Raw genomic sequence first — 259,258 nt, 5'->3', positions numbered from 1 at the left:
GGCCTCCTTGCTCGCACATGATTTATCAGTTCTGCCCACACATTTTGTATAGGATTGAGGTCAGGGCTTTGTGATGGACACTCCAATACCTTGACTTTGTTGTCCTTAAGCCATTTTGCCACAACTTTGGAAGTATGCTTGGGGTCATTGTCCATTTGGAAGACTCATTTGCGACTAAACTTTAACTTCCTGACTGATGTCTTGAGATGTTGCTTCAATATATCCACTATAATATTCCTACCTCATGATGCCATCTATTTTGTGAAGTCCACCAGTCCCTCCTGCAGCAACGCACCCCCACAACATGATGCTGCCACCCCCGTGCTTCACGAGTTGGAATGGTGTTCTTCGGCTTGCAAGCATCCCCTTTTATCCTCCAAACATAACGATGGTCATTATGGCCAAACAGTTCTATTTTTGTTTCATCAGACCAGAGGGCATTTCTCCAAAAAGTACAATCTTTGTCCCCATGTGCAGTTGCAAACCATAGTCTGGCTTTTTTATGGTGGTTTTGGAGCAGTGGCTTCTTTCTTGCTGAGCGGCCTTTCAGGTTATGTCGATATAGGACTGTTTCCTCCAGCATCTTCACAAGGTCCTTTGCAGTTGTTCTGGGATTAATTTGTACTTTTCGCACCAAAGTAGGTTCATCTCTCCACTTCCTAAGCGGTATGAAGGAGGAAACTTTGTAACATTGCAAAAATCAGAAACCTTCTGTCCAAAAATGATGCAGAAAAGTTAATCCATGCTTTTGTCACTTCTAGATTAGACTACTGCATTGCCCTACTTTCCAGTTACCCAGATAAAGTACTAAATAAACTTCAGTTAGTGCTAAACATGGCTGCTAGAATCTTGACTAGAACCAAAAAATGTGATCATATTACTCCAGTGCTAGCCTCTCTACACTGGCTTCCTGTTAAGGCTAGGGTGATTTCAAGGTTTTACTGCGAACCTACAAAGCATTACATGGGCATGCTCCTACCTGTCTGTCAGATTTGGTCCTGCTGTACATACCTACACATACACTACGGTGTCACGATCGTCATAATAACTGGACCAAAGCGCAGCGTGATCTGGGTTTCACATCTTCTATTACTATGTGAAACTCAAAGCAAAACAACAAACGAAACGTGACGAAAATGCAGTGCTCACATGGACTACACAAAAACATGATCCCACAAAGCACAAAGGGGAAATGGCTTCCTAAATATGACCTCCAATCAGAGACAATGATAAACAGCTGCCTCTGATTGGGAACCATACCAGGCCAACATAGAAATATAATTACCTAGATGACCCACCCTAGTCACAGTACCCCCCCCAAAGGTGCGGAAAAAAACCTGACTCAATAGGGGAGGGTCCGGGTGGGCATCTACTGTCGGAGGCGACTCCGGTGACTCTCTGCTCGCGAATACCTCATCTTCAATGGCGGCTCTGGTGCGGGGATCGTCGCCAGGGGCTCCGGACCATGGACCGTCGCCGGAGGCACCAGACCGTGGATCGTCGCCAGAGGCACCGGAACGAGGATCGTCGCCGGGGACTCCGAACCGTAGATCGTTGCCGGCGACTCCGAACTGTCGATCATCGCCGGGGCCTCCGGACCGTGGATGGTCGCCGAGGACTCCGGACCGCGGTTCGTCGCCAGAGGCTCCGGACTGTAGATCATCGCCGGAGGCTCCGGACCGGGAACCTTCGCCGGAGGCTCTGGACCGCAGACCGTCGCTGGAGGCTCTGGACTGAAGACCGTCGCTGGAGGCTCCGGACCGCCGACCGTCTCTGGAGGTTCCGGACCCGTGGACAGTCTCAGGAGGTTCCGGACCGTGGACCATCTCAGGAGGTTCCAGACTGTGGACCGTCGTTGGAGGTTCCGGACTGTGAAATGTCGCCGGAAGCTCCGGACTGGGAACTGTCGCCGGGAGCTCTGGACTGGGAACTGTCGCAGGAAGCTCTGGGCTGGGAACTGTCGCCTGAAGCTGTGGACTTTCAATTGTCCTGGGGCACAGTAATTCACTTAATTTACTGCCAATGTGCGGCTGCCTGCTGGAATAATGCATTAGCCAATTGATTTTGTGGGAATGCTCACAGCACATCAATTGTTTTTGCTGCTGATGTTATGTTAAACTATGCTAGGTTTCATAACATGGGGAGTTATACTATTCCAAGAATAGTATTGGCCTGATAGGAGCATTTATATGACACCATAAAGGCCTACATGACCTTTCAATGTGTGCCATCCCAATGTATGCTATCTGCCACTGTTCTCTGACGTTGATATCCTGTCTGAGCATGTTCAAGAGGAACAACAATAATGCCACCTACTGGCCTTACTAACACCATTACAGCAACTTGATAGTAAATAGTCTCCCATGAGAGTAAACAACCAAGCCAGGTCATATTGCTAGAGACGCAGAGAAGTACAGGCTATTGATTCCATAACAAATCATTAGCAATAAAAATATACTAAATTAAATCTATTTGCATTTTTTTTCCTGGTTATTTGAATTTGCAGGATTTGATTACAAAAGCAACGAAAGTTTGGATTTTACAGTCATAATGATTAAGTCCTTTTCACAGTCGCCCTTACTCCTAGTTTGATTTGGTAGGCCTACAGCTCAGTCAATTTCAAGGCATATCAAGCATAATCCATAAACATTTCAGATGTACAGTACCAGTCAAAAGTTTGGACACACCTACTAATTCCAGGGGTTTTCTTTATTTTTACTATTTTCTACATTGTAGAATAATAGTGAAGACATCACAACAATTAAATAACACATTTGGAATCATGTAGTAACCAAAAAAGTGTTAAACAAATCAAAATATATTTTATATTTGAGATTCTTCAAAGTAGCTACCCTTCGCCTTAATGACAGCTTTGCACACTCTTGGCATTCTCTCAACCAGTTTCATGAGGTAGTCACCTGGAATGCATTTCAATTAGCAGGTGTGCCTTATTAAAAGTTTATTTGTGGAATTTCTTCTGAGCCAGTCGGTTGTGTTAGGACAAGGTAGGATTGGTACTGTATACAGAAGATAGCCCTATTTGGTAAAAGACCAAGTCTACATTAAGGAAAGAACAGCTCAAATAAGCAAAGAGAAACAACATTCAATCATTACTTAAGACATGAAGGTCAATTAATCCGGGAAAATGTCAAGAACTTTGAAAGGTTCTTCAAGTGCAGTCTCAAAACCATCCAGCGCTATGATGAAACTGGCTCTCACGAGGACAATCACAGGAAAGGAAGACCCAGAGTTACCTCTGCTGCAAAGGAAATATTCATTAGAGTTACCAGCCTCAGATATTGCAGCTCAAATAAATGCTTCACAGAGTTCAAATAACAGACACATCTCAACATCAACTGTTCAGAGGAGACTGTGTGAATCAGGCCTTCATGGGCGAATTGCTGCAAAGAAAACACTACTGAAGGATACCAATAAGAACAAGAGACTTTCTTGGGTCAAGAAACACGAGCAATGGACATTAGACCGGTGGAAATCTGTCCTTTCGTCTGATGAGTCCAAATTTGAGGTTTTTGGTTCCAATCGCCTTGTTTTTGTGAGACGCGGAGATGATCTCTGCATGTGTGGGTCCCAACGTGAAGCATGGAGGAAGAGGTGTGAAGGTGTGGGTGTGCTTTGCTGGTGACACTGTCATTGATTTATTTAGAATTCAAGGCACACTTAGCCAGCATGGCTTCCACAGCATTCTGCAGCGATACGTCATCCCATCTGGTTTGCGCTTAGTGGGACTATTTTTTTGTTTTTCAACAGGACAATGGCCTAACACACCTCCAGGCTGTGTAAGGGCAACAGTATTTGACCAAGACGGAGAGTGATGGAGTGGTGCATCAGATGACCTGGCCTCCACAATCACCTGACCTCAACCCAATTGAGATGATTTGGGATGAGTTGGACCGCAGAGTGAAGCAAAAGCAGCCGACAAGTGCTCAGCATATGTGGGAACTCCTTCAAGACTGCTGGAAAAGCATTCCAGGTGAAGCTGGTTGAGAGAATACCAAGAGTCTGCAAAGCTTCCATCAAGGCACAGGGTGGCTACTTTGAAGAATTGATTTGTTTAACACTTTTTTGGTTACTACATAATTCTACATGTGTTATTTCATAGTTTTGATGTCTTCACTATTATTATACAATGTAGAAACTACTCCAAATAATGAAAAACATTTGAATGAGTAGGTGTGTCCAAACTTTTGACTGGTACTGTAAATAGAATAGAGAGACTATTATTACAGCTCAGTATTACAAATAGTGTTATTAATTCCACTGTAGGACTCCAATAAGGACAACAGGTAAGAATATTTTGTATAGGATAAAATATCAAATTTACTGTAATGGAACACTTTTGTTGTATGGAAAGTCTAACAAAATCGTCGTTGTTTTTTTTTACATTGTATGTTTTTGTCCATCAACTATGGACAAAACCCCATGATAAAGATCGACCCGTATTCGTCAAAACACTATTCCATTTAGATTTCAAACCGCAGGGCCTCAAACCTGTACAAGAAGACAAAATAACTGTATTCATTTGACCCTGAGACCAGAAAGAACATGTTCAAGTCGGTTTGCTATTCCTCTATAATTGGTGTATTGTCATCAAAGCTATAGGTATTGGAACACATTAAATAGCGTGTGAAAATAAATCTCCAAAGCACATCAAAACCGAATTACTTCTTGCGATAAGTGCTCAGGGTCATTCTGGTCAAGATGCGCACACCTCTCCAAAAGCGCACGCGTCTCCAACGGCGCACATACTACTTTCTAAAGGAGAGACATTGTTAGAATATACACAAAAAGGTGTACATATGGCCTCCGGGTTGTAATTAAATGTTTTTTAAAGTTGTTTTTCTTTCTTAGGGATGTTTCTCTTTTTTTCCTCTATATGCAGCCCCTTTTCGTGTCTGAACAAGAGGGGACAAATTCAATTGGTTCGCCGCGAGTTTGTACCAAATGGATGGCAACAATCTGGTCAGCGAGTTTTTAGACTTTGATTGCCCTCTCCAGAGGTCCTTCAAACAAAAGCTTAAGACGAAAATAAAGCCCCACCTGGTACTTCTGTTTGCTAAAATAATAATAAATAGATTTCGTTTAATAAATAATTACAACAGATGTAAAGTGAAGTAGTAGAAGTGTTAATCACGAGACTGGGGCAGGTATCACCTGCTCTCGAGCTAGCTTAGTTTATTGTTAAATATTGTTAAATCACTTTCGTACCAACTCTTTCCCGATATCTCCCATTTCCACAGCAACTGGGCTGTCTATGTTTGCCTATACTTTGCATAACAAGCAAGACACTACACAACACTGATAAAAATCAAGGGGGAAGACTGACAGCTCACACCTGTCCATTGTATCCGAATATGGATTTGGCATCAATGATTATTTGTAAAGCGGTAATATTTAGTTTACTTTGGACTTTTCGTGCCTTTTATAACAGCAAGGCAACATCTCCTATCTACTTGGCATATTTGTCCATTTTATTGAAAGCATATGGTTATCAGAGTGCTCCCAAAATACATATTTAGATAGAAAGTTAAGGTTTGCTTTTGTGTTCACTTGTAGGCAATCTAAAATGATAGCCTATACTGTTTGTCTTACAGGGCTACCAAACGCTTTCTCTATATCATTCACAGAATGGGGAACATATATCTTGATAATGAAGATACAATTGAAGTATGTTTTAATTTTGAAATACATTTTTATTTTATAAAAATAGAATGCGCTCTTGATTTTCAGGTGATACAGTTTTTTGGCGATGTCAAAGCGCACAGAATCACTACCACGTCAAAGCATACACAAAGCTTTTATGGACTAGACAAAGAGATAGAACCTTTGTCTTGTGACCACAGACCAAACGTTTCACTCCTTCAATAATTGTTTGTGATGTGAGCCTCCGCGTAATGTCGCGCAGCACAACACCTGTCCAAGCGCAATCTCCTTCAAAATGTAAATATTCGAAAGCACATTCGTAGATTAATTATTTGTGGGCACAAATGCCGTATCATATAGATTATTGTGAATGTGCATTTTTTTGTCATTTTTGTAAGCGCCAAATTGTTCGAAAAATAAATAATAACTGCTAGAGGAAAGCTGTTGTTTGTCACGGTTCAACTAAAGTGCCAAATAGTTTGGCGCACGGCCCCTACAGTGTCTCCAAGCAAACCCAGTGATCAAATGTGAAGTTTTAATGATGTTTGAGATTTACAGGGAATTATACAAGAAATTACGGTGAACATTTGAGAACGGTTGTGCTGTATATTAATCAAACAAATCATTATGAATAAATCACCATATATAGGCCTATGTAGGCTACCCATCTGTGTCCAATTTATCCAAACTGAATGAAATGATACGGGGTGGTGGATGATATTTGAATAGCAATTCTGTTCTACACTCACATATAAAATCACGAAAATGTGCTGAAACTCGAAATTAACGATGGCATAGCAGAGGGAATACTCTTATTTTGCTTTGGTCGTGTGCGTATTGGGAGGAAAAACACATACCATCAGTTTGTATCCAAGTGGAGTAATTAAATATATCACTTTATTGGAACATAAATAATTTCAGATCAAATCAAATTGTATTGGTCACATACACATATTTAGCAGATGTTATTGTGGGTGTAGCGAAATGTTCGTGTTCCTAGCTCCAACAGTGCAGTACTATCTAACAGTATTTGCTGGTTTTAGATTAAGAACCACCCGAAAACGTTGCTAAATAGCTGCTTAAACTCATTTTTAGATGTATCATTAGGGAAATGCTTTATACATCTCCAAGCAATGCAAATTAGGCTACTTGGCAAACTTGGCAATTTAGGGTACTTGGCAAATTATGCACTTGGCAGCTGCTGTTGATCCAGGCGCACTCTATACAGACAGATAAGATAAAGGGGACATAAAATGGCAGAGTTGCGCATCAACTCTCCATTGTCCGCAGCACTTATATAGCCTACAGAAGGTACAGAAGAACCCTGAGATGAGAGAACGGACGCCTGTCACAAATTAATACAGCCAGGCAGTGCATCAACAAAGTGAAGCCAAAAGGTAAGTGATGTTGTACATCAGGGCACATATACATTTTTCCTCCATGTATGTTTGTAAAGGGTATTTGGGTTTTTGTTGATAAACACTTCCATTTATTTTAGTAATAATTTAATGTAGGCCTAATCTCATTATTTTCATGATCTCTTTTCAATGCCATATCATGATTTTATTTTGCAGAATGTCACCCAAATTGCTGTACGACTCTGTTAAGCGGTGCCTAACTAAAGAAGCAGTGACGGCTGACGTAAGTTCTCCAGAGGACAAGCCAGAAGAAGAATTCACTGTGGTCAACATCAGTAATTACAGAAAAAAATTGACACATCATGGGGAAAAATACAAAAATCGAATGAAATCAAAAACGGGGTTAAAACTTCCCAGACAGAGGGTAAATCGTAGGACAAAAGCAAACAACAGGGAAAGGCATCGCATGCACCGTCTTAACTCCGCATTGGATGTTCTGAGAAGCATCCTTCCTGCTCTGCCGGACGATGCTCAACTGACCAAGATTGAAACGTTGCGTCTTGCGCACAACTACATTTGGGCACTGACTGAGACTTTGCGCATGGCTGATCACTTCGGTGAAATTCCTGACTACCTTCTCCACCACCATGAGGCGTATTTACCCGTATCACAGGTTTGCATGGAACATATGGGGAGTCCAACAAGTGTGAGCTCACCTGAGTGCGACTCAACATCCACATCGTCCACTTGGCATGGGAATTCAGCGGACACGTGGGTGGATTTCAACCATCGAGAACATAATAAACAATATTGGGATGAGTCAAACGGTTTTTCCAAGGAGGAATCCAGCGCTTTTCATTTTGCATTTTAGCTCACAATCAATGATCGATGAAAGACAATGGCATCTAATCAAACCAAAGCTTGATTTTATCTTTAATTTTAATTATTTTAATTATAAAGCTTGATTTAATTGTAATGATATATATTTGATTAGCACTTAAATTACCAATATTTTTGTACTTGTTAGTGTCAGTCTCTCTTGCACTTAGCAGAGGTAAATTGGTTGTAGCCTAGAATTGAATCTGGACAGAAATACCTTATAATGCATGTAAGCCCTAGCCTTGGTAAGTAAATACCTTACATAAGATCATAAGACCCCCCCCCCCCCACGGGACTGATAAGCTAATAGATAATGTGATTGGCATGAGGTTGTATGCTTGAACATTTCTCAGGACAATTCTTGTTAATCTAACTGCACTGTCCAATTTACAGTAGCTATTACAGTGAAAGAATACCATGCTATTGTTTGAGGAGAGTGCACAATTATGAACTTTAAAATGTATTAATAAACCAATTAGGCACATTTGGGCAGTCTTGATACAGCATTTTGAACAGAAATGCAATGGTTCATTGGATCAGTCTAAAACTTTGTACATACACTGCTGCTATTTAGTGGCCAAAATCTAAATCGGGCCTGGGCTGGAATAATACATTATGGCCTTTCTCTTGCATTTCAAAGATTATGGTATAAAAAACAAACAAAGAAACACATGTCTTTTTCTTTTTATTGTCTTTTACCATATCTAATGTGTTATATTCTCCTAAATTAATTTCACATTTCCACAAACGTAAAAGTGTTGGAAAAGCTCCAGAGTGCCTCTGTGGAGATGGTGGAACCTTCCCGAAGGACAACCATCTCTGCAGCACCCCACCAATTAGGACTTCATGGTAGAGTGGCCAGATGGAAGCCACTCCTCGGTAAAAGGCACAGCCCACTTGGAGTTTGCCAAAAGGCTTGCTCAGTCTGCGCAAAATTATTACCTCAGAATTTCTCAACAAGGACGGTGTTTCTGATGGTGACAACCTGCTGACTACATGCTGCTTCAGAGGACCAAAACGACTGGAAAGAGAACAATTTCTTTACCATGTATTTGTCTTTATATGAGTACATATTGTTAAATAGGAATAAATAATTGAAGCTGTTGTTACATTGACGTTGCTAGCTACTGTACTTAGTTATATAACACATCCTGCCTAGTCAGCTAGCCAGCACAGTAGTTAGCCAGAGTTTTATTTAGCTAATGTTAGCTAGCAAGCAAGCTACAGTGACTGTTGCAGCTTTCTGTTTGTATGTAGCTTGCACTTCAATGGCATCCCTCGAGGAGATTTTCTTTTCTCTTTCCAACCAGGCGAAGTACTATTAAGATGTAATGGAATTGTAATGTTTGTGTGTTTCTTTTAACTAATTTCTGTATTCTATTCATGTGCTGTTCTAATAACCAATTTATTTGTTCATGCAAGTGGCTGACTGTACAAATCCTCACTTATCAGTAGCAGTACGCCCAGACCTTGTTTTGAGAACAAACAAAATATATCTCAGTTTCAAGGTCTCAGCTTAGAGAGAAAGAAGCCCTGTGAGGTATGTGAGGTATTGGTCTGTCACATGGATGAAACAAAATGATAATGATTCATTAATTATGCCAAATCATGCAAATATAACTTGTCTGTGTATCTTTGTATATAAGACAACTGCTGGGACTGCCCAAAGAGAGCTCCTGATTGACATGAGTACTATGGTGCATTGAGTTGGTTAGAAACACTCCAGCGAGCAGACAATAAACAATGATTAATTTAAGATTGACTTCGATTGTCCCTGTGTAAGAATTTCCACGACAAAGACATAACTGATCTCAACAAGAGGCGCAACATTCAGAGAAATTCACAATTCAGGGTAACATTAAGCAGTTAACTTCAATTAGGTAACTGGACAACCATTTTTCAACAATCATTTTCCAGCTAATGCTAGCTAGTTGCAAGCTGTCATATTGAGGTGTCTAGCTATAAGTTAAACCTGATCAATCAAATGGATAGGTGTAAGCAATTATGGTAATTCAAAATGCCCTTAACGAGGTGTCTTCGCTAGACAGACACGGGGGGGAGGGGGGTTATTGATGAAGAGGAGAAGGAGGCTGTGCTGACCGAGATGCACGCTGGCCATTTCGAAGCGCATGATTGCCAAAATCAACCTATGCTTATTCTGACGGGGAATTGTCAAGGAGGTGGACAGCTGGGCAAGTGAATTAACCTTTTGTTTATCAATCACATTCTATTATATCTGAAATTTTTATGATTTCAATGAATGTCATATCAGAGAGCACACAATGTTTCAATTTGTCAGTTTTTGCTTAAAGGTCAGTACCCTGTCCAGCCTGCCAGAAGTTTGAGATGGCGAAGACTGTGAAGTCGGAGTTGAAACCCATCAAAGTTGTTTCACTATGGAACATGATCAGTAAGTGTCCCAATTCAAATTATGCCCTGATAAGTTGTTTTGTAATGGTTTCTTTATTTGACCACAGCAGGGTTCAATATTATAGAATGTGTGTGTCAGTATCCTTACAAATATGAAAACCTGCATACTGTTTGACACAGATACGGGTAAGAATAAATTAACCGTCTCTCTAAAACTTTAAAAGTTAGGGGTAGACCTCCTCGGACCTTTCACGAAATCCAGGAACGGCAACAGCTGGTGTCTGACAGCGACCGATCACTACCAAGTGGGTGGAAGCAATACCCATTAAGGTCAGTAAAGGAAGAGTACGTGCTTAACTTTCAATTCCCTTCTGAAACCCATTAAAAAGGGTGCTTGGTACCAAAAATAGATTTTCGTTTTGTATGATACTCATCAAGGACGAGACTAGAAGCCACCGCCAAGGCGATGGTGGACATCTTCAACACCCACAGTTCTCCTTGAGTGACCAAGGTCATGAACACTGGAACAAGGTATGGATGTTATAGGTTATATTCTTCCACCAATGGTTTGTTTCATTTATTTTTTGTATATACAATGCAATTGTATATACAATTATTACATATACTGTCGTCTTTCAAATTTTTGATTGACTTAGTGTTGTTGTTTGTCTATTGCTATTTTTGTATAACATACTTTCAGATCACTGAAACCCCACCTGATGTGGTGGAATTTGTCGAACCAGATCAGAACGTCTTGGAGTACTACCTTCAGGCATAGACTGATAAGGATGTGGAGGTTTTTAAAAATGATTTTCCGCTGTTCATTAATTTTCTGGCCCGCCAATAGATATGTAAGAAATGTGTTTGTAATATGAAATATAATTGCATGTATTCCTGTTATCATTCAAGGTGAGACTCAACATGGACAGGGAGCGGGAGAAACAGAAGGAGAGCCACCAGAGCAGAATCAAGAAGGGGATCAAGTGCTACGGCATCCTGGAAATTTGCTTGGTTTGGAAGAAGGACGAAAGGAAGGCGAGACCTGGGAAACCTCGCTGTTCTTTCGCTCCGAGCAGGGGTCACCATCTGTTAAAGTGAATATCAAAAATGTCAGATAATAACTATTTGCATACAAAATAACTTGAAGCTAGTTTTAGTTTCCCTAACACTGATATTTTTCTCTTTGTCTTCCTAGGGTTACTTCGGTGGAAGCCAACAATCTTCTACAGTTGGAGCAGTCGGACAGTCGACCACTGGAAGCTCTGAGGCCTTACACATCAGTGAAGCCCAGTAGACAAAGTAAGTTAAGTTTTGGTTGACATTTGAGGAAGCAAGAAATGGGAGTTACGCTAAGGTTATAAAAATGTACCTCTTCAATTTTCCTCTCCAAATGACTTTTGGACCATTGACTGTCCGAGTCCCCCCAGGAGGTAACCCGTCCACCAGAACCAGTGAGTTCAGATCAGTCTGATTCTCTGTGCTCTGAGTCAGAGGGGGACCAGCTTGAGGTAGGCTATACCTTCCAACAGGGTTGAAAAGTACATATCTCTCATTTACAACACTGCACTAATCCATCAAACTTTCTCACAGTAAAGTGTGTTTGCTTGTTTGCGTCTCTCTCTCCTACCCTGTTCTCTGCTGTAACTTTGCTCCTGTTCTTCAGGACCTAGGGGTTCTAGCCAACACCCAGACGTGGATCCACCTGATGTCCTCCATTACCAATCACCCTCCAACTTTTCATTACATCATCTACAGCTACTGTTGTTGTCATTATCTGTTCAGAATGTTTTCTTGCTATATCATACTGGGCATATAATATGTGAGACACACAGATGAGCTAAAAACACTAGCACTGCAAACACTCAGAACAAAGAGAGCAGCAGTAACTGGACTTTGCAGTCTCCTCTTCAAGTCCCCCTTCTGAGACTGGCTGTCTGTTGAAAACAGGTGTCACCCAGAACCTCCCACTCACACAGCAACCACCTCCTCTATATTCCACACACCATAATTCAGTATTTTAGTCTGATTGCCATGTGAGTGCACACACAAATCTGTTAAAATAAATGAATGACACAACTGTACCAAAACCTATCAACGTTTATGTATTAAAATCTTAAATATTGCCAGGTTGTTTTTCACAGCTGTTTCACAAGGTGTTAATTACTGTAAGTTGTAAGATATCCCTTGATGCTATTTATTTGTTCCACATTATTCATTGTTTTATCCTAGGACCTAGAATAGATCCATATATATTCAACCACAAGGATGTACGAATGAGCTCTGCGAGATAGAATTGTTTTTTTTATAATAGAGTACCACTGAAATTACATTATTTCAGTGAGGAAAGGGCAGGTTAAAATTAAACATGACAGCCAGACAAGCCAGTGTTGGAATCAAACGGATTTGCATATAAATGGAGTGGAAATTAGCTGACTTCCTGTTCTGTAAGGTAAGTAACTTTAATCCGTCAAACAGATTACACATTTTCTTTACTATTTCCCGAAACGTAGCAATGTTTAAGACATGGATTTCATGTTGTAATGTTAAAACTTCTTATGTCTGGGGGCAGTATTGAGTAGCTTGGATAAATAAGATGCCCAGAGGTGCCCGGAGTAAACTGCCTGCGCCTCAGTCCCAGTTGCTAATATATGCATATTATTAGTATATTTGTACAAAACACACTGAAGTTTCTAAAACTGTTTGAATGATGTCTGTGAGTATAACAGAACCAGGGGCAGGGTAGCCTAGTGGTTAGAGCATTGGACTAGTAACCGAAAGGTTGCAAGTTCAAATCCCCGAGCTGACAAGGTACAAAATCTGTCATTCTGCCCCTGAACAGGCAGTTAACCCACTGTTCCTAGGCCGTCAATGAAAATAAGAATTTGTTCTTAACTGACTTGCCTAGTAAAATAAAGATAAAAGAAAATTTGGCAGGCAAAAACCTGAGAAAAACCCAAACAGGAAGTGGGAAATCTGAGGCTTGTAGTTTTTCAACTCAGTGGGATATTGGTCATGTTGCACTTCCTGAGGCTTCCACTAGATGTCAACAGTCTCTAGAACCTTGTTTGATGATTCTACTGTGAAGTGAGGGGAATGAGTCAGAGGTCTGCCTGAGTCCCACGAGCTGACCATGCGCGGTCACGTGAAAGTTAGCTTGCTTTCCATTGTATTTCTACAAACAATGGAATTCTCCAGTTGCAACATTATTGAAGATTTATGTTAAAAACGTCCTAAAGATGGATTCTATACATCATTTGACATGTTTCTACAGACTGTAACGGAACTTTTCGACTTTTCGTCTGCTTGCGCGTCATGAATTTGGATTACTGGACTGAACGCGCTAACAACAAGGAGGAATTTGGACATAAATGATGGACATTATCGAACAAAACAAACATTTATTGTGGAACTGGGATTCCTGGGAGTGCATTCTGATGAAGATCACCAAAGGTAAGTTAATATTTATAATGCTATTTCTGACTAATGTTGACTACCCAGCATGGCAGATATTTCTTTGGCTGTTTGGTCTCTGAGCGCCATACTCAGATTATTGCATGGTATGGTTTTTCCGTATAGTTTTTTTGAAATCTGACACAGCGGTTGCATTAAGGAGAAGTTTATCTAAAGTTCCATGTATAATAGTTGTATCTTTCATCAATGTTTATTATGGGGGCTCTGGGTGTCTCCTCTGCCACCCTGCCCTCATCCCTACAGGGCCAAACCCCTGGTACCCCTAGACACTTCTGACAATAGGTCTCTCACTTGGTCTCGATGGGCCCACAACTTCTCCTCAGTCAACCTCTTCCTCCCATCCCTTTTGGCTGACCAATCATCTTCTTGTCTCTATCCTCCATGGTCTTTATCTTTATGCTCTTTGGGTGCCTGAAGAGGGCACAGCAAGACATGTTGCTCCCTTGCTTTTAAAAACAATGGTGTGCACAATATCAAAACTGGGGTGTATTGGGGTTGTGCCACAGAGCATCATGTGTTGAGATGAACATGTTTAGATAAATGGTTGAACTAATTCCCATCTCATCATTATTGAAGTTTTATAAAGACGTGGTTATGAAACTCATGAGATATAACACAAGATTGGCCTAGTGGTTAGAGCGTTGGACTAGTAACCGAAAGGTTGCAAGTTCAAATCCCCAAGGTACAAATCTGTCGTTCTGCCCCTGAACAGGCAGTTAACCCACTGTTCCTAGACCGTCATTGAAAATAAGAATTTGTTCTTAACTGACTTGCCTAGTAAAATAAAGGTCAAATAAAAATTGGTGACTCTAAGTCTGAACCTACAGGAACTATTCTGTCTGGAGGAAGTTGGTTTTGACATGTTTTTTTTTTCTGTGGTTTTAGTCTAGGCTAATGTTAGCACAGTGTATTGCTAGCAGAAGCAAGTGCATAGTCGAGCTAGCTAAGAGAGAGAGTTAGCCTCAGCAGAAAAGGTTTAGAGATGAATGCTGGAGCAGGAAAACAAAATTATTGAAAAGGGAGGAATATACAGTGAGTAAATGAAAGGATGTAATCAACTGTGACAACTTGACGGCTATCTCATAGTCTTGGGCTACCTCTCAGTCCTGAGCTACCTCTCAGTCCCGAGCTACCCCTCAGTCCCGAGCTACCCCTCAGTCCCGAGTTGTCCCTAAGTCCGGAGCTGCCCATCAGTCCAGTGGGGCCCTCTGTTAGGGTTTTTAGGCCAAGGTCGGTGGCGAGGGTTGCCACTCTAAGGACGCTAAGGAGGTGGACAAAGACTATGATGGAGTGGGGTCCACATCCAGCGCCAGAGCCACCACCGTGGACAGACGCCCACCCAGACCCTCCCCTATGGGTTTAGGTGTGCGTTCGGGAGGGGGGGGGGTACTGTCACGCCCTGGCATTAGTATTTTGTGTTTTCTTTATTATTTTGGTTAGGCCAGGGTGTGACATGGTTGATTTATGTGGTTTGTTTTGTCTAGGGGTTTTGTAGTTTATGGGATTGGGTTTAGTTAAGTAGTCTAGGAAAGTCTATGGTTGCCTAGAGTGGTTCTCAATCAGAGGCAGGTGTTTATCGTTGTCTCTGATAGGGAACCATAGTAACCATAGCAGCCATATTCTTTGGGTATTTTGTGGGTGATTGTATCCTGTCTTTGTGTTTGTTGCACCAGATAGGGCTGTTTCGGTTTTTCACGTTTCTTGTTTTGTATATTGTTCATTTTTCATTAAAGATGTATAAAGATAACCACGCTGCATTTTGGTCCTCCTCTCTTTCACCAGAAGAATACCGTAACATAAATGACACATTAGTACAGTTGAAGTCAGAAGTTTACATAGACCTTAGCCAAATACATTAAAATCAGTTATTCACAATTCCTGAAATTTAATCCTAGTAAAAATTCCCTGTCTTAGGTCAGTTAGGATATACCACTTCATTTTAAGAATTTGAAATGTCAGAATAGTAGTAGAGAGAATGATTTATTTCAGCTTTTATTTCTTTCATTACATTCCCAGTGGGTCAGAAGTTAACATACACTCAATTGGTCTTTGGTAGCATTGCCTTTAAATTGTTTTACATTGTTCAAACGTTTCGGGTAGCCTTCCACAACCTACCCACAATAAGTTGGGTGAATTTTGTCCCATTCCTCTTGACAGAGCTGGTGTAACTGAGTCAGGTTTGTAGGCCTCCTTGCTCGCACATGCTTTTTCAGTTCCGCCCACAAATTTACTATGGGATAGAGGTCAGGGCTTTGTGATGGCTCCAATACTCCAACTCCAACTCCAATACATTGCCTTTGATGTCCTTAAGCCATTTTGCCACAACTTTGGAAGTATGCTTGGATCATTGTCCATTTGGAAGACCCATTTGCGACCAAGCTTTAACTTCCTGACTGATGTCTTGAGATTGCTTCAATATATCTACATAATTTTCTTTCCTCATGGTGCCATCTATTTTGTGAAGTGCACCAGTTCCTCCTGCAGCAAAGCACCCCCACAACATGATGCTGCCACTCTGTGCTTCACGGTTGGGATGGTGTTCTTTGGCTTGCAAGCCCCCCCCGTTTCCCTCCAAACATAATGATGATCATTATGGCCAAACAGTTCTAATTTTGTTTCATTAGATCAGAGGACATTTCTCCAAAAAGTACGATCTTTGTCCCCATGTGCAGTTGCAAACCGTATTCTGGCTTTTTTATGACGGTTTTGGAGCAGTGGCTTCTTCCTTGCTGAGCGGACTTTCAGGTTATGTTGATATAGGACTCGTTTTACTGTGGATATAGATACTTTTGTACCTGTTTCCTCCAGCATCTTCACAAAGTCCTTTGCTGTTGTTCTGGGATTGATTTGCATTTTTCGCACCAAAGTACGATCATCTCTAGGAGACAGAAGGCATCTCCTTCCTGAGTGGTATCATCGTGTTTATACTTGTACAGATGAGCGTGGTACCTTCAGGCGTTTGGAAATTGCTCCCGAGGATGAACCAGTCTTGTGGAGGTCTACAATTTTTTTCTGAGGTCTTGGCTGATTTCTTTTGATTTCCCCATGACTTCAAGCAAAGAAGCACTGAGTTTGAAGGTAGGCCTTGAAATACATCCACAGGTACACCTCCAATTGACTCAAATGATGTCAGTTAGTCTAAAGCCATTACATCATTTTCTGCAATATTCCAAGCTGTTTAAAGGCACAGTTAACTTAGTGTATGTAAATTCCTGACCCACCGGAATTGCTATACAGAGAATTATAAATTAAATAATCTGTCTGTAAACAATTGTTGGAAAAATTACTTGTGTCATGCACAAAGTAGTCCTAACCAACTTGCCAAAACTACAGTTTGTTAACAAGACATTTTTTGGAGTGGTTAAAAAAACTAGTTTTAATGACTCCAACCTAAGTGTATGTAAACTTCCAACTTCAACTGTATGTGTGCTACGCAGTGAAGCTACACAAAATACACTATTGACAAAGTAATCTGACCTTGGCAAAAGCCATTGAGGTCAGTGTGTCCATGGAACTAGCTGCTGCTGCTAAAGAGGCTCAGCAGTTGAGTTCATCAGGAAAAGTGCACAGATTTGCAACTGAAAATCAGAGACAGGGAAATCAAGGCATATGCTTCTGCTATGGCAAAGCGGGACATCAGGGTAAGCTGGTGTAAGGACATGGATAGCTTTCACTTCGAGGAAATTGAACAAAGCAGAAAGTAAATACACACAAATAGAACAAGAAGCCCCAGGCATACCTTTTGGAGTACGTAAGTTTCACAAGTTTCTGTATGGGAGGAAGTTCACCCTTCTTACATATGACCTTCTGCTGACAAGGATCTTTGGACCGTGTACTGGGAATCCATCACATTCTGCAAACAGAATGCAAAGGTGAGCTTTGTTGTTGTCAGCACACATCTATGACATCAAGTACTCAAGTCAAAACTGCACTGCAAGGCAAATGGAGTTACCACTACCTGTGGTCAAACCAGAGTCACTCCAAATAGAAAATGCACCAGTCACTTCAACACAAGTGTGGAGAAACACCAGAAACAACCCAGTGTTATGTGAAGTGATGGACATCATCCTCAAAGGTAGAGCAGATCCACATGGGATGCTCTGTAACTGAAACCTTACCTTTCAAGTATAACTGAGCTGTCAGTACAGTCCAGTTGTCTGCTGTGGGGGAGGAGAGTAATCATTCCGCCTGTTCCTCGTGTCAGAAGATTCGCAACGTACCTCAACGTCCCTTTATCTGTGCGATTGGCCGGAGGAGGCATGGTAACTCATACACGTCAACTTCGCAGGTCCATTTGAAGAAAGAATATTTCTCGTGGTCATGGATGCTCATAACCAGTGGCCTGAGGTTGCCAAGCTTGGGGAAGTGTTTAGTCGATTCGGATCGCCACTTCACCTTGTTAGTGACATCGGACCGCAGCTAGTGTCCCAAGAAATGCACACATTCCTACAGGTGAATGGTGTACAGCACATCAGGTCTGCCCTGTACCGACAGAATCAACTGTGAGTGGTCCAGAACTGTTGATGGGTGACACCCTGACCCAGCAGTCATCACCTAGGGGCTCACAGTCCCCTTCTCAGGACTGTTGTTCCTAACGGGGGCAATTTAAAGGACCCCGTTTTTTTTAAACTACACCGTATTCAAAAGATTAGCCAGCTGGCTCTATGGCTGGTTCTGGAGATACATAGAGGACTCATCTTTGTATCTGTACCATGGGCAGCGCCATTAAGGCTATCTCCATTTTAAAGTAGTCCATTTTCTTTTTCTTTTTTGGCTGATTGCTCCCAACTCATAGGAATCCCCACCCAGTTAGCTACTTTAAAATGGTGGACGCCCTCAATGGCAACTTCCATGCTAAAATGGGTTATATCCATGATGAGTCCTCTATCTATCTCTATGACAACGGGCACAACTCCTATATAAAGTTACTTTTTTAAAGTTTCCGAAACGCCACGTGAAATCACTTACAGTGAGCTCCAAAAGTATTGGGACAATTACATTTTTTGTTGTTGTTTTGGCTTTGTACTCCAGCACTTTGGATTTTAAATTATACAATGACTATGAGGTTAAAGTTCAGACAGTTAGCTTTCATTTGAGGGTGTTTTCCATCCATTTCGGGTGAACTATCGGGTAAACTGTTTAGAAATTATAGAACTTTTTGTACATAGATCCATCTCCCCCATTTTATTGGACCAAATTTGCTTATGTGTATTAGAGTAGGAAAAAGTTAAGTATTTGGTCCCATATTCATAGCACACAATGACTATATCAAGGTTTTGAAACTACAAATTTGTTGGTTGCATTTGCTGTTTGTTTTGGTTGTGTTTCAGATTATTTTGTGCCCAAAGGAATGAATGGTAAATAATGTATTGTGTCATTCTGGAGTCACTTTTATTGTAAATAAGAATAAAATGTTTCTAAACACTTCTACATTAATGTAGATACCTCCATGATCACAGATAATCCTGAATGAATCGTGAATAATGAGTGAGAAAATTAGAAATATCACACACCCCAAAAACTGCTACCCTCTACTGTTATTGTAGTGGTGAGAGGTTACCATGTCTTGGGTGTATGATATTTGTGCATTAATAAACAATACCATGCTGAGGGGTGATAACATTCAAATAAAATCCAGCCCTGAAATGAAATCTGGGTTGAAAATGTATACATTCTTTAAAAATTACATGTCATATCATAGGAAAAGACACCACATTCACACGGATTTGCATGAAGTGGGCAGTTCAGATGTAACTTAAAGTCCAAATATATGATACTTTGACTAAAACAATGTCTTGACTTAAAATCGTTGTGCAACATCATGGGTAAGATCTGGCCATCGTCTTTCAGCTCTAAAAAGTGGAGATCTACTGGTGTGGGTGTTGAAGTAGGATGGGATATGTGGTGTATTGAGGTTATGCCGCAGAGCATCATGGGGGTTGTAGGTGTTGAGATGAGCGCGTTCAGATAAATGGTTGAACTAATTCCTGTATCCCATCCATCATTATTGTTTGTTATAAAACCCACAAGACAAAGGCACAAACCTGTTGTGACTATCACCATGCTTACATGACAGAATGAATGTCCTGTAACCTGATGTTATAAGTGACTTAACCAAGTGGCCAAACTGTTACTGTTATCAATGCAATGTGTGTTTTCATAATAAAAGTCATCAAGTTTTAGGAAATGTAATAAAAACAGAAACAAGTAGTTCTAAAATGTAGTTTTTTCCCCAGCTTTATAAATAAATTGTCCCCAAAATATTGTTGAAATTAAGATGAGCAGTGTACATATCAAATAAGCTAATATTTGACCAATAATGAAAAGTTCTAAAAACCCAACATTTAAGCACACTTGATGAACTAAACAAATGGTCATGTATTGAGAAAAAATATTTATTCAGTCATAATAACATTGATAGGTGCAAAGTAATTTGGAAGACCAATGCAACATTTTCACTATGAAAAGATGGCGCTCAGCAAAACATTAACAGTTTTGTTTATGATTCAGAAAATCCACCCAGAAGCACAGCTACCAGAAGCCTGGATCAAACCACTATGAATGAGTCAAATCCAAGAACAGTCAGTAGCTGCTGTATGTTCCTTGAAATATCCTTGGTCACAGCCTGTTTGAGAAAACCTACTGTATTAACCCACTGATTAAAATGCAAATGTTTTCGATTCCTTGAATTCATACTAAACAATGCATGCCACACCAATTCATATTTTTGGTTCCTAAATGTATAACATGTGCAAATTATTATTTGACGAATAGCAAACGTCGTTAACATTGCATGCCTGGAAGTAACAGTGTCCAGGGATAATAAAAAATAGCATTTTACAATATAGCATTTTATAGTCTAGGTGGTTTGATCCATGAATGCTGATTGGCTGACAGCCGTGGTATATCAGACCGTATACCACGGATATGACAAAATATGTCTTTTTACTGCTCTAATTACATTGGTAACCCGTTTATAATAGCAATAAGGCACGATGGTATGTGGTATATGTCCAATATGGCCGCGTTGCATCGTGCCCAAGACCAGCTCTTAGCCATGGTAGATTGGCCATATACCACACCCCCTCGTGCTTTAATGCTTAAATGTGCCATCTTTAAAAATGCTGGAATGTCTTGGGATGGTTTTCATGGCATCTTGGAGACACTAATAGGTCATGTGCAGTTTGAGGCAGTGTTCAATGAGCAGCTCTACTTGGGAAAGACAGTGACCACATCATAGCCTTCGGGTGGAGTCACTCGCTCACGTGCGTGTTTCTCGCAGTAGATCTGGTCCTCCACGAAAAAATGTCCCTTCTGTTTCAGGTTGAGGTCACAATCTGTGCAGGTGTAGCACTCGGGGTGACGGAGCTTGTCCCGTAACTTGACTACCATCCCCCTGTGTATGGGAAAGAAGAGATCACATACTAAATGGTTAGGTTAAAAAAAATGTAGAAAACTTATGAAAATCCTCTTCATAATGCATTATTTACGCAGTTATAATGCTTCATGAGCATGCACTATAAAAGTATGACGTAGACACTCCTAAATATCTAACTTTCATAAAGCATTATGAGAAGGCAGCATAATACCCCATGTAACAAAGTTTTATAATTAAGCAATAAGGCACGAGAGGGTGTGGTATATTGCCAATATACCACAGCTAAGGACAGTTCTTAGGCAAGACGCAACACGGAGTGCCTGGATACAACCCTTAGTTGTGGTATATTGGCCATATAGCACAAACCCCTGAGGTGCCTTATTGCTATTATAAACTGGTTACCAAGGTAATTAGAGCAGTAAAAAGCAATGTCATACCCGTGGTATACTGTCTGATATACCACGGCTGTCAGCCAATCAGCATTCAGGGCTCGAACCACCCAGTTTTAATGCAGTTAATGCCCATGCAAGTCATTAGCATAGCTAATAAGGAGGTATACATTCTGAAGAGGGTATGAAGTGGCTGACTACACCGCTCGCGTCGCAAAATAAATTTAGAAATTTAGATTCAATTATTGCACCCACACTGCTAGTGCGCGCCAACGAGCGTCTGCGTTGTCAAGGGCTAAAATAGAAGTCAGTTCTGTTCATGACGCAGAACACGCTGCAAGTCCTGCCTCTCCCATCTCCTCATTGGTTTATAGAAGCAGGTGCTCACGTGCCATCTCATCAACTCGCCCAACATGACTACATGTTATCTAACAAGTTATCTGTAATCTTGGTCCAAACATTTCAAAACAACTTTCCTAATACAACTGTAGGTATTTTAAAATGTAAATAATTGATAGAATTTAAGATGGAATAAACCGTGTTCAATAGCGGATAAAATTAAAGTGGAGTGCGTGCTAGGTCGAACGTGCCCCAAACACAACAGTGCACTAGACTCTACACTGATTCTGAACAGCCCTACTTCTTCATTACTCAAAAGAAAAACATCAACCAATTTCTAAAGACTTTTGACATCTAGTGGAAGCCCTAGGAACTGCAACCAGATGCCTCAGAAATCTAGATTCCCATAGAAAACAAATTGAAAACAGTCGCCTCAAAAAATAAAGATTCCTGGATGGTTTGTCCTCAGGGTTTCGTCTGCCAAATAAGTTCTGTTATACTCACAGACATAATTTTAACAGTTTTAGAACTTTAGTGTTTTATATCCAAATCTTCTAATTATATGCATATCCTAACTGCTGGGCCTGAGTAGCAGGGAGTTTACTTTGGGCACGCTTTTCAACTGGCTAGCTAGCTAAATTGACTACATGTTTAATGCTTTTCAACCTGTCCCCAAATAAAAGTAATTGGTTCAGAGTTGGTTTTGATATGTTAACCTGCGTGTCGTGATTGCTTTTGGTGTGGGAGGACAAAATAAATTTATGTACGACGCGCACAGCCGGTTTGGGTTCGGTGTTATATCTAAATGTAAGACACACAAATGGTATAAAAGACATTAACGTGTTCATAGAAGCATGTCCTTTTTTACCTCAAAATAGTAAGGCAAATTGAAACAGAGATGCAGTTTTTCCCTACCACAGTGACTAACACCATTCCACCTTCTTGGATCATGATGGACAAAACACCTAATCTTGTCACCCTATCCACCTTGAAGGTCACACAGAAGGCATGTCCAAGCACCATTTAAGCGTCTCTTAAATTAACACTTCATAACCAAGAGTTAACAACCCCTCAAGTACACAGCTGTTAGCAGCATGCTCACAGCATGGCTCTATATCAGCCAATTGAATTGACATATGACAAAACACTCCTGAAGGGACATTCTAGAAGAAACCACAAGGAGACAATTACCAGTAGGGAAAAAGTAAAACGATAAGACAGACATTTCATTTTAGGGGGCTGTCATATGTTTCAACCAGTCAAATCACGTTTGTATGTATTCCTCAGAAATCCTAGAACGTAACCAGACTTCACTATATCATTATGGGTGTAGTATATCCTATAGGACACCAAATTTGGTCAGAGAGCATAGCCTTCATGGCACGCCGATGACACGGGCGGTCTTCACTTGATTGACTAACTTTGTCAAATAAGCACCAATCGGGGTCAAACAAAGCTAGCTAGTTTGTCAATGAGCTGGGCTTTATGGGAGTAAACCCTGTACCTGTTGCAAAATGTAGCTGCTAACCTTGTGCAACAGCAAGCCTTTTCCTTTTAGACAAAAATTAGTTATGATAACTGGTTGTTTTGCAAATGTTGAACTTATAATATGGCTACTAATACTGAAAAGTCCAAGTATACAGATGATGATATTCTTGCAGAAAAACGTAATATGGATGCAAATGTCTCCTTCATGATTTGCCCAAATATACCAGGGTGACTTCACACTAAATGTCATGAAGTTCGCTCATACTTCAAGTTATCCGTCTGAAACTTTGCACATACACTGCTGCCATCTTGTGGACACAAGCACAATTACAACCATAGTGATGGCTGGAAGTGGCACAGTTCTGTTGCATTTCAAAGATGGTGGTGATGGTGCATTTCAAAGATGGTTGTATTTTCTTCTACCAGATCTACTGTGTTATAATATCCTACATTCTACTTCCGGCGCCGACAGAGATGGCCTCCTTGCTTCGCGTTCCTAGGAAACTATGCAGTATTGTTTTTTTACGTGTTATTTCTTACATTGGTACCCCAGGTAATCTTAGGTTTCATTATACATACAGTTGGGAAGAACTACTTGAATAAAAGAGCAACGTCAACTCACCATCAGTACAACCAGGAATATGACTTTCGCGAAGCAGATCCTGTGTTCTGCCTTCCACCCAGGCCAAAGGAATGGATCCCAGCCTGCGACCCAAAACAACGACGTCGTAAAAGAGGCAAACGAAGCGGTCTTCTGGTCAGGCTCCGGAGACGGGCACATTGCGCACCACTCCCTAGCATACTACTCGCCAATGTCCAGTCTCTTGACAACAAGGTTGATGAAATCCGAGCAAGGGTATCATTTCAGAGAGACATCAGAGACTAACATTCTTTGCTTCACGGAAACATGGCTCACTCAAGAAACGCTAACGGAATCGGTGCAGCCAGCTGGTTTCTTCACACATCGCGCCGACAGAAACAAACATCTTTCTGGTAAGAAGAGGGGCGGGGGCGTATGCCTTATGATTAACGAGACATTGTTGTGATCACACCACATACAGGAACTCAAGTCCTTCTGTTCACCTAACTTAGAATTCCTCACAATGTCGACCGCATTATCTACCAAGGGAATTCTCTTCGATTATAATCACAGCCGTATATATTCCCCCCCAAGCAGACACATCGATGGCCCTGAACAAACTTTATTTGACTCTTTGCAAACTGGAAACCACATATCCTGAGGCTGCATTCATTGTAGCTGGGGACTTTAACAAGGCTAATCTGAAAACAAGACTCCCTAAATTGTATCAGCATATCGATTGCGCAACCAGGGCTGGTAAAACCATGGATCATTGCTATTCTAACTTTCGCGACGCATATAAGGCCCTCACCCACCCTCCTTTCGGAAAAGCTGACCACGACTCCATTTTGTTGCTCCCTGCCTACAGACAGAAACTAAAACAAGAAGCTCCCGCGCTCAGGTATGTTCAACGCTGGTCCGACCAATCTGATTCCACGCTTCAAGACTGCTTCGATCACGTGGACTGGGATATGTTCCACATTGCTTCCAACAACAACATTGACGAATACGCTGATTCGGTGAGCGAGTTCATTAGAAAGTGCATTGACAATGTCGTTCCCATAGCAAAGATTAAAACATTCCCAAACCAGAAACCGTGGATTGATGATGGCAGCATTTGCGTGAAACAAAGCGCAAACCACTGCTTTTAACCAGTGCAAGGTGACCGGAAACATGACCGAATACAAACAGTGTAGCTATTCCCTCCGCAAGGCAATCAAGCAAGCTAAGCGTCAGTATAGAGACAAAGCAGTCACAATTCAACGGCTCAGACAGAGGTACGTGGCAGGGTCTACAATCAATCACGGATTACAAAGAAAACCAGCCCCGTCACCGACCAGGATGTCTTGCTCCAAGACAAACTAAATAACTTTTTTGCCCGCTTTGAGGACAATACAGTGCCACTGACACTGCCCGCAACCAAAACCTGCAGACTCTCCTTCACTGCAGCCGATGTGAGTAAAACTTTTAAACGTCTAAACCCTCGCAAGGCTGCAGGCCCAGACGGCATCCCCAGCCGCGTCCTCAGAGCATGCGCAGACCAGCTGGCTGGTGTGTATACGGACATATTCAATCAATCCTTATTCCAGTCTGCTGTTCCCACATGCTTCAAGAGGGCCATCATTGTCCCTGTTCCCGAGAAAGCGAAGGTAACTGAGCGAAACAACTACCGCCCCGTAGCACTCACTTCAGTCATCATGAAGTGCTTTGAGAGACTAGTCAAGGACCATATCACCTCCACCCTACCTGACACCCTAGACCCACTCCAATTTGCTTACCGCCCAAATAGGTCCACAGACGACGCAATCTCAACCACACTGCCCTAACCCATCTGGACAAGAGGAATACCTATGTAAGAATGCTGTTCATCGACTACAGCTCAGTATTTAACACTATAGTACCCTCCAAACTTGTCATTAAGCTCGAGACCCTGGGTCTCGACCCCGCCCTGTGCAACTGGGTACTGGACTTCCTGACGGGCCACCACCAGGTGGTGAGGGTAGGTAACAACATCTCCACCCCGCTGATCCTCAACACTGGGGCCCCACAAGGGTGCGTTCTGAGCCCTCTCCTGTACTCCCTGTTCACCCACGACTGTGTGGCCATGCACGCCTCCAACTCAATCATCAAGTTTGCGGACGACACTATAGTGGTAGGCTTGATTACCAACAATGACGAGACGGCCTACAGGGAGGAGGTGAGGGCCCCCGGAGTGTGGTGTCAGGAAAATAACCTCACACTCAACGTCAACGTCAACAAAACAAAGGAGATGATTGTGGACTTCAGGAAACAGCATCCACATCGATGGGACAGTAGTGGAGAGGGTAGTAAGTTTTAAGTTCCTCGGCGTACACATCACGGACAAACTGAATTGCTCCACCCACACAGACAGCGTCGTGAAGAAGGCGCAAAAGCACTCACAAACTTCTACAGATGCACAATCGAGAGCATCCTGTCGGGCTGTATCACCGCCTGGTATGACAACTGCTCCGCCCACAACCGTAAGGCTCTCCAGAGGGTAGTGAGGTCTGCACAACGCATCACCGGGGGCAAACTACCTGCCCTCCAGCACCCGATGTCACAGGAAGGCCATTAAGATCATCAAGGACAACAACCACCCGAGCCACTGCCTGTTCACCCCGCTATCATCCAGAAGGCGAGGTTAGTACAGGTGCATCAAAGCAAGGACAGAGACTGAAAAACAGCCACCACTAACATTGAGTGGCTGCTGCCAACACACTGACTCAACTCAGCCACTTTAATAATGGGAACTGATGTAAAATATATCAGCCACTTTACACAATGCTACTTAATATAATGTTTACAAACCCTACATTACTCATCTCATATGTATATACTGTACTCGATACCATCTACTGCATCTTCCCTATGCCGTTCTGTACCATCACTCATTCATATATCTTTATGTACATATTCTTTATCCCTTTACACTTGTGTGTATAAGGTAGTAGTTTTGGAATTGTTAGGTTACTCGTTGGTTATTACTGCATTGTCGGAACTAGAAGCACAATCATTTTGCTACACTCGCATTAACATCTGCTAACCATGTGTACGTGACAAATAAATTTGATTTGATTACATTCAATTCACATTTCCACTTCAAAGTGTTTCCTTTCAAATGTCAACTCCAATTCTGCTGGGGGCATGGAATAGTCTTGTCCTAGTCCACTGTGGATGATACTACAGTTTAATAAATAGCATAGGCTACATTAACGAGTGATCGCAACAGTAATAAAACAATTTTAAAAATCATCCAGTGTTTGCTTGGTGTTGACAGTCAACATTGAAATTGGCTTGAACTAGCCTTCATTAAAGTAGGGTAAGTGTAGCCTACTACCTTCATCTACAGGAAAATAACAAATGTATCTAAATTGGAGAGTTACCGGGGAATTCCACTCACTGTTTTGTTGCTGCCAAACTTGAGCTTTTAATAAAGCTTTGATGATTAAGATTTATTTCAAAGGGGTCTCACAAGCCAAACCCATTATCAACCGTCTTGGCGAATGCATTGGGCAACAGCCCTTCTTGAGAAGAGAGGAGGCTTTGCTTGTTTTTTAATCCAATGAAATGGAGACTAAACAAGTCATGCTTCTAAATACGAGGTTTACGGGCACTAAATCTTTCGTTCCATGTGCATTATGCATCACTGCTGGATAGGCCGTGCTTCCGCTGTCAACATCCATGCAATAACTAATTGCGTTACCGCTAAAATCAGCTTTCAGTTGGACTGAAATATCCCACCAGTGCATACTGAAATTGGCACTTTGGCGCACGTTTTTAAGGACACACCTCAGATATGGCCACCACAGCGCAAGCAAGCATGTAACACAGGTAAATTACCAATCCTGGCGCTAGCGTTTGAAACTAGAAGAGCGCCGGCTGTAACAGGACGAAATTGCAAAGGAGCCTGTGTTTGACAATTATGCGGGCTCCACGCCAGCCGAAAGTAGAGCCCAGGGCCTGTGTTCAAAAAGCATCTTAGAGTAGGAGTGCTTATCTTTGAACTCCTCGTCAAATCACTGTGAGCAAAATGAAAAGTTTACAACATTATCATGAGATCACGATTGTTTGACAAATCAGACGTTATACTTACACAATCCCTGATCCACATTTGTCACAGATTGGTAACTTGTCTGCATGTCTCACTGTTGAACCAATTTTTGTGGCAGGCGCTTTCACACTCTTAAAACCAGAGGTCTTATCAGGATCTGCAATCAAGAGAAGACACACGTTATCATGTTTTGTTCAGCCACAACACTGCCATTAAATATTTTGTTAAACCCTGTAAAATATGACAAAGGCTATTTTAAGAAAGAAGATTCTCTGGTCTGATGAAACCAAGATTGAACTCTTTGGCCTGAATACCAAGCGTCACATCTGGTGGAAAACCAGGCACCGCTCATCACCTGGCCAATACTTTGCCTACGGTGCAGCATGGTGGTGGCAGCATCATGCTATGGGGATGAACAGAGCAAAATAATAACAGATCCTTGAAAACCTGCTCCAAAGTGCTCAGGACCTCAGATTGGGGCAAGGTTGACATTCCAACAGGACAACAACCCTAAGCACACAGCCAATACAATGCAGGAGTGGCTTCAGGACAAGTCTCTGAATGTCCTTGAGTGGCCCAGCCAGAGCCTGGACTTGAACGAGATCAAACGTCTCTGGAAAGACCTGAAAATAGCTGTGTAGCGGCGCTCCCCATCCAACCTGACAGAGCTTGAGGGGATCTGCAGAGAAAATGGGAGATACACAGGTATTTAGAGAGTGACAAGCTTGTAGCGTCATACCCAAGAAGACTTGAGGCTATATTCGCTGCCAAAGGTGCTTTACTGAGTAAAGGGTCTGAATACTTATGTAAATATGATTTCAGTTATTTTGTTTGTCATTATGGGGTATTGTGCAATGATTGATTGGGGGGGGGGGGACTATTTAAACAATTTTAGAATAAGGCTGTAACGTAACCAAATGTGGAAAAAGTCAAGGAGTCTGAATACTTTCCAAATGCACTGTATACACTGACTGTATAAAACATTAAGGACACCTTAATATTCAGTTGCACCTCCCCCCTTTTCCCTCAGAACAGACTCAATTTGTTTGGGCATGGACTCTACAAGGCATCGAAAGCATTACACTGGGATGCTGGACCATGTTGACTACAATGCATCCCACAGTTATGTCAAGTTGGCTGGATGTCCTGTGGGTGGTGGACCATGCTTGATACACACCGGAAATGGTGTGAAAAATCCACCAGCGTTGCAATTCTTGGCGCAAACCGGTGCGCCTGGCACTTACTACCATACCTTGTTTAAAAGGCACTTAAATATTTTGTTTTGCCCCTTCACCCTCTCTGAATGGCACAAACTATCCAGTGTTTCAAGGCTTAAAAATACTTATTTAACCTGTCTTCTCCCCTTCATCTACACTGATTGGTGGATTTAAGTGACATCAATAAGGGATCATAGCTTACAACTGGATTCACCTGGTCAGTCTGTCATGGAAAGAGCAAGGTGTCCTTAATGTTTTGGACACTCAGTGTAAAATATCAGCTGCGTGTGTGTGAATAAGTACCTGACTCCAGAATTTCCTGCAGCACTTTGAATGAAGCTGACTGTCGAGGAGGCTCATCAGCCTCTTGGTTTTCCTGCAGCATTTTGTAGACCTCAGAGTCTGCCACTATTGGTGGCAGAATACCGGACGGATCTGAGCTGAAAAACAATTTACCACAATCAATACAATGAGTCCAATAGTACACAAGCATAGTCAAATCAAGGACAAACAATTGATGATGGCGATGGGGCCTCACACATCGCTATGTTTCCTTGAACAACAGCTGAAGTTCAGTTAGACTTACTATAACACATACCGTAAGCATTTAACACGTGAAAATGCAGTACATTCTGCGACAGTAAGACACGTCACAATACCCAGCGGGTAAAACCAATAGCTCCCTGAAATATCAGCATTGACCCTTTTCGCACTAATCTCTTTTGACTCATTACATATGTTGCCATTACGGTTTATTATCCATCCAGTTGTCTAGTCACTTTATCCCTACCTACATATCTACCTTGTATCCCTGCACATTGACTCTGTACTGGTACCCCGTGTATATAGCCAAGTTATCTTTACTCATTGAGTATTTATTGCTGGTGTTCTTTTTTTCACTCTGCATTGTTGGGAAGAGCCCATACGTAAGCATTTCACTGTTAGTCTACACCAATCGTTTACGAAGCATGCGACAAATACAAAAGACATTATCATAACCAGCTGGGATAGATCCTTACACGCTGGGCTCATTAGCAGCAGTGCCGATGGTTTTCACGCCATCCACAGTCGCGTTGAAGTCCTTGATATTCTCAGAGGAGTACAGTCCGGCAGGGTTGTTGTACTGATTGGTTACCACCTTGGGGCCGAACCCAGCGAATGGCAGGGCGCTCCTGTTGTGGGCGGAACCTATGCGTTTCACCTCCTGCAAGTTGTAGCCAGGGATACAGAAAGTAACGCGTACAGGGAAAAAAATAGTATATTCTAAATATAACTCAACTTTCAATGACATCGCTCACACACATGCCTTGATAAAAATAGTATGACAGTTACTTGACTAATTTGTGGATATTAGAGGTAAAGAATAGCATTGTCAAAATGTTATTTTGGGTAACCCCTCAATATCATAAGAGACAAAATATGGTGACATGCAAGCACACCATTACCGTACGCAGTCAGTGAAAACAAAATACCTTCAAATCTAGCTCACTCATGCATATTTTCACAAAGAAAAAAACTGGCAATTTGGCACACTGGCAGTGGCTCCACACAACAAATAAATGCATCACACTGCTTATCCAATTAAATTATTTAGAGGGGCGAGTTACCCGAAAGCTTTGTAGCACACCAGTGCTTTATTTGCCATGTTTTGCTAATTCACTCACACATCGTTACTCTCACATCTCAGGGGTGTGTGGCTGGGTTGTCAATAAAGAGAGAAATAAAGTGGGCCATTACATAGGCCATTACATTCTGGAAACAGACCCCATTTAAAACAGCTTGAATGCATAAAACATTTTTTTTATGTATTCTGTGATCAAAATGCACTAGGTTTGTGACATCCCTGAAAGCTGTGGAGGACTGACAAAGCACATGCTTCCTACATTAATTCACACTTGTCTCAATTTTCCATTCAGTAGAGCAGGAACTGAGTCTTGCATCAGAACTTGGCTGATAAAACTATGGTCTCCTAGGAAATAATCTGTTGAGAAGTAAACAATGACAGGGACATACCCATAAGTCAACTTAAAGCCTAATTTCCTAATGCCATCTTTCAGTGAGGTAGGATGTAAGGCAGACATACCTGCGGCTCAGATGCAAGATTCATCTTGTAAGAGTTGGTCTTTCCTTCCTCAGAAGAGAGCGGTGACCACATTTTACATTCGGATCTAAAAAGACAGTCAAACACAGTATTCAGACTTGCAATAAACAATATTCAGACATACAACTAACAATACTCAGACTTGCAATGAAGAGATATCCAAAATATAATAAAAATGAGTACGGAGCAGTCCTCAAACGTGTTGATGGGACAACAACCATTTCTAAATAACTATTTTGAGAAAGCAGCACTTCACAGAGTTATGCCATGTTATAAAACTAAGTTTCGTTGATAGCTGTTAGTTATTCACGATAATTAACTCCAAAATGCCACGATGCCATAATTACATTTCAAGAATCAACTCCAACTCCCCCAGAAAAAAAAGCATCTCGACATTATTTCCCCGTGTTTCTTGCCTAGTATTTTGTTTGGTACAGGCGGGGGAGTTAATATAATCCTCTCGCTGTGTGCCTATCCAACATGTTTCAAGTTTTATTTGCAATCTCCATGCATACGAACGTGACGAGACTGACAGCTTCTCTGATCCTGATCTCGGGATCATTATAATGGAAATGAAGGTAAGAAAAAAAGGAAAGGCACATACTTTGCTATCATTTCAGCTGCTTAATGCGATTGTGTTTGCTTGATAACTAGCCAACTAAAGCTAAGGAGAAGTAATGTTAGTTTAGCTATCCTCCATAAATATTTTATTGACAATCAGCTGGTTGTTTCCCATTTATACATTTAAATCTTTAATTAAGTTCTTGTCTGCCATCATTGAACATCTACTAGCTAGCTACATGCCAATGATTTGTTTAGCATTGCAATATGGAATTAATAGAATGAACAACTGGTGGAAGGATAAAATAAAACAAATGTACTCATTCAAATAATGCTAATGAAAACATGTTTTTTATTATGTTGCCAACCATTTTATAAAATCAATAGATGGGTTAGCTGACAAATCACGATAACGATGTGTGTGTTTCCATGGGGCAGATGTCAGCATGTTGTGATTCTGGATGGCCAGATTGCTTGCAAAAATTCCAAGAAAATGATTTGTGGGGAATCGTCAGTGGCTCATTTCAGAACGTTTCATCTTGTTCTTTATAGCATGTCTTGTTTTGAGGTGTTTTGACTGATTTCATGTCAATGCTATTTGCTAGCTAGCTAACCAACGACTAATGATGTATTTGAGAGACAATGCTCATTGTGCAAATGTATGTTTTCAATAAACATTGGGAGACTAAATAACTAACATGTTGTCAACAATCTAAGCCAACCCAGTCTGATTTGCCCCATAGTAGCGCACGCATCAGATTTGTTGGTAAACAACCAACCCATCTATAAAGGCATGAGAACCTGGGAATTATCGTGTGATGACTCCCTCCAGGAAGATAGCGCTGATAAAGATGGCAGCATCGCAACTAGCAATCTTTGCAGTATTTTCTTTTTTTATGTACTATTTTTTACAATATTAGCTCAGGATATGTTGTGTCATTACATACAGCCGGGAAGAACTATTGGATATTAGAGAAGCGGTAACTCACCAGACCTACCAGCATTACTGCAAGGAATACGACTTCCCTGGAGCAGATACTTTGTTCACTCTTCCCAGAGCAATTTCACTTATTACCGAGGCAAACCCCCCCCCCAAAAAAAAAAAAAAAAATTGCCAGCGGAGGAGAGGCACTCGAGGTGGCCTGCTGGTTCGACTTAGGGGGCGCGCACACCACCTACCGCTTCCGTCAGATTATTCGCTAATGTTCAGTCTTTGGATAACAAAGTTGATGAGCTTAGAGCAGGAATTTCATTCCAGAGACACATCGGGGCCTGTAAGATGCCATGTTTTCATGAAACAAAGTTCTCTCAGGATACTCTGTCGGAGTCGGTAAAGCCAGCAGGATTCTCTGTGCATCTCGCAGACAGGAATAAATATCTCTCCGGGAAACAGAAGGGCGTGTTTCATGATTAACGACTCATGGTGCAATTTTAGGAACTCAAGTTATTTTGTTCACCCAACCTAGAACACCTCACAATCAAATGCTGACCATATTATCGCCCAAGAGAATTCTCCTCAGTCATTGCCACAGCCGTTTTACACCCCCTCCTCAAGCAGATACCACAACGGCCCTAAAAAGATCTTTAGTGGACTTTATGCAAACTGGAAACCACATATCAAGAGGCTGCATTTATTGTAGCTGGGGATTTTAACTAAGCAAATTTGAGGACTAGGCTGCCAAAGTTCTATCAACAGATCGACTGTACTACTCGTGCTGCTAAGACTCTTGTAAGCACTTCCCGAATGCTTACAAGGCCTTTCCACGCCCTCCTTTCGGCAAATTTCATCACGACTTCATCTTGCTCATCCCTTCCCATTAGGCAGAAACTCAAACAGGAAGTACCCGTGCTAAGAACTCTTCAACGCTGGTCGGACCTATCGGAATCCACACTTCAGGATTGTTCTGATCACGTGGACTGGGATATGTTCCGGAGGAGGACTGTGCAAGAGATAATATTGAAATGGAAGGAGTATCAGACCACTGCAAATCTACCAAGACCTGGCCGTCCCTCTAAACTTTCAGCTCATACAAGGAGAAGACTGATCAGAGATGCAGCCAAGAGGCCCATGATCACTCTGGATGAACTGCAGAGATCTACAACTGAGATGGGAGACTGTCCATAGGACAACAATCAGTCATATATTGCACAAATCTGGCCTTTATGGAAGAGTGGCAAGAAGAAAGCCATTTCTTAAAGATATCCATAAAAAGTGTCGTTTAAAGTTTGCCACAAGCCACCTGGGAGACACACCAAACATGTGGAAGAAGGTGCTCTGGTCAGATGAAACCAAAATTGAACTTTTTGGCAACAATGCAAAACGTTATGTTTGGTGTAAAAGCAACACAGCTCATCACCCTGAACACACCATACCCACTGTCAAACATGGTGGTTGCAGCATCATGGTTTGGGCCTGCTTTTCTTCAGCAGGGACAGGGAAGATGGTTAAAATTGATGGGAAGATGGATGGAGCCAAATACAGGACCATTCTGGAAGAACCTGATGGAGTCTGCAAAAGACCTGAGACTGGGACGGAGATTTGCCTTCCAACAAGACAATGATCCAAAACATAAAGCAAAATCTACAATGGAATGGTTCAAAAATAAACATATCCAGGTGTTAGAATGGCCAAGTCAAAGTCCAGACCTGAATCCAATCGAGAATCTGTGGAAAGAACTGAAAACTGCTGTTCACAAATGCTCTCCATCCAACCTCACTGAGCTCGAGCTTTTTTGCAAGGAGGAATGGGAAAAAATTTCAGTCTCTCGATGTGCAAAACTGATAGACATACCTCAAGCGACTTACAGCTGTAATCGCAGCAAAAGGTGGCACTACAAAGTATTAACTTAAGGGGGCTGAATAATTTTGCACGCCCAAATTTTCAGTTTTTGATTTGTTAAAAACGTTTGAATTATCCAATAAATGTCATTCCACTTCATGATTGTGTCCCACTTGTTGTTGATTCTTCACAAAAAAATACAGTTTTATATCTTTATGTTTGAAGCCTGAAATGTGGCAAAAGGTCACAAAGTTCAAGGGGGCCGAATACTTTCGCAAGGCACTGTATGTTGTGTAATTTGTTAGATTCATTACTTGTTAGATATTACTGCACTGTCGGAGCTAGAAGCCCAAGCATTTCACTACACCAGAAATAACATCTGCTAATCATGTGTATGTGACCAATAAAATGTGATTTGATTTCCTAAAGGCTAAAGGTTCTCATGCCTTATTGCTTAAAACGCATACATGAAGTTGGTACATCAATATTTAAGCTCAGACCTAAACAAATCCAAGGTGGACCCTCCCTCCCCCTTTAACAATTTGAACCACACAAATCTGTATCCCTTACATATAACTACATCAGGTGTAAAAGATTCTGTACTTTTGCTGAGTTGGTCCATGACTCAGTGCTTTTTAAGTCTGAGTCTATGGAAAACTGCAACACTGTCCATGCAACTCCCTACCTGTCAATAGAAAGGACCATTTCCTCTAAGCAGCCCTTGACCTTGTTCTGTGCCTGCAGGTGAGACATGTTCTCAGTGGGCTCTCCATCTATGGCCAGGATCTGATCCCCGATACACAGATTGGCCTGTGCAGCCCTACTGCCATGAGTGACCTGAAACATACAGTACATCATAATCATCAGCATCAACATACTTATCAAATTTGGAACGGAGTATTCTGGGATTAATCTATGACATTTCAGGAGGACAAGGATCCTTTGTCCCATGGCAGGTTGTTATGTGGTAAACATGGGTGCAGTTGTCAGAATTTCTAACACATGATAAGTATCATGGTGACTAAGAATTCAAGAGAAATTTAAGAAATAGCAAGAATCTGTTTCACAAACACACCCATGGTTGGGTAGGTTAGGTTATTTTCTAAATGTAATCCGTTACTAGTTTCCTGTCCAAAATACTAATCATAAATGTTACTTTAGTATTACCCAAACGTTTGCATTACTTTACCTATAAGAGGCATTTGAAGACGACAAAAATAATCCATCAAACGTGTTTGGTTTTGGCGTTTTTCGTCATGAATCTTGTTCTGGAGGCAGCTCTGCAGTGGTCACTAGCTGACACAGCCACAAATTCATAAAATCTGCTTTTAAACCTAACCCCACTGCTAACCCTAATGCCTAACCTTAGAATGATACCAAAAAGCTTTTTTTATTTAGCCAATTTTGACTTTCCAACTGACCTATCTGGTGGAAATCGCCCAGTTCTGCCTCAAGAACAAGACTCATCTCAATAAACGTCAACCTGTGAGTCATCATTAGTGGACTGATTTGTGGCCAGACTTGCTTGCTGAGGCAGAAAAAAAAATACATTTGTGCCATTTTTTCAATACTGAATTGAATGTCATTGACAAAACAGGTGTCATGATTTATTTTTCTGCAAAATCCTTTCAGAATTCAAAAGTAATCCAATAAATAATCAAACATGTTCAAAAGTATCAATAATCTGATTACAATATGTTTTGCTGGTAAATTAACAATTAAATCAATTGTTTTGTAATCAGTTACTCCCCAAACTTGAACACACCTAACCATATTGTTTGTGGTCAAAGATAAGAGTTTGCATAGCTGTCATTCATTTGGTTAGTGTTTCCTCAATATGTACTTCTGAGACAACCATATGTGCCCAGCGTTGAGAACAAATACTGAAATTTTAGTCATTTATCAGACAGAGTGATTTAGAGGATCAATTAGGATTAAGTGCCTTGCTCAATGGCACAGTGGCAGATGTGGGATTCGAACCAGCAACCTTAACTGCTAGACTACCTGCCACCCAAATATTATTTAGGTTGGGGAAGACAGAGCAGTTCAGTGCTATGAAAATCTAGGAGAAACACTGCAGTCTCAAGGGATGTGATGTCTTGCTCTTCAGTTTTTCTGTGGGTTTCAGAGCAGACAATCCATAGGTTAAGGCTGTACATTGCAATATGAATGCCAATATGCACAATAGGCTGGACAGTGAGGTAATTTCCCACAGTCAAAGTAAGAGCTACAACGCTAATATTTGTGTAAACTCTTTAAAGTTATGTTCTGTGGGTGTCACGGAGTAGACTGATACCACATTTCATTCATCCACAAACATAGTAACCGGATGGTTGCAAGTTCAAACCCTCGAGCTGACAAGGTACAAATTTGTCGTTCTGCCCCTGAACAGGCAGTTAACCAACTGTTCCTAGGCCGTCATTGAAAAGAAGTTTTTTTCTTTAACTGACTTGCCTAGTTAAATAAAGGTCAAATAAATAAATGTAGGCTATTCGTGCGCTCTAACCAGCAGACAGCACTGTTGGCAAAACACCCACTATATGATTCAATAACAAAAACATGTGGGGAAAAAAAACATCAGTAGAGATAAATGTGAAGGAAACGCCTTCAAATTAGATTTTTTTTTCGGTACATGAGAATTTAACCGCAAAATGTATGTATATGCGCCACCGGACAAGGTCAGATGCAGTTACATTGTAACAAAAGTGACAGATTCTCTGAAACACTTACCCGCGAGATAGTCAAGGGTTGTTCAAAATCTTTCCCACCAACTAGACGGAATCCCCAAGGTCCAGGACCTTGCACGACAACTTGTATAGGCATAGCCCACTTCCAAACGGGCCGAAACCGACTTATAAAATAAACAATTATGTTACAGCCTGTCAGATATGATATTTGTTATCAAAATGAACACACTTCGAGGAGGCTACTTTGTAGCTAGAAGGAAAGGGGCGGTTACTGTGGCAAAGCTGAGCGAATAGTTTTGGAAGTTTCCACGCTGATAAGTGCGGATCTCCTAAATTTATTCAAGGTTGCAAGATAACGTCGTCACACTATATGCAACTTTACCATTTATGGTTAAGCCATATCACAGGATGTGGGATGTGCCACTCCCATAATTTGAATTCCCGCCATTCGCTCCACTTAGTAGGCTACTGCCGACAAACTGAAACATGTATGCCTATTTTAGACTGTTACATTGTAAGTCATCAACAATGTGAGACCATCATTATATAGTCCAGGTAATACCTGCCAAATTTAAGGTGATATGTTATTTTTTTTATGAAAGCATGGAACTTGGTACACTTGCTGCTTTTTGACTTAAGTGTTACACTGGTTCACTCACTGTTATATTAGGGATATTTGAGGATTGCGCGAACGGAGAAAATGTAATGCCATCAAACGCATGGAAACCGTAGCTGGTTCGAATAGTCATACTCGCGCTAAAAGTACTATTTGTGACATGAATTGAGCATATAGTATGCTTATTGGGCATAGTATGAATATAGTTAGTATGCCAAAACTTCCCAGGTGGCGTACTAAATCCACCAAAATACGAAGTATTTATTTCTGTGCTTTTAGGGCCCTAAATGCAATTCTTCAGAAAATGGGCGTGACTTCATAACTTTTCAGGTATGAAGAAAATGGCGGAAAATATGGAGGCGAAGTCCAATGATACACATTCATTGCTTTGGCCGGTAGGGATATCCTTGCCTCATCGCGTACCAGCGACTCATGTGGCGGGCCGGAAGCAGTGCACGCCAACCAGGTCGCCAGGTGCATGGCGTTTCCTCCGACACATTGGTGCAGCTGGCTTCCGGGTTGGATGCGCCCTGTGCTAAGAAGCAGTGCAGCTTGGTTCGGTTATGTTTCGGAGGACCTTTGACCTTCGTCTCTCCTGAGCCTGGACGGGAGTTGTAGCAATGAGACAAGATAGTAACTAGTAACAATTGGATACCACGAAAAAGGGGGTAAAATTCAACAACAACAAAAAACATTTTTGTCCCCATGTGCAGTTGCAAACTGTAGACTGGCTTTTTTTATGCCGGTTTTGGAGCTGAGCGACCTTTCAGGCTATGTCGATATAGGACTTGTTTTACTGTGGATATAGATACTTTTGTACCGGTTTCCTCCATTATCTTCACATGGTCCTTTGATTTGCACTTTTCGCACCAAAGTACATTCCTCTCTAGGAGACAGAACGTGTCTCCTTCCTGAGCGGTATGACGGCTGCATGGTGTTTATACTTGCGTACTACTGTTTGTAAAAATGAACGTGATACCTTCGGGCATTTGTACATTGCTCCCAAGGATGAACCAGACTTGTGGATGTCTACAATTGGTTTTCTGAGGTCTTGGCTGACTTCTTTTGATTTTCCCATGATGTCAAGCAATGAGGCACTGAGTTTGAAGGTAGGCCTTGAAATACAGCCACAGGTACACCTCCAATTGACTCAAATGATGTCAATTAGCCTATCAGAAGCTTCTAAAGCCATGACATTGTCTGGATTTTTCCAAGCTGTTTAAATGCACAGTCAACTAAGTGTATGTCAACTTCTGACTCACTGGAATTGTGATACAGTGAATTATAAGTGAAACCATTGCAAACGATTGTTGGAAAAATGATTTGTGTCATGCACAAAGTAGATGTCCGAACCGACTTGCCAAAACTATAGTTTGTTAACAAGACATTTTTGGAGTGGTTGAAAAATTAGTTTTAATGACTCCAACTTAAGAGTTTGTAAACTTCCGACTTCAACTGTATGTAGTATACAGTTGGTTAGTATGGATTTTCAAACATGTTTTGGACACCATTCCACCCATTCCCGCTCCTGCCATTACCACGAGCCCCTTCTCCACAATTAAGGTGCCACCAACCTGTGGTTTCCATAGGGGTAGATGGGAGGCCAAATGTAAGATCAGAGCCAGTTTGATAGATGTGTGGCAGAAGAGATGAGACTGAGCACAAGGGCCGGCTTTTATCGCCCCATAGCTCTCACTTCTGTCATCATGAAGTGCTCTCAGAGTCTAGTCTACCTTACCTGACACCATAGACCCACTTCAATTTCCTTACTGTCCCAATAGATCCACAGACGATGCAATTGACATTGCACTGCACACTGCCCTATCCCACCTGGACAAGAGGAATACCTATGTAAGAATGCTGTTCATTGACTATAGCTCAGCCTTCAACCCTATAGTACCCTCCAAGCTTATCAACAAGCTCAGGCCCCAGGGCCTGAACCCTACCCTGTGCAACTGGGTCCTGGACTTCCTGACGAATCACCCCCAGGTGATGAAGGTATGAAACAACACCTCCGCTTCACTGATCCTCCACACAGGGGCCCCACAAGGCTGCATACTCAGCCCCCTCCTGTACTCCCTGTTCACCCATGACTGCGTGGCTACACACACCTCCAACTCAATCATCAAGTTAGCCCTGATTACCAACAATGATGAGACAGCCTACACAGAGAGGAGGTGAGGGCCCTGGCGGAGTGGTGCCAGGAAAATAACCTTACCCTCAACTTCAACAAAACAAAGGTGCTGATTGTGGACTTAAGGAAAGAGCAGAGGGAGCACACCCCTATCCACATTGATGGGACCGCAGTGGACAAGGTGGAAAGCTCCAAGTTCCTCGGCTTACACATCACTGACGATCTGAAATGGTCCACCCACACAGACAGTGTGGTGAAAAAGGCGCAACAGTGCCTCTTCAACCTCAAGAGGCTGAAGAAATTTGGCTTGGCCCCTAAGACCCTCACAAGCTCTTACAGCTGCACAATTGAAAGCATCCTGTCGGGCTGTATCCCAGCCTGGTACGGCAACTGCACCGCCTACAACCGCAGGACTCTCCAGAGGGTGGTGCGGTCTGCCCAACGCCTCACCGGGGGGCACACTGCCTGCCCTCCTGGACACCTACAGCATCCGATGTCACAGGAATCCCCAAAAAATCATCAAGGACTCAACCACCCGAGTCATGGCCTGTTTAACCCGATTTCATCCAGAAGGTGAGGTCAGTACAGGTGCATCAAAGCTGGGACAAAGAGACTGAAAAACAGCTTCTTTCTCAAGGACATCAAAATGTTAAATAGCCATCACTAGCCAGCTACCACCCTGTTAATCAAGCCTGCACCTTAGAGGCTGCTGCCCTATATACATAGACATGGAATCACTAGTCACTTTAATACTGGAACACTAGTAACTTTAATAATGTTTACATACTGCTTTACTCATTTCATATGGATACTGTATTCTACTCTATTGTATTTTAGTCAATGCCACTCCGATATTACCCGTCCTAATATTTATATATTAAAATAAAATAAAATGTTATTTGTCATGTCATGTGTGCCAAATATGTGTGCCAAATACAACAGCTAAATGCTTACTTACAAGCCCTTAATCAACAATGAAGTTTTAAGAAAAATACAAAAAAATAAGAAATAAAGTAACAATTAAAGAGCAGCAGGAAAATAACAATAGCGAGGCTATATACAGGGGTTACCGGTACAGAGTATGAAAAGGCACCGGTTAGTCGAGGTGATTGAGGTAATATATACATGTGAGTTATTAAAGGGACTTAAGCATAGATAATAACAGAGAATAGCAGCAGCATAAAAGAGGGGGGCAATGCAAGTAGTCTGGGTAGCCATTTGATTAGATGAACAATAGTCTTATAGCTTGGGGGTAGAAGCTGTTTAGAAGCCTCTTGGACCTAGATTTGTCGCTCTGGTACCGCTTGCCATGAGGTAGCAGAGAGAACAGTCTATGACTAGGGTGGCGGAGTCTTTGACCGCCTGGTATAGAGGTCCTGGATGGCAGGACGCTTGGCCCCAGTGATGTACTGGGCCGTACACACGACGCTCTGTAGTGCCTTGCGGTCAGAGGCCGAGCAGTTGCCATACCGGGCAGTGATGCAACCAGTTGGAATGCTCTCGATGGTGCAGCTGTAGAACCTTTTGAGGATCTGAGGACCGTGCCAAATCTTTTCAGTCTCCTGAGGCGGAATAGGTTTTGTCGTGACATCTTCACGACTGTCTTGGTGTGCTTGGACCATGTTAGTTTGTTGTTGGTGATGTGGACACCAAGGAACTTGACGCTCTCAACCTGCTCCACTACAGCCCCGTCGATGAGAATGGGGGCTCGCTCAGTCCTCCTTTTCCTGTAGTTCACAATCATCTCCTTTGTCTTGATCACATTGAGGGAGAGGTTGTTGTCCTGGCACCACACGGCCAGCATCTTCCCTATATGCTGTCTTGTCGTTGTTGGTGATCAGGCCTACAACGGTTGTGTCATCGGCAAACTTAATGATGGAGTGGGAGTCGTGCCTGGCCGTGCATTCATGAGTGAACGGTGAATGGGGAGTACAGGAGGGGACTGAGCACGCAACCCTGAGGGACCCCCGTGTTAAGGATCAGCGTGGCGGATGTGTTATTAACTACCCTTACCACCTGGGGCGGCCTGTCAGGAAGTCCAGGATCCAGTTGCAGAGGGAGATGTTTAGTCCCAGGGTCCTTAGCTTAGTGATGAGCTTTGAGGGCACTATGGTGTTGAACGCTGAGCTGTAGTCAATGAATAGCTTTCTCACATAAGTGTTCCTTTTGTCCAGGTGTGAAAGGGCAGTTTGGAATGCATTTGGGATTGCATCATCTGTGGATCTGTTGGGGCGGTATGCAAATTGGAGTGGGTCTATGGTTTCTGGAATAATGGTGATGATGTGAGCCATGACCAGCCTTTCAAAGTACTTCATGGCTACAAATTTGAGTGCTACGGGTCGGTCGTCATTTATGCAGGTTACCTTACTGTTCTTGGGCACAGGGACTGTGGTGGTCTGTTTGAAATATGTTGGTATTACAGACTCAGACAGGGAGAGGTTGAAAATGTCAGTGAAAACACTTGCCAGTTGGTCAGCGCATGCTCGGAGTACACATCCTGGTAATCTGTCTGGCCCTGCAGCCTTGTAAATGTTGACCTGTTTAAAGGTCTTACTCACATTGGCTGTGGAGAGCATGATCACACAGTCGTCCGGAACAGTTGGTGCTGTCATGCATGTTTCAGTTTTACTTGCTTCGAAGCGAGCAAAGAAGTCATTTAGCTCGTCTGGTAGGCTCGTGTCACTGGGCATCTTTCGGCTTTGCTTCCCTTTGTAGTCTGTAATGGTTTGCAAGCCCTGCCACATCCAACGAGCATGGAAGCCGGTGTAGTATGATTCGATTTTAGTCCTGTATTGACGCTTTGCCTGTTTGATGGTTCGTCGGAGGGCATAGTGGGATTTCTTATAAGCTCCTTGAAAGCGGCAGCTCTACCCTTTAGCTCAGTGCGCATGTTGCCTGTAATCCATGGCTTCTGGTTGGGGTATGTACGTACAGTCACTGTGGGGACGATGTCATCAATGCACTTATTGATGAAGCCAGTGACTGATGTGGTGCACTCCTCAATGCCATCGGAAGAATCCCGAAATATATTCTAGATTGTGCTAGATAAAGAGTCCTGTAGCTTAGCATCTGCTTCATCTGACCACTTTCTTATTGATCATTGGTGCTTCCTGCTTTAGTTTTTGCATGTAAGCAGGAATCAGGAGGATAGAATTATGGTCAGATTTGCCAAATGGAGTTCGAGAGAGAGCTTTGTATGCATCTATGTGTGTGAAGTAAAGGTGCACATTTAACATGCTGATAGAAATTAGGTAAAAACTGATTTAAGTTACCCTGCATTAAAGTCCTCGGCCACTAGGAGCGCCGCCTCTGGATGAGCATTTCCCTGTTTGCTTATGGCGGTATACAGCTCATTGACTGCGGTCTTCGTGCCAGCTTCGGTCTGTGGTGGTATGTAGACAGCTACGAAAAATGGAGCTGAAAACTCTCTTGGTAAATAGTGTGGTCTACTGCTTATCATGAGATACTCTACCTCAGGCAAACAAAACTTCAAGACTTCCTTGCTGTTCTATCCTGCCGATGCAGTGTATAACCCGCCAGCTGTATGTTATTCATGTCGTTGTTCAACCACGGCTCTGTGAAACATAAGATATTACAGTTTTTTATGCCCCATTGGTGTGATATACATGCTTTTAGCTCATCCAATTTATTTCCCAGCGATTGCACGTTGGCCAGTAGTACAGATGGCAAGGGCAGATTAACCACTCGTCGGTGGATCCTTACAAGGTACCCCGATCTCTTTCCGTAATATCTTTTCCATCTCTTCAGGGATGACTGGGATGAGGGCCTGTTTTGGTGTCCGGAGTAAATCCCTCTCGTCCGACTCATTAAAGACAAATTCTTCATACAGTCTAAGTTGAGTAATTGCTGTTCTGATTTTCAGAAGTTTTCGGTCATAAGAGACAGTAGCAGCAACAGTATATACAAAATAAGATACAAAAAATGCGAAAAAACAAACAAAATAACACGGTTGGTTAAGAGCTCATGAAACGGCAGCCATCCTCTCCGGCGACATCTTCTTAATTCCATTATTTTCCATTATGTTATTTCTTTCTTTTATTTAATTATTTATTCCATTATTTTACTTTTAGATTTGTTGTGAATTGCACTGTTGGAGCTAGGAACACAAGCATTTCACTACACACACAATAACATCTGCTAAATATGTGTATGTGACCAATACAATTTGATTTGATTTTATATGCCCTCCAAAGAAGGTCGGTGGACCAAGCTTCAAAGGTCAGTTTAGGAAGGCTGAGGTGGTGTTTGCTCGATTGCATTTAGAACATTGTACATTGAACTAGTCATTAGATCTGGTTGGAAAGCATGTGAATGGTTGGTGTCTGGAGTGTATGGTTGATGAAACGGTGGAACGTGTGTTATATTGTTGTAAGTATGTTGAAGAGAAGGAAAGATTGAAGTGTAGGGTCATTGAGGTTGACCGGGTTTGGGGCTTTTGGGAAAGGAATTAATGGGGATGGGGGGAGGGTCTATTAGAAGTTAGTAGGGGTATTTTATATTTTCTTAGAAGTACTGAGTTAGGTAAGAGGATTTAGAAATGTTGTAAACCGTGATTGACCACACACTCCAGCACAGTAGGTGGCGGCATGCACCTTTAACATTGGTTTGCGGACTGCCATTATATCATAGAAGAAGAAGTGGTTACCATAGCTTGGGCTGACAGTGAGGACTTATAAGAGCAGAATCAACAACATCTGCATAATAAAAACAGTTGCTTTTTCAGAAGGTGTAAAGTTCACAGTTAGCAATTGTTATGTACAGTAAATGCAAGATGAAAAGTACCAGTGGCCTAGCTTTGGCACCAAGTGAGAGCAGGTCCGCCGGAGCCATGGCCTAGTGACACACGATTGCAAGCCTTTTGGATAAAACAGGGGTAAATCCTGTATGGTAATGCGCCACTGTACAGTTTGGGACCCTGAACATTTTCAGATATGGAGCTATCGCAAAAAATACCTCCTTGCGGCCATGGTGGCCATTTTCCATTCTGCCATATCAAATAATGTTTGTTGCATCATATCTCATGAACCAAACATGAAAACTCAGAAAAGATGCCTACCCCTATTTTTTGATGGACAAAAATTACAGTGATGCCATGCACAACATCAAAAACAACTCCAGGCTTCTATGGTGGCCATTTTATTTATCCGCCATAACCGGGCAATGTCTTTTCGGTTATATCTGTAGAACCAACCATGATAACACAGAAAAGGTGATGTCTACACCAATGTTTTGATGGTCAGAGATTACAACAGTGCCATGTAAAACATCATAAACAGTTTAGATTATTATATAATGGTGAACCAATGTTTCTGACAATGCACACAATATATTATTTATGTAGCATAGTGAGCTATACAGTTGTCTACTGCTGTCGTCTTGCCTCTGGTTGTGAATGTGGATACTGTGTGACACTGTGTAAATTCATTTAACACAGGAAGGCCTTTGAAATTGTTTGAGCCCAGGGAATTGGAGATTTTATGGGCACATACAGTGCTTTCAAAAAGTGTTCACACCTCTTGACTTTTTCCAAAATATTTTGTGTTACAAAGTGGGATTATAATTGATTTAATTGTAATTTTTTTGTCAATGATCTACACAAAATGTAATGTCAAAGTGAAAGAAAAAGTATATATTTTTTAATTAATGGGATATAAAACACTAATATATCTTGATTAGATAAATATTATACATGTTAGAATTACCTTTGGCAGAAATTACAGCTGAGAGTCTTTCTACACACCTGAATTGTACAATATTTGCCCATTATTCTTTAAAACATTTGTCAAGCTGTGTCAAGTTCGCTGTTGATCATTACGAGACAGCCATCTTCAAGTCTTGCTATAGATTGTCAAGCTGATTTAAGTCAAAACTGTAACTAGGCCACTCAGGAACATTCAATGTCGTCTTGGTAAACAACTCCAGTATATATTTGGCCTTGTGTTTTAGGTTACTGTCCTGCTGAAAGGTGAATGTGTCTCCCCGTGTCTGTCTCATAACATGATGCAACCACCACCATTCTTGAAAATATTAAGAGTGGTACTCAGAGATGTCTTATCGCAAACAGGATGCATATTTTGGAATATTTAAATTCTGTAGAGACTTCCTTATTTTCACTCTATAATTTATGTTAGTATTGTAGAGTAACTACAATGTTGTTGATCTATCCTCAGTTATTTCCTATCACAGCCATTAAACTTGAACTGTTTTAAAATCACCATTGGCCTCATGGTGAAATCCCAGAGTGGTTTTCTTCCTCTCCAGCAACTGATTTAGGAATGGCATCTGTATCTTTGTAGTGACTGGGTGTATTGATAAAAGTATAAAATTAATAACTGCACCATGCTCAAAGGGATATTCAATGTCTGCCAACTACCCAACTACCAATAGGTGCCGTTCTTTGCGAACAATAGGAAAACCTCCCTGGTCTTTGGTTGAATCTGTGCTTGAAATTCACTGCTTGATTTAGGGACCTTACATATAATTGTATGTGTGGAGTACAGAGATGGGATAATCATTTAAAAATCACTTTAAACACTATTATTGCACACAGAGTGAGCCCATGCAACTTAATATGTGACTTGTTAAGCACAGTTTAACTCCAAACTTATTATGGCTTGCATAACACAATTATTGAATACTTATTGACTAAATCAAATCAAATCAAATTTTATTTGTCACATACACATGGTTAGCAGATGTTAATGCGAGTGTAGCGAAATGCTTGTGCTTCTAGTTCCGACAATGCAGTAATAACCAACAAGTAATCTAACTAACAATTCCTAATCTACTGTCTTATACACAGTGTAAGGGGATAAAGAATATGTACATAAGGATATATGAATGAGTGATGGTACAGAGCAGCATAGGCAAGATACAGTAGATGGTATCGAGTACAGTATATACATGTGAGATGAGTATGTAAACAAAGTGGCATAGTTAAAGTGGCTAGTGATACATGTATTACATAAGGATGCAGTCGATGATATAGAGTACAGTATATACGTATGCATATGAGATGAATAATGTAGGGTAAGTAACATTATATAAGGTAGCATTGTTTAAAGTGGCTAGTGATATATTTACATCAGTTGAGTCAGTGTCAGTGTGTAGGCAGTGTGTAGGCAGCAGCCACTCAATGTTAGTGGTGGCTGTTTAACAGTCTGATGGCCTTGAGATAGAAGCTGTTTTTCAGTCTCTCGGTCCCAGCTTTGATGCACCTGTACTGACCTCGCCTTCTGGATGATAGCGGGGTGAACAGGCAGTGGCTCAGGTGGTAGATGTCCTTGATGATCTTTATGGCCTTCCTGTAACATCGGGTGGTGTAGGTGTCCTGGAGGGCAGGTAGTTTGCCCGGGGTAGTTGTAGGTAGTTGTGCAGACCTCACTACCCTCTGGAGAGCCTTACGGTTGAGGGCGGAGCAGTTGCCGTACCAGGCGGTGATACAGCCCGCCAGGATGCTCTCGATTGTGCATCTGTAGAAGTTTGTGAGTGCTTTTGGTGACAAGCCGAATTTCTTCAGCCTCCTGAGGTTGAAGAGGCGCTGCTGCGCCTTCTTCACGATGCTGTCTGTGTGAGTGGACCAATTCAGTTTGTCTGTGATGTGTATGCCGAGGAACTTAAAACTTGCTACTCTCTCCACTACTGTTACATCGATGTGGATAGGGGGGTGTTCCCACTGCTGTTTCCTGAAGTCCACAATCATCTCCTTAGTTTTGTTGACGTTGAGTGTGAGGTTATTTTCCTGACACCACACTCCGAGGGCCCTCACCTCCTCCCTGTAGGCCGTCTCGTCGTTGTTGGTAATCAAGCCTACCACTGTTGTGTCGTCCGCAAACTTGATGATTGAGTTGGAGGCGTGCATGGCCACGCAGTCGTGGGTGAACAGGGAGTACAGGAGAGGGCTCAGAACGCACCCTTGTGGGGCCCCAGTGTTGAGGATCAGCGGGGAGGAGATGTTGTTACCTACCCTCACCACCTGGGGGCGGCCCGTCAGGAAGTCCAGTACCCAGTTGCACAGGGCGGGGTCGAGACCCAGGGTCTCGAGCTTGATGACGAGCTTGGAGGGTACTATGGTGTTGAATGCCGAGCTGTAGTCGATGAACAGCATTCTCACATAGGTATTCCTCTTGTCCAGATGGGTTAGGGCAGTGTGCAGTGTGGTTGAGATTGCATCGTCTGTGGACCTATTTGAGCGGTAAGCAAATTGGAGTGGGTCTAGGGTGTCAGGTAGGGTGGAGGTGATATGGTCCTTGACTAGTCTCTCAAAGCACTTCATGATGACGGAAGTGAGTGCTACGGGGCGGTAGTCGTTTAGCTCAGTTACCTTAGCTTTCTTGGGAACAGGAACGATGGTGGCCCTCTTGAAGCATGTGGGAACAACAGACTGGTATAGGGATTGATTGAATATGTCCGTAAACACACCAGCCAGCTGGTCTGCGCATGCTCTGAGGGCGCGGCTGGGGATGCCGTCTGGGCCTGCAGCCTTGCGAGGGTTAACACGTTTAAATGTTTTACTCACCTTGGCTGCAGTGAAGGAGAGACCGCATTTTTCCGTTGCAGGCAGTGTCAGTGGCACTGTATTGTCCTCAAAGCGGGCAAAAAAGTTATTTAGTCTGCCTGGGAGCAAGACATCCTGGTCCGTGACTGGGCTGGATTTCTTCCTGTAGTCCGTGATTGACTGTAGACCCTGCCACATGCCTCTTGTGTCTGAGCCGTTGAATTGGGATTCTACTTTGTCTCTGTACTGACGCTTAGCTTGTTTGATAGCCTTACGGAGGGAATAGCTGCATTGTTTGTATTCAGTCATGTTACCAGACACCTTGCCCTGATTGAAAGCAGTGGTTCGCGCTTTCTGTTTCACACGAATGCTGCCATCAATCCAAGGTTTCTGGTTAGGGAATGTTTTAATCGTTGCTATGGGAACGACATCTTCAATGCACGTTCTAATGAACTCGCACACCGAATCAGCGTATTTGTCAATGCTGACTAAAGACATTTTAGCTTTTCATTTTGTATTAATGTGTAAACATTTCTGAAAACATAATTACACTTTAACATTGTGGGTTATTGAGGGTAGATCAGTGACAAAAAATAATACATTTTAAATTCAGTCTCTAACAACAAAATGTGGAAAAAGTCAAGGGGTTTGAATTCTTTCTGAAGCCATGAAATGTACCTCAAGTGCTTGTCGGTCCCAAATGGCACCCACCACCCCTCAAATTATATTTCAGAAGAGAACATTTCCATTTTGGAGTACTTCACAATTCTCCTATATGCACGCACAACATCAGAAACGTATCCAGGTGGCCATTTTGCTATTACGCCATAATCGGACAATGTATTTTGTGTTATATCTGCTGAACCAAAAATGATAACACAGAAATGATGTCTACCCCCATGTTTTGATGGTCCATTATTACAATGGTACCACATACAACACCAAAAGCAGTTCAGATTTTTATATAATGGACTGCCAAGGTAAACAATTCGAAGAAATCCAATGTAATCACAGTTTCTGACAACATACGCAAAATAATTGGATCACAGAATTTGTTGCCAATGCAACCAGGAATGTATCGCTAAGCAGACTCAACAGACTCAACAGACCAGCCAGGGTTTGGGGAGTCAATGGGAGAAGTGAAAATGTCTTCCTTAAATAAGGATTAGCCCTTTTTTCCCCCAATTTTCACTTAAAATGAGATACTATTTGAAAGAAAACACTTTGAAGTTTATGGAAATGTGAAAGGAATGTGGTAGAATATAACACAATAGATCTGGTAAAAGATAATACAAAGAAAAAAAAACACGTTCTTTTGTATTTTTTTTGCGCCATCATATTTGAAATGCAAGAGAAAGGCCATAATGTATTATTCCAGCCCAGGTGCAATTTAGATTTCGGACACTAAATGGCATCAGTGTATGTGTAAAGTTTTAGACTGATCCAATGAACCATTCCATCTCTGTTCAAAATGTTGTATCAAGACTGCCCAAATGTGACTAATTTGTTTATTAATAACTTTTCATGTTCAAAATTGTGCACTCTCCTCAAACAGCATGTTATTATTTCACTGTAATAGCTACTGTAAATTGGACAGTGCAGTTAGATTAACAAGAATTTAAGCTTTCTGTCAATATCAGATGTGTCTATGTCCTGGAAAATGTTCTTGTTACTTACAACCTCATGCAAATCGCATTAGTCTATGTTAGCTTAACCATCCCGTGGAAGGGACACTGATCCCGAAAAAGTTTTAAGTGAAAAACTCAGCAAGCAAAGCGAGGCGGGTGGAAATGACAGGACAGGCAGAGCAGTGACTGTATGCAAGCGCGATAGTCCATATCTCCAATCGTTTTTGCGATGTGGTGTTTCAATAAATGGATGAATTGGTCTAATTTAACCCTTATCTACCTCTTCTAATTCAAATGAGCTAAAGAAAACGTTTTATTGTTTTGTGTGACTACAGCGTGACTACAGCACCAGCAATAAACGCATAAATAGAATCACGTTTTAATCGAGCGAGGCGTCAGTGGACAGGCGGATGCCTGCCCGGCTTCGGTTGGGTCTGGGTCATTATATTTCAAAACAATGCATTCTAAAATAAATCACACACCTGCCTTTGATGAGTTCGCCTTTGGTGAGTTTACGCCATTAAAGGCACAACCTAGATTCAAGCCAATGTCGCAAGCAGCTAAACATGTCATTACTACAACCTCGTGAAATTGACAAACTGACACACTTTCATCTACGTCAAAAACAACTTTATATCAAAGGAGTGCCTTTTATTTGACGGCATGCACATGCGCAGTCCGGCAGGACAGGACTGTTACGCATTTTGGTACACCATAAGTACATTCATTTCCGATTGAACGTTGCATTTGCCTTGCAGCATTGCGTTGCAGAGGCAGTTGCAGGGTGTTCTGTGTGGTGCATATGTTGGATTTATCGAACGTATGCGCCAAACTGTATACATAGAGGGCTTGAAAGAAATGGTAGCAGAAGGTGAATATAGAACTTTGTTGCACACACATCCATATGATGTTGCGTACTATTTTGCGCCATGATGCTATGGGTGTGATCAAGGCATGAGACCTGATTACGTGTTTATCGCCTACAAGCGAGATCAGTGATTTCTATTGGAGAAGCAGTTTCTGAACCTCTTCATGTATATTCTCTTTGGCAGTACACTCTCTACGTGTGTCCCTGTGCAGTCTGCAGTGAGACACAGGTCACTTTCCTATCTTCTTCCTTATTACCATCAAATGGATCACGACCAAAACCACAAACCCAGTGGTACAGTGGCAAGAAAAAGTATGTGCACCCTTTGGAAATACCTGGATTTCTGCATAAATTGGTCATACAATTTGATATGATCTTCATCTAGGAACACACCGTGTAAACATTCACAGTGCAGCAAAGCAGCCCCAAACCATGATGCTCCCTTCACCATACTTTACAGTTGGGATGAGGTTTTGATGTTGGTGTGCTGTGCCTTTTTTTCTCCACACATAGTGTTGTGTGTTCCTTCCAAACAACTCAAATGTAGTTTCATCTGTCCACAGATTATTTTGGAACATCCAGGTGCACTTTTTCAAACTTCAGACATGCAGCACTGGTTTTTTTGGACAGCAGTGGCTTATTCCATGGTGTCCTCCCATGAACACCATTCTTGTTTAGTGCTTTATATATAGTAGACTCGTCAACAGAGATGTTAGCATGTTCCAGAGATTTCTGTAAGTCTTTAGCTGACACTAGGATTTTTTGTAACCTCATTGAGCATTCTGCCCTGTGCTCTTGCAGTCATCTTTGCAGGACAGCCACTCCTAGGGAGAGTAGCAACAGTGCTGAACTTTCTCCATTTATAGACAATTTGTCTGACCGTGGACTGATGAACATCAAGGCTTTTAGAGATATTTTTGTAACCCTTTCCAACTTTGTGCAAGTCAACAATTCTTAATCTTAGGTCTTCTGAGATCTCTTTTGTTCGAGGCATGGTTTACATCAGGCAATGCTTCTTGTGAATAGCAAACTCAAATTTTGTGAGTGTTTTTTATAGGGCAAGGCAGCTCTAACCAACATCTCCAATCTCGTCCCATTGATTGGACTCCAGGTTAGCTGACTCCCAACTCCAATTAGCTTTTGGAGAAGTACTTTTTGGAGAAGGGCCTAGGGGTTCACATACTTTTTCCAACCTACACTGTGAATGTATTCAGTATAGACAGGAAAAATACAATGTGTGTGTTATTAGTTTAAACACATTATGTTTGTCTATTGTTGCGACTTAGATGAAGATCAGATCAAATTTGATGACCATTTTATGCAGAAATCCAGGTAATTCCAAAAGGGTTCACATACTTTTTATTGTCACTGTATTCTCCCCAGCTGTAAGATCTCTAGGCAACGGCATTGTGCATTTTCCCAACGCCTCCTACTTAGAGGTCTGAGCAGAACAGCATCAAAACAAATATCCACCTATAACACAACAGCAATGTCAAATCTGTTCTCTTGTATGATTTGGAGTGTTGCTGGGCTGTCTAGAATGACATGTGAGGGATGGAGTCTTTCAGTAGTGGTTGTCTCAACAGAGTCTGCTGCATCTTCTGACTGAATAAAATACCCTACAGTAAGCTATACAAGAAGACAGGTTGCCAAAATGTCACATGGCACATCAAATCAAATCAAAGTTTATTTGTCACGCCCGCTGAATACAATAGGCGTAGACCTTACAGTGAAATGCTTACTTACAGGCTCTAACCAATAGTGCAAAAAAGGTATTAGGTGACCATAAAGAAATAAAACAACAGTAAAAAGACAGGCTATAAAATTAGCGAGGCTACATACAGACACCGGTTAGTCAGGGTGGTTGAGGTAGTATGTACATGTAGATATGGTTATAGTGACTATGAACAGAGAGTAGCAGTAGCGTAAAAGATGGGGTGGGGGGTGGGGTGTGGGACACAATGCAGATAGCCCGGTTAGCCAATGTGCGGGAGCACTGGTTGGTCGGGCCAATTGAGGTAGTATGTACATGAATGTATAGTTAGTGTGACTATGCATATATGATAAACAGAGTAGCAGCAGCATAAAAAGAGGGGTTGGGGGGCACGGCACACAATGCAAATAGTCCGGGTAGTCATTTGGTTACCTGTTCAGGAGTCTTATGGCTTGGGGGTAAAAACTGTTTGGGGGTAGAAGCCTTTTTGTCCCAGACTTGGCACTCCGGTATCGCTTGCCATGCGGTAGTAGAGAGAACAGTCTACGACTGGGGTGGCTGGGGTCTTTTACAATTTTTAGGGCCTTCCTCTGACACTGCCTGGTGTAGAGGTCCTGGATGGCAGGCAGCTTAGCCCCAGTGATGTACTGGGCCGTACACACTACCCTCTGTAGTGCCTTGCGGTCAGAGGCAGAGCAATTGCCATACCAGGCAGTGATGCAACCAGTCAGGATGCAGCACTCTCAATGCTGCAGCTGTAGAACCTTTTGAGGATCTCAGGACCCATGCCCATCAAGAGACTATGACTCTGATGGCTTAGCCACAATGTCACACAGAAGGCCCAGATATAGACTCATTATGAACTTATGTCCCAAATGGATGAAGTCGATCTTTGCCGGCATATGTGGACTCTCTGGCTAGAGGGTCTTGTACACTCTGATCTACTACGACCCTGATAGTCATCCATGCCTTGAATCTTGGTGACATACTGTATACTAGACCATACTATCTTGCCTAAATTTACCATTTGTCTGGCCTAGATGGTCATATGCACTCCAACCTTCTACTCGGTACAGCTAAAAGAGGTTCCGTCCACCTTTTCTTTGTTTCTCCTTTGCTGCTGCTGCTGCTTGCTCTTTGGGGGTTTAAGCTGGGTTGTTGTTAAGGACTCCATGAAAATCGTTATGAAAATAACATTTGTATTAATTGATTTTGATGTGCTGCACCAATGCATCATTTGTGGAAGGATTTTCTCCTTTTCTGTTCCTTTCTTCATGATCTCAAAATGAGCTTGATTGATGTTGTCTAGACTGTTACTACAATCATAAACGAGAATTGTGAATTGCTCCAAAATGGAAATGTTCTCTTCTGAAATATAATTTGAGGATTGGTGAGTGGCATTTGGCACCCACAAGCACTTGAGGTACACTGTACGTGCCCATGATATCACCAGGTCCCTGGGTCCAGACAATTTCAAAGGCCTTTCTGTGTTCCATGAATTTACAGTTTCATGTCACACAGTCTCTACATTCACAGCCAGGGGAAAGACGACAACAGTAGACTGTATGGCACATAAATAATAATCGGAACTGTTTATGATGTTGTACATGGCACCGTTGTAATCATTGACCATCAAAACGTAGACATGACATTTTCTATGTTATAATGTTTGGTTCAGGAAATATGATGCAAAATACATTATTTGGCAATGGTGGAAAATGTGTAGTTTCTTTTGCGATGGCTCCATATTTGAAAATGGGCCCCAAAATGTGCAAGTGGAACAAGTTTCATGATTTAATGAAAAAGTTTACATGTTCACATATTGGACTATATTGTAGTAAGATAGGAGACAAGCAAATGAATGTACTAGGCCTACTGTATCAGGGCCTCTCAGTGCATGATCGAGTAGGCCTAACAAAGCAATATAAATCGTTTGAACTGTATTGATCACTTTCAAATCAGAGGTTCAATTGGGATGTTGTTGGTGGTGTCGGACTCACTATAGCCAAAATTGTTTACTTTTCCATTATCATTTATGTGAAACATACGGCCCACAGATCAGATCCGGCCCACAGATCGGATCCGGCCCACTAAGGGGTCCAATATATTCAATATACTTTATTAGAATGACTAAAACTAAACTGTGTAAGAATGATAATGGACCTACATTTAAACAGTTTCTTGACTGTGTCCAGCTCGCTAATAATCATCCCAAAAAAATAAATATAGACAGTCGGGGAGTATTGAAAATTCCATAAACGATGGATAGAGCACTACATTTTCCAAATTGTGACAGCGAGGAAATATAAAAAACATTTCAGTGCGGCCCTTCTGACCTTGTGGAAGATCAAGTGCGGCCCCCGCGCCAAAATGAGTTTGTGCTGTCTCCTATCTAGCACTGATTATATAATCAGCGTTATCCATGACATCTCAGGTTCTCTGGAGTATACCTGCCTCTGTGAGTCTGTTGTGTACAGTATGGGTTTTTGAGAAAATGATCAGAATAAGCTTAGTCAAACAACATTAAATACAAATAACTGTAAAACATTTTTTTTTACACTTCAGTTGTTTCAAAGTTAGACCTAATTAAATTACATTAGACACATGGTACTTCAGGATGCTTTATATAGTTTATTAAATATTGCATAATACCGAAATCACAGCAGTAAATAGTGTTGTCTTCATTTTAATATTGACACTGAAACAGCACTGCAAAAAAAAAAAGAAAAAAAAAGCAAACAAACAAAACCTGTTGCAGGTTGTGCATCTTGGCAAACTAAAGGAAAAAAATATATAGTATTGTCACACACCGGATAGGTGCAGTGAAATGTGTTGTTTTACAGGGTCAACCATAGTAGTACGGCACCGCTGGAGCAAATGAGGGTTAAGTGCCTTGATCATTAATAATATCTTTGAAGCAGTGTCACACTTTAGTCAAGGTACTGGTACAGTAGTGGTACCTAGTACATCTATTCTCCCATCAAGGACTAAATCTAATGGTATAAACAATAGTAATATCCTTAAATATGACATATGGATACATTTCTGTGATCATCAATAAAAGCAAATGAAAATTAGGCACAATTTGTATCTGAAATAAGTCATTACGATCCTCACAAAATGGCAGCGTAATGTTACTTCATATGCATCAAACTGTCTGTGCTAAATAACTCTTCACTCTGTGCTTTGCCCCCCAAAAAATCGTTCAGGTAAATAAGCTGGAACAACTGATAGAGCTTTATGTGACTTTTCCCATCACTTGGATTCCATACTTCTTTATTATACATATTTACAATCCTTATTGTGCCAGGCTGTTTAATGGTTTACATGTTAATTCAAGCTGAAAGCACGGATCCTTTTTACATAATGTGTGTATACAGTACTCCACAATCATACATTCATACATCCTGCGATGTTTCATGGAGCACATTATCACATCAACATTCTACACTGACTTGTAAAGGCTATCATACGATAGCACAAGAAGAGCGATTGCTTGTTGCCAAAGTCTATCATACAGCCAGTTTGACATGGAACAGACCTTTTCTTATTAAGTTGTCCCTGGATCTTATAAGCTTTGTTTTGACTTCGGATGTCTGTGTTGGAGAAGGGTAATATCTATAGTGCAAGTGCTAGCATGGGGGAACCACATAATTAAATAGAACACATTGTGTTATACTGTATCTCTATGTGGTAAACAGCTCACAGCGGAGTCATAATACAACCACTCAGGTTATCCTTCAGCAACATAAGTTATGGCAGTTATGTACAGCAGACCAAGGGGAAATGTAAGAAACACTACTTACAAACACATGAATGGCCATACAGTCGGACCACATTAGGCTGCTGAGGGGATGACGGCTCATAATAATGGTTGGAATGGAGTAAATGGACTGGTATTCAACACATGAGAACCATATGTTTGATGCGTTCGATACGACTCCATTGATTCCGTTCCAGCCATTACTACAGCCCGTCCTTCCCAATTAAGTTACCGCCTGTGAGTAGAACACCTCATCTAATGCTTCACTGTTGCCGCAAAATACTTCTTGATAGTCATATGAATGATTTAGAGACAGACTCAGCACAATGTAACTGGTTTGGTAAGAACAACTGTCATACTATTCTCATCAATGTTGGATGTTGGCTGTAAAAAAACTAGGGATAAACGATGTTGGATGTTTGAGTGTTGTATCGTCTCATGTCAATGGGAAACATTGTAACAGCTTGACAGAATGAAGCTTTCTATTCCTTTCAAGTACAACAGACAAATTAGTAAACAGGCAGAGCTGTACTTCATTGTAGAATAAATATCTCACAAGGTAACATGATAGGGGGTAGCCACTTAATAACTCCAGACCATGTCCCAATTTGGTCAATGCTAATCATCACTGCACTACTGTAGCTAACTTCATCAAGTGGATAAATAAAGATATGTAACATATAAATAATCGTAATCAGTATCACTCCAGGAACTAGATTAGTATTACTACTGTAAAAAAGGTAATAATACTAGTTAAATGTTGATAGTCTTACTGATATACTCTAATTTCAATTATACTGCCTAGTGAACCTAGACTGTCACTCATGACATTTAGGATTCCGCTGAAGAACACATAGCAGTTAGTCATAAAGAGGAAGAATTTGATATGACTCAGTTAAGAGAGAAGAAAGTAGAGCTGCCACAACATAAGGCATCCTTTTTTTCAATCTACCACATTTTCAGAATTTACAGTATTCTGACATGGTGCATGCCTTTTACCAGCTTACAAATCTGATGAAGCTTTGAAATTGGGGACCTCTGTCCTCACAGGAAGACTGCTTCGATGCTTTGATATCCGATTTCAAAGCAATCTTCCTCAAGGGAGTAGTCCAGCTCAAAGATAATTAGTCATGTTTTTTGTTGTTGTGCCTCGACCTCAAAATAATGATGGCACTAACCTTTCTAATGTGAAGAAAATTACATGTCGGATAAAATAAAAAATAATTTGTCACTAAACTTTCAAATGTTTTTTGTTGTTGTTGTTAGTCAAATGAATTATGCAAGAAATGGCAGTGGAAATACCTTTAATAAGAAAATATTGATATAATATCATATTGAAGTTAACTTGGGAGTCATGTGATATGTTGTGTGGTCGTCCCACTACAACTCGGGAAAACATGCAGTTTATTAAGCTATAGATTGAATAAGTTATCATAAACTTCACAGGGTGGTGAAAGTGCAAGGAGATGAGCTTAATGCTCCATTACAATAAATATTCTAGTGACATGATAATTGATGCTTGGCTGCTGTTTGGCAATTCAAATAATCACATAATGTAGGCTAGCTTACCCGCACTCTATCTGTGAACTGTTGGCTAAAAGCGCACGTGCCAAGACCAGAGTGGGCATATTCTCTATATAACACAACATTCTTGTGACAAAACCATCAGTAGCGTTGAAAATGCGAAGGTAACACATTTCACTTTTTTTGGGGCATGGGAATTTGACCGCAAAAAGTTATATTTATGTGCACTACGTCATCACGCAGAGCCTTTTCTCCACAACAAGTCCATTTGATTCAACCACATCCCTGGTGGGAAAATGTGCATATTGTTTTTATGCGGATTGTCGAATATTCACATTCAAATCTATCGCCAATTGGATGGAAACCTAGCTATTGATACAGTTAAGTGCTTAAAAAAGTGGCATATCACACCTGTCCTGTGATTCCACTGGAGCCAGTCTAGTTTAGGCAGCTGTCTGCCACCAGCTACCTCACAGGAATCACAGAAGATCACGCACACTCACCCATTAGCTCATACACACACACACGAGCTATCTTCATCAGGTACATACATAGCACAGCCAGTCTTCCTGATTGCATTCATTACTTCATCTGACAGAAAGCTTAGCTAGTATGTTTGATCATTGGGATTTCTATCATGTAGATGAACGTGCTCGAATTATAGTACAGACCTTGAATAGAAACCAGAGGCATTACTAAAATGGCATTGGAAGCTTTTGGACTACACCGAGGTAAGAGTGTTCTGCTATTTTTTATAAAGACTACAAGCCTACATTGTCACAAACATAGCTTTCTTACTTTTAGTGCCTTCTGAGCTAACAAAATCAAGCCATTCCACGATGATACACAATATAGCAGGCCTATACATTTGTTGCTTTAAGTTCGCTGTCAGGTCAATGGGTTTTTGAAATTTAAACCCAAGGAATATGGTCTGTTGGACACGGTCCAAGTATGTGCCAACACATACAGGCTGGTACCTTCATGGTATGTCCAACCAAACACTACATGGGTTTTCCTAGAAATAAAAATGGTATTCTAGACAGCTTAGCAAGTCATGTCAACCTTCAAATATATCTGCATTCAACGTTAAATAAAACAACTTTTCCCAACATAGGTCCTGGAAGGTAGCTGATGAATAACAGCTCCTATTTCTCTAGTGCAGCAACTACACATTTGAGCCCTCCTGATCCATCATGGAGGTTGTAAGAACCGCTCTCTTGATCCATAATTTGCTCTGCTACTGCCCCCTCATATAGATAGACATTCATGTGCTTCAAAAATACTTTGTATAGTAGTTAACAAATCACAAGGACACACTGCAAGTACTATACCTACTGTATAAGAATATACAGTGTACAAAACATTAGGAAAACCTGCTCTTTCCATGACAGACTGACCAGGTGAATCCAGGTAAAACCTATGATCCCTTATGTCACTTGTTGAAACCACTTTAAATCAGTGTAGATGAAGGGGATGAGACAGGTTAAATAAATAATTTTAAGCCTTGACAGTTGAGATATGGATTGTGTATTTGTGCTATTCAGGGGGTGAAGGGCAAGACAAAAGATTTAAGTGCCTTTGAACGGGGTATGGTAGTAGGTGCCAGTCGCACCAGTTTGAGTGTCAAGAACTGCAACAATGGTGGGTTTTTCAAGCTCAACAGTTTCCTGTGTGCATAGTCCACCACCCAATAGACATCCAGCCAACTTGACACACTTGTGGGAAGCATCGGAGTCAACATGGGCCAGCATTCCTGTGGAATGCCTTTGACACTTTGAGTCCATGCCCCGATGAATTGAGGCTGTTTTGAGGGTAAAGGGGGGTGCAACTCAATATTAGGAAGGTGTTCCTAATGTTTTGTACACTCAGTGTATGCTGCAGTGTGTGACATTGAATTGTTTTACTAAAAATTCCATTGTAAGAATATCATATGATAAATTCAGCCATGTACTGTGCAGGACGTGGTTAGGGTATGTGTACACCACACTGACGATTGGGCAGAGTGTCAACAGCTAGCTTTCTCCTATTGTCACCTCATGCACCTTAACATACCTCAGACCAAACTGATCACTTACATTAGACAAACGTATTCACTTGACTAAATAACTGTCCTAATTTAAAGAGTCAAGAGTAATAGTAATTATTTCCCAACACTCAACAGGCAACCAAGGGTTAGAGCTAGGTTCTCCTCACACTATAAATGTTTGTTGACAGGTTATAAGTTGACCTCTTTTACGTAATTTCCTGGAAACGTGCCAAACTGTTTTGTCCTCTTCGAGGTACCTGAGAACAAAACAACAACAACATTTGTTAGTCTTTGCAATCAAATGTGCCTACTTATGTGACATAATAGCAACCACTACTATTGAGTACATAAACATAAACACATACGTTTTGAACTCTACAGGCTCTATTTTGTAGGCCAAACGCATGCTCAGTGGCAATTCCCGAGTTGTTAAAAAGCAGCGCTTTGCTATATATATCAGCTCGCTTGCGCTGAGGTGGAAATATTTGATGTGTGTCATTAAAAACGTGCCAATTTCAAGTAGCGCTACTGGTGATATTTAAGACTCACTAACATCTGGTTTAGCAGTAATCCAATTGGTTATGGCATCGATTTTGTCAGCGGAGGCACACAGTAGCCTAATCAGTAGACTATAACCAATGTTTTATTAAAATATCTTCCAGCAGCAAAAGAGTCAACTGCCATTACCATATTTCTTCATATTGGACATTATTTTTGTCCATGCGGCTTCTGGGAAAAGTTAGGACTCAATCGGCCTATGTGAGATACCCATCGAATGAAAGGTGCCAGTGACCGTAGGAAGTCTGTTTAGAAACATCATGTCATTACAATAGACTGTTTATTGTTTTTCCTTTATAATTTTGTTAAAAAATAGTATCTTACACTTTCATCTCTTGGACCTAACTGTCCAATCGCAGGAATTCCAATCGCTGTGCTTGGTGCAGAATCTGCTTGTAGCCTAGGCTATTTGCCTGTTCATTTGTTTACCTTCCACGTGGCAAAGCCACTAACAGGCTATATGAACGGCAATGGTAGGCTAATCTTATTATAATGGTTGGGCAATATTCATTTGTCCATGGCTCGAACATGCAGTGCATTTTTGAAATGCAAATACTAGATTGGCTAAATGTTTGTTATAACTAGCCTTATTGAAGGGTTACTGTATACTATTTAATAAACAATATTCAATGTATAGGACAAACATCCACGCCTCAGGGGAGGATGGCTCATAATAATGGCTGGAACTGAGCGAATTTAATGGCATCAAACACGTGGAAACATGTAATTAATGAATTTGATACCGTTCCACCTCTTCCGCTCCGGCCATTACCACGAGCCCGTCCTCCCCAATTCAGGTGCCAACAACCTCCTGTGGTTGGTTGGTTTGCTTTATGTTCATGGAAAAAGAGATGGATTTATGACATCATGCTTCTAACCCGATCCTGATTTAGAAATATTGTTGTTGTAGAAAAAAATCCAAACAGATGAATTGCTTTTCATTTAATTTGATTAAAAACCAAACTTATTGTAAAGATTCAGCGACAATGGGTTTATGTTGAGAATGTACATGGCTATTTCTGGAGAAGTGCAAGTATGATCAGTAAGATGGCTCCATGACGTTTATAAAACATTACATTTGGGAGCAGATTAACAGTGAGAGTGGACATTCCCCCTTTCTCTTTATATTCAATCTTTGTCCAGCTCCTGTGAAAGGTTTGGATGTGTGTAAAACCCCCCATTGTCTAAGTTGCCTTGTCTGTATAATAAGCCCACAGGGAGTAAGTATGGTGCCTGTAACTATTTAGACAGCCCCATTTTTAATAGAATTATACACTGTCTTTTTAGGCCTCATCAACAGCCTAGTGAATTTAATCTTGCTTATTGACTATGTTTGGCATGTCCATGTCCAATATACAGTAGGCCTATCCCCTGCAGCCCCCACAAAACAATGTATTTCCATATAGAAGCAACGCAATTAGAACAATGTGGACTGCAAACATATTCAACATATTTAGCAAATATGGGGGAGGCTATTTAACGAATTAGGAGTTGATGACAACGCAATACATAAAAGACCGTAAATACACAACTTAAAGTGACCATATATTTAGCCATTGAGCACGTTCTGATTGGCCAGTGAGGTGTCAAGCCGCGATGCACCCACAACTTCTTTATTCATCAAGACCCAGCTACCGATTGCTACTGCGCCACTAGTTTCGGTTGTGAAAATAGCTCAAATATTTGTGACACACCCCAAAACCTATAGCGCTACTGCCAGCGCTATGATTGACCATTGTGTTAGGTTTGAGAAAATAGAGCCCGATGTGTTTGAACCTCCTCTATATGCGAATTTCTGAGAAACTACCCACATGGCAGTTTTACCCTCTGCTGTCACTCTGCTGTCACTCTGCTGTAACCCTATATGGATGAATGTGACTATGACCATATCTTTGGGGAATCCATCCTGAGCCCCCAGGCACATACCAACAAACCAGCCATCATCGCACTTCTCCATGACACTGACAAGATCTCCCTCCTGCAGCTCCAGCTCATCTTCATTCTGTGGCACATAACTGTACAAAGCCTGGAAACTGTAGGATAACATTACATGAAGTTAGAACTACAACCACAAAAGGACTTGAGAGACATAGTATCAAAAACGAAATATGAGACGTATTTACATGACCAGGGTAGTGTTCAGTAGGCACCAAATGGTTTAAAACCAAATGAAACAGGGAGCGACTACTGGGACTCATTTTAGTTTTCTATTTGCAAAGCATTTTATAATCTTTTCCGTGGCAGGGCCTAATGAACATGACTCGGTTGAACTGGGGCCTTAAGTCAGAGTACAACAGTAAAACAGAAACCAGAGTATCCAGAGCTCAGACTCGACGTAGGGACAGACGTCAGACGGCCATACTCACATTCCACAGCTGAGACGGCTTGGCTCCGGGCTGCTGCTGTGAGACTGGGGTTGCTGGGAAATGATGAGAGATTGTTTACTGGAGTGAAGGGGGGGCAGGAGTCTGTGGAGGACAGAGTCATTGGGGTGGGGGAGAGGGTGCTGCAGTACCTCACCGAGGTCTCGGCTATATTCATGATCTCATTACACACCGCCTCCTAGTGACAGTGGTCAGGTCAGAAGTCAGTCAGAGAGAGAATTCCCAGTCAGCCCAGAAGGAGAGATGAAGGAGTTGGGTAGAGGGGCAGGGCAGGGAGTTAGAGGGTGCACAGGAAGAAGGAAGGTAGGAGGTCCAGTGAGTAGCAAGGCAGAAAGGGAGGGATCCGTTAGAAACCAGGAAAAACCAGGAAAGTCGTGAAACACCAGAAGAGATGGTGGTGGAGTCCGGCCGAGGGGTAAGCATGGAAGAGCAAGACACTAGAGTGAGTGGCATATAGAATGAACACAGTCACAATGAACTATTAGTTCACGTCTGATACTATTCAAAAGATGATATGCACAATTAGTGGGGAGGAAAAGATGACAGCAAGGTCATGCAAGAATGCTGTCATATTCATCTTATTGACTTGTTCTTCACAGAAACTCAAAGTAACAGTCTAAAGCTTAGATGGGGTTTAGGATAAACGATTAGTTAAGGGACGAAGTTCAGTTAAATTAACAGTGACGAGTTAAAGCAAGCGATCATCATAGATCATGATAAATAAATCCCCACCACATATTTCTTATCCAGAAATACCAGACATATTCCTTTTCAAACATTATCGTCACCCACAAAAAGCATTTTATTTTTTATTTAACCAGGCAAGTCAGTTAAGAACAAATTCTTATTTTCAATGACGGCCTGGGAACAGTGGGTTAACTACCTGTTCAGGGGCAGAACGACAGATTTGTACCTTGTCAGCTCGGGGGTTTGAACTCTCAACCTTGCGGTTACTAGTCCAATGCTCTAACCACTAGGCTACACTGCCGCCCCAAATCAGCACCTTACCGTGAATGAGTTAGCATTCATGTTGTTGTCCTGGATGTCAAACAACATGACAGGGCTTCTGGAGGTTCTTCCATGGTAGTCACTGTCATTCTTCAGCAGCTGTAAGAGGAACACACACATTAGACTCTATGGCTCACAAATAGGAGTTCCCCACTGGGCACAGACGTCAATTCAACGTCTATTCTGCGTTGGTTTGTTGATTCAACCAGTGTGTACCCAGTGGGTGATGTCTGGAAGATGCAATTCATTTCCAACAGCGTGCTGTAAACACAATCGTAGTGGAAGTCAATTTACACTGTTAGAAAAATCCATAGACATATCTCTCAAACAAAAGTAATTTTCTATAAAAACATTCATACATTTGTTTCAGATTGTTCACAAACCAGTCTTAATCCTCAAATAGTAATCAAATTGTCTTCTCTATGACAATATTGACCAATATGATGGTATAATTGTGGGGGTCAAGAATCTGCAACCCCTCTGAATCATTCAACACATAAAAAAAATACAATGATTTAATCATGCACGGTCACATGGTTTTCATTCCAAACACCTGAGATAAATCTTCATATGAGAACTCAATTTAACACTCAAACATGTGCATGTTAGTAGCGCACACACAAAAAAAAAAAACATGCAGACCAAAATATGACACATGAGTCGTGTAAGCTCTGCTTACTGCATTGGAGGAAGGTCAACTTTAGGTCAACATTACAGTTAGTTGTCATTCACTATCTATTGCACACTTATCTATCTAGAGGCAGCAACAACGGAAACATCCTATTATTGTGGCTCATGGAGGGAAGAACTCCAGTTCTAACCACAGTGAGCCCGAGATGCAACACTGCACACCATGCAGTTGATCAGATACCTCTGCAGGGCTATTTCGCCAGCTGCCCAGGGCTTCGCGGCCAGTGCCCCTGTCTCCCTCTGCCCCCTCCCCCTCCATCAACTCCCTCTCCAGGATGCTCAAGGGGCTGGCCCCTGTCAACCAGCTCTCCAGGCCCGCCCCTCCACAGGGGCTCAGGCTGCGGGACAGACGAGGAGAGGGAGGGGAAAGCAGGAAGTCCTCCCCCTGGGGCGGGGTGAAGGTGAGGAAAGGGGTGGCCGAGCCAGGGCGGGGCGGGTAGGGCGGGGGCAGGGGGGAGGCAGAGGGGGAGGCCATGGGGGAGATGCAATAGGGGCTGCCGCAGATGGGGGGCACGGGGCTGGCAGACTTGGAGGGGGGCAGGTACTCGCCCCAGCGGTAAGACACAGAGGGGAGTGGGGGTAGAGGAGGGGTGGGGGCAGTGGGGGGGCTGGCACCCCCTATGGTCAGGGAGATCCACTCAGAGGAGATGGCATGGACCTCGGGGGACACAGAGCGGCGGGGGGAGCGGGGGAGGGGCAGGGGGGATGTGGTGAGCCGGTTGTTACGGACACGGTTCAGCTTATAGACCAAAATGACCATCCAGAGAGAAGGGAGGACGAGGGACAGAAACGGAAAGATTAAACATTACACATGAGTATGAATAAACAAAACACAAATAATAAAGTTAAAATAAATAGCAATACTAGGCCACAAAAGTAAACAAAAAAACTGCGTCAAACTTGGAGTGTACAGGATTGTTGTATTCCTGGACAGACAGCTATACCAGAGAGTGTGTGTGTGTGGAGCGTGTCATTACCTGAGGGGAAGCATTGAGGCTGCGGTGAGGTGATTGGCCAATGGGGGGGTCTGGGTAATCCAATCCATTCTTTACTCTGGGTCGTTTGTGCACCTCTATGTAGGTGACTGGGAATATACCCTGGCGATTGGTGCCAGAGACTTTGCCCTCGTACCAGTTCTCATCGACCCTGCGAATCAGGATGATCCTCTCTCCCTGTAGACATGCATTGGCATCCCGTTAGCTCATACTGTATAATCGCACATTTAGATGCATGATATAACAAACCATTATATAATACTATTGTAAAGTGGCTGTTCCACTGGATGTCAGAAGGTGAATTCACCAATTTGTAAGTCGCTCTGGATAAGAGCGTCTGCTAAATGACTTAAATGTAAATGTAAATGTATAAGATAACATAGTATAACATTAAAGCAAGCACAAACTAAACACCATTAGCTCACACAAGATTTCTGATAAGCATACTGTATTTCCTGTATCCTGAAATGATGATGGTACTATGTTGCAATACTTGTGATTTCCATCTGTATTACGTAAAAAGAGGAACAAATGTTACAGCAGCTCCGAACCTCAAAACCCTTAACACCTAGTTCTTTTTACCTTTCTGAATGACATCTCCACCACCGTGTCCCCTGTAAAGTTGAAGCGTGCAATGGCCTCTCCATATTCCAGCACCTGCACTGGGGCACTCTTCTTTGGCTGGGCCTTCTCCGTGGGGGGAAGGAGCTGGAGAAAACATACACGCAAAGCCCAAAATACATATCGGTCAATGTCAATGCGAGGATCTAGTGTCAAGTTCAGGAGGCAATCAGTCAAAGTCAATGATAGGTACTGTAACAGTGTCACATTCACGAGGGCACACTGTAGTACAACATTTTGCAACAGGAAACAAATATCTGTGCTTTTCCATGGACAAGGTGGCACCTCTCTGTTTCAAAACAGTTTCTTCCTACTGAACACGACTCCAGTGAATGCCAATACTGGGCCTCTTCCACTGTTGAACCTTTCAACTGACTGGTGTCATAACCCTGAAGAATTGACTTGTGTCATAATAACACTGCAATGACTGGTCAATTTGGCACATCAGTCTGTACCGTACTGTAGTGAGTTCCATGTTGTAACAAAAGGGTCAGAGTTCATTTTCAGTTACAATATTGTAACGGTCTGTACCTCAACATAACTCCGCGGGAAGATGCCGACTCTGCCGTGATGCTCCCCTTCAAACCAATTATTATCCACCTGTCGAATGATGTACACAATGTCTCCCTTTTGAAATGGTAACTCCCTGAAAAAGAGAGCAACAACAAACATATATGTTAGCTATTGGATTCAACAATATGCCAAATTAAAAATCTGAGCATTATGTCATAATATGAGCAATATGACAAAGGCAGAAATATGACCACATATCAACCACATGAAACATTTCACTATGAGACTCAGAATGAGGTCTACCCACATGGAAATTGCTATGTGAGAGTGGAGATGAATATAAACCACCAACCAGCCAGCCAGCCAGTCAGCCAGCCAGCCAGCCAGTCAGTCAGTCAGTCACACTAATGCCTATATGGTACAGTAACATGATGATTACAACACACCAAGGCTTATATTTTGCTGCAGCTTAACATATTTTGTGCATGTTCTTGAAATCACTCATGAGATGTGCGTCAATGCGTTTTACCCACTTTAGAGTCTCCGCTCTGAAGTCAAACCGAGCCAGGGCTGGAGTTCTCTGTAAAACAAACAAAGCAGGGACTGTTAGAAAAGAAGGATGGATAAAGCAGCCTGGACTCCCATGCCCTGTGGCATGTACTGGACATTGGTTATTCAGTTCCAGGCTGGCCTTGCATGCCAGGTTCACACAAAACTATATTTTAATTTATGTGCACATGAATTACTGCTGGTGGTTACAGTATATCTTTATACCCTGTAGTAAGACATTATTAATTCATAAAAGTTGAGGCACATGAAAAAATCTCTTGTACATGTCAGGCTGCAATAAACATTTGTGTTCTTCTCCAAAGCATATAAAGCACTACAAACTAACAATAACATAATATGATTCCCGAATGTATAAAAACATAAACGTATAATCTAGAGTAACAATTTGTACTGGTCGGTAATTAGTTCAAATGCTTAAATGTTTTTGAGTGCTAAGTTTAACTTCTGAGCTCATCTGGTTGTTAGTTGTGCCCTTTCAGTGTCCCTGATCCACTGAGAATATTCTAGCAATGACAGGAATGAAATGACTCATGTGACTGTTTCTGTACGGTGGTGGTAAATACTGAGCTACTGTGGACTGCAGTCAAACAGATGCCAAAAGAGCAGGCAGATGCAGTAAATGTGTGTGTCAGGGAAAACAGAGTGAAAGGCTAGGATCATGATGATATACAGTATCTTTGGCAGATTTATTTAGCTGGTCCCTGAAAATAGAGTAGAGTAGAGAGCATACTCTTTGTTGTCCAGGTTTGGCCGGAGTAGGCCATCATTGTAAATAAGAATTTGTTCTCAACTGTGCCTAGTTAAATAAAAGGTTAAATAAAAGGTTTAAAAGAATTATAATTGAAAGTGTATGGTATTGTAAAAATGTATGTTGAAACGATAAATCACAAACATAATGCGTGAAAAAAACTGTAGAACCTATATTGTGCTAACCTGTACAAAGCGTTATGTTGAACCTTGGAATGTGTTTATAGCTACAACTACTATCCCAATAGCTTCATTCATCCATATTCAGGCAAGCAAGGTCAAATCATGATGTAAGTACATTTAAATCGTTGTAGTCAGAGGAGTCATGCTCATAGGGGGCACAGGGGCACATGCCCCTCAGATTTGTAAGGTTTAAAAAATTCCAACTACCCCAAAATATATGGGGTTGTTGTTATTTCTCTGTAATACTACTAGCCACCTAGCAATTTTAGGTAGTTGGCTTTAGCTAGCCCAGATAGGTTCCCAATCTCCCAACCTCATAATTACAGTGCCTTCAGAAAGTACTCACACCCCTTGACTTTTTCCACATTTTGTTGTTACAGTGGGATTAAAATGGATTTGTCATTTTTTTGTCAAAAACTGTAACTCGGCCACTCAGGAACATTCACTGTATTCTTGGTAAGCAACTCCTGTGTAGATTTGGCCTTGTGTTTTAGGTTATTGTTCTGCTGAAAGGTGAATTCACCTCACAGTGTCTGGTGGAAAGCAGACTCAAATCAAATCAAAATGCTTCGTAACCAACAGGTGTAGACTAACAGTGAAATGCTTACTTACAGGCCCTTCCCAACAATGCAGCAAAAAAATGACAAAAACAGAAAAAGTGGAATGAACCAGGTTTTCCTGTAGTTTTTTGCCTCTGCTTAGCTCCATTCCGTTCCCAGTCCTTAACGATTACAAGCTTTCCCATAACATGATGCAGCCACCACTATGGTTGAAAATACAGAGAGTGGTACTCAGTAATGTGTTGTATTGGATTTAACCCAAACATACACTTTGTATTCAGGACAAAAAGTGAATTGCTTCGCCACATTTTTTGCAGTATTACTTTAATGCCTTGTTTGCAAACAGGACGCATGATTTGGAATAATTTTATTCTGTACCTGCTTCCTTCTTTTCACTCTGTCAATTAGGTTAGTATTATGGAGTAACTACCATGTTGATCCATCCTCAGTTTTCTCCTAGCACAGCCATTAAACTCTCTTAAAGTCACCCATTGGCCTCGTGGTGAAATCCCTGAGCGATTTCCGATTTCCCTGAGCGATTTCTTTTCCAGCAACTGAGTTAGTTTGGAAGGACGCCTGTATCTTTGTAGTGACTGGGTGTATTGATACAGTGCTCAAATGGATATGCCAATGTCTGCTCTTTCTATTTTTACCCATCTACCTATAGGTGCCCTTCTTTGAGAAGCATTGGAAAACCTCCCTGGTCTTTGTGGTTGAATCTGTGTTTGCAATTCACTCCTCGACTGAGGGACTTTACAGATAATTGTGTGTGTGGAGTAGAGAGATTGAGGTAGTCATTCAAAAATGTTGTTAAGTACTATTATTGCAAAGAGTAAGTCCATGCAACTTATCATGCAACTTGTTAAGCACATTTTAACTCCTGAACTTATTTAGGCTTGCCATTACAAATGGGTTGAATACTTATTGACTCAAGACATTTCAGCTTTTCATTTTTTATGAATTAGTTTATTAGTTATTGTTCAATTGAATCCATTTAAAATTCAGGCAGTAACACAACAAAATGTGGAAAAAGTCAAGGGTTGTGAATACTTTCTGAAGGCACTGTAGCTACCTACCAAGAAGCCATTTCAGGCTATCAATCAAGTTAAAGAAGCTATACTGAACAAAAATATAAATGCAACATGTAAAGTGTTGGTCCCATAGTTCATGAGCTGAAATAAAAGATCCCAGAAATCTTCCATACGCACAAAAAGCTTATTTCTCTCAAACGTTGTGCAGAAATAAGTTTACATCCCTGTTCAAGAGCCTTTCTCCTTTGCCAAGCTAATTCAGGCACCTAACAGGTGTGGCATATTAATAAACTGATTAAACAGCATAACACAGGTGCACCTTGTGCTGGGGACAATAGAAGGCCACTCTAAAATGAGTAATTTTGTCACACAACACAATGCTACAAATGTCTCAAGTTGAGTGAGGGAGCGTGCAATTTCGCCCTTTTGTGGGGAAAAACTTATTCTGATTAGCTAGGCCTGGCTCCTCAGTGGGTGGGCTTGGGCCCATGCCCTCCCAGACCCACCTATGGCTGGCACCTGCCTAGTCATGTGAAATCCATAGATTAGGGCCTAATTTATTTATTTCAAATGACTGATTTCCTTATATGAACTAACTCAGTAAAATCGTTGAAATTGTTGTATGTTGTGTTTATATTTTTTGTTCAGTATAGCTTGTCTAATTATCTGAGCTGGCATGCCTGCTAGCAAGGCTGGTATACTTAAAAAATGACCACGAGTCAGGGTTATATAGACAGCTCATGATGTATGCTTAGATATGCAGAAAAATACTTATTTTCTTTTACATAGAATTAAGCGTAACGATTATGGCTCTAGATTGCAGGAAAAAGCTGTTTCAGGTGTTTGAAAAATATTTTTGGGGTGCATGATACCCCTGGTTATAGTCATCATGGGTGTTGACCCATGTTGAATGTAATAAGCAGTAAAAAGGCAGAACAATGATTCAAGCCAGAGTTACTAATGCCCTAATCACCGTAACATCTGACTCAAATGTACAACGTTTGCTTCAACCCTTTGAAGTCTGGTCACAGCTGACAAAACCATCTGTGAAAGCAGGAACCCGACTGTCTCTCCTCCCCTCACACACAGTACAGTACACTCACACACAGTACAGTACACTCACACACAGCACAGTACACTCACACACAGTACAGTACACTCACACACAGTACAGTACAGTACACACACTGGTAGATTTAGGTATAGGCGACATGGGCAGCCTCCCAGGGCGGTATCTTGCCGGGGGCAGCACGGGGGCGCCCGCACAAAATAAAACATCGGAATGGTGACATTTGCGAGATTGGTTTTCTATAGCTCATTTGCACATCATTTCAATGATATCATTTCACCATGTGGGACTGTGGGTCAATTAACCATGTCGGAGTGGGTGCCCTGATTCTAGTTTGTGAGCTAGGCAGGCTGCTGCCTGGGAAGGTCTCCCACTCAGAAGTACAAGATGGGAGGGGGGCTGGGGTAGGTAGACCTCAGGTCTCTCCACTGGAAGCCCGAGGTAGGGGGAACGGGGGAGTCTATCAAATAGCGCACCTCTAACTTGGATTTTACTAATTGCATTAGTACTGTACGAAATGCTACCAAATAAACCACAATTCATTCATAATACTGTGAATATATTGTTTCACAGACATATTGTTGCATTTCTTTCTGGTTTGTGCAAAGTCATTCAGAATAATATAAAACCAGTCTGCACACCACCAAGGTGAATTGGTTTAGTCTTGACTCTTGGTTGACAGTGTTGGGGGATCGGTAATGTATTGATGCTCGAGTGCCAAATCGACTCAAATTTGTTTCTATTTGTCTTTGTTACTTCTTTTTGATATTTGAGTCTTGTTTTTTGTAAATGTTTTTAAATGTCATGATTATTTATTTTAGTTGTTCCAAATGTCTGAATAAAACTTACAGTGCAGAATGGTTTTTGTGTGTTTTTTTTGCGGTGGGGCTGAAGGTGGGGTTCGCCATACAAGCTAGATCCGCCACTGCACACACACACCAAAATAGCTGTCATTTTTTACAATGAGAGGGATGGCACTGTATTGTACCTCTGATCCGGATTTCCTCTTGTCTGCGTCATTGATGTTGATGTTGAGCAGGTCTCCGAAACGTTCGTTAGTGATGAACTGATGGTGGGTGGGAACGATTCCCGTGTGTCGCCTCGATGCTGTGTCAGCCTCCTCCTGCTCCCTCTTCAGCCGCCGTTGCTCTTCCAAAATTTTCTGTCAGGAAACATACCATTATCTGTCATTTATTTAGCATTTTACTTGTTTTTGAATGCCACATTAATAGTTCTAAGGACCACGGACACTCCAAGATGGAGGATGGAAATGATAGGTAAAGCAATTTGAATATTGGGGAAATATTTCACAGTTTTAGTATACGCTGGAACAGTTTTTAGTAATATTTATTGTTCAAAATGAGAGTGAAGCCCTATCAGATTTTGTTGAGAGAGGACGACAAAAGAAATGTTGCAGAAACAATAAACAAACCATAATACAAACAATAAAGAAACATTACCTCTTTATCTCCATGGCGTCTCCTGACCACCTCATCCAGGCCGTCACCAAGGTCTCCTTGAGTCAAGGACTCTGAATCTAATACAAAATAAATAAATCAATTATGTCCTGAAATTCTCCAAAGGCATTCAACATTTTCCCATAACAGAGTTCATCAATAGTGCTGCTTTCAATATCTATAATATTTCAATAAACAAAAAAAGAAATGGCTCTAACCCTATTGCAATACCACTATTACAATAGAGCTGTCAAACTTATTTTGACAATGCAAGGGAACACTGTAAAATATAGAACTAGACATGCTCTGAAGAAAAGGTGTCCGTTGCAGTATGACAAAGGAAAGATACACACACCGAAGGGAAAAAAAACATATTCCCACATGCACAAAAACAATAAACACAGTATGACACAGCTTTATTTAGCCTGTTTTTATGAAAACATACTAGAGGTGGATGGCTATAGAGAAAACAAAACACTGTACAAAACATTCAGATAAAAAAAAATAAGTGACCTATGATATGGTTGATGTACAATGTAAATGCATATCACCCATCACCAATGAGTCATCTGATGTCCACACTGACATGTTTAATTACTTCATCCCAGTTATCCCTAACTGTATCCCTAAACTCATCTTGCTTCCCAGGCAGCCATTAGCAATAGACATTTCACCATTCCTCAAACCAAACACCATAAGAAAACCCCTATAATTACCAACCTCTGAGACATAAATCCATGTATTATTACACAGAATATATACAGGAAGTACCAATACCAGCTATAAGGAAATAAGAGGGAAGCACATAGTCTCTCTACTTGAAATGCCAGTCTTGTCAGAATGATAAAATGGAGGATGACAGATGAAAACAGACCCCTGACACAGTACATTTGTTTATGCCAAAGCTGACAAAAACCGAAAGCACATAGCCTTGTAAAAGATATGGTAACGCATTACTTGAGGGTGTATACTGTATGCCATATGCATTGCCATAACAATAGCCTACACCAACATTACATGGCATTTTACATGAAGATCAATAAATTTTTATCTAAATGAATCCCTTTACGCCAATCTACTTTAACACAATTCAGAGAAGTCTCATGTAGGCTTCTGACGTGTTTATGTAGCTATGTATAACTCCTTAAGATATGTCACTGAATAAATACATTACCAAAAGTTGTCAGAATGCACTGAAGTTACAAGTGTTTTGCGATGGGTTTATGGAAAAGAATGTTTGTCAGGCAAGACAATTTAACCAAACACTGCATTGTTACTGTGACACACCACACAGACAACAAAAATATGGATGGTGGTAGCATCACGTTGTGAAAAATACAGATAGAATGCAAAGAAGAAAAGCTTGGAGAAAAAAAAACACAATGAGTGGCCATAGAGATCGGCACGGGTGTGTGGGAGAAGGGACACTCAGGTGAAAATATGGAGAGGAGATAGCCACCTCGGCGGTGAGCTGCTAGCAGCTGCAGAAGATTCCCATTGGCGTCCAAGACTCCCCTATTAGTCAGGTTGTTGTCACTGTCGGACGGTGCACCTTCCCCGTTGCCCAGCTTCTCCAGCAACTCCAAGGAAGAGAGGCGCGGTGGAATGAGGGGCCTGGGATCATAGACATTTGTCTGTGACATTTGACCTGCCATCACCTTAGTGGCTGAGAGAGTCTTTTTGGCCTGGTGAGACCGGAGAGGCCTCTTCACCCTGAATGGTGCAGGGCCCATGAGGAAGAGGTTCGAGGGGAGAGAGGAGGAGTTCTTTATTTTCTCCTGGGTAGACAGTTTGTCCTGCTGGGCCGTAGCCTGCTGCTGCCTCTCGTGCCGCCGGATAGTGGTGAAGCGGGTATAGGAGGCAGGGCAGGAGCCTTTGCACTTGCTGCTGGGTTTATGGTGGTGGTGGTTGTGGAGGTGGTGGTTGTGTGGGGAAGCGGACGGGGTGACTGGTGCTGGGGGACTGTTTGAGGTTCTGGAGATAGTGACCTTTGGGGGTTTCTCTGTTGGTACTGGGGCTTTCTCTGTTGGAACTGGGGCTTTCTCTGTGGGGCCGTGCTGCTCTGTCTCTGACTCAGTCCCAGAGAGGGACTCGGCTCTCAGTGTGTCACTGTACTCAGAGGATCCCACCATCTCGCTGCCTGACAGAAATGCCTTGTCTCGGGCTGCCTTGCATTCTGTGTCCTCGAGAGGGCAGCCCTCTGTCTGCCCAGTGTGCCTTGGGACAGTGACCAGCAGCGACTCAGCCGAGACAGCGGACGCCATGAAGAGGTCGGCGGGGCTGTGGTTGTGGGTGAGGCTCTGGCCTGTGGGTAGTGTTGGCATGGAGGAGGAGCGTGTGGGAGACGGGCTGGAGCGCTGGATGATCAGCTCAAACTCTGACACCCGCGACGACACAGCGTCCCGCCTGGGAATGTTCTCCCCTGCCTCATCCCCCTCCCCATCAGTTCCATTGACCCCCACCTTCTCGAACAGGGAGGTCAGGCTACGGACACTCCCGTGGGGGCTGGAGCCCACTGAGCAGGATGGCCTCTGGATGCTGTGCATGTTCCGGTACAGGGTGGAGAACTCAGATGTGCTCCTTCTAGTCGCAGGGCTGCCATTATTTAAACCAGCCTCAGAGTCAAGGGGGAGACCATTCGAGTTTTTGTGTGTGTTTGACTTTAGTCCGCTCTCCTGGGCCTCTTCGCCTGTGCTCCCTGTGTATATATCCTCACAGCTGTGTGCCTTTGGGTGCCTGGCAGGCGCAGTCCTCCTGTCCTGGCTGTCAACACTAGGGGGTATCAGCTTAGGTTTGAACTTAGAGGGGAGGATTTGGGGTATGCAGGCTTTGGCAGCAGATAAGGGCTTCTTATTCTTACACTGGTAACCTAGGGCATTACTGGCAAGAACTGATCGACTATTTACAGAAGAGCATGGTGAAATTATATAGCCATTCCCACCTTGATAATCCACTGGCAAGCATGCAGGACAACAGAATAAACAGCATATTAGGTTAATGGTCACAAATTCACACACACTGAAAATAACACAGGGTCAACACATTTCTAAAGTAAAGACAATGTCCATCAAAAGTTGATGAGGGAGAAAAGAACGTGATGCATTTCACATCAAGTAACAAATGACTTTGTTATACTATTAGTAATGCCACTTGTAAAATGCTTCGTTTTAAGTGGAGAAGTGAACATGTTGATTCTGAATAGTGCTAGAAATGCATGTTAAGTGTCTTGTAATTTTCACTGGAGCTAATATGTTAATTCAATCACAATTATTCATAATTAAACGATTAGTGATCGTAAAGCAGTAACATAAAAGAAGTGAAACAACAGAAAGGGAAAAGAGCAGGGCAGTATGTCATGCATGAAATGCTATGTGATGTAATGTTTTAAGCTTGCTGTTCGAACATCAAATTAAATAACAAATTACATTTTCAGATTACATTTTCACAGTAGCTTTGATATCAGCATAAACTAAAATTATGCAATAAAAGAGCACATAAGAGTTCATAGGAAACACAAACTACTCTATAAGCCACCGTTGCCCATCTACGCACTACTTACGAACTAGGCCTCAGCATTGAGGATTTGGAATGCCCTTAACTTTTTGCAGCTAACCCAGAAAGCCCTTCCAACACCAGGGTCCATCACAGGACAGTCTCAAATAGAACTATCAAAACGGGAAGGTTATACACGCCCCTGTGAGCGACTACAACATAATATTCTGCAAGACACACCTGCTGGGATGAGTAGTCATGGTTGACTCTCACCTCTGAGTAAGAGATGTGCTAGTAATGCCACATACTGTATGTGCTAGTCCTACCACAGTAAAGAATGACACAACCCAGTAGGGAATGATGACACACAACCGCCACCAGCTGTTGTGATAGCAACTCTACAGGGATGTTGCCTACAGCAGTAAATGCTCATTTACATTATGCTAATGAGGCTGTATTTTTTGGCTCAGTCACATCTACCATCAGTATCCTGTTTAAGCAACTCCTCACTGTATAAGTTGAATACTAATGTTATTTCCATGAATATGTCATTATAGGGTGGCTTGCGAAAGTATTCACCCCCTTGGCATTTGTCCTATTTTGTTGCCTTACAACATGGAAATAAAATAGATTTTTGGACCGGTTGTATCATTTGATTTACCCAACATGCCTACCAATTTGATGATGCAAAATATTTTTTTTATTGTGAAACAAACAAGAAATAAGACAAAAAACCCCAGAAAACTTCAGCCTGCATAACTATCCCCCAACCCAAAGTCAATACTTTGTAGAGTAAACTTTTGCAGCAATTTCAGATGAAAGTCTCTTGGGGTATGTCTCTATAAGCTTGGCACATCTAGCCACTGGGATTTTTGCCATTCTTCAAGGCAAAACTGCTCCAGCTCCTTCAAGTTGGATGTGTTCCGCTGGTGTACAGCAATCTTTAAGTCATATCACAGATGCTCAATTGGATTGAGGTCTGGGCTTTGACTAGGCCATTCCAAGACATTTAAATGTTTCCTCTTAAAAAACTTGAGTATTGCTTTAGCAGTATGCTTAGGGTCATTGTCCTGCTGGAAGTCCCAGTCTCAAATTTCTTGAAGACTGAAACATGTTCCCCTCAGGAATTTCCCTGTATTTAGTGCCATCCATCATTCCTTCAATTCCCACCAGTTTTCCAGTCCCTGTTAATGAAAAACATACCCACAGCATGATTCTGACACCACCATGCGTCACTGTGGGGATGGTGTTCTCGGGGTGATGGGAAGTGTTGGGTTTGCAGCAGACATAGAGTTTGCCTTGATGGCCAAAAAGCTCAATTTTAGTAAATTTTCTAACCAGAGCACCTTCTTCCATATGTTTGGAAGAAGTCTCCCACATACCTTATTTTTTTCTTTCAGCAATGTCTTTTTTCTGGCCACTCTTCTGTAAAGCCCAGCTCTGTGGAGTGTACGGCTTAAAGTAGTCATATGGACAGATACTCTAATCTCCACTGTGGAGCTTTGCAGCTCCTTCAGGGTTATCTTTGGTCTCTTTGTTGCCTATGATTAATGCCCTCCTTGCCTGGGCCGTGAGTTGTGGTGGGCGGCCCTCTCTTGGCAGGTTTGTTGTGGTGCCATATTCTTTCCATTTTTTAAAATAATGGATTTAATGGTGCTCCATGGGATGTTCAAAGTTTCTGGTACTTTTTATAATCCAGCCCTGATCTGTACTTCTCCACAACTTTGTCCCTGACCTGTTTGGAGAGCTCCTTGGGCTTCATGGTGCCGCTTGCTTGGTGGTGCCCCTTGCTTAGTGGTGTTGCAGTCTGGGGCCTTTCAGAACAGGTGTATATATACTGAGATCATGTGACAGATCATGTGACACTTAGATTGTACACAGGTGAACTTTATTATGAACTAATTATGTGACTTATGAAAGTAATTGGTTGCACCAGATCTTATTTAGGTCCTTCATCGCACCACTTTCAATTTTTTCTTTAACAAGTTATTTTTTTAAATTTCACTTTACCGATTTGGACTATTTTGTGTATGTCCATTACATGAAATCCAAATAAAAATCCAATTTAAATTATAGGTTGTAATGCAACAAAATAGGAAAAATGCCAAGGGAGGCGAATACTTTTGCAAGGCACTGTAAGGGGACATTACAATTATAGCCACTAGAAAGGCCTGCAGGAAGCAAAGTTCAGCGACAACAAAGTGTGCCATTATTGTTTTAGAGAGCATGAAGCAGGACCACATGATGAAGCTCTCTCTGCACTTTATCTTGCTCTGTTGTAATGTACTGTAACGGAGTGTCCACAGAGCTGAGTGGTGTGTCTCTGGTAGACCATAATGAGAGAGCGTGCTAGTCAGTTGACTTTGGCTCAAGATGACTCTGGGCAGAATTCCCTTTATAGCAGCTTCCACGTTTTATGGAAAAGGGACTTCAGTCAAGACTTTTATAGGATAGGGATTTGAACTTAAGTCAAGTTATCTGGTATCTTTGTTTCACGATACAGTACCGACAATCTAAAATAATTCTGTAGAGAACAAATATTTATTACTAATTGAGGAGCGCAGACAGCTTACATAAACTAATAATAACTCTACAAACAATACATTTGTGCATCTGGCAAAAACAAAAACAAACTCTAAACGGACTGGCGCAAAGGTTAATTCTCTTACTTTTAGACTTCAGGACTAGTCCTTGCTTGGCCAGTTGGAATTCTGGTTATGTATTGGGGCAACATTGCCACACAGTGCCCGATCTGTCCCTTCCTTTCTCCTCCCCTTCCCTCCTTTCCTCTCCCCTCCCTCGCATTTCTCTCCCCTGGTCATGTGCGCAGGAATTCCATCCTCTGACCTCCCTTTGACAGCTGACTTCCCCATGCCTCACCACCCTGCTGTGTCCCTCTTGTTTATCTCACCACTCTCTGGCCCAGCCGAGAAAACCAGAGCCCTGTTTATCCCCTCTTTCCTCCCCATTAGTCCCCTCGCCTGGACCTTTGCTCCCTGGCTTTAGAACACTCTGGAGCCCTGCCCCTAAGCCTCTCCAACGAATGCCTGGTCTGCAGAGGCAGATAACTGTAGGGTTGAGGGCACAACCCAAGGTTAGCTTGATAGTCTCCATTGATTTAGCAGGAAAACCTTCAGCAGCCTAACTCTCGATGGATTTCCAAGCGGATATGGACAGTTTGGTGAAACATCCATGATATCAATGATTTAAAGAATAAACGGCTGAGAAAAGATTTATGCTGAAAGATGATTGGCCTCTGGCGTGATAACCTGAAGCAAAAACACATGTGGATTTCAACACAAAGTCAAAAGGAAACACATGTATCCCTAACAGATACTTTTATAATCCAACATCCCAATAAGTCATTTGGTTCTATCTGAGTGGTAAAAACCCCTTTCAGAGTCCCACTGTGAATCCAGTTCAGTTCCCCCTCTTCACTGGCTGCATGTGTGGAGTGGAATCCTACCTTTGGAGGAGGTGCTGGCATGGCGCTTGTTGATGGCCCGCAGACCTTGCAGGGGAATGTCGCCGCCCTCAAGGACGCTCTTGTAAACATGGCGGTCACATTCTGGAGCCGCTGGCTCGCCGCTGGATGATCCTTCGTCCTTTTCCACCTCGCTGTGTCCGGCCTTACACCCGGAGCTAGAGCAAAACATTGGAGAAAATATTCAACCTAAAAAGCAGCTTGACTCAGAAAGCCTGATTTAGGACAAGACTATATGTTCACACAGCCAGCTAGCTAGAAGAAAGCATGCTGTAATACATGCCAGTGTTGGTAATTAAGTGCAGTTTAATTCAGTAAAACAATTAAGAGTAACATGCATTTTATGAAAAGATTTTGTGAGTTGCCGTATGGTTAGACTTATCTTACACATTCTGCGGTTGATTACTTGTTGATTCAGCCGTTTTGTTCATTTTTATTAGGGGAACATGAGGAGTTTAACGACTTGGACCTACACGTAAAATAAAACAGCACTCTACTTGTGCTCACTGCCCTTAATTTTGCACTCCACGGAGGCCAATGGGAGAGATTTCAAATATTATTGTCTGAACGTTCCTACATGTTACTCTGCTATGCATCTGTACTTTTTTTTAGGGTTACTCTACTTCAAATGCCACTGTCTCAGGAGAGGGTTTGATGCCTCCCTGTCGTTATATTTATGCTGCTGTGCATGAGTGGAGGCCATTTAAACTAACAACAATTTACAGTAACGTAGTAAATGATGTGTAAAAAATGTAACGAAGCCTGAAAACAACGTTTTTGAGCGGAGTAAATTCAGCACAGTGAATGACTCCACCCACCCACAGTATCTCTACAGGTTAACACAACAGTAGTCTATTTCCCATTGCAGGATATTCCACTTTCCTGTGCTGTAAGTTAACAATAAAAAACATTTGCAGACACAATAGACATCTTTGAGACCAGAAGTGAAGTACAGCGAGGCGTGAGGAGAGTAGCAGGTTTTCCCCAAATGAGTTTGGCTTCTGACATAAGGCCTGGTTTAAGTGTAGTTCCTTGCATTGAACGACCAGAAGCACCCTCTAGTGGCCTAATGGATGAAATATTATGTTCATAATTAATCAACATTATTTAAAAAATGACAGAATCCAGTGTTTCTATATCAAATGGTTGTTATATTGGGATGCAAACTCAAAATTGAATACATTTCAGCTCTATACTGACATGTTAAAACGACCATGTTTAAGGCCAAGAAACACTCTGTGTGACCCTGATTTAGCCCACTGCAGTAAAACATTAAGAGGAAGAGCCATGCCTCCTTTTTTTTGTTTATTTAACCCCCTCAACAATAACCTTTTTCATAGTTCTCAGAATAACCAGCCATTTGGGCTACTGCATTCATACTCAATAAAAACCTGTACTTTACAACGCCTTGGAACCGTCTCTGATGGTTTCCTAGGAAGAGTCTATGTGAGGTCATAAGACATCCCATTGCCTGAGAGGGAGCCAGTGGCCCCACAAGTAGGCTATGGAGCCTAGCTTCAGTTGCATAAGTTGCATAACTTCAGTTGTTATCTGAAGATGGTCTTACCCAATTGCATCTAACCAGCAGGCATCAATATGATACAAACGTATTGGGGAAGAGAGTTTGATCATTAATGATGGATAATATTGCAAGGCTAAGAATAGTTTGATAGTAGCTTACCATGTTTGTAAATGGCAATATTGGAAATATAAGCCTACTCCTGATAGACTATTCACATTTGATTTAGATGCTAACAATTGAATACTGTCTGTACACATGTCTGTTGCTAACCTATCTTGAACTCAGCCAAAAATATAGATTTTGGTCCCTTGTTTATACACGTCTGTATACAGTAAGCAATGTGGTATACAACAATGAGGTAAATGTGTACTAGAAAGTTCTTGAATGTAGACTAGGCGTTTAATTTCAAAGAAACCCCAGTAAACTCTCACCCCTAAACATGTGTCTCGTAACCCTTTGAGGAAAGCCTGTGGGACTTATGGCTTCATCCCAGGAGTTACAATTTTAAACACATTTCTTAAACAGATGATAGGATTTGTACACAAACTGCTGTGATGCAATACTTGCATCATAAACATTAATAAACATTATCAAATCAAAACCAGTTTGGGCCAATGAAGCAGTCTTATTTTGTAGAAAAAACATTAAAGTAATGTGCAAATGTGAATGGATGTTAACCAGAAACAGTTTTAGCATATTTTAAATGCCCATAAAAACTTGGTGGCAGATGATGCGACAAGTTACTAAACATATTTCTTACGAGTTTTACAAATAAATGTACAAAAAGAAAAGGGAAAAAAGGCTTTAGACTGATTTAATGTTTTCAGAAATCCATCTAGACTATTGAAATAAGTTAAAAGATGCAGCATTCATAAACATTATGAGATAATATAATAATTGCACAGACAGATGTATCTGTTAATTAACTCATTCCAATACAGTGCATGGCATTATCAATAACATGTGTTACTTAATATCCTTACTTAATGAGCTGGCGACAATTGAACGACGTCAAAGATCCTTGAGAAAATAAACTATTCAAAAGAGTTAGGAAATATCATGCTATGAAATCCAAATAGAAGTTTCGGGAGAGATGGAAAGTTCCAAACAGAAATGGTGGGAGAACTTTCTGCCATTGGACCACAAGAAATTCGCCATAGCTAGGGCTAGAATTCCTTAAGTTTAATTCCTGAAACAAAATTAGCACAAATAAATCTCTGCTGAGAAATAAACAAAGAGATCAAAGTCGTAACGCTGCTGGTTTGCTTATTGATCGAACACCCACTTTCATACCAAAGTTATTCTTGCTATAAGATACAGGTTGGCTTCACACACCCACTCTGGGGAGATAACGGATAAAACTACGTAGCTGTAGGGTGGAATAGAGTGGAGTTCCCTGTCTCTCTCCACTTACAAATGTCATCCAGGTTTGACTCTGGGGCTGTTTGTTTTCAGCTTGAAATAAATCGCCATATAGTAGCCATATCCCCACCACCACTACCTCCCAAAACCTCTCCAGACAGAGGACACACTGTACTGGCAGCTTTTACACTCGTTAATAGGAACCTCTCTCTTTCGCTGTCCCCCCCCCCTCTCAGGAAGCAGCAGGAGTCTCCCCCTTCCCTAAAATGGGGAAATCTCCACAGGGTGTTAAAATGCTTAAAATCCCCTGCTGACAACACTCCTAAAAACGTGCCCTAAACACAAACAAACACACATTTTTGGAATGGATAAGCACAAGACAGAGGCATGGAGGTAAGAGAAGCATGGACTTACTACTGCTGTAGTTCGGCGGGTGTTTCCAGGGGGCTAAAAGAGGGGGCACTCTGCAACAGACCAAACAAAGAAGTCATTGATAAATCCACAGGAAGGTCTCTTCCAACTAGAATAGAAGCAGGAGCATTAGCTGTTGTGACTGGCTCTCTTTTCTCTTTCTCGTGTGTCTGTCTGAAGTGTCTCCAAAGCCTGGGATTGTTAGCTCTGCTGAACGAAGCTTTTACATGGAGGAGCAAGCGTGTGTTTTGGCACGCTTGCAAGTTGGAGAAAACAAGCGGCAGTGAGGAGGGGAGTGGGCGTGCATCGGTCAGGGGCGCCCATGCGGGGAGGGGGCTGTCACTAGGCTCAGCCAATGAGCTGGTGTCCCTCGCAGAGGGCCTCTCTTTTGTCTGGTATTGAGTCACTATCATTACCACTGGACCAGACCAGGGGACAATTAACCAGCTGGTGGTGCAAGCAGGCCAAATTACACACACACACAAATATCATTACAGTATGATGCTGATAACAACAATCCCAAAACACAATAAAAGCCTTGAGAAACATAGTCAGAGGCATTACAATATCACACAAATTAAGTTAAACTGACACTATGCCATGTAGTATAAGCACAGGCCGACATACACAAACAAACAAGGAAAGGGTGAGTGAATACGTTTGTTTATAGGACTTTGCCGTGTGAGCTGACAAAACACATAGTTATCTAATTTGATGTTATTCTGGGGCGGTTCCTAAAACACAGAAGAGCCATTCGCTGGTGGGGCAGCACCCGCTAGCGCTTTGAATGGTTTAGAGCGGGCTAATTTTAGACCACTGTTTCTGTTGCTTTTCTCCAAGCGGACATCACAGAGTGTAAAAATAACAGACATGACAGGCAGGCTATGAATAAAAGCATAAGTGTTGTTTGCAAATAAGATTACACAATCCCAAGCGCCAGCCTGGCCCTTCTAAAAGCACCTCTCCCCCAACCATACATGTCCACCCCTGTCCCATCCCAAACAGATGACCATACCAGACCAGTAGCATACCGCACAAGCTCATTTCCCACAACATGCCTTCCCTCTGGTTGCCAGGGAGGAGGATCATTAATAACCTTTCAAAATGAATGCCTATCTTTATAAGATCAGAATTCAGCCTGGCAGGTATATAGACTAATCTATTTATAAAGCCAAATGTTCCACAGGCGCCTTACCCCTTCTTCGAGAACATGCCACCGCCACTGAATTATCTGTGCCTTTTCACTCTGTCTTCCTATCCCTCTCTGTCTGACAGAACTGGGTTCAAAAACTTTTGGAAATCATTTCAAATACTTTAGCTGGGCTCAATTGAGCTTGCCTGGCATAATGAAGCCAATATAATAGTTGCAAATCTGCAAACCCCACACATCTGGCACTACAATAAGGCTAAAGTAAACACTAAAAGTATTTGAAAGACTATAAATAATATTTGAACCCAGGTCTGCTGACTGATCTCCCGGTCCCTCTCAACAGGGGATGAAATGGATGGTGTCCCCTGGTACTTGTGAGCAATTGAGCTGACACGACACTGCTCTGATGGAAAACAATCATGAAATAGGAGTGAGAGACTTATCTGAACTAAAAGAAGGGGGATCTCAGTCTGATTATTTACAAGAGATCTACAAGCCTGAGGATTCCCAGCGATCTTCATTACATGTATGGATATGTGTTTAGGCAGGGGAAATAACAATTACAAGCTGAAAAGATGTCATGCAAATTTTCACTCATATCTGGGGTGGAAAATATGATTTATCCTTCAATGTTAAACATTCCATATGAAGTGGGGTACAAAATAATATTACTAACGATGGAAAGTTCATATGCATGAACAATTGTCACTCGCATGCCAAGATCCCTGAAGTCAAACAAGGACTTTAGACAGATATTGCCGACATCTGATGTCTCTTTGTGTGCAATTGTGTGGTTTCACTGGAAATTAAGGGACACGTACAATATTTAAAGCTTCTTTACGAATCTAGGCGGATGAAGGTGCTGTGAATTCCTTTCTCTTGACCCGTCAGTGGAACACTGCGTTAACAATGTTTGCACATTTTCCAAACAGGTGTCTGTGGTGACTTTGCTGCAAGGTGATATATATAGGCCAACATTGCAGGTTGGGGATCTGGGTGCTTTGTTTATTCACATTCAAAAATAGGAATCATGAGTGTAATGGGAGCCTTTCCCTTCCAAAAGTAAATGCTTATTTGTTCTTGTTCTTATAAAAAAAAAATCAGCTCCCCTAGCATGTTGCTACTGTTATAGCTATATCTTTATCCCCTCAGCACGAGTACTTAGAGATAAAGGTTAAGTCTATAACTGAGGTTAAATATGAAAACAATGAGCTGAGGGGATTATGGGTTACTTCCGTTCGAACATTAAAGCCACGGAGAGGTTCATAATGTGTGACCCAAATGGCACCCTAGTCCCTATATAGTGCACTACTTTTGACCAGGGCCGCCGTTTGGGATGCCCAGCCATTCAGTGTATGAATCCGTACAGAGACTGTGGTCAGAGTCCGACACTGTATTAATGACCCCACATGCAGCTGCCCTCTCAGTGACAGTTTACGCCAGACAGACTAGTCATTGACGCAGTCACTCAGTCGGGACACAGAAGGCCAAAACGTTCTTCCTAACCATAGATATGTATGGTATTTTGCTTCCGTTTCACCTTGTATGTCCATGGAGCTGTGATTGAATGTGACTGTAATCATATGAATTTCGAGGCCTTTGACTGTGAGCTGGTGCATAAGTCGTGACCTTTGTGAAGTATTAATGGTTGAAGTGATTAAACAAGAATGTCAATGCATCGATCTGGTTATGACCATGATTTTGGAGCGACAAGGATTGTGGTCATAAGACAATGCACTACAAGTATAACAGGTCAGAAAACCGCTTTATCTATTGTTAGATCGATACGCTGTCAAGAAACCATTAAGCTCCTGGACATAGGCAAAATAATAATAACAAAACAAATATATATATATATATATACACACACACAACCAATCAAAAGTTTGGACACACCTACTCATTCAAGGGTTTTTCTTCATTTGTACTACTTTCTACATTGTAGAATAAGACATCAAAACTATGAAATAACACATATGGAATCATGTAGTAACCAAAAAAGTGTATGTTATATGTTATATTTGAGATTTGTCATGGAGGCAAAGTAGCCACCATTTGCCTCGATGACAGCTTTGCATACTCTTGGCATTATCTCAAACAGCTTCACCTGGAATGCTTTTCCAACAGTCTTGAAGGAGTTCCCACATATGCTGAGCACTTGTTGGCTGCTTTTCCTTCACTCTGCGGTCCAACTCATCCCAAACCATCTCAATTGGGTTGAGGTCAGGTGATTGTGGAGACCAGGTCATCTGATGTAGCACTCCATCACTCTCCTTCTTGGTCATATAGCCCTTACACAGCCGGGAGGTGTGTTGGGTCATTGTCCTGTTGAAAAACAAAAGATAGCACATTTGGACTCATCAGACCAAAGCACCGATTTCTACCAGTCTAATGTCCATTGCTCGTGTTTCTTGGCCCAAGCAAGTATCCTCTTATTATTGGTGTCCTTTCGTAGTGGTTTCTTTGTGGTAATTTACCGTGAAGGCCTGATTTACGCAGTCTCCTCTGAACAGTTGATGTTGAGATGTGTCTGTTACTTGAATTCTGTGAGGCATTTATTTGGGCTGCAATTTCTGAGGCTGGTAACTCTAATGAACTTATCCTCTGCAGCAGAGGTAACTCTGGGTCTTCCTTTCCTTTGACGGTCCTCATGAGAGCCAGTTTGATCAGGCTTTTGCGACAGCACTTGAAGAAACTTTCAAAGTTCTTGGCATTTTCCGTATTGACTAACCTTCATGTCTTAAAGTAATGACGGACTGTCATTTCTCTTCGGATATGGACTTGGTATTTTACCAAATAGGGCTGTCTGCTGTATACCAACACTACCTTGTAACAACACAACTGATTGGCTCAAATGTATTAAGAAGGAAATAAATTACACAGATTAATTTTTAATAAGTCACACTTGTTGAGAGAATGCCAAGAGTGTGCAAAGCTGTCGTCAAGGCAAAAGGTGGCTACTTTGAGAATCTCAAATATAAAATATATTTTGATTTGTTGAACACATTTTTGGTTACATGATTCTATATGTGTTATTTCATAGTTTTGATGTCTTCACTATTATTGTACAATGTATTAAAATAGTAAAAATGAAGAAAAACCTTTGAATGAGTCGGTGTGTACAAACCTTTTTACTGGTACTGTATATATTGTGAAAGAATACTCAGGTTTCCTCCTGAGGTTGATCGTCATGTGTTACATGGACATACAGTGCCTTGCGAAAGTATTTGGCCCCCTTGAACTTTGCGACCTTTTGCCACATTTCAGGCTTCAAACATAAAGATATAAAACTGTATTTTTTTGTGAAGAATCAACAACAAGTGGGACATAATCATGAAGTGGAACGACATTTATTGGAAATTTCAAACTTTTTTAACAAATCAAAAACTGAAAAATTGGTTGTGCAAAATTATTCAGCCCCTTTACTTTCAGTGCAGCAAACTCTCTCCAGAAGTTCAGTGAGGATCTCTGAATGATCCAATGTTGACCTAAATGACTAATGATGATAAATACAATCCACCTGTGTGTAATCAAGTCTCCGTATAAATGCACCTGCACTGTGATAGTCTCAGAGGTCCGTTAAAAGCGCAGAGAGCATCATGAAGTACAAAGAACACACCAGGCAGGTCCGAGATACTGTTGTGAAGAAGTTTAAAGCCGGATTTGGATACAAAAAGATTTCCCAAGCTTTAAACATCCCAAGGAGCACTGTGCAAGCGATAATATTGAAATGGAAGGAGTATCAGACCACTGCAAATCTACCAAGACCTGGCCGTCCCTCTAAACTTTCAGCTCATACAAGGAGAAGACTGATCAGAGATGCAGCCAAGAGGCCCATGATCACTCTGGATGAACTGCAGAGATCTACAGCTGAGGTGGGAGACTCTGTCCATAGGACAACAATCAGTCGTATATTGCACAAATCTGGCCTTTATGGAAGAGTGGCAAGAAGAAAGCCATTTCTTAAAGATATCCATAAAAAGTGTTGTTTAAAGTTTGCCACAAGCCACCTGGGAGACACACCAAACATGTGGAAGAAGGTGCTCTGGTCAGATGAAACCAAAATTGAACTTTTTGGCAACAATGCAAAACGTTATGTTTGGCATAAAAGCAACACAGCTCATCACCCTGAACACACCATACCCACTGTCAAACATGGTAGTGGCAGCATCATGGTTTGTGCCTGTTTTTCTTCAGCAGGGACAGGGAAGATGGTTAAAATTGATGGGAAGATGGATGGAGCCAAATACAGGACCATTCTGGAAGAGAACCTGATGGAGTCTGCAAAAGACCTGAGACTGGGATGGAGATTTGTCTTCCAACAAGACAATGATCCAAAACATAAAGCAAAATCTACAATGGAATGGTTCAAAAATAAACATATCCAGGTGTTAGAATGGCCAAGTCAAAGTCCAGACCTGAATCCAATCGAGAATCTGTGGAAGGAACTGAAAACTGCTGTTCACAAATGCTCTCCATCCAACCTCACTGATCTCGAGCTGTTTTGCAAGGAGGAATGGGAAACAATTTCAGTCTCTCGATGTGCAAAACTGATAGAGACATACCCCAAGCGACTTACAGCTGTAATCGCAGCAAAAGGTGGCGCTACAAATTATTAACTTAAGGGGGCTGAATAATTTTTCAGTTTTTCAGTTTTTGATTTGTTAAAAAAGTTTGAAATATCCAATAAATGCCGTTCCACTTCATGATTGTGTCCCACTTGTTGTTGATTCTTCACAAAAAAATACAGTTTTATATCTTTATGTTTGAAGCCTGAAATTTGGCAAAAGGTCGCAAAGTTCAAGGGGGCCGAATACTTTCGCAAGGCACTGTACATGGACTCTAGAGTCACTAGACCTTCTAAGAAGGAGTCATCCTCCCATGAGCACTAAGAACTCATAGAGGTTACAAGCAGCCTGGAGAGTCACCATAACCAAGAAGAGATAAAGATATGCCAATCAAACCCCAATGTGCCGGGATGTCTAGCCCAACCCTCGAGGGTCAAATACTACACATACCAGGTGTAGCAGGAGCTTTGAGTTAGTCAGACATCAAATTGAGCTCATCTGGAAACCATCCTACTCGGAGGCCAAGTTTTCAGTACTACCCCCTCCTATTCCTAATATAACCAACCAGGAGTTGCAGGACATGAGTTGCTGAAGTCTGAGTCAGACAATACTTTCCATGGATAACACTGACTTAAAGACAAAGTTGGGAAGATGAGAGATTCTTAAGCCTGCCCTGTGTTCAGCTGACGTGAGAATATGATCTCATGTAGTCAGTGGTTCCGCATCATATGATCCAGGGTGTGGTTTCCAGGCAGACTCCGCTGCGGAGGTTGGCCCCGACTGACTTACAAAGCAGAAGGCAAGGAGACAGAACATCTGTTTGTGGGCAGCCAGTGAGTCTGAATACTTGTCTGGTGCCAACTGGAGCCCAAGGCACGTAGCCTAGCGGTATTTGTCAAGCTGCCTACTGTATATCAAACTTAGTATTCAACTTTGACAACATGCCCTCACTTGGAAAAGGAACTATAGTAAATACAGTGCATTCAGAAAGTATTGAGACCCCTTGACCTTTTCCACATTTTGTTACGTTACAGCTTTATTCGAAAATGTATTAAATTAAATGTTTTCCTCATCAATCTACACACAATACCTCATAATAACAAAGCAAAAACAGGTTTTTAGACATTTTTGCAAATGTATTAAAAATAAAACACAGAAATACCTTATTTACATAAGTATTCAGACGCTTTGCTATGAGGCTCGAAATTGAGCTCAGGTGCATCCTGTTTACATTGATCGTCCTCGAGATGTTTCTACAACTTGATTGGAGTCCACCTGTGGTAAATTTAATTGATTGAACATGATTTGGAAAGGCACACACCTGTCTATATAAGGTCTCACAGTTGACAGTGCATGTCAGAGCAAAAACCAAGCCATGAGGTCAAAGAAATTGTCTGTAGAACTCCGAGACAGGTGTGGTAGGGTACCAAGAAGGGTACCAAAAAATGAATCAAAGAACAGTGGCCTCCATCATTCTTAAATGGAAGAAGTTTGTAACCACCAAGACTCTTCCTAGAGCTGGCCATCCAGCCAAACTGAGCAATCGGGGAGAAGGGCCTTGGTCAGGGAGGTGACCAAGAACCCGCTGGTCACTCTGACAGAGCTCCAGAGAAGCATGATGGTGGCAGAATCATGCTGTGGGGATGTTTTTCAGCGGCAGGGACTGAGAGACCAGTTAGGATTGAGGGAAAGATGAACGGTGCAAAGTACAGAGAGATCCTTGATGAAAACCTGCTCTAGAGCACTCAGGACCTCAGACTGGGGTGAAGGTTCACCTTCCAACAGGACAACGACCCTAAGCACACAGCCAACACAATGCAGGAGTGGCTTCGGGACAAGTCTCTGAATGTCCTCGAATAGCCAAGCCAGAGCCCAGACATGAACCCGATCGAACATCCCTGAAGAGACCTGAAAATAGCTGTGCAGCGACTCTCCCCATCCAACCTGACAGAGCTTGAGTGGATCTGCAGAGAAGAATGGGTGTGCCAAGCTTGTAGCGTCATACCCAAGAATACTTTTTTTAGAATAAGGCTGTAACGTAACAAAATGGAGGAAAGGTCAAGAGGTCTGAATACTTTCCGAATGCACTGTAAACCAGACTAGACAGCACTCCTTGATTCAATAAGGCCTGTCATGTAATGATTGTGTGGGCACTGTAATACTCTTTTCACACTACTGGGTTGAGCCAAGCTGTATTGTGCTGGCCTGGTTTTATCTACTATAGTTGTCAGAGACTACTGGAAATGACCACGTGAAAGGAAAATATCTGAGCCAGCACAATACGGTTCGTGTCAGCATGAATGTGTGAAAAGGGTATAACAGTCTTGAACTAAAGTAATACCCACAGTTGAATCACCTTGCCCAGTCCCGCTGGGGTATGCTATGTGTCCTCATTTGCAGGGTGCCCATAAATGCTACAACAAAAAGAGTTCCACATGGGTGCTGAGTTCATGACATGGCACAGGCGGCATGGTGCCAGTGTTGGCATCGCCTTGAGGATCCTGTTGTAAGGGACAAAATGCAAAGATGGCCAACTGCACCGACAACAGCTGTAGCATTCATCAATTATTCTTTATCATCATAGACAGTAGCAGTAGGACATCTAACCTAAATTGGGTATATAATTAGCCTAACATATGGTCAATGTTCAAAAATGTAAATCATCCAATGACCGGACAGGAGACACTTCTACTGTAGTTCGCCATACAATGCTCAGCTGCCAGCATAGTTGATATAGCTAAGTTACAATCCAAACACAGCAAGCCTCACAGATGAAGAGCAGTCACCAAGATACACAGCATGGAAGGGGATTTAAAAATATATATAAGACAGCACACTTCCAGGGGTTATTGAAGTGGAGAGATGGAGTTGGTATTCAATGAATAAAACATGCCAAATTAAAATAACTAGCAATGATAGCATAACAAAACAATTAACTGCATTTCCTTGCCACAGACCCACTCCCGAATGATAGTAGAAAGAAAAACATAACAATGGGTTGTATATAAAATGATAGAGCTATATCTAGAGTTGATTGACTACCTAGTGCTGGGAAAAGTGATAGCAGGCAATAACTCAAGGTAAGGCCCCATTACGCAAGTTTTAGGAGGGGATAACATTTTGGTTCATGTTGAGTCAAGGTTTGCAAAAGTTGTTGGAGTAGTCCTTACGGACAGACATAGTTTGTTTAGGCATTTAAACATGGATGTTATTACCACATGCATTGTTTAAATACACCGTCACTTTAAGACTGTGACCACTTACCGCTTCATCAAAATCCATCTCTGAAAAGAATCTATACCAAGGCTCATTCTCTAAATGTACATCTTCTGGACTTATGTCCTGAGTCTACAGGGCCATGGCAACAAGGAAAAGAGGAGAAAGACAAAGAGAAGACAGTTCAGACAGCACATCGTTTACAGACACAGGCATTGAGGCTATGACACATTCTTGAGGTGATCCAGACAACATTCCCGACATAATGAATTTCTAAACAAGTGTTCACAATCAGACATAATTCCTAAAGATTTGTCTTTATGTGCCCGGTGAATTATCCAAGGTGAAAAAAAGAAGGACATTTTGGAATTAGGATCATATACTTTAGGATCTTGTTCTCTCTAATTAGGATCTTGTTCTCGAATGTATAAAGACATAGAATGCACATCACATGTGACTTCAACAAATAATATGAAGCAGTCACCTGAATCGTACTCAACTGTAGTGTGCAGTGTGTGCATACGTGTAAGAGAAGATAAGCAGGTGTAATACTACATATTTTGATGGGTCCCATCTGCTTTTGTATTCTTATTTGTGAAATATTCTTATTTGACTTATTCTAAATGTCAATATAAATAGTCTACTAGCATGTCAATTTGATTTTGATTTGTTCACATCAATCATTGAACCACAATGGCAATGAGAAAGACAAGAATTGACAGAACTACAGCTACAGTATAATAGGCTAAAATGAAAGTAAGAGACCGTGTAGCCTGCCGCTAATACTGCCAGGAACCTGACACAGAACCACTGACCATGGTCTGTAATTACAGAGACTGTCACATCACATGCAGTGTCTGTCTGACCACGATGGACAGCATGAACAAGGCCCTGGTCCCTACTGTTCAGTATATGGTGCCACTGGGATTGGTCCAGAACCGCATCATAACCCTTAATAGCTTACCATAAAAGACAAAACAATGATTGCATTATGATATAATCAAATAACTAGTCTACTGTAGAGGAGATGCAACTCTATTCTATGCTGTATGAGCCACACAAAGAGGCTGCTAGCTAAACCAACTGTCAGCTTAAACATATATGCAGCATTTATTTAAAGGCCTACTCCTTAATGAATCTCACGACGCATTTCTAAGTGATACTCTTTAAGAATCGATGGTTGCATTATATTGAAAATGACTGTAAATATCACAGTGGGCCTTTAATTCCTCTTTGATGGAGTTGATTCTATAATTTCAATTGAAACCTGGTAGTGCACACTGTATTGGGACAATGATCTACCTACCGGTATTCATATTGTCAAATGTAATGAAAAAAGAGACCCCACAAGGACATTGCAAGATGTCACAATATCCATTGCATTATTTATTTTTACAGGCATTTGTCCGACTCCTTTCCCAACAAATTCAAGGCAATTCAAGCCGTTGGTTGAAACACTGCAAGACAATGGCCATGGCTTGAAAGTGATACCTCCACACCGCCAGATAGGTCATCTGTCATTGTAATAGGATCCCCCTCTAGGAATGTTGTACACATGGAAATTCAGTCTATACATACGTTGCCTACTAGAGCTGCCCTAGTTAGTGAAGCAGCCACCCTAAGCTCTTAGAGGGAAACAGCTTACACAACATGCGTAGTATAGAGACTGCAGAGGCAAACACAGAAACACACACGTGGCACGGCTGTCGTACCTTTCTCTCCAGTTTCAGCACCGATGATTTTCCCGGCTCGTACTCGAAGATGCTTTTGGGCTCGGCACGGTACTTCCTGGTGTCTACCTTTTTGTCAGGGGGCTCCCACTCGTTCCTGCAGGAGGGAGGGGAGAGCAAATCCCTATCAAGTCAAGCAGTCTCCATGGCAACCGGCTGGGGCTAGTTTTTTGGGTGACAGCTCTATTATCAACAGCGTTTTCCCATACAGTAAAGCTCATGCCCCTCCCACTCTCCATCTCTTTTTCCATGTCGTTCTCTCTCGTTCTCTCTCGTTCTTGCTCAGAGCTGTCTTATTATTTTTTATATAAATAATAAAATATACAGTCATGTCAAGGCATGAATCAAGTCATGCTAGCTAAGTAGACTGAACCAAAGACCCTAGTTGCATTTCCTGAGAGAATACACCACAAGGTGTGGTCATTTTGATCTGCTTCAGGATATAGAATTCCACAATGGTTCCTTTGGTTCCACCTTGGTTCCACTATGATTCCACTGGGAATAAGCAGACTAAAACAATTGGGCCTAGTGTTGCATTGAATATTTTTTATGTAAGTTTGAAACACATGCTTTCTATTACACCCGTTGGTTACGGATCAAACAGCCTATTGTAGTGGGAAAATCCAGGTATTTCATCAAAAGTTATACTTGTAAAAACAAGTATAAAGAGCAGAGAGTAATTACTCTCAAAGAGCAGAGAGTAATTCACAAGCGGTCAAAAAACTCAAATGCGGCCCTCAGAAGGTTCAGACGCTAGAGGTACAGTAACTAGAGGAAACATGTACACACCAAGGAAGGCGCTAGAGCCAACCACGCACGCCATCCTCAGCTTCCGTGCGCAACAGTTTATCCTCTATCACCTGTCTTCCTTCATTAATTAATCACTCGTTCCTCCACACGCCTAGGAGAGTGGATGTTCTTTGTCAGGGCTAACATTATGGGAAGAGGTGCGGAGGCTGTTTAGTCACACCTAGTATGACAACAAGCACCTGAGGTAGTAGAGGTCAGAGAGGACCTAACTGGAGGTTACCACGGTTACCGTGATTCAATGTCAGAGGTGAGGAACAGATGTACTGCTCTGTACTCGTCTACTATATAAACACAACATTTGAATTCTTGAATCTTTGACAAGCATGTGTTCAAAGTGTGTCGGTTACATGGTACGTGGTGTGTGTACACTGTACCTCATTAAATATTCACTCTCACACCAAACATGAATATAATCGTATACCTCTTACTGTATCTCATTACAGTCCCTCACGTAAAAGTGCTACCAAAAATGCATCCCCTTGTGAACTGCTCTGCAGAGGCAATGAATGTATTATGAAGAGTGAGTTCAATGGGTTAAAAGGTCTTCGCAGATACACTATACTACTATCCATGTTAAAGGGAAGCAGCAATAGAAAAGGACTTACCTTTTGGAAGGTTTGAGGGAAGAGGACCGGGTTGGCACAGGCATAGACAACCTATGGTCAACTTCAGCAGCACTTTTTGACCGTGGGACCCCTTTCACTGAAAATAAACACACAAGAACAACAGACACTGCTGTGAAAGCTTAAACTTAAATAAACTGAAATCTCTTGTCAGTGATGAAAGTGTCTACTGTACAATTTGATTGCACAGTAAATGTAAAAATCCAAAGATCATGTGATTGAGATCACAATATAGATATCTTATTAATTTCTCAATCTATGAGAATGACAATTGAAGAAACTCACCATCTTCCACAAAACCGTAAGGGGAGGGACCATCATCTGAAAGAGAGAGAAAAAAACATGATTATTTATTGACTATAAACATGTACTTATTAACATACACAAGGTCAATCCACTGGCAGTTCCACTTGTATAGGGTCTAAGCTATGCAATGTTAATCAAGGGTGACCCAATCTATTGTCTGTTAAATTAGCTTGTTATAGTGGTTCTACATGTGTAGACACTCAGTATAACCAGTAGAGGTCACTTTGGTAGCAGCCGTGCCACACTATAATAACTGCTTATTATAGGACCGAGATTGGGAAACCCTGCCCTTACGCACGTTCGAAGTTATATAGAACAGAAGTGTGATTAAGAATAAAAATAGTATAAAAAAACAACATTTTTTGGAGGGGGGGACCGAAAAGACCGAAAAGGCACGTTATAGCAATAACATGCATCCACAACAATAGCTTTCCTGGAGGGGCCATATTTTTTATTATAAACATCTAATCACGATTAAAATTTATTCTCAAATTCAAATACATTATGCTGATATATACAGTATGTATTTCAGCTGTAACCCAGGGTATAGCCAGAACCTTATATCACATTTAAGGCTATAAGACCCGGTACGGCTCTTCAAAGGGCACAGTAAGTATCTGTTCCTCTTCTGTAATTGCCCAGTACAGTGTGTCCTTCATTCCATTAGTTCAGACATTATATTTCTTCAAATACACTGTAAATAGAGTCCTTTTCATAGGTTGTGTCAGTCAAAACCCTTTGGAAGAAGCATTACTTCTCTAAAAATGGATCCAATCGATTAACATCCTTATGAATAAGTAATGCTCTTCTTGGAAATCTCAGAATAGTCCACACATTTCGTACAAACCTTCTTCGAACTGTTTGATTTATTGCTCAATTGATTGATCGATTCAGTGAATAACTAGACATATCAGCTTGCCTGGAAGCAGACATGAGCAGAAACAAAGGGAAAGGAAGTAGATCTATACACAGTACATACTGTACAAAACGGCATGCAAGGGCAGTTATGATTTAAAAACAACTGTCAACTGTTAGATAGATAGTACGAACAGACAGCTGTTAAATAGTACAAACAACTAAATAATTATTATTTCAGTGTGTCAATGCAGAATAACTGAATACACATACACACACAAATAGAGCGTTTTTACACCGACTAGACCGATTTAAACTAGTCTAGTGTAAAAAGGCTAACAATATACTGTAGATGGAACACAGGCCGGGTGGTCTACTACTGCCTGGACAGGACATACAAAGCCTCTCTGTCAAGCTTGTTTGTTGTAAATCCATGCACTTGAGCACCATCTAGTGGCTCAAAACTAGCTACAGTACTGCATCTTTTGTTTAGAAAGAACTTGGGACTTGCCAGGAAATGTCTGTACATAAATATATACATTTTAAAACATGAGCAGAGCGTCCAATCCATTGTGTATGGATTAGTTCATGCGAAATGTTATGTTTTGCATTCGTGCTAAATATCAAACAGTTAAAGTGAATTCGCAGTGTGGTTTTCTATTAGTCTCACTCGTAGTTTCGCTAAGCAATCAAGTGCTCAATTTACTGACCCACTTTCAATTCTATCAAGGCAACGGTAAGTAACAAAAGGAGAGTCAATGCAGTAATAAAGCCATTATAAAGAAGGAGTTATACATGATTAGTAAAGTCAGGAAGTGGAGCCATGATTGCAATTGGGTACCTGTGGTTTTCATCTGTCTAGGATCATAGAATTCAGGGAATATGTAGGTGGGGCGGTATGGGTTTTCCTCAACAGGTTCTGAGCGAGGCGACGGAGACACAAAACACACACAGCGTGACAGCAATGAACACACTCGCAGAACTCACAAAGACAACGGCTTGACAGAAACAACTGATATCAAGTCAAACACATACGGGAACAGTGAGTTTGATTTTCATGATGATCCCCTTACCTGGAATTCGGTGTATTTGTTTAAACATGTTCTTGTACCAGTCCTTGGACTTCTCTGTGTTCTGAAAATAAAATAGTCATGGTTTTTGCCATATCTCAAAAATAAACAGGGGTTATGACAAATATATGGGTAAGAGTGGATTGGCGAATGGCGGTCAGGCATATTGACTTTCAACACTGTACTCCAATAGCTGTAGGAAGTAGGGATGCTGATAAATCAGAATTTAAAAGAAATATAAAAAAATATCACAAAAGTACTATACTGGGCCTTTATTACTCCTGTATGAGCAGAGCAAAATAGCCATCAGCAGCACGGGTAGAACCCCCCCCCCCCCCCCCCCCCCAGCCCTAAACATCTTCCTGTGGCCATGTGTACTCCTCAGCATCAAATACAAAATGCCCTGTGAAGATTATTTTCAAAAGGCACAAAGTAGATTACAATGTTTTTGGGCCTGTACATAGGTTTCTGTTCTTACCCGTACTGGCAGGTTGGGCTGGTTCAGTGGGCCCAAGACAGGGGATTGTGAGAACCTCATCCTCTTGCCGTCCATATCTGGGTGTTGGCTCTGTTCTCTCTCTGCCCCAGCTACAGGTCCTGGATCAGACAATTTGTCCCTCTCTGGGGTGGGGTCTGAAAAAGCCAACATTGCTGTGTCAAAGGGAAGAGAAGCCCTACACTGGGTTCTACTAGTCAAAATGTGTTTCCCTTGATGAGTAGATGCACTGTATTATAGGTCTACATAAATAGTGGCCAACCAGTTTACCCCATATAATCCACAAGCATACTATGCAAATGATATACAGTCATTTCCATGGTGAAACATGATTATGAGCAGATTACCTACAAAAACCACGGCAGTGAAAATACTTAGTTTGAGATACCAAATTATATATAAAAGTAATTTATCAATAAGATATCATTGAGTACTCTCCATCCGTGAGGTTAAAAAAATCCAATATCTCAGAGCAGGGGCATGAAACGTTGGCGCATTGGGCCGACATGAGGCTGATGGCAAACAATATTCAGCATGCTGTGTCAATATTCAGCATGCTGTGTCAATATTCAGCATGCTGTGTCAATATTCAGCATGCTGTGTCAATATTCAGCATGCTGTGTCAATATTCAGCATGCTGTGTCAATATTCAGCATGCTGTGTCAATATTCAGCATGCTGTGTCGACTGCAAAAAGCATCCCAGACACATGAATGCACAAAAAAACAATGCAGCAATGTCTGACGACTAAACAGATATTGATAACAAAACTGCCATTGGCACACAAAGTGAAGGACACTGAAGCATTGTTGTACCTGATTGATCTGATGTTCCATACCTTTGAGTTATTTAAAAAAGCTTTCAGTGTCGGAACTTTCCATTTAAACAGATCAATGGAGTCCATACTTCACAGTGTGGTCAACTGTTGGCATGGCAATTTTACCCATAACCCACATACAGTACGACCCAGAATCAGAGGTGCTTACCTCTGTTGTGTTGTAGCAGAACTATGGTTGGGTTGACCGTTTTGGTGGTGGATGGGTAGGCAGAGGGAGCCTTTGTCGATGTAATATGGTTCTGAATGTCAAAGGCAAGAAACTGCCGTTCTTCTGTGCTCACAGGAGAACTTCCCTGGTAATAAGTGAATAAAACATGTAAGTGATGCTGTTCATCTTTATTAATGAAATTGTAAGTGATTCTGTTCCTCTCTTACAAAAGTTTTGAATAACAACAATAAACGAAGTAAACGGCCAAGAAATTGCATATTAATAAATTCTGGTTTTGCAAAGAAATAATAACTTCAATTGACCCGCAACAGCAAAAAATACACCAAATATAGCTATTTCTATCACAATTAAATCTGGTTTTAATCACATTAAACAAGCATAGCATTATCAAATTTACAGTATTATCCCATAAATAGGGGAAATTAACAAAAGCTTATTCACTGATTAGATAATACATACCTGGGGTTGAGTTCTGTTGACTGTAGGTAAATCAGCTGTGATGTCGTGGAAGCATCCCTCAGCCAATCCTGTTAGAGAGCTGTCACCATTGATCTGGCCGATCCAACTACCTGAAATTATCCCAAAACAATCTAATTTTGGCCAGCGAATAGCAGTGCAAGACGATCCTCTCAGAAACCTAACTATACTGAAAGATACACAAACTACTGTACTCTTGGCAATATTTGTCTTTTGGCGATGAACCTGTTTCAGAGATTAACACCAAACTACAAACAGGAAACAATTAATCCTCAATTAAATAAATCACTGGATAATCCTGCAGGGACAAAAAGCTTCCCATAGTGCTTTTCCCGTACATAGATGCTAATATCCCCATGGATAAATAAAATAATGATTCTCCCACAATCTGTGAACTTTGTTATCAGAACAAGGCGCCTATTCAGTGGTCTGTAAAGGCCGTTTGTTCCAATGGCCTTTATATTCAGGCTCGCAAATAAAGCATCTCCCCAAAAGCCTTGGCCAGTCTCCAGCCCAGTTCTAACATGCTGAACGCAACAAACAAGTCCACAGTCAAGGCCCTGGTTCCAAAGTGCAGTGTGGGTAGGTCCGAACAAAAGAGGTCTTTGACGAAACACATGGAAATATGAGCAATCGTGGTCAATGATTCTGTGTTGTGCTGGGCAACCAAATATAAATACACTAAAATGTGTCAAGTTCTCACTTTTAATATCAAAACATACTGAAATATGTGTATAAGTGAGCCCATTGGAACTTCATGAAGTATATAAAACATTTTAAGACTTCTATTAAGAGAAAAGCTTGTGAATACAGTGCATTCTTCTCCATATCCATCAAGATCACTATGGAAAACAAATGACTAAATAGTCATTAAAGTTAGTGATTCATACTATGACAATCAATATATTACAATATGCTATTTTGTTAACGGGAACATTTCCTTCCACTTTTAAATAGTTTGTCTCATCAGCTATTACTCCAGCTAGACATCAGCTCTCTAACCTGACCACTTTCACAGAGCGATGCTAGCGTATCACTCGACTCTGTATTAGAAATAAAACTCAACATAATAACAGAGATATTAGATATAATGCACATATGATGTAATATCTAAGACTTGAGAGCAGCTGTGGCATTCTGTTGGACTTACTTGGTGCTGTTTCGATGTTGGAATCTTTACTGACGCAGTCCTCGTCGTCTATGTGTACCAGAGTGGCCCTCAGAGTCACGACCCCCTTCCCTTTACACACCCTTGTAGGGTCCAGCTCTATAGACAGATAGACAGGTACGCGCAAGGATGTTACCACTAGACTGACTTACATTGGATGCCCATAGTCACACATTCTTCAATGCCAAAATGTGTGAGACAACCTCACAATTCTACAGTCTGTTTGAATCTATTCTCAGTAAGCTTCAAAACACACAGCCCTATTGCCTCAGGTCCTGAGGGAATCCATGTTACCTCAATCCCCAAATTATAAAAATAGAATGTAAATGTCAAATCCAGACCAACACTAATACTCCCCACATCCATATCATTAATTATATGCTAACACCATCAGTCCGTCATTATATCCAATTAGTACAACGATGACGCAGCGGTCTAAGGCACCAGGATGTCACTACAGACACCCTGGTTCGATTCCAGGCTGTATCACAACCGGCTGTGATTGGGAGTGCCATAGGGCGATGCACAATTGGCCCAGCGGCGTCCGGGTTTGGCCGGTGTAGGCCGTCATTGTAAATAAGAATTTGTTCTTAACTGACTTGCCTATTTCAATAAAAGTGAAAAAGAGACACTATATAGTAGCTTACAGTTGTTTAAAGTGAATGCACATCGTTAGCAAGAGATTATTGAAAGGATCCGCCTCAGCATATCCAGTGTGTTAGAGGTGTCCTAGAGTACAGTCTGATGAAAGATAAATGAGATGGAGGATTGGAGGGGTGGAGGAGGAGTTAATGAGTGTGTTCACCTGCAGCCGGAATTAGGTCAGGAGAGCCTTTCATGCTTGTCAGAGGGGTGATTCTGACTGCAGACAAACAGCGAGGACCTGAGGAGACCGGAGGAACTACCAAAACAACAGACAGGTGGGGACAAATTGTGAAAAGTGAACAAGGGGAATAGTATACAGTTGCATTGACATGGAGGGGTGTTAAGTGTATTAATTGTCAAAATCAGGGTAGCCCTTTCCTGCAGTCAATGACCATAAGTGGCCTCATGGGTGGAATGTTATTAATATTTTTCATAATTTCATCATTAAAAAATATTATTTAAAAAAACCTAATGAAAATCCGGTGTCTCTGTCTCAAACAGAGACAGAGATATCATGCCCTCTCACACCCCCTCCATTCAATCCCTGGGTGTAAACAAATGTATTTACCTGAACCTCACCAAGTATGGGGTAGCCAAATAGTAAACCCCTGTCTTTCTGTATTATACAACAGATTTGAGGGAATTTGGGGCCGATGAGCACTGCAATACTTAACATTGTAGACATTGTAGACAGTTATTACATACACATCATCCTCATGAAAGAAAAAACACCCATAATTTGAGACAAATAACATTGAGGTGAAGTGGAGCTGGAAGACAGATTGCAGAAAGGAGCTGATAGTGGCAGATCGCTGTAACAATGACCTTTGGAAAAATAAAGGACAGTGGACCACTGTACTTTTGACTACAGAGAACAGAGCTACAAGTGTACAGTAACAGATGTTACGGACAATTGTTGTTTAACTATTTAAAATGATGTGTAGGCTACATCACATACAGAATGGTGATGAAATCTTACATCTTACCATGTAACTTTCCCTCAGATGAGTAGACAGCATTTGTGTGCCCCCTTCCCCTAAACTGTCAATGCCATAAATGCATGCCATCTCTAACTCCGCCCACTCTGACATATGTATGTTAGCCCTCCCTCATAAAATAGCACTTTTGTTGTTGTTCGTTGCTTTTGTTTGTTTCTCAATGCTTAGTTGATTGACTAGGATGTATGGTTAGTGGTGTAACATACGATAGGCATATTTCTGGTGTGATTATGCTGCTTCAATTATCAAAATTAGCTTGATCATTACACTCAACCAAATGAACAGGCATTGTGACCTAAGGTAGGATTGAAGACACTAAACATCACTAAAGCCTTCTGGTACCACAGAACTGAGCTATGCAGTATAATGAGAGATATGAGAAAAATAAGGGGATGAAACTTACTGTAGGATTCTTCAAATCGCACACTGCCCTCTCCTGGTCAGCCCTGGAACAAAAGAAAGTCAGAGGGAGAGTTATTGTAGAGGAAAGCAGATTTGAGCAAAATACATTAATTTACAGCATAGTGGTCCGTTTTTCTATAGGCCATCATGGGAGACCAGGAAGTTTGAGCAGCAGTTTGTTTCTAGGCAGGAATAGTCTGGGATATAGTCGAAACTGACAGTATTCAGGGACGGTGGAAAATACTTGTTTTGACAGGGGATGTGGGACCTCTTATTTGCGCACGCACAATTTATTTATGAGCATAATAGTAAAGGCATGTCATTTAGCTGTAAATGTATTACCTTTAAATATGGTATGAACACAGCCAGGCATGATGTTTTCATCTGATTGTCAAATGAATCACTTAAAAAATAGGCTACCTGTGCACATTTGATCTACTCTATGGTCATGTTACCCTGCTCAGAAGTTGCATGCATCTGACAGATCGCTATAACATACTGTATGATGTGGTTAGCTGATACGTAAAAATACCTATCCAGGTGTTGTAAGTATCTTGGCATGCGTCAAAGGGCAGAGGAAAGCGCATTATAATTGACGTGTCCACTGATGTCCGCATGCGTCACGGTCCTGGCCAGTCATCTTTGCCTACTCAGGCTACTGTTACCTCTATTCCTGATATTTTTCTGCATATAATTTCCAACATTTGGTAGGCTATTTGTTAGTCAACTTCTCTATAATTAGATAGGCCTACATGCATCTTCTCTTCTGTCATTACCTGCAGACTTAGTAATTTGGAGGCCACAGGCAGAGGCCAGTCTTCAAAAAATAGGTTACCTTTGCACATTCATCCAAAACATTCCAGCATTCAAACAGTCCACTGTGCACCCGCCAACTTTCCTTCAATTCACAAGTGGCTGAAACTATCTCAACAGAGAAAGCATCCAAGCAGTGAAACAGCGCCCCTCTGTTTAACTAAATGTAGCCCATGTATCTGATGCTGTCTGGAAAAAAATAGTATGACATACCACTCTTTTTGGCCAGACAGCATTAGATACATGGGCTACACATACACCGCATTCGTAAAGTATTCATACCACTTCACTTTTTTCCACATTTTGTTACGTTATAGCCTCATTCTAAAATGTATTAAATCAAATGTTTTCCTCATCAATCTACACATAATACCCCATAATGACAAAGCAAAAACTGTTTTTTAGGAATGTGCAATATGTGCCATGTAAGAAAGCTAACATTTAAGTTCCTTGCTCAGAACTTAGGAACATATGAAAGCTGGTGGTTCCTTTTAACATGAGTCTTCAATATTCCCAGGTAAGAAGTTTTAGGTTGTAGTTATTATAGGAATTACAGGACTATTTCCCTCTATACCGTTTGTATTTCATTAACCTTTGACTATTGGATGTTCTTATAGGCACTTTAGTATTGCCAGTGTAACAGTATAGCTTCCGTCCCTCTCCTCGCTCCTACCTGGGCTCGAAACAGGAACACATCGACAACAGCCACCCCCGAAGCAGCGTTACCCATGCAGAGCAAGGGGAACAACCACTCCAAGTCTCAGAGCGAGTGACGTTTTAAACGCTATTAGCGAGCACCCCGCTAACTAGCTAGCAATTTCACATCGGTTACACGAGCCAAATCTCGGGAGTTGATAGGCTTGAAGTCATAAACAGCTGCTGGCAAAACGCACGAAAGTGCTGTTTGAATGAATGCTTACGAGCCTGCTGGTGCCTACCATCGCTCAGTCAGACTGCTCTATCAAATCATAGACTTTGTTATAACATAATAACACAGAGAAATACGAGCCTTAGGTCATTAATATAGCCGAATCCGGAAATTATCATCTCGAAAACAACTTTTATTCTTTTAGTGAAAGACGGAACCGTTCCATATTTTATCTAAGGGGTTGCATCCATAAGTCTAAATATTCCTGTTACATTCCACAACCTTCAATGTTATGTCATAATTACGTAAAATTCTGTGAAATTAGGCGGCCCAAACTGTTGCATATACACTGACTCTGCGTGCAATGAACGCAAGAGAAGTGACACAATTTCACCTGGCTAATATTGCCTGCTAACCTGGAATTATTTTAGCTAAATATGCAGGTTCAAAAATATATACTTCTGTGTATTGATTTTAAGAAAGGCATTGATGTTTATGGTTAGGTACACATTGGAGCAACGATACGCACCGCATCGATTATATGCAACGCAGGACACGCTAGATGAACTAGTAATATCATCAACCATGTGTAGTTAACTAGTGATTATGATTGATTGATTGTTTTTTATAAGATACGTTTAATGCTAGCTAGCAACTTACCTTGGATTACTGCATTTGCGTAAAAGGCAGTCTCCTCGTGGAGTGCAATATAATCAGGTGGTTAGAGCATTGGACTAGTTAACTGTTGGACTAGTTAACCTTGTCAGCTCCGGGATTCAATCTTGCAACCTTACAGTTAACTAGTCCAACACTCTAACCACCTGCCTCTCATTGCACTCCACGAGGAGCCTGCCTGTTACGCGAATACAGTAAGAAGGAACCACCAGCTTTCATATGTTCTCATGTTCTGAGCAAGGAACTTAAACGTTAGCTTTCTTACATGGCATATATTGCACTTTTACTTTCTTCTCCAACACTTTGTTTTTGCATTATTTAAACCAAATTGAACATGTTTCATTATTTATTTGAGGCTAAATTGATTTTTATTTATGTATTATATTAAGTTAAAATAAGTGTTCATTCAGTATTGTTGTAATTGTCATTATTACAAATACATATCGCCCGATTAATCGGTATCAGGTTTTTGGTCCTCCAATAATCGGTATCGGTATCGGCGTTGAAAAATCATAATTGGTCGACCTCTAACGCGAACCCACGCGCACTGTACACAAACACACACACACACACAGTTGGGGTTCGATGACATCCTCCTGAAATTAGCGTAAGTCTTTTAAAACACTGAATCATAAATCTCCCTTGCAGACAAAAGAGAAGACGTGAGAGCTAACAGTGTACACTACGCTAGGTAAACACATCAGTGCAGAGATCGTTTTAGTCCTTATTAGGAAGAGGGATGCCTCCGAACTGAGAACGTCAGTAGTCTGACCAGAGAGAGAGAGAGAGAGAGAGAGAGATTTGAGAGAGAGACAGCAAGAGAGAGAGAGAAAGATTTGAGAGAGAGACAGCAAGAGAGAGAGAGAGAAAGATTTCAGAGAGAGAGAGAGATAGAGTCACAGCAAGCGAGAGAGACAGCAAGAGAGAGAGAGATTTAAGAGAGAGACAGAGAGAGAGATAGAGAGAGAGTGAAAGATTTGAGAGAGACAGAGAGAGAGAGACACAGCAAGAGAGAGAGAGACAGAGAAAGATTTTAGAGAGAGACAGAGAGAGAGACACAGCAAGAGAGAGAAATTGAGAACGATTTGAGAGAGGCAGAGAGAGAGTGAGGGAGATAAATAAAGCCCCAATAAAGCCCCTTGAATTGAATTGAGAGAGAGAAATACAGAGACACGTCTAAGCACATCTGTGCAGGGACAGCAAGCAGTGCTCAGGCCAAGATCAACAGGAGCCTGCGATAAGCTATATTCAAGTAAACCTCCAGTACTGAGAATCTCTACCTAAATGCACATTCTCTAGATCTGGACAATTTGAAATGATTTTAGAGCCTATTTAACTTCAACAAATACAGGTCAATTTGCCTCAGTGACATGCACACTGAAGAACAAATAGATATTGTACTAAATTGAGAAATTCAAAACCCAATTTCCAATCAAATTAATTTTGGCAGTCTGTTTAGATGATAAATGATAAGTACTCTGCACTCAGATATCTAATGAGAAGTTTGATATAGGTCATTAACTTAAAGAGGCCATGAGGTGGCTTCCTCACAACTGTTTCCCGCCACACTGTGACATCCGTAAGACCTCTGGACATTGGTCATTCATTAGCTAAACAGGGGGAGGGGGTTGAGTTGGGAGAAAGAGGCTGAAACCTGACAACAGACGAATTGACAAGAATGAATGACAGTGACAGTGCATGGATATTTCTGCTGAAGATATGATGAATCCACTGCCATTCTATAATGAGGTAACTTTCATTGCGGTATGTAATTCCCTGCACCAAAGGGACTTCATTACCAATTACTAAAAATTTTTTTTTTTTTTTTATCCAACTCATACCGCCTCTTGCAGGTAGCCTAGCGGGTAGGTGCGTTGGGCCAATAACTGAAAAGTAGCGAGATCGAATTCCCAAGCTGACAAGGTTAAAAGATATTGTTCTGCCCCCGAGCAAGGCAGTTAACCCACTGTTCCCCAGACTAGATATCCCTCTTTCCCTTTCCTCTTGAGAGAGAATGAACATAGAGCTCTGTTTATTAAAAAAAACAATTTAGTAAGTCACTAAATATGGGCAGATTTTTTTGAAATACAGTACCAGTCAAAAGTTTGGACATACCTACCCATTCAAGGGTTTTTCTTAATTTTTAATAGTGAAGTCATTACAATTATGAAATAGCACATAATGGAATCATGTAGTAACCAAAAAAAGTGTTCCATTTGAGATTCTTCAAAGTTGCCACCCTTTGCTTTGATGACAGCTTTCCACACTCTTGGCATTCTCTCAACCAGCTTCACCTGGAATGCTTTTTCAACAGCCTTGAAGGGGTTCCCACATATGTTGAGCACTTGTTGGCTGCTTTTCCTTCACTCTGCAGTCCAACTCGTCCCAAACAGTTTCAATTGGGTTGAGGTCGGGTGATTGTGCAGGCCAGATCATCTGATGCAACACAAACATCTGGGGCTGTATTCACAGACTCTCAATGGCAGTGCAGTCCATAGAATCTTAGTCATTACTATTATTATTATTCATTATGCACTCCTTCTCTGAAACGCTTTGCTTTATAACATGCATTATGACATCACATAATTCCATGGCAGCAGATTGAATGATTGGGTATGGGTAATGTAGTCATTATACTGTTTCCAAATTGGCCCACAAGTGCATACATCATATGCATTGTGACAGCACTGTTAACTGTAGCAACAGGCATTCTACGGTATTTTTGCCTAAAAGGAAGGAAATCAAAATAAAATTGCAGGAGCAGACCCCGTCACAAGGTTGTGGCTTATTATAATTTAGCAGTGCTGTTAAGTACTATAAAGTAGTTTTTGGGGTATCTGTACTTTACTTTACTATTTATATTTTGGACAACTTTTACTTTTACTCCATTACATTCCTGAAGAAAATAATGTACTTTTTACTCTATACATTTTCCCTGACACCCAAAATTACTCGTTACATATTGAATGCTTAGCAGGACAGGAAAATGTTCCAATTCACGCAATAAACAAGAGAACATCCCTGGTCATCCCTACTGCCTCTAATCTGGCGGACTCACTAAAATGCTTTGTTTGTAAATTATGTCTGAGTGTTTGAGTGTGCCCCTGGCTATCCGTAACTTTAAAAAACAAGAACAATGTGTTGTTTGGTTTGCTTAATATAAGGAATTTGAAATCACTTATACTTTTGATATAAAATATATTAAAGTATATTTTTGCAATTACATTTACTTTTGATATTTAAAGTGGAATTGACAACATTTGATCTACTTTGCAAATATGAAACAGACAATCATAATATCAGTAAAAAAAATGTCAAATTCCCAGTTTATGCTACAAAACCAAAAAATAGGCTATATTTAAAATAGGCTATATTTGACTTAAAATTCCATGATGTACAGTAAGGCATTGTTGGCAGAAGAGATGGATCCAGTTCAATGCATGATTAATATTAATTCACAAATAGATTTCTTGGTAGTCCAAAAAATATTGCTACCAGGTTGTAAATCATAGCTGGCCTGGTACATTGTTTGCTGCCTTCACCCATTCGGGATGCACTATTTCAGTTTCAATGACTCAATATTTTGGACAGATGAATGTAACTAAGACTGGGAATGTCAATACAATCAATCTAGCAAGGACAATGATCACAAGTCAGTCATAACGTGGCTAATAGGCTAGCATGTCTATTTCTGTAGCTCTTATTTAGAAAGCTAAACACAGAGCCTACCATTAGCTAGCTAGCTGCTGGGAGGATGTTATGTCATTAGAGGAGTGGGTGAGTGACCGACTTTTTCCCATCATATCGTTTTTTTTGTATGGCTACAGCTAGATGCAGGTGTCATTTGGTTAAAAAGCAAAAAAAATGGAATCGGTTTGCAAGCGAGCTGAACGACTATTATCCAATTAGCATATCTCTTGCGTTTGTAAATTGACTCTGGCTATCTACTCTGATTTCAGAGCACTCTCATCTGAGTGTGCCAGAGCGCAGAATAACTGATGAATTTACTAACGTCTACAACACCCACTGAATATGACCGGTGTCAAAGAAAGAAAAAAGTAACAGTTAGTCACGAAAGAGAACATGTAAACAGTTGCTACTGCCTGTAAACACACATTTTAGTTCAACGTGAATGATGGCAGGCCCATGTGGCAAATGGCTTATTTGCATGAAGGCCTACAGTAGCTCTGATTGGCTATGGCGCACCGGTCTGTCTGGACTCCGGTCCTGGACGAGAAAGAAGTTCTTATTAGGTTTTATTTGCTGCAGTGTCTATTAATTGTCTATACGCACGGCCGCGTTCCCACTCTATAGTGCTATAAAATGTTCACAAATGCCTTACGATACGTCATTGACAAACATCCTAAGAATTTATGAAAACGTGAAAATTACCATACATAAGTGCTCGCATGTCAGAAAATGCACAAAAAAAGTGTCATGTTCTTCCTCAAGTAGTATTTTACTGGGTGACTTTCACTTTTACTTGAGAATTTTCTGTTAAGGTATCTTTACTTTGACTCAAGTAAGACATTTGGGTACTTTTTCCACCACAATCATTTAGATTACATATTTACATTACATTACTTGTGTTAAACAATTTCAGTCCCTACAGGATTTTGCTGAAATTTGTTGTTGATATTTGCGGCAATTCTGTCATTTTGCATGGCAATATGCAGATGATTTTGTCAAATTTGTCCCGAAAATGTGCTGATGAGGGAAAAGGTTTGTTAAAGTATGTCTTGATTGTGTCATGCCCTGATCTGTTTCACCTGTCCTTGTGCTTGTCTCCATCCCCTCCAGATGCCGCTCATCATCCCTGGTGTATTTATCCCTGTGTTTTCTGTCTCTCTGTGCCAGTTCATCTTGTTTGCCAAGTCAACCAGCGTTTATCTCCTAGCTTCTATTTTCCCCAATCTCTGTCTTTCCTAGTCCTCCTGGTTTTGACCCTTGCCTGTCCTGACACCGAACCCACCTGCCTGACCATTCTTCCTGCCCTGACCTCGAGCCTGCCTAACGCCTTGTAGTGTTTGGACTCGGACCTTGTTACTGAACCCCTGCCTGTCCTGACCTCGAGACTGTCTAATGCCATGTACTGTTTGGACTCTGACCTGGTTTATGAACTCTCGCCTGTACCCGACCTGCCTTTTGCCTACACCTTGTGTTATAATAAATATCGGCGCTCAACCATCTGCCTCTTGTGTCTGCATATGGGTCTCGTCTTGTGCCCTTATAGATTGAACCATATTATGCAGTAAATGTGTCGTGAAATTGTGAGCCCTCTTTCTGTACGGCGGTGATGGATCAGTTTTGTGCGATAATACCGCAATGAGTTGACTGTTTTATGAGGAAAGAGTGGGTTGATTGGTCAAATTTGAAAGCTCTCACATAATATGTGGGAGATTGTTGATTTTGCAAAAAATAATTGCAATCGCAGGATGCTGGAGGGACTGCAAATTGACATTTACATTCCATCTGTTTATACAGTGAGGTCTAAAGTTATTTACACCCTTGATAAATATGTGAAAAAATGACTGTATAGAAAAAATAATTTAAAAGCATGTGGACACCCCTTCATATTAGTGGATCGAGCACACAGCCATGCAATCTCCATAGACAAACATTGCCTGTAGAATGACCCGTACTGAAGAGCTCGGTGACTTTCAACGTGGCACAGTCATAGGATGCCACCTTTCCAACAAGTCAGTTTGTCAAATTTCTGCCCTGCTAGAGCTGCCCCGGGCAACTATAAGTGCTGTTATTGTGAAGTGGAAACATCTAGAAGCAACAACGGCTCAGCCGTGAAGTGGAAGGCCACACAAGCTGGCATGTCAGCAACAAATGCTGACAGTACACATTCAAGTATAGTAAAAGGGGCACAAGAAATAAGAAAACCCATCAAAACAAAGGAGAAAACAACATTGCTTTTTGAAAAGATTTTTAAAGATTTTTTTAAAGTTAACAGCATTGAGTTTTTTATAAGATAGATTACTCTCCATAAGGTGTGATTCAGGACAAACAGAGAAAGTCTTATTCATTATACAGTAAATATTATCAGCAGAGGTTCCACAGCACAGAGAGCTACCCTTCAGCAGAACCTTTTTCAAAACCAAGAATCATCTCAAAGCCGGAGCAAGTTGTGTAGATAGATAAGATGCTTGGAAGATGTCATGTGACAAACTCATCCCTATTATAATATTTAAGGAGCCTAACACAACTGCTTGTGGTAAATTTCCCATTTAAGAAGAGAACATTGTTTGCCAAAGGAGTACATGCCACTGTGTATATATACTTATGGTTATAGAAAAGACATACAGGAAAAACACATCTTCTGCATCACTTCAATTTTTCCATCACTAGATATGTTCTAGGGTGTTTTCGACACTCACTTTAAGTACACACACTTCCCTTAAAACCCTCTCCTAAAAATAGGCATTTCCAAACGACACAAAACTCTGCAAATACATCACATTAAGATCACAGCTTACCAACAATATTCTTTGCAAACCAGATCAACCAGCCTTGAGTAGGTAGCTCTCTCAGCCAGTCACAACAGCCTTCAAGACTCCAGACAGTCCCTCTTTAAGATCTCTCTCTCTTCTCAGTCTTCTGAGTAACTGGGTGAGGTGATACGGACTGGCCGCTGCACCCTCTGCTTTAGGTGCCCAGTTCTGACCTTGAACCAGACCAACAAGGGGGTCTGGTTGCTTTCAGCACAAGGCGTATCCAGATGGACCCGTCATCGCATGCCACCTGGGAATGTGGCACCCACTCAACAGCTGCAACAGATCATTTCAAAACATTTGGCTCCACATCCAAATCCAGTCCATGCAACATAGACTGGACATTACAAGATGTTTGGAATTAGATACTGGACAACCCTTGGGCTTGACTCACAAGCTCCCTTACTGATACACTGGTCAGTCATACTGTGTCATTTCACTAAGTTCATTATCAACAACTATGGTCTCATTAAACTGTAAAACTGTATGGTGATTAATAGTCGAGAGGAATGTGATACTAGTACAGTATGTACTGTGGCAAGAAGAAGTATATGAACCCTTTGGAATTAGCTGGGTTTCTGCATAAATTGGTCATACAATTTGATCTGATCTTCATCTAAGTCACAACAATAGACAAACACAGTCTGTTTAAACTAATAACACACAAACAATTATACGTTTTAATGTCTTTATTGAACACACCGTGTAAACATTCACAGTGCAGTGTGAAAAGTATGTGAACCCTTGTATTTAATAACTGGTTGACCCTCCCTTGGAAGCAATAACCTCAACCAAACATTTTCTGTAGTTGCACAACGGTCAGGAAGAATTTTGGACCATTCCTCTTTACAAAACTGTTTCAGTTCAGCAATATTCTTGGGATGTGAACCGCTCTCTTGAGGTCATGCCACAGCATGTCAATTGGGTTGAGGTCAGGACTCTGAATGGGCCACTCCAGAAGGCGTATTTTCTTCTGTTGAATCCATTCTGTTGTTGATTTACTTCTGTGTTTTGGCTCATTGTCCTGTTGCATCACCCAACTTCTGTTAAGCTTCAATTGGCAGACAGCCTTACATTCTCCTGCAAAATGTCTTGATAAACTTGGCAATTCATTTTTCCGTCAATGATAGATAGCTGTCTAGGTCCTGAGGCAGCAAAGCAGCCCCAAACCATGATGCTCCCTCCACCATACTTTACAGTTTGGATAGGTTTTTCATGTTGGTCTGCTGTGCCCTTTTTTCTCCACACATAGTGTTGTGTGTTCCTTGCAAACAACTCAACTGTAGTTTCATCTGTCCACAGAATATTTTGCTAGTAGCACTGTGGAAAATCCAGGTGCACTTTTGCAAAAATGTTGTTGTTTTTTTGGACAGCAGTGGCTTCATCCGTGGAGCCCTCCCATGAACACCATTCTTGTTTAGTGTTTTACGTATAGTAGACTCGTCAACAGAAACTTAACATGTTCCAGAAATTTCTGTAAGTCTTTAGCTGACACTCTAGGATTCTTCTTAACCTCATTGAGCATTCTGCGCTGTGCTCTTGCAGTCATCGTTTCCTTACGGCCACTCCTAGGGAGAGTAGCTACAGTGCTGAACTTTCCCCATTCACCTTCCCCACTTTCCCCCATTTGTCTGACCGTGGACTGACGAACATCAAGGCCTTTAGAGATATTTTAGTACCCCTTTCCAACTTTATTCAAGTCAACCATTCTTAATCTGAGGTCTTCTGAGATCTCTTTTGTTTGAGTCATGGTTTACATCAGGCAATGCTTCTTGTGAACAGCAAACTCAAATTTTGTGAGTGTTTTTTATAGGGCTATGGCAGCTCTAACCAACATCTCCAATCTCGTCTCATTGATTGGGCTGACTCATTGATAGCTGACTCCTGACTGCAATTAGCTTTTGGAGAAGCCATTAGCCTAGGGGTTCACATACTTTTTCCAAACTGCACTTTGAATGTTTAAATTATCTATTCAATATAGACAAGAAACATTTAATAATTTGTGTGTTATTACTTTAAGCACACTGTGTTTGTCTGTTGTTGTGACTTAGATGAAGATCAGATCAATTTATGCAATTTATGCAGAAATTCAGGTCATTCCAAAAGGGTTCACATACTTTTTCTTGACACTATATATTTTTGCAGTAAAATTATGTAATGAAATAACTCCTGTAAACTCAATGTCACTGCCAGTGACTGAGAACAGCTGTTGTGTGCTGTAGCAATCTTTTAGTCTCCACATGTTTGAGAACTGCTCTCTGTTTGCTTTTTTTAAAAATAAACAAAAGGTCAACGCTACCAAGTTGAACTATGATACACCTCACACAGCCCTGGATCCCTACTATAATTCTGAGTTTTCCTTAAATGTGATTAGTGTTCATTTCCAAAAGCTCTCACCAAGAGATCTGGTGTACTACACAGAGAAAGACAGAGAGCTGTTACATAATATAGTTGACTTTTGCTTTGTCAACAAACGGCAGAGAGGAGAGAAGCTGTCCAGCGCTCAGTGTGGATCTCACCAAACAGCTCCAAACATGGATAGAAAGGCCCGCTCCAGAGCAGCTGCTTAGCCCTCTAATTGAGAGGTCCCCCTCTCTTCCATAAACAGCATCCACACAGGCGGTGAGCCGAGGCTTCTACACATTCCACACCACAGCCATTGGATGTTCAAGGGCTAGTTTTAAACAACTGCAACCTAAAAGGAAATGTATGCAACTTGTACATATTCTAGTGTTTCTGGGTTTCTAGTCTTTCAGGAAAGACACAGAGTAATTGCCGAGAGGGAAAATATGTCCAATACATACCTACTGGACTGGAGTAGTCTTTTAATCCTACATAATATATTACATGAGAAAATATGGATAAAGTTAAACACAATAGCAATGAAAATAACTGAAATCCACGTAAGCACTGAAGGAGAGTAAATCTCTATTTGAAAATAATAAGCACCCACTAAAATGTGTGTGATGAATAGGGAAAAATAGGGCAGCTTTACAGTATGTTTGAGCGGTGGGGCTCGGTGTCATGCTTTTCGGAGAGTATAAACACCCACCCAGTGAGTTGGTCTGGCCAGTGAAAGGTTATGGCTTCTGAGGTAGGAGGGTAGTTGTTGCTGGTGTTACGGCAAGCTAGCATGGCCGTGAAAAGGACTGACAGGGAAGGCACTGGCATACCACATGGACACAACGTCTCACATGGACATTTTTAGAGAGGTGACAACCTGACAGCTCCGTTTTTAGAGCCAGTGTAATAAGAATGTCACTAAACTGACAGTTTACCAAGGACGATACGGTTGTTTCACAAGGACTCTAGAATTTCCTCCAAGATCACTTGGTAGAGAGTACACAGAGAAGCACAGAGAGAGAGAGGATAAACAATGAGACAATGTGAGGCACCTGGCAAAAAGTAGAAAATAATACAAATATGAAAGTGGGATTTTTTTATCTTCCAAAAATGCATTATCAATCTTAAACATAGAAAACACTACAATGGACTACATGATAATACAGATTAGATACCATTTGACTGACACATAGAGTATTTCATTTGGTAATTCTGTAACTGGAAGACCTCATCTACACTATCACTGCCAGAGGACAAGACTCACCTTCAGTGTAGGAGGTGGGTTCCTATTGGCTTAAACATTGGAGAACCTTAACATGTTTGTGGGACTGTTGATGACTGTTCAGGTTATTTCTTGAGAGAGTGTTGAAAATGTCACCTTATTTCAGGGGGATGTTTTGACTTGGACATGGAATACAAGCTTACTCTTCAGTGTGTTGCATATTAACTCCCTGAGTGGCTGTGTGACCAGACTACTTGATAATTTTGTCATAGGATACAGTAGCTACACATGCCTAAAAACAGCAATGTCATAATCCAGTAATTTCAAGTGCTTTGACAAGGTAGGCCCATATGAAAACAACATCTCTAAAAATGTATCAATATCTGCCTATTTTAAGGGTGCCACCCCTATGTCTGTCTATCCCTTTACCCTGGCACAAGCACTAAAGGGCACTAATAGCCTATTAACTGGCAGCTCCAAGAATGATAACTTTATATATTTGGATAAGCAGGCACTCAGCTTTATCACTACAGCACACTACACATGCTTGCCATTTTTGTTGGGTATTCTATCATGCCTGGATGATGCTGAGTGGGGCACATAGCAAAACTGGATGTTTTTGTCAAAATGATAACCAACAATGCAAGTAGCCTAGCGGATAGAGCGTTGGGCCAGTAATTGAAAAGTTGCTGGATCAAAACCCTGAGCTGACAAGGTCAAAATCTGTCGTTCTGAGCAAAGCAGTTAACCCACTATTCTCCGGGTGCCGAAGATGTGGATGTTGATTAAGGCACCTCTCTGATTCAGAGGGGTTGGGTTAAATGTGGTAGACACATTGTTGACTAGGTATCCCCCTTTCCCAATGGTTTGTTTTCCTTGTTTTTCCATCACCACTTGCAGAGCCAGCGAGAGGGTGACTAGAATTCAATCCCCAAACAATAAATTGTCTATTCACTTTCTTGTTTACTCGCTTGCATTGGTGGGCTTCTCTTTGTGCACACCGACCTTGAAAAGCATAAAGCTTCAAGCAGCACAATCCACTTTGGCCAATGGGAGCAGATGGAGAAAAGGGGGAGGGAGAAGGTTGCTAAGCAACAAGCAGTCACGGGATGGAAACAGAAACCTTTCTGGTGTCTCTGGCAGAAATCGGCTTGCCCAAAGACCCATCAGTTATTTAGAATAAACAGAATGTTGTGAACTTTTGCTTAGACCATGGTGTTAAACCATTGGTCTATATTGGTTAGCTGCTAGCTTTTCTCATAGGCCAACCTGGCCAAATTAGCCATGATGCTGAGGATGGCCAGCTGAGCAGGTAATTATATCCGGTAACAAAATAATGAATTCCCTGTCAGAGACCTTAAACTGTAGAGCCACCATCCAATCACATTTGGTCAGCAGGTCAATTTGTCCACCAGAAGTAGATTGTCAAACCATCCAATTGGTTGGTTGAATTTTTGTGCCAATATATTTTTGCATGATGCTTCCTTGACTTGGCTACTGATTTCATACAAAATTCCAAAGGGTTGTCACAACTTCTCGTTGTTCGGGCAGCGTTCGGCGGGCGACGTCACCGGTCTTCTAGCCATCGCCAATCCACCTTTCATTTTCCATTTGTTTTGTCTTGTTTTCCCACACACCTGGTTTACATTTCCCTCATTACTTGTTGTGTATTTAACCCTCTGTTCCTCCCATGTCTGTGTGTGAAATTGTTTGTTGTAAGTGCTTGTGCACATTTTGACTGGTGCATGACGGGTTTTGTACCCATATTTTGTTATTCTGGATGCCGTTAGTTTTGATAATTAAACTGCTCCGGTTATTACCCAGTTCTGCTCTCCGGCGTCTAACTTCCCTGCCACCAGTTACGCACCCCTTACAAGGGTTTTCGGTACATTAAAATCTGTAATATATGATGTTACACCAAGTCGTGGCTGAACGATGACATGATTAACATACAGCTGGATGGTTTTAAGCTTTTCGGCAGGATAGAACAGCAGCCTCTGATAAGACAAGGGGAGGCGGCCTATGCATATTTGTAAACAACAGCTGGTGCACAAAATCTACGGAAGTTTTGAGGTTTTGCTTGCCTGAGGTAGAGTATATCATGATAAGCTGTAGACTACACAATTTACCAAGAGAGTTCACATCTATATTTTTCATAGCTGTCTATGTACCACTGCAGACTGATGCTGGCATTAAGACAGCACTCAATGAGCTATATGCGGCCATAAGCAAACAGGAAAATGCTCATCCAGAGGCGGCACTCCGAGAGGCCGGGGACTTTAATGCAGGAAACTCAAATCAATTTTACCTAATCAGCATGTTAAATGTGCAACCAGAGGGAAAAAACTCTAGACCACCTTTACTCCTCACACAGAGGCGCATACAAAACTCTCCCTCGCCTTCCATTTGGCAAATCTGACCATAATTGCATCCTCCTAATTCCTGTTTACAAGCAAAAACTAAAGCAGGAAGCAGTGACTTGGTCAATAAGAAAGTGGTCAGATGAAGCAGATGCTAAGCTACAGGACTGTTTTGCTAACACAGACTGGAATATGTTCCGGGATTCTTCTGATGGCATTGAGGAGTACACCACAACAGTCACTGGCTTCATCATTAAGTGCATCGATGACGTCGTCCCCACAGTGACTGTACGTACATACCCCAACCAGAAGCCATGGGTTACAGGCAACATCCTCACTGAGCTAAAGGGTAGAGCTGCCGCTCTCAAGAAGCAGGACTCCAACCCAGAAGCCTATAAGAAATCCAGCTATAGCCTCTGACAAACTATCAAACAGGCAAAGCATCAATACAGGACTAAGATTGAATCTTACTACACCGGCTCCGATGCTCGTCGGATGTGGCTGGGCTTTGAAACTACTACAGACTACAAAGGGAAGCACAGCCACGAGCTGCCCAGTGACACAAACCTACCAGACGAGCTAAATTATTTCTATGCTCACTTCGCGACAAGTAACACTGAAACATGCATGAGAGCACCAGCCGTTCCAGACGACTGTGTGATCACGCTCTCGGTAGCCGATGTAAACAAAACCTTTAAACAGGTCAACATTCACAAAGCCGCTGAGCCAGACGGATTATCAGGGCATGTATTCAAAGCATGCGCGGACCAACTGTCAAGTGTCTTCACTGATATTTTCATTCTCTCCTTGATCGAGTCTGCAACACCTACATGTTTCAAGCAGACCACCATAGTCCCTGTGCCCAAGGACGTGAACGTAACCTGCCTAAATGATTACCACCGCATGGCACTTACGTCAGTAGCCATGAAGTGCTTTGAAAGGCTGGTCATGGCTCACATCAACAGCATCCTCCTGGACACGCTAGACCCACTCCAATTCGCATACTGCCCCCAACAGATCCACAGATGATGCAATCTCAATCGCACTCCCTTTCACACCTGGACAAAAGGAACACCTATGTGAGAATGTTGTTCATTGGCTACAGCTCAGCGTTCAACACCATAGTGCCCACAAAGCTCATCACTAAGCTAAGTACTCTGGGACTAAACACCTCCCTCTGCAACTGGATCCTGGATTTCCTGACGTGCCGCCCCTAGGTGGTAAGAGTAGGCAACAACACATCTGCCACGAGGATCCTTAACACTGGGGCCCCTCAGGGGTGTGTACTTAGTCCCCTCCTGTATTACCTGTTCACCCACAACTGCGTGGCCATTCAAGACTCCAACACCATCATTAAGTTTGCTGACGACACAACAGTGGTCACCGACAACGATGAGACGGCCTATAGGGAGGAGGTCAGAGAACTGGAAGTGTGGTGCCAGGACAACAACCTCTCCCTCAATGTGAGCAAGACAAAGGACCTGATCGTGGACTACGGGAAAAGGTGGTCCGAACAGAGCCTCATTAACATCGACGGGGCTGTAGTTGAGCGGGTCGAGAGTTTCAAGTTGCTTGGTGTCCACATCTACAACGAACTATCATGGTCCAAACATACCAAGACAGTCGTGAAGAGGGCATGACAAAACCTTCTCTCCCTCAAGAGACTGAAAAGATTTGGCATGGGCCCCCAGATCCTCAAAAGGTTCTACAGCTGCACCATCGAGAGCATTCTGACCGGTTGCGTCACTGCATGACCGTAAGGCGCTACAGAGTGTAGTGCGAACAGCCCAGTACATCACTGGGGCCAAGCTTCCTTCCATCCAGGACCTATGTAATAGGCAGTGAGGAAAGCCCATAAAATTGTCAATAAAACTCCAGTCACCCAAGTTATAGACTGTATTATCTGCTATCGCACGGCAAGCAGTACCGGACTGCCAAGTCTAGGACCAAAAGGCTCCTCGACAGCTTCTACCCCCAAGCCATTAGACGGCTGACCAATTCATAAAAATCACCACCGGACAATTTACATTGACCCCCCCTCTCTTGTACACTGCTGCTACTCGCTGTTTGTTTGTTACCTATGCATAGTCACTTCGCCCCTACCTACATGTACAGATTACCTCAACTAGCCTGTACCCCTGCAAACTGTCTTGGTACCGGTGCCCCCTGTATATAGCCTCGTTATTGTTATTATTATTGTATTACTTTGTATTATTACTTTTTATTTTAGCCTACTTGGTAAATATTTTCTTCTTCTTGAACTGCACTGTTGGTTAAGGGCTTGCAAGTAAGCATTTCACTGTAACGGGTTTCTTCCATCTCCTCCTCTGACAAAGAGGTGGAACAAGGATCGGACCAAAATGCAGCGTGGTTAGTTAACTCTTGATACTCCCCATCCCGGATCCGGGATCGTGAATAAAGCCTCAGGCTCATTAGCATAACGCAACGTTAACGATTTCTGAAAATCGCAAATAAAATGAAAATAATGCGCCTGCTCTCAAGCTTAGCCTTTTCTTAACAAACTGTCATCTCAGAATTTCAAAATATGCTTTTGAACCATAGCAAATCACTAATTTGTGTAAGAGTATTGCAAGCTAGCTTAGCATTTTGAGTAGCATTTAGCACACAACATTTTCACAAAAACCAGATAACCAAATAAATAAAATCATTTACCTTTGAAGAGCTTCGGATGTTTTCAATGAGGAGACTCTCAGTTACATAGCAAATGTTCAGTTTTTCCTGAAAGAATCTTTGTGTAGGAGAAATCGCTCCGTTTTGTACATCACATTTGGCTACCGAAACGAATCGAAAATTCAGTCACCAAAACGTCAAACTTTTTCCGAATTAACTCCATAATATCGACCGAAACATGGCCAACGTTGTTTAGAATCAATCCTCAAGGTGTTTTTTCACATATCTCTTCATTGATATGCAGTTCGTGGAAGCCTGCTTTCCCCTCAGAATCGCATGGAAAAATACCAGCAGCTGAAAAAGACGCACCAATTTCGATGGAGGACACCGGGCGGACACCTGGAAAATGTAGTCTCTTATGGTCAATCTTCCAATGATATGCCTACAAATACGTCACAATGCTGCAGACACCTTGGGGAAACGACAGAAAGGGCAGGCTCATTCCTCTCGCATTCGCAGCCATATAAGGAGACAATGGAAAACGGAGCCTCAAAAATCCTGCTGGTTTCCTGGTTGCCGTTTCATCTTGGTTTTGCCTGTAGCTCCCGTTCTAGGGCACCCACAGACAATATCTTTGCAGTTCTGGAAAATTCAGAGTGTTTTCTTTCCAAAGCTATCAATTATATGCATAGTCGAGCATCTTTTTGTGACAAAATATCTTGTTTAAAACGGGAACGTTTTTCATCCAAAAATGAAATAGCGCCCCCAGAGTTTCAAGAGGTTAAATACATCTTTAATAAAGATGAAATACGAAAAAATACAAAACAACAAACGTCGAAAACCAAAACATCCCTGACTGGTGCAACAAACACAGAGACAGGAACAATCACCCACAAACACACAGTGAAACCCAGGCTACCTAAATATGGTTCCCAATCAGAGACAACGATAATCACCTGACTCTGATTGAGAAACGCCTCAGGCAGCCATAGACTAATCTATACACCCCACACAACCCTAAGACGAAACACACTACAAATAAACCCATGTCACACCCTGGCCTGACCCAATAAATGAAGATAACATAATAAATATAGACCAGGGCGTGACATTCACGGTAAAGTCTACACTTGTTGTATTCGGCGCATATTTAAGTGAGTCAGGCTGTTGCTGAGTGAGTGAGTTGTGGGGAGGGCCGGAGGGGTGTGTGTGTTCAGAGAGAAGCATGCAGCTCAGTCCAATATTGGCATGAGTCATGTGAGTGAGCAGAGACAGAGCAGCATGCGCACGCTGTGACAACTTTTTACCAGTTGTAGGTAGGCTATTTAACTTGTAATTATGCAGGAGTGGAAATTTAAAATGGAAGTTATGTGCTTCTGTTATGGGGAAAAGTCCTCAATAAAACTGACATTAAATGTGGATAATGATACATTTGCATCTGTTGGCCATCAAATGTATATGCCATTGTAGGCTCCAATAAATATGTTGAAATTACTATATCACTGGAGCCTACCTGTAGCTGGCAAACAGATTTAATAAATAGCCTATAACTTCAGTGTATTGTTGTTTTAGCCTTGTGTTATTCTGCCATTATTAATGGCCATGTTTAGTTATTTAAATTGCCGATCAGTTGCACGCATTAGATTGACGGTAACAGTCAGTCAGATTTGGCTACAGGTATTTATTTATTTTTATAAACACTGGCTGCTGTTGACAAGAATATTCAGTTCATATACATATTATTAATGTTTAATTCAGTGATTGAAATTGCGACCCCGTCCTCGGTAGCCTATTCCAGCAGGATATTTGAAAACACAAGCACTTCTTACCTCAAAATTGCTAAGCTAAGCTATTCATGTTGAAATCATTTGTAAGTATATTTGAACTAAGCAAGCTGCTAAATTGTTCAGTTTACATCTTGCCTACATCTTGCCCAGGCTACTGTAGCCTATCAAGGGCTATAAGCTACCTGCATCTACAGTAAAACTGTTTTCCCTTTGTCTTTATGGGGTATTGTGTGTAGATTGATGAGGATTTTTATTTATTTAATACATTTTAGAATACGGCTGTAATGTGGAAAATGTCAAGGGTTCTGAATACTTTCTGAATGCACTATCTAAGCAAGACATGGCAAAGTTGAATTACAATCATAAACCCAGATTTTATTCTGTAGCCTATGCCTACTGAAATGACCATTAAATCTTGCAAATGGTCTTAACATCTGGCACATAATAACAGCACAATTGCCAGAAAATAGCCTAGCATTCGTTTTTTTGTCCAAGTGTTTCTTGCGCAGAGATTTCAAGATCCTCTGTCCAACTTTCATCACTCAAACTCTCCTGGTGGATTTATCTATAGTTATGCACATGTTCAAAAGGGATTTATTTACAATTATGAACCGGGTTTGAGCCCTGAACGCTGATTGGCTGAAAGCAGTGGTATATCAGACCATATACCATGGGTATGACCAAAAAAACTTTTTACTGTTCTAATTATGTTGGTAACCAGTTTATAATAGCAATAAGGCACCCCAGGGTTTGTGGTATATTGCCAAAATACCACGGTGAATTGTGAATTGCTGTATCCAGGCACTCTGTGTTGTGTAATGCTAAAAGACAGCCCTTAGACTATATACCATACCCCCTCATGCCTTATTGCTTAATCATAGTAGTCAGACAAGTTAAATCAACATCCATTGATAGAAAATGATCTGGTGAGTTTAATAAGAGCAAACTATATTTTCTCTTGCAACATATTCAAATGTGTTGATTACATCATGTCATAGTTCGCAATAATAATAATCTTGATGAAAACCGAACTTTGCTTCTAATGTCGTTAGTTAATTGTATAAATTTGGCAACTCTTCTCTTGCTGTGGAAAAAAATGTGGGCAAATTTTCAGGCCAGGTTTTCAGTGGTCATTGCTATAGAAAGTTTAGCTAGACCTGGCAACCCTGTTTATGTGGAAGTGTTTTTTTGTATTTTTTTTACCTTTATTTAACAAGGCAAGTTAGAACAAATTCTTATTTACAGTGACGGCCTACCAAAAGGCAAAAGGCCTCAATCGGGGACAGGGGCTGGGATTGAAAATAAAATAGAAATAATGGACAAAACATACATGACAACAAGAGAGACAACACTACATAAAAAGAGACCTAAGACAACAACACATGACAACACAGCATGGTAGCAACACAACATGACAACAACATGGTAGCAACACAACATGGCAGCAGTACAACATGGTAGCAGCACAAAACATGGTACAAACATTATTGGGCACAGACAACAGCACAAAGGGCAAGAAGGTAGAGACAACAATACACCACGCAAAACAGCCACAACTGTCAGTAAGAGTGTCCACGATAGTCTCGGAATGGAGAGATAAAACTGTCCATTTTGAGTTTTTGTTGCAACTCGTTCCAGTTGCTAGCTGCAGCGAACTGAAAAGACGAGCGACCCAGGGATGTGTTTGCTTTGGGGACCTTTAACAGAATGTGACCGGCAGAAGGGGTGTTGTATGTGGAGGATGAGGGCTGCAATAGATATCTCAAATAGAGGGGCCTAAGAGGGTTTTATAAATAAGCATCAACCAGTGGGTCATGCGACAGGTATACATACAGAGATGACCAGTTTACAGTATGGAGTGCAGTGATGTGTCCTATAGGGCCATTTTTTTGTACCTTTATTTAACCAGGTAGGCCAGTTGAGAACAAGTTCTCATTTACAACTGCGACCTGACCAAGATAAAGCAAAGCAGTGCGACAAAAAAAAACACGGAGTTACACATGGGATAAACAAACGTACAGTCAATAACACAATAGAATCAGACTGTTAAACACAAGGCCATCAGACTGTTAAACAGCCACCACTAACATTGAGTGGCTGCTGCCAACACACTGACACTGACTCAACTCCAGCCACTTTAATAATGGGAATTGATGGGAAATTATGTAAATATATCACTAGCCACTTTAAATAATGCTACCTTATATAATGTTACTTACCCTACATTATTCATCTCATATGCATATGTATATACTGTACTCTATATCATCGACTGCATCCTTATGTAATACATGTATCACTAGCCACTTTAACTATGCCACTTTGTTTACATACTCATCTCATATGTATATACTGTACTCGATACCATCTACTGTATCTTGCCTAAGCTGCTCTGTACCATCACTCATTCATATATCCTTATGTACATATTCTTTATCCCCTTACACTGTGTATAAGGCAGTAGTTTAGGAATTGTTAGTTAGATTACTTGTTGGGTATTACTGCATTGTCGGAACTAGAAGCACAAGCATTTCGCTACACTCGCATTAACATCTGCTAACCATGTGTATGTGACAAATAAAATTTGATTTGATTTATTTGATTTAGAAACATTTGTATACAGTGTGTGCAAATGAAGTAAGGAGGTAAGGCAATAAATAGGCCAATAGTGGCAAAGTAATTACAATTTAGCTATTTACACTGGAGTGATATATGTGCAGATGAGGATGTACAAGTAGAAATACGGGTGTGCAAAAGAGCAGAAAAACAAAAACAAATATTGGGATGATGTAGGTAGTTGGTTGAATGGCCTATTTACAGATGGGCTGTGTACAGCTGCAGCGATTGGTAAGCTGCTCTGACAGCTGATGCTTAAATTTAGTGAGGGAGATACAAGTCTCCAACTTCAGTGATTTTTGCAATTCGTTCCAGTGATAGGCAGCAGAGAACTGGAAGGAAAGGTGGCCAAAGGAGATGTTGGCTTTGGGGATGACCAGTGAAATATACCTGCTGGAGCGCGTGCTACAGGTGGGTGTTGCTATAGTGACCAGTGAGCTGAGATAAGGTGGGGCTTTACCTCGCAAAGACTTATAGATGACTTGGAGCCAGTGGGTTTGGCGGTGAATATGTAGCGAAGACCAGCCAACGAGAGCATACAGGTCGCAGTGGTGGGTAGTATATAGGGCTTTGGTGACAAAACGTATGGCACTGTGATAGACTGCTTCCAATTTGCTGAGTAGAGTGTCGAAGGCTATTTTGTAAATGACATCACCGAAGTCAAGGATCGGTAGGATAGTCAGTTTTACGAGGGTATGTTGGCAGCATGAGTGAAGGATGCTTTGTTGCAAAATAGGAAGCCAAATCTAGATTTAACTTTAGATTGGAGATGCTTAATGTGAGTCAGGAAGGAGAGTTTACAGTATAGCCAGATACCTAGGTATTAATAGTTGTCCACATATTCTAAGTCAGAACCATCCAGAGTAGTGATGCTAGTCGCGCGGGTGGGTGCGGGCAGTGATTGGTTGAAGAGCATGCATTTCATTTCACTAGCATTTAAGAGCAGTTGGAGGCCACGGAAGGAGTGTTGTATGGCGTTGAAGCTTGTTTGGAGGTTTGTTAACACAGTGTCCAAAGAAGGGCCAGATGTATACAGAACGTCTGCATAGAGGAGGATCAAAGAATCACCCGCAGCAAGAGCGACACCATTGATGTATACAGAGAAAAGAGTCGGCCCGAGAATTGAACCCTGTGACATCCCCATAGAGACTGCCAGAGGTCCGGACAACAGGCTCTCCTATTTGACACACTGAACTCTGTCTGATAAGTAGTTAGTGAACCAGGCAAGGCAGTCATTAGAGACACCAAGGTTGTCGAGTCAGCCGATAAGAATATGTTGATTGACAGAGTCGAAAGCCTTGGCCAGGTCGATGAAGACGGTTGCACAGTACTGTCTTTTATTGATGGCGGTTATGATATTGTTTAGGACCGTGAGCGTGGCTGAAGTGCACCCGTGACCATCTCGGAAACCAGATTGCATAGCAGAGAAGGTACAGTGGGATTCTAAATGGTCGGTGATCTGTTTGTTCACTTGGCTTTCGAAGACTTGGTGGCGGATAATTTTAGGAAAAGAGGGTCCAGATTGTTTAGCCCAGCTGATTTGTAGGGATCCACATTTTGCAGCTCTTTCAGAACATCAGCTGTCTAGATTTGGGTGAAGGAGAAGTGTGTGTGTGGGGGGGGGGGGTTGCAGGGTGGGGTGCAGAGCTGTTGGCCAGGGTTGGGGTAGCCAGATGGAAAGCATGGCCAGCCATAGAGAAATGCTTATTGAAATTCTCAATAATCGTGGATTGTTGGCAAATCTGATGGCCGAATGGTAAAGAACATCTAGCTACTCGAGAGCACCCTTGCCTGCCAATCTATAAATTACATTCAGGTCACATGCACTTAATCAGGAAGCTAGCCCTCAGGCCGATTTGTCAAACAACTGTCTGAACATGGAGGTAACCATTCAGTGTGTCATAACTATTGTACATTCAGTCCCTATGGGTCATTCAGTTGCTTTCATGTCTATACGTGACATGAGGGTTTGTGCAGACAATCAATAATAGCATAATCTATAGCATTTGTCCAGAGGTTGTCGTTCGCTGACCATGAGGGGTCTATTGTTTGTTTCTTATTTAGCTCATACAGTGAGTTGGTTATACAGTAATCATATTTGTGTCCAACTGCAGAGCACAGTATGGAAGGTTGAGACAGTAGTATCTTATTCATTGTGTCATTTTTACACATACAGACTAATTACAGAGAGAACTGGGTTGAAATATAGTGTACAGGGGAATGCAATTTACTAGAATGGACATTAGGCATGCAAGAGATAAGAATGGGAGTTTCAGAGCTCAGACTAATTTTTTCCTTCGCTCACACAGCCTATTCACACTCACATTTTGAGATGAATGCTAGTTTGTAATTAGACAACTATCCATCCACCCACATGTCATTATACTGTACGGTACCTTTTGTACAGTAGCCACAAATCAAGTTAAATGGGGTTACCTATCAGTGCCGCATAATATGCATTACATTATGCCCATACATACCACTGATGTTATTCATGTACTTACCTACATACTATGTTGCCATATGTTGTTTCTACTATAATGAAAACCGCTACAATATTCTGAACCATTTAAGAGGAAACTAAGAAAGAGTTTCCTCTTAGAGTGATGCTGTTCAATGTGCAGTAGGCCAATAGTAGACTATTGTCTTTTTGTAACCAGATAGATAAAACATGCAAAGAGCGTTCCATGACAATAATAAACGTTACGTTATTTCGTTCCATGATTTGGAATACTTAATTTTACAAAACTATAGACTAGTGTCTAGTCTAGTGCGACACAAGGATGAGCAGCGGTCGTGTGTATGGTTGCAGATATCAAATGGATGTGTCTTTACTGCAGTATAGCTTCAACACAACGACTGTACTGCCGTCTGAAGACAAAGTCCCAGGCGCTTTTGGTCCCACTTGGAGTCCAATAAAAGCCCACCAATGTAGGTAATAGGCTAATATTAGAATTACAATCAAACACTCGAGACATTACCGCAAGTCCCTCGTGCCACAGAATCAAACACAAATGTGTCAGTGCATTTGTTGCCAAGGGGGCGAAATTATACAACATGGGCATGATGCAAATTGGCTTTTGTAGGCTATTTACAGTATCTGACGTGCAAATAAAGTAAGATACAATAAAATGGCAAACGTTTACCTTTGTTGCAATCCAGTGCTGTTTGTCAAATATCGCTCCCACACACGGCAAAGAGGTATGTGCTACAATGTACAGTCAGGACAGTGAGCTACACAGCACCCACCAATCACCCCGACAACGCACTGTACCTCACTCCTTGCTCATAGGCTACATGCGTTTTTCCCTCCTTGAGGACAGGCAAAGGGAAGGAGGTGGCTTCAGGACTCATTGTCATATAATGGGATATCTTCAAAACTCTTACACATTTATGATTCTTATAATATTGATGGATCATTTAATTAAATACATTATTGTCAAATAGGAAATTCATGTAAGATTCAATTAATGCATTTGATCAATTGCAGCGTATGAGGTGGTTGTTCGTTTGGTGAAGTTCAATTGTATTTCTGACCACTGTGCATAGTGACTCAGCAACAGGTGCAAATGTCAGAAATTAATACACCATAAGAGTAGCCTATTGGATCTGTCTTGGGCTTGTCAGTAAAAGCTACATATGGTACTTGCTGTATGAAATACACATAAATGTAAGCGAACAATAATGTGTTGTGCTGTGCAGGTTGACAATGACACTAAACATCAAAGCAACAGACAATGTATATATTATAAAATATGGAAGTAATTAAATATTTTGAAATATAGCCCAGCATGCCAAACATCAGCAAACAAAAGTGTATCTCATGTACAGAGTGCCACCAAGTGGCTGATATTGTACCATACAGTATGTACAGTGTGCAGTGTAAAACGCTTGTCTAGGAAATGAATGTTCATATCCATGTCTTGCAGTACACACCAAACATTAACGCAACCAGTAGCGACCCGTCATGCTGGGCAGGTGGGATTCTGTTTTGAGCCCCACCTTTCTAGATTAAAAAAAATAATAATAATAAAGCCGAAAACAAACATGGTCTCTTTTTTGCTTTCTTGAGTAAGGCAGCTCCAAAATGTAGGTGTTACAGCCTAGCTCAGTGCTTTCTGTGGTGGTGGGGCAGCCATCGGAAAATATTGAGCGTAGGGGTTGGTAATGTTCTCTAGTTCTCTAGATAAAAGGAAGTCAAATTAAGTTATATCTACAGCAACATTGATTGGACTCATCATGTCAACGTCATACTTTCAAAATCATCATGAATCACGTTGACAATCTACTGGCAATTCATTTTTAATACTTGTCATATGAAGATAAATAATAAAGATAAATTATAATTAAAACGTACCGGTTGTCATGGTTTTCTTGAGTTGAAGGAGAGGCGGACCAAAACGCGGCGTGGTTTGTGTTCATCTTGTTATTTAATTAAAGAAAGTACTGAACACGGAATACAAAAGTACGAAAGTGCCATGCGAGTGTGGGCATCGAGCCAGGGCGTCTGGTGCCTGCTCAGCGTGTCTGGTCGCCGGTACGCAGTTTTGGTCCAGGGTATCCTGCTCCGGCTCTGCGTACTGTGTCTCCGGGGCGCTGGGAGTGTGCAGTGCGTCCTATGCCTGCGCTCCTACAGTGCTTACCCACAGCCCGGTTCAACCTGTGCCTGCACTCTGGAGGGTCTGGGCTAGAGTAGTGATCCAGCCTGGAGGAGGGGTGCCAAGGCTGAGCACCAGAGCTCCAGTGCTCCCCCACAGCCCGGTCCTTCAGGTGCCTCCTCCTAACACCAAGCCTCCTGGAGGTCTCCCCAGCCTGGTGGGTCCTGTGGCAGCCCCACGCACCAGGCTGTCTCTCTGTCTCCTCCCTACAGGTGCTCCTGCCTGTCCGGCGCTACCGGAGTCTCCCGCCTGTCTGGTGCTGCCGGAGTCTCCCACCTATCCGGCGCTGCCGAGCGCCGGAGTCTCCCGCCTGTCTGGCGCTGCTGGAGCCCCTCTGTCCTGAGCTGCCCCTCTGTCCCGAGCTGCCCCTCTGTCCTGAGCTGCCCCTCTGTCCAGTAGGGTCATTTAGAAGGGTTGCCATGGTTAGGAAGCCACGGAGGCGGACAATTAGGCGGACCAAGACTATGGTGAAGTGGGGTCCACATCCCGCGCCAGAGCCGCCTCCGCGGACAGACGCCCACCGGAGTCCGCACCTTGGGGGGGGGTACTGTCATGTTCTGACCTTTATTTCCTTTGTTTTGTATTTATTTAGTATGGTCAGGGCGTGAGTTGGGTGGGCAGTCCATGTTTGTTTTTCTATGATTTGGGGATTTGTATGTTTCGGCCTGGTATGGTTCTCAATCAGAGGCAGGTGTCATTAGTTGTCTCTGATAGAGAATCATACTTAGGTAGCCTGGGTTTGTTTGTGGGTGATTGTCTATGTTGATTGCTTGTTTCAGCACAGTTCTCATTAGCTTCACAGTTGTTATTTTGTTTATTGTTTTTGTGTAGTGTTTCAGTGTTCAGTGTTTTCTTTATTAAAATTCATGATGAACACATACCACGCCGCATTTTGGTCCTCCGATCCTTCTCGCCTCTCCTCTTCAGATGAAGAGGAGGACGACCGTGACACCGGTGCTCTTCGGCCATTGGACATCAACATTATGCAACAAGTTGGAAATTGCAAACTCAACAATGAGTGGTTTGGAAGAAATCATTGGCTAACTGCAAGCATTGCAAAGCAATCACTAGCCTGCTATTCAGTGTAGTGGGTGTGTGGTCCCAAGTCTGGGTTTAATGGTCTCTTTTCCAAGCTTAAAAGGGTAAACATTCAACATTGGCCATGGTGTCAATCCAGCATGACTTCTGCCGAGCTCAAAACAACTGGAAACTCAGAATTGGAAATCTAATTACAGTGAGTTCAAGACAACTGGGAACTCTGGAAAAAAACTAGCTTCGACTGGGAAAATATGTTTTGAACGGTCATCCAAATAGGAATTGCAAGTTTGGAACTCGGGCCTCTTTCTAGCTCCGACCTGAAGATCCCTGAGGTCATCATGATTCAACCTTGTTTTTTTCCGAGTTCCCAGTTATCTTGAAAGCACCATAAATGCAGAGAATGCCAGACTTTAATGACCAAGTCTGATGACAAAATGTTCCCATGAAGGACCGCAGCACCACCTTCCTGTTCAAGTGAGCACAGGACTACAAGGTGAGTCCAAACACGTATTGTATGCTGCTGCATAAATGATGTAATATGCCAGGGAGATATGTATACTGTAGCTAAGAAAGTAATATTAAACGTATGTTGTGTAGTAAGCTGTTAGTAACCCATGTTACTAATTTCGCCTGCTGTTCTGACTTGATGGTGCACATGTAGCCTATAGCCTGTTTAAGAGAAATGTAATCATTGAATATTGTTAGAACTTTCATGTGCCTATTTTATTGAACAAATAGTTATATTGACCACGTCCATCCTACCTCGCTCGTTAATGTCTTAATCAAAATTACGGATTGCCTCTTATCCAGTCGTCGTTCCCATATGCCATAGTTTGCATATCTCAATTGTCAGTAGAAACCACATTTGTTTAAGCAAGTCAGCCATACCAGCTATGTTTTTTGTAAAGGCAGTAAATGAGGCTGAAGGAACTGTTTTGCTGCCAGACAAGGCTCCGCTGATAGCCAGGTGTAGCAGTGGTAAGGTGTTGGGACAGCTTTATGTAGACCCTAACAGTTTGTGGGCACCGTTTGTCAGCGTTATAGTGCAATTAATGAATTGTTTAGTGTTGGGTTGTGGGTTTGCTGGCATGCATCTAAAAAAAACAACGTTTTTTGACACACCAAGATTTACACGCTAAAATCGGTACTGAACTCAACACATTTATTTTAAAACAGATTACATGAATGTTTAAAATTTGCACTTGTAAAATCAAACTTCATCGTGTGATCGGTTGTATAATACAGTAGTACGCATGCACAAGCTTGATAAACAAACACAATCTTTATTTGATCACTTTGTTGAAAACCCTTTACAATTCTAACGCATGCAGTTATTACAAGATCCATGTACAGTATCAATGGTAGGGTTGGGGTCGGTTAGAATTCAAGTCAGTCAATTCTGAAAATGATTGAAATCAAAAATTCTAAACAATGAAAAACTTTTGAAATGAATAGCTTCTTTTTATTTTATTAAGAAGTCATTAAAAATGTTTTCCCTTTTTGAAATGACATTTCTACAGGCCCATATCTCAGCAGTTCACCTAAAAAGTGTGTTTTGTTGATGTTTGAATCCAAGATTGGCCATTTAAATTGGAATTTCAGTTTACTTCCTGAATTGACTGACTTGATGATCATGTTCTATGTGCTTCTGTTCTACACACTCAAACCTTTATGTATGCTAATGTTCATGTAAATCAGCGATCATCAACTAGATTTACTGAGCAGGGGGCCGGAACATAGTTCCACATCATTTATAGACTGCAAATTGACCACAAGAAGCCCAAACAGATGTAATAATTGACTAAAACATAATCATTTCTAACATGTGTACACGATCACATACGGTATATTTCTCTACTATGCATGGGAATAATTTGGAACAGATTTCAGCAGAGATGTGCGTCAGCGTGTTCTCCGGGGTATGGGAGGGGGAAAGGTGGTCCTCTGAGTTGGTGTTTTAGGAAGTGCTCGAGAGGGGCATGATGTGTAACGCTCCAGCAACAAACTCTCTGATGCCCTAAAATGTATAACAGATAACATGGTTGTTACACTTGGCATGACAAATTAAACAGAGACTAAGCAATGCAGAGTGTATTTGTTATGTACTTGAGTGAAGACCCAAAAGCGGTTTTAACAGAAAACAGAGTTCTTTAATGAAAAACAGGAATGGCATAAATCCTCTTCCAACGTTGACAATGGAACAAAAAGAACGTAGTATAGTGCAGGATGCACCTGCCAGGCAGACTCCGACAGGATAGGACAAGGTGGAAGCAAACGAGACGACAGCTTGCTTCTGGCATCAAAAACTCAAACAAGAATCAGACACTGAAAGTAGCAGGAACAGAGAGAGAAATAGAGACCTAATCAGAGGGGAAGAGAGAACAGGTGTGAAAGAGTGAACGAGCTAGTTAGGGGAGATGTAGAACAGCTGAAGAATGAGAGACAGAGAAGGTAACCTAAAAAGACCAGCAGAGAGAGACAGAGTGAAGAGAAAGGACAGGAACAGACATAACAAGACATGACAGTACCCCCCCACTCACCGAGCGCCTCCTGGCGCACTCGAGGAGGAAACCTGGCGGCAACGGAGGAAATCATCGATCAGCGAACGGTCCAGCACGTCCCGAGAGGGAACCCAACTCCTCTCCTCAGGACCGTACCCCTCCCAATCCACAAGGTACTGATGACCACGGCCCCGAGGACGCATGTCCAAAATCTTACGAACCCTGTAGATGGGTGCGCCCTCGACAAGGATGGGGGGAGGGACGAGCGGGGGCGCGAAGAACGGGCTTAACACAGGAGACATGGAAGACCGGGTGAACGCGACGAAGATAGCGCGGGAGAAGAAGTCGCACTGCGACAGGATTAATGACCTGGGAAATACGGAACGGACCAATGAACCGCGGGGCCAACTTGCGAGAAGCTGTCTTAAGGGGAAGGTTCTGAGTGGAGAGCCATACTCTCTGACCGCAACAATATCTAGGACTCTTGGTCCTACGCTTATTAGCGGCCCTCACAGTCTGCACCCTATTACGGCAAAGTGCCGACCTGACCCCCTTCCAGGTGCGCTCGCAACGCTGGACAAAAGCCTGAGCGGAGGGGACGCAGGACTCGGCGAGCTGAGATGAGAACAGCGGAGGCTGGTACCCGAGGCTACTCTGAAAAGGAGATAGACCGGTAGCAGACGAGGGAAGCGAGTTGTGGGCGTACTCTGCCCAGGGGAGCTGTTCTGACCAAGACGCAGGGTTACGAAAAGAAAGACTGCGTAAAATGCGACCAACAGTCTGATTGGCCCGTTCGGCTTGACCGTTAGACTGGGGATGAAAGCCGGACGAGAGACTGACGGAAGCCCCAATCAAACGGCAAAACTCCCTCCAAAATTGAGACGTGAACTGCGGGCCTCTGTCGGAAACGACGTCAGACGGAAGGCCATGAATTCGGAAAACATTCTCGATAATGATCTGAGCCGTCTCCTTAGCAGAAGGGAGCTTAGCGAGAGGAATGAAATGAGCCGCCTTAGAGAATCTATCGACAACCGTAAGAATAACTGTCTTCCCCGCTGATGAAGGCAGTCCGGTGATGAAATCTAAAGCGATGTGAGACCACGGTCGAGAGGGAATGGGAAGCGGTCTGAGACGGCCGGCAGGAGGAGAGTTCCCAGATTTAGTCTGCGCGCAGACCGAACAAGCGGCGACAAATCGACACGCGTCACGTTCCCGAGTGGGCCACCAGAAACGCTGGCGAATGGAAGCGAGCGTACCCGAACGCCGGGGTGGCCGGCTAACTTGGCAGAGTGGGCCCACTGAAGAACGGCCGGACGAGTAGGAACGGGAACGAACAGAAGGTTCCTAGGACAAGCTCGCGGCGACGGAGTGTGAGCGAGTGCTTGCTTTACCTGCCTCTCAATTCCCCAGACAGTCAACCCGACAACACGCCCTTCAGGGAGAATCCCCTCGGGGTCGGTGGAGACCTCAGAAGAACTGAAGAGACGAGATAAAGCATCAGGCTTGGTGTTCTTTGAGCCCGGACGATAAGAAATAACAAACTCGAAACGAGCGAAAAACAGAGCCCAACGAGCCTGACGCGCATTAAGTCGTTTGGCTGAACGGATGTACTCAAGGTTCCTATGGTCAGTCCAAACGACAAAAGGAACGGTCGCCCCTCCAACCACTGTCGCCATTCGCCTAGGGCTAAGCGGATGGCGAGCAGTTCGCGATTACCAACATCATAGTTACGTTCTGACGGCGATAAGCGATGAGAGAAAAACGCGCAAGGATGGACCTTGCCGTCAGAGAGAGAGCGCTGAGAAAGAATGGCTCCCGCCCCACCTCTGACGCGTCAACCTCAACAACAAACTGACTAGAGATGTCAGGTGTAACAAGAATAGGTGCGGATGTAAAACGATTCTTAAGAAGATCAAAAGCTCCCTGGGCGGAAACGGACCACTTAAAGCACGTCTTAACAGAAGTAAGGGCTGTGAGGGGAGCTGCCACCTGACCGAAATTACGGATGAAACGACGATAGAAATTAGCGAAGCCCAGAAAGCGCTGCAGCTCGACGCGTGACTTAGGAACGGGCCAATCAATGACAGCCTGGACCTTAGCGGGATCCATCTTAATGCCCTCAGCGGAAATAACGGAACCGAGAAAAGGGACAGAGGCGGCATGAAAAGTGCACTTCTCAGCCTTCACATAAAGACAGTTCTCCAAAAGGCGCTGGAGGACGCGTCGCACGTGCTGAACATGAATCGAGAGAGACGGTGAAAAAATCAGGATATCGTCCATGTAAACGAAAACAAAAATGTTCAGCATGTCTCTCAGGACGTCGTTAACTAGTGCCTGAAAGACAGCTGGAGCGTTAACGAGGCCGAAAGGAAGAACCCGGTATTCAAAGTGCCCTAACGGAGTGTTAAACGCCGTCTTCCACTCGTCCCCCTCCCTGATGCGCACGAGATGGTAGGCGTTACGAAGGTCCAATTTGGTGAAAAACCTGGCTCCCTGCAGGATCTCGAAGGCTGAAGACATAAGAGGAAGCGGATAACGATTCTTAACTGTTATGTCATTCAGCCCTCGATAATCCACGCATGGGCGCAGGGACCCGTCCTTCTTCTGAACAAAAAAAAACCCCGCTCCGGCGGGAGAGGAGGAGGAGACTATGGTACCGGCGTCGAGCGAAACCGACAAATAATCCTCGAGAGCCTTACGTTCGGGAGCCGACAGAGAGTATAATCTACCCCGGGGGGGAAGTAGTTCCCGGAAGGAGATCAATACTACAGTCATACGACCGGTGTGGAGGGAGAGAAGTGGCCTTGGAACGACTGAACACCGTGCGCAGATCGTGATACTCCTCCGGCACCCCTGTCAAATCGCCAGGCTCCTCCTGTGAAGAAGAGACAGAGGAAACAGGAGGGATAGCAGACATTAAACAGGTCACATGACAAGAAACATTCCAGGATAGGATAGTATTACTAGACCAATTAATAGAAGGGTTATGGCGCACTAGCCAGGGATGACCCAAAACAACAAGTGTAAAAGGTGAACGAAAAATTAAAAAAGAAATGGTTTCGCTATGATTACCAGAGACAGTGAGGGTTAAAGGCAGCGTCTCACGCTGAATCTTGGGGAGAGAACTACCATCTAAAGCGAACAAGGCCGTTGGCTCCCCTAACTGTCTGAGAGGAATGTCATGTTCCCGAGCCCAGGTCTCGTCCATAAAACAGCCCTCCGCCCCAGAGTCTATCAAGGCACTGCAGGAAGCAGATGAACCGGACCAGCGGAGATGGACCGGAAAGGTAGTGCGTGATCCAGAAGGAGAGGCCTGAGTAGTTGCGCTCACCAGTAGCCCTCCCCTTACTGATGAGCTCTGGCTTTTACTGGACATGAGGTGACAAAATGACCAGCGGAGCCGCAGTAGAGACAGAGGCGATTGGTGATTCTCCGTTCCTTCTCCTTGGCCGAGATGCGGATACCCCCAGCTGCATAGGCTCAGCATCCGAGCCGGCGGGGAGGGTGGCAGTGATGCGGCAGGTGGCAGTGATGTGGAGAGGGGAGCAACGGAGAACGCGAACTCCTTTCCACGTGCTCGGCGACGAAGATCAAACCGTCGCTCTATGCGAATAGCGAGAGCTATTAAGGAGTCCAGACTGGAAGGAACCTCCCTGGAGAGGATCTCATCCTTAACCTCGACGAGGAGACCCTCCAGAAAACGAGCGAGCAAAGCCGGCTCGTTCCAGTCACTAGAGGCAGCGAGAGTGCGAAACTCAATAGAATAATCCGTTATGGATCGATTCCCCTGACATAGGGAAGACAGGGCCCTGGAAGCCTCCTCCCCAAAAACAGAACGGTCAAAAACCCGTATCATCTCCTCCTTAAAGTCCTGAAACTGGTTAATACACTCAGCCCTCGCCTCCCAGATTGCCGTGCCCCACTCACGCGCCCGTCCGGTGAGGAGAGAAATGACGTAGGCGATGCGGGCTGCGCTCCTGGAGTAAGTGTTGGGCTGGAGAGAGAACACCACATCACACTGAGTGAGGAATGAGCGGCACTCAGTGGGCTCCCCTGAGTAACAGGGCGGGTTGTTGATCCTGGGCTCCGGAGACTCGGAAACCCTGGAAGTGGGCGGTGGATCGAGGTGGAGTTGGTGAACCTGTCTTGTGAGGTCGGAGACTTGGACGGCCAGGGTCTCAACGGCATGTCGAGCAGCAGACAATTCCTCCTCGTGTCTGCCTAGCATCGCTCCCTGGATCTCGACGGCGGAGTGAAAAGGGTCCGGAGCCGCTGGGTCCATTCTTGGTCTGATTCTTCTGTTATGTACTTGAGTGAAGACCCAAAAGCGGTTTTAACAGAAAACAGAGTTCTTTAATGAAAAACAGGAATGGCATAAATCCTCTTCCAACGTTGACAATGGAACAAAAAGAACGTAGTATAGTGCAGGATGCACCTGCCAGGCAGACTCCGACAGGATAGGACAAGGTGGAAGCAAACGAGACGACAGCTTGCTTCTGGCATCAAAAACACAAACAAGAATCAGACACTGAAAGTAGCAGGAACAGAGAGAGAAATAGAGACCTAATCAGAGGGGGAAGAGAGAACAGGTGTGAAAGAGTGAACGAGCTAGTTAGGGGAGATGTAGAACAGCTGAAGAATGAGAGACAGAGAAGGTAACCTAAAAAGACCAGCAGAGAGAGACAGAGTGAAGAGAAAGGACAGGAACAGACATAACAAGACATGACAGTATTTGTGTGAGTCACACAGTATTTTCAGTCATAAATGAGTGTGTCTCTCAGGGGAATTATTAAAATAGTCAAGGTGTTGTAGAGGTGTCAGTCTGTAGAGCCCCTTATAGCTGATTGTCTGTTTCACAGTTAGTCCAGTAAGTCTCAGCTCAAAAAGCATTTAAAAAAACAGTCATAATGTCAGCTGCAGTAACTGGACATGTTTTTGTTTTTTTTAACATTTCAACATATAGCCTATGACACAGTTAAACTTACATCTAGGTCATTAAAGACCCACGAGAGCAGTTCTTTGGCAATTAGTAGTGTCGGGTTGTTTTTGTGGTTGGCAGTTTAAAATGCACATCAACTCGGATTACCCAAATAATTTAGTTTGAGATGCAAAAGGAGAATAAATGGTAACACTGCATATGAATACCGTCTTCATAATGCATATTTAACTCCTTATGAGAAATGCATTACAATGGAGAAATTGGGCGCTAATAACTGCTCATAGACATTCAAACTGCATTATGACCAAGGCCATTGTCTTACGTCAGATAGCGCGTCAATTCCGCCTGCACTGATCTGTCTCGTATCTTGCAAAGGGTAATGCGATAGCTCGAATGTAGTTCTGCTACTCCGACTCAATATTCAGGTGATAATAAGGCATTCCACTAGACCACCACAGTCAGAGGCTGGCACTAAGACAGCATTGAATGAGCTGTATTTCCGCCATAAGCAAACAAGAAAACGCTCACCCAGAGGCGGCACTCCTAGTAGGCGGGGACTTTAATACAGGGAAACTTAAATCAGTTTTAACAAATTTCTATCAGCATGTTAAATGTTCAACTTGAGGTAAAATAACTCTGGACCACCTATACGCCACACACAGAGATGTATACAAAGCTCTCCCTCTCCCTCCATTTGGAAAATTTGACCATAATTCCATCCTCCTAATTCCTGTTTACAAGCAAAAACTAAAGCAGGAAGCACCAGTGACTAGATCAATAAAAAGTAGATGCTAAGCTACAGATGAAGCAGATGCTAAGCTACAGGACTGTTTTGCTAGCATGGACTGGAATATGTTCCGGGATTCCTCCAATGGCATTGAGGAGTACATCACATCTGTATTGATGACTTCATCCCCACAGTGACCATAAGTACATACCCCAACCAGAAGCCATGGATTACAGGCAACATCCGCACTGAGCTAAAGGGTAGAGCTGCCACTTTCAAGGAGTGGGACTCTAACCCGGAAGATTATAAGAAATCCCGCTATGCACTCTGAAAAACCATCAAACAGGCAAAGCGTCAATACAGGGCTAAGATCGAGTCATACTACACACCGGCTCTGATGCCCGTCAGATGTGGCAGGGCCTGCAAACCATTACAGACTACAAAGGGAAGCACAGCCGCTAGCTGCTTAGTGACACGAGCCTACAGAATGTGCTAAACTACTTCTACACTAAAGGAACACCTAATGTTCTCTAGTTCTCTAGATAAAAGGAAGTCAAATTAAGTTATATCTACAGCAACATTGATTGGACTCATCATGTCAACGTCATACTTTCAAAATCATCATGAATCACGTTGTGAGCACAGGACTACAAGGTGAGTCCAAACACGTATTGTATGCTGCTGCATAAATGATGTAATATGCCAGGGAGATATGTATACTGTAGCTAAGAAAGTAATATTAAACGTATGTTGTGTAGTAAGCTGTTAGTAACCCATGTTACTAATTTCGCCTGCTGTTCTGACTTGATGGTGCACATGTAGCCTATAGCCTGTTTAAGAGAAATGTAATCATTGAATATTGTTAGAACTTTCATATGCCTATTTTATTGAACAAATAGTTATATTGACTACGTCCATCCTACCTCGCTCATTAATGTCTTAATCAAAATTACGGATTGCCTCTTATCCAATCGTCATTCCCATGTGCCATAGTTTGCACATCTCAATTGTCAGTAGAAACCACATTTGTTTAAGCAAGTCAGCCATACCAGCTATGTTTTTTTAAAGGCAGTAAATGAGGCTGAAGGAACTGTTTTGCTGCCAGACAAGGCTCCGCTGATAGCCAGGTGTAGCAGTGGTAAGGTGTTGGGACAGCTTTATGTAGACCCTAACAGTTTGTGGGCACCGTTTGTCAGCGTTATAGTGCAATTAATGAATTGTTTAGTGTTGGGTTGTGGGTTTGCTGGCATGCATCTAAAAAAAACAACGTTTTTTGACACACCAAGATTTACACGCTAAAATCGCCACTGAACTCAACACATTTATTTTAAAACAGATTACATGAATGTTTAAAATTTGCATTTGTAAAATCAAACTTCATCGTGTGATCAGTTGTATAATACAGTAGTACGCATGCACAAGCTTGATAAACAAACACAATCTTTATTTGATCACTTTGTTGAAAACCCTTTACAATTCTAACGCATGCAGTTATTACAAGATCCATGTACAGTATCAATGGGTCTATGGTAGGGTTGGGGTCAGTTAGAATTCAAGTCAGTCAATTCTGAAAATGATTGAAATCAAAAATTCTAAACAATGAAAAACTTTTGAAATGAATAGCTTCTTTTTATTTTATTAAGATGTCATTAAAAATGTTTTCCCTTTTTGAAATTACATTTCTACAGGCCCATCTCTCAGCGGTTCACCTAAAAAGTGTGTTTTGTTGATGTTTGAATCCAAGATTGGCCATTTAAATTGGAATTTCAGTTTACTTCCTGAATTGACTGACTTGATGATCATGTTCTATGTGCTTCTGTTCTACACACTCAAACCTTTATGTATGCTAATGTTCATGTAAATCAGCGATCATCAACTAGATTTACTGAGCAGGGGGCCGGAACATAGTTCCACATCATTTATAGACTGCAAATTGACCACAAGAAGCCCAAACATATGTAATAATTGACTAAAACATAATCATTTCTAACATGTGTACACGATCACATACGGTATATTTCTCTACTATGCATGGGAATACTTTGGAACAGATTTCAGCAGAGATGTGCGTCACCGTGTTCTCCGGGGTATGGGAGGGGGAAAGGTGGTCCTCTGAGTTGGTGTTTTAGGAAGTGCTCGAGAGGGGCATGATGTGTAACGCTCCAGCAACAAACTCTCTGATGCCCTAAAATGTATAACAGATAACATGGTTGTTACACTTGGCATGACAAATTAAACAGAGACTAAGCAATGCAGAGTGTATTTGTGTGAGTCACACAGTATTTTCAGTCATAAATGAGTGTGTCTCTCAGGGGAATTATTAAAATAGTCAAGGTGTTGTAGAGGTGTCAGTCTGTAGAGCCCCTTATAGCTGATTGTCTGTTTCACAGTTAGTCCAGTAAGTCTCAGCTCAAAAAGCATTTAAAAAAACAGTCATAATGTCAGCTGCAGTAACTGGACGTTTTTTTTTTTTTTTTACATTTCAACATATAGCCTATGACACAGTTAAACTTACATCTAGGTCATTAAAGATATTACTGCATTGTCGGAACTAGAAGCACAAGCATTTCGCTACACTCGCATTAACATCTGCTAACCATGTGTATGTGACAAATAAAATTTGATTTGATTTTTGATTTGATTTGATTTGACCCACGAGAGCAGTTCTTTGGCAATTAGTAGTGTCGGGTTGTTTTTGTGGTTGGCAGTTTAAAATGCACATCAACTCGGATTACCCAAATAATTTAGTTTGAGATGCAAAAGGAGAATAAATGGTAACACTGCATATGAATACCCTCTTCATAATGCATATTTAACTCCTTTTGAGAAATGCATTACAATGGAGAAATTGGGCGCTAATAACTGCTCATAGACATTCAAACTGCATTATGACCAAGGCCATTGTCTTACGTCAGATAGCGCGTCAATTCCGCCTGCACTGATCTGTCTCGTATCTTGCAAAGGGTAATGCGATAGCTCGAATGTAGTTCTGCTACTCCGACTCAATATTCAGGTGATAATAAGGCATTCCACTAGACCACCACAGTCAGAGGCTGGCACTAAGACAGCATTGAATGAGCTGTATTTCCGCCATAAGCAAACAAGAAAACGCTCACCCAGAGGCGGCGCTCCTAGTAGGCGGGGACTTTAATACAGGGAAACTTAAATCAGTTTTAACAAATTTCTATCAGCATGTTAAATGTTCAACATGAGGTAAAATAACTCTGGACCACCTATACGCCACACACAGAGATGTATACAAAGCTCTCCCTCTCCCTCCATTTGGAAAATTTGACCATAATTCCATCCTCCTAATTCCTGTTTACAAGCAAAAACTAAAGCAGGAAGCACCAGTGACTAGATCAATAAAAAGTGGTCAGATGAAGCAGATGCTAAGCTACAGGACTGTTTTGCTAGCATGGACTGGAATATGTTCCGGGATTCCTCCAATGGCATTGAGGAGTACATCACATCTGTATTGATGACTTCGTCCCCACAGTGACCATACGTACATACCCCAACCAGAAGCCATGGATTACAGGAAACATCCGCACTGAGCTAAAGGGTAGAGCTGCCACTTTCAAGGAGTGGGACTCTAACCCGGAAGATTATAAGAAATCCCGCTATGCACTCCGAAAAACCATCAAACAGGCAAAGCGTCAATACAGGGCTAAGATCGAGTCATACTACACACCGGCTCTGATGCGCGTCAGATGTGGCAGGGCCTGCAAACCATTACAGACTACAAAGGGAAGCACAGCCGCGAGCTTCTTAGTGACACGAGCCTACAGAATGTGCTAAACTACTTCGACACTAAGGGAACACCTATGTGAGAATGCTATTCATTGACTACAGCTCAGCGTTCAACACCATAGTGCCCTCAAATCTCATCAATAAGCTAAGGACCCTGGAACTAAACACCTCCCTCTGCAACTGGATCCTGGACTTCCTGACAGGCCTCCCTCAGGTGGTAAGGGTAGGTAACAACACATCCGCCACGCTGATCCTCAACACAGTGGCCACTCGGGGTGCGTGCTCAGCCCCCTCCTGTACTCCCTGTTCACTCATGACTGCACGGCCAGGCACGGCTCCAACAACATCATTAAATTTGCAGATGACACAGCCGACAACAACTGATCACCGACAACAACGAGACAGCCTATAGGGAGGAAGTCAGAGACCGGGCTGTGTGGTGCCAGGACAACAACCTCTCCCTCAATGTGATCAAGACAAAGGAGATGATTGTGGACTAAGAGAAAAAGAGGACCAAGCATGCCCCCATTCTCATCGATGGGACTGTAGTGGAGCAGTTTGAGAGCTTCAAGTTCCTTGGTGTCCACATCACCAACAAACTAACATGGTCCAAGCACACCAAGACAGTCGTGAAGCGGGCATGACAAAACCTTTTCCCCCTGTAGACTGAAAAGATTTGAGTCTTCAGGTCCTCAAAAAGGTTCTACAGCTGCAGCAGCTGCTTGGCACACTACATCACTGGGGCCAAGCTTCTACCCATCCAGGACCTCTATACCAGGCAGTGTCAGAGGAAGGCCCTCGTCTCCAGCCACCCTAGTCATAGACTCCAGCCACCCTAGTCATAGACAGTTCTCTCTGCTACAGAACAGCAAACAGTACCGGAGTGTTAAGTCTAGGTCCAAGAGGCTTCAAAACAGCTTCTATCCCCCAAGCCATAAGACTCCTGAACATCTAGTCAAATGGCTACCCAGACTATTTGCATTGCCTCCCTCCCCTCTCCACACCACTGCCACTGTCTGTTGTCGTCTATGCATAGTCACATTAATCAACTCTACCTACATACTACCTCAACTAACCGGTGCCCCCGCACATTGACTCTATACTGGCACCCCCCTGTATATATTTTAATTTTTTACTGCTGCTCTTTAATTACTTGTTACTTTTATCTCTTATTTCTATTCATATTTTTTGAAACTGCACTGTTGGTCAGGGGCTCGTAAGTAAGCATTTCACTGTAAGGTCTACCTGTTGTATTCAGCACATGTGACTAATACAATTTGATTTGATTTGATTTAGACCAGGCCAACAAAATTCAGGAAAACAAACATTCTTTCCTTTAAACCCACAGCGTGAAAAGCCAACTTCGTCGTCATTTTTTTTGTTATAAAGAAATAAAACAAAATTTGTCAGAAAGCTGCTGTGTCGTTCAATGTACGTATAACCAGGTCAAAAATCTTGACCTATGGATCGCAATGCTCCTGTGTAGGGACATAGAGCCTGTGAGAACAGCCTTGTGACTTCAAGCTATTCGACATTGGAAATGTGGGACCCAGTTGTGTCAAAGTAGGAAGGCTACACGTAGCTAGTTATGTGTGTGGAAAACATAGAATCACAGGTAAGACATTTCACTTGTTTTGTATAGTTTGTTTGTAACTCCACTAACTACAGTCAGAAGTTTGGACACACCTACTCATTCAAGGGGTTTTCTTAATTTGTACTATTTTCTACATTGTAGAATAATAGTGAAGACATCAAAACTATGAAATAACACATATGAAATCATGTAGTAACCAAAAAAGTGTTAAACAAATGAAAATACAATTCTTCAAAGTAGCCACCCTTTGCCTTGATGACATTTTTTACAAACAATAGTACGCAAGTATAAACACCATGGGACCATGCAGCCGTCATACTGCTCAGGAAGGAGACACGTTCTGTCTCTTAGAGATGAAAGTACTTTGATGTGAAAAGTGAAAATCAATCCCAGAACAACAGCAAAGGACCTTGTGAAGATGCTGCAGGAAACAGGTACAAAAGTATCTATATCCACAGTAAAACGCGTCCTATATCGACATAACCTGAAAGGCCGCTCAGCAAGGAAGAAGCCACTGCTCCAAAACCGCCATAAAAAAGCCAGACTACGGTTTGCATCTGCACATGGGGACAAAGATCGTACTTTTTGGAGCAATGTCCTCTGGTCTGATAAAACAAAAACAGAACTGTTTGGCCATAATTACCATCGTTATGTTTGGAGGAAAAAGGGGGAGACTTGCAGCACGGGGGTGGCAGCATCATGTGGGAGTGCTTTGCTGCAGGAGGTACTGGTGTACTTCACAAAATAGATGGCGTCATAAGGCAGGAAAATTATGTGTATATATTGAAGCAACATCTCAAGACATCAGTCAGGAAGTTAAAGCCTGGTCGCAAATGGGTTTTCCAAATGGAAAATGACCCCAAGCATACTTCCAAAGTTGTGGCAAAATGGCTTAAGGACAACAAGGTCAAGGTATTGGAGTGGCCGTCACAAAGCCCTGATCTCAATCCTATAGAAAATGTGTGGGCAGAACCCGAAAAAGCGTGTGCGAGGAAGGAGGCCTACAAACCTGACTGTTCACCAGCTCTGTCAGGAGGAATGGGCCAACATTCACCCAACTTCTTGTGGGAAGCTTGTGGAATGCTACCCGAAATGTTTGACACAAGTTAAACAATTTAAAGGCAATGCTACCAAATACTAATTGAGTGTCTGTAAACTTCTGACCCACTGGGAATGTGATGAATGAAATAAGAGCTGAATTAAATCATTCTCTCTACTATTATTCTGACATTTCACATTCTTAAAATAATGTGGTGATCCTAACTGACCTAAGACAGGGAATTTTTACGAGGATTAAATGTCAGGAATTGTGAAAAACTGAGTTTAAATGTATTTGGTTAAGGTGTATGTAAACTTCCGATTTCAACTGTATATCTTTTCCAGAGCTTGAGGAGCTATTGAGCTATTACAATGTTGGGTGCACAATGGTGGAAGTATGTGTTTGGGGATGCTCAATATTGCCATCATAAATACATTGTGTGGTGGACCCTGCAAAGGCCCCTTCCCAGAAACCGCAGGCGCTGGTCCATGAAGGCATTAAAAATGCAGCTTGGGCATTCACTTTGGGATATGGCTACAGTGGTAGGAAGAGGGGAGCCAAGAGTGTTGCACCAGGGCATGTGGACCGAGTTGTAACTAATTTGAAAGCAGGTGAAGTTTGAAGGTCGCAAGAGAGGTTGTGTGGTGTGCATCCCAAATGGATGCAGGGCAAAGAGTGGGTATAGAAACCTCCTTTGGGTGCACTACGTGTTCTGTGCCACTTTTCAGGATGGGGCCATGCTTTCAGAAGTTCCATGACATGTTGTGAGCTAAAGGCAAACACTAAAGTGTCTGTGAAATATGAATTTAATCTTTTATTACCTTTGAACAGTTGGGTTTTGTATCTTCTCTCTTTATCAGTCTCTATCTAATACTTGTTGCATCCACTGAATTGTTGTCAAAGTAGGCTAACTCTTTCTACATTTTGTGTCAGACCTGCTATGTACTAAATCTTATTGAGAGTTTACCTACATTTTGAAATAGTCTCTGAATAGTTGTTTACATTTTTACATTGTTACAGAAGTAAGAATTGTTGTCAATCATATAGCCTACTTTATTTGGGTTTTGAAATACTTTCTGAATATTGTCCTCTGGTCACATTTTGGATAATTATTTTATTTATATGTAAATAATATTTATAAGTATAGCATATTATACTTGGTACATTTTCAGTGAGTAATTTAGTCAAATTTACTTCAATTGAAATACTCTAGTTTTTTTGTTGTGTTGAGTGTTAATTGTTTTTTGATTGCGTCTTTACACAATGGAAGACAAAATTAAAGTTATTTCTATTGACATGAAGGGTGTCCTGTTAAAGAAGAGGCTGTGCTCTTTAATACCAAGTTAAATTGTCATTTATCTTTGTTTTTGAGCTTTGTCTGTTTGAAATGTTTGAGAAAATTAGCTTTAGCTTGAAAATTCTCAGTAATCTACAGCAGCATTCTGGAATTCTATTTGGTTCTAAAGAGGTAAACAGGCTAAGCGAGCTTTTTGTGTTAGTAAAGAAAGAGATAACAAATTAGCTAACTATGTCAGTAAGCTAGCTAGCTACAACAGTTAGCTACACAGCCAACGTCCAAGCACAGAATTTGTGCAGGAGATGGCCACCGGTTTGTTTTTATTTTCTCACAGTTGTAAACTATTAAATCACTGTCACAACGTTTGTAACAATTTAGCTAGCTAGTTATTCTGCCTATTTCATGGAGAGTCATTTGAGGGCGCAGTGATATTGTTACAGTTTGTACTGTACTTTCATCTTTTGAATGTTGGTTTGAGTTTGAGCTCCATGTCCTACAAGACAGATCGGCTGAGGGACAAGCTTTACGAAGGAGTGACAGAATCTGACGTGAGACCATGGACCAAGGCCTTATGAAGCAAATGTTCATATGAATACAGTGAATATAAAACTAGACAATAAAAGCTTTCTATGAGTAGCCTAATATACAGTAAGTTGTGGTAAAAGCCTTTTGATGTTATACTCAAACTCAATATACTCTGAGTGTATGAAACATCTGCTCTTTCCATTATATAGACTGACCAGGTAAATACAGGTGAATGTTATGATACCTTATTGATGTCTCTTATTAAATCCACTTCAAATCAATGTAGATGAAAGGGAGGAGAGGATTTTTAAGCCTTGAGACAATTGAGACATGGATTGTGTGTGTGTGCCATTCAGAGGGTGAATGGGAAAGCCAAAAAATATAAGTGCCTTTGAAACGAGCTATGGTAGTAGGTGCCAGGCCCACCGGTTTAGGTCAACAACTGCAATGCTGCTGGATTTTTCACTCTCAACAGTTTCCAGTGTGTATCAAGAATGGTCCACCACCCATGGGATGTGGAACTTAATATTAGTTGTTTGGTATACTCAGTGTATATCCATCTCTCTACCTTGTGACAAGTTTTCATTTTAGATAATAAAGAAAAAGTTGACATGAATATAGCCTATCTTCAAACTTCAGGTTTCCTCTCTGACAGTGCAGTCATCAATCAGCCAGCATATATTTCCTCTTTATCATTTCCGTCATCTCACTTTTACCACTGTGTATAATGCGCACTGATGTGTTTCTCAAGTTGGCTTGCCTTTTCAATATGCAATATTCTCAAATAAACCACTGGTTTTCATATTTGTTGAGCTGCTATCTAGACTACAGCATTAATACATCCCATTGTAATATTGTAACATTTGTTGTTATACTGCAATATTAGACCATTTGTGATTCTATACCGCCATAATACTCATATTGATGTAGTACTATGATGGTGAATTTCTGTCTACCCCAGTGTTTTATTCAGGCTCAGGCTTCTTGTTGTCTCACTGGTCCATGGCTCTGGCGGAACTGCTCTAACTTGGAGCCAAGGCTAGGCCTTGGGTACTTTTCAGCTCTCATTCACATAACAATGGCGAGCTGTGAACTTTAACACCTTCTCACAAAGAATAGAATGCCACACTCCAGGAAATCACTCTGCTGTTTGTGATGACGGGGTGGCAGGTAGCCTAGTGGTTAGAGGGTTGGACCAGTAACCGAAAGGTTGCTAGATCGAATCCCTGAGCTGACAAGGTGAAAATCTGTTGTTCTGCTCCCGAACAAAGCAGTTAACCCACTGTTCCTAGACTGTCATTGTAAACAAAATAAAATGTTCTTAATTGACTTGTCTAGTAAAATAAAGGTATAATATTACTAATTCTACTTTTAACTCCTGCAATATTGCCTTTCTGTAATTCCATGTTGCATAACATGCAATTACATTCTGTAATCAAGTTGCATCAAGTTTCTGTGACCCTGACACAGGAACATATGAAAGGGCCTCTCTTCTCAAGAGAGTGGGCTTACCGGTCTGGGAGTCGTGGTGGGATTCTGGGGGGAGGAAGTAGAGGTGCGGACTCAGCAATCCTTGGGGGTCGTGGAGGAAGAGGGATGAAGTCAACTGTGTCCTTTCCATGGATCAAATCAATATACAGCATAATTAATAATCAGGTTATCGACAAAAGCCACATTGACAGAGAACATTGTAAATACATTGACAAGAGTACATTGTAAATAAGTACAGTCATGGCCAAAAGTTTTGAGAATGACACAAATATTAATTTTCACAAAGTTTGCTGCTTCAGTGTCTTTATATATTTTTGTCAGATGTTACTATGGAATACTGAAGTATAATTACAAGCATTTCATAAGTGTCAAAGGCTTTTATTGACAATCACTTAAAGTTGATTCAAAGAGTCAATATTTGCAGTGTTGACCCTTCTTTTTCAAGACCTCTGCAAACTGCCCTGGCTGCTGTCAATTAACTTCTGGGCCACATCCTGGCTGATGGCAGCCCATTCTTGCATAATCAATGCTTGGAGTTTGTCAGAATTTGCGGATTTTTGTTTGTCCACCCACATCTTGAGGATTGAACACAAGTTCTCAATGGAATAAAGGTCTGGGGAGTTTCCTGGCCATGGACCCAAAATATTGATGATTTCTTCCCCAAGCCACTTAGTTATCACTTTTGCCTTATGGCAAGGTGCTCCATCATGCTGGAAAAGGTATTGTTCGTCACCAAACTGTTCCTGGATTGTTGGGAGAAGTTGCTCTCAGAGGATGTGTTGGTACCATTCTTTATTCATGGCTGTGTTCTTAGGCAAAATTGTGAGTGAGCCCACTCCCTTGGCTGAGAAGCAACCCCACACATGAATGGTCTCAGGATGCTTTACTCTTGGCATGACACAGGACTGATGATAGAGCTCATCTTGTCTTCTCCGGGCAAGCTTTTTTCTGGATGCCCCAAACAATCGGAAAGGGGATTCATCAGAGAAAATTACTTTACCCCAGGCCTCAGCAGTCCAATCCCTGTACCTTTTGCAGAATATCAGTCTGTCCCCGAGGTTTTTCCTGGAGAGAAGTGGCTTCTTTGCTGCCCTTCTTGACACCAGGCCATCCTGCAAAGGTCTTTGCTTGTCTGTGCGTACAGATGCACTCACACCTGCCTGTTGCCATTCCTGAGCAAGCTCTGTACTGATGGTGCCCCGATCCCGCAGCTGAATCAACTTTAGGACACGGTCCTGGTGTTAGCTGGACTTTCTTGGGGCCCTAAAGCCTTCTTGACAACAATTGAACCACTCTCCTTGAAGTTCTTGATGATCCGATAAATAGTTGAATTAGGTGCAATCTTACTGGCAGCAATATCCTTGCCTGTGAAGTCCTTTTTGTGCAAATCAATGATGACGGCACGTGTTTCCTTGCAAGTAACCATGGTTGACAGAGGAAGAACAATGATTCCAAGCACCACCCTCCTTTTGAAGCTTCCAGTCTGTTATTCGAACTCAATCAGTATGACAGAGTGCTCTCCAGCCTTGTCCTCGTCAACATTCACACCTGTGTTAACGAGAGAATCACTGACATGATGTCAGCTGGTCCTTTTGTAGCAGGGCTGAAATGCAGTGGAAATGTTTTTTGGGAGATTCAGTTCATTTGCATTGCAAAGAGGGACTTTGCAATTAATTGCAATTCATCTGATCACTTTTCATAACATTCTGGAGTATATGCAAATTGCCATCATACAAACTGAGGCAGCAGAGTTTGTGAAAATACATTTTTGTGTCATTCTCAAAATTTTGGCCACGAATGTACATGGTGCCTTCCTAAGTATGATTTTTAAATATCAAGATGCTCTAGATCAATTGCAAAGGTGTTTATAACGTAACGCTTTTTGCGGTGATTTGACTCAATTGGATTTAATGTCTCTCAGCAACTACATGTAGGAATAAGGATAAGCTATTTAGCTTTGTTGACTAAGCCATGTATTCACAAAGACAGAAATATACCAGAAGCGTGTTGGGTGAACTGGGCTTTGAAGAACAATTTGGCCTTACCTCAAACTCAGGCTCAGTTCCACTGCTGTAGCTCATGTTACTATGTGTGCTGAGTCTGTTACTGCCACTACCTGAGAAAGTAAAAGTCAAAACTATACGCTCAGGAAAGAAACACGACAAGTAAATGTGAAACAATTTCTTGAAGAGTTAAGAGCCTGCAGTAGGATGTGATGAACTCCCCCCCCCCCCCCCTTCAGCCAGTAGGCTTAAGCGCACATTAATAGCTACAGATGAAAGCGACTCAGAGAGAGTAGCTGAGTAAAGCAACAATAATGGGGAGAGAACTGCAGCTACCGGTCTAATCTTTTAGACATAATGACCATAGATGATATGGAAATAATCAGAGTTGATCAGCACAACAAATGACCGCGTGTTGCAGATTTCATCACCTCTGCGAAGAAAAGTAAGTTCTTATAAAATAATCTTTCTACTAAAACAGATTATTGATCAAGACAATACACGCTAACATCATCTTGCAATATATCCAACATCAAAACTACATCAGCTGTCATTTTTGACTGCCATCCTGACGTAAGGATCATAGTGACATGAAAATGACAGATAAGACTCACTGGATGTGCTGGAGGTACTGCCAGTCTTCCAAGTGCTTCTCTGGATTGGCTGGGCCACAGGAGGGGTTTCAGTCATGACCTGTGGGGCACGTTCATACACAGAACACTCCACAGCCATGTTCGAGCCCCAGTTAAGGTTCCTCTGCAAAGGGGCGCTTATCTCCAGACCTCACAGGGAAGAGGACAGATCAACAATAAGCATCAATCATCAACAATAAGCTAAACATCATATATACAGTACATACAGTATATGTTCCAAAGTATTTCCATTTAAGTGTTTTACTGTAACATTATCATGATTTTATACAGGACAAAAATATAAACGCAACATGTAAAGTGGTGGTCCCATGTTTCATGAGCTGAAATCAATCAATCACATTTTATTTGTCACATACACATGGTTAGCAGATGTTAATGCGAGTGTAGCGAAATGCTTGTGCTTCTAGTTCCGACATGGCAGTAATAACCAACGAGTAATCTAACCTAACAATTTCACAACAACTACCTTATACACACAAGTGTAAAGGAATGAAGAATATGTAAATAAAAATATATGAATAAGAATGGTATAGAACGGCATAGGCAAGATGCAGTACCGTAATTTCTGGACTATTAAGCGCACCTGAATATAAAAAATATGTATTTTGTACATAACTAAGACGCACATGTCTATAAGCCACAGGTGCCTACCGGTACATTGAAACAAATTAACTTTACACAGCCTTTAAATGAAACACGGCTTGTAACAAAAATAAATAGGCTTTAACGAAACACGGCATTATGTGACGGTGCTCAGTTTTTTTGAAAGTAGGAAAAATCCTTAAATTAGCCGCGTCATTGTAAAAACCGGGAGGTTCAAAGCCTGGGAATAAAGTAGCGGTTTATAGTCCGGAAATTACGGTAGATGGTATCGAGTACAGTATATACATATGAGATGAGTAGTGTAGGGTATGCAAATATTATATAAAGAGGCATTGTTTAAAGTAGTAGATACATTTTTTTCATGCATTTTTACATTATTAAAGTGACTGGAGTTGAGTCAGTATGTTGGCCACTCAATGTTAGTGGTGAATGTTTAACAGTCTAAAGCCTTGAGACAGAAGCTGTTTTTCAGTCTCTCGGTCCCTGCTTTGATGCACCTGTACTGACCTCGCCTTCTGGATGATAGCGGGGTGAACAGGCAGTAGCTCGGGTGGTTGTTGTCCTTGATCTTTATGGCCTTCCTGTGACATCGGGTGGTGTAGGTGTCCTGGAGGGCAGGTAGGTTGCCCCCGGTGATGCGTTGTGCAGACCTCACTACCCTCTGGAGAGCCTTACGGTTGTGGGCGGAGCAGTTGCTGTACCAGGCAGTGATACAGCCCGACAGGATGCTCTCAATTGTGCATCTGTAGAAGTTTGTGAGTGCTTTTGGTGACAATCCAAATTTCTTCAGCCTCCTGAGGTTGAAGAGGCGCTGCTGCGCCTTCTTCACAATGCTGTCTGTGTGGGTGGACCAATTCAGTTTGTCCGTGATGTGTACGCCGAGGAACTTGAAACTTACTACCCTCTCCACTACTGTCCCGTCGATGTGGATAGGGGGTGCTCCCTCTGCTGTTTCCTGAAGTCCAAAATCATCTCAATTGTTTTGTTGACGTTGAGTGTGAGGTTATTTTCCTGACACCACACTCCGAGGGCCCTCACCTCCTCCCTGTGGGCCGTCTCGTCATTGTTGTTAATCAAGCCTACCACTGTTGTGTCGTCCGCAAACTTGATGATTGAGTTGGAGGCGTGCATGGCCATGCAGTCGTGGGTGAACAGGGAGTACAGGAGAGGGCTCAGAATGCACCCTTGTGGGGCCCCAGTGTTGAGGATCAGCGGGGTGGAGATGTTGTTACCTACCCTCACCACCTGGGGGCGGCCCATCAGGAAGTCCAGTACCCAGTTGTACAGGGCGGGGTCGAGACCCGGGGTCTCGAGCTTGATGACGAGTTTGGAGGGTACTATGGTGTTAAATTCTGAGCTGTAGTCGATGAACAGCATTCTCACATAGGTATTCCTCTTGTCCAGGTGGGTTAGGGCAGTATGCAGTGTGGTTGCGATTGCGTCGTCTGTGGAACTATTGGGGCGGTAAGCAACTTGGAGTGAGTCTAGGGTGTCAGGTAGGGTGGAGGTGATATGGTCCTTGACTAGTCTCTCAAAGCACTTCATGATGACGGAAGTGAGTGCTATGGGGCGGTAGTCGTTTAGCTCAGTTACCTTAGCTTTCTTGGGAACAGGAACAATGATTGCCCTCTTGAAGCATGTTGGAACAGCAGACTAGGATAAGGATTGATTGAATATGTCCGTAAACACACCAGCCAGCTGGTCTGCGCATGCTCTGAGGACGCGGCTGGGGATGCCGTCTGGACCTGCAGCCCTGCGAGGGTTAACACGTTTAAATGTTTTACTCACGTCGGCTGCAGTGAAGGAGAGTCCACAGGTTTTGGTAGCGGGCCGGTTCAGTGGCACTGTATTGTCCTCAAAGTGAGCAAAGAAGTTATTTCGTCTGTCTAGGAGCAAGACATCTTAGTCCGCGACGGGGCTGGTTTTCTTTTTGTAATCCGTGATTGACTCTAGACCCTGCCACATACCTCTTGTGTCTGAGCCGTTGAATTGTGACTCTACGTTGTCTCTATACTGATACTTGTTTGATTGCCTTGCAGAGGGAATAGCTACACTGTTTGTATTCGGTCATGTTTCCGGTCACCTTGCCCTGGTTAAAAGCAGTGGTTTGCGCTTTCATTTCCGCGCAAATGCGCAAATGCCATCAATCAACGGTTTCTGGTTTGGGAGATAAAAGATCCCATATGCATAAAATATTTCCATATGCACTGAAAGCTTATTTCTCTAAAAAATGTTGCACAAATTAGTTTACATCCCTGTTAGTGAGCAATTTTAATTTGCCAAGATAATCCATCCACCTGACGGGTGTGGAATATCAAGAAGCTGATTAAACAGCATGATCATTACACAGGAGCACATTGTGCTGGGGACAACAAAAGGCTACTTTAACTTCTTTGTATTTTTTTGTACCATCATCTTTGAAATGCAAGAGAAAGGCCATAATGTATAACTCCAGCCCAGATGCAATTTAGATTTTGGCCACTAGATGGATTCAGTGTATATGCACAGTTTTAGACTGATCCAATGAAGCATTGCATTTCTGTTCAATCAAGACTGCCCAAATGTGCCTAATTGGTTTATTAATTACTTTTCATGTTCAAAATTGTGCACTCTCCTCAAACAATAGCATTGTATTCTTTCACTGTAACAGTACTTAGATTAACAAGAATTTAAGCTTTCTGCCAATATCAGACATATCTATGTCCTGGGAAATGTTCTTGTTACTTACAACCTCATGCTAATTGCATTAGCCTACATTACCTCAACTGCCCGTGGAATGGACACCGATCCCAAATAAGTTTTTAAGTACTTTACACAACTGATCAAATGTGACCACTAATGCTGTCTTATGGACTGACATAATTGTAGGCATAGTCAAAGAGGAAAGGCTATTAAAATAAAAAATGTACACTTTTCAGTAGCTTGATAAATGAAATGTGCAAAGGTGTCATCAAGGCAAAGGGTGGCTACTTTGAAGAATTTCAAATATAAAATATATTTGGATTTGTTTAACACTTTTTTTGGTTACCACATTATTCCATATGTGTTATTTCATAGTTGTGATGTCTTCACTATTATTCTACAATGTAGAAAATAGTAAAAATTAAAAAAAAAACATGGAACGAGAAGGTGTGTCCAAATTTTTGACTGGTACTGTAATTGCAGTTGAAGTAGCCTATAAAATACAGTATGATCTTGTCACATGTAGAGGCAAAGTATAGAAGAGTCTCCAAATATGCCTACCAATCTCCTTCCCAATCTTCTCCCTCTCTTTATGGCGTCTGGAAATGCTGTCTCGTAATCTTTTCAGATTTTCCTGTGACAAAAAAAATATTTTCTAAATTCATGGAGGTAGTATTTCAGATAATCATTGTACACCCAAAAGCTAGGCCCGGGCAACAGAAAATATTGGTTTCTTGTGTTCTGCCAAGAGATATGAGTATTAACTATAATCTACTACTGTACCTGTTGATAGCGCAGGGACTGAGATCTCCTATCCTGGTCCAACTGCCAGGTCTTGAATTCCTGCACAGCATCATCCACACTCAGGACCCCCACCTTCACTTTCTCCTGCAAGGCTATGAGCTGCCTCTGGCCTGGGGTCTTCATTCCAGCATAGGGGTCGTGGGAAGAGGAGGTGGCCCCTCCATCACTCACAGGCTTCACTGGAGGTTTGGAGTCACATACATGGTTAACTAATTAGTGGAGAAGGTGTGATTCAGGGCAATGTGCAATGCATAGAAAATAAAATCTCAAGTGATGTTCAATTTGATATGTACCTGTGTTTGATGGGACTTCTCTGAGGTTCCTCTGTGGATTTGATTCTTCATTTGCCGAAAACACTGTGAAAAGCATAGTCATTTACCTGGACCTTAAATACACCGCTGGTTTGGCGATTTATGCACTAGCTAATAGCTTTGGAGAACACTTGTGCTGTTCAGTCATGTACCTCTTGAGATGTAGTTCTTGGACTCCTCAGGTTCTGAAAACATTACAGGTCTCGGAATTGGAGCTGGTGGACGGTTTAAAATGTCTGGGATATAGGTCGCATTCTCGTCCACCGTGTCATAGATTTGATCTTGAGCACACATGTTGTAAGGGTCTTCCTCTTCAAACCCCTCTGGTTCTTCCACCTCTTCATTAGCTGTATGCTCCCCAACTTGGGCCACACCTACATTAGGTTTCCCTTAAAAAAGCCACACGATTTGTTGAAAAAAAGAGTACGTCCACAAGTCCAATTACAGTACAATGCAGTACAGTATTTTGTAGTGAAGTTTAGACAACTGTTAATTGCCCCTTGAGCTAGATGTGAATGCTCTGCGGACATCAACTTACCCAACCAGTTTAAAGACAATGAGAACCCCATCAAACATTGAGGGCCCATAAGCAGACAATTATAGTGCATTCAGATAATATTCAGACACTATCATCAATCTACACTCAATACCCGTAATGACAAACACAAACAGGTTTTAGAGATTTTTGCAAAGTTAATAAAAATCTAAAACGTATATATATCACATTTACATTTAAGTATTCAGACCCTTAACACAGTACTTTGCTGAAGCACCTTTGGCAGCGATTACAGAGTAGAGTCTTCTTGGGTATGATGCTACAAGTTTGGCACACCTGTACTTGCTGAGTTTCTTTCATTCTTCTCTGCAGATCCTCTGAAGCTCTAGGAAGTTATTTTCAGGTCTCTCCAGAGATGTTTGATCGGTTTCCATTCTGGGCTCTGGCTGGGCCACTCAAGGACATAAAGAGAAATAAAGAGACTTGTCCCGAAGCCACTACTGCGATGTCTTGGCTGTGTGCTTAAGGTCATTGTCTAGTGAGGATCAAGGGAAACATGAACGGAGCAAAGTACAGAGAGATCCTTGATGAAAACCTGCTCAGGACCTCAGACTGGGGCGAAGGTTCACCTTCCAACAGGACAATGACCCTAAGCACACAGCCAAGACAACGCAGAACTGGCTTCGGGACAAGTTTTTGAATGTCCTTGAGTGGCCTAGCCAGAGCCCGGACTTGAACCCGATTTGATACAGGTGTGCAAAGCTTGGAGCGTCATACCCAAGAAGACTCAATGTTGTAATCTCTGTCAAAAGTGCTTCAACAAGTACAGAGTAAATCTGAATAACTACGTAAATGTGATATTTCAGTTTTTTTATTTGCAAAATTGTCTAAAAATCTATTTTTACTTTGTCATTATAGGGCATTGTGTATAGATTGATGAGAAAAAAACCCATTTCATCCATTTTAGAATAAGGCAAAATGTGGAAAAAGTCAAGGATTCTGAATACTTTTCAAATGCACTGTTTATCGATATCAAATGATATCAATATCATATTGAATAATCGATATTGGTTTCCACCATTAGTATTTTGTCAATTTACCTTGAAAGAATTTTCTAAGTATGATTTCTTCTGGGTTATGCGACTCTCCTAATGCCTTCTCCATGTCCTCATCTGAGGGAAATAAATATTTAAAGATAATAGTAATCCATCATCATCGTCATCATCATCAAAGGGAAATGGTACTTCATGTAATTAATCATACAAAGGTCTTCCATGTAGTCTGGGCTTAACCCCATCATGGACTCATAGATGTCTTCTTGGCACCCGGGGTTTAGGGAATATTTCATGATGATATCTCGAGAGGAGTTGGAAGTGGACTCGTACACATCCTCATCTTCTTCAGCCGAGATGGACTCTTTGATATGAGACTTCAGCATGTCAGCCGTCTCCTACGTACAAGATATCGTGCACATTGTCTTAGTCTTCACTAAAGATATGATTTCACAAAGATACCACAATAAGATTTACCGGTGGCTATTATTCAAAATCATTGTTGTGCAATCCAGAGCAATTCTCAAAATCGAGATCACACTAGAGAGATACAAGATAAACACATCACTGAATGAATATACTAACAATGGACTTACCACAAAGTCGTCCATGAACTGTCTCAGGTCAGAGAAGCCGCTCCTCTCTGCCAGTGTATTTGGGTAGTCTCCATTCTTATTCATCACGCTGTAGGCCTGCAAGGCACCTGGACACTGTAGCAGGACTGTGGTAAGCTTCTTCAGCCCATACTTTGCAGCAAAATGAAGCAGAGTGGGAAGCTCCTGCTTTCGCTGATCTGAGTGACAAAAACAGACAAATGTGATCTATTCCACTTGTTATGAACGTTCTTGAAGACTCAAAACCTTCAGGATATAAGTTGAACTTGATAAAAAAATAAATGTTCCCAATTCACCTAGAACACAGAATGTATTGACCTTTTGGACCTTGGATCATATCCCTGGATGTCAACGTAACTCAATGGGGATAAGATTCTTGGACTCTTAGATAAAAAAAATCATTTCATGGCATTTCTGAATGTCCAGATAACATTTTTGGATGTGCCAGATAAAAGCAGGTTACAGCAGATGAATGGTAGTTCATCAGTCATATGAAAAAAATCACATTTTTGCAACTTATTTTTCTTGAAGTGTCCCATTTCTCCAATTTCATAACCATAACTGTCTGCTTTAGGATGGATTTATATCCAGTGGGGAGAACAAGTATTTGATACACTGCCGATTTTGCAGGTTTTCCTACTTACAAAGCATGTAGAGGTCTGTAATTTTTATCATAGGTACACTTCAACTGTGAGAGACAGAATCTAAAACAAAAATCCAGAAAATCACATTGTATGATTTTTAAGTAATTAATTTGCATTTAATTGCATGACAGATACAAGTATTTGATCCCCTACCAACCAGTAAGAATTCCGGCTCTCACAAACCTGTTAGTTTTTCTTTAAGAAGCCCTCCTGTTCTCCACTCATTACCTGTATTAACTGCACCTGTTTGAACTCGTTACCTGTATAAAAGACACCTGCACACATACTCAATCAAACAGACTCCAACCTCTCCACAATGGCCAAGACCAGAGAGCTGTGTAAGGACATCAGGGATAAAATTGTAGACCTGCACAAGGCTGGGATGGGCTACAGGACAATAGGCAAGCAGCTTGGTGAGAAGGCAACAACTGTTGGCACAATTATTAGAAAATGGAAGAAGTTCAAGATGGCGGTCAATCACCCTCGGTCTGGGGCTCCATGCAAGATCTCACCTCGTGGGGCATCAATGATCATGAGGAAGGTGAGGGATCAGCCCAGAACTACACGGCAGGACCTGGTCAATGGCCTGAAGAGAGCTGGAACCACAGACTCAAAGAAAACCATTAGTAACACACTACGCCGTCATGGATTAAAATCCTGCAGCGCACGCAAGGTCCCCCTGCTCAAGCCAGCGCATGTCCAGGCCCGTCTGAAGTTTGCCAATGACCATCTGGATGATCCAGAGGAGGAATGGGAGAAGGTCATGTGGTCTGATGAGACAAAAATAGAGCTTCTTGGTCTAAACTCCACTCGCCGTGTTTGGAGGAAGAAGAAGCATGAGTACAACCCCAAGAACACCATCCCAACCATGAAGCATGGAGGTGGAAACATCAGTCTTTGGGGATGCTTTTCTGCAAAGGGGACAGGATGACTGCACCGTATTGAGGGGAGGATGGATGGGGCCATGTATCGCGAGATCTTGACCAACAACCTCCTTCCCTCAGTAAGAGCATTGAAGGTGGGTCGTGGCTGGATCTTCCAGCATGACAACGACCCGAAACACACAGCCAGGGCAACTAAGGAGTGGCTCCGTAAGAAGCATCTCAAGGTCCTGGAGTAGCCTAGCCAGTCTCCAGACCTGAACCCAATAGAAACTCTTTGGAGGGAGCTGAAAGTCTGTATTGCCCAGCGACAGCCCCGAAACCTGAAGGATCTGGAGAAAGTCTGTATGGAGGAGTGGGCCAAAATCCCTGCTGCAGTGTGTGCAATCCTGGTCAAGAACTACAGGAAACGTATGATCTCTTTGTTATTGCAAACAAAGGTTTCTGTACCAAATATTAAGTTCTGCTTTTCTGATGTATCAAATACTTATGTCATGCAATAAAATGCAAATTAATTACATAAAAATCATACAATGTGATTTTCTCTCACAGTTTAAGTGTACCTATGATAAAAATTACAGACCTCTACATGCTTTGTAAGTAGGAAAACCTGCAAAGTCGCCAGTGTGTCAAATACTTAATCTCCCCACTGTACATCCGACTATGAACTAAGATGACTGTCAGAGTAAATGTAATGTCACAATCTGTAATTAATATAAGGCATAATCTGTAAAAGTTCCTGTAATTAAATGGTAATGCCAAAGAAATAAGAAAATAACTTATACATGGCTTTTGGGCTTGCTTACTACAAATGTATTAAACTGTTATAACCCAAATTGAACGTTTGTTTTTCTTCAGTCTTTATGTTTTAGTGTCTTTTGATTCCCAATATATAGGGAATTTCAATCAACCCCCCTATTTTTAAATGGAATTGACACCAACTCTGCTTAGAGCCACTGTCTGTATTTTTTCCCCATTAAAAAAAAGCAAAAACAGTTGCGCTTTTCTGAAATAATTCCATATTTCTTCTAAAATAAATTGAAATTAAAATAATAAAATGTCTCCACTCATTGTTATCGGATTTCAACATTGCAGAGCAAATTACATTTTTGTTAACTTAAGTTATAAAAACAAATAGCATGAACAAAATGACTAGCCAAGATAACTGCCAACAAATGCTTCTTGTTGAGCTTGTTGCATCTTTCTACTGGAAATTTGGGCCACTCTCCAGCAGCAAACATATCTAATTATTCAATGTTTGAGGGGTGCCCTCCACCAACTGTTGTTTTCAGCTCTCGCCATAGGTCATGTATGTGATTCAGATCTAGACTCTTGCTGACCACTCCAGAACAGTCCAGCGTTTCTTTTTTTAACAATTCCAGCATGCTTTTGATGTGTTTTGGGGGTTATTATCCTGCTGGAAGACCCACAACCTTCAACAGAGACAGTTTGCAGACATGGGTTGAACATTGACACTCCGAAACAACTTTTTACGTTGCTGCTACTCTCTGTCTATCATATATGCATAATCTATTTAACTATACATTAATGTACATACTACCTCAATTGGCCTGACCAACCAGTGCTCCCGCACATTGGCTAACCGGGCAATCTGCATTTTGTCCCGCCACCCACCAACCCCTCTTTTACGCTACTGCTACTCTCTGTTCATCATATATGCATAGTCACTTTAACCATATCTACATAACTATGCCAGTGTCTGTATGTAGTCTCTCTACTTTTATAGCCTCACCACTGTATATAACCTATCTTTTTACTGTTGATTTATTTCTTTACTTACCTATTGTTCACCTTATACTTTTTTGCACTATTGGTTAGAGCCTGTAAGTAAGCATTTCACTGTAAGATCTACTACACCTGTTGTATTCAGCGCACGTGACAAATACACTTTGATTTGATAATCTGCTGATTTCATGATGTCTTGCACACATTCAAGGCTTCCAGTACCAGAGGCAGCAAAGCAATGCCACAGCATTATCGAACCTCCCCCATGTTTGATTGTAGGGTAGGTGTTCTTTTCTTTGAATGCTTCGTTTTGTTGTTGGTAAACAAATCATAGAAAGACTCCACTGCTGAAGGAGACAGAAGAAAGCCTGATTGAACTCAAAACCCCACCCAAAACAAGCCTAAATCCTGGGGAACATGTTCTGTGGACCAACGAAATGAAATTAGAGCTCTTTGGAAATACAGATCAGTGCTGTGTTTACTGACAGACAAATGAAGCATTAAAATAAAATAACAACCTCCCTACAGTCAAATATGGCGAGGTTTGATAATGCTGTGGGGTTGCTTTGCTGCCTCTGGTACTGGGAGCCTTGAATGCGTGCAAGATATCATGAAATCAGCAGATTATCAGGTGTTTTGGAGTCCAATGTTCAACCCGGTGTCCAAAAACTGGGTCCCCATTGAAGGTTATGGGTTTTCCAGCAAGAAAACGACCCCAAACGCACATCAGAAAGCACCCAGAAATGATTCAGTAAGAGATGCTTGACTGTTTTGGAGTGTCCATCGAATCACATCCAAAACTTATGGCGAGATCTGAAAACAGCAGTTGGAGGGCACCCATTAAACATTGAAGAATTAGAGCAGTTTGTTGCTAAAAGGGGGGCCAAATTGCCAGTAGAAAGCTGCAGTTAACAAGACGCATTTGTCCGTATTTATCTTGGCCAAAGGCTGTTCAACCAATTACTAGCTCCTGGGTGGCAATAATATTGCAATGCCATTTATCTTTATTTTCTCAATTAAAATAGTAAACTTAAGTTTAAAAAAATGTAATGTGGAAAATCCAATTACAAGATCTGATGGCCAAATGTTTAAATGTCAACTTATTTTATAAGAAATAGGGGAAAGCGCAATGGTGCCAATATATTTGGCCGCAACTATCACTTGATTTGAAATAATATGATTAAAAAAATGCCTAACTGAGATTAGTTGAATTGTTTGAGGAACTCCCTTTACTCTCTTGTGAAAAATCTACAACAATGTAGTGTAACTATTCACTAGAAACTAGCTAGCACATGGTTTTTCCTTACAACAAAAACGCGCAATAGCAGTTTCAATAGAACTCTTAAGTGTGTAGACAAGCAAATGTATCATTCCATTATATTTTCTGGTCAAAATGTAAAGCACTTACATGCAGCCATATTGTCTTTCTCAATCTGTCTGATTCCAAACACATGAATTCCACTTGCAGGAATCCTGCCTTTTAACGAGTCTGTCAGCATATTGTCAAGTGACTCTGTGGCATTGGATGTGATATTGAATGCCTAGAAACATAGAAATGAACAACACACTATTGAAGGAAATAGAATATGTTCTAAAGAATTTAAATATAAATGTTTTTTTAGGTTTCCTTGAAGCTTTAGCCTGTGTGAAATGCAATGCAGCCTCCAATGAAATATTTAGACATTTGACATAACTGCAGGCAACAGGAGATGGCCTCTTAAGCCCTTTTAATTACAGCGTATTCGCCATATGTTAGCTTTTAGTCAAACTGCACAAAAACGAAACCGAAACTTAAGTTTAGGCAGTAATTCCAACTGGTTCAGGTTAAGGTTTGGGATAGGGTTAAAACACAAAATGTGTGCTTATCACTGGGATGGAAGCCCCGATGCTTGGGGCCGCATCCCCAGCACCTTAGCTTGTTGCAAGCCTAGTAAATGGTAACAGGGACTCGCATTTGTGGCACAAATCCCATTCAAGTCATTGTACCGATATTAGCGTTTTTCATACATCATGTTCAAATCATCTAAAAGTGATTTTGTTGAGCTTCACAATGATTTTGAGATACTTTCGGATGATTTGGACAAAATTCTAATATCGGCACCAGGACTTGGATTTGGCACAAATGATAAAATGTTAGAATTTGGAAACAGTGCCATAGAAACTTAAACAAAGCATGGATTACTGTCAAACCTTGTCCATACACTGCTTACAGGGTTAAGAAACCAATATGTCATTTTGTATTTTGGGTGAACTGTCCCTTTCAAAATCAATTATTTAGAGGTGTTGAAAACAGAGTTTGTCAGTCTTCAGTATTCTGTTTTCACTCTATACTGAGCACTCTCACCTGACACATAAAGTCCATGGGAGCAGCTGCAAGTTCAAGGTAACGACTGACTTCCCCCATGGCTGTGTAGTATGTTACAGGCCTCAAACAGACTGGTGAGTCGTTGCCATGCAGAGTGAGTGACACCTCTCCTGCTGGCATATCTGGTAAAGATAACATTTATCTGGGTTAGCATTCTTTATCTACTGTACAGAATAGTGGCTGGCAGATCACTTCATGTTATTCACATTGGTCAAAGAAATGTCCACAATAAGAATGTAATAGTGAAATAGAATAATAAGTGAAAGTGAAACAGAAGACTGGGTAAGCGGTCTAAATTTTTCTCTATAGCTTTGCGATCGAAAGTCTCTAAAGGTTAGCCTACTTACCAGGCGCATTAACACTGATGGTGTATTCATTCTCCAAAATCCCTAAAACCCGTTTTGCAGCTGAATCTTTAGAGGAAAACTCCACCTCCATTTTCAATTGGTTGTCCAGTTTATTTGAAAAGATTATGAAAATAGTTGCATGGTCCTGTAAAACATGTACAGTCATCATGGAGACATCAGATACTGGAAGCAATTGTATTCTAGGCTTAATAGGAGTTGGCTCAAAAAAAACTGCACTTGCAAATAAAGTTGTCCTGGGCTGATTATAATTTTCGTGTAATTTAAGAGTGCGCCTCGATATGAATCAAGAAATAATCAGACAAATTCACACACCAAAAATGATAGTAACAAAGAGGCATGGTTGTCCAACACCATACACTCCAACAACTGTTACACTTATGACAGTATCATGTACATTGCCTTCAGAAAGTATTCTTCCCCCTTGACCTTGTTTGCTTTGCAGCCGGAATTAAAAATGTATATAAAAAAAAAAATCTCACCCATCTACACACAATACCCAATAATGACAAAGTGAAAACATGTTTTAGAAATGTTTTCAAATTTATTGAAAATGAAATACAGAAATATCTCATTTACATAAGTATTCACAACCTTGAGACCTTTTAGAATCACATTTGGCAGCGATTACAGCTGTGAGTCTTTCTAGGTAAGCCTCTAAGAGCTTTGCACACCTGGATTGTACAATATTCCTACAAAAATTCTTCCAGCTCTGTCAAGTTGCTTGTTGATCGTTGCTAGACAGACATTTTCAAGTCTTACAGCCCCACCTGCTCCCGCCTTTGTGCAAGGAGGAGCAGGAGAGCACTGCCAGAGCCCTGCAAAATGACCTCCAGCAGGCCAAAAATGTGCATGTGTCTGCTCAAACAGTCAGAAACAGACTCCATGAGGGTGGTATGAGGGCCCGACGTCCACAGGTGGGGGTTGTGCTTACAGCCCAACACCGTGCAGGACGTTTGGCATTTGCCAGAGAACACCAAGATTGGCAAATTCGCCACTGGCGCCCTGTGCACTTCACAGATGAAAGCAGGTTCACACTGAGCACGTGACAGACAGTCTGGAGACGCCGTGGAGAGCGTTCTGCTGCCTGCAACATCCTCCAGCATGACCGGTTTGGTGGTGGGTCAGTCATGGCGTGGGGTGGCATTTCTTTGGGGGGCCGCACAGCCCTCCATCGCCAGAGGTAGCCTGACTGCCATTAGGTACCGAGATGAGATCCTCAGACCCCTAGTGAGACCATATGCTGGTGCGGTTGGCCCTGGTTTCCTCCTAATGCAAGACAATGCTAGACCTCATGTGGCTGGAGTGTGTCAGCAGTTCCTGCAAGAGGAAGGCATTGATGCTATGGACTGGCCCGCATGTTCCCCAGACCTGAATCCAATTGAGCACATCTGGGACATCATGTCTCGCTCCATCCACCAATGTCACATTGCACCACAGACTGTCCAGGAGTTGGCGGATGCTTTAGTCCAGGTCTGGGAGGAGATCCCTTAGGAGACCATCCACCACCTCATCAGGAGCATGCCCATGCATTGTAGGGAGATCATACAGGCACGTGGAGGCCACACACACTACTGAGCCTCATTTTGACTTGTTTTAAGGACATTGCATCAAAGTTGGATCAGCCTGTAGTGTGGTTTTCCACTTCAATTTTGAGTCTGACTCCAAATCCAGACCTCCATGGGTTGATAAATTTGATTTCCATTGATAAAATTTGTGTGATTTTGTTGTCAGCACATTCAACTATGTAAAGAAAAAAGTATTTAATAAGAATATTTCATTCATTCAGGTCTAGGATGTGTTATTGTAGTGTTCCCTTAATTTTATGGAGCAGTGTATTTACATTAGAAGTGTCCATCCAAGAAGTCTCAATGTCATTAGCCACAGATAAAATGACGTCAAATCAAGTTATATTTACTGTTGCTTTGATTAGACTGATGTCAAAATCATACTTTCACAATATTAGCTAGCAAGCTAGACAAGCAGTCGGGGTCTGGGTTTAAGGATTTATAAGATCACTGATGTCATGATTCAACCTAGTTTTTTTATAGTTCCCTGTTGTCTTGAAAGCACCATAAATCCAGAGAATGTAGTAAGTTGTTTGTAGACCATCACCCTACGAATTTGGTCTCTCTCCCCCACAGAAGTTAGCCTAATGTTCTGACTTGGTGGTGCACATGTAGTCTATAGCCTGTTTTAGAGAAATGTCATAATCAAATATTGTAAGCCCTTTCATTGTCTGCTTATATGCCCCTGTTATTTATCCTACAGTTCTGACTTACATCTGAACATCACACCTGTGGGACAGGTACAGGATGGCAATAACAACTGCCCGAGTTACACCGGGAATGCACAAACCCTCCATCAGTGCTCAGACTGTCCGCAATAGGCTGAGAGAGGCTGGACTGAGGGCTTGTAGGCCTATGGTAAGGCAGGTCCTCACCAGACATCAGACAACAACGTCACCTATGGGCACAAACCCACCGTCGCTGGACCAGACAGGACTGGCAAAAAGTGCTCTTCACTGACGAGTAGCGGTTTTGTATCATCAGAGGTGATGGTCGGATTCGCGTTTATCGTCGAAGGAATGAGCGTTACACTGAGGCCTGTACCCTGGAGCGGGATTGATTTGGAGGTGGAGGGTCCGTCATGGTCTGGGGCGGTATGTCACAGCATCGGACTGAGCTTGTTTTCATTGCAGGCAATCTCAACGCTGTGCGTTACAGGGAAGACAGCCTCCTCCCTCATGTGGTACCCTTCCTGCAGGCTTATCCTGACATGACCCTCCAGCATGACAATGCCACCAGCCATACTGCTTGTTCTGTGTGTGATTTCTTGCAAGACAGGAATGTCAGTGTTCTGCCATGACTAGCGAATAGTCCGGATCTCAATCCTATTGAGCACGTCTGGGACCTGTTGGATCGGAGGGTGAGAGCTAGGGCCATTCCCCCCAGAAATGTCTGGGAACTTGCAGGTGCCTTAGTGGAAGAGTGGGGTAACATCTCACAGCAAGAACTGGCAAATCTGGTGCAGTCCATGAGGATGAGATGCACTGCAGTACTTAACTTAATGCAGCTGGTGGCCACACCAGATACTGACTGTTACTTTTGATTTTGACCTCCCCCTTTGTTCAGGGACACTTTATTCCATTTCTGTTAGTCACATGTCTGTGGAACTTCAGTTCAGTTTATGTCTCAGTTGTTGGATCTTGTTATGTCCATACAAATATTTACACATGTTAAGTTTGCTGAAAATAAATGCAGTTGACAGTGAGAGGATGTTTCTTTTTTTGCTGAGTTCATGGTTTATGTTCAGACTGTTGTTGTACATGTTTGCTGTGTACTATGTAATAGATTATTTTCATTTTCTTGGCACTTTGCCCAGTCATATTTAAGGTTAGAACTACCTTTCTAGGCGTTCTTATGCTTCTAGCTTGGAGTAAACAATGTTGATAAGATATCTACAGTATTTCACTTTGTAATGTGTATAGTATTGCTTACTAGATGTTGTCCAATCAATGTTGTAACCACACCCTCTTCTAAATAGGGCTGATTGGAAAAAGCTGTTTAAAAGAGGACATTGTATTATCATTTCTTTGTACTCCCTGATGAAGGCCATGCAGCTGAAACGCAGATTTTTAAAACTTTGTTTCTATTGAACATGCCATACAAATAAAGTCATTTTAATTAATTATATGAAGAGTGCCTTGGTCCTCCTTACTTTCTGATAACCAATTTACCCCTTTTACCAAAGAGCACCTTCTGTCTACCAAAATCTACTATTGTGTACCTTAGCAGCGCTTCCCTTCCTCCTCTTTTTCTTCTACAAGTTCATCCATTTAAAATTCAGTCTGCAAAACAACAAATGTGGAGAAAATCAAGAGTTCTGAACACCTTCTAAAGGCACTGTACCTGTTATGTCCCATTCATCTTTCCTTATGCTGTGCTGTCCAGAAGAAATCTTTGAACTTTGTTCAGTGCCATTACAGCCTTGTCTATATAGTATGTTAAGCAATTCTTACCCCACATAGAACTCTGTTTGGTTGTACAGTGAGGCAGGCGGGATGTGTGGGGCTCGTTGCCTGGTTTGTGTGGACCTCTGTTCTCACATTGTCACTTTCATCCTGGACACACTCTGGTTCTGTCACTGACTCATCCTCTGTCCCCTCAGCTTTGGGGTTCTGGACCACAGGGATTTTTGCTTCTGTTGTTGCCATAGCTTCCACATCATGTCCAGCCTCTTCTGTATTACCTTTTGAATACAAAGTCAAAATAAAAACCTATCGGTAGGTCTCAGTTGAAAATTGTGAAATGGGTGAGTTTAATGAACTAAGAGTTTAGCCTGTAAGTTCTAGATGGTATGTAATTCTCTGAGTATAATTCAATAATGGTTACATGCACTTTAAACAGAGCAACAAAAATCCAAACGTAAACCTATGTCTGAATGTTATGAGAATCTGGCTGTGTCTGGCTCCTGAGTGGCGCAGTGGTCTAAGGCTCTGCAGCTCAGTGCTAGAGGCGTCACTGCGGACACCCTAGTTCGAATACAGGCTGTTTCACAACCGGCTGTGATTGGGAGTCCCATAGGGCAGTGCACAATTGGCCCAGCGTTGTCTGGGTTTGGCCGTGTAAGCCGAATTTGCCCTCAACTGACTTGCCTTGTTAAATAAAGACTAAAAAATAAAAATAATAATAATATAAATAATATACTTTAATAATAAAATAAATAATATACTTTCCCCAAACTTTATAAGGGTATTATAGTGAACATACTGTCAGCAATGGATTGTAGAATGGTGGAGATGTAAAGAGCAGGTTCATCTTCAGGATAAAGTTTTCTCCAGCTCTGCCAGTCCTCAAACCATTCAGTCGATATGTCATCCTCTGATATTCCACACAACAGCACCACCACTCTGTGTGGAGGGTGTAGGAGTCTCTGAAAAGTGCCCAGGACTTCAGGGTCATCTAGAATGTCTAGGAATGTGGCTGTCAGTAGCAGCACAATGCATTTACTATTATGGAAAATGTTGAGGTCACATCCATGTAGCTGATCAGCACAGTCAACTGCATACAATACGATAGACCTCTTGGGAAACTTCCGTGAAGACTTCAAGATTTTTTGCAGATACATTGCCCATTCCTGAGCCTCGCTAGAATGGACAATCAACAGCTCACACGTGGAGTGGAATCCAGACATTGCTGGAAGACAAATGATGGGATCTATTTTATCAATGAATTATTAAAAGATCTATAACTTTGATAAACATAACTGTACTTAATAGGCGTCCTGTTTGAGATGTCAACACTGAGTACAATCAATAGGGAGCTGAGCAAACATTGACCAGAGTAATTTGTTGCAACTCATGACCATACTTCATCAAGCCAAGTTCATCCCTGTAAACCTAAGAGTTAAAGAAACAGCATAAGTATGGCTTCTTTATTGTCAGAAACCACTACATTCATACAATTTAGAAACACGTGTAATTTGTTTGAACCAACATTATTATCCGCAATCATAAATGTGCTTCAATCATAATGTACAGAAATGGTTTTGCAAAACTTTTGCTGAGATGACATGCAGAAACATGTCACCAATGCTAACTAACTACAGGAAGAGTAAAACACTAACTTCCTTATTTTGAAAGCAGATCTGTAAATGGTTTACATTCAGTCAAACTACAAAAAAAGCCATTTTAACAGATTCTTGAAACATTTTTAGGTATATGTCATATTTAAGTTTCTCAAAGAAAACATGAATTAAAAACAAACCCTTCTTTCTTCCCCGCTGAATTGTTGATTGACCAACAATAGGTTCTACAGTGTGCAGTGAGTGCTTATAGTATTGGTTTGTACAATTAGAAACATTTGTATGTTGTTGTCAGGCTAACATCGGACAAAAAAAGAAAGACATTTAAGACGTCAACATGTTCACTTCTTACCCGTTTCTGAAGACGAGACAACTCTATCCATTGTGAAGTTTGAGAACAGTTGCATCAACTCACCCCACAGCACAAAACATCTGTCCTTGTCAATGGCTGTCCTCACTTTTTGGAGTTAAGCCGTTCTTTCTTTCCTGCTGAATTTAGGCTCTTCGCATGAACAGCTTTCACGAACTAACCCCCTATTAATAGAAACAGTTTCCTGATGTTGAGTGGCACGGTGTCACTTCCTAAAACAGTTACAGCAGTGAGACATTCCCCTGAGAGGAGTGTGAAACAAATGCAGACTGTATCCTGTAGTAATTTGTGTAGATATGAACTAGTGCTTGCGACATGAGTCATCTCTTCTCACAAAGTTTGGTTTGTACCAACAAAACCTAAAACAAACCTCAAGTCAAAACAATAACGATAGAGCAAACATACGAAGACCACAAGTGGAAGTATATTTGACACCACCAATAACACACACACTCACACACACACACACACACACACACACACACACACACACACACACACACACACACACACACACACACACACACACACACACACACACACACACACACACACATGCACACCTGATAGTTGTCACACGTTCCTTTTTTCACTTCCTCACAGATTAAAATTAGTACTTATCAATGTTAACCGGAAAATGCAACAAAAAGCATGTCAGAGACTGAGGGCTCATGCAAGTTGACGGTATAGATGTCTTGTGGTTCCCCATCACTTACATATTAGACCAAAAGATGGCCTCATCAAACAGCCTATTCAGTAAGCATTTATAAAAAATGAAAAAAGTTTGTATTTCTACAGTTATGTGACTATATCGCCATGCACAAAGTATTCACGGCTAAAGCACATTATAACACTCATAAGCACGTCTAAGAAGAACCTCTCCCTCAATGTAATCAAGACAAAGGAGATTGTGGACCAAAGGAAAAGGAAGACCGAGCACGCCCCCATTCTTATCGATGGGACTGTAGTGAAGCAGGTTGAGATCTTCAAGATCTCCAGGCGGTGTCAGAGAAAGGCCCTACAAATTGTCAGACTCCAGCCACCCTAGTCATAAACTGTTCTCTCTGCTACCCACAGCACGTTTCGAAGTGCCACGTCTAGGTCCAAGAGTCTTCTAAACAGCTTTAACCCCCAAGCCATAAGACTCCTGATCATCTAACCAAATAAAACTTGATTTGATTTTGATTTGATTTCCAGAACTTTATAGTGTATACATTGATACATGCCCAGAATAGGGCTAGTGATGCCACCAGAGGGCAGCACATCGTTACTGAATACAAACACTAACTCCAGCTCCAACTCCACACACTTATTGATCAAAATCCAATTCGAGAGTTATATGAGACTGATACTTCCACTAGTTTTTAAACTTATCTAAAAATTAAATCAGTTGGTGCTCCAGCCATGAAATCATACTGCACTTCTCTTTTCCGTTTAATAACAGATTGTGTGTGTGTGTGTGTGTGTGTGTGTGTGTGTGTGTGTGTGTGTGTGTGTGTGTGTGTGTGTGTGTGTGTGTGTGTGTGTGTACACTACCAGTCAAAAGTTTGGACGCACCTACTCATTCAATGGTTTTTCTTTATTTTTACTATTTTCAACATTGCAGAATTATAGTGGAAACATCAAAACTATGAAATAACACATATGGAATCATGTAGTAATAAAAAAATGGTTAAACAAATCAAACTATATTTTACATTTGAGATTCTTCAAAGTAGCCACCTTTTGCATATTCTTGGCATTCTCTCAACCAGCTTCATGAGGAATGTTTTGGCTGAATGCTGAAGGAGTTCCCACATATACTGAGCACTTGTTGGCTGCTTTTCCTTCATTCTGCCGTCCAACTTATCCCAAGCCATCTCAATTGGGTTGAGGTCTGGTGATTGTGGAGGACAGGTCATCTGATGCAGCACTCCATCACTTCATCATAGTTGTGATGTCTTCTCTATTATTCTACAATGTAGAAAATGGTACAAATAAAGAAAAACACTTGAAGGAGTAGGTGTGTCCAAACTTTTGACTGGTACTGTATATATAATATTTTTTTATCTCCTTCCCCGAAAAGTATGTTGACTTTTTAATAGTTCTAATAAACGCTCACTTCTGAACCTGCCTCTGAAGAGTCTGGTGATCCATGACCTCTAAGTACAATTTCCCGTGGAAAAAGTCCCCTAATTTCTTTTAACTCAGCCATTAGCTACCATAAGCATGACCGTACCTTTACCTTTTGTTTGGATTCCCTCAAAACCACTGTCTATTAAGTGGCTCATATCAAATCCCAGCAGCCTAAGTTTAATAAGAGCATATTTTGCTCCTATATTTTAACCTTGTTATCCAATATCCTGTCTTTTATTCCTCAGTGAGTGTTCAGCACATGGGTTTGACCTTACCACAGAGCCAGACTCCGTTCAGAGCAGGAGGCTGGGCCTACACTGCAGTATGTCAAAACAAAAGTTTATTGTTTTTTAAATCTACACTTTTTTTAAAGTATACTTCTGGACCATTGTTCTGTCAAGAAAACGGAAAAAAACGACCAAAATTCAATATCTCTACAGATGCATTTCAACAAGCTCAGAATTCGTGCATTCTCTGATTTGAACCCAATTGTCAAGTGCATGATGAATCTGTGTGAAGTGTCAGTAAACAGTATCCTTGACTTTGTACACCTCTGCATGTACTGTGTAACAGTCAATGAAACAATACCAGCCATTGTCAATACTTCCCATTTGTCTTTTCCCTTCCACACTGTTAGCTTCCACTGTATTGACCTCAACCCTGTAGTACATGCTATCCAGTAAGTTGACCTTGCAGTGTCACATTTCTATTGAGAGAATAAATAATTTAAAAGGTTGAATATTTGAGAGTTGGGAATCATGCCTAGTCTACTATAGGCAAATATGTTATTCAGCTCAGTTGAATGCTTGGATATTGGATATCATTTATAATTTGACAAAATTATAGAAAAGGTGTGACCCATATAATTATAACCCTGGCCACTGTCATTCTCAACAAAAGTTATACTTGTTCCATATGTGCATGTTCATTAACAGTGCAAATATTCAACCGCCATGAATATAGGGCAGCTTCTCTATCTGAAAATCTTACCATAATTTCCCTGGGATATGTTTAACCTCTCATCTCAAAGATATGATTGGGATTTGAAGTGATATCTTGAAATATTCTTAAATGAATTAACTTTATCAGAAATGGGACATAATGTGTTGGGGATTTCAGTTAGAAAAACACTTCTTAGAGTAGAGTGAGATATCATTTCAAAAAGGTGGAGTATGATTTTGCCTATTAATTTGACTCACACCAGGACAAAAGAGAACAATATTGTTCGGAGCCACAAGAGCACAATGGGCCTGTCATGTTCTGACCTTAGTTCCTTTTTTATGTCTTTGTGTTAGGTTGGGTGAGTTGGGCGTGAGTTGGGGTGGGTAGTCTATGTTCTTTTTTCTAGGTTGTTATATTTCTATGTGTTTGGCCTAGTATGGTTCTCAATCAGAGGCAGGTGTCGTTCGTTGTCTCTGATTGAGAATCATACTTGGGTAGCCTGTTTTCCCCCATTTGGGTTGTTGGTGTTCAATTTCTGTTTAGTGTCTGTTCACCTGGCAGAACTGTTTTGTTTTCTCTTTGTTATTATTTTGTGTAGTGTTCAGTTTGTTCTATTAAAACATGACCGAACACTTACCACACTTCATTTTGGTCCTCCTCTCCTTCCACCAACGAGAAGCGTTACAGGGCCAGACCAGAACTGTACTGTGTACATCTCACATTACAGGAAGACGTTCATGTAACCTGCTCACTTACTGTACTTCCCCATCCTAGGAGACATATCTGGATCCACCCACATATCTGCATTAGTAATGGTTTCGGGAGAAACCAGAAGCAAGTTGCACTTACAGCCTAAGGATGGAGTGAAATCTTGAAATGGAAAACTGAAATAGGGGGTGGTAGCTGAAATGTTATTTGGATGATAGCCTGCATAAAAAAAGGACTATGAGTCAGCAGCAGGGCTCATTGTGATAAGGAAATACGTCTAATGTTACCTGATCTGGTATAATGTGGACCAATTACCACTCCATTGCACTTCATTACAGGACTGTAATAGGGCCGGGTTCAGCTCTCCAGTTGGAGTGGCCGAAGCGAAATTGAGTCATCATTGATAATATGATAAAAAGTGATAGTGAGAGGCCACTCCAACAAATTATTGAAATGTATAGTTGGTAGGGGAAACACTATAACCTCATTTGGTAAAGAGCTGGCCAGCAGTTGTGGAAAGCTGTCCCTCAGACAGAATGAGATGCTTATGGAAGGAAATCTAAAACAATCTGAGAATAGTTTTAGACCCTGCACATGGAGTCTTGTACCCAATGAAAATATATTCAGGTGATTTTATTTCCACACTCACATTAGGCCACACAAATACATCTTCGGAAATGTACTTCTGTGCTTGAGCTCTGTTTTGCCCTCAGAGGTTACTGTACAAAACATGAGAACATATTTGCAATTATTTTAATTGGTACTTAAATTTGGATCATCACACTGCATGTTTTTGTGCCTATTAATAATAAACTCTTTAACAAGTTTTTCAAGTTTGAGCATCAGTACTGCACTTTTTTTTTTTTTTACCCAATCAGGGTGAAAGAGTGGGACTGAGGATTTCCCAATATGGTCTCATTAGAACATTTCAAAGTAGTGACATTTTATCATTGTAACCTACATGTATATGTCACCAAAACTGACACATTAGTCATATGTCATTTGCAGCGACATATTACTTATATATAGGATTTTCTGGATTTCCAGAAATCATTCGATACAACGCAGTGGCACAAATGACAAAACAAGTATAAGTACTGTATGTCACTCCAATATTTCCCCAGTGTTTTCATACTTTGAGGTCGAATATATCGTATGCTGTGCCTGAGTACCTGAGCAATGTTTGTTTCCCTTGATAAAACTGCTCCATTTGTAGTTCAGAAATAAATCAAATAAACCAATGTCAGACATACATTTTCCAATCCATCAAGGTAATCAGATTTCTGCTTACCTGAATTGGAACTATTCTAAAATGTTATTAACAACTTAAATGGAGTTCAGGTCGAGAAAACCCACACAAGGGAAATGATGAGTAAAGAGCAGGATAAGATTCCAATTATTATTTAAACAAGCATTGCATTGACTAGCAAGGAGGAAAATAGCATTGACATTTCCCTCAACAAGGACGTTCTATGCAGGCTTTCTCAGAAGAGACAACAACAAATCCTATTCATGGGTTTTTAGACATTAGGTTGAGGTAGTCATTGGCAGAACAATACAAAGATAAGTGTGCCATTGAAGGGTCCTATTTCAATTGGCCATTGTCAAAGTATATGGGGGTGGTTCCTAAACTGCTATTGTTTGACTGTTGTTGTAATCTTACGTTTTAGACAAGCCACTTCGCAATGTTATAATTATCTAGATTTTGTGTCATAAAGGGATAGTTCACGCTTTAGCTTATCCGTGCATTACCTAGCCTGTTGAAAACCAATTTGTATGAAATGACAACACCCCTATGAAAATAAACTAAAACCTAAAGAAAAAGTGAACCATCCCTTTAAGTAGTCCTTCTAAAAACGACCTGTTTTACTAGAAAGAATGAGTGATGGTTGCCGTTGACAGTAAGTAATCTTGTCTGATCCAGAACAGCCCAGGAGCCTGTCTCCTGTTTCTCTAGTGTGAGACAGTTTGATATACAAGTACACCCACTGAACAGGATACTAGTTTATCGCAGAGCCTTACTCCCAATCCATTTCCTTAATGCTGAGTGCCAAGCAGAAAGGCATCGGGTCCCATTTTAGTCTTTGGTATGACTTGACTGGGGATTGAACCCCCAACCTTCAAATCTGAGGACGGACACTAACAAGGGCACTGAGATGGTCTGTAAATGCCAGTAGCCAAACTTATGACAAATTGTTACTTCTTATATTGTATATTTTAGTTTTATAAACAGCAGAAAAATTATGAAAACCAATATGTTTACATTCTTTCAAAAAAAGGTTTTGCTTTCTTTTGCAGTTCCCTCCTCTTTCTACAGGCTAAAGGTGCTACAAACTGCAGTCAGTAACATTGATAATACAATGACGTTTTAAAGAGATTATCGCTGAGGAAATATACTGAACAAAAATATAAACGCAAAATGTAATCATTTCAAATATTTTACTGAGTTACAGTTCATTTAAGGAAATCAGTCAACTGAAAAAAAAATCATTTTTTTAATTTTATGGATTTATCTATGGATTTCACACGACTGGGAATAAAGATATGCATCTGTGGGTCACACTCACAGATACCTTAAAAAAAGGTAGCGACGTGGATCAGAAAACCAGTCAGTATCTGGTGGGAACACTTTTTTCGTAATGCAGCACCACACATCTCTTTCGCATCGAGTTGATCAAGCTGTTGATTGTGGTCTAGGGAATGTTGTCCCATTCCTTTTCAATGGCAGTGCAAAGTTGCTGAATAGTGGTGAGAACTGGAACACGCTGTCATACACGTAGATCCAGAGCATCCCAAAACATGCTCAGTAGGTGACATGTCTGGTGAGTATGCAGGACATGGAAGAACTGTGACATTTTCAGCTTCCAGGAATTGTGTAAGATCCTTGCTATATGGGGCTGTGCATTATCATGCTGAAATATGAGATGATGGCAGTGGAAGAATGGTATGACGATGGGCCTCAGGATCTAATCATGGTATCTCTATGCATTCAAATAGCCATCGATACAATGCTATTGTGTTTTTTGTCCATAGCTTGTGCCTGCGCATACCATAACCCCACCGCCACCATGGGTCACTCTGTTCACAATGTCGACATCAGCAAACTACTCGCCCACACGACACCATACACATTGTGAGGCCAGTTGGACATACTGCCAAATTCTCTAAAACGACATTGGTAGAGAAATTAACATTACATTCTCTGGAAATAAATTTCTGCAGTGAGCATGGACATTCCTTCAGTTAGCATGCCAATTGCATGCTCCCTCAAAACTTGAGATATTTGTTGCATTGTGTTGTGTGGCAAAACTGCTGGGGGCCTTTTATTGCCCTCAGCACAAGGTACACAAGGTACACCTGTGCAATGATATTGCTGTTTAATCACCTTCTTTATATGTCATGCCTGTCAGGTGGATGGATTATCTTGCCAAAAGAGAAATGCTCACTAATAAGGATTTTTTTAAAGTTGAGAAAGATGCTTTTTTTAGGCGTATGGAAAATTTAAGGGATCTTTTATTTCAGCTCGTGAAATATGGGACCAACACATATATTTTTGTTCAGTGTATAATTTATGAAACATTTAAAGGACCAGTTAGCCTAATCTGGATTATCTAAATAGGCAATATTGATCACCATCTTAAAATACTATTTAAAGATAATTTTGCTGTCACCTACCATTTCTGCTCTGCTGGAATCACTTGGACATGATAAGACATTCCATTTGGATGTCAGCTTTGGCCTACAGTAATCATGCTGTCCAGCAGATCATTCTTGCTTCATTTACTTATATTGGGCCGGGTGCATGTCTAGTTAGAGATGTCTCAATGTTTATTTTGAATAGAACATTTGCAGAGTGGCCTCATTGTCAATGTAAGAGGTTTTATATTGTTCTTAGAGCATATCTAAATATAGAACGATGTCAATATACTATGTACATATCCCCAAAAGGTACTAAGTTCACGACAACACAAATTAGTGCTATATTCCGTATACATACTGGCATTTTGTGCAATCCTTGACAATGTGGTATATCGGAGGTACAGTATATTTTTATTAATAGGGTAAATAGTGAAGAGGTTTAGCAAGGTGCCACCTGTGGCAGGAGTATGGTTCAATGTATTACTCTGCTCATTCTTAAAGAGTTTGTACTCGTGGCCATGAAGCTGAACTATACTTGGCCTTATTTTTTGCTTAATCCAGTATCTAATTCAATGATGTCAAGGAGTAATAGATTGACAAGTGACTATGTATAACTAGCCAACTGCACCACAGAGGTGAGATATCAAAACCGGCTACTGCATGCAGTATACTTTTCAATCATTGATTATCCCCATACAGAATATACTGTAGTTGTCTGCAACATGTAATGGTTTTTTGAATAATAGTATTGTGTGTAGTCCTACTGTAGAGCTCTCATGAAACAGAATCTCAGCTCTCAGTGCTGGATTATAAGTAAAAAATGTAACATTTAACATATATTTGATCAAATATGACCAAACAGCAAACTCATACTGTCCAATTGCACAGAATATTACGTCCAACAGGGACTTCAATGTTTTACATGGGTAGTGGGTTTGCATTCACAGAAACTCTATATACAGAAAAATGTGCCTAGATTTCGATTATTTTGAGTGGCAAACATGATTCATAATTTGTTCTGCGTTTCTCGATTAAGTCGCATACTAGTCACTAGTGCACTACCTGGATGGTTCACAAGAGGTCAGAGCTCCACTGCAAATACATTTGCAGTTGCTCTCAATCTCATCTATGCAAGACATATGTGTATACCGTAAGCAGCTCTCTGCGTATCAAGGCCAATGTCTATTACAATAGGTTAGCATAAAACGTCATTACAAATCCAAGTCATGATGTGATTAATCGAGATGAGCCGTGTGACAATACTGTAGGTTTAGTTTTTAAAAATGTTTTTTAATAATGTCCATGACTGACACAGGTTACCAGGTAACAGTCTGCCTTGATATTAAAGTGATGTCTAAATGGAGACATTTTAATTGATAACCACCTCCAAAAGCTTAATTGCAAGCCGTTAATTGCAAGTACACAAATGATTTGAACGCCTAGGTTTGGAAATGATGAAATAATTACAAAATAAAAAAAACAGCATAATTTGTCTTTACATATTAAACTGTTATGAAAGGTATATAGTAGTAAGACTAATATTCTGGCCTGTATGGTATAACACGTGTGTGTCTGTTTGTACGTAATGTGCCCCTTTCCTGCATGGCGAAGTACAGGGACAGTAGTTCCTTTTAGTTGATATTCTATGCAGCATATGACTTTTGCAATTGGGCTCGTGTATGGTAAATAGCACACCTGAGGTGAGAAGAGAAGAACAAATCAAATATAAATGCTGCTTCCAAGCCTGGGTCATGGTTTGTATCCCCCAAGAGTCAGTGTGTCATTCAAACCAAGTAAGTGAGAAAAAAAAGTTTACTTCATTTTAAGTCAGAATTTTCTGTTGACAAATCTGTTGGATTTGATCAGTCAGCCCAATGATTCCTTCACTCCCACATCATTGACAAAATTGAGATACAGAGGATTAAGAGGTAAATCAATAAACACAAGCTCTGTAAGGGTAGGTATATCAGTCAGCTGATACCTACACTCTGGACTCTCTGATACCTGCACACAGGGGCCTCTCTAAAGCTGTGTTGTGGTTGTAGCTCAATACTCTTGGTAGGACTGATAGGGGCTCTCTCTATGCAGTCTATATTCCTGGTGAAACATATGGATCATTACCAACTAGACCATGGGAGGTCGCCTCTTTGTATGATAACATTGGTTAATCTAGGACCAACCATTATGCTGTGTTGTAGCTCAGACTGTAAGTGACTGATTTAGACCAATACACTCCAACAGTAGGTTGCTAACTAAATTCAAAATAAATGGAGAATAGTGTCTGATCATGTGTCCATCGTCTTTCCTCTTTCCCCATAACTTGTCCCTGTACTCTGCGTGGCATCATTTAGATCCACATAAGACAAAAGATAATGCTATTATGTTAGAAATGAATGTTTTAGATATTCAGATATTACCCCACTTACCCTTTAGTACAACTACTTTATGTTTCCGTTTTGGTCAGAAAGTAGAACTAACTTTCCGAAAAGGACAACGAACAAGAGGAGGTGAGACTGCACAGCAGACAGACGAAGAGCGTTCCAGTCTCGAGCTCTTAACAAGCATAATAATACATCAGTCAAAAGCAATAATTTTGCAATTAATGAAATTCCAATTTGCCTTCAGTGCATTTTATGTTGACATTTTCCACATGGAAACAGTGCTTTGATAAAGTTTTTAAAATGCAAAAACGCATCTAAGAGGCTAAAGACCAGCCCGGGTGTCAACGTGCCTGGCAGAGGACTATGGTACTTAATTTTTATCGCCATGTGCCCGGGGTAATGGAAGCCTGAATGTTAACATTGGCTCCATTTTCATTATCACCATATGATTATGGATTTTACTGCATTTAGCTGATAATACAACTAGAAGCTCACCTTAAAATAAGTTGCTGGAAGGTTTCATTTCTGCCCAAATGAATTTTTTATTTGACAAACAAGTCTAATTACGCTGTACTTCTTGTTCAGCGTCAGTCTGTTTCCTGATTGAACTTAGACCAATTTGCTGCCACTAAATGAGTTTGAATCATTTCCATTCGGAATGTCTCGAGGACATTAGCTTAGGGAGAGCTAAGTGGCAGCATGCTTTTTGAAGTTGTCCATTATTTGATGCCATCCCCTCTCTACCTATATGCGTTTTTTTTGTTGAGCTACTTCAAAGTTAACTAGAAAAAAAAAACTTACATACCTGGGAGTACAATGGAAACTTAAAAGTGTTTTGGCCAATTCTGGGAGGCAGAGAGAAAATTACTTTAATATGTGTGTAATGCACTTCGTTAGCTTCAATGCTCTTTGCTTTTCCCCTTTATTTCTTCCATGCCACCAGTTTTATTGTGTTGAATGAGCGGATTTGTTTCTGTTGAAACTGTACTCCTAAAAACTATTAAAACAGTATCAGTGTCAATTAAGAAGTAATACCTGCTAATTACAAATGAATAAGTTGTGAATCCGTGCATCACAAGAACTGCCTGCAAATTCAGAGCCTTCTATTTAGAAAGTAGTGCTTGTAAATTATAATAATTCTGCCATGGCAAATAAATAACCCAGAAAAAATGGGAACACTTTGAACGGTAGGCTAGGCTACATAAGGGCTTCATAATACATCCATAACACATTCATAAGCAGCAGCTCATAATTGTAGCTCGTTGATAAGGGCCATTACTGTGACATAACCAATATATTAGTGGTTGAGATAAGAATTATCCACTGCTTGGGAATGTGTTATGAATGAGTTATGAAGACTTAATGTAGGCACCCCTCATCATATTCAGTTTGCAGGGAGACAATTTCTAGAGTCCAATCCTAAACTAAGGACATTTTCACAAAAGTTTCTATCCCTTAATCTGCTTATTTAAAATGATCATTTAACATTTAAAATATGAATAAATCCATAAAAAAACATTCTGCCCTATTGACCTCATCTGTTATTGATCTATGGTCAACCATTTTCAAGAACACATGCGATCAGGTCATAATATCACATGCTTTCTACATTTACTCATTAGGTATCTATAATTAGCATAAGATAATAGCCTCACCTCCAAAGAAAAAGTTGTAGCTTTGTTATAAGTTAATTAAAGCATTATAGCATGCGCTTGATGAAAAGGTCGAGACACATTATTGTGAAGTCACAAAACTAAGCCTTTTACTAGAATCCAGAATGTGAAGAATTGCATCACAGTATGTTTCCGCCATGACCCATTGCTTCCCCTTGCTTCCCCTCCCCTTCTGTTTGTTGTCAGTCCTGTAGGTAATCATTAAAAAACACTCCAGCTCTCACTCACATAGGGTGCTTATTTTAGTCTAATACAATAATGTAAATATATTAGGGAAGAAATAGTGTTACAGATTACCTCCTAACAATGGGGCACTAAGCTCTTGGCTCAGCTCCACATGATGAGGAACTGTTGAAAAACAGGTCACTGTGGATGGGAGAGAAAAGTGGGGTTATTTGTATGTTTTTTCTAAATGGATTTGCTGTTGACCTCAAATCATAGTTACAGCTATTTCAGTAAGAGTAATCCATTCATTCCCTCAGAATTTAAACACCAACACGAGGGAAACCGAGAGAGTGAACAAGGGAGAGAGCGAAGGAGGGATCACAAATACAGCAGCAGGGTGTGGGTTGGATGAAAGGCACAGAGGATTTTACAATGTAAGTAATGGGCTCAAAATTCTATTGAAGCATACTGGTACTGTAGAATAACAGTAATTCAATGTAGTAAATGTACTCAGAAAAGGTCAACTAGACCCACTTTAAACAAACAACTTATAAGGCTTAGACTTCACATAACAATCGTGTCGTAAGTACATTTTCCCTCAACAAAGTATTTTTCAGCAAAGGTAGTGCTAGTAGTTATTTATTTAAAATGTTTGGTGGTGGGGGGTGGGGCAGAGTTATTGAAGATACTGTAACCTACCTCTTTGAACAGTTTTGGACGTTTTGAAAAATGGGCAGGGAGTGACTCCGCTCTCCAGGCTTTAGGGGGAAGCTTGTTCAACCATCTGGGTGCCAGGACAGAGAAGAGCTTTGACTGGGCTTAGTGGGAGCTGCTCTCCAGTAGGGGTAGGAGGGCCAAAAGACCAGAGATGGCGGAAAGGAGCGCTCGGGTTGGGATGTCGTGTTTGAACATAGCCTTAAGCTAAGGAAGAGCAGTTCCCTTTGCTGCTCCATAGGCAAGCTTGAAGATGATGCGAGCTCCGACTGGAAGTGGAGTGTGCAGAGGAGTGGGGCTACACGGGAAACTTAGGAAGGTTGCACTCCAGGACGTCTGCCGCATTCTGGATAAATTACAGGGGTTAGATGGCACAAGTGGGGGAAGCCCAGCCAACAGAGAGTTGCAGTAGTCTAGACGGGAGCTGACAAGTGCTTGGATTAGGACCTGCGCCGCTTCCTGTGTGAGGAAAGGTCGTACTCTACAGCTGTTTTAGAGCATGAACCTGCAGGATCGAGTCACTGCTTTGATGTTTGCAGAGAAAGACAGGGGCTTGACCAAGATCACGTCAAGGTTCTTTACACTCTGGAGGGGGACACCGTGTGTAGTGATTATGATGTCTGCCAGGCACACAATGAGACATAAACACCATGTATCACATTTAATTCTAAGAAAATTAATGGCAATATTTATTTGTGTTGTAGCCTACTTTTGTCATGGGTGCATTCAAGGTTACCCTTATAAAATATGCCTAGGGTACAAACTGGTAAGAAATAAACACCAATTTATTTAAAGTTGCCTTTTCTCTGTTCAATAAAGGTATAAGCTGGGAAGCGCTAAAAAAACAATAGACAATTCACAAACGCACCTGTTTGTGCCCTAGAACTTCAAGGCCATGAGGGAAAAAATGAACTTTGAAAGCAATAGAAGGACCTTATGCTGGGAAATTAACAGCTCATGGGGATGGATATATAAACAAACAACTCTACCCAGCGGGACATTCAGTTAGGCTATAACAGCTCTGTTAGTCTGAGTTCAAAGCAAGAGATGTTGCAAAGTTCCAAACAGTGAAAAATATATACTAGGGCGATTTGCTGCTAGGACCATTGTTTATGACTTGAAACGACAATGAATGAATGGCAGATCACAATTGTCAGTCCAGTCCACACAGGTTTTAAAACAAATTAATGCACTTTAGATATCCTTGGTAGGCTCCCTTGGTAGGGATATCAAAAGATAAAATATCTGCTAAGCCATTCAACAAACAAAAGCTGAGTAATAAATCCAAAATCTGATTTTGGGTATCTACAGTCCACAGTGTATGCATCCCCATCCAAAACAGAGCTGCTTTGTGCTGGCAGCGACCACACTTCATACATTGCTCATCTTGTAATGGTTTCCAAAGCTGTAGAAATCTCTACGCCGGGGCCATTATAGTGCAAAATACAAGGTCCAACGCAAGGTCCAACCCAATACAGTGTCCAACCCAATGCAGGGTGTCACGGTTTTCTATAGGTGAAGGAGAGTCGGACCAAAATGCGGCGTGGAAATTGTGATTCATATTTTAATGAAACAAGAAAAAAACACGAATCAATACGAAAACAACAAACGTAACACGAAAACCGAAACAGCCTATACTGGTGCAAACTAACACATGACAGAAACAAGGACATAAGGACAATCACCTACGAAACACTCAAAGAATATGGCTGCCTAAATATGGTTCCCAATCAGAGACAAGGATAAACACCTGCCTCTGATTGAGAACCACTTCAGACAGCCATAGACTAAGCTAGAACACCCCACTAAGCTACAATCCCAATACCTATGAAAAAACCCCAAGATAAAACACACCACATACAAAAACCCCATGTCACACCCTGGCCTGACCAAATAGATAAAGAAAACACAAAATACTAAGACCAGGGCGTGACACAGGGTCCAACCCCCTGGAGTTGATGTCCGCACCCACGTGGAATTAGCATAATCAATCACTGTTCTATTCATCCAAATCCGTCAGTTAAACCTAGAGACTTCCGATGTTTAAATTGGCTGCGTCTCAATCCACTGCATCCGCCGGTGTCGGCTATTCGGCTGTGCGGTGGAATGCGGCAGAGGGACAATGCTGTTTGGGAGACCAGGGCACATCCCGGAAACAGTTGTTCTCATGAAAATGTATGTAATGTCCAAACTGCTAGAAACTATTTGGACCCCGTTCTAAAAAGCTGAGACTCACGAACGCGTCGCCCGTCCTGCTCTAAGACACCCACAATTTTCACTGGACTAGTCTGATATTGGTTCCCTCGTCATGTGACCTTTTTTTGTAATAAACTTGTGTACAGTCTGAATGATTTGAGCAAGCTTCACAAAACTCCTCAGAAGTTAACCTGGTACCGGGGAGTAAAAATGTATGAAAGTTAATAGGCTTTTCTGGAACCTGGGTTACACATTTAACCTTATTTTTGTCCTTGATGCTTTCCTATATCTCTTAGATGCATTTCAGACAACTCAAACCATACTCCTCAATTCCACCATTAGTAAAATTAAGTGGGCACTAAACGATCAAAAATACAATTTTACCATTTAAAGAGAGATCATAATAACCACTTTTGTTGCTGAAGGACATGGGAATGAAGCTTTATGATGATCACACCAGAAATATACCACAACTAAAATATATATAGGTCAACCAATGATATCTTATAGTTCAACCCCTCCTTGCACCCGTGTCCGTATGCTAGTAAGTGATTGACAGGTGCCACACACCAAGGCACCTTTTGCTGCTTAGAGAGAGTGTTTGTTGATATCACTATATTTTCGTTCTTTGAGCAACTTATCTGTAAGGTACACATAAAGGCCCTCCTTCAGCATCGTACACAGAACACTTCTATTGGAGTACATAAAAAATGTCCCCCTGCAACATTAAACAGCACGGAGGGGGAAGAGGGGGAATTTGGGAGAGTGGGGATGGGGGACGGGGGACGGGGGGGACTCAAACAAACACTGGAGAGTGGCAAGTGTGCATCGCCCATACCAACAAGCTACTATCTCATTAACAAACCGCTGAAATAAAAGAGTGCTTTTTTGGCTCACAGCTATAAAAAAATTATCATAGTGATGATGTTCCTCAGCCGTCAACAGAGCTGCGATAACGTTGTTTGATGATGACTTTCCCATGAATGTTAAGCAGCCACCGCCGCGGCAGAGGAAAAGAGCTTATCAGTGCCTAATGCCCATCTCTAATTCCTGCCCTTCTTGAACCAGCCATTTTCTAACAGCGTTAACTGTCAAATTTACATCCCGTCTTAATGCCACTAAAGAGTACAGGGGGATGAAGAGTAAATGACAGCAGTGTAATGAGGAAGGAAAGGCATTCCTCTCCCTCTCTCTCGCTCTTAATCTAAAGGCAGGAGATTTTCCACAATCTGAGCGGGGGAGGGGGGGTTCTCTCTCGCTGAGTTATGGTGGAGCTTACCTGGGCACTTTGCTGTAGATGAGCAAAATTAACAGAGAGAACTTTTAAACAAAATTAAAATGAAAAATCCTTCAAAAGAATCAAAAGCAAACCTCAGGCTCAAGAAAAATAAACACCTAATTAGAAAATGATGATGCTGGTTCTGAGGTTCTGTCTCCATTCAAACGACAACAAGGGATCTAACTAACAGCTGCTATATGAATCCCCAGTTGAGAAAGAATGAATGTTATGCTGAACAAAGGACGTTGCTAACAATGCTGGGGATCCCTGAAAGATAAAGATATACAGTACATTGTATCCACATTATCTAAAAATGCAATGTCATGATTTTGAATCAACATGGAAACTGATTGGATTTGCAAAAGTCATCAATGTAAAGGAATTTGGGGAATTTGTCCTTTTTTCACCCAACTTAAAACCTAAACCAATGACATTGCTGAAAAGTTTGTGAATTTCACGTTAAATTCATGTAAGTTGACGACTCAATAACATCTGAAACCAAACTAGATGTTGATCTGACGTCTTTGGCGAGTGGGACAATACTTTTGGGCTGCAATACACTGTAGCAGGTTTTGTCATTTCAAGATGGACACCTGAGTGACATTCCTGTTGCTAACCCCGTTACAGTGATTTCCTAGTTGAATGAATGTTCAGAAACATTGTTGCCATAGGTGTTTTTTCTATCAATAACGCATTTTAATGACATCAACATTTTCAATGACCGAAATGAAAGAGATGATATCAGTCAGTTGAACATGTTTTATTTCCACTTTAAATTGACATTCCCTCAATTTAGCCAATTAAAATGACTGTAGAGAGTAATTTCCTAACAGAATGTAATCTCTGACATAAAAAATGTAATGAAAATAGAGCAAGTTGTTGCGCTAATAATTTTATTGGGAAAATAAATGAGGTTTTAATGAATAAGGTGAAGCCTTTGATGTATTATTTTGTATAAACTTTGCAGGGGTTATTTCACTACAACACTAATGCTATTTAGTAGAACACTGTAAATGTGTTAACTGAAAACAAGGAAGTGATTAGTAATCTATTGCAGGAATACAATTTTAGTGCAGTGTGCTTTACATTGGGATTTGGTGACCTAGTATGACAATCCCTATCAAGACTGGTACCAACTTGTACTCTCTTCACACAATCAAGCCTAGCCAAATGGTTTGACTCGATTGTGTGAAAAGATTCTCGCCATACTAGCCACATTATATTTTGTTATTATTACCTTAGGGCCCAATTTATCTTGCGTATACAGTATGTCTTGAAACACTATCCAAACATAATAACGCAACTATTTTTTTTACACTGGTATGCTTTTATGAAGTCTATTACTTTTTTAAAAGTTGTTGCACATACTGTTTAAACCACTTTTGAAAGGAGTATTTTCACCTGCCAAAGCTCACACAGCAAAATAGGTGACAAACAGAACAATTTATGATGATTGGTACACAATGATGCACTCCTTGATACAGTGATACAGTATGTGGACCAGTGCCACAGCTGGGTGCTAATGAGCAGTCGCTTAATTGTTGGCAGTACATTTAAGTATGACCAAACAATGGAAAGGGATACAGTCTGTCATGGAAGAAAAAAGATTGTGGATAACGTTTTCTGCTCACTAATTATGTGATTTATAATTTAGTAAAATTATTTCATCAATTAGCCTTCTCCGGGATTGTGCCGTCCTCTCTGAGAAGCAAGGCTACACTCAGTGCTCCTCTTATGCAAATGAGACAAGTTGAAAGTTTCCCAATGCCTGCATGTAATTTAAGATGGCATTTAAGCTACTTACCCCAGATGCTATCACGTAAATTAATTCATCAGGTAATATTTCCCATTATTCAAAGGCATTATTTTTTGTCAGGCAAGGTAATGGAATGATTACAAGGCCTTGCACACAAATTACCAGCAAAACGCAACGTTCTCTCCGCTGTAAAATGATACATTAAGCAGCTGGAAATGAATGAATAGGACTGTTTTATGCATTAACACATCTGAGAAGAGTAAACTAACTGAAGATCAGATGCTTTGTTCATATCCAGCCCAGCATCATATTTCTCCTCCATGTGAGATGGGCTCTCCTCCCATTTGTTCTCATACTTCCAGAGTCAATCAATGAGGGCCAATATCAATCTTAATTTTCACAGGAAATAGAAAAATGTATACATTTCTCCGCTGTTATAATCAACCATGTAAGTGAACCTATGAATATGTAGTCCATTTCATCAGAGGGGACTCATTCCGGTAGGGCAGGCAGCTGATGATTAAATCTCAGCTCATCTGATTGGAGCATGTAAAGATTCAAACTGAGCTTAATTTCATGGTGATCTGGCAACATCCAGTGAAACTATCCAAAAGGCAAAGGCTACAATGATTTGGAAAGAAATGAGACAACAGATAAACGGTGAAATAAAGTTAAAGGCCCCCCCTTAATGTACCTCAGAGGATAAATATTTCAATTTAAATTTATCATTTTATCAGGGTATGATATACTGGTCCAGCTGTGCAGCTTAGAGATTAAACTAATTAAAGATGAACTGTATGAAAGTTTTTACAAATCGACATGTGTTTTACTGTAAATGGCTTGCATTTTTGAGCAAGTTGAGGGTGGAGGAGGATGTAACGAACTGTAATCTGCAAGTGGCAGCAATTTGAATCCAATTGGGTTTTCGTTTTGACGTGGTTTAACCTCGAATCCTAACCCTTACCCCACTCTAGCATACCTAAACGTAACCTTAACCCTAACCAATTGCTAGTATGCATGCCTAACCTATCGCAATTGGATGTCAAGTGTAGGTAATGTATTTGGTACCATGCATTCAGAAAGTATTCAGACCCCTTCACCTTTTCCACATTTTGTTACGCTACAGCCTTATTCTAAAATGTATTTAATCATTTTTCCCCTCAGAAATCTACATACATACAATACCCCATAATAACAAAGCAAAAATGTATAACAAATAAAAAACTGAAATATCACATTTACATAAGTATTCAGACCCTTTATTATTCAGTACTATGTTGAAGCACCTTTGGCAATGATTACAGCCTCCAGTCTTGGGTATGACCCTACAAGCTTGGCACACTTGTATTTGGGGAGTTTCTCCCATTATTCTCTGCAGATCCTCTCAAGCTCTGTCAGGTTGGATGGGGAGCGTCACTGCAGAGCTATTTTCAGGTCTCTCCATGGATGTTCGATTGGGTTCAAGTCCGGGCTATGGCTGGGCCACTCAAGGACATTCAGAGACTTGTCCCGAAGCCACGACCGTGTTGTCTTGGCTGTGTGCTTAGGGTCGTTATCCTGTTGGAAGGTGAACCTTCACCCCAGTCTGAGGTCCTGAGCACTCTGGAACAGGTTTTCATCAATGATCTCTCTGTAGTTTGCTCCGTTCATCTGTCCCTCGATCCTGACTAGTCTCCCAGTCGCTGCCACTGAAAAACATCCCCACATCATGAAGCTGCCACCACCATGCTTCAATTGTAGGGATGGTGCCAGGTTTCCTCAAACGTGACGCTTGGCATTCAGGCCAAAGAGTTCAATATTGGTTTCATCAGATCAGAGACTCTTGTTTCTCATGGTTCGAGAGTCCTTTCGGTGCCTTTTGGCAAACTCCAAGTGGGCTGTCATGTGCCTTTTACTGAGGAGTGGCTTCTGTCTGGCCACTCTACCATAAATGCCTGATTGGTGGAGTGCTGCAGAGATGCTTTCTTTCTGGAGGTTTCTCCCATCTCCACAGAGGAACTCTGGAACTCTGTCAGAGTGACAATCGTGGTTCTTGGTCACCTCCCTGATCAAGGCCTTTCACCCCCGATTGCTCAGTTTGGCTGGGCAGCCAGCTCTAGGAAGAGTTTCCAAACTTCTTCCATTTAACCTCTTTGGGCTAGGGGGCAGTATTTTCACTTCCGAATGAAACGTGTGCCCAGAGTAAACTGCCTGAAACTAGGATATGCATATTATTAGTAGATTTGGATAGAAAACACTCTGAAGTTCCTAAAACTGTTTGAATTATGTCTATGAGTATAACAGAACTCATATGGCAGGCGAAAATCTGAAAAGATTCCAACCAGGAAGTGGGAAATCTGAGGTTTGTAGTTTTTCAAGTGAATGCCTATCCAATATACAGTGTAAATGGGGTCTGATTGCACTTCCTAAGGCTTCCACTAGATGGAACAACAGTCTTTAGAACATTGTTTCAGGCTTCTATTGTGAAAGGGGAGAGAATAAGACCACTCACAGTAGGTGGCTCAGCTGAAAGCTATGAGTTGTTTATCGCGTGCGGCCGTGAGCGCGAGCTCCGTTCCCTTTCCTTTCTAATGACAACGAAATTGTCCGGTTGGAATATTATTGAAGATTTATGATAACAACATCCTAAAGATTGATTATATAAATCGTTTGACATGTGTCTACGAACTGTAATGGAACTTTTTTAAACTTTTCGTCTGGACTTTGTGCTCGCGCTTTGTGCATTTGGATTACTGGACTAAACGCGCAAACAAAAAGGAGGTATTTGGACATAAAGATTAACTTTATGGAACAAAACAAACATTTATTGTCTAACATGGAGACCTGGGAGTGCCATCAGATGAAGATCGTCAAAGGTAAGTAATTAATTTTAATGCTATTTCTGACTTTTGTGACACCTCTCCTTGGTTGGAAAATGGCTGTATGGTTTTCTGTGGTTAGGCGCTGACCTAACATAATCGCATGGTGTGCTTTCGCTGTAAAGCCTTTTGAAATCGGACACAGTGGCTGGATTAACAAGAAGTGTATCTTTACAATGGTGTGTAATACTTGTATGTTGTATGAGGAATTTTTATTATGAGATACAGTGCCTTGCGAAAGTATTCGGCCCCCTTGAACTTTGCGACCTTTTGCCACATTTCAGGCTTCAAACATAAAGATATAAAACTATATTTTTTTGTGAAGAATCAACAACAAGTGGGACACAATCATGAAGTGGAACGACATTTATTGGATATTTCAAACTTTTTTAACAAATCAAAAACTGAAAAATTGGGCGTGCAAAATTATTCAGCCCCTTTACTTTCAGTGCAGCAAACTCTCTCCAGAAGTTCAGTGAGGATCTCTGAATGATCCAATGTTGACCTAAATGACTAATGATGATAAATACAATCCACCTGTGTGTAATCAAGTCTCCGTATAAATGCACCTGCACTGTGATAGTCTCAGAGGTCCGTTAAAAGCGGAGAGGGCATCATGAAGAACAAGGAACACACCAGGCAGGTCCGAGATACTGTTGTGAAGAAGTTTAAAGCCGGATTTGGATACAAAAAGATTTCCCAAGCTTTAAACATCCCAAGGAGCACTGTGCAAGCGATAATAATGAAATTGAAGGAGTATCAGACCACTGCAAATATACCAAGACCTGGCCGTCCCTCTAAAATTTCAGCTCATACAAGGAGAAGACTGATCAGAGATGCAGCCAAGAGGCCCATGATCACTCTGGATGAACTGCAGAGATCTACAGCTGAGGTGGGAGACTCTGTCCATAGGACAACAATCAGTCGTATATTGCACAAATCTGGCCTTTATGGAAGAGTGGCAAGAAGAAAGCCATTTCTTAAAGATATCCATAAAACGTGTTGTTTAAAGTTTGCCACAAGCCACCTGGGAGACACACCAAACATGTGGAAGAAGGTGCTCTGGTCAGATGAAACCAAAATTGAACTTTTTGGCAACAATGCAAAAAGTTATGTTTGGCGTAAAAGCAACACAGCTCATCACCCTGAACACACCATACCCACTGTCAAACATGGTGGTGGCAGCATCATGGTTTGGGCCTGCTTTTCTTCAGCAGGGTTAAAGATGGTTAAAATTGATGGGAAGATGGATGGAGCCAAATACAGGACCATTCTGGAAGAAAACCTGATGGAGTCTGCAAAAGACCTGAGACTGGGACGGAGATTTGTCTTCCAACAAGACAATGATCCAAAACATAAAGCAAAATCTACAATGGAATGGTTCAAAAATAAACATATCCAGGTGTTAGAATGGCCAAGTCAAAGTCCAGACCTGAATCCAATCGAGAATCTGTGGAAAGAACTGAAAACTGCTGTTAACAAATGTCCTCCATCCAACCTCACTGAGCTCGAGCTGTTTTGCAAGGAGGAATGGGAAAAAATTTCAGTCTCTCGATGTGCAAAACTGATAGAGACATACCCCAAGCGACTTACAGCTGTAATCGTAGCAAAAGGTGGCGCTACAAAGTATTAACTTAAGGGGTCTGAATAATTTTGCACGCCCAATTTTTCAGTTTTTGATTTTTTTTAAAAAGTTTGAAATATCCAATAAATGTCGTTCCACTTCATGATTGTGTCCCACTTGTTGTTGATTCTTCACAAAAAAATACAGTTTTATATCTTTATGTTTGAAGCCTGAAATGTGGCAAAAGGTCGCAAAGTTCAAGGGGGCCGAATACTTTCGCAAGGCACTGTATCTGTTGTTTGAATTTGGCGCCCTGCAATTTCACTGGCTGTTGACGAGGTGGGAAGCTACCGTCCCACACATCCCAGAGAAGTTAAAAATTATGGAGGTCACTGTGTTCTTGGGGACCTTTAATGCTGCAGAAATGTTTTAGTACCCATCCCTAGATCTGTGCTTCGACACAATCCTGTCTCGGAGCTCTTCGGTCAACTCCTTCGACCTCATGGCTTGGTTTTTGCTCTGACATGCACTGTCAACTGTGGAACCGTATATAGACAGGTGTGTGCCTTTCCAAATCATGTCCAATCAATTGAATTTACCACAGGTGGACTCCAATTAAGTTGTAGAAACATCTCAAGGATGATCAATGGAAACAGGATGCACCTGAGTTCAATTTAGATTCTCATAGAAAAGGGTCTGAATACTTATGTAAATAAGATATCTGTTTTTTATTTTGAATAAATGTGCAATTCAGGAACATTTTTTATTTAAACCATTTTAGAAAACGCTGTAGCATAATGTGGAAAAAGTCAAAGGGTCTGAATACTTTCCAAATTAACTGTAAATAAAGTTACTGCATAAACATCACTATTCCTAGTTTCGTTTGAATTGGAACCAGCCCTTGTCTCAGACTAAGTATTTAGATCTGCTAAAAGATTGCTTTTCATTGCTTTGTAATTTAACCAGACTTTAGTCTCAGCAGGTAATATGCCTGTGACAATTGTAACTTCACATGCATTTGAAGGAATGTCTAGACTAGCTTATGATGTCTTTATTCAGAAAGGCTGTCAATTGAAGACCAAATATCTTAGGCCTATCTTTACGTATGATTTCAGTTTCTCCCCCTTGCCTTCTGCATAATTGATGGTGGCTTGCCTGTGTGTTGAGGAGAGCCCTGTATGTGCAGTTGGCTGAGATTTGCCTGTGGGCATTATGGATTTGACACTAGAGTGTTGATGAATCTCATCTGTTTAATGTGTTTATGCTGGCTAAGCCCTCAAAGCTTATTGCTGTTCAATGGAGTGCTGCAAAGTTACCTCATCTCCCCGTTGTCCTCTCTCACTCCTCTCCTTCTCTTGGCAAGCCAAGTTCCCTGCTTAAACAGACATTAACTGCAACCTGTGGGGAGAAAACACAGATTGATTGGTTAAGTCTGAATGACTTTTGTACATAACAGAATAAATGTTGACTGACAGACATACGGACAGACAGACACTGGCAGACATACAGTACCAGTCAAAAGTTTGGACACACCTAATCAACTGAATTTACCACAGGTGGACTCCAATCAAGTTGTAGAAGCAAGGATGATCAATGGAAACAGGATGCACCTGAGCTCAATTTCGAGATTGAATACTTAGGGTCTGAATACTTATGTAAATAAGATATTAAAATAAATATACAGTACCAGTCAAAAGCTTGGACACACCTACTCATTCAAGGATTTTTCATTATTTTTACTATTTCCTACATTGTAGAATAATAGTGAAGACATCACAACTTTGAAATAAAACATATGGGATCATGTAGTAACCAAAAAAGTGTTAAACAAATCCAAATGTATTTTTTATTTTTAGATTCTTCAAAGTAGCCACCCTTTGCCTCGATGACAGCTTTGCACACTCTTGGCAAACGTTTGATTGGTGCTGTATTTTGCTATTTTTACACCTTAAATACAGTTCATCATTGGTTCTTTCCCATCCGCGTAATCCCCTTTTACTAGGTTTTCACACGAAGTGCTTTATTCTTATTTCCTTTGCTCCCCTCTCCCTCAAGTGCCAACCAAAGGCATTGCCTGTGATAGCTAACACCCAGTATTACTTAAAATGTCATGCCTCCAAATCAATATTCTAAAACAGTTCAAACGCAACTCAACTTAACTCCTGTGATAAGTGCTTTTGGGTGACAGGCGAGTTGAAAGAAAGAAGTATAGGAGAATGGCATGAATTATCCAGAGAGTACATGTTTTATGACCTCCTATGTGTACTTCATCTCTCACAATTGCAAATTATTCACACTGCCATGTACTCTGCTGTGCTCAACTGACATATCCGTAACAGGCCAGGGAGCTAGGAGCAAGAAACGTTTAGCTTCACTTATTTAACTGCTGTCTGTGTGTAACATTGACTAGACACTCATTTGGAAAGGTGGTTGTCGGAGCAAAATAGATCAGAGTCCTTAAAATTGGATTTACCCATTTAGTCATGTGTGTTTATATATGTATTATTTGTGTCAGTGCAAAGGCCACAGTAGTACACCGTCTTCTCCTGGGTTTTATAACATTAGACATTTTAACCTCTAAACCACAAGAATAATAAACACAGCACCAATAGTTCCCATATGCCAAGGTCAACCCTCACCATGTAAGTGTTTCTCCTGTCCTTCCGCCTCTGGCTCAAGGAAATGCACCACCCTTTTGTATGAAACAGGTGGAGGTCATTGAGATGGCTAGAGGATTCAACTTTAATATAACCCATTTTAGCATGGACATTGTCGACTGGGTAAAGTTGTCAAATGGGTAGGGATTCCTATTGGGAGCAATCAGCCGCTGATCAGAGCATTGTCTTCTTCAAATTGGGTGCTATGGTTTGTAAATGGCTTTAAGCTATATCACCGCCATCTAGTGGCCACAATAAATTAATAACACACAAGATTTGGTTCAGGACTCCAGCACTGCAGGTGGCAGTAAATCTCTAATATTAGCTTCACGCTTTTGTAAAATACAAAATATGAAAATGGACTACATTAAAATGGAGATAGCCTTAATCAATCAATCAATCAAATATATTTATAAAACCCTTTTTACAACCGGGCCTAAAACCCAAGAGAGCACGCAATGCAGATGTAGAAGCACGTGGCTAGGAAAAAAAACCTAGAATAGCAGGAACCCAGGAAGAAACCTAGATAGGAACGAGGCTCTGAGGGGTGGCCAGTCCTCTTCTGACTGTGTCGGGTGGAGATTATAAGAGTACATTGCCATTAAGGCTAGATCGTTCTTCAAGATGTTCAAACGTTCATAGCAGGGTTTTCTAGTAAATCAGGGTCAAATAGCCAGAAGTCGTCAGGCCAGGTAGAGAGAGCATACCTAAAACCACACAGGAGAATTACACAAGATTTGACAGACTGACCTTAGCTTCTCGGCACATAGACTACTGCGGCATAAATGCTGGAGACTGAGACAGGGGGTTTGGGAGACAGTGTGGCCCGTCCAACTTTGCCCCCAGACCGGGCCAACCGGGCAGGATATAACCCCAACTACTTTGCCAAAGCTCAGCCCCCACACCACTAAAGGGATATCAATAGACCACTAACTTACTACCCTGAGACAAGGCTGAGTATAGCCCATGAAAAAATATTGAAAATAAAGAAAAACCCTTGAATGAGTAGGAGTGTCTAAACTTTTGACCGGTAGTGGATGTTCGACTATATTCTTGTTAATGATAGTCAGGGGAGTTTGCTAATCTGAGACCAGGTTACAGTAACAGAAAACCATAACAATGATATTTTCTGTGGATGACGTTAGATTGCGCTTAGATTTTATCAACAGATTTTCAAAAATGTGATCTATTTACGTGTTTATATATTTGAACAATTCCAAAGACAGAAACCTAATAAGATTAATTCACCACTTTGCAATATTTTTCTTGACTCATAAAAACAAAATTGTTCTAAAGCTATGCTTGGGATATGGATAGAATGTGACAAATTCCGTCAGAGTAAATATGGTTTAATAAATGAATTAGCTTCATAAATAATGGCTGTAATGACATTTTAGGGGACAATAAGCCTGAGCGTTGTCAGGAAATAGTTGAGTTTCATGCCTCAGCAGTTCCTCAAAATGAATAGGCTTGGGAAGATAGCTGGGGCCTGCAACCAGCCTATTTCCTAGAATTATCTACTTGTTGTCAATTTGCACAGTGGAATTACACATGCAAATTGAACTGCCTGCACAAACACCACTTGGAGATGATAAAAACAAATTAACAAAGGCTATAGAAGGAGGATTTATTTCACTGGCTAACCCAGGTCAAGCAATACATGTATTTGACGATTGTGTGTACCCAATTTTGGTGTAATTATATCAGCAAATTATTCTTTGTCATCATACTATTTTGCCCCAACCTTCTCCTTACACATATAATTAGCCTCCTCTGTATCCTTGCGGAAAACAAATCTTCTTGCTACCCTGTCGGGTAACACTGCATAATCTGATTTGGACTTCATATTTTCCCCTTCCTTGCAGTCTTTTTTTAGATGCAACCCAAAGTGGTTGACTGCTATGGATGGAGGGTCAATGGTTCGCTGATAAAGTATAACTGACTGGCTAACAGCACACACATCCATATAGTTAAAATATATATAATCGCCTGTTAACGTCATCCCTCATCTTCGGCAGGAAATGAAGAATCCCTGGACCTCCACGTTTGCTATTAGATATCTAATTTACTTTGTACACACAGTGCTAATCTGCACTAATGAATTCTGCCACCCCAAGCTAGATCGAGATGACTTAAAATTATTACCACTTCCACAGATATGCCTTTCCTCATTTGAGGCTCAATTTGGCGAGCTCGCAAAAACAGTCTGTCACACTAAGATACTAATAATTAGGGGTTTAAGATGATTAGTTTATCTCTCTGCACTTACAGTACTGCTGCCTCTTATCCACCATGGCCAAAACTTAATAAGAGGCTCCAAGTTTTAAACAGCCAACTCCAAATTACCAAGAAATTACAGAAATAATAGGCTGGAGCACATGCCAAGGAGAGAGAGAGCTCAGAGAGACAATAATTCAACTGTGAAATAGAACACAAAGTCTGGTAATCAATAAAAAAAATATGCAAGCTTCTAATGCCAAAATACTGTTAAATACGTATTCACCCTGACATTGTGGGTCACTCATTTACCTTCAAAGTTCACCCTGCTTTTTTCCCATCAAGTTGTCACATAAGTAATTAAATTGGGAATAATTCTGAGTGATAGCAGCTAATGGTAGCATATTCCAGGGGATAAGATAGAGATTTCACATTTTGGGGAATGACATATTAATATACAAGTCTAGCATAAGCCCCGTCACCCAGGTTTAATATGCATATTACATTTCTCATTAAAGTAGAGAACATTTCCAACAAAGGGCGCAGAGAGGTCAAGAAGAGTACTGGGTCATTCACGTTTGTTTTGATTGAGGGTCACCTTTAAGGAAGATCTGGGTCATTAGTTGTGACTTTCACCCCCGTGCATATTTTGGACGTCAGTAAATAATCATATTTGCTGTCTTCCAATCAGTATAGTCCAGAGAGAACATGCACACATGTACCGTTGTCGGTCACATCCTGCCATACAGAAATAAATAGGAATATAGGCAGTATATACCTGTATAGACATAATTCATGTAGATTATTGGTCTGGCAATCAAATGCAACTAAAAAAGACTGATTTACTGAATGAGCAATTTAAGGGGAGAGGTTCCTTTGCCAATGCCAAGGGCTATACAAGATTTGCATGCTAATCATTCTAATGATAATGTAATGCCCTCGGCTATTTGAATAAATGGTGAACCATTGGTCACAAAATAGAATGCTTATCTTCCTGAGAACACGGCATAAATAACATTGACAGATATTTTTCATCATTGACTTGCCACTTCTCTACAATTACTAACACTAGTTTTGCTCAAATTTCTAGATCAGGAAAGCCAAATAGTTATTAGGGATAGTTTGAAATGTACTTCTCAGAATTAACTCAAAGTAATGTTTACGACCACATATAACAATAACTGTAGTGACCCTGTGTCATGTCTTGTTATGTCTGTTCCTGTCCTTTCTCTTCACTCTCTCTCTGCTGGTCTTTTTAGGTTACCTTCTCTGTCTCTCATTCTTCAGCTGTTCTACATCTCCTCTAACTAGCTCATTCACTCTTTCACACCTGTTCTCTCTTCCCCTCTGATTAGGTCTCTATTTCTTTCTCTGTTCCTGCTACTTTCAGTGTCTGATTCTTGTTTGTGTTTTTTGATGCCAGAAGCAAGCTGTCGTCTCGTTTGCTTCCACCTTGTCCTGTCCTGTCGGAGTCTGCCTGGCAGGTGCCACCTGCACTATACTAACGTTCTTTTTGTTCCGCTGACAACGTTGGAAGAGGATTTATGCCATTCCTGTTTTTCATTAAAGAACTCTGTTTTCTGTTAAAACCGCTTTTGGGTCTTCACTCAAGTTCATAACAGAAGAATCAGACCAAGAATGGACCCAGCGGCTCCGGACCCTTTTCACTCCGCCGTCGAGATCCAGGGAGCGATGCTAGGCAGACACGAGGAGGAATTGTCTGCTGCTCGACATGCCGTTGAGACCCTGGCCGTCCAAGTCTCCGACCTCACAAGACAGGTTCACCAACTCCACCTCGATCCACCGCCCACTTCCAGGGTTTCCGAGTCTCCGGAGCCCAGGATCAACAACCCGCCGTGTTACTCTGGGGAGCCCACTGAGTGCCGCTCATTCCTCACTCAGTGTGATGTGGTGTTCTCTCTCCAGCCCAACACTTACCCAGGAGCGCAGCCCGCATCGCCCTCACGTCATTTCTCTCCTTACCGGACGGGCGCGTGAGTGGGGCACGGCAGTCTGGGAGGCGAGGGCTGAGTGTATTAACCAGTATCAAGACTTTAAGGAGGAGATGATACGGGTTTTTGACCGTTCTGTTTTTGGGGAGGAGGCTTCCAGGGCCCTGTCTTCCCTATGTCAGGGGAATCGATCCATAACGGATTATTCTATTGAGTTTCGCACTCTCGCTGCCTCAAGTGACTGGAACAGCCGGCTTTGCTCGCTCGTTTTCTGGAGGGTCTCCTCGTCGAGGTTAAGGACGAGATCCTCTCCCGGGAGGTTCCTTCCAGTCTGGACTCCTTAATAGCTCTCGCTATTCGCATAGAGCGACGGTTTGATCTTCGTCGCCGAGCTCGAGGAAAGGAGCTCGCGTTCTCCGCTGCTCCCCTCTCCACATCACTGCCACCTGCCGCATCACTGCCACCCTCCTCCGCCGGCTCGGATGCTGAGCCTATGCAGCTGGGGGGTATCCGCATCTCGGCCAAGGAGAAGGAACGGAGAATCACCAATCGCCTCTGTCTCTACTGCGGCTCCGCTGGTCATTTTGTCACCTCATGTCCAGTAAAAGCCAGAGCTCATCAGTAAGAGGAGGGCTACTGGTGAGCGCAACTACTCAGGCCTCTCCTTCTGGATCACGCACTACTTTTCCGGTCCATCTCCGCTGGCCCGGTTCATCTGCTTCCTGCAGTGCCTTGATAGACTCTGGGGCGGAGGGCTGTTTTCTATCGTCGTTTCATCCGTAATTTCGGTCAGGTGGCAGCTCCCCTCACAGCCCTTACTTCTGTTAAGACGTGCTTTAAGTGGTCCGTTTCCGCCCAGGGAGCTTTTGATCTTCTTAAGAATCGTTTTACATCCGCTCCTATTCTTGTTACACCTGACATCTCTAGCCAGTTTGTTGTTGAGGTTGACGCGTCAGAGGTGGGCGTGGGAGCCATTCTTTCTCAGCGCTCTCTCTCTGACGGCAAGGTCCATCCTTGCGCGTTTTTCTCTCATCGCTTATCGCCGTCAGAACGTAACTATGATGTTGGTAATCGCGAACTGCTCGCCATCCGCTTAGCCCTAGGCGAATGGCGACAGTGGTTGGAGGGGCGACCGTTCCTTTTGTCGTTTGGACTGACCATAGGAACCTTGAGTACATCCGTTCAGCCAAACGACTTAATGCGCGTCAGGCTCGTTGGGCTCTGTTTTTCGCTCGTTTCGAGTTTGTTATTTCTTATCGTCCGGGCTCAAAAACACCAAGCCTGATGCTTTATCTCGTCTCTTCAGTTCTTCTGAGGTCTCCACCGACCCCGAGGGGATTCTCCCTGACGGGCGTGTTGTCGGGTTGACTGTCTGGGGAATTGAGAGGCAGGTAAAGCAAGCACTCGCTCACACTCCGTCGCCGCGAGCTTGTCCTAGGAACCTTCTGTTCGTTCCCGTTCCTACTCGTCCGGCCGTTCTTCAGTGGGCCCACTCTGCCAAGTTAGCCGGCCACCCCGGCGTTCGGGGTACGCTGGCTTCCATTCGCCAGCGTTTCTGGTGGCCCACTCGGGAACGTGACGCACGTCGATTTGTCGCCGCTTGTTCGGTCTGCGCGCAGACTAAATCTGGGAACTCTCCTCCTGCCGGCCGTCTCAGACCGCTTCCCATTCCCTCTCGACCGTGGTCTCACATCGCTTTAGATTTTATCACCGGACTGCCTTCATCAGCGGGGAAGACAGTTATTCTTACGGTTGTCGATAGATTCTCTAAGGCGGCTCATTTCATTCCTCTCGATAAGCTCCCTTCTGCTAAGGAGACGGCTCAGATCATTATCGAGAATGTTTTCCGAATTCATGGCCTTCCGTCTGACGTCGTTTCCGACAGAGGCCCGCAGTTCACGTCTCAATTTTGGAGGGAGTTTTGCCGTTTGATTGGGGCTTCCGTCAGTCTCTCGTCCGGCTTTCATCCCCAGTCTAACGGTCAAGCCGAACGGGCCAATCAGACTGTTGGTCGCATTTTACGCAGTCTTTCTTTCGTAACCCTGCGTCTTGGTCAGAACAGCTCCCTGGGCAGAGTACGCCCACAACTCGCTTCCCTCGTCTGCTACCGGTCTATCCCCTTTTCAGTGTAGCCTCGGGTACCAGCCTCCGCTGTTCTCATCTCAGCTCGCCGAGTCCTGCGTCCCTCCGCTCAGGCTTTTGTCCAGCGTTGCGAGCGCACCTGGAAGGGGGTCAGGTCGGCACTTTGCCGTAATAGGGCGCAGACTGTGAGGGCCGCTAATAACGTAGGACCAAGAGTCCTAGATATTGTTGCGGTCAGAGAGTATGGCTCTCCACTCAGAACCTTCCCCTTAAGACAGCTTCTGCAAGTTGGCCCCGCGGTTCATTGGTCCGTTCCGTATTTCCCAGGTCATTAATCCTGTCGCAGTGCGACTTCTTCTCCCGCGCTATCTTCGTCGCGTTCACCCGGTCTTCCATGTCTCCTGTGTTAAGCCCGTTCTTCGCGCCCCCCGCTCGTCCCTCCCCCCATCCTTGTCGAGGGCGCACCCATCTACAGGGTTCGTAAGATTTTGGACATGCGCCCTCGGGGCCGTGGTCATCAGTACCTAGTGGATTGGGAGGGTACGGTCCTGAGGAGAGGAGTTGGGTTCCCTCTCGGGACGTGCTGGACCGTTCGCTGATCGATGATTTCCTCCGTTGCCGCCAGGTTTCCTCCTCGAGTGCGCCAGGAGGCGCTCGGTGAGTGGGGGTACTGTCATGTCTTGTTATGTCTGTTCCTGTCCTTTCTCTTCACTCTCTCTCTCTGCTGGTCTTTTTAGGTTACCTTCTCTGTCTCTCATTCTTCAGCTGTTCTACATCTCCTCTAACTAGCTCATTCACTCTTTCACACCTGTTCTCTCTTCCCCCTCTGATTAGGTCTCTATTTCTTTCTCTGTTCCTGCTACTTTCAGTGTCTGATTCTTGTTTGTGTTTTTTGATGCCAGAAGCAAGCTGTCGTCTCGTTTGCTTCCACCTTGTCCTGTCCTGTCGGAGTCTGCCTGGCAGGTGCCACCTGCACTATACTAACGTTCTTTTTGTTCCGCTGACAACGTTGGAAGAGGATTTATGCCATTCCTGTTTTTCATTAAAGAACTCTGTTTTCTGTTAACCGCTTTTGGGTCTTCACTCAAGTTCATAACACCCTGTGTTTATAAACGTGGATATTGACTTTGTCACTTTTCAGCATGCTTTTGTGGCACCGTCGATTCCACACAGGGCAACGGGCCAGAAGGTTGAGGATTCGCTGACCACCATTGACGAGCTAACTCTCTCTGCCTGTTTCATTACACTATGGCTGCAGATAATGATCAGCTAGGTAGATTTTCATATTTATATTTATTAATTTATAAAATATATGCAACACATTTTTGATCAACAGGTTTCTGTGACAATATAACACACAATCAATAAGCAAGGCATACAGACTTTGGGCGTTTCAACATCATGGTTTGCGTTTGATACACCACAATCAAATAGACTATGTCAATCTCAACAAACAGAAAATCGGCCCACCCCACTGGGCACAGATGTCAATTCAATGTCTGGTTTGAATTTACATTTGGAGGAGTTGTCAGCTAATGTGAAATCAACAACAACAAAAAAATCACCATATCATTGGATTTAGGTTTAAAGTTGGATGGAAAAAAATACAAAATGCCCTTATGTTGATGACTTTTTGCAAATTCAATCACTTTTCCACGTTGATTCCACATCATAACATATTTCTTGGGTTGAAATGACATTGAAACAACATTGATTCAACCGGATTTTGCCCAGTGGGACATCCCTCCCTACTTTGTAGGCCTACTCAGTATCGAAGGGTTGTCAATCTCCAAATATCATTACACTTTTTGTTTTTTTGGAATAGATGTCTTTTTCCATTCATTTAATGGCCTCTGCACATTTTGGATGAACGTGCTCAGGTAGCCTACATGAGACTTTTGAAGCAACAAAATCTACTAAAACAATGTGACTGATTCTGTGAGTGCCACACATAAACACAACCAGTTCACGAGGAATAGAAGAAGGCACACCATGTAATTTATATGAAATTTAGTTAATATTTGGTTGAGATGTTGATCAATGAGATTTCAACCTTTATTCACCCACTCAAAAAGACAGCCAGAAGTTTATTGAATTCCTCATGTGTAATCACTAAAAGCACAACCAAACTACAATGGAAAAACAATGTCTGATTATTGGTTTACTTGTCATCTAAATGTATTAACATTGCGCGTTCAATCATTTAAAAGCACAACAAAGTTCAAATGGGAATGTCAGATATTTAGTATTTATACAACAACTTAATGTGTTATCACAGTGCTTCATCTACACTGAACTAAAATGTAAACACAACATGAAAAGTTTCATGAGCTGAAATAAAAGATTGCCGGCATTTTCTATACGCACAAAAGCTTATTTCTCTCAAATGTTGTGTACAAATGTGTTAACATCCCTGTTAGTGAGCATTTCTATCTGTAATAAAGCCCTTTTGTGGGGAACAACTCATTCTGATTGGCTGGGCCTGACTCCCCAGTGGGTGGGCCTATGCCATCCCAGGCCCACCCATGGCTGCGCCCATAGATTATGGCCTAATGAATTTCTTTCAATTGGCTGATTTCCTCATATGAACTCTAACTCAGCAAATTCTTTGAAATTGTTGCATGTTGCGTTTATATTTTTGTTCAGTATAATAGCACAACCAAAAGACCTGGATTGAAGTTGTGATTACATTGAAAGTACATAGTGCAAGTGATCAATGCTGTTTGAGATTCTGTGCAGATTATAATAGCAATTGTGAAGATCTTTCACACTGCCCTACCAAGCAACAGAGCAGTAACTGCTCATAGAGTGAAACTGAAAAAGTTTTTTATTGTTCAGCCAAATGAATTGTAGGCAGATCATTGGAAATGTGGTTATCTGTTGTTGTCAGAGTTGTGTGTGTGTATAGGTGGCAGGGAAGTCAGGCGCAGGAGAATCAAACAGAGTGTAATAGAGTTATTTCATAACGATAAACTAAACATATTCCAAACACTAAATGTAAACAAATAACAAAGTGGGTACGAGGACCCGTCGCGCACCAATACAAAAACAACACAACACTGAATAACAAGCAATCTCTGACAAACAGGTAATGAATGGGATTGAAACCAGGTGTGTAGGAAGACAAGACAAAACCAATGGAAAATGAAAAATGGATCAATGATGGCTAGAAGACCGGTGACGTCGACCACCGAGCACCGCCCGAACAAGGAGAGGCTTTGACTTCCGAAGTCGTATTACTATGAGGTTATTTTTTATTCATATTGATCCTGACCTCTGACCTTTGACCCTAGACGGCAGTTTCTGCCTTCTTCCTTGTAACACCCACTGGAATGTTTCCATGATGATTTTATTTGAATACAATCTTGTGTTAGTATATTTATTGGCATGTGGCTGCCAGTGTCATATAGTTTGATACTTGTATCAGCAAAGAACTATAAATAATACCAAGGTTTACCGAAGACACTGCAGCCCAAAGCTCAGTGAAACCAAGGTAAAAGGCAGTAACTGACATATGTGATGGCAGTTACTGCCTTTTCCCTTGCATTCACTTTAACTTTTTTCAGTTACTGCAAATATGATCCCCAATTTTCTCCATACTATAACACAATTGAGGTAGGATATGTGTCCACATAATAAAGCATGTATTTAATGTATAAAAAATGTGAATAACATATTTTTGACCAAATATGCAGTTCCTGCTCTTTTGCTTGGTAGGGCAGCACAGACCTGCGACCTGCATGCTGTCTTGAACATGCACACTTTCTATGCTTATGTAACAATGGTCCTATGTGGCTCAGTTGGTAGAGCATGGTGCTTCCAATGCTAGGGTTATGAGTTTGTTTCCCACGGGGGACCAGTATGAAAATGTATGCACAGTATATCCCCCCCAAGCAGACACCTCGACGGCCCTGAAAGAACTTCATTGGGTTCTATGTAAACTGGAAACCACATATCCTGAGCCTGCCTTTATTGTAGTTGGGGATTTTAACAAGGCTAATCTGAAAACAAGGCTCACAAAATTGTATCAGCATATCGAATGCGCGACCCGGGCTGGCAAAATTCTGGATCATTGCTTCTCTAACTAACGCGACGCATACAAAGCCCTCCCTCTCCCTCCTTTCGGGAAATGACCACGACTCCATTTTGTTGCTCCCAGCCTATAGACAGAAACTAAAACATGAAACGCCCATGCTTAAGTCTGTTCAATGTTGGTCCGACCAATCTGATTCCACGCTTCAAGATTGCTTTGATCACGTGGACTGGGATATGTTCCGGATAGCATCGGACAACAACATTGATGTATACGCTGATTTGGTGAGCGAGTTTATTAGCAAGTGCATCGGTGATGTTGTACCCCCGGTGACAATTAAAACCTTCCCCAACCAGAAACCGTGGATTGATGGCAGCGTTCGCGCAAAACTGAAAGCGTGAACCACTACTTTTAATCATGGTAATGCGACCGGGAACATGACTGAATACAAACAGTGTAGCTATTTCCTCTGCAAGGCAATCAAACAAGCTAAGCGTCAGTATAGAGACAAAGTAGAGTCACAATTCAATGGCTCAGACACGAGACGTATGTGGCAGGGTCTACAGACAATCACGGATTACAAAAAGAAAACCAGCCCCATTGCAGACACCGATGTCTTGCTCCCAGACAAACTAAACAACTTTCTCACTTCCGTCATCATGAAGTAATTTGAGAGACTTGTCAAGAATCATATCACCTCCACCCTACCTGACACCCTAGACCCCCTCCAATTTGCTGGACTTTCTGACGGGCCACCCCCAGGTGGTGATGGTAGGAAACAACATCTCCACCCCACTGATCCTCAAAACTGGGGCCCCACAAGGGTGCGTTCTCAGCTCACTCCTGTACTCCCTGTTCACCCATGACTGCGTGGCCATGCACGCCTCCAACTCAATCATCAAGTTTGCAGACAACACTACAGTGGTAGGCTTGATTACCAACAACGAAGAGATGGCCTACAGGGAGGAGGTGAGCGCCCTCCGAAAATAAGCTCACACTCAACATCAACAAAACAAAGGAGACTTCAGGAAACAGCAGAGGAAGCACCCCCTATCCAAATCGACGGGACAGTAGTGGATAAGGTGGAAAGTTTTAAGTTCCTCGGCGTACACATCACGGACAAACTGAAATGGTCCACCCACACAGACAGCGTGGTGAAGAAGGCCTCAGGATGCTGACAAAATTTAGCTTGTCACCAAAAACACTCACAAACTTTTACAGATGCACAATCGAGAGCATGCTGTCGGGCTGTATCACCGCCTGGTACGGCAACTGCTCCACCCACAACCGTAAGGCTCTCCGGAGGGTAGTGAGGTCTGCACAACGCATCACCGGGGTCAAACTACCCGCCCTCCAGGACATCTACAACACCCGATGTCACAGAAAGGCCAAAAAGATCATCAAGGACAACAACCACCTGAGCCACTGCCTGTTCACCCCGCTATCATCCAGAAGGCGAGGTCAGTACAGGTGCATCAAAGCTGGGACCGAGAGACTGAAAAACAGCTTCTATCTCAAGGCTATCAGACTGTTAAACAGCCATCACTAACATTGAGTGGCTGCTGCCAACATACTGACTCAAATCTCTAGCCACATTAATAATTCAAAATTGGATGTAATAAATGTATCACTAGTCACTTTAGACAATGCCACTTTATATAATGTTTACATACACTACATTACTCATCTCATATGTATATACTGTACTCTATACCATCTACTGCATCTTGCCTATGCTGTTCGGCCATCGCTCATCCATATATTTATATGTACATATTCTTAATCATTCCTTTACACTTGTGTGTATAAGATAGTTGTTGGGAAATTGTTAGATTAGATTAGATATTACTGCACGGTCGGAACTAGAAGCACAAGCATTTCACTACACATCTGCTAACCATGTGTATGTGACCAATAACATTTGATTTGATTTTAAATTTGATTTGACTCAAGTGTAAAGACAAGACGATATTCATACAGTTGAAGTCGGAAGTTTACATACACTTTAGCCAAATACATTTCAACTCAGTTTTCACAATTCCTGACATTTAATTCTAGTAAAAATACCCTGTCTTAGGTCAGTTAGGATCACCACTTTATTTTAAGAATGTGAAATGTCAGAATAATAGTAGAGAGAGATTTATTTCAGCTTTTATTTCTTTCATCACATTCCCAGTGGGTCAGAAGTTTACATACACTCAATTCGCATTTGGAAGCATTGCCTTTTAATTGTTTAACTTGGGTCAAACATTTCAGGTAGCCTTCCACAAGCTTCCCACAATAAGTTGGGTGAATTTTGGCCCATTCCTCCTGAAATAACTGGTGTAACTGAGTCAGGTTTGTAGGCCTCTTTGCTCACGCACACTTTTTCAGTTCTGCCAACAAATTTACTCTAGGATTGAGGTCAGGGCTTTGTGATGGCCACTCCAATACCTTCACTTTGTTGTTTCTTAAGCCATTTTGCCACAATTTTGGAAGTATGCTACGGGTCATTGTCCATTTGGTAGACCCATTCATAACCAAGCTTTAACTTCCTGACTGATGTCTTGAGATGTTGCTTCAATATATCCACATCATTTTCCTACCTCATGATGCCATCTATTTTGTGAAGTGCACCAGTCCCTCCTGCAGCAAAGCACCCCCACAACATGATGCTCCCACCCCCGTGCTTCAAGGTTGGGATGGTATTCTTCAGCTTGCAAGCCTCCTCCTTTTTCCTCCAAACATAATGATGGTCATTATGCCCGAACAGTTCTATTTTTGTTTCATCAGACCAGAGGATATTTCTCCAAAAAGGATCTTTTTCCCCATGTGCAGATGCAAACCATAGTCTGGCTTTTTTAGGGCGATTTTGGAGCAGTGGCTTCTTCCTTGCTGAGTGGCCTTTCAGGTTACATCGATATAGGACTCATTTTTACTGTGGATATAGATACTTTTGTTCCTGTTTCCTCCAGCATCTTCATAAGGTCCTTTGCTGTTGTTCTGGGATTGATTCGCACCTTTCGCACCAAAGTATGTTCATCTCTAGGAGACAGAATGTGTCTCCTTCCTGAGCGGTATGATGGCTGCGTGGTCCCATGGTGTTTATACTTGCGTACTATTGTTTGTACAGATGAACATGGTACCTTCAGGCGTTTGGAAATTGCTCCTAAGGATGAACCAGACTTGTGGAGTTAAACAAATCATTTTCTGAGGTCTTGAAGATTTCTTTTGATTTTCCCATGATGTCAAGCAAAGAGGCACTGAGTTTGAAGGTAGGCCTTGAAATACATCCACAGGTAAACCTCCAATTGACTCAAATGATGTCAATTAGCCTTTCAGAAGCCTCTAAAGCCATAACATAATTTTCTGGAATTTTCCAAGCTGTTTAAATGCACAGTCAATTTCGTGTATGTAAATTTCTGAGTCATTGGAATTGTGATACAGTGAATTATAAGTGAAATAATCTGTCTGTAAAGAATTGTTAATTGTGTCATGCACAAAGTAGATGTCCTAACCAACTTGCCAAAACTATAGTTTGTTAACAAGAATTTTGTGCAGTCGTTTAAAAACTAGTTTTAATGACTCCAACCTAAGTGTAAGTAAACTTCCGACTTCAAATGTAGTTACAGTAACCTCAAAATGTGGCCATGGATGTGTTACACATTTTAAGGTTGAATAAATACAATATATTAGTTTGTAAGTTATTGATAAGATAAGATATTGTAAGGCTATTTACTGTATTGCAAAAGTTTTGTCATCGACTGTCACGCCCTGAGAGAGCCTTTTTATGTCTTTATTTTGGTTTGGTCAGGGTGTGATTTGGGTGGGTATTCTATGTTTTGTTTTCTATGTTTCTTTATTTCTATGTTTTGGCCGGGTATGGTTCTCAATCAGGGACAGCTGTCTATCTTTGTCTTTGATTGGGAATCATACTTAGGTAGCCCTTTTCCCTCCTTTCAGTGTGGGTAGTTGACTTGTATTAGTGGCACTTAGCCCTCGTAAGCAGCACGATTGTGGTTTGTTTTGTTGGTGACATTTTGTATAAATAAAAGGAAAATGTACTCTCACCACGCTACACTTTGATCTACTTCTTTCGACTGCTGTGACAACTCAACTAAATATCAACATGATGATATTTTGATGTATCTTTTGTCACTTAATTAGTCTGTCTTTAATTCCAATTTGCCTACAAATTAATAATGAATATGTTGGATTCACATCTCCATCTGAACCAAAAATCTAAGTTACAGAATAGGACTAAATCAAACTTAAATAGTGCATTTAAGGTTGTTGATTTAGTCCTATTATTTCTCTTAGATTTTTGGTTGAGATGGAGACGTGAATCCAACATATCAATGATTAATTTGCAGACAAACTGGAATTAAAGACGTTTAAGTCAGTGGCACAGATGGAACTATCCAAGCAGAAGATACATCTCCTTCAAATGTTGACATTCGGTTGCATTGACAATCAAACACAATTCAATATTCAGTTTGTCTACAAATTAATAATTGATATATTGTATTCACTTCTCCATCTCAACCAAACATCTAAGTTGAATATGGAATTGAATCAAATCGAACTTTAAAATGTATATTCCAGATAGCTATTTTGAACTATATTACTGTAGCCTTGGTAAACTACACTTCTTCCTAAATGTAATCTGTCACTGGCTTCCTCAGTCATACCTGTACAAGTGGGTGAGAGCACAAAGAGAGAGAACAAAGAGCACCAGAGCACAAAGCAGCAGGAGATACAGTGCAGTTTCAGATTCAGCCAGGAAGATGTGTTTGAAACAGGCTGCTGTCTCAGGACATGTAAAGTGCAGCTTCATAAAACAAAGGCACACTTGATGATAGCAGCATGGCTCTGGGACTGGCACGAAAGATATACTGTATACTACCCCACCTAAAAGCCTGCATTAATTAATGACTACTGTTCTGTCACTGGCCCACTATGCTACATCTCATATCTGTGTCTGCTATGTTAGGCAATAAGAGAGTCAGAGAGTGAGGAGGATGAAAGAGGCCAATGATCGGAATTTCTCATGGGAGATCAACCACCTGCCACATTTTCTAAATCTGTGGGCGGCAACTCAATAAAAATTTATAATTTTTAACCAAAAAATTATTGGTTAGTGTTTATGGCTTTCAGTCTGCAATTTAATAGGTAAACATTGTATTTACTATATTGCCCTAACACCACTCAAATGTATCATTCCTCTCTTACTATGTTTTCTACAAACCTTCCAGAAGCCATGAGTAATGTTAAACCTTGTTGAAGGCCAAGTGCCGTAAGAATTCTGTTTCCTGTGTTTTGTATCATATCGTACAACAGCTGATGAAATGAACACTGTAAAAGTGTGAAAAAAATGTGATCAGTGTTATTTCCTGATAATTTATGGCTAAAAATACAATCTACACACAGTAGTGGTGTGTGGGTAAAATCACTGGGGAATGATGTGGCTGTCCATGGTTCTGAATTCTGTGTGTGCGCGTTTGTGTTCGTGCAAGTAGAAAAACATGACTCACACTACCTCTAGAGGAATACCAATGCCATCCTCTAATGTTGATGAAACGGTCTATCACTTTGTCATACCGTACACTTTTTGTTGTCCTACGCTACCTGGCTAAAATGCTTGATCACTAGCCTAACTTCCATTCATGGGCAACATTAGCTAGTTAACATTAGCATTACACATCTAGCTACATATTGAACATCCATCCTCTCAGGCCAGGGGCACAACAATGTATGAATTAATGGTTGGATCAGAATCACTGTTATAATCATTGGCCAGTACGGAGAATTAAGTAAAACCACAAGTCCAAATCCCTATCTCCATCCATGGCTAATTTAGGAAAGGGGCATTTTTAGCTTGCTGGCTAGCTAGCCACCGGAGGACAACAACACAAGATGCAACAATTCAAGTTTTTCTGTCAATTACATAATGCTTTCATTTGGATTGGATAGGAGTGACACCAAATCCAAGCTGGCATCCCTTGAAACTTTTTTTGGTGCGCCAGGACCATTCACAGTTGAGCTCGCTCAGTTTAGCTCAAAACTGATTGGCTAATTTTGTATACTTTGTCAAGGGCGACTAGATACTCACTGGCTTCCCTTGCCTTCAATGCTATGGGTGTCAACAATGTCATACTCGTTTAGACAAGGGGATGCTGTTTCGCTCGATCGGATGCTTTCTCCTGTGAGTTACATTCAGCCTCTTCCGAATTTAAGGAAAATTATGAAAAACAGAGAGACAAAATATCAATTTTTCAAAAATTATTTTTTACCAATTTGGGGGGGGGGGGGAAGCCTGGCTTCTCTTGGTATCCATGAATACATGCCACTGTCTACACAGGAACTTCTAATCAGCAGGTTTGCATGAGTGGTGTTTTGGCTTGCCTGGTGACATCACCAGGTGATATAAGTTAATAGACCAATAACAAATAGAGTTCCACCTCTCTGACAATAATAGCTCGTTTTCAGGCTACATATTTCTCCTATTAGGCCTCTCCGCTCGAGTGGATTGATACACACCAGAAAGGAACGGGCGAAGCGAGAGGGATAAATGGGCCCAAAACCTGTCTTCTCCAGCAGGTGGCGATTTTTTTTTTTTGTTCACCAAGCGAGAGTTTTTGTTAGAAGGTCATTGAGAGTGTCGCATTTGGTAAACAAAAAATGTAATGGCGTATTTGCTACATATGGCTGATTTGATCGAATAGAAGTTTCGTAATGATTGGGTTGTTACGAGTCTACTGATATACGTAGGACACGTGACATACCGCCAACTTTGAGAGAAAAAACACTTTATATCAGAGTTGCGCCTTGTCGTTACTCGTTACCACAGCCACAAAGTCATAAAACCCGCCTACAATTTATCTTCTAAATATGTGATTTTAAACCTTGCTTGAGAAATGTATTTTTTTAAAGCTTTTTTTGACCATTTAAGTGGAAAACAATTACAGTAAGGTACTTAAGTGTTACCAAGAGAATTTGGTATTGTTTTTAACACACACACAAATACGCTCCATATGTTCTGTAAAATGTAGGAAAATACGGCTAAAGCCGTCGACAGTTAAACTGGCAGACTGTATTGCCTTGTGGTATAGTTAGCGCTCGGGAAAACGTAGTACAACATAAGGAAAGTACAAAACAGCTTGATTTAAAGTGCATTCGTAAAGTATTCAGACCCCTTGACTTCTACATTTTGCTACGTTACAGCCTTATTCTAAAATTGATAAAAATTGCTTTTTGAATGCCAAGAGTGTGCAAATATGTTTCAAGGAAAGGGTGGCTACTTCGAAGAATCTCAAATATAAAATATATGTTGACACTTTTTTGGTTACTACATGATTTCATATGTGCTATTTCACAGTTTTGATGTCTTCACTTTTATTCTACAATGTGGAAAATACTAAACATAAAGAAAAACCCTTGAATGAATAGGTGTGTCCAAACTTTTGACTGGTACTCTAACTGTATACATATCTGCCAACATTTCTAGAAACCGCTTTGTCGTTATGGAATATTGTGTGTAGATTGATGAGGACATGATTTTATTTAATCAATTTTTGAATAAAGCTGTAACGTAGCAAAATGTCGAAGTCAAGGGTTCTGAATACTTTCCGAATGCACTTTAAATCAAGCTGTTTTGGTACTTTCCTTATGTTGTAATACGATTTCACGAGCGCTAACTATACCACAAGACAATACAGTCCGTAATCAAATTTGGAAAAAGTCAATGGGTCTGAATACTTTCCGAATGCACTGTAGGGAAGGGACATGCAAGCAGATGTGGAAATGTGGCTAGAATGGAATAAATTATAGTGAACACCTGCATAAGGGCGAAGGTAAACCAAGGAGAAGACTCACTACCCTCCCTGTGCCTAATAAAAAAACACAACCCTCCCCAAAGCATTGTTTGGGTTGTGACAATTCTACCTTTTTTGGCAAGTTATCGCTCTACAATTCTGTTAATTCTACCAGGGACAAGTGTTCAACATCTCAGTAATAATATGAGATGTGCATTGCAATTGTAGCCTAATAAAGACGACCTGGAACGCAACCATGGGGTTTGGCGCATCTATAGAAGAACAGTTCTCATTGGTAGAAGTGACATTGTTTTACCCAATCAGAGCGGTTGTTTTGCCAGAGTCATAGTGTCCACCAGGAAGTGAAAAGGTTTACAATCTTTGATTTTGTACAAAAAATAGGTATGCCAGTTTGTTTTGGATTATGACTAACACGTTATAACCCGAGCATACATCGTTGTTGATTTGCCCTTCTCAACATGTATAGCGGACTTTTACCGAAAGGTCTAACCGATGCAGAAATTAGTTCAGATGATGAAGACGACCAAGGTGTTGCAAATCAAGAAATAGCCGCAGCTAACGTTCAACGTCCTGCAGTTGGACTTTCGCGTGGTCTTAAGCAAAATTGTGTTACACTTGGAGACGCAAGTTATTCTTGTATCCAGCCCTTCATAGAAAATTACCTGTGTTTGGACTCCTTACCCGGGATTTCCGATGAGAATTGGCAAGAATGTGAAGTGTTGCACCACCTTTCAAAAGCAAGTAAAATGTGGATAGGCTACTCATTTGAAAAGCTACATTGTATGTTTTAAAGTGACTAAAGACACTAACGTGATATACACATCACGCAAACATAACCTAATTTTCAACAGTTAATACATTTTAATGATTTGGGTTAATGCTTTTGTTATTGCTAATTGTGAACGGTTGCACTTCATGTTCTTTAGAAATTTAAAGAGCAACAGAAGAAAAAATGTGAGACCAACACAATGAAGCTCCCCCAAAAAAGACAGCAGAGAAAAGGACGATATAAGAAAGGTGAATTGCACTTTTTAACACATACCCACAATAGCCACTGAAGATAAAGATCAATGAGATCTTTGCTCTGGTCAGATGTAAACCTAACCTACTTGACCTATCTATCACAGAAATAATGGAAAAGGGAAAACCAGAGCAGAGGGGTCATCCTGTGTCCAAGTGTCTCATGATCCTTGTTTTTTAAAGTGCCTATTCACTGACTTTCATTTGTCCTTGTTCAATTCTGATTCTGATTATAATTTAGTTAATAGTCTTCTAGCTATAAAGGTTGAACTGGAATGGATCCACGGGAAACGTAATTAAATGATATACAATTCCATCAAAAGTCACTGAAAAAAAAATTGTCAACCAGTCTACCCCTTTTCATTGTTTTTGAAGGGATATAACCACAGTGCCGTTTATATTTCTGAGGTCATGAGTCATAACACAATACAACAAAGGGTGATTTTTGGAGTTTACTTGACAGTTCACAGGGAACCAAGATTAATGTCTTTGTGTTTCATGTCACTAAACAGATGAAAAATCAGCAACTAAGAACATGGTATCAAACAATGAAAGGTAATGTAGGCTATATCTATTTTTGAAAATGTAATTGTATTACATACAGTTGAAGTCGTAAGTTTACATACACTTAGGTTGGAGTCATTAAAACTCATTTTTCAACCACTCCACAAATGCCTTGTTAACAAACTATAGTTTTGGCAAGTCGGTTTGGACATCTACTTTGTGCATGACAAGTAATTTTTCCAACAATTGTTTACAGACAGATTATTTCACTTAATTCACTGTATCACAATTCCAGTGGGAAGTTTACATACACTAAATTGACTGTGCCTTTAAGCAGCTTGGAAAATTCTAGAAAATAATGTCATGGCTTAGAAGCTTCTGATGGGCTAATTGGCATCATTTGAGGTGAACCTATGGATGTATTTCAAGGCCTACCTTCAAACTCAGTGCCTCTTTGCTTGACATCATGGGAAAATCATAAGAAATCAGTGAAGACCACAGTTGTGATCCTAACTGACCTAAGACAGGGAATTTTTACTAGGATTAAATGTCAGGAATTGTTAAACTGAGTTTAAATGTATTTGGCTCAGGTGTTTGTAAACTTCTGACTTCAACTGTAGCTCTACAATAGACTCTTCAAGGCTGAGTCCCAGTACTTCACCCACTACAGCTCGCATACTTTCTTCTATGGATTTTAGAATTGTGGAAACTCGCTCTAGTCCATGCTTAGGCTATACCAATCCTATGCTTTTTAATCCATGACGGTAGGTGTTCAAGTGCAGACTTCTGAAAAAGGGTGGTGAATCGGGACATAGCCTTGTTGGTGTAGGCCTACCTAATAGCCTTTTTCACTAGGGCTTTCTAAAAAATTGGATGGGTACTTATCACCCATGTATATTCTAAACATATGCTGTAGTCTTGTACTGAACCGATAATGAACATGAACACAATTTTTTTTTTCTCAGCAGAGAACCTCAAGCGGAGCATGAAAGGCATTGGGATGGGCTTACGCAGTACTTTGGCATCAATGATAGATTTCAACCCCCTGCCTGTAGCAAGCCTGCTCCCAAGGTAACAAAGATGTCTGCCACATTACTCGCCTGCCTGTCTGTGTTTAATGCCGTCAAGTTATGGTAAAAGCATCGAACGTGTTCTGTCTTTCCATATTCATGCCTGTGTAACTTCTCATTGTTTTATCAAATATGACAGGTGGATTAAGAGGTTTTTAGACTCAAATCTGACATTGAGTAAAATATAAAAGATAGTGTTAAATGTAATGATGAGATTACCATAATCTTGGCATTGGGATGATTCTCCACTGTCCTTTTAGGTTGAGATTAATGTAAGATGTAGATTTGCTCTAGAGAGAAGTGTATGTACTGAATGTCTGTACAAAGACCTGACAGCTCCTGCACACCTTGTTACTGTTTGTGGAAAGCTCCGTATACAACAATAACATAGCCTTTCACACTTTGAGTAGCCTAATTGTTCAACCCATGAATCTAGCCTACAGGGGCATGGATCTAGCCTGCAGAGCACTAGCTTAGGCTATATTTTTGGGAAATGATGTATGGAAAATGGAATCGCAGACAGTCACCTGTTTTTGTGTGTCTCAGCCCTGCATCTATGTGCAGGAAAGTGCTGGCGAATAGCTGTAGTGTGTGTGTCATAAGATAAGCAACTCTTGGAAAAATGAGTTTATTTCTAAATGGATTCAAGTAAGAAATTAAGTTATGTACTTGATAAGTCTGATGTAATAGAACAAGAAAGAGACATACATATTTTTATATGTAAATTGCCATGTAAGCAAAGTGGTTGCAAATATAATAATGGTGTATAAGATGGGGAATTTGTCCAAATTCAATTGGAAGTTCTAGTAATGCTTATTTGGAGTGTTATTTGAATGCACTATCTCAAAGTACCATAAAATTGAATTTTTGCTGTGTTTTTTTTTCTCATTCTCAAAAGAGGAGGCCTACTTTGAATGGATAAGATATAATTAACAAGAAGCTGAATTAAACAGAACTTGTCAAGTCAACATAACGAGAAGGTCTTGCTCCTCCATGTTCAAACATTCTCATTAGTGATCAATGTCATTTAGACATTCATATTACATTAACAAATGTTAAGTCAATTACACACTAGGCACAAAATATATTCTTTGGGACATGCACATTCAGTCTATAATTCAGTTCACATTGCCAGCAAAAAGGCTACTGTAAAGTTGTGGTGGTAGTAGAAGTTTGTATATATGTAGTTATTACTACCATCTTTCATTTCATTATTAGGTTTTTCCAAATTCATTTGAGGGATGAGTGTGCATCCATAAACAACTTGAGTCTTTATATATGCCATTTAGCAGACACTTTTATCCACAGCAACTTGCAGTCATGCGTGCATACATTTTATATATATGTGGGCCCAGGAATCAAACCCACAATCCTGGAGTTGCAATCGCCATGCTCTACCAACTGAACCACACAGTGCCATGAGTCCTTGAATCATTTTTATGAAGATGCTTCAGAGCGGGCTCCGCTAATATAGAAGTATAACATCTTGCCTGTCATGTGCCCTGTGAAAGATTTTTGGAGAAATGCTCTTTACTGTACTACTTTGGATAGTCTCCTTTTTTAGGGAACCACCCTGCCATCAGTGACCAGGGGCATCTTTGCCCTCTCCCCTGCCCCAGTCTGTAATGGAAATGTGTAATTAAAGAGTCACATTTATGTTTGGTGGTAACCCCCCCCCCCAAAAAAAAAAATCCCTTCTAATATCCAATCAAAAAGGTTTTCATTTGTGAAGGAAAATCTACATATTTGTATTAATAGCAATCCTATAAAAAATAAGGCCCGGGGGAAGTTACTCTTAGATTCCCCCCCCCCTTTCTATTTCTAAAATCACAAAATGTTCCCCTTCTCTCCAGTCCAGCCTAGAAAAGAGCATAGAGAGCGCCATCGCTGAAGGGGACTTTGGGAAGGCGGAGGAGATGAGCGACAGACTCGCCACTCGAGAGGTACGTTGCACTGATAAGAGATCTTTGGGGCGCTCCCGCTGTGACAAATCAAACTAATGGATCCGTGGCCATTTCTTCCTGCAAAGACATAGGGGAACAAAAACACACACAGGCACACTTGATTGAGAAGTCCTGCAGCCCTTTTTCATTGAGTTAATGGAAATCCCTCCCCCTTAGTTTTGAAGTGTGGCAGTGTCTAAAGGACTTTTGGCTCTGCTTTTTAATGAAGGGGTACATTGCCTTCAAGCCAACTTTTAAAACATTCTCAAGGTGCAAGTTTCATACCTTTGAAGTGCACACGTCCCTAAATGCAATGCCTGCAGTTTTGAAACCACTCGTCTCGGCAGGCATCATGGATCAAGCGGTTTGAAGCTAATTTAGTAGAGAATGTAGCCCACGCACCCATAATTGCAGTTAAAAAGACACAGCTACTACTTTTCATAGTTGGGGATTACAGTATGTTCAATTGTCACAACTAGAGGTGAGAGATGTGATGCTCTTATAGAAGCAGTGATATTCATGCATCAGTACAGCATACACACTTAAGTCTGTCAGCCATGTACCTAAACTTTAATTCAGATAAACACTTGAATTTCAACAAAGGTTAGGCAATGCACGCAAAATCGTCATACTCTATCAAACATTAAAATCTAGTTCTCTATTAAAAATGTTGATGAGGGACACGCAGGGTAAGTGATTTGATTTTACATGCCAGCAGACTGATGTTGAAGGCTGATTCTTGTACCCAGCATAAAACAGTCGATAAAACACAATAATGCAAATGGACAAAAAAGGTTAGAGAAATTAAAATTAAAACTTGCTTTGTGGCTGACAAAGTGGCACCTGTAGTTCCAGAAAGCCTCTTAGAGTACTAGTGGATTTGGGCAGACTTAGCTGAGGTTCTTTGCCTCTCTGTCACCTCCCTTGTAGCTTGCCAGGAACATGAAGGATGGGCTTGACAGCAGTCTGGCAGCCATAGCTCACTATGTATCTGTGTTTACCTCATGCTCAGAACAGTGAATTGACTGAAGTTTTCAAGAAATTCTCACATACAACAAAATTGGTGAGTAAGAAACTGCATTCATTGTTCTGTAATGCCTGGTAACATTTAGCCCAATATCAGCCTGTCTGTAAAATTGTCTAAATGACAATGAGAGCTAATGACAAGTGACCTACAAATTCCCCCGACTTCTTGTAAATAGATAGGAAAATACAGCAGCATACAGTACCATGAATGAGTAGGAAATAGACATTTCACCATTTATTCTACTGTAGTATGTTGACCATGTTGCATAGATGGGGATACTGATGTGTTACTGCTGCAATATCCCTTTTCAAATATGTTTTCCTCCGTCTCTTTAGTGGATGTTGTACCAAATATATTGTATCTACGGTAGAGGGTAAACTTGAGAGAAGTGTAGTTTGCTACAGATGGCTCAAGTGGTGGCTGCTGGCAGCGTCAAGGTTGCGGCTTCATTTCCTAGATAAATAATAGCATGTGGCATATTAAACATGCTCTGGGGAAATGTGCGTAGAAGTGGAGCGTTTCATACCCACGTCTAATTCTTCCTGAGTTCAACCTCATTGCACTTTGCAAATGATGATTGAGACACTAGTGTTGACTCTGGACAGTCCTATGGTGACAAACATTTAGTGGATCAATATTCCCATCTGTGGTCAGAATACATTTCAAGGTTATTATTGAAGCGTCTCATTTAATACTGTATGTAATGGCTTATTTGTTTAATTTGTTTACAGTCATAACACTTGAGACATTATTATGGCAGGCTTTTTAGTGGAGGAATAGTACCATGTTTTCGTAATGGAAAGAACGGAAAAGGATTTAGGCAGCTGTGAATTACTAAAGAGGGCTGTGTCTGTCCCCCAAGGCATTGATTGTAAAGAAACACAGTTCACAGTGTACCAGGTTGTCACAGTATTTCAATTCTCAATCTACCAGCATTGCTTTTCGAACCAAAGTGAAATGTCTGACGATGTTCCTCCAATAAAGGAATTGTTTGTTTCTGCTGTGTTTTGAGCTCGTGACAATCAATTAATTATTTTTTTTGTTGACTTTGAATCTGAATATTAAAACAATTTGTTAAAACCCTTTTTTTAAGTCTTCTTTAGAAATTCTCTGATACATGTGCTTTCATCTGTTCGAGTTCTAAAATACACTGCTAGAATATTACAGGTTGTTTTGAGATTGTCTCCATTAAACTATATATTTAAATATTCTCCAAAGTCTGAAATTCTTTGTTTCAAATACTTTTTAAAGCTCGGTTCTTCTTAAAAGTTCAAGTTAAGTATTAAGTCCACCAAAATATGACACAAAGCAATCACATTTCTTCTTAGGTATGTGTTCATATTATTAACTGGTACCTTACTGAGGCAGTGTTGTTTCGAAGGAAGCTCTTTCGTTTTCATCCCTAATACCTTTACATTTTAGAAAACCATTGTTTGCAGATAGGGTTGGCAATGTTTCTTCTTTTCTCACGTGCAGTTTGGTTTGTTGATCTTTTGCAGAGCCGTACTTTTCTTGTTGTTTCTCAAAGGCTGGCTTAGAAGTCCCAAAATAGTAGGAATAGCTTCTGGCCCCTAAAGTACTTCTTAATATTAGTTCAGTAGATTGAGTGGTGCAAGTCTTCCAATTAGGGCACTTGCGACGCCATCCTTTGATTATTGAACATTATTTTACACTGCTGTAAGTTGCATATGGAGTAATTAATTTCCTTAATTAGCATAATATTAAGTGCTATATATAACTCGCTCACCCTCTGTCAGGAGAGTTGATAGGATCCGGCAGCTCATATTTAAAAGATGGATTCCAGAAAGCATTCCTGAAAAATGAAACAAAGAAGACTGTAGTCAGTTAAAACGTATATCCAATAATAAAGAAACTGTTATAAGCATTCATAACAGGTCATAGCTTCTTATAACTGCCTACACAAGTGCATAAATGCCCATTATTCATTCATAATACATTATGAATGAGTTTAACAGCTAGCCTTAAGTAAAATAGCTAAGCACAACTTAATCCAATGGTGATTGGAATTCACTGTCTCTTCAGCGGACTTCCATCCTGCAACAATTGAGCACATCCCTCTCCTCTACAAACCGAGCTCTACAAATAAGCTCCCTTTTTTTTAAATATTTTGTTTTTTACTCTGAGGCAGTACTTTTTATATAATAAGTGAAAATAATACAAGACAAAAGACTGTCACACCGTGTTAGTGCTTCCATTTTCCCCTTAGCAGTGATCACAGCTATTAGCGTACATTACCACTTCAAAACAGAAACTCTATATTCTGACACAATAGGGGGTGTCATGTCCTTTTCATGAGTTCCAGAAGCTAAAGAATATGGAAATGATGGAAAGAAACACCTGCATGGTTCATCATAAACACTTGGCTAACCACTGGTTGTCTAAAGTACAGAACCCAGAGAAATTATACTCTTCAACACACCATAGATAGATGTTTAGGAGTGACATTTCTGAACACAGAAAGACAAGCCAAATTATCCACAGGTGCTGCTCGTTGCAATAAGTAGCAAATTAAGTCACCTGACGTTAGATCATTGTATGACTGAGATATAGGCCTAGAGCCATGTAAATGGTGGTTGCTTGAAGGCCCAGATATATTGTGTCCACAGGCTAACTTGCATCTTTACTTCTCATGCCACTCAAAAATGGTATGATATTATTATGAACCTAATTTCTTCTACCATTTCAATGAAGCCAGAGATACAGTACCAGTCAAAAGTTTGGACACACCTACTCATTCCAGTTTTTTATTTTTATTTTTACTATTTCCTACATTATAGAATAATAGTGAAGACATCAAAACTCTGAAATAACACATGGAATCATGTAGTAACCAAAATAGTGTTGAACAAATCAAAATATATTTTAGATTTTAAATTCTTCAAAGTAGCCACCTGCCTTGATGACAGCTTGGCACACTCTTCGCATTCTCTCAACCAGCTTCATGAGGATTGCTTTTCCAGCCGTCTTGAAGGAGTTCCCACATATGCTAAGCACTTTGTTGGCTGCTTTTCCTTCACTCTGCGGTCCAATTCATCCCAAACCATCTCAATTGGAGGCCAGGTCATCTGATGCAGCACTCCATCATTCTCCTTGGTCAAATAGCCCTTACACAGCCTGGAGGTGTGTTTTGGGTCATTGTCCTGTTGAAAAAAATGATAGTCCCACTAAGTGCAAACGAGATGGAATGGTGTATCGCTGCAGAATGCTGTGGTAGCTATGCTGGTTAAGTGTGCCTTGAATTCTAAATAAATTACACAGTGTCACCATCAAAGCACTATCCCACCACCTCCGTGTTTCACGGTGGGAACCACACATGCGGAGATCATCTGTTCACCTACTCTGTGTTTCACAAAGACACAACGGTTGAAAGCAAAAGTCTCCAATTTGGAATCATCAGACCAAAGGACTGATTTCCACCGGTCTAATGTCCATTGCTTGTGTGTCTTGGCCCAAGCAAGTCTCTTCTTATTATTGGTGTCCTTTAGTAGTGGTTTCTTTGCAGCAATTCGACCATGAAGGCCTGATTCACGCAGTCTCCTCTGACAGTTGATATGTCTGTTACTTGACCTCTGTGAAGCATTTTTTTGGGCTGCAATCTGAGGTGCAGTTAACTCTAATGAACTTATACTCTGCAGCAGAGGTACAGTGGGGCAAAAAAGTATTTAGTCAGCCACTAATTGTGCAAGTTCTCCCACTTAAAAAGATGAGAGGCCTGTAAATTTCATCATAGGTACACTTCAACTATGACAGACAAAATGAGGGAAAGAAATCCAGAAAATCACATACAATTTTTAATGAATTTATTTGCAAATTATGGTGGAAAATAAGTATTTGGTCACCTACAAACAAGCAAGATGTCTGGCTCTCACAGACCTGTAACAACTTCTTTAAGAGGCTCCTCTGTCCTCCTCTCGTTACCTGTATTAATGGCACCTGTTTGAACTTGTTATCAGTATAAAAGACACCTGTCCACAACCTCAAACAGTCACACTCCAAACTCCACTATGGCCAAGACCAAAGAGCTGTCAAAGGACATCAGAAACAAAATTGTAGACCTGCACCAGGCTGGGAAGACTGAATCTGCAATAGGTAAGCAGCTTGGTTTGAAGAAATCAACTGTGGGAGCAATTATTAGGAAATGGAAGACATACAAGACCACTGATAATCTCCCTAGATCTGGGGGTCCACGCAAGATCTCAACCCGTGGCGTCAAAATGATCACAAGAACGGTGAGCAAAAATCCCAGAACCACACAGGGGGACCTAGTGAATGACCTGCAGAGAGCTGGGACCAAAGTAACAAAGCCTACCATCAGTAACACACTACGCCGCCAGGGACTCAAATCCTGCAGTGCCAGATGTGTCCCCCTGCTTAAGCCAGTACAGGTCCAGGCCCGTCTGAAGTTTGCTAGAGAGCATTTGGATGATCCAGAAGAAGATTGGGAAAATGTCATATGGTCAGATGAAACCAAAATAGAACTTTTTGGTAAAAACAACTCGTCGTGTTTGGAGGACAAAGAATGCTGAGTTGCATCCAAAGAAGACCATACCTACTGTGAAGCATGGGGGTAGAAACATCATGCTTTGGGGCTGTTTTTCTGCAAAGGGACCAAAACGACCGATACGTTTAAAGGAAAGAATGAATGGGTCCATGTATCGTGAGATTTTGAGTGAAAACCTCCCATCAGCAAGGGCATTGAAGATGAAACGTGGCTGTGTCTTTCAGCATGACAATGATCCCAAACACACCGCCCGGGCAATGAAGGAGTGACTTCGTAAAAGCATTTCAAGGTCCTGGAGTGGCCTAGCCAGTCTCCAGATCTCAAACCTATAGAAAATCTTCGGAGGGAGTTGAAAGTCCGTGTTGCCCAGCAACAGCCCCAAAACATCACTGCTCTAGAGGAGATCTGCATGGAGGAATGGGCCAAAATATCAGCAACAGTGTGTGAAAACCTTGTGAAGACTTACAGAAAACATTTGACCTCTCATTGCCAACATAGGGTATATATCAAAGTATTGAGAAACTTTTGTTATTGACCAAATACTTATTTTCCACCATAATTTGCAAATAAATTCATTAAAAATCCTACAATGTGATTTTTCTGGATTTTTTTTCTCATTTTGTCTGTCATAGTTGAAGTGTACCTATGATGAAAATTACAGGCCTCTCATCTTTAAGTGGGAGAACTTGCACAATTGGTGGCTGACTAAATACTTTTTTGCCCCACTGTAACTCGGTCTTCCTCTCCAGTTTCATCATAGCGCTTGATGGTTTTTGCGACTGCACTTGAAGAAACTTCTTGTTTCTTACACTTTCTTGAAATGTTTGTTATTGACTGACCTTCATGTCTTAAGGTAATGATGGACTGTCGTTTCTCATTGCTTATTTGAGCTCTTCTTGCCATAATATGGACTTGGTGTTTTACCAAATAGGGCTATCTTCTGTATACCACCCCTACCTTGTTGCAACACAACTGATTGGCTCAAATGCATTAAGAAGGAAAGAAATCTCACAAATTAACTTTTAATAAGGCACTCCTGTTAATTGGAGTGCATTCCAAGTGACTACCTCATGATGCTGGTTGAGAAAATGCCAAGAGTGTGCCAAGCTGTCATCAAGGCTACTTTGAAGAATCTCAAATATACACTTCTACAATGTAGAAAATAGTTTTTAAAAATAAAGAAAAACCCTGGAATGAGTAGGTTTGTGAACTTTTGACTGGTACTGTATATTAGGAAAGAAACCCATACCACCATGGCATGCATTGCTTTGGTAACCACTGTTTAAGTACTGTAAAGCAAAGGTGGCACAACGTGGCTATTTAGGTGAGAAGAGGAGCTGAACTAAGACTAATTTCATGTTATTTTGGTATTTTCTCTTTTCAGTACCTTTCCCTGTAATGCCACATTTTTTTAATGAGCATTGCTTTTGTGGAAAACACTCGTTATCAGATTTAAACTGTGTCCACCCCACATCAGAAAATGAGGCTCTCTTCCTCTCTCCTGCAAGGCCCCCGGGCGACTGAGAAACAGTTAAGGAAAGTCTCTTCTTCGTTCCTTTTTCCTTCAGCATAAGCAATTCATCACAGAATGAACTCTTATTGTATGTATCTCTGGATGACTCACATAAAATTTCTGCTCATTAATTTTGAAATGGATTTTGTGAAATGGGTACTAAGCTTTTATCAAATGCTTGGGAATCTCATTTAGATTATTGTATTTCATTAATTACTTGATAGGCAAAGCATACTTTTCAATGTAGATTTTTTTTTGTGCTGTTTAATTAATTAGCATGTTTTCTCTTTTAATTAAAGCCATTTTTTTATTAAAGCCCACAGCAAAACACATATATAATTTGTTTGTAATTAGGCCTTAATTGGTGGTAGTGGAAGCTTAGCACCCTTAGTTTCTTTTTTCATGATTGCCATTTTATTGCCAGTCAGTCATTAATTAAACTGTTTTTCTAATTAGCTTATAAAACTGTTGATGGCACATTATTGTAAGTATGAGTTCAAAGCTTGCTAATAAGCCTTCCCTACTCAGAAGAGGCAAGATAATGGAATATGCACAAAGCGGGCAAACTTTCAGACTCTTTTTCAGTCCCTAAAGATGACAGTATCTAGCATCAGATTATTAGGGAACAGAAAAATAGAGACATGCATTATACCACTGGCAGTTCGGCAATATCTTCCCAGGAGTGGCTCTCTTTTTGCATGTCATGTAAATGCTGTTTGTCAAATTGGCAGCAAGATTACATAAACCTCTTACACGACTGCCCCCTGAATGACAATAATGCTAATCTTTATTGAGAGAATATGGCAATGCATCCTGAATAAAAAAAAAATTATAAGGGGAGGATATACAGCTCATGGCTTTGATTAGATAAGCAGTCAAATGGTCTCACCAGACAACCAATGCCAGTATGGCTTTGATGTACTTAGATGTTTTTTAACAGCTACAGAATAAGGACTATTCGTCATCACAAAAAATAGGACTGAAATTCCGTATTGACCAAGGTTCACCCACGTCTCAGGACTCAGAACCGGTTTCAGCGACTGCCAACACAACACCTTAGCTGTTACACCAAGAGATCTAAAACCTCTTGACAAGGTTGCTATGTGTTGGATTAAAGTCGCGTCACTACCCCTCTTCTATTTATCTCAAGTTCCTAATGCCTGGGCACACCTTTGATGGCTTCACGGTAGCGCCATCACAGTTCTGACACCAATTCGCAAATTAGGTGGTAGCCCTAACCGTGACTCAAACTTGGGTCATTGGCTTGTCAACCCAACTCCTCGTAGCCTTTATGCCAAGATAAACTCAGGACCTCTTGATGAGGTACCTACTCACTACAATATATTGCATACAGTGTTTTCAACTTACATTTTGAACACTTTGACATACTTGATTACATTGTGTATATTTATTCATACTGTAATTATTGTTTAACATGTTCTCACCTGAGATTTTAACTCGCCACCTCTTGGTTCACGGCATTCCAATCTTCCTGCTACGTGTTATAAACGTCCCTTTGACAAACCGGGAACCAGACAACGGCCAGGGGACCATGACACAACATCCAAAGAACGTCCTAAAAACCGTCCCTGGGACAAATTGGGAACTAGACAAAACCTCCAGGGTCCATGACACAATGTCCCAATAACGTTCAGGGGACCATTGGACAAACCGGGAACTATTAAAAACGTCCCGGAGAGAACGTTCCCTTGGGACCATCACACAACATCCTAAGGAGTAGTAAAATTAAAGTCCTGCGAATGTCCTGACATGGTCCTCGGTGACGTCCTGGGAACTTACAGGGAACTAGACCAAGGTCCCCTCAGAGAACATTCCTTTGGGACCATCACGCAATGTTAGAATGTTTTTAGAAAGTCCAGTGGGATAATAATCGCTTCGTAACCATTCCTAACCATTCCTAATTCCTAATGGGAACATTGTCGCATGTCTCCAGGACGTCCCCAGTTTGCTGGGCTTCACTCAAATCATTGTCAAGACTTGTTCTTATCAACATAGTAATTTCTTTGTTTAACTTGCACCGATAGGACAACCAATAATTGGAAATAGATTAAATGGCATCAAAGCAATTTAGTGGACAGACTGCCTTATGCTTTATTGTCCCAGTAATGCTTTTACATGGCATAAACAAGGTCAAGTTGAAGTAGAGCAATCTGACTTTTCAGACTAGAAACCCATTTTCTTTTTTCCCCTCCCTACCTCGATTCTTCGAAATTAGACTGAAATTACATATGAGCTGCCTAATCTGATATTTATTCCATTCTTATATAGCCCTGCTTTCCAAAGTTGACTAAGGCCACATTATTTAGGCATTAAGGTAGTGTGATAAGGGAATTAGGCTGGTCATTAATCGTTTACACGTCAAATGCAGCGGAGCAGCTCGGGGTGGTGATTTAGCGAGGCAAAGCCACATAGCCCCTGTTAATCCACCTCTCACATGTTTTAATTGGAAGAGGCTTCCCAGGATAGGACATTTTATGAATGGGTTTAAGGCCATTTCTTCCTTAAAGCCATCATTTATTTCATATTGTTAATACCAGCCTGAACACTTTATTAATATAGAGAAGCATTTACGTTAAGTTGAGTCTTCTCTCCCTACCATTTGTCTTTTGAAGCTGCTGTTGTTTTGTAATGTGTATCTTGGAATATCCAAGGATTCTGAGAAATGCACAGAGTTATCAGTAAATCATTGTGATGACTATGAACTCATGTTGGTAAACTGGTTGAAATACCTGCAGGGTCCCCAATGTCTTGAATACTTTGTAAGGGATTCCATTTGTCACTGACAGAAGCCACATCATGCTGTCTATGCAGCAGGCTGTGCCGCAGCATAGAAGTCAACTCAAAGGGGACTGTGATCGATAACTTGCATTGTGTCAATACAATGGACATGCCTTATCATGGCCTTATCTTTAACATGGCCTGTGCTGAAGTGATATATATATAGTATAGCGAGGCCACATATTTGGGATTCCACTTGAATCTCTGACAACCCAAACATGAGTGACAACAGAAAGTGGTACTATTGATTTAACTTTCCTAGTGGTTCTAAGCTACTGCAGCAGCGGCAGTATAATGCAGCAAAAAATGTGCCGCCTGCAAACCTTCCAAAGGTCACAGTATTAATCCTTTGAATAAACCTTGTGTTAAACAGAGGCTATGCTCACGACAGAATTGAAAGAAAAGAAAATGGTTTTGGGGGAAAAAAATTGACGGTATCAGACACTAAATCTTCATTTTAACATTGGTCTTACGGAAACATGGAATAGGCTTGTATGACTGCCTTAAACAAAGAACGGATGAGGTTTTTGTGTCGAATAGGCCCATTTCTTTTCTAGCTTTTGTATTTTTATTCTGGCAGCAAATGTTTTCATTTCTGCTGGCTTGTGATTTGAAAGGATTTGGCACTAAGACACACAAGGGGAGGGGGAGAAAAAATCCTGAAAAGTGGATCAAAAAAGTAAATGAAAAATAATGTCATATTACAGAAAATATGAGAGGCTAATTTGTGCCGACTTTTTGCTAATTTTGTTCTCGCCACAGAAAGAGGAGCCGTCACCTGCTCGGCGCCACAGCGCTGACAGTGCCAGTGATCCATGAAATAAGCTGCCGCTGGCTTTGTTCAGATAAGAATGAACAAATCTGCACAATGTACTGCTCTCGGAATCTCATTTTCATACTTGCATGCAGGCTAAAAGAAATAAGCTGTTTGCAGGCTTGATTAATCAGACATTTGAGGGCTTTTTTTTGTCTGTTTGATCTGTTCTGTCGCCTAGGTAACTTGGTTGACATTAATGTTGAGCCCCAGTAAAGACAATCAGGGATGTAGACTGCATTGATAAAAAAAAAATGTAAAGACCTTTACCACTTTAACCGCTCAGCGGCTGCAAGAGAAAGAGAAGAGGGGGGAGGGGGTATGTGAGAGGGTTTTAATTATGTCAAAGTGTCAATGTGTCAGTGTCCTTTTTTTGGGGGGGGGTTAGGAAGGTGTGGTTTCTAGACATTTTGAATTTCAAATGCTCCCCACAGGAGAGCAGGTTAATGTGGGTAATCCTTGTGTTACAAAAAATATACATATCTGGTTGTAAAGCTCAAGGAGCCATTTAGCATCTTCCAATTTCATTATATTTTCTCTCAAAACAGATGCATTTTACCCAATGACTTTATTTTTAGCAAATGTGTGAACGCAGGAGAATTGTCAACAATTGAATAAACCTTCAGATTTATGATCCCAGCCTGTGCCACATCCAAGCAAAAGCATTTAGCACCTACACCACTTAAACATGGTGCTCAAAACGCCCTGGTATTATCTGCTGGCAAATCTACTCTCAACATGAGAATGATCACCCATTGTAACTTTCCCTTTCTCCAGAGTTCTGCCTAGAAAACATGATTTTATAGGCCTTTAAAACCTATAAAAAATTGCAAGGAATTAGAAAACTGTCATAGTATGTTAGCTTCAGGTTATGCAGACGCTTTTACAAATCTTCCAAGTGACTGTATAGATGAATGCCTTGAGGGCCCAACCGGAGCCCAGTACTTGCAGCCAGCTGAAGCCCTTATCTTAAATCCAAGCAAAGTACCATTAATCTTTTTGAAAGACCTTTATGGCTTTTAATGTATCCCAAATTAGAACATTTTACACCCTTGGTTCCTGAAATATGGTGATAAAAAGCCTTTAGAGTTAAATGTTTCCTGGCTACTTGCACTGTCCTGCTTAATCCCAACATTTAGTCTTTCTAATAAAGTTTATCCCACTTAATTATAATTATAATTTTTTTAATTGACTAGCATGTTTTTGTTGTTGTTGTTGAGAAATTGTGACACATTTCTTCACTACCTTTTTCCCCCCTGATTGTACTCTATGAATGTTAGAAATAATTACCTAAAGGTTTGGAGATTTGTTCCAAGTGTGGAGTGACTGAATGTAGCCTTTTGTTTTCTGTGTGACTGGGGTTATTGGGATTATTCTGCTCAACAATACATGCACTTCCTCACTGATATTTGAATAAAAAATTTTTGCCACTTGCAGTCATGGTCATTTAACTTCTGATTTAAAGATCTGCACGTTTCAAATAAAATGTTGCCTTTTACTGTACATTCAAACGATTAAGTAAATATTACGATAGTCATGGTAAATGGTTGACTGTCTTATTTTCGATTACTGTTCAGAAGTTGAATGTGTGTTTACTATGTTTTTTTCTTCACCAACCCACAATCTAGGTGCCGTCATTGCATCATGGTCAGGGTGAGACAAAACGGGAACCGGAGGCACTCATGAGAAGCCACCCTGACATATCAGTTGGAAGAGCTCTGCTTGCCAGAGAGACTGATTTACATCATCTAATGGGTCTTCTCTTTCAATAGTTGGCTGTGAAAATCGCACAAGCCACTGATTGCCGTGACTTTGTGCAGAGCAAACAGGAAGTGGAGGCTTCGCGGGCAGCCCAGAAAAGGAAGAAACAAATCGCTTGGGGGTTTGTCTTTTTACTCTCCTCCCCACAATTATCTCCCTAATTTACATTAAATCGCAGTTTGTTAGCGACATACATTTGTTATGCGTATTTGGCTAGCTTGCCAGATTCTTTCTTACTTATTTCATGCACAGGTATAAATACATGCTAGGGTTTGACTATACAGAGAAAGTGTGTACTGTAGCCATCACTTAACATTAGACAGGCACTTTTGGACTGTCACAGTGGATGTCATGGTAAGAATATGTGTATAATGTGTTATGCTAATGTCTATGAACAAGCTCTCAAGAACATGGAAATATGTTTCATTCAGATTCATTTTTGTCGTTTATAATATCTGTAATACATTTTGCAAAGAAGTTTTGCTAAATCAGTATTTTAACATTGATTCAGGTTTGAAGCCAAGCAAAGATGGGAAACCAAAAGCAACATGGGCTATATGTGACTTTGTCTTCACTGAAGAGAAAGAAAATGAAGATTTGTGTATTTTCTCAGTTAATGTAATGACGTTTGTGTTAACATTTTTGCTTATACATATCATTTTTTCTTTACGTTTGTACCATCATGTTTGTGAAATTGTCAAGATACTGTACACAACTAACAATAAAACATCTAATCTGTAAAAAAAAAAAAGAATTTATGGAATGTTCAAATAAATTCTGAGCACTCCATGGTGGCAGCTTTATGTGCTGTTTTCTATTACATTTCTCAGATTTTTTTTTTTTAGCATTTCGGGGATTTTTTTCCCTTCAAATTAAATCTGGTGTACATTACTGGATGATGCGTTTATTCATTGCTGTAAAGTGGGTTAATCATGAAGGTGCTCCTTTCTTCTGAGGAGGTAGAGAAAGAAAAGATTAGGTTCCTAATGCAATCTACAGGATAATGTGCGATAGGATTTGCCTGTGCAAAATGAAATTTGGCTGCTGTAAACTGTTGTGAGCAGTCGTAAACTGTGAACAGAGGAACATGAAACAGAGGCTTTGCTGTTGGCCTTCACCCATGCTGAGAGAGATGTCATTGTTCCTCCACTTAAACAAGAAGCACAGGATATTTCTAAGGAGCCTACTCTATAGCTGTAAAGAGTATGAGCGGTGATTACGTTGTTGTTTATTCAGAAGATTTGATGCTCCTCTTTACAGTTTCTTTGCACTGTGATCTTCTTTTGCTCTGCAACGACCTGCTCTCCAACTGGTCCGTCCCAAATGCTTCCCCCAATGCAGATTGCGATTAATTATTGTAATTTCAAATTGCATGCGGAAAAAGTGCACGACTGGTAATTGCCATTATTCATAAACCTATATTATTTTGTTAACAATGCAAAATGATTGCTTTGCTCCAAGGCAATCTGGATTAATCCACCTCAGTTGTTTGCTCTTCACACATTTTTGCACCTATTCCTATTCTCATAGTCTTGCTGTGTATGCTGAATCAGTCTAGCACTGCAAGAGAAATAGGCAGAACATCAGCATAAAAAGTTTACTTGACCGAAGCGGCTTAAAACTGTGAACATCTGAAAAGGGCTGAGAACTACAATGAATTCCACAGAAAAAGATAACCTGGTTCTGCTTGTCAGTGTTAATAGTATAATTTACTGTCACTGACAATAGTTTTCAGAATTTTACATGATACTATTATTTATTTGTGGGTGCACATTTTGTGAGAAAAAAACTGCCAAAATAATGGAAACACTTGAGTAAAAAGACATACAGAGTATATTGAAATCCGGTGCTTCCACACAGGTGTGGTTCCTGAGTTAATTAAGCAAATAACATCCCATCATGCTTATGGTCATGTATAAAAAATGTTGGGCAAGCCATTATTTTGACATTATTTTGGCTACCATGGCTATACCCCATAAGATGGCAATGCCCCCATCCACAGGGCACGAGTGGTCACAATGTTTTGATGAACATGAAAATGATGTTAACCATGGCCATCTCAGTCACCAGATCTTAAACCAATTGAACACTTATGGGAGATTCTGGAATGGTGCCTGAGACAGCATTTTCAACCACCATCAACAAAATCTATTGTTGAAAAATGGTGTCCCATGTAGCTCATTTGGTAGTAGTGCCCTCCAAGCTCACTACTAAGCTCTGGACGCTGGGACTGAAGTCTTCCATTGCATCTGGATCATGGAATTCGTGACGAGCCACCCCCAGGTGGTGAGTGTAGGCAACAACATATCCGCCACGCTGAACATCAGCCCAGGGGCCCCTTGGGTCCATTCTTAGTCCCCTTCTGTACTCCCTGTTCACCCACGACTACGTGGCTGCGCACAACTCCAACATCATTAAGTTTGCTGATGAAACGACAGTGGTTGGCCTGATCACTGATGATGATGAGACAGCCTATAGGGTAGATGTCAGTGACCTGGCAATGTGGTCTCCCTCAATGTCAGCAAGAAAAAGGAGCTGATCGCGGACCTTAGGAAACGGAGGGCCGAGCATGCCCACATCCACATTGACGGGGCTGTTGTGGAGTGAATCGAGAGCTTCAAGTTCCTTGGTGTCCACATCACTAAGGAATTACCATGGTCCACCAACACAGTCATGAAGAACACACGACAAGCCTCTTCTCCTTCAGGAGGCTGAAAAGATTTGGCATGGGCCCTCAAATCCTCTAAATGTTCTAAAGCTGTACCATTGAGAGCATCTTGACTGACTGCATCACCACTTGGTATCGCAACTACTTGGCATCCAACCGCAAAGTGTAACAGAAGGTAATGTGTATGGCCCAGTACATTACTGGGGCTGAGCTCCCTGTCATTCAGGACCTCTATACCAGGTGGTGTTAGAGGAAGGCCCTAAAAATTGTCAGTCTAAAGCCACCCTAGTCAAAGACTGTTCTCTCTTCTAGCACACGGCAAGCGGTACTGATCCACTAAGTCTGGAACCAACGGGATACTGAACAGCTTCTACCCCCAATCCATAAGACTGCTAAATAATAAGATAAATAGCTACCCGGAATATCTGCATTGACCCTTTTTTTCACTAACTTTTTTGACTCATCACATACACTGCTGCTACTGTATATTTTCTATACTGTTGCCTCGTAACTTTATCTACATGTGTAAGGACCGACGCTGGAGACGAACGGACATGAAACAAAACAAAAACCACATCTGGACGGGGGACCAAAACGACATGACGACAATAATGCTGAAACAGGAAACAAAACGGAGGAACAGACAGATATAGAGGGGGAAATCAACAAATGTGAAGAAGTCCAGATGAGTCCAATGAGCACAGACGCGCTTAATGATGGTGACAGGTGTGCGTAATGAAGTGCAGCATGGTGCCCTAAAACACCAGAGAGGGAGAGCGGGAACTGGCGTGACAGTAACCCCCCCCCCTCCCCGGGGCACCACCCGTCGTCCCACCTGGGCGGGCCTGATGGGCCGGCCGAGGCATGGGCGCTGAACAAGCTGGCTGAAGCGTAGAAGCCCGATGAGCCGGTTGAGGCGTTTGAGCCTGACAGTCCCGCTGAGGCGTGGGAGCCTGCTGAGGCGTGGGAGTCCAGGTGAGTCCAATGAGTGCAGATGCGGGTAATGATGGTGACAGGTGTGCGTAATGAAGGGTGCCCTTGAGCGCTAGAGAGGGAGAGCGGGAGTAGGCGTGACAACATGTACATGCAGTTGAAGTCGGAAATGTACATACACCTTAGCCAAATACATTTAAACTCAGTTTTTCACAATTCTTGACATTTAATCCTAGTAAAAATTCCCTGTCTTAGGTCAGTTAGGATCACCACTTTATTTTATGAATGTGAAATATCAGAATAATAGTAGAGAGAAGGATTTATTTCAGCTTTTATTTAATTCATCACTTTCCCAGTGGGTCAAAAGTTTACATACATACACTCAATAAGTATTTGGTAGCATTGCTTTTAAAATGTTTAACTTGGGTCAAATGTTTTGGGTAGCCTTCTACAAGCTTCCCATAATAAGTTGGGTGAATTTTGGCCCATTCCTCCTGACAGAGCTGGTGTAACTGAGTCAGGTTTCTAGACCTCCTTGCTCGCACACGGTTTTTCAGTTCTGCCCACAAATTTTCTATAGGATTGAAGTCAGGGCTTTGTGATGGCCACTCCAATACCTTGACTTTGATGTCCTTAAGCCATTTTGCCACAACTTTGGAAGTATGCCTGGAGTCATTAGGCTTTAACTTCCTGACTGATGTCTTGGGATGTTGCTTCAATATATCCACATCATCTTCCATCCTCATGGTGCCATCCATTTTGTGAAGTGCACCAGTCCCTCCTGCAGCAAAGCACCCCCACATCATGATGCTGCCACCCCCATGCTTCACGGTTGGGATGATGTTATTCGGCTTGCAAGCACGCCCCTTTTCTTCCAAACATAGAAATGGTCATTATGGCCAAACAGTTCTTTTCACGCCTTGGTCTTAGTATTTTGTGTTTTAGTTAATTAGTTAGTCAGGCCAGGTCCCATGGGTTTATTGTTTGTTGTATTCTTAGTCTGGTGTTTTTTATTGGGATTGTTTTAGGGGTGTGTGTTACATGCCTTCTTCCTTGCTGAGTGGATTTCAGGTTATCTGATTGGGAACCATATTTAGGACCTGGGTTTCGTTTGTATTTGGATATTGTTCCTGTCTTGTGTTAGTTTCACTCCAGGCTTAATAGGTTTCATTGTTCTTTGTTGTTTTGTATTTATTGATTTGTATAGTTCGTTTTTTGTTTCACTAATAAACATGAGTAACATTCATCTCTAGGAGACAGAACGCATCTCCTTCTATTTTTGTTTCATCGGTATTTCTCCAAAAAGACAGCTTTGTCCCTAAGTGGTCCCATGGCTTTTTTATGGCTTTTGGAGCAGTGCCTTTATTTGCACAGATGAATGTCAGGTTATGTCTTCAGGCATGTGGATAATTACTTTGATGTCTCCTCTAGCATCTTGGCTGGTCCATTGCTGTTGTTCTGGGATTGATTTGATTTTCCCAAACTGATTCATCTCTAAGACAAAGAGGCATCTCCTTTTGAAGGTAGACAGCTGAAAAACATCCACAGGTACACCTCCAATTGACTCAAATTATTTGTACAGATAAATGCTTATCAGAAGCTTCCAAGGATGAACCAGGTCTTGGACATCATTTTCTGTAATTTTTTTGATTTTCCAATGATGTTTAAAAAGAGGCACAGTCAACTTAGTGTTGAAAAACATCCACAGACCCACTGGAATTGTGATACTTATGAATTATAAAGAAATAATCTTGTCTGTAAAACAATTGTTGGAAAAATGACTTCTGTCATGCACAAAGTAGATGTCCTAACTGACTTGCCAAAACTATAGTTTGTTAACATGAAATTTGTGGAGTGGTTGAAAAGCGAGTTTTAACGACTCCAACCTAAGTGTACGTAAACTTCCGACTTCAACTGTATCTACCTGTTTACTTTGTACCCATGCACATCGACTTGGTACTGGTACCGTGTGTATATCGCTAAGATATCTTTGCTCATTGTGTATTTATTCCTTGTGTTATTATTTTTCTCTTTTTTTCTTTCGGCATTGTTGAGAACGGCCCGGCCTGTAAGTAAGCATTTCACTGTTACTTTACACATGTTGTTTACAAAGCATGTGACACAAGTATTTTTTTTTTTAACTGATATTTTAAAAGGAACAGTTATTCAATAAAGAACTATTGACAGGCATCTAAACACTGTCTGGATGATCATAACTCAAAAAACGTACTGTAATTTAACTGGTGTCACCATGGTAAATCTCTATGGGTGTCACAGGAACTTGCGCTGCTGGCACTGTGTGGTTATTGTAGTTTATTTCATAAACATTGCATAAGCCCCCAACTCTCAGAGAAAATAACTGCTTTACACAGGGGTGATATTCCATTTGACCTGTTCTCAGATTATGTTTACCTTCTCTTAGAAAGGCCCTTTTATATGTATGTCATCTCATTCTGTGTCCTTGGCATAATTCTGTTGCACCAATTGACTCAGAACAATGGCCAGAAGCAATACGCATCTGTGAATATGATTTTGATATATGTAAAAAGAAAAAAAAAGAAAGGGAAAAAAAGGGGGAAAAAAAGAAGCGATAGAGCCATTTAAATGTTAGCAAGATGAGGGTTTTCATTGAACATGGCCAGCATACAGCCAAGAGCGGTGCAGCCACCGTATCAATAGCATCTCAGTTTATTAATCTCTTTGAACACTGCATAATGCCTTGAGCAAAGAAGAGCTTGCTTTTTAAGCAGCAGTAAAATCCTGTTTCCTTCTCTCCATGTTAAAGGAGCTGTTTTCAATGGGTTTTTACTGCAAGCCAGGCTTGGCCCCTGACCTATGTTGATTTGTTGTGAAATGCATAGACAAACTCCTTGGGCACATGTTGAAACACTTTATGGGGGGGAAAGTGGTTGTTCTCAGCAGTGGAATGAAAACAACAACAATCCTATTAAATGGTTGGGGAAAAAAGTTGTTGCGCATTGTTGTGTAGGTTCTACCATGAAAAGGGACCCATGTACCTTGTAATAACATATCAATAGGATCCCTAGCTGGTATCACTAGATTAAAAGCAAACAAATATAAAAACAGACATAACTCCAGGACATGACCCCAGGACAATAGCTCAATGTCTCAACTGAGATGCCACAGATAAGGGAAATATTCTAAATAGCTGACACACCATAGACTGGTCTCTTAGAAGAGGGATCTGTGGATAGCTGGATATACAGTGCATTTGTTATAGAATTGTATTATTTCAAATTGTCAAATTTTAAAAAACAATTTAAAAAAACAATTGTTGCATTTTGTGCCACTGCTGATGCTTCCTTATTGAAGGAGTTCAGTTGTGTTTCATATTCATTCTCCTGATGAATGTAAACTAGCCTCAGAGCGACAGGCGGTGTGGATGTTGACATTTTCCTCGGCTGATTTAATGACCTGTTTAATTCTGGCACATCCACAGCCCTCACAGATGTTATGCAGTTTTAATTAGCGTAATCATCACTCTTGAAAATGGCCACAGGGTTATTTAGTGGGTCTTGTTTGTCAAGATGTGCAGAATTATAACACTAAATACATGCCATTTATTCTAATGCAACAATCATTAAATGATTATGGTTCTGTCACAATTAATCACAGCAAAATAGATTAATCTCCAAGCCAAATTAACCCCATGTCCTTTGAAAAGATTTGTTTGACAGTGTTTGGGTGTTCCTACTTTTTTAGTCCATGGAGTGGTCTTTCTTAAGACTGTAGGTATAAATCTTTATAATGTATTACAGTATAAGCATGTATAAGCCTTTTTTCTATGTTATAATAAGACTTTATTATATTTCATTACATGTCTCTTTCACTGCATGGGAATAGTAATCTCAGAACTGTGTTGAACGTCAATGTGCAGCAATCAATAGCTTACTTTCAAAGAATCAAGAGAATACTCAAATAATTGAAAACCATTGTAGGTTGTATCAGAGAGAATGAAAGACAATGGACTTAAGTGTAAAAATGGTCCATAACGTATTTATATTGACCATAGTATCACTTACTGAGTCTATTGTCTATATCAGGGTTGTCAAACATATGGCCCACGGGCTGGGACGCGGGTGGTTTGATAACAAAAGAATACGTCCCCCAGGGAAAAATGACTTTGACGCCACTGGTCTATATAATAGGGATGTGGAAGGAAAATGAAGTAGTTAATGAGGACATGAGATTCATATGACTGTTTTCATATAAAATCCAGAACAAGCACAGAGGACCTCTTGGGTGACCACAAAGCTTCACATCAAATTATGAATGTATGTTATTTCAAATTTCTTTCACTAATTGAAGTCTGGAACTCCATGATAAATTCCAAGACCCTAGCTGCCAAGTACCAAGCAAGAAATATTCCCACTGTATCATACTTCGATTCGCTGTAATATAATGCCCTCCTCATTTTTCTAAAACTACAACTTGTTTGAAGCTATGGGAGTGAGGTCAAGTAGACATAACATTTATAAAATCTGATAAAGGATTGTTTAAATACAATCCCACAATAATAAAACAGTGTATGTGGATTACTTATATTACATTACATGAGCTGCAAATTGCAAAATCATTTGAAATAATGTATTCAAATTTTACATATCTTTAAGAAGACTAAATGAAAATGAGCTTTTAATTGAAAAAAATTACTATCTGGAAATAGAATAAAATGTTCCCAAGAACAAATATGCTGAGCATGCAGTCATTAGGCATTCATCCTCACTAAGCAAACTGCATATTGCATTTTAACTGTATGAATTATTATTAACTAACTCAATTAATATTACATTTTTCTTTTAAATAACTATTTAACAATTCCCACAAAGGTAATGACATATTAAGCAACATCAGAACAACATCTGGTTAAGGAGACATGATATATATATTTATCTACCTGCTTGCTTTGTTTTACAGTCAGTAGTATACAATGCAATGTTTTACTCATTTGTTCTGTTGAGTACCTTAACTGAAAACATGTTCTTAAATATGCCACTTTTCGAAAAACTGTAGTCCAAGAACAATGTAACAGGACTTTTATTGTGAAAAGTTGTAACTAGAAATGGGAGAGTAGAGGGCATTGCTGAATGAATGTTATGTATGTATTGCCTTTCACTGTTTCATAAAAAAAATCTAACATTGGATGAAGCCCATTGTCGCCAATAAGGATTTAAAAAATTTCCACCTGAAAGTTGATCAAATCTAATTTTATTTGCCATATGCTGTGAAAACAAAGGGTGTAGACTAATAGTGAAAGTTACAGATGCACAAATATCATACCCCCCCCCCCCCCAAAAAAAATGCTAATCTCCCCTGTTAATGTAATGGTTAAAGGTTAGCAGGTCTTGGGGGGTATGATATTTGTGCATCTGTAACTTTCTCACTCATCATTATTCATGATTCATTCATGATTATCCGTAATCATGGTAGCATCCACATTAATGTAGATGTGTTTAGAAACATTCTATTGTTATTTATTTTTAAATGACTCCAAAATGACACATTACATTATTTAGCATTCATTTCTATTGGGATTTTTATTTCTGAAACAGAACCAAAACAAACAACAAATGCATCCAAAAAATGTGTAGAATCACACGCTTGATGTAGTCACTGCATGCTACGAATATGGGACCAAATACTTAACTTTTTACTACTTTAATACACATATAAAAGTGAATTTGTCCCAATACTTTTCATCCCCCTAAAATGGGGGGACTATGTACAAAAAGTGTTGTCATTTCGGTTCACCCGATATGGATGAAAATACCCTCAAATTAAAGCTGACAGTCTTCACTTTATCCTCATAGTCAATGTATAATTTCAAATCTAAAGTGCTGGAGTACATTTGCTTTTGGAGCTCGTAGGCAGCAGTGTATTTGGTGAGGGGGGGTACATATAGTCAGTAATAAAAATGGTCAATGCAGGTAGTCTGTGTAGCCATTTGATCAGCTGTAGCAGTCTTGTGGCTTGGGGGGGGGGGTCCTGTTGGTTTATGTAATGTACACACAAGTAAATGTTTATATTATGGTAGTCTTGAACTGATTGGAGAAAATACATTTGTGTAAAATGTAGTGCTTCTTTGAACCATTTATCAGTCGCGTCTGCAGCTTTGTGACACTCCTCTCCTTGCTGTTATAGCCGTGGCAGAAGGTTGTGGTTTAAGGCTCTCTGACTGTTAGTGAAGGCCTGATGAGCATGGAACAAATGTATCTTCAAAGCCCAAGTAACTTCTCAAAACGCTCCAAAGTATTCCCTAAATTCTGACTTCCTAAAACCTTGTGTCGACACAAACAATAGCAAAGCTTTGTAAAAGCCATTCTAAAACCTCTGCCAAGCATAATTTATCATTTGAATGACAATAGGCCACTTAACACTGCTTAAATCATTTCTGTGCACTATCAGCTACTTGACTGGCTTTGTGTTGTAACAACGGACTATCATTCACTGCATGGGTTATGTGGCTGTCCCTTATCAGAGGCTGAGTCCTGTGAGTTTGGTTTGGAAACAACTGCTGTACCATGACAGAATGCAATTTTTTTCAAAAAAACGCAGTACTAAAAGTAATATCTTTAACTTTTTGTTTGATTTTCTTGGATGTTTTTATGCAAAACATTCAATGGAAGAACAAAAAGGACCACGTGGGATGTTACATGATTTATGTTTATGTCAAGTGCCATTGGCATAGTAAACTTGGTAGGGTTCATGTACACTACTGAGAAGTTGTAAATGAAGACAATAACCCACATTAGATGATAAAATAGTTTAAGTTATATTGAGTAGATATATTTATGGTGCCTGGTATGTCCTTCATGAACAAGATTGATCTGAAAATCATTCATTTTGAAGAAGTTGTGTTTAAGCCATTTTAATCACATTTATAGAAATGTTTTCTTTTGTTCCTTAAATGGTGTAGAGCCCTGCATCCCATCTTTCTTGCTATTGGGACATTTCAGGGTTTGCTGCTTGAAGATGCAGTGCAGAACCAAAGAGAGAGAGAGAGAAGATGAATCATCTTCAAAAGGATGAGACAATGCTGTCCTGGGTTGTCTTAGAGTTTCTGAACATGTTTGATGCTCACATCACACCCATCTATGATGGTGAGTGCAGATACTAACACGTGTATTAGCTAAAGGAAGTATTTTTGAAAACAACAAGAATTCCAGCTAATTTATTGGTAAGGGTACAAGCGAGCGCCTCAATGAAAATGGGAAATGTGTTTGTTTGCATGGATTGATATTGACTGACAGCTGAGATACACTGTTCTGTTTAACTTATGGAAAGTGTGACATTAGTGTAATGAGCCGTCCTAGTATGTCCTATCAACTGTAATGCAATGCTTACGGCAGTGTAAGGCTTTGTGGCAGATCATTGAAGTCACGTTGTCCACAATGTTCAGCTGGCAAAACTCTTCTAATAAGATTTGCCATTCAGAATGAGTGAAAAAGACTGATCCTTTCTAGTGTTTGGATTGTTAGAGGACTGAACTGAATACTAAGAAGCTGACATTAGCTTTAAAGGCATTATACCTCCTTTGTAGGTCCAGTGACCAGAGGTGTCTTCACCCTATACCTATTTCAAAAGGCTGCAATTTTAATTAGTTCTCATATGTAGAAATATTCATGAATTTATCCCAGATTCCCCCCCTTTTCCTTGTTTGGAAATGACTTAAAGCAGTGGTGTGAGGCTTTCAGGCAGTTTTGGCAAAATAGGCCCCAACAAAAAAGAAACAACTCTTTATGTAAATAGAGACTGTGTGTTTACTCTGTGGAAGAAAGAGCGGGCCTCGAACGCAGCGCTAAGCTTAGCCAGGCCCCGCCAAAGGGGACCTCTCACCATCAACTTCAGACTTATTAAACTGATTACCAACTCCAGCTAATTAATCAGAGACAGTGCCCTTTCTTGTCATGCAGGGAGGGAGCTGTGTGTGTCTCACAGAGTTTCCCTCTCTCAGCAACACCCCACTCCCATCTGCTTTCTCCTGTTCCCCTTTCTCCGTTTTTCTTTTCTCCGCTTTGATTGAAGTAGGGGAACGGTAATTTTCATGCATCATCTGGGCTGACAGGATGGGAGGACAAGTAGTAATTACCTTAAACAAACAAGGCCAAGATTGCTTGAAAAGCTACCTCTTTATTTAAGCTGGTGAAAAAATTAAATGGAGCGAGAACATAATGATTTCAAAACAAACTAAATAGTCTTTGTTTTTAGCTTTGTTCCTTACAATTTTTTATTTTGAAAAGGAACTAAAAGATTCATCAACAGACATCACTAAGCCATCTAGAGTTTGAAGCTTGGCCAGGTGGTGGGAGAAAGCATCCCCAAAGATGGTTTAGTATGAGGATATCTTCAAACTGCTTCTCCAATAGAAATCCCTGATCACGCTTGTAGGCGATGTCATGGCAATGTTAGCTAGCTAAGGCCATGCACAGAAACATGTCATCAAGTCTAACTGTCGTGTCACACCGAACTCTGCATGTGCATGTCATCAAATCATGGGCACTCCCTAGATATAAAGTTGTTTCTTTACAAGGTTGGAGCAATAACATGCTCAGCTACTTAAAGAGATAGCTCACCCAAATTAGAAAATGACCCCATTGGTTTCCTTTCCCTGTAAGCAGTCTGTGGACAAGACATGACAGCAATCTATGCTTTGGTTTAGTTTCCCTGGCACTGTTTCCACATGCTAATGTTTTAACCTGTGGCACAAATCCCATTCAAGTCATGGAAACAGTGTCAGAGAAACTAAACCAAGGCATGCCCATGTGACCATAGACTGCTTACAGGGTAAAGAAACCAATGTCATTTAGTAATTTGGTTGAACTGTCCCTTTAAGACATTGGCTCGAATCTAGGTTGTGCCTTTAGAAATCGAGAAAATGTACAACTAAGGAATATTTTTTTCACTTCTCTCATTGATTTCTCAAATGATTGAACCTGCGATGCTCAGAGCTGTAGTTCACAGTTTATGCCCATCCTCAACCACATCCCCAACACACTGAATGGTAACAGGCACTTGCATTGCCCCTAGTGGATGGTTGAAAATTGGCATGTAAAATTTTTGAAGCCATCCCGTACCTTTTCCATTTTAATAAGGTCTAGACAGCGCATAATCCACTGGAGTCTGGGCTCATTATTTTTTAATAGAACAGTGTTCTAGGCTGTGCCAGTGTGGGTTTCCAGTGTGGCTCTGCATTAAGGAAATATCAGCATTGTGTGGGACTTTCATGAGCCCAGATCCTCTTTTCCCCAACCCTCACTTCCTGCTGTTCTGTATGATTGTGGAGCCTTTGTTTTAGCCTGATGTGTTTGCCTCTTCCTCTGGAGAGGCTAATGGAGGGTTTTTTCTCCCCCAATCTTCCAAAATGCCAAGTGTAACTGGTGCCCCTATTGCTCCTAATTAATGTGTGATTAAAGAGTGAAATAAGGGATTCTACCCGAGATTTGTTTTTCAAGGAGTGAGAAATTAATCCCCTTTGGATCTTGCAGAATCATTTAAGGATTCTTCTTGTTCTGTTTATCAAATAAACCAAGTAATTAGAGACTTTAGATAAGTAGGCTAAATTGATGCCCACCCTATGTCTTCCTAGGCTGTTCCCTGATAGACTGCAGTGTTGCTCTGGTAATATCTGGCATTATACTTGTCCAATAACAATGCCTTTGTGTTTGGGGTATTAGTAATTACGCTTGGGAGCTTCCTTGACCTTGGTAAGCACTGTCTACAGTATCGTATTCCTGGTTCAATGTACTGTATTATATTGTTAATGCAAGGAGTTATCACCAGGGAGTTTACTGGATCTAACCAGTGAGGAAGTCCAATGTAATTCCTGTAAGTGGCAGCATAACTAACAATGCCATTGGTAACAAAGTATTGCCCAAGCATTTCATACCATTGGTTATAATATTCTATTGCAAAAGCTTAGAACTATAATTGTGAGTGATCAGTCCTTGCTGTGGTTCTCCAGCAATTTAAAAGGAAGTATGCAATCCGTCACTTTCAAAGGAGTAAACTTCCGCAGCTCTTGAGATCAAATGTAGCGTTCCACAGGGATTGCTTCTTGGACCTCTATTATTTCTAGTTTATATTAAAGGGATAGTGCAGTGTCGGACTCGACGACAGTTGCTATCCATTGGAGCACTGTAATTGTTTTTCCAAAATTTGGGGGAGGTGCATGCGTAAGGGCCAATTGCTCAGAGAAAGAGATTTTTGGGCAACCAATCGCAGCGCTCCAATGGATAGCATCTGTTGTCGAGTACGACACCTCGGACAAGCTCATGTTTGAAATACAGTGAATTCGGAAAGTATTCAGACCCCTTGACGTTTCCCACATTTAGTTACGTTACAGCCTTATTCTAAAATTGATTAAACCTAAAAACAGGTTTTTAGAAATATTTGCGAATTTATTAAAATAATTAAAAAAAATATGATTACTGTAAGTATTCAGATCCTTGACTGAGTACTTTGTTGAAGCACATTTGGCAGCGATTACAGCCTCGAATCTTCTTGGGTAAGCTTGGCATTTGGGGAGTTTCTCCCGTTCTTCACTGCAGATCCGCTCAATTTCTGTCAGGCTGGATGGGGAGCGTCGTTGCACAGCTATTTTCAGGTCTCTCCAGAGATGTTTGATCGGGTTCAAGTCTGGGCTCTAGCTGGGCCATTCAATGATATTCAGAGACTTGTCCCGAAGCCGCTCCTGCGTTGTTGTTGTCTTATTTGGAGGTGAACCTTCGCCCCAGTCTGAGGTCCTGAGCACTCTGGAGCAGGTTTTCATCAAGGATCTCTCTGTACTTTGCTCCATTCATCTTTCCCTTGATCCTGACTAGTCTCCCAGTCTCCTGCTGCTGAAAAACATCCCCACAGCATGGTGCTGCCACCAACATGGTTCATCATATGGATGGTGCCAGGTTTCATCCAGACGCGACGCTTGGCATTCAGGCCAAAAAGTTCAATCTTGGTTTCATCAGACCAGAGAATCTTGTTTCTCATGGTCTGAGAGTCTTTAGGTGCCTTTTGGCAAACTCCAAGTGAACTGTCATGTGACTTTTACTGAGGAGTGGCTTCCGTCTGGCCACTCTACTATAAAGGCCTGATTGGTCAAGTGCAGCAGAGATTGGTTGTCCTTCTGGAAGGGTCTCCCATGTACACAGAGGAGCTCTGTCAGATTTACCATCGGGTTCGTGGTCACCTCCCTGACCAAGGCCCTTCTCCCCCGATTTCTTAGTTTGGCCAGGCGGCCAGCTCTAGGAAGAGTCTTGGTGGTTCCAAACTTTTTCCATTTAAGAATGATGGCCACTGTGTTCTTACCCTTTCCCAGATCTGTGCCTCGACACAATCCTGTCTTGGAGCTCTAAGGACAATTCCTTCGACCTCATGGCTTGGTTTTTGCGCTGACATGCATTGACAACTGTGGGACCTTGTATAGACAGGTGTGTGCCTTGCCAAATCATGTCCAGTCAATTGTATTTACCACAGGTGGAAACATCTCAAGGATGATCCGTGGAAACAGGATGCACCTGAGCTCAATTTCGTGTCTCATAGCAAAGGGTCTGAATATTAATGTGAACAAAGTATTAAAAAAAAATTTTTTTATACATTTGCAAAAATTTCTAAAAACCTGTTTCCGCTGCGTCGTTATGGAATATTGTGTATAGATTGATGAGGGGGAAAATTATTTCAATTTTAGAGTCGGGCTATAACGCAATAAAATTGGGATAAATTCAAGGGTTCTGAATACTTTCTGAAAGCACTGTACATGAAAGGCAGTGAAGACACCCCTGTTTTCAATATCTTTCAATACCTCACCTTGTGAGGATAACGGCACTGACCCTTTTTCTAAAATGAATGTGTTATGAGTTGGAGAACACATTGAACCCCTGCTGTAGAATACTATACTATACTACACACTCTAGTGTCCCACTAACATGTGTAGTACTTACTATAGAATGTTGTAGTATACTGTAGAATACTATAGTAAATACTACAGCAATGTCCGCAAAAACAATACAGTTTGCAAATACACTACACTTTTTTTAACTATAGTATTTCATTTGCATATACCCTGCCCATTCCCCTCCCCAATAAGTGAGAATCAGGTAAATGCCAGGTAAAGACCATATATTGTATCCCTACAGGTTATAGAAAAGAGCAGAAGCTCTGAACTATCTGTTCAGACCCCAGTCCTGCCTACCTACAGGTTATGGAACATTTGATCTAGTATTCCTCCTGTAGGTTTCCTCAAGGAGAAATCCTCAACTTCTATGTCAAAGATCCTAAAACAAAAGCACTATATAGAGTAAATACTACATTAATATCCGCAAAAACACACTACGGTAAATACTACGGTATACTACAGTCTACAGTAACACTACAGTAAATACTGCGGAATAACACAGTCCACAAAAACACTACAGTAAATAATACAATCAACAAAAGACTGCATTAATATAGCCGTTTTCCTCACAAGGTGAGGTTTTGAGAAAGGTACAGTATTTTTTGAGATTTTTTTGTATTACTTCTTTAACAAAATCTTTTTCTCTGTATTAGTATAAAATACTATAATGTCCCAAATGTTTTTGCATACAACGTAGCTCAGTATTTAAATTCTTTATTTTATACAGTCATTTCTGCTCATCTTTATCAATCATTTCTGACCCCACTGATGAATTGTGTATAAGGTTGGCCAAGCTATAATGACTCAATGGACTGTTAACTTTATAATCTAATCTCTTCTTCATCAGACCACACATTTTGGCTATAAAATACCTCTCTATATAGAAATGTACTAAACCTCATCCTATGCTGCATTGACTCTGGACATTCCAACATAGCAAGTACCCCTGTCTGATCTTTTTTACTAGACAAGCACTTTGAAGCCAAGAAAGTCGGTTTAATAGTATTTGCGTTACATAAGTCTGAAAGGATGAAAGAGCTATGGATCGCTTCTTAGACCTTCCATTTACCTCTTCTATTATATGTACTGTATGTACCTTATTCAAATAAGAAAATCTATGAAGGTGAGCCACAGTGGGATTATAAATCAATATGCATTATTATTATTTAGATCGTGTTTTCTTTGCTAAAGAAATCCAATGTAAAACTCTAAATGCAAGAATGTTGCACTGCTTATTGATTTATTCAGTCATTTCATTTTCCATTGTTTTGTTGTTGCATCGTTGGGGAGGCATGTTTGTTCCTATTTTGCCCTTGTTCAGATGCTTTTCAACCTTAAATAGATTAAAGACTCTCAATTGAGTCAATTGAATGAATTTAAACGGATCTAAATCGAAAGGATCAAGACATATGGTGTTATCGATATAATGGTTTCTGCTCCTGAGTGGTGAAGCGGTCTAAGGCACTGCATCGCAGCGCTAGAGGTGTCACCACAGACCCTGGTTCGATCCTGGGCTGTATCACAACCGGCCGTGATCGGGAGTGTCATTAGGGTGGCGCACAATTGTCCCAGCGTCGTCCGGGTTAGGGAAGGGTTTGGCCGGGGCTAGGCTGTCATTGTAAATAAGAATTTATTCTTAACTGGCTTGCCTAGTTAAACGAAGGTTAAATCAATAAATACAAAATGTTAATGATGTAAACATTTCAAATAACAAATTAGTTCTTCTTTATCAAGTAGCCATAGGTTACAGGACTCGAGAGCTAAGTAGGTCAAAATATGATTATGCCCTGGTGAAGTGATTTATGATTATTCAATAGTCCCGTTTTGCCAGATGCTCTTTATTCCCCTCAGCACTGTCTTTTAATTACTGCATGTTAATTATTGGATTGACAGGCCTCCAATCTTGCATCTATTGCGTAATTGTAAGCGAGGGGTAATAAAAAATGTTTGGTGAATATGCACTGTCTATTTCCTTTGCCTTCCATAACGTTTGTGCTGTCTACTAAACTCTTGTAAAACCTACTTGCACAGTACATAACAAGCTCCATAGCAGTAGATGGTACAGGGAATTTGGTATCAGGAGACTACATGGTGGCACGACAGAGGCTGATTGAAAACAGGTTTCATGTCCACCAGCTGTCCACTGAGTGGAAGTTGCAGTTAGATGAGATTAATCATGGTGATCTCTCATGGTAAAAATGATCGGTCGACGTAGCAGCCACTGAGCTTGTCCCCAGCGATGGTTTGCAACGCCTTGACACGTCCATGTCTTCCTCAACGGCAACTCCATCTCCTCTTTCCCTCCTCCTCTCTCACAATCCATCCTCTTCCCGTGTTTTTGCGGCAGCCTAGCTAGTGCAAAGCCTCCCTCTAATTAGATAAGGAATTACGGTGTGGATTAGGTGATGGAGGGGAATGCCAGTTCTTCTGACCATGGTAGCTATTTCAAGTCACCATTTCAAAGTTGTACGCTCGTAGCTTTTTTCCCTCTCCCCTCCTTGTTTTGCATTATAATACAGCTGCAGGGAGAATGACAAACACTGTTAATCTCCTTGCTCGCTGGCAATACATTACAAAGGGGGTAAAGCAGGATTTTTCACCAGCACTGTAAACACTCAAAATTCAGCATTGTCCATTACCTGTTAAACACAGCTGATAACAAGCATCATTAATTAAACTGTGGGAGTAAGTGGGGTTACATAAATTGAAATTAATAATCGTCTGCATACATACATTGAATACACATTTCTGCATTGTTTTTGCTCCCCCCCAATGTAGATTAAAAGGTTTGGCTTCCATGTACTGTAAATGCGATGTTTCAACCCTATCCTAGGATAGGTTTAGTCATGGAGTGCTCTTTTAATTTGTTTGCCACGTTCTCATATTTTCCCTGAAATAATGATCAAGTAGGCATTTAATTGCTTTCAGAAAATAAATCACTTCCCATAGTTATTGCATTGATGCCAAGTCTATTGCACATGAGCTGCAAAAGAACATGACATATTTTGACACTTGTATTTGGAATACCCGCTGTTGAAGGAACAACATAGACAATGCTTTGACTTACTGATCAAATTATTACTTCATAGAGTATATTTAGTCAAACCCCTTTTCTTCTTTCTAGCCTCTTGCTCCACTTCCTGTTACCTCCGTTTAATCTGTCTGATGTTTCCTTACGACTCTACGACGATTATCCCCTACATTACAAGAATTGTAATGATCTGATCCATGATTTAAATCATGTATAGCATGTTTTGGCTAGAATGTTGACATTACATGAGACACTCCTGAATTCTCTAAAGGCTTTAGCATGCCTGAGTGACTATAACAACCACTAGCTGTGTTGTCAGGGAGAATCAAGTTTGGACATGCCCACCATCATCTGGCAAGGAGGAGAGATATATTCTACTTTTTAAATGCTTTGTAATTGAATTAACTCTTTCCTCTGGAAATGACACATTAGAGGATGGTGAAGATGATGTAAATATGGAAGATGCTTGTGTTACTTTGTAAGCCCATATGTGCGCTGCAGCCTGTAACTGTTCAGGTTTTGCCTGAACATATTTTTTGGGGGCAAGGACTTCCAGGTGAATCTCTCGAGCAAAAGTCACAGAGGTGACATGCTATTATTGTCTGACTATTACCATTGATAAAAACCTATACATACAAGTGGCCTTAGAGGAACAGGACTTGTTATACGATAGGTCTAATACTGTGGTAACAGGGACATGCAAACTGCTTCTGAGATACAACATCCACAGTAGTTCATTATTTGATCATTTGCATACTTACTGTATGTAATTGCATGGAACTGAACCTCAAGTGAATATTATTGTATATGTTTATCTCAGTGGGATAACCAGCATAGACACGTTTTAAATGAATAACATTTAACCACAAGCATTTCATGCTGGTTAAAGACTGACTCAACAGAGAGAGGGTAGTATAGCTTTTACATTCCCATTGTCACGTCAAAATCCCTTTGAAATACAGACAAATACATAAGGGCTTTGACATACATCTGCCATAAGTCACAGGTTACATCCATAGATGATTTGGAGAGAATTGGTCTGCACACATGAAGACATGAGGATGGATACATAACTGCCTCATTGACTATGTGGGTGGGCAAAGGTGGCTCAGGTTGGAGGGGTCCTTTTTCAAGTCATTTCACATGGGTATCCATACGCCTACGCCTGGGGAGTTTTCTTATTGGTCTGGGAGATGGGATTTCTCACTGTACTTCCTGTATATGGAACGTTAAATGACTCAGTACTATTGATGACATCTGCTCTGCTCATACTTTCTAATAATTAAAATACATAAATAGCAGCATTTGACGGCAATGGACAAATGAGTGTCTTTGTTTTGTCATTTACACACAAATCTTGACATGACCGTGATAATATCATAGGTTGAAATCAGATCCCTGGTTAGCTAGTGGTTTATGCTGATGCCTCAGTGTTTTCCCCAGGTCTTCCATTCATTTGTGGTCCCTGATTTATTAGGACAGCAGGTCTCAGTGGAAACTCTTCTGGGTCCCCTCAGCAACAGACTGAGGCTGTAACTCACAGCAGTCATAGTCATCTGCCAATATTAGACTTCAGCATCGCTAGGACACTGCAACCTAAACAATAGGGCTAAAACAATGACTTGAATGGCATAATTTATGTGGTATTTTTACAATTCTCTTCTCTCAGTTACTAATGAGATTGCCGACAACACATTGTCATACCACCTTGCTCATATACTGCCATGGGAATTTCCATTAAAGGCGTTTGAGTTGGAATCAGCGAATAAATAAATGATGTCCTCGTGGGAAATCAATGTAACAAGCAGATACATGTTAAAACTCTGGAGAGACTTCCCGTGGAAGCTGAAGTGGGCTTCACAAAATGCAGATGTGATGGAACCACAGACGTTGCTCAACGGGGCTCAGGCCTTAAAATAAGTAATGAAGCAATTAGTCAGACAATTATGAACACCTGTGATGCTGATTGGCACAATGCTGCTCCGTCTGTTTTCCTGACTCTAAAGATGTCTTAATGTCGCTAAGTTAACCTCTAACAAGGTTTGTAATGATGAGGAGGGCCAAACACACACACACACACACACACACACACACACACACACACACACACACACACACACACACACACACACACACACACACACACACACACACACACAGGAGGTTCACATTAGGAAGAGGAGTTCATCCCAAAGAGCAGGTTGCGTCATGTATTATTGAAGCCAGCTCTTGTATAAACACCAATAAATTGGGGTCTCAATTTTTCCGATTCATTAAGGTTAATGCAGTTTTAATTAGTACTTGATTTGAAGCCTATTAGATGTAATTTCTAAGTCTTTTCTAAGACCTGCAAACTGCATTGCATGGGATTAAAAAGATAAAAGGCACAACTTGGAATTAGTCACTGTTGGTTCATGCGTGGACGCAGGGATTCCTTTCTATCCAATGTAACTGACTGTTTATTTGCACAAGTGCTTTCAGTCATATTAAAACAATCTAATGAATGGAGGGCTTTGGACTGCAGGGATTGCATCACCAGTCAGATGAACAAATGGAATAGAGGTTCTGGGCTGATTAAAATAAATCTTTTGAAAAAAAGGCTTTAAGTACTGAGTTCTCTTTTTCTCTGCTATACAATGAGGTGTCTTGTGACACCTTTTTATTTCACACTGAGAGAAGGGTTTCACTCTCTCCTTGTTGTCCTGGTTGATTCCCAGGCATGAGAGCAAAACCATATTGTAAAATTGAACTATCGACCAATATGTCACCTTCTGTGGACATAAAATGTGAATATGTTTGTGTTCAAATGATTTTGTTGGAAGAGAGTGCATCCTCTGTAGTTGTTATATGTAAGAGCTGTAATGTAGCGTTATCAGAGTGGTTTCTGTTCTCCTATAAAAGTATTTCTGTTCTACAAAAGTACATCCATAAACTCTATAAAGTTGCTGTTACAAACACCATAGATTCTCCCCTCCCTGGTTTGACTTAAATCATTGTGCACACGTTTTTGAAAGCACACCATAACAGCGAAGATGGGTGGAAATTACAGGGCGAGAGCACAGAGCTGAGCCGTTGACAGCAGGAGTCACAATCCATTAGGAGATCCAACAAGTGGGGACTGCTTTACCATGACATGCTTACTGTACAGGGAGGAATCATCAAACATACCCTGTTTGACATTGTCACACCAAGACATTTTCTTCCAGAGAAGTGAAGTCAGGCAAAATGGTGCTCCAGCTTCAACAAGGTTATGAAACAGGTGGAACACTTCTGGCTCACAGGTTCTCTCTGCCAGAGCTCCGTTTTTCAGTGTGTAAATTGCCACCAGTGGTGAATAAAATGGTCCCATCTGTAACTCAAACTCCACAGCCTCCACTTTCGAGACCTGAGATCAATTATGTGCATTTCTTCTTTGAGAGAGGCACACAATGGGAGTTAACTAAGGATCCGTTTTCAATTGGATAATCGGCTTGTGAAATGAGGGGATGGCGAGGGCACTGCTTTCACACATTCTCATGGCTTCATATCTCTGTAACGTGAACCACATTCTGCTCAAATCTCAATACCTCTCGCTGTATCCTTTTTAGAGATCACGTTCAATTCACACGTCATGTTTCAAAGCAATCTAGACTGGACAACCCGAGTCTCATATCTCAACACCTCTAAAGTGATACAGATAACATTAAACTGACATGTTTATACCATTTCCCTTGAACCTGTAGGCAACGTTCTGCATACACCATTATACTATACCGAGTCCTTATATTAATCTCCTCAACTAATACTTTATCTCAATCACCTTTACTCCTTTCAACTCACGGTGACCTATAATTGTGTAAACCCATGTCGAGATTAGCATCATAGTGATTAGGCTGAGGGTTAGGAGAGTTATGCTCACTGAGTGCCTATATGTACCTCTATAGCAACAAATTATGCCTTTCATGTCTGTATTTTAGTCCTGTATGAATTCAGTATGATCTCATTAGCCGTATGGCATGTGAACATTTGACCAATTACTTTCAGTAAAACAGACCATGTATTTGCACGGCACATGTATTTTACCACATATGTTTACTTACAGGTACAAGGTCACGTAAGACTTTGCCAAATAGAAATATAATTTTTAATTGTTTATGTGATGAACTGTTATTTTCTCCTAATTATGAACAACTACTATTATAACGCATACAAATATTTCCCAAACAATTGTTTTCTACTCCAACCATCACATCCCTATCATCTACAATCTTTCTTAGCTGTCACTTGACTAACATAGAACTAGAACACAGAACATAATACTGCAACTGGCTGTAATGTTGAGCTTCAGCAGAGCATCCTCACCAGCCCCGTTCATTCCTTTTCCATGAATGGAAGCTCCTCTCCACAACTGCCACTTTAAGGCAGAGTTGCTGGCCAAGGTGGCCTGCTGCATCTCCTTTAACCCGCTGTAGCCACTAGATGGTGTATGATAACCACAGAGAGACTCATCCCACTGGGGCTGACGCCAACTCTGGTGGGGTGGGGTGCCGCTGGCTAGAGGAGAGACCACGGGATGAGAGACAGGAGTGGAGAACAGTCTGGAGATTTTATGATAGATTCCAATCTGCCTTCTCACAGGTTCCGTACATGATTTGTCAATATTTCTTTAGCAAATGAAAACTTTGCAATTGCAGTACACTGTTATCATTTTTATGGTTGTCTTTATAAATGGGAAATGTAATCGTTAGGGGACATACCAATAAATGCCAGTTGTAAATTGCTTTAACAATATGATGGCTGGTGTACATTTCTGTCCCTCACACCTGATTGTCAGAGTGGCCTATTGATGTCAAATAACTCGTACTGTATTCTCGGAGTAGCAGAGGGACTTGACACACCTTTTCATTTTGGCTCTTTTCATTTTGGCTCTTTTTATTTTGGCTCTCAACTGTTGCCTTATGTCTGAGCTCTTTCATCACACGTGTGACACATTTGGTTTCCCCCATACTGGATTATTATATAGACCACTTTGTCTCATATGTTGTACAGCATATTACCCGCTAATGTCCTGTAACTTTTAGTTACACTGAACGCGCAAGCTTTGATGTTAAAATTGTATTATTATTATTATTATTAATAATAATATACGTATCATTAACCTGTTACAAACTGCAAAATATAATACAAAATCACATGGGCTAAAATACATAGTACTTTGGAAGAGGGGTTAACACACACTACCAAGTGCATCTCATTTGTAGTTGCTGAGAGTCACTGTCCCATGTGTAATTTTACAGCGTATGTTCACTGGGAAAGTGCTGTCTTTTATTGTTGTGTTTGATAGGGATGACCTGTCAAGCGATTTGAATAACATACGGATTAAGTAACGATGGATATTATATAATAGCATGATCAATGTTTAATAAATAATAGGATGTATACATAAAGGAAGATGGTGTTTTTCAATAGGTACAGTATATGGGGGAAGTGGGCATGTGTGCTTTGCTTGCACATGCATTCATAAGTGTGCATTTCTATCCTATATATAGTACCATCATTGACACCAGCCTAGTAATTTCCACACATTTTTAATACATTCATGTCAAATTAAGACAGTCAATTCTGCAGCTTTTTTTCAACACATACATAAAAGTAAATGTCCATATATATGTATTGACATTAGCTATACTATTTTCATACTGATTTGTGGTACACTAATATATCTATGGCCAGGTACTAGAGTACATTTAGGTGGGGAAATGTATAGTCCATCATCTGCATTAGTGCTTTCTTTGGGTTCAGGCAAGGGTCACTCATACCAATAGCTAAACCAGATTTATTTTCCTGGGGGCACCTCTGTCAACAATAGTTACAGGAATCACTCTGGAAAAAGATCCCATTATAATACGTCAAATATTTTTATGCCTTTGGTAAATGGCAGGACTGTTTTGGGGGACAACAATGAGAAGTCAATTCCAACATTTTTGACCAGAGATATTCCCTGTACTGGTCACCTTTAGACCAGCAATGTTATGCTTGAACTCAATGAATTTGAAATAAGTCAAACATTTGCTTCATGCTCTTCCTCAGTTTAAACAATATCTTTTGGATGAAACGTGTGGATTAATTGTAAGTAAGAGATATAAGAGGGAAAACCTAATCCCCCATCCAATTGTAAAGCCCCCCTCCACTCTATATTACCCCATCCCATCCCTACCAATCACTTATTTGACCTTTTATCAAGTTTTCCCCCAAATAATACATGTTTTCAGACTATATCAGAGGAAAATTTACGCGTGATCCACAGTACTGTAATGTCATATCACGAAAGCACACAGTCAGCATGCGGGGCCCGAGAGCAAACAGAGAGTAAGGCCCTAGCCCACTGAGAACAGTGGTGAACAGGGCCCTCTGGATGTCAGTGTAATAGACTGGCCTATGATGTGTAAATAACACACCACTTAATGGCACTCTCAGGTCTGACAATTCCCTTCTAGCACGCTGAGATAGCGTTTGAATCACAGGGGGGATGGAGAAGGAAAGGGAGGTGGAGGAACACAGTTCTTTGGGGCAGTGTCTGTCTTCTACCGTGGTCCTGACTCCAGAGCCTCCCCTCCTCTACACCATTACTCCTGTTGACCTAAACAGACAGAAGGAAATCAGATGTGATATTATTTGCCTTTCAAATACAGACTGTTTATCAATGGATTTGAGAAGAAAGGACAGAAATGGTTCTTTATCTTATCTTGAAATCTTGAAGAGGATCTTCTTATGAAATCTAAAATGGGCATAACAATCTTTACTTTTCAAATTGATTGTTCCTTTGAAATCTGTGCAAAAGTGATTTCCCCCCCCCCTTTTTAAACAATACCTTTCAATGACTTTGCGCACCAGCTCAACATTACTATGTTCTGATCAGGCACTGCAGCACACATAGTTAGAGAAATACACTCCAGTACATATTTAGCCAATAGAGAGACAACCTATTTACACATTATTTTCTTTGAAATACAGATATATATGTACAGTGCATATATATAAATGGGCTATGGACAGTCAAAGCTATATGATAAATGCTTTGTAAAGACCCTAGAATGAATATTTGCTATATCAATTTAATCAATGTGATTACCCAAAGTAATTGTAACATATGCTTTTAGAGACACCCTGCACAAAACCAACACTATTTAAAAAAAAAAGTAATAATGGCATTAGTTTAGTTTCAAAGTATTAGAAAAACTCAGATATTGCATATCGAAGTTATATACCTTCAATACTCATCATTATTCAAAAGACCAATATTAAAATCATATAAATCACAAAAGTTCAAACTTACTACAAGGTTAAAGAGAAACATGTGCAAAGCATAAACTCGACCAGATTAAGCAATATTGCATACCGAACAAAACATGTTCATTTAGCAAATACAGTATATACATATACACATCTGTACATTTTCAGTACTTAATAATATTTTTTGAATACACGTCAGTTAATACAGATTTACAGGAAGTTGTGGTTGGTTGGTGATGGTTCTTTAAATCAAGTAGAACCGAAGACAATCTTATCCAAACCTATGGCTAACTATTTTAAAATGGCTTATGTCAGCATAAACTGCTTCCTGTGACTAATACTTACCACTTGTCACGGTCGTTATTTATAATTGTCTTCAATTGCGAATACTGACGATAGTAATACGATGCAATCAATTTTCATATGCATTTAATAAAGTTTCTGCACATTTTGAATGAAAGATATATGACTGATAAACACCGGTAATATGATGGGTGTACGGGTGTTAAAACAACTGGATTTGAGAAAATGGCATTTAATTCATCCACCATTTTAGACGCTCTGTTTTCATATTTGATGTTGTATGAGTATTTATATTCTTACTTACGTAATTGTTAGTGTGAATATTGTAAGAGATATTTCAGTTGTGCAGAAATGTTAGAGCTGAGTTACAGTAAGTAACTGATAAGAATGTCTTATGAGAAAGTATGTCTCATCTTGTTGTTTATCAACCTGACACCTGACATTATCAACCTTGAACAAATCATTAGCAATTTGCACTTTTGGGATTCCTACTAGTGTGCAATTACCTTCATAGTTTTTCAATATAAAAAAAGTGTCTTTCTTAAGCTTCAAACACTGGATAGAATTGATGACAGATTTAAGCTATTGCATTGTAGTCAAGCATTGCATCGTAAATGCCTCAACTTTTAAAGATTCAAAATGGTGAGAAAGGTGAACATTTTAACATTACTGTAATAATTTCGCTGAAACAATTGTGGAAACAACAGTAGCTACTTGCCCAGTAAATACTTTGATTACACAGCATAATAAAGCAGAGGTTATCATATACATTATCTGTCAATGTGGATGCTAGCTTCTGTATTGTATATGTCATACTTTCTGCCTGCAGTAATACATGAGCTCCTTTGAAATATCAGTCATGAGCTGCCTTTGATTCGGACACTGTTTCCGTCAGGCTCGGGACAGACATCAGTTCCTACATCAACTGACCTTGGCATCGCTTTAGAACTCACTCCAAACCTCATTTGCTGGTGCTGACGTTTGCATTGCATTTGTCTGTTGTTTCGTTACATTACCGAACTTCCACCCCTATGCCCCACAAGAGCCCCTCTTAAGAAATTACATGAGTCTAAGTTCTAGGTTGAGGTGGCATGGGAGTACAGGTTAAAGTGGGTCAGTTAGGGTGATCAAAAACAAAGCAGAAGGATACTAAATATAATTTTACCTCCCTCATAATCCTAGGCTTCCAAGAATGACCTTTGATCTTGCAGCATGTGTGGTATGCTGAGCCGCCTGCTCTTGGCGTTCGCTGCTCTGATCCTGGGAAGCAATCACGGCGAGGACTGCTATCAGAAAGGCTGTTGGGAAACACTCTAAGCCTGACTCCGGAGGTGAGTGCCAAAGCAAAAAGCAAATGTGTGGGGATGGAACAAAATAGCAAAGTGCAGCCAACCACATAGAGAGCCTGATGGGCCCCAGCATATAGAATGATAAAAAGTACTGAGGAAATCGACAACACTTTTTGAGGCCTGGTGTGAGTCAATACTACTAAACGCACAACAACATCTTTAGACATCTTCTCTGGTGTTATGTAAGCAAAGGGAGATCAACATTCAACTGACCACTTTCCTAAGGTAGGAATCATTTTAGTGCACTGTCTTTGAACTTGATGTCACTGCACCCTTTTCTAACTGCATTATGACCATAACAGCGTTTTCACAGCCTTTATAGGATTTCTGTGAAATGGCAACTGAATGCTGAGTAGCCCATTACATTGGGTGACACGTAGTGAATTCTTGAACTATACTTAATCTGTTTTAGCCTGACTGTTGATGTTTCATACGCCTAGTGAACACGACAACTCTATATTTGTTTAGCAAACGAACGGCAATACTAAGCTTACTAATGACTATTCTGTCAAAATATATTTTGTATACTATGTCCAAAATGGCCTTAAGATTTTAGAAAATTCCCCCATAATTTGTCATGTGTCGTTCCTCTGGTCGAAACCCTAAGAAAATCAGCGAGTGTGCCCACACAAACTCTCCCTCAGGCCTTGGGCATAGCGAATTTCGTGCATGTGCGTTTATTTGATTGTTTAAGAGCGATTTCCGGAAACTCGGTTTTTGAGGGCCAGGAGCTGCCTTGTAACAATTAGGGGGTTAAATGGCAGCTGGCCACACAGGATGGCACAGGCTCACTGGTTTGCTGGCAGCCCCTTCCTGCACCTCAGAGATCAGAGGTCAGGGGACTTTTCAGGAAAAGTTAATTTCTCAAGCAGCCTGAAACAGGTGGAGGCCTGGACACCACTATTTACCCAAACTAAATGAGGAAAGTGGAAGCACTGCTGAAGAAATATAGTGTTTCACAATAAGAAAGTGGGAGTTTGGGTGGGTACACAAACTCCTGTACAGAAGCGTACACAAAAAACAATGACATTTCGCTGACCTCTTGTGTGAAAGAGTGAGTGCAGGAAATGCAAGAAATGAAAATAGTGACTGTTACTTTGCATGTCTAGAAAAGTAAAGCATACATCTAAATGCATACATGACAACACCCAAGGCATCTGATAGTTCCAGGAATGTGTGGCCCAATGTTCGTTTGTATGTTGTGTGTATTCATTCATACTGTATGTTTGCATGTTTAAACAAACATAGGCTGTCCTGGTCCGTTAGATGGAATCTAAGAACATGTACTATACAGTATGTTTACATTATGTACCTGTATACTCACATTCTGTACACACACACACACACACACACACACACACACACACACACACACACACACACACACACACACACACACACACACACACACACACACACACACACACACACACACACACACACACACACGCACACGCACACACACACACGCAAACACACGTGCATGTGAGAACACACACACACACTTGTGCTATAACAATAACTCTAGAGATCTAGAGATTATTCCCTAGAAGAATTAAGTTATGACAGCAAATAATAATACAAAAAGGTTAAAGGTAGGTAGAATTTCTTTGGATTGGATAAACAGCAGGACCTTGAGTTGAACCCATCAGGAAGGGCTTTAATGTTTGGGATTAGGGATCTAAAAGGCATTTGGAGGCCCTGAATCAGTTTGAGAATTGGGTTAGATGCTTAGCCCTAAGAAGCCCTAAGCATTGGGCCTGCGAGGTAATCAAACAGAGGGTTGGTAGAGGGCCCTAGCACACCTGAAGGAAGGGCCGACAGAGTAGACAAGAGAACGCCCATGCAAGTGAGACAAACTGGTCAGTTTTCCCCCTGCCACAGATCGACAGCAGCTGGGCATGTTGGTGTTGCCCAAGGGCAAGGTCGACCAGGGGGAACAGCGGGTGGGTTGTTTTCTCTTCAGTAGTGAAAACACCGGCCATGGAGTTTCTGTATCTGCCAGCTGTGTCCGAGAGTTTTTAGTCCACAGCCTGACCCCATATTAACACTATAAAGGGAAGCCGGATTGCTAATGACCACTGGCCTCTGGCCCAACCTGAGCAAAACACCCCTTCCATACAACGCACATGCCTCTGGACGCTGGTTTCTCATATCGGAGACAGGTTGGTGATAACTTTGGGAAAGAGCAACAGAGAAAGTCTGAACCAGTTTTAAGTTAAAACTAGACTTAGTGATGTACAGTGGTTGCACATACTTAATTTTAGACCGTACAGTTTGCAAAGTGTGATATCCCTTCCTCGACAGCTTTTTAGTTCTTTACATCTGCTTACAGTGGAGGTTAATTTGACCATTTATGAGCTATTCCATTGTAGACATGATCCTTTGCATAAACGTAGCAAAACAAAATTCTATAAAGAAAGTTACTGTAACAACTTTTATAAATCACCTATTCTCAACACACAAAAAAACTATCTTCATATATATATTTTTTTTTATAGACATTTGATTTAATTTCAGCCAAGTCTCAGCAGATTGGTTGGTTTTCCAGTGAAGAATAGCACAGTGAAAGCTCATGCTGCAACCTGAAAAGGTGAAACCATCAGAAATCACTGATGTCCTCAGGCCTAATTGGTCTGGACAGTTAACATCAAAGGAGATAGGCTTTATATGTCATCTGTTCATGCCTTTACCGCATTCTCATAGAGACCATTTTCTTTTTTATATTCAAACATTGTAATGAAGGTCATTCTCCATTAATTCACTTTGATGTAAATGCACTAATTTTAGCATTTTAATAAGAATCCTTTACTGTACAGACCCCCCCCCCCCCCACACACACACACACACGGAAAATATGAATTTGTGGCTATGTCGAATTACTGCTACTGTAAGCAATTGGGACCACTAGAAAAACACCATTACGCATAAGAAACAAAGAATTTGACGTTCATTGAAGTTACTGTATACATTTACCCAGGACATTTATTTAAATGTACATTTAAATGATACACAATCACATTTTGCTTGGGTGTATAGCATGTTTTTGAATGTACCATAGACTGTTAACTACCCTATGTGTTGTGTTGTAGAAATTCATTTGTTATCCCAGAAAACTAAAATCTAAAAATCTATTATACTTAAAAATCAGATGCTGATTTATTTTAAGGGTTGCAACATGCATGCATTAATATTGTTATCAATGGATGTGGTACAAATTTACAGT

General features: G+C 41.2%; 4 protein-coding genes across 10 annotated transcripts; 1 reads left to right on the top strand and 3 right to left on the bottom strand.

The window, feature by feature from the left end:
• Positions 1 to 20,113: 20,113 nt before the first annotated feature.
• On the bottom strand, positions 20,114 to 37,646 carry LOC135512477 (PDZ and LIM domain protein 1-like). The gene is made up of 7 exons (XM_064934545.1): positions 37,374 to 37,646; positions 35,329 to 35,480; positions 31,286 to 31,370; positions 30,222 to 30,406; positions 29,506 to 29,642; positions 28,028 to 28,142; positions 20,114 to 21,135 (listed from the first exon to the last, which is right to left on the bottom strand). Exons 1-7 carry the CDS (start codon positions 37,464 to 37,466, stop codon positions 20,949 to 20,951), a joined length of 954 nt encoding a protein of 317 aa, XP_064790617.1. The 5' UTR covers positions 37,467 to 37,646; the 3' UTR covers positions 20,114 to 20,948.
• Positions 37,647 to 55,424: 17,778 nt separating this feature from the next.
• On the bottom strand, positions 55,425 to 127,504 carry LOC135512476 (sorbin and SH3 domain-containing protein 1). 3 transcript variants are annotated; one of them, XM_064934544.1, is made up of 27 exons: positions 127,260 to 127,504; positions 102,300 to 102,342; positions 101,059 to 101,154; positions 100,236 to 100,352; positions 99,068 to 99,177; positions 98,588 to 98,732; positions 97,585 to 97,739; positions 97,110 to 97,170; positions 96,878 to 96,955; positions 95,161 to 95,196; positions 94,858 to 94,954; positions 93,425 to 93,539; positions 91,761 to 91,844; positions 82,782 to 82,831; positions 79,466 to 79,641; positions 73,967 to 75,460; positions 72,511 to 72,587; positions 72,039 to 72,212; positions 67,424 to 67,470; positions 66,909 to 67,023; positions 66,339 to 66,464; positions 65,739 to 65,933; positions 64,943 to 65,500; positions 64,072 to 64,170; positions 63,046 to 63,098; positions 62,606 to 62,712; positions 55,425 to 60,378 (listed from the first exon to the last, which is right to left on the bottom strand). In XM_064934544.1, exons 3-27 carry the CDS (start codon positions 101,090 to 101,092, stop codon positions 60,311 to 60,313), a joined length of 4,371 nt encoding a protein of 1,456 aa, XP_064790616.1. In that variant the 5' UTR covers positions 101,093 to 101,154; positions 102,300 to 102,342; positions 127,260 to 127,504; the 3' UTR covers positions 55,425 to 60,310. The 3 variants fall into 3 exon arrangements, with proteins under 3 accessions (XP_064790616.1, XP_064790613.1, XP_064790614.1); XM_064934541.1 differs by lacking the exon at positions 73,967 to 75,460 and having other exon boundaries at positions 127,260 to 127,502; XM_064934542.1 differs by lacking the exons at positions 73,967 to 75,460; positions 127,260 to 127,504 and adding an exon at positions 111,140 to 111,312.
• Positions 127,505 to 139,399: 11,895 nt separating this feature from the next.
• On the bottom strand, positions 139,400 to 169,129 carry pik3ap1 (phosphoinositide-3-kinase adaptor protein 1). 2 transcript variants are annotated; one of them, XM_064934539.1, is made up of 17 exons: positions 168,833 to 169,129; positions 167,667 to 168,092; positions 166,916 to 167,145; positions 162,877 to 163,021; positions 162,509 to 162,651; positions 161,573 to 161,705; positions 156,876 to 157,072; positions 156,491 to 156,677; positions 156,328 to 156,399; positions 154,884 to 155,120; positions 154,714 to 154,776; positions 154,400 to 154,599; positions 154,178 to 154,250; positions 150,293 to 150,460; positions 149,721 to 149,791; positions 147,697 to 147,797; positions 139,400 to 140,161 (listed from the first exon to the last, which is right to left on the bottom strand). In XM_064934539.1, exons 1-17 carry the CDS (start codon positions 168,885 to 168,887, stop codon positions 140,047 to 140,049), a joined length of 2,616 nt encoding a protein of 871 aa, XP_064790611.1. In that variant the 5' UTR covers positions 168,888 to 169,129; the 3' UTR covers positions 139,400 to 140,046. The 2 variants fall into 2 exon arrangements, with proteins under 2 accessions (XP_064790611.1, XP_064790612.1); XM_064934540.1 differs by having other exon boundaries at positions 168,896 to 169,128.
• A 42,777-nt stretch (positions 169,130 to 211,906) lies between these two features.
• Positions 211,907 to 229,453, top strand: LOC135512474 (protein FAM204A-like). 4 transcript variants are annotated; one of them, XM_064934536.1, is made up of 7 exons: positions 211,907 to 212,332; positions 212,522 to 212,612; positions 213,128 to 213,170; positions 214,088 to 214,190; positions 216,043 to 216,132; positions 228,580 to 228,689; positions 229,080 to 229,453. In XM_064934536.1, exons 1-7 carry the CDS (start codon positions 212,054 to 212,056, stop codon positions 229,129 to 229,131), a joined length of 768 nt encoding a protein of 255 aa, XP_064790608.1. In that variant the 5' UTR covers positions 211,907 to 212,053; the 3' UTR covers positions 229,132 to 229,453. The 4 variants fall into 4 exon arrangements, with proteins under 4 accessions (XP_064790608.1, XP_064790607.1, XP_064790609.1 ...); XM_064934535.1 differs by having other exon boundaries at positions 214,085 to 214,190; XM_064934537.1 differs by lacking the exon at positions 229,080 to 229,453 and having other exon boundaries at positions 214,085 to 214,190; positions 228,436 to 228,672.
• The last annotated feature ends 29,805 nt before the right edge of the window (positions 229,454 to 259,258 follow it).

This window comes from Oncorhynchus masou, chromosome 24, assembly GCF_036934945.1.
Source record: "Oncorhynchus masou masou isolate Uvic2021 chromosome 24, UVic_Omas_1.1, whole genome shotgun sequence".
Taxonomy (NCBI): domain Eukaryota; kingdom Metazoa; phylum Chordata; class Actinopteri; order Salmoniformes; family Salmonidae; genus Oncorhynchus; species Oncorhynchus masou.
This window is presented reverse-complemented; position numbering and strand designations above follow the sequence as displayed.

Coding starts and splice junctions, on each gene's coding strand:
- LOC135512474 (XM_064934535.1), top strand. CDS start 212,054: ATGTATAGCGGACTTTTACCGAAAGGTCTAACCGATGCAGAAATTAGT. Junction 212,613..213,127: donor AAAAGGACGATATAAGAAAG/GTGAATTGCACT, acceptor GTCACTAAACAG/ATGAAAAATCAGCAACTAAG. Junction 213,171..214,084: donor ATGGTATCAAACAATGAAAG/GTAATGTAGGCT, acceptor TTTTTTTCTCAG/CAGAGAACCTCAAGCGGAGC.
- LOC135512476 (XM_064934544.1), bottom strand. CDS start 101,092: ATGAAAGGCTCTCCTGACCTAATTCCGGCTGCAG. Junction 93,540..94,857: donor TCCCTCAAACCTTCCAAAAG/GTAAGTCCTTTT, acceptor TCCCTCCTGCAG/GAACGAGTGGGAGCCCCCTG. Junction 72,588..73,966: donor GCTAGCAGCTCACCGCCGAG/GTGGCTATCTCC, acceptor ATTTTGTATTAG/ATTCAGAGTCCTTGACTCAA.
- pik3ap1 (XM_064934539.1), bottom strand. CDS start 168,887: ATGCAACTGTTCTCAAACTTCACAATGGATAGAGTTGTCTCGTCTTCA. Junction 157,073..161,572: donor GAAAGACAATATGGCTGCAT/GTAAGTGCTTTA, acceptor TTTGTCACTCAG/ATCAGCGAAAGCAGGAGCTT. Junction 154,251..154,399: donor AGTCCCTGCGCTATCAACAG/GTACAGTAGTAG, acceptor TTTTTGTCACAG/GAAAATCTGAAAAGATTACG.
- LOC135512477 (XM_064934545.1), bottom strand. CDS start 37,466: ATGCCTATACAAGTTGTCGTGCAAGGTCCTGGACCTTGGGGATTCCGT. Junction 35,481..37,373: donor AACCCTTGACTATCTCGCGG/GTAAGTGTTTCA, acceptor TGTATGTTTCAG/GTCACTCATGGCAGTAGGGC. Junction 31,371..35,328: donor ATGGTCCTTTCTATTGACAG/GTAGGGAGTTGC, acceptor CTGTCTTTTTAG/ATCCGAATGTAAAATGTGGT.